Source organism: Talpa occidentalis, unplaced genomic scaffold, assembly GCF_014898055.3.
Source record: "Talpa occidentalis isolate TD23 unplaced genomic scaffold, MPIMG_talOcc4v2.1, whole genome shotgun sequence".
In the NCBI taxonomy this organism is placed as follows: Eukaryota; Metazoa; Chordata; class Mammalia; order Eulipotyphla; family Talpidae; genus Talpa; species Talpa occidentalis.
The window spans coordinates 138,148,351-138,397,080 of NW_026555331.1; the positions used below are offsets into that span (position 1 = coordinate 138,148,351).

General features: G+C 49.5%; 7 protein-coding genes, 1 non-coding gene and 1 pseudogene across 14 annotated transcripts; 7 read left to right on the top strand and 2 right to left on the bottom strand.

Moving 5' to 3' along the window:
• Window positions 1-3,058: 3,058 nt before the first annotated feature.
• On the top strand, window positions 3,059-3,130 carry TRNAP-AGG (transfer RNA proline (anticodon AGG)). The gene has a single exon. It is a non-coding gene; the product is annotated as a tRNA-Pro (tRNA).
• Window positions 3,131-8,760: 5,630 nt separating this feature from the next.
• On the top strand, window positions 8,761-35,667 carry CCDC136 (coiled-coil domain containing 136). 2 transcript variants are annotated; one of them, XM_037512901.2, is made up of 18 exons: window positions 8,761-8,864; window positions 9,555-9,662; window positions 11,230-11,481; window positions 11,580-11,654; window positions 17,319-17,642; window positions 19,937-20,048; window positions 20,565-20,733; window positions 20,979-21,119; window positions 21,431-21,589; window positions 21,846-22,016; window positions 22,389-22,574; window positions 24,406-24,600; window positions 25,051-25,278; window positions 26,639-27,166; window positions 27,526-27,756; window positions 28,688-28,963; window positions 29,537-29,962; window positions 35,337-35,667. In XM_037512901.2, exons 1-18 carry the CDS (start codon window positions 8,807-8,809, stop codon window positions 35,445-35,447), a joined length of 3,750 nt encoding a protein of 1,249 aa, XP_037368798.1. In that variant the 5' UTR covers window positions 8,761-8,806; the 3' UTR covers window positions 35,448-35,667. The 2 variants fall into 2 exon arrangements, with proteins under 2 accessions (XP_037368798.1, XP_037368811.1); XM_037512914.2 differs by lacking the exons at window positions 8,761-8,864; window positions 9,555-9,662; window positions 11,230-11,481; window positions 11,580-11,654 and adding an exon at window positions 14,880-15,009.
• A 5,769-nt stretch (window positions 35,668-41,436) lies between these two features.
• Window positions 41,437-67,658, top strand: FLNC (filamin C). 2 transcript variants are annotated; one of them, XM_037512919.2, is made up of 48 exons: window positions 41,437-41,832; window positions 46,243-46,491; window positions 48,028-48,125; window positions 48,265-48,415; window positions 48,506-48,624; window positions 48,809-48,886; window positions 49,117-49,279; window positions 49,393-49,593; window positions 50,308-50,445; window positions 50,810-50,936; window positions 51,076-51,212; window positions 51,410-51,603; window positions 51,690-51,803; window positions 52,401-52,544; window positions 52,741-52,864; window positions 52,988-53,148; window positions 53,356-53,446; window positions 53,531-53,700; window positions 53,909-54,026; window positions 54,117-54,379; window positions 54,745-55,342; window positions 55,939-56,112; window positions 56,218-56,380; window positions 56,674-56,834; window positions 57,518-57,685; window positions 57,760-57,883; window positions 58,376-58,532; window positions 58,606-58,795; window positions 58,930-58,953; window positions 59,058-59,305; window positions 59,743-59,823; window positions 60,102-60,201; window positions 60,522-60,662; window positions 60,936-61,064; window positions 61,159-61,332; window positions 61,979-62,140; window positions 62,245-62,448; window positions 62,767-62,919; window positions 63,013-63,135; window positions 63,253-63,495; window positions 63,641-63,910; window positions 64,002-64,139; window positions 64,393-64,508; window positions 65,095-65,227; window positions 65,322-65,498; window positions 65,674-65,892; window positions 66,442-66,651; window positions 66,766-67,658. In XM_037512919.2, exons 1-48 carry the CDS (start codon window positions 41,478-41,480, stop codon window positions 66,951-66,953), a joined length of 8,163 nt encoding a protein of 2,720 aa, XP_037368816.1. In that variant the 5' UTR covers window positions 41,437-41,477; the 3' UTR covers window positions 66,954-67,658. The 2 variants fall into 2 exon arrangements, with proteins under 2 accessions (XP_037368816.1, XP_037368825.1); XM_037512928.2 differs by lacking the exon at window positions 59,743-59,823.
• Window positions 67,659-71,196: 3,538 nt separating this feature from the next.
• ATP6V1F (ATPase H+ transporting V1 subunit F) lies at window positions 71,197-73,760 on the top strand. The gene is made up of 2 exons (XM_037512953.2): window positions 71,197-71,536; window positions 73,274-73,760. The coding sequence occupies exons 1-2, from the start codon at window positions 71,379-71,381 to the stop codon at window positions 73,473-73,475; spliced, it is 360 nt and encodes a 119-aa protein (XP_037368850.1). The 5' UTR covers window positions 71,197-71,378; the 3' UTR covers window positions 73,476-73,760.
• A 62-nt stretch (window positions 73,761-73,822) lies between these two features.
• ATP6V1FNB (ATP6V1F neighbor) lies at window positions 73,823-76,376 on the top strand. Its single transcript, XM_037512937.2, has 2 exons — window positions 73,823-74,698; window positions 76,120-76,376. The coding sequence occupies exons 1-2, from the start codon at window positions 74,278-74,280 to the stop codon at window positions 76,227-76,229; spliced, it is 531 nt and encodes a 176-aa protein (XP_037368834.1). The 5' UTR covers window positions 73,823-74,277; the 3' UTR covers window positions 76,230-76,376.
• Window positions 76,377-83,365: 6,989 nt separating this feature from the next.
• On the bottom strand, window positions 83,366-105,791 carry KCP (kielin cysteine rich BMP regulator). Of its 2 annotated transcripts, none has more exons than XM_037512964.2 (42): window positions 104,867-105,791; window positions 103,193-103,356; window positions 102,467-102,656; window positions 102,302-102,378; window positions 101,571-101,655; window positions 100,383-100,450; window positions 100,076-100,172; window positions 99,850-99,932; window positions 99,577-99,670; window positions 98,617-98,705; window positions 96,276-96,369; window positions 96,070-96,149; window positions 95,900-95,993; window positions 95,492-95,577; window positions 95,341-95,422; window positions 94,896-95,048; window positions 94,707-94,813; window positions 94,537-94,630; window positions 93,834-94,007; window positions 93,632-93,714; window positions 93,401-93,494; window positions 93,127-93,315; window positions 92,725-92,895; window positions 91,412-91,588; window positions 90,768-90,853; window positions 90,462-90,552; window positions 90,253-90,335; window positions 90,056-90,149; window positions 89,027-89,200; window positions 88,801-88,883; window positions 88,107-88,227; window positions 87,722-87,801; window positions 87,421-87,520; window positions 86,954-87,042; window positions 86,578-86,680; window positions 86,349-86,491; window positions 85,951-86,123; window positions 85,759-85,870; window positions 85,567-85,668; window positions 84,757-84,921; window positions 84,023-84,329; window positions 83,366-83,862 (listed from the first exon to the last, which is right to left on the bottom strand). In XM_037512964.2, exons 1-42 carry the CDS (start codon window positions 104,943-104,945, stop codon window positions 83,594-83,596), a joined length of 5,079 nt encoding a protein of 1,692 aa, XP_037368861.1. In that variant the 5' UTR covers window positions 104,946-105,791; the 3' UTR covers window positions 83,366-83,593. The 2 variants fall into 2 exon arrangements, with proteins under 2 accessions (XP_037368861.1, XP_054548623.1); XM_054692648.1 differs by having other exon boundaries at window positions 90,253-90,353.
• Window positions 105,792-115,997: 10,206 nt separating this feature from the next.
• IRF5 (interferon regulatory factor 5) lies at window positions 115,998-126,280 on the top strand. Its single transcript, XM_037512975.2, has 9 exons — window positions 115,998-116,038; window positions 119,744-119,949; window positions 122,440-122,629; window positions 122,968-123,041; window positions 123,483-123,516; window positions 123,687-123,956; window positions 124,236-124,628; window positions 124,718-124,836; window positions 125,118-126,280. The coding sequence occupies exons 2-9, from the start codon at window positions 119,755-119,757 to the stop codon at window positions 125,361-125,363; spliced, it is 1,521 nt and encodes a 506-aa protein (XP_037368872.1). The 5' UTR covers window positions 115,998-116,038; window positions 119,744-119,754; the 3' UTR covers window positions 125,364-126,280.
• Window positions 126,281-133,468: 7,188 nt separating this feature from the next.
• TNPO3 (transportin 3) lies at window positions 133,469-209,057 on the bottom strand. Of its 4 annotated transcripts, none has more exons than XM_037512987.2 (23): window positions 208,571-209,057; window positions 190,666-190,866; window positions 189,557-189,630; window positions 186,978-187,134; window positions 175,996-176,139; window positions 172,550-172,725; window positions 170,394-170,532; window positions 167,737-167,883; window positions 164,870-164,977; window positions 163,082-163,173; window positions 160,821-160,960; window positions 157,839-158,030; window positions 155,327-155,418; window positions 153,043-153,119; window positions 152,685-152,745; window positions 151,260-151,400; window positions 147,967-148,083; window positions 147,036-147,130; window positions 145,226-145,382; window positions 143,650-143,817; window positions 140,237-140,349; window positions 134,053-134,144; window positions 133,469-133,752 (listed from the first exon to the last, which is right to left on the bottom strand). In XM_037512987.2, exons 1-22 carry the CDS (start codon window positions 208,688-208,690, stop codon window positions 134,084-134,086), a joined length of 2,772 nt encoding a protein of 923 aa, XP_037368884.1. In that variant the 5' UTR covers window positions 208,691-209,057; the 3' UTR covers window positions 133,469-133,752; window positions 134,053-134,083. The 4 variants fall into 4 exon arrangements, with proteins under 4 accessions (XP_037368884.1, XP_054548624.1, XP_037368905.1 ...); XM_054692649.1 differs by lacking the exon at window positions 208,571-209,057 and adding an exon at window positions 208,273-208,320; XM_037513008.2 differs by lacking the exon at window positions 208,571-209,057 and adding an exon at window positions 208,171-208,266.
• LOC119246649 (guanine nucleotide-binding protein G(s) subunit alpha-like) lies at window positions 171,097-172,139 on the top strand (annotated as a pseudogene).
• Window positions 209,058-248,730: the final 39,673 nt, after the last annotated feature.

A 248,730-nucleotide genomic window follows, 5' to 3' on the forward strand; every position in this document is an offset into this window, starting at 1 on the left:
CTTGTGGAATGAGGAATTGTCTGAGGAAGTGACAGACAAGCAACTGGCCTCAAACCTGGGAAGAAAGGAAGTTCACAAAGGCAAAGCCACGACTGGAGATGTTCTCTGTCACTTTAAAAAAAAAAAAGATTTATTTATGCATACAAGAAGTGGGGTACTGGGCCTCCCCGGTGGCGGTGGCGCAGCGGTTGAGCGCTGGGTTGCGAAGCTGCCCGCGGCCTCTGCGGCGCCGGTTCGATCCCCGGCTGCTCCCCGGCCACCGGAGGAGGAACCCACATGGTGTGCAGACTTCTCCTGTTGCCCGCTGCTCCCCTCAGCAGTGTACCTCGGTCCTTCTGCTTGTTCTGCTCCCTGCTCTTGCTCTGGTGAATTCTCTCACCCTCCCGCGCTTCTGACTGTACCCAGTGCATGTATAAACAAAACAAACAAACCAGCAAACAAATAAATAAAGCATGCCTCTATAAAAAAAAAAAAAAAAAAAAAAAAAAAAAAAAAGAAGTGGGGTACAGGCCAGAGGTGCAGGGGGTGAGAGGATTCACCAGACAGAGCGGGGAGCAGAACAGGAGACTGACTGAAATACACTGCTGAGGGGAGCAGCGGGCGAACCAGGAGAGGTCTGCCGCGCCATGAGGGTAGCTCCCTGGCTGGCTGGGGATTGAACTCGTGCTGCAGAGGCTGGGATAGCTTTTGAGTTCTGTGCTTACCCCCTTGCACCACCACGGAGGCCTGTTCTCTGTGATTTAAATGTAGAGACAAATGCTTAGCCTAAAGCTCTACTGCCTGGCACAACCATTTTAGCTGGAAAACAAAATGGGTTTCCACTGAGGCATGCTCTGGTCCCTAGGTGACCACCATTTTGAAGTCATCTAGGAGGATATGGAGGGTTAAGGCTGTCACAGCAGCAGAGGTGGGCAGGACACTGCTCCAGACAGACCACCCAAAGCAGATGACTCTGCCTCACATCCCAACAGCACCCCAAGAGAGAAGCACTGGCCGGGCCTTAACCCCCATCTCAGCCCAAAGACATTCTCAACAAAGTCCCCCTGGGGGCCCCCACTTGAGCCACTTCACTCTCTGCCACACCCACCCAACAATTTAGGGAATGTGTCTGAGGTCATGGAATGGATGATGAGTCGTGCGCTTTTATTTATAAGCCAGTTTAAAGTTGGGGAACAGCTACCCAAAAAAGTCTCCTTGGTTTTAGAATAGATGAGCTGTTGCCTTTCTCTCCGGCTGTAATTAGTTAGCAGAGCCAGTTGTCTGATCCAGCCACTCCTAGATGGACATAATAAAACTTTATCTCCTGGGTGCAAAGGAATGTCGGCCAACCCATTCTCTAAAGCAAGGGCCCTTCATCCCCGCAGCCAGGAGTGGGCCTGGTTCATCAGGAAGCCTGTTTCAAAGGATGGAATTTGCTTCAGACTTGTAGTTTCTACCTAGAACCCAGTGATGAGGACTTAGTTGAAGATCTAGGACCACTAGTGATTTTTGAGCATATATGCCTGACTTTCATTCACTCTTATTCATTCATTCATTCATTCTACAGGCATTTGCTAAGTGAGGTCTGCAACGGCAGCTGTGAGGACTAATCTGATAAAGTACACATACAGGATGCAACACACAACTGCTGGGGAGTCCTGCGTGGTGCTAGCAGCATTGCCAAGGCCGGCACAAAGCTGGACACAAAGACAGTCAGGCACGTCCCCACCCTCTGAAGCTCCCAGCTTCACCAAGGGTGACCCCTGGAAGAAAGCGAGGGTCCCTGGGTCGTGAAGGATGCCTCACGGTGGAAGCATAGCCCTAGCTTTTGAGGCAGAGACCTCCCTCCTCACTCTCATTTGGGACACTTCAGGGAGAAAAGGCCCCTCACCCCCAACTCAGTCCCGTCTTTGCCTGCTGCAGTTTCTTCCAGAAGCCTCCCTGGGGAAGGAAGTGTTTGATCTCCCGTTTAATGGAAAGCTGGATAGCAGTGTGTGCTCTGCTTTTAAAGCAGGCTTTGGATTCAGATAATGTGCCTCACAAGATGAATTTAGACAAGTCTCTTTTTTCAGAGAACATGACATCTATCACAGGTTGTTCTAAGGTCTGTGAAGCACAGGACACACAGCCTGTCCCCATGGCCCTCATGTTGCCCTTATGATTAAACTCCTTTCCTTGTACAGCACTTTACAGTTTACAGAGTGCTTTCGCCTACATCATCTTACCTGACCCTCAAATTACCCTGTCAGGCAGACAGGATAGGTGCTCCATCCCCAGGGGTAGATGAAACTGAGTTAGTATCACCTTGTGAGGGTGAGCAGCACAGTTTTCTAGGTCCTCATCTAGGAGGCTGGTGTTAGGTTTGGAGCTTTTTTCCTGGTGGTCTGATCATGAGGCAATGAAGAAGGGTGGTTCTTCAGTAGGAGCGGGAGTTTCCAGACAGAGGGACTCATGGGGCCTCTCTGGTGGTGCAAGAGGTTAAGACACAGCCTATGAAGCAATACGCAGCCACTGCAGCACGATTTCGATCCCCTGGCCAGCCAGGGCGCTGACCCACATGGCTCAGACCTCTCCTGTCTCCCCTGCTGCTCCCCTCAGCAGTGTATTTCAGTCCGTCTGCCTGTTCTGCTCCCCGCTCTGTCTCTGGTGAATCCTCTCACCCCCACACCTTTGGCCTGTACCCCAGTTCTTGTATGCATAAATAAGTAAATCTTAAAAAAAATAAAATAAATAAAATAAAAAGAAGGACTCAGCCCTGGAGTTCCCCAGGAAAGGCAAGGCTGCAGGAGTCTGACTTTTATGTGGTTCCCCCACAGCGCCCCACCAACTCCCTTGGCTGCCCTGCGGAGCCCTGGGTCTCAGTGGGAAAGGGACCCTGCCTGCAGCCCCTGGCAGGGGGGCAGGTGAGCAGCCGCAGTGCCCTGGGAGGAGCGAGAGGGGCGAGGCCTGCTGGAGCGCAGCCGGCCCGGGCGAGGAGCCAGCCTGGAGGGAGGAGAAGAGAGGCTGCCTCTAAGAACCACAAACTTCACTGCTGCTGATGTGGTGAGGAGGGCCCAGCCAGACAGAGGTAGTTGTCAGCGGCTCGTTGGTCTAGGGGTATGATTCTCGCTTAGGGTGCGAGAGGTCCCGGGTTCAAATCCCGGACGAGCCCAGCTTTTGTTTTTTTTCCCCCCTCTCCCCCTGTGCCCCTTTCTCTGCACACCTCTATGTACTGCCTGCCCTTCCTCGAGTAGAACCAACAGATGGTCTACTGATGGGCCAACACGGGGCCCTGGGGTCTAGTCGGTCTCCCCATTCGCCCTGGCTTGTAAATGCGCCATTTTCGCAGTGAGGCCAAACCGTGCCGGAGGGGACGGGAATAGCTTCAGGAGCTGAATCTGAGAAGGTCAGAGCCAAAGAGTTGCATTTTTTTAGGCTGAAAGACAGCCTGTCGGGAAGCCTCAAAGAGCAAATGATCAGGAAAATTGGAGGGTAGGCCTGAGTTGGTCAAGCAGAGGTGAGCTCTCCTTGTAAAACCCAAGTTACGAAATGCAATGGATTCAAAGGTCCAAAAGTTATAATTAAAGTTATAAAGTTTATTATAAGTTTTATAAAGTTATAATTCTGTCTCAGTTTTCCTCCTGGTAAAATTGGAACCAATATTTATTTCTTACTGTTGTTGGGAGGATTAAACCAGAAACTGCAAGTGAAAACCCTTGCAAATCAGAATACAGGTCACAGAGATAGGGATTGTTAGGAACAATACTAAAAATAAAGAGGATCTAGAGGAAACTCTGGCAAAATGACAGAATGAACTAATAATATAACTCTGTCATTACCCAACCAACATCTCTGAGACCACGCTTCAAGCAACTCTACATCCGAAACCTCTATGTTGTAAACTAATGTTACCTCAATAAAAATAAAAGAAAAAAATACAGTCACAAAATACATTTTTATTTTTATTTTAAAGATTTATATTTATTTATGCATGCAAGAACTGGGGTGTAGGCCAGAGGTGCAGGGGGTGAGAGGATTCATCAGAGAGAGAGTGGGGAGCAAAACTGGCAGATCTACTGAAACACACTGCTGAGGGGAGCAGCAAGGGAGACAGGAGAGGTCTGCTGTGCCATATGGGTAGCTCCCTGGCTGGGGATTGAACTCATGCCACAGTGGCTGGGGCAGGGGCTGGGGCTCAGGCTGGTGATAGCTTGATAGTGCTGAGACTTAACCCACTGCACCACGAGGGAGGCCCACAAAATACACTTTTTTTTTTATTTGTTTATTTTTTTATTTTATTTATACAAGCACTAGGTACAGTCAGAAGCGCGGGAGGGTGAGAGAATTCACCAGAGCCAGAGCAGGGAGCAGAGCAGGCAGAAGGACCAAAGTACACTGCTGAGGGGAGCAGCGGGCGGCAGGAGAGGTCTGCGCGCCATATGGGACCATCCTCTGGTGGCCGGGGAGCAGCCAGGGATTGAACCGGCACTGCAGAGCCTGCGGGCAGCTTCGTAACCCAGCGCTCAATCGCTGCGCCACCAGGGGAGGCCCCCCACAAAATATACTTTTAAAAAGCAAATTCCCAGATATCAGAAAGAAAGAAGGAAGACAAGACCAAAGAAAAGAGAAAAAGAGCCTGTCACAGGGGCCCATGGTGGATTTCAGGAACCAGAGACAAGGAGCTAGGACTGAATGCTGCCCTGTCCCCCCACCCTCCAGCCCCCCAATAAGACTTAGAATATCAAAGATCTCTCTTCTCCCTGAAAAGACCAAAACAACACAGGCCAGTCCAAGAAAGTAGAAAGACCAAGGAAGTAGAGAAAAGGGGCAGAAAAACAAGTGATCCCTGACTAAGTTTTTGTATTCCAGCCGGGTTTGTGTTATCTGCATGATGCTGATCCTCAAGCAGAAAAATTAAATATAAAATTAAATATAAATTGAGAACCATTGAAATCCCTAGGGATACCACACAGCCACAAGGAACTATCTTGCTTCCTTGTGGCTGTGTGGTATGGAACTCTCATTTAAATGTGTGCACACATGTGTGCACACACACACAGCTCCTGCTTAAGAAGAGCTCACAATAAATATTGTAAAATATTGTAGACAAGGAAGCAACCCACCATAAGGAAGAATCAGCAGAAATAACAGAGAATGAATACTCCAAGAACAGTACATAATAGGACAATATGTAAAATAAATAAATAAATAAGATACTTAAAATTATTAGAGACAAGAAATATATATATATAGTATGTATGTAATCACTGAAGGAGTAGAAAGGGATATAAAATGTATAACTTCCAAAGGATAAATAAGACACATAAAACTGCTGTTACTGGGGTATAAATTGGTCCAACTATTTTATAGAGCAATTTGCAATAACTAGTAAAGTTTAAAGTATACATATTCTATGAGCCAGAGATTCTATTTTTCAGCCTGTGCCTTAGAGACAGACTTGCATATATGCCCCAAATCAAGAGTGAATGATGACCAGCATCCCAGAAGCAAGCACAGCCCTGCCTCTCGCAGCCCTGGTTTAATGCTGAAAACCAGACATAGTCAAAATGCCTGTGAGCAGAAGAATAGATAAATGAATTATATATTTTTTAAATAAAGAAATAATCAGCAGTTAAAATTCATGAAAAGGGCCTCCCTGGTGGCACAAGGGGTTAAGCACTGCACTATGAAGCAATCTACAGCCTCTGCAGCATGATTTCAATGCCCAGCCGGCCAGGGACCAACTCACATGGTGCAGCAGACCTCTCCTGTCTCGCCCGCTGCTCCCCTCCGCGGTGTATTTCAGTCAGTCTGCCTGTTCCGTTCCCCACTCTGTCTCTGTGAATCCTCTCACCCCCTGCACCTCTGGCCTGTACCCCAGCTCTTGTATGCCTAAGTAAATAAATCTTTTTTAAAAATTCATAAACAGGAACTACATGAAATAATAAGATTGAGGAAAAAAGTTTCAGAAGAGGGCCTCCCTGGTAGCGCAGCGGTTGAGCGCTGGGTTTCGAAGCTGCCCGCGGCCTCTGCAGCGCCGGTTCAATCCCCGGCTGCTCCCCGGCCACCAGAGGAGGGTCCCGCATGGCCCGCAGACCTCTCCTGCCGCCCGCTGCTCCCCTCAGCAGTGTGCTTCGGTCCTTCTGCCTGCTCTGCTCCCCGCTCTGTCTCTGGTGAATTCTCTCACCCTCCCGTGCTTCTGACTGTACCCAGTGCTTGTATAAAATAAAATAAATAAATAAATCTTAAAAAAAAAAAAAAAGTTTCAGAAGAGTGCGTACCATATAACACCACTCAGATTTTAAAAACATACAGATCAATATTCTGTATTGTTTGTGGATACACATAAAGCAAAACTGTACAGCCATAAAGAGAAGAGCTAGCTCTGAGTCAAATGTGACAAAAAATGAACAGTTGTCGGAATTCTTGGTTGCACATGGGTGTTATGTTACTCTCTGTGCTGTTCTTTTCTGCATGTTTAAAAGACTCACTTTTTTTTTTCTTTTAATGAAAGGATCTAGGCATTTAGAAATAAGGGTAAAGAGGGATAAATGGCTGCATCAGTTCTCAGAGAAGATAATCTGCTGGGCTGGGATTAGGAAGGAGGTTGAGCCCCAATCCAGGTATTACAAGTATTAGTTGAGATCATCCCCCAAAGATGATCACCTGGCTGACATCCCCACTACTCCTGGCCCTTCAGAGGGGCTTCGTGGGGCCACCATCCCCTCCACCCCATAACTAACAACCTCTTGCCTCTGAGTTCCAGCCCATCTTCAATACAGTACTGGGCTGACTAAATGGGGGTCCTGAAAATAGACTGATTTAGGTCTCTGCTGAATGCACCCCAAATCAAGAGTGCATGATGACCAGCATCTCAGAAACCAGGGGGAGATTAGTACTAATACTCATGATCAGAGCTCTGTGAGGAGAGCTTGGCGCCCTGAATGTCAGAGGTGACAACTTCCACCCCTGTCCCTCCCTCCATCAGCCAAAAGGTCAGCAGTCAAGGTCAACTGCTGACTAACCCTGTTGGTTGAGCCAGAACCAGAGGAAGCTCTGCTGGGGCAGAACAAAGGTTTTCCAGCTTTAGGGTCTGGCATGCCGCTGAGATCTTGGCCCCCACCCTCCCAATGCCAACCGCTTTCTACCAGCCCTGACAATTGCCCTGCTCTCCAAGTCTGAACAGGCCCCATATGTGGAGCAGACCTTCTGGAAGGGGGCTGGGGGGGCTTGCCCAACAGTCTTCCCGGCTGGGTCACCTTAACACCGGATCCAGAGAGGAATCCTGTCCTCTAGGGAACAAATGAAACCTGCCTGATCTGTGCTCACCATCTCTGATTGGGGAATATGACAGTGGATAAAAAGAGCGGAGAGGGCCTCCCCTGGTGGTGCAGGGGGTTGAGCGAAGCTGTCTGCAACCTCTGCAGCACTGTTCGATCCTGGCCAGCTGGCGAGGGTCCCACATGGCGCGCAGACCTCTACTGTCTCGCCCGCTGCTCCCCTCCGCAGTGTATTTCGCCAGTCTGCCTATGCTGTTTCCCGCCCTGTCTCTGGTGAATCCTCTCACCCTCCCGCACAAGGGCCTGTACCCCGGTTCTTGTACAAATAAATAAATAAATCTTTGGAAAAAAAAAAAAAAAGAGGGAAGAGCCGGGGAGAAAAAGAGAGACTGAGATGGCAACATTATAGTTACTCAGTAACATTTAATTCCACCAGTGGAAATCATGTGACATGACAAGCCAGCATTACCGGTGCAGCTGGAGATTTACCTTTGCTCATTTATCCTGTGTCAGGTACTTTGTCAGATGCTGGAGGTACGAAGATATTCCCCAACCTCCAAGAAACTGGGCAGACAGAAAAGTAGAAACTGACCCTGGCAACCCAAAGTGGCTGGTGCTGCCCTAGAGGGACAGAGTGGGGGGAGAGGGAGCAGAGCAGGACCTGCTCAGGGCATAGGGGTGCGGTGATGCCCGCGCCCCAATCTTGTTTTCTGGTTGAGCCCTGCGCTGATAGGCGAGCCCCTGCCTCATCCAGCTCCGGCACACGGTGGCCATCCCTGGAAGGAGTGACTGAACACGGGGAATATTCTCTCAGGCTCCCACATCGCCCTGGCACGAGGGTGAACATCAACAGTGCCCCCCCTGTGCGGGGGCAGGGTGCGTGGGGGGCCTGGATCCAAGCCCACACCGGGGCGTGGAGGGAGGGAGGGGTCTTTGGGCACCCGAGGTGGCGTGGGGCCCCCGAGCAGCCCCTCCGCAGAGGGTGGCTGGCTCAGGCCGGGAGCTGGCGCGGGGCGTGGGGAGCAGGGCTCGCCGCTGGCCCGTTCCGGCCCGGGCTTCCCTCCTCTGCCCCCCGCGCGCCTCTGGGGCGCGGCCGGCCGGGTCCGCTGCAGCAGAGTGGGGGGCGCCGGCCCTGCTCGAGGGCGGCGCGGGGGTCTGCGCGCGTGGAGGAAACAGGCCCGGAGGGTTTGTCCGTCCTCGTCCTGCCTCCCCCCTCCCCTGGGGGCGGCACGCGCCCCTCACCAGGCGCCCCTGCGCGGGGCCGGCCGGGCAGCACCACGGCCAGAGTCTGGGGAGCGGGTCGCCCCCGCGGGGCCGCAAACGCCGCGCAGCTCGGGTGCGCCCCCATCTCCTCCGCCGGGCGGTGGGAGGCGCGGGGTGCTCGCCCTGGACGCGCCCCGGCGCGGACCCGGGCCCCGCGCGGAGGGGGGGCTTCGGGGCGGGCGAGCGGGCGGGGCGGCGTCAGGTGGCCGCCCAGGCCCCGCCCCAGGCCCGCCCTCCGCGCGCCCGGCTCCGGGTCCCCGGCCTCTCCGCTGCGGCGGCGGCTCGGGGCGGCGGCGAGAGCGGCCATGGAGGCGGGCGCCGGGGCCGGCGCGGGAGCCGCGGGCTGGAGCTGTCCGGGCGCAGGTCAGAGCCGCCCCTCCCCCTCCCCGCCACTCCCCCCCGGGCTGCGTCCGCCCCCCTGCAGCCCCCCGCCTGCGCCCCTGCGCCGCGCGCCCCCGGCGCGTCCAGAGTCCGCCGCCCTCCAGCCCGCCCCCCCGGCCCGGGCTCCATCTTTCCGGGCCGGGTCTCGCCCCCGCCGGCCGCATCCTCCCCGGCGGCCCCGTCCTGAGCCCTTTCCATGCCCTGGTGCTGCGGGCCCTGGGGGCGCAGATCCCGCCCTGTGCCTGACCCGCGGCTCTGAGCCGGCCGGAGGTGGGGGCGAGGGCCCGGGAGAGGCGCGAGAGCGCGGGGGGTTCAGGCCCGTAACACCTGCCGCCCGCACCACCTCGCTCCCTCGCAGTTCCTTCTGCACGGTCGCTCCCTCCCTCCCAGACATGCCATCTCCCTGTCCCCTCTGCGCAAGGGCGAGGAGCCGGGAAGAGGGGGTGCTGAGGTGCGCGGTGCAGGGTGCGGCCCCCTCTGGCCCAGCTGGAGGGGACTGAGGTGGCGAGTCAGCCCCGGGCAGGGCAGAGGGCACCAAGCACTCCCACTGGGGTTGAAAAAACAAACCCGGGGCTCCAAAAGCTAGAAGGCGTGTCCCCTTTTCTCTCCCCTGCACCCCAGCCCCCAACCACCTCTAGCGGCCCACAGTCCCTCCTCTTCTCCTGCTCACAGGACCCACGGTGACCACTCTGGGCTCCTATGAGGTGTCCGAGGGTTGTGAGAGGAAGATAGGGCAGCGATGGGGGTCTCTGGAGCGGCGAGGGATGCAGGCTATGGAGGGTGAGTGTTCTCAGAAAGCTTTCTTTCCCTTTCTCCCACTTTCCTTGCTCCCCCTGACCCCCAGAACTCTGAGTCAGGACCCAGCCCTTCCCCCAGTTCACCTCAGCCCTCCCCACCCGCCAGGTCTGAGCTCCACCCTCCTCTGGGCTCCGGCTTTGGGGAAGTTCAGAGCGCATCCCTTTGGGGCCCTCCCCCCAGATAACCAGGTTGGGTGTCCTGGGGGAGCTGCCAGACAAAGAGGCCTGTGGGCAGAGCTTTGAAGCGGCCTTGCAGCAGGGGGTTTGTTCCCACTGCCTCGACCCAGATCCCGAGCTGCCTCCTAATTTGAAAAGCGGGGAAGGGAACATGTGGACTGTCATTCTCCTGCTGCCACCACTAACTTAGGATGGAGACCTGGTGGCTTCGGCTCTCTAGGCCATTTGCTGCCTGAAAGAGGGGGCCGGGAGGGGGCAGGTGAGGCCAGCCTCCAGACACACGTGTCCCCACCGCGCCCATGTGACGTGGCAGCTGCTGCCACACAGGCCCCTGGAAGGATGCTGGTCTGTTTTCCAGGACTTCTGTGAAGTGTCTGCAGGCCCTAATGCACACTCAATGTAGGCAAGGCCGCTCCCCCAAGGGGGACAGATGCTGCAGGGGGTCCCAGATGATCCTAAGATGCTGCTGTTCTTATGTTCTTACAGAAAGGCAGATCAAAGTCAGAATTTTAAACCAAAGCAAACAATCACCATCCAAGCAAGATTTTGCTATTAGAGGAACTGCATTGCAGCAAAGGAGGGGGTGCTTGCCAACCAGAGGCTGGGGACCAGCATACCCCAGTTTCTTACTGAGCTAAAATGGCAGGTTTTCTTTCACTCCCAAGTACAACTTCAGACTTTCCCTGAAAATGGACTTGTGTTCAGCAGGAAGGGAGAAGAGGCCTCTCACTGTCAGCAGGGAAAAGGGAGGTGGACCTTATAGAAAATTTCAAGGTGGGTTTGGGGGGGTGTAGCTCAGGGGGAGACCATTTGATGGCAGCAAATTGCAAAAAGGCCAGTTGATGGAATCAATTGGAAAGGGACCCTGTGTTTGTTCCGCAAGACATTTAGAATCATTTCATTCAGATGTTTTCTTTCTCTACCTGCTGACAGGCTTTGCTTTCTTATTATGGAAAAGCTAATTTCTCACTAGCCATCTGGATAATTTCTTAACTTTCCACAAACCTCCAAAACGGTAACTCTTACCCCAGCTAGCCTGGTGACACGCCCAGTGTCTGAATTCTTTCTTGCCTACTCAGGGATAGCAAGAAGCAGGTGTCCTTTGCAAGCCTCCCAGGCTGCACCAGCACCTGGTGCTCAGTTTGCTTAAAGGCATTAATAAGAGGCCATGAGATAAAGTAATGACCCGAAAAGGGCTAGAAGGAGGCTGGGCTACCTCCAAACTTTACCCTCACACCTTAAGGCTCATCAGGTCCCGCCAGGGGCTCCTTGGGGGACACCAGGTGGCACTGTTAGACCATCTCTGCCCTGGGACAATGAGCTTGGAAGCCGGGGAAGGTCTGACTTGCCTGCGGGGTGGGGGTGTCTCCTAGGAGAGGTGTTACTCCCAGCTCTCTATGAGGAGGAAGAGGAGGAGGAGGAGGAGGAGGAGGGGGAGGAAGAAGAAGACCAAGTGCAGAAAGGGGGCAGTATGGGCTCCCTGTCAGCGGGCAAGCACCGGGGCCTGAGCCTCACGGAGACGGAGCTGGAGGAGCTGAGGGCTCAGGTGCTACAGCTGGTGGCGGAGCTGGAGGAGACCCGGGAGCTGGCGGGGCAGCATGAGGACGACTCCCTGGAGCTGCAGGGTGAGTGCCGGGGGTGGGGTTGGCACCAGAGGGTCTGGGCCCAAAGGCTCTGTGCGCCCCTGGACCAAGGCCTGAAGCCCACGCCCCTCTTGCTGCAGGGCTCCTGGAGGACGAGCGGCTGGCCAGCGCCCAGCAGGCAGAGGTGTTCACCAAGCAGATCCAGCAGCTCCAAGGTGATTCACAGCACTGGACCCAGAGGGGAGGTGGCCAGACAAGTACTTTCGTCCTGAGGGTTTGGCTGAAGCACAGCAGACAAAAATAACCCCATTATGCACTTTCTCCTCATGTTCCCCAACTATTCTCATCCTGTTCTCCTTGCCTCTCGGCCCTCCTCTTTACCTAATCCCTTTCTTTCTTGCATCTCTGCCTAGCTCTTCTGTCCTCCCCTGACCTTTCTTGCCCTCCCGCTTCACCCCTTCTCCCTCTGCTTGACTCCTTTTTCTTTTTTAAAGATTTTATTTATTTTTTGTGTAGAAGAACTGGGGTACAGGCCAGAGGTGCAGGGGGAGATGAGAGGATTCACCAGAGACAGAGTGGGGAGCAGAACAGGTGGATCTACTGAAATACACTGCTGAGGGGAGCAGTGGGTGAGGCCAGGAGAGGTCTGCTGCACCATGTGGGTCAGGTTCCTGGCCAGGGATCGAACTCAGGCTTTTGGGCTGGTAGCACCAATATTTAACCCCTAGGCCACCAGCAAGACCCCAACTCCTTTTTCTAACTCCTCAGGCTCCTTCCTTCACATCTACATCCCCTCCCTCTTTCTTTTTTTGTTCTCCTGGCCAGTGCCATGGGTAGGTAAGAGGGTTGAATTCCAAACCAGACTGCTTTTTTTCCTGTCCCTCCAAGGGTACCGTGGGAAAGAGCAGTGAGCCAATGAGAAGTGACTGGAAAAACTGCATTTTTTTGAGGGAAGCAGATGAGACGGCTTCTCTTTCTCCCTAGGACAGAGCTTGTGACCCCCAGATCCCTTTCCTCTAATGCCTACGTCCCTTTGTCTCTGAGAAGCAGCAAGGCAGGCATCCCACATAGCACTGCACCACCAAATAAAAAGGCAGCCTTTGTTACTTCTGTGGGCTTCCGGGAGGTTTAGGGGAGCTGCCCTAGAAAACAGCAGGGACTCTCCAGAGAGAACAGAGATCAAGCCAGAAGAAAAGTATAAATGGAAAATAAAAGGAAGCCAACCTGGACAGGAGCAAGCAAAGGTGGAAGGGGGGAAAGGCTAGAGAAGCAGAAAGAAGATGTAAGCAAAGAAAGCTGCAGGGAAAGTGTACAGTGAAGGGGGGTAGGGCAGAGGGGAGAAATGGCAGGAGAGGGGTCACACCGGGATAGCGTGGGCATTGTCTCAGACCACCAGGTTCTTCAGCCCAGCTCTTCCACTTAACAAGCTTTGTGATTTTTTTTCCCCAAAGATTTATTTATTTATTTATACAAACACTGGGGTACAGTCAGAAGTGCGGGAGGGTAAGAGAATTCACCAGAGCCAGAGCGGGGAACAGAACAGACAGACTGACGAAATACACTGCTGAGGGGAGCAGCGGGTGGCAGGAGAGGTCTGCGCGCCATGTGGGACCCTCGCCAGCGGCCAGGGATTGAACCAGCGCGGCAGAGGCTGCGGGCAGCTTTGCAACCCAGTGCTCAACCGCTGTGCCACCAGGGAGGCCCAGCTTAGTGATCTTAAGCAAGTCACTTTTATCTTTTTGAGATGCATGTTCATATCTGTAAAACAGGGCTAATTCATCTGTTTGTCAACCATTTGTTGAGTGTCTATATATTTGAAGAGCCAGATATGAAAAGACAGACCAGATCCCTGCCCTAATGAAGAGTATTTTCTAATGGGGAGAGGCAGAGAAACAAATTTAGGTGACTATAATTGCTATGAAGACAATATAACAATTATTTAGAGAGATAGGATGAGATGGGAATTTATTTTTGTTAGAAAAGTCCTCTGAAGAGGATGACATTTGAGCTAAAACCTGAATAATGAGAAATAATTAGTCATTCAAAGATCTGAGGGACAAGCACACCAGGCAGAAGGAACAGCAACTGCAAAGGCTCAAAGGAAAAAATGAGCCTCAAGAGTTTGAAGGATAGAACAAAGGCCAATGTTACTGAAGCAAAGTGCATGTGGAAGACCCTGGTAAAAGAGAGTTCTGAGAAGCAGGCAGAAGTTATAGATCAGCTGAGATGGTTGGCTTTTAGTTTTAGTGGAAAGATGTGGGAAGATCTTCAATGGGGTTAGGGTAATATGATCTGCTTTATGTTTTTAAAAGAGCACTTTGACTCCTATATGGAAGTCGGATGGAGGGAAAGGAGTCAACACAGTAAGTCTGGTTAGCAAGTTAGTCAAGAGACATGGTTGCTTTGATTAGGGCAGCAGAAATGGCAATGATTCCAGACAAATTTGAAGTGCCAGGGAGGGAGGGAGTGGGTAACAGAGCCATGGAAATGACTTTGCCTTGAGAAACTGGATGAGTGATGGTGTCATTTATTGGGATTGGGAAGACTTGGTAAAGAACATGTTTGTGGACTAGGGAAGCCATTTAAGATATTTTTGACATGTTGAGTTTGAAATGGCTATTGACACCTAAATAAATATACTAAGGAGACAGTTGTATGTATGAATCTAGAACAAGGTGAGAAATCAGGGCTGGAGATTAAAATTGGAAGTCACTAGCATTTATTGAGACTTTTTGAATCCATGTGAGATCTTGAAATCACATGGGAAAATATAGGAGGAGAAAAGGGTCCAGTCCCACAGAAACTCAAGTATTTAAAGGTCGAGTATAGGAGAAATGAACCAAGAGGCTGAGGTAGGAGCTACTACTGAAGCATTTCATGCCCTGGAAACCATGAGCAGGTAAGTGCTTTGTGGAGATAGTGATCAACTGTGTCCAAAGTTGCTAAGTAAGATGGCCATTGGGTTTGGCAAGATGCAGGGCTTTGAGAAGTCAGTGATGACAGAAGCCTGGTTGACTTGGGTTGAAGAAGTGGACGTGGGTACACATACTCCAGTAGTCACGCTTTGAAGAGTAGAGCAATAAGGAAAGGAAAATGAAGCTAAGAGAGATTATTTGGTTTTGTTTTTTGAGCTAGGGCACACTACATCATATTTGTGTAACGAAGAAAACGATCCAGTGGGGGTGGGGAGACCTTTTCTTGGAGAAGGGCGTCTTCCTTTCAGACAGGAGGGAAGGCCGGCAAGTACTTGGCAAAACAAAGTTTTAGAGCAACTCCCCACTCTTTAGGGGCTCCAGATTAAATTTAAAGGCGAGGTGGGGGTGGGTGAGGACGGTGTCTGTTGGCCTGGCGAAGGCCCCACGCCCCAGCCCGCCGGGGGCGCAACCCCGTTCTTGCGCGCGCGCGTCGCCCGTTTCCGCCAAGAGGGGGCGCGCGCGGCCACAGTGGTAGCTGGTGTTGAGGAGGCCGTTCCGGCCGCCACAGCCCCGCGGGGGCGGGGAGCCGCCGGTGGCTGGAGGCCCCCCAGAGAGACCGCTTGCGGGGGGGCCGAAGAGATGGAGGCTATAACCAGTGAGTGAGGACCGACCCCGGTGCCCCACAGCCTGGCGCCCGGGCTCCCAGCCTCGCCCACACGGGCCCAGCCCCGGGTCAACCGGCGCCGGCTCCTCAGAATCTGAGTCGGGGCCCAACCAACTCCCGGCCAGGGTCGCCCCGCCCAGCTCCGGGACAAGCCCCTCCCCTCTCCCCTCTGTCAGGCACACCCCTTTTCCTAATCTAGACCTCTCTTAGACTAGGGGGTGAGGTGGGGTGGAGGGGGCTTGAGGTGGGGTGGAGGGGGGGTGGAGGGGGGGTGGAGGGGGGTGGGGTGGGGTGGAGGGGGTGGGGTGGGGTGGAGGGGGGTGGGGTGGGGTGGAGGGGGTGGGGTGGGGGTGTCCCTGTGGATCCGAGAAAGCCGTTTTTGAAAGGGCCTGACCCCAAAGGGCAGCTAAACCCTCACATTACGTGCTGGTAGGAAAGTGGAGGTCGGTCAGCCCCATGGCCTCAGCCCACTGTAAGCACCATAGGGCCTTTATCCTAATGGCCAGTTGATTTGGGGTACGATTTGTGGGTGTACCCCACTAGACTGTAAGCTCGGAGAGGGGAACCACCTCTGTGCTGTTCAGTAATGTTTAGTGAGGGGGATGCAGCAAGAGCTTTGTTCCAAGGAGGTCAGAGAATCTAAGTGGAGATGCTTGTGCTTGGCACAGAGTTGAGGACCCACTCGCTCTTGTGGAACAGGCAAGGAGAGAAGGAAAGGCAGGCAGAGGAGGTGCCAGAAGTTGCCCTTGTGGGCTTGGGAGAGAGGGGCAGAAGACCTGCCCCCGGAGCCTTGTCCGCTCAGCATTTCTCTGCAGTGTTTCCAAATTTTTCTTCTCAGACATCTGTGTTCCATCCTAACTTAAAAACAAAAAACTTAACACGTGGTTCTGTGGGTACAGATGCTCGGTAAAAGTTTCTTAAATAGATGCCCCCGTGCCTCTCTCATGGATGCACACAGCAAGTATATATTGAGCTGAATTATGCCAGGCACTAGGACATGCTGGAAGGTTTCCTCTCATGGTGGGCCAGACAGTTCCTTGCCTACATGAGGCTGGTACCTGCCTGAGGGGGAGACCAACAGTTTCATACACACACACTGAAAAGGACAAGGTGCTATGAGAACATTTAATAGAGGGCTTTGTTTGGTTTTTTGAGGAAGTAGGAGAGGATAGAGAAAATTGAAATCTGAATGGTGAGTAGAATCAGCAGGAGTTGGGCTTAAGGGATGAGGATATTGTACCTTGCAAAGGGTTTGTGGGAAGGTCCTGACTCTCCCAATCTAATCCTCATTGATCCAGGATTAATTCCCTGATCCTGGCTCCCAAATCCTGAATTGCCTATTGGTGTCATGACCTTCACTTTGTAGGTTTAGTTTTTCTTGGTCCCAGATGGGAAATTATGTCCAGAAGCCCTGAGATACCCCACACGTACCGAGAGCTCTGCACGTTTGTATTTTTTTTTTAAGATTTATTTATGCACACAAGAACTGGGGTACAGGCCAGAGGTGGGGGTGAAAGGATTCACCAGAGACAAAGTGGGGAGCAGAACAGGCAGACTGACTGAAATACACTGCTGAGGGAAGCAGCGGGTGAGGCAGGAGAGGTCTGCTGTGCCATGAGGGTAGCTCCCTGGCCGGGGCTCAAACTTGTGCTGAAGTGGCTGCAGATAGCTTCATAGGTTGTGTCTTAACCCCTTGCGCCACCAGGGAGGCCCCCAACACGTTTCTTTTATACACTAAAAGGTATTCTAAAACATGGGCTTGTGAAATTCGAATAGCACAGATGTATGTGATGTGGAAAGTAAAACCCCCTATGACTTGCCATCTCACTCCTGAGAGGTAACCCATGGTTTGGGACTGAGATCTCTCCAGAACCTCTTGTATGTTTTTGTATATTTGCAGGTTATATATTATACATATAAATATTTTTGGCAAAAATCTCATTTTTTCTATATATTATAGAAAGCTTTTCACATCTTCTCATTAGATCTGCCCCTTTCTTTGAAATGGCCTTGTGAGGTTCTGTTTAACCATTAAGGTATTTAGACAATACCTTAGTGATGGGCCGTTAGGGTATTTCCCCGTGTGAATCTTCATACTGCGTAGATTCGCTCTCTGTTCGCATCCTAGGTATCCCCTTATTCCGTAACAGATGGAGGTATACTTCTCTGACTGGGTAGAGAAAAGATTGTCAGGAGTTTCCAGATTAAAAAAATAAGTCTCCCTTGAACTTTGTGACCTCTAAAACATGGCAAATTTGTTCACTTGTGCTTTTGATCATCCCAAACTTTGGGCTTTGCAGGTGAACTGAGGTCTCTGCGGGAGGAGATATCCCTGTTGGAGCGTGAAAAAGAAAGTGAACTTAAGGAAATAGAACAGGAGTTGCATTTGGCCCATACTGAGATCCGGAACCTGCGGCAAGCAGCAGAGGATTCGGCGACTGAGCATGAGAGTGACATAGCATCGCTGCAGGAGGATCTCTGTCGGATGCAGAATGAACTCTATGACATGGAGCGCATTCGGGGAGAGTATGAGATGGAGATCACCTCCCTGCGGGCGGAAATGGAAATGAAGAACTCTGACCCATCCAGTAGCTTAAGTGCCTCAGATTTCTCTGAGATGCAAGGTAGGAGAGAGCAAACCCTCTTCCTGGCCAGTCTCTCAAGTCAAGCAGAGTGAGGCAGTAATGCAAGAAGATGGGGGATGGTGGGTATAGCTCAGGAATTGGGAACTGCTGGGAAAAAATCTCCAGGTCAAATTCGAGACTATAAAGGAGAAAAACTTTCCCTGAGGGCACACACTGCTCAACAGTGGTGTGAGAAATCAGCAACCTGGAGATGTACCCCAGCATGCTTCCTTGGAGAGCCCGAGGCATTTATTGATTTGACTATGAGAAAGCCCTGCTAGGAAGTGTAGGGTTCTGGGATGGGAGTATGGGTGTCTTGTCACCTTGGGGAACCCTTCCTGCTGCCCTGGCACCATGACGCTTTGCCTGGACCAGTCTGTGGGTGGGGAGGCATGCACTGAGGCCTCAGGGTTCCAGTCTTAGGTGTCGTTAGCCCTCCCCGAAGCGGACACTAGGGAGCAACAAATCAGAGCACAAGACAGCTGGAGAGAAAGAAAGGTTAGTTTGAGTCATGCATGAGGGACTCAGAGAGCTCTGCTTCCAGACAGTGCGTCTCCCAGCTGGTTGCTAGGATTCATGACATCAGAGAGTTTGCCTTTCTTCTGAGGCTAGATTTATGATCCAAGTTTAATGGGATGCCCTGTGTTAGGTGAGGTCAAGCAGAGGCAGTCAACAAGGAATCAAAGAATTGCAAGTTTTCCCGACTGTAATGAGCCTCCCAGAAGAGCCTTTGGGCCGGGGTGTTAGGAGAGGAAGCCAGCACCCACCAGCGCCCACCGTGGGAAGGCTCGGTCCAGTTAAACAGGCCTGAGCATCTAGGCTCCCCCGACCAGCAGAATGAGCTTAGTCTGGTTGTTACCTCTCCGAACCTCGCAGTTTCCATACCTAGAGATAAGTTGGTTAATGAAACTTTATAGCAAGATGGGATTCTGGGACAGGAAAAGGACCTTAGGGAAAATGTAGAGAACTCTGAATAAAGTGTAGAATTTAGTTAATGATGTACCAACAATGTAGATGCTTTAGTCTGACCAATATATCTAGGAGTTAACAGTGGGGGTGGGGGGGTGGAGAACCAGGTGAGAACTCGCCCAAGGAATTGTGTGTGATCTTTGCAACTTCTCTGGAAATCTAAAATTACCCTAAAATTAAAAATTTATTGATTTTAAAAGGAAAGGGAAAAAGACCTTACTGGGCTAATTAAATGGAATGCATCGCATGCTGAAAGCACGCACACAAGAACTGAATCCCAGGCTGATACCTTCAAGCCTGTTTTCATTAAAGATAGGTTTCCTTCCTTCCTCCTCTGATAATCCCCATATTCAAGGGACTTCATATCGGAATAAAGAGGGAACATTAGCAGCTCTTTCTGCCCTCCTGTGTCTGTGCAAAGTCCTTTCCTTTTTTATATAATAAACCTGCTCTCTTGGATATATAAAAGAGACAGTGAGAAAGAGAGAGAGAGAGAGAGAACATTAGAAGTAACTTTCAGGATGTTGAATCTTAGGCAGATAAGGCTAGACTTTGTGTTCTAGCTAGAACAAGGTAGTGTTCTTTATAAACATTTGTAGAATTAGTGTTCTAAGAGAAATAACTCTTAATAGTGAAGAATCAAAACAGATCAGGGGTTTGTATTAAGGCAGCATTAAAAATGATCGGGACCTGGTAGTTAGGGACACCTGCTAGGACGTTTCAGCCAGGGTCCTGCTGATACTTGAGGATGCCATGGGTCTGCTGGGGATGGACCTTTCTGTCAACAGATAAAAGATCATTGCAAAGAATTATTCGCCACACCCAGGCCAGTGTACTCAGTGTGGTGATAAAGGAAGTAAAAGCAAATTCAGAATGCCTGGGTTCCTCTGAAAGCCCAAGGCTGGCAGCATGGCATCTGGCAGTTCACATCTCTCAGCTCTTTGCACTGAAGGTGTAATAGGAAGGTAATTACAAACCTTTCAGTGGGAACCATAAATACTCCAAACCAAAAACTTGAATTAATTTACAAGCTCCTAAAATTGCTAGACTCTAAGTGGGTTTGGGTTTTGAAGATGAGTACACAGGGCAGGTCTTCTGGAAAGATGAAAAGGGGGCAGCTACCTGACAGAGGTGAAGACCCATTGCAGCATGGAACTCTCTGGGCCCTGTCTTCTAAGCCTCTGCACGTGGTATCTCTTCTATCTTTAGAAAAAGAAAAGCTATTCAGCCTTCTGCTGTCAAGAGTTCTAGGCAGGAGAACTGGGGGCTGGTCGTCAGCACCTTCTTCCTTGGGGTCTCACCCCTCTCTGCTTTGTCCTCTGCAGAAGAATTGCAGCAACTACGGGAACGCTACCGCTTCCTGAATGAGGAGTACCGGGCCCTGCAGGAGAGTAACAGCAGCCTCACGGGGCAGCTTGCAGATCTGGAGAGTGAGAGGTATGACCCGCAGGCTTGTGGGACTCGGGACTTTTCTCTGAGTAGAGTTGGCAAAGGCAGCACCAGGCTCATGGGCGGCCCTCTGTGCCTGGAAAGCTCTGCAGTCCTTTCTGTGACGTCCACAGGATATGGATATCATAGCAGCAGGCGTGGAGCTCCAATCCCTCTGTCTCAGGACTAGAGTTGAGTGAGTTCCAAAATTTAGTTTCCCTCCATTCTAGACCTTCATTGCCCTGCCCTTGAGTAGATCAGAAGTGATTCCTTTGAGCTCCCTGATTCAATCTGATGCAGAGTGCCCTCCAGATTGGAGCTGGCCTGACAGACCTAGCTCAGACCCAGCCAGATGAGCACTCTGAGGGATGCCAGATTGAGGTGTCCAGGGTTTTTTGTGTAATCCCCAAAGTGTGTTTATTTGAGCGGTTAATCACAGTAGGAAGCTCCTTTGCCAAGCACCCTTGGCGGGTGATGCGAGACCGAGCTCTCTCCCAAACATGGCTTTGGGGTTCTGGGTTACAGGACACGAAGAGCAACAGAAAGGTGGCTGGAGTCCCAAACACTGAGGAGGATGATATCGGCAGAGTCTCAGACGTCAGAAATGGAATTTCTGGAGCCTGATTCTGAAACCCTCTTGTTGCGACAGCAGCTGCTGGGAGCCGAGGAGCAGATGCAGGACATGCAGAACAAGGTAGGGGAGGGGCATCTCTCCTGTCTCTCTCCCACCTTCCCTGGCGGCTGGGGGAAACATCTTCAGGACAGAGCTGACACCTGGAGGCAGGCCCCAGGGCAGGAGGCAGTGCTTCCTTGTCTGATGTAAACAGCCCTTGTCTGATGTAAACAGCCCAGCAAAAGCACTGCTGTGCTCTGCCAGCCTGTCCTTTGGATACGCAGCACCTGTAGTAAGTTCGCCTTCCTGTTCCATCTCCCGCACAGTGCAAGGAATTATGTTGTGAGTTGCAAGAGCTACAACATCATCGCCGGACCAGTGAGGAGGAGCAGAGGCGGCTGCAGAGAGAGCTCAAGTGTGCACAGAATGAGGTGCTTCGTTTCCAGACCTCCCACAGTGCGGCCCAGGTAAACACTGATGGGGGGAGGGATCAGGGCCTACTCTGAGTGCTGCTCAGGGAAGAGGACACAGAGTGAGGCCGGCTTGGGATTCCTGCCCTGCCACCAGGGCGTAGATACTGCAGAGCAGTGGGAGACGCCTTATAGCCCTGCGTTCTAGAAATGGTAAGTCATTATTGAGCATCTGCCTCCGAGGAGAAACCAAACCATAGCCACGCAAGGACCTCAAGATGTCTCGTCCGGAAAGGAACCACACGCATCTGCAGTGGGGCCTGCTGTTTCCAGAGAGTAATTGTTCTGTCACATCCTCCCCACCACAGAACGAGGAACTCAAGACCAGACTCTGTGCCCTGCAGCAAAAGTATGACGCTAGCCAGGATGAGCAGAATGAGCTCTTGAAGGCACAGCTAGAGCTTCAGGCTGAGCTTCGACAGCTCAAAGTCACGAGGTACTCAGCTGGAGAAAGCCCAAGCGAGAAGGTAACAGTGGCCAGAGGTGAGAGGCAGCTTAGGTGCAGAGAGGTCCTGGGGCAGGTGGGCGGAGTTGAAACAGCTCCTCAGCAGTGCAGTGCAGGACCCCCACTGCCCTCCAGCCCTGCGTCGGCCAGAGGGCAGGCCATGAGGGAAGGCCAGGAAGGGGTCAGCACCTAGACTGTCTGGGTCGGAGAGTGAGCCCGGCAGAAGAGCGAGGGGGCCGAGGATGGTGGAGGTCCTGCCCGATGCCCCCTGCCCGTAGGAGTTGCAGTGCCGGCTACAGAAGCTGCAGCTACAGTACCAGAACATCACGTGTGAGAAGGACCAGCTGATGGAAGTGCATCAGCAGCTGCAGGGTAACCTGCGGTGCCATGAGGCAGAGGTGCAGCGCCTCAGGAACGTGGTGGCCTGCTACCAAGAGAAAACTGATAAGGTAACAGGCAAGGCAGTGCGGCGAGGCAGGGCAGTGGCATGAGAAGCAGTGGGGTGTCGCTGCTGGTGAGGAGGCACAGCGGTGCTCACTAGAAAGGTGATCTCCGAGAGTCACCATGCTCTCAGCTTCCTTTGACTTTAAATCAGAAGATCAGCCTATAAAAAGGAAGCTCTATTGCATCCCCACCTCCACCCAAAGGAAACTTCAGAAGGTCTGTGCAGAGCCTGTTAGGGACTGGTCGATCCCAATTACCCATTCCCTGGATCCGCTGGGGACTGGGAAGGACTGGGTAGGTTCCCCAGAGGTCCCTGCCCAAGAGGAGAGTGCAGCCGTGGACACCCTGGGATGATGTGGGCCTGCCTCCCTGCCCAGAGCACAGAGATGCACGCCCAGCTCCAGGAGATGAGGCAGCTGTACCAGTGCAGCCAAGAGCAGCTGGAGTGGCAGAAGCACATGTACGATCAGCTCGAGCAGGACTACCTCCTCTGCCAGCATGAACTCAATGAGCTCAAGAGCAGCCAGTCCATCCCAGAGGACAAGGAGAAGTGTGCTGGTCAGGTAATCATGAGCAAGAGCCGTGAGAGGCCCTGGGCACATTTTCTGGAGACAGGACATAGGGGGCCTGATGGGCCTGATGTGGCGAGGCAGGAAACAGAGGCAGAACCCCCAAAGTAATGTGGCTCAGTCCCTGCCATGTGTCATTTTCCAGATGTACAATGCCAAAGTACAAAGTAATGGTCTGTCTTGACCTTGACTTGGAGCCCGAGCTACAGCTTCGTAGGGTCAGTACCTCCAGATCCAGTCTGAACCCCTGGAGGCTTTACCTGCACGTGAGTGCATGTGCACAGACATTCATGCCCTGCTGTTAGGACTGTAGTGATGTCACTCAGGGAGAAGAAGAGACCCTTAAGCCCACGTTTAGGACTTGCCTTGTTAGGAGGCCAAGCTGTGTAAGGCAGGTTGCAGCTGCTCTTGGCAGAAGGCGAGGCCTGTGCCCAAGTGCTGACAGGTGTTGGAAGGACCTGGTGCCTCTAGGGTTTACTCTGTGCCTCCAGAGTGGTTAAGTTCTCTAAGCCTTAATTTTACCCTCTTTAAAATGAACACAAAAGAGTACTCTTATCTCACTTCCCTTTAGTACATTTTTTCCATGGTGTATGAGATGCAGCTCATTACTGGGGAGCCTGTGCTGAGCAGCTTCAGCTCCCAACTACTGATAGGGAATGAAAAGGTGCTGAAGCAAGATGGAGAGGGGTGCGGGACTCTCAAAAGACAGGAGAGCAGGTTACGTCCAGCAAAATGGCAGTGGCTCCTGTTGGGGCCACCAGCAGCCTGTGACCCCAGGAAAAGGCCACCTGACACAGAACTGGGGGCCATTTGGGCCACCCCAATGGTCCATCTGCCTTCCTACACCCAGGCCCATGCCTCCTTTTCCCCAAGTCCCACACAATTTAGGGACCCAGGAGACTCATGACTTGCCCAGCACCCGCTGTCCTCGTGAAGGGGAAGGGAGAAGCCTGCTGGTGTAACAGAGCCAGCTTTTTCTCTGGTCATAAAACAGCACTGAGGTTAGTTTGATATTAGAAAGCTAGGGTATTGGGAGTCACGGGGTGACTCAATCTTTTCAACCCCAATTCAGCAAGAGCTGATACTTTTCTAAAGTTTTTTCTTTTTTTTTTTTAAGATTTATTTATTTATTTATACAAGCTCTGGGTACAGTCAGAAGCGCGGGAGGGTGAGAGAATTCACCAGAGCCAGAGCGGGGAACAGAACAGGCAGACTGATGAAATACACTGCTGAGGGGAGCAGCGGGCAGCAGGAGAGGTCTGTGCGCCATGTGGGACCCTCACCAGCGGCCGGGGATTGAACTGGCGCTGCAGAGGCTGCTGGCATCTTCGCTGCCCAGAGCTCAACCACTGCGCCACTGGGGAGGCCCTCTAAAGATTTTTAAAAGATGATCATAAAAACAAAAATGGCGGCAGGAGAACTAGCTTAAAATTAAGTCGTGCTCATAAGGGACTTCATAAGGCCTCAAATCCCTAGACATAAATGAGAGTAACAGGAGCTAGAATGGCCAGCACCCTGGGAAAATGGTATTGTACCAAAGGAAGGGACAAAGACAAGGCAGGTGGAAAAGTGAGGTAACTTTCCTCAAGCTTCCCTCAGAAGGACCAGCAGAAGAGATTTAGTACTCTAGGTGCAGTCCCGAGCAGCCTGCTTCCCCCCTCACTTCCAGTCCTGTGGGGGCTCAGTGTGAGCCCCTCGAGACAGTCATTCAAGGGGACCCTACAGGGAGGTTCCCTACCAGCTGAATCGCACGGGCAGAGTGCAGAGGGACATCAGGCAGCCAACCTGACAGAGTTAACCGGCCTCCACACCCGCCTGCCCACAGTGTGACGCACTGCTGACCAAACTGACAGAGCTGCAGGACAGGTACAAGGCCAGCCAGAAGGAGATGGGGCAGTTGCAGATGGAGCAGTGCGAGCTCCTGGAGAACCAGAGGAGGATGCAGGAGGAGCAGGGCCAGCTGCAAGAAGAACTACACAGGCTCACGTTCCCCATACCCAAATCTGGGCTCTGCCTTAAGGTAACCACAGCCGGGCACGGGCACGGCGGCTGGCACTGGAGAAGCTGCTTCCCAGGGCTGACTGTGCTTGGGAAGGAAGCATATAGGGAACGAACGTTTTCTTTTCTTACCCAACTACTTCTTTCTTTCTCACCATTCTCCTCCAACCCAGCAGTTCAATGTAGCTGATTAGGATTGTCTATCTTAAAACCTATTTTTGCGCTCTGAAATCTGCACAGCATTTTATATTTAGATACTTGGTGCATCTGGAGAAAATGTGCTTGAAAGCAGCTTGTAAACTAGAAAATGTATCCAAACATACACCACCGAGGCCAACCCCTGCCCCCCTCTTGGGTCCAGAACCGGCAGAGGTTCCTGAGGCAGGGGCACCTGCAGGAAGAGGTAGAGGTCTCCCCCAGAACCACCATGGCTCCTGCCCCCTTCCTTCCTTCCTTCCACTCTACCTCACAGAGTCAGGAGCTACTTGCAAAGTTACACGAGCTGGTCGAACTACAGCTGCTCTACCAAGGCATGCAGGAGAAACAGAAGAGACTGATCCAGAATCAAGAAAATCTAGTACAAGAACAGTTCGCGCTGCAGGAACAGCTGCACGATTTCAAAGACTCTCATTTCCGGGAAGTGCAGGAAAACACCGAGGATCCCAAACAGTCCAAGTCCTCAAACTATGCTCAAAACAAGGTAACCGAGAGGCAAGGACACAGTTCTGGGGACAGCAGCTTGGCAGGAATTGGGCTGCGCGCATGGGCCAGCGTGAGCAAGGCCATGTGGTCAGGCGTACAGATGAGGCTGTCACCTCGCGGGCCTCCTGATCTTGGCCAGAGGTACCCCAGGTTGAAGAACTTGGGACAGGGAAGCCTGTAATTTGATCATGTGGCTCAGTCCCTGCCACGTGTCATTTTCCAGATGTACAATGCCAAGTTTAGTGTTTGCTTGGGTTCCCGGCGTCAATTCTTAAACACGTCCTCCTTTTCTCATGAGCCCATAGATCAATGAGAAGCACAGTTTTCAGTGGTCAAAATCTACCACTTTTTGGTGTTCTCCATGAGGCAAACCTGGGACTATTCATTGCCAAGACTAGAATTCTCAGCATGCAAGGTTTTGGCTACTGACCACACTGTCTTCATTGGAACTTTGGTGGCAAATAACAGCCAGGTCATTGGGGTCAGACTAGCAAGTCATCGCATGTCAAGCACTAGTAGTGGTTATGCCTCTGAGGTCACACTGGTGGAGATCTCCATACAGTTCTGTCCAGGGTTGGGGGATGAATTTGGCCTTGAGGTCTCAGTGTGGGCAAGGAAGAGCCAGTCGTTAATTTTCATTTAGGCTAAATATATTCATTCAGATGTTAGCCTGGATTGGAAGAACCAGGGCATAGTAGAGGCCCAAAGGGAGTTGGTCCAAGGCCAGGGACGTCAGATATGCACACTGAAAGCCTGGGTGACACAGAGATGAGGAACCAGGTATAAAGTATTTCACTGATCAGATCTCACCCTGGGCATCAGCGGCCAGATGCAGGAGCTTAGGAAACCTGGTCAGAGTCCAGATTTAGGATTAGGACAGGAGATAGAGGGACTTGTAGTAAGACCCGGATTCCAACTCCACTTCTGGGGAAGGAATGTTTTATATGCTCATGCAAAGCCAGGGCTGATTTTAGGATTGGTGGAGTGGGGAGGGGCTGAGCCTAAATAGCAGAATAATGGGTACACCCCATTGAAAATAGGGTGGGGTAGGGAGCCAGTGTTCTTGAGAGCCACTCCTCAGCACTCCTCCAGGAGAGAGGGATGTAGCAGTGAGCAGACACAGCAGAAAAGGGAGCGCAGGAATCATGAGATTTCCGCCCTGCCCCAGGGAGATTTTCCCCAGTGAGCCAGCAGCCCAGCGGGCCGGTTACCTGTAGGCTCAGTTGAAGACCGCCTGTGCGCGACTGGACTGTAGGCCTGCAGGTGTCCAAAGTGCCCTCAGCCCTTGGCACCAGGACGGGTGCGGCTGGGTCTGCAGTGTCGAGTAACAGTTGTGTCTCCCCGCCTGCCCCTGGCAGTCCAAGGTGATCATGGAGCAGATACAGGCTCTGCAGGAGCTATACGAGTCCAGCCAGAGGGAGCAGGAGCTGCTGCAGCAGGAGCAGGGGCGGCTCCTGGAGGAGCGCAAGAGGCTGCAGGCTGATCTGCAGCTCTGCCTGGAGGAAATGCAGCTGCTCCAAGTCCAGTCCCCTTCTATAAAAATGACCCTCGACTCCTACAAGAAGAGCAGTGGTGCTGAGGCGGCCGCCAGCGCAGCCCCCAGCTGCGACAGCTATCAGCGCAGCTACGAAAGCAGCATCGACGCCAAGGAGAGCTACCTCCGGAGCTACTCCAGCAGCCAGGCCAGTGAGGAGAGCTTCCTCAAGAGCTATGGCAGCAGCTCCAGCGCCAGCGAGTCCTGTGAGGATTCCCGCGCCAGCAGCGGCAGCAACGTCAGCTATAAGAAGAGCTACGGCAGCAGCAGCACCAGTGCCGACACCTGTCACAAGAGCTACGTGAGCAGCAGCACGGAGGAGGTGGAGCCCGCCGAGCCCAAAGATGTGGAGGTAACAATAGCCAGGTGACAGGTGGGCAGTGAAGGCCCGCCCTGTGCTGAGAAGGGCACGAGAAGTGAGGTGGGCAGGGAGGTCAGAGCTGGCAGCGAGTGAGGTGCTCTGTCCCCTGGCGCCCCTTGCCTCCCCCCTCCATCCCCTCACATAGGGCTGCTCCCACCTGGAGGGAGGCCTGAGGTCCAGGAAGTTTCATCCGCACAGTCACGGAGCTCTTATGGGAAGAAAACTGTACTCCCGGGCAGCTTCGGGCCTGGTGGCCCCTGCTTTGTACCCAAGGAAAGGCCCAGCGAAGACTGGGGCGGAGGGCTGTGCTCCTCGGGGTGCCTCCTCACGCTCCCGCCCCTGCCCCCCAGAACTTTGAGGACATGGTTGCCAAGGTGTTGAGCAAGCTGCAGACAGTGCAGGCCATGTACCAGCTCAGCCAGGAGGACCACAGCCAGCTGCAGGAGCGCATGGCCACACTGCTGGAGCAGCAGAAGGACCTGAAGGAGGAGCTGGACGCCTGCGAGAGGGAGTTCAGGGAGTGCATGGAGTGCATGGAGGGCGCTGAGAAGCCTGCGGCCTCCCAGAGTGACAAGAACGAGGTAACCGCGTAGGGAGGCAGGGTTCTTCTAGGAGTCCCTGGAGGCAGAGCCCTGCCAGAGAGGCTGGGAGAGGGACAGGCACCAGTCAGCTGTCAGCCAGGCAGGATCCCGGGGTCTGGGCCGTCTGCTGCACCTCAGGTGCCCACGGTGCTGGGGTTCGGCTTCCTCGGGCCCTCTCTCTCAGCCCTGGCAAGTCTCTCTGACCAAGACTCCCCTCTGAATCATTTCCCTTTTTGTCTCTTTGCCACCTCTGTCTTCCCTTTTGCCGTGTGCCCTGGGGGCACTTCTGCAGAGCTCTTTTTTCACCTGCCCTTTAGTTTCCTTTAGGCACTCTGTCTCTGCAGCTGGACTGCAGACACCTTAAGGCCAGGGCCTGTCTCCTCCTGTGGATCTCATAATGCCAAGGAGAGGGCTCAGCACCCACTGGCAGTGGGCAAGAGGCATTGTCTCTGGCCGAGAGCAGAGCAGTGGTCTTCAGTCCAGGGGAGCCGCTGTGTAGTATGGCGAGGTCCCCAGAGCTATCACCTCAGTACCGGGGCTCTCCAGGAGAGCCTGGGGCTCTGACAGAGGCAGGAGAGACAGAATCTGAGGTCAAGGGCAGGGTGGGAGCTTGTCTCTGGCAAGGGCGAGGTGCCCAGGTGTGCTCCCAGCACCGCTCCATCACTCCCTCTTAAAGTTGGAGCGCCCATCAGGGAGAGCTACAGCAGAAAGGCTGAGGTTCGGATCCCAGAGCTGTCCAGTGAAAAAGGCAGAATTTCAGTCATCCTTTTTGGGTCATTTTAAATGTAAATCATTAGGTCCCTCAAGTTTGGTAGAAGCTATATGTGAAACTGTAGAGCATTCTGAGGGATTTCCGAGGCAGTGACCCCCAGGCAGGGCCCAGACTGACCGCCTTGGTCGGGCATGGTAACTGGCCCTCCGCCGCCCGCAGATTAAAGAACTGCAGGCCAAGCTCCGGGAGCTGCAGCTGCAGTACCAGGCGAGCATGGACGAGCAGGGCCGGCTGTTGGCGGTGCAGGAGCAGCTGGAGGGGCAGCTGCAGTGCTGCCAGGAAGAGCTCCGCCAGCTCAAGGAGAGAAGGTCGTCCTCTGTTACCAGTGGGAGGAATGGCAGCAAGAACATGAACAAGAATGCCAACGGGGCTAAAGATAAAATCGAGACCAAGTCCGCCCCAGAAAGTTCTGAGGCCAGCTGTGAGACCGGGAAGGTGAGTAGGGGTCTCAGTAGCCAGGTGAGCAGAGGCAGAGGCAGTCCTGCGAAGAGTCATTCCGTCACATTTCAACCAGGTGAAGTATTTGCAGGGAAGCTTCTGGGAGCTCTAAGGTGTCTACAATGGACTCATTCCATCTGAGGGGAAATTTGGTGCTCTCTTCTCCTGCGAAGCTAGGGGGAGAGTATAGAGTACAGACCACTCGTACGGGGGTCCAGCCCCAAAGCTCCACAGCCCCGAGGCCGGACTCCTTCCAGAGTCAGCCCAGCCCAGTTTTGGGGGGGGGGTCCCTGTTCTTCCTGGGTCACATGAGGTGGGGGCTTGACAGCCTTCGACCCTGGCAGCTGTTTGAAATGGCAAGCGACCTAATAGGTGTCCAGGTCCAGAGAGGCCGGGAGTGGCTGTCCGCCACACCAGGCTCAGTCAGGCCAGTTCCCAGGCCCGGGACTCAGTGCTGCCCCCGCCCGGTGGTGGTGAGACGCCGGGCTCTCCTGATGGGCAGCTTGGCCCCAGGGTAGGGTTCCCCGCAGGTAACAGCTTCCCCCATCCCGCCCTGCCTCCGCCCCGCAGAGTCTGGAGGTGGTGCTGTACTACAAGGCCTCCCAAACGGATTTAGATAGTCTGACAAGAGAGGACCAGGCAGAGGGCGTGGAGGAGGCAGAGGAGGAAAACAAGGAAATTGAAGAGGAAGCGGAGGAATCCCCGGATGAACTCGTTTCTGAGACACCAGCTCCTGCAGGAGCTAAGGGCACGGAAGATCAGGAGGAAGCGTTCGAAGATCCCCAGGAGCGTGAGCAAGAAAGGAAGGAGGATGACAACAAAGACGAGGCTGGCGACGACAACGATGAGGGAGACCTCAAGGGAGACAAGGATGATGGCCAGGGAGATGAGGATGACCAGGGAGACAAGGATGGTGACCAGGGAGACAAGGGTGACGACCCTTGCCCTGAAACTTCTGAGGAAAACAACGCCCTCAAGGTTTCTGAGAGTAAAAAGGTAACCACCGCTAAAGGTGGCACCAAGCGGAAATGGGCTCTTGCGCTCTGGTGCCCCCGTGCTCAGGTGACCGGGCCCTAGGGTGCACTTCTGCAGGAGTAGAGGCCAGTGAACTCTGAGACACAGATGCGGCTGGAGACCGCAGTCCCTCTGAGGGAAATGGCAGGCTGAGAGCAATGCGCTGAGGAGCCCTTGACACCCAAACAGGCCTTTTCCCTGAGGGCCACAAGGCGAGGTCTTTGGGGTCCCACCTCCATTCACTTACCTGACCCTGGTCAGGAGTGGCCCCGCTGCCTCTCCTTAGTGCCCCATGAAGGACACTGAAGCGCAAGACCTTCCTCAGGACATTTCTGTCAGCCTGTGCACTCTCTCAGCCCTGCCTTCCCGCAGTGCCTGTGGGCTTTGACCTTGGTTGCTGCTGTGGGGCTGTGGGGTGTGGGGACATTGGTGGTGGCCACGGGGCATGAGGGTGGGGCCTGCGGACATCAGGAGTGATAGGCCAAATACTTCAGCCTGCCCAGCAGGGGCACTGACCAGCCAGAGTCACCCTTCAGTTGCTGATCCGGAGAGGTGGGGGTGGGAGAATCCTGGGTGACTTACCACTCTACAAAAGTATTCCTGTATTTTGACAGCTGGTGCTGTTTATAGGACAGTTCTCTCTGTTCCTCTAAACATGGAGAATAAAAACTAGTCTCTAGTGTGGGACCTCCCAGCCTACGGTAAGGCTCTCTGGAATTTCCCGGCAGTGCAATCCGCAGCACTGGCTGGGGGTCCAGCCTGCCAGCCTCTGCTAACCCAAGGCAGGGGACCACTCAGGATGGGTAAAAATAGAAGCAGCTGCAGCCCCTTCCCTGGTGTTCTATTTCTTTGAGCTTATCATATTCCACCGTATGCTGGTCGAGCCTCCGATTCCTTGCCTTGGGCGCCATGTTTCTAAACACCAGGCCTGATTTTTGCATTTCAGCGTCAAGTGCATTTCTTGTGTGTAGGTATGGAGGCCTCCGTCCCTCTGCGCCCCCCACCCCTGGGGTCCTGCATCTTTTGCAGGCAGCTCCCCCCACCCTTTCCATGTTACCGCCTGTAGACACATTTCCTCTCTGGAAGATTGTTGTAGTCAAAGAATCAGCCCATCTTCATTGTTAGCTTGCTTTAGCGGATTGTGCCTCACCCGGAAGGCATTAGGCTGCTAGGGGATCTCGGGGCCCAGAGGCCAGCAGAGTCTTGCACAGACAGGCCAACGAAGGAACAGGCGGCCTGCGGGAGACTGGCTCTTCCTGGAGTGACCTGGGACCCAGGTCCCCCTCATCTCAGAGAGCCCAGCTTTCTTCTCTGGAGCCGCTACTTCCAGAGTGGCTGCCCTGCCAGAAGGTCTCGGCACAGACTACCCTTGCTTCGCGGGAGATGAGGGGTATGACGAGCCAGGAAACTGGACTCCCCACCTGATTTGGACCCGAGCTGCCTGCCGCATCACCCATTGCCTTTTGCGTGTCTGCAGGCTCCCAGCGGGAGGCACAGGCCCGGGCAGCAGAGAAGAAACCCCCGCTGCGCTGCTTACCTGTGTGTAACCTCTTGATCTCTTTCTCTTTTCCCTTTGTTTTCTCATCTTCATTATGTGTTGGATTCATGCGTTTATGTCTTGTTGTGCCACCTCTCGTCTCCCGGCCTCTCCTCGTGCTGCTTCCTCATTTGATCTGTTCAGCCATCCCCTGCCTCCAACCCCCCCATCTTCTCCCTGCCTCTTGTAGGCCTGGTGGTCATATCGGCTTTGCTCTGGTGCTGGTGGGCCGAGACGTCGTCCTAATGCAGGTACTGGATCGCATCCTCTCCTTCTCAGGGACGGAGGGAGGGTGCAGGTGCCCTGGCCTGTCCTCCCCTTTTCTCTTAGCTGCTGGCTTCTTGATGTTTCGATTTCATAGCAGGTGATACTCCGGCCTGAGTTTTAGTCCTGGTTTTTACTACAAAGCCTGTGACGTCTCCGAGCTTGTCTTCCTTACACATAAGGAATTGGTGTCCTTACTGTTGACGTGGTTTGCATTTTGGTTCTCTGATTGGGAAAAATCTGGAGGATCCCAGCACTATTGCTACGTTCAGGGCTGCCTGATGACTTCTGACGGGCTGATGTTTGTCTGCAAGGCCAGCCTGGGTCTCTTTGTCTGTTTAACTCCAGAGCCAAGTTCTCATTACTGTTGCTCTGTGAAATAAGGAGTCACTGCCTCGCCCACTGGGTGAGAGAAGAGGTCTAGAGAGCTGACATCAACCAGGGTCACTTGGTGTGGGCAGCCTCACTCTGTCCCTCAGCCTTGGGGACAATGAAACTGAAACCCCTACCATACTTTTTGTATTTTCTACTGGAAAGTTCTCTGGCTTGGGACTCCTGGCTTCTAGAAAAATCATAACAAGAATGCCAGGGAATATTTTATAGTTCTCTGTTGATTCCTTAGTGGGGCAGACTAAGAGTTTCTGCAAACCAGAGGTGCGCGTGTTCTCAGGGAACCAAGGTTGATGGAGTCTGGGCACCTTCTGGTTGGCCTTAGGCCACATAATCTACTCTGTCAGCAGGACACCAAATTCCAGAGGCAGAATATGGGCTCACCGTCCAAGATACACGCCTAGGGTTCCACCTGCCTTCTGGAACCCACAAGCTGTCCTCTCTTGGCTTGTTTCGACTCCTTTCGTAGGCCCCCCCCCACCGACCCCCTGCCACCCCCCCCCCCCCCCACCCCCCCGCCCCGTGGCTCACTTCTCACACCCCAGGAAAGGGAATGTAGTGGATTGGGATTTGGTGCATACTTCTCCCCAGTGGCAGCTGAGGGATCTTGGCAGTGCTTAGCACCTTTTCCTTTGCTCTTCTTCCCTTCCCCCCCTTCACTTTTTTTCCCCTCTTCAACCGTTACCTTTATTCTTTCTTTTAAGGAGTCCAGTTATTCCCCAGGGACAGTCTTTCTCTCCTTCAGGGCAGAGGTCTCTCCCTATACCCGTTCCTCCCTGTGCACTCCCAGGTGCTCCCTGGGGGGTGACACCCTAAGCATTCAGTCATCATCTCTTTCCAGTTCAAACTCAGTGAGGGCCCAGCAGAGCTAGAGCAAGGAAGCCAGCCCTCAGAGCTAGGGCCCCTTTGAGCCAGAGCCTGCCTGTGCCCCACGTGTGTGGCTCCCCCAAGCCTGTGTCTCCCCCTCCCCCCCTCCCCGGCCCTGGGACAGTGGGAGGTGCAGCTGATGGCTGATGAGTGAGCAGAGAACCTGGTCGAGTCGTCTCTGCTTCTCACAGGCTTTGGCGCGGCGGACGAAATGCATTATCTGACGTAGTTTCCTCAAATGTAAGCAAAGGATGGCAAAACCTCTTCCATCCTCACAGGGTCTCTGTGAGATGTGATGCGTTCTGGTGTGTGGAAACACTCCCTCCGTGATCACCGCCGCGCAGGTGACACGAGAGCGCGCGCTCACACCATGCACAGCTGAGCCCGGCCCCGAGGTACCCTGGCCATGTTAGCTCACTCGGCCCGGCCGCAGCCCCGGCGGGGCAGCTCCTGTCATCCTGTCCCATCAGTGTGCGCGCAAACTAAGGCATCGAGAGGTCGCCTGACACCACCAGCAGCGAGGAACCAGGGTCTAAGGACTTAGTATGAGTGGCTAAGAGAATTCCAGGCCTCTTGCCCCGTATCATCTCTCCTCATTTTGAACGATGCCTCCTGGTTGGTTCCGAGTAGTTCAGACGACCCGGTGCTTGGGCTCATGCGGCCTCGGATCCTGTCGGCTCTCTCGGGAACTCGGGCCATGTTAGTCATCGCCCCGCGCCGTGAGCCCCCGCGCCTGTCGCGTGCCCGCTCCCCATCCTCAGCCCGCTGCTGATTTTTTAAAATCTAATACAGAATTTTCTTTTCAGCCCTAGTGAACCTAGTCCACTGATGTAACCCGCCAGTTTGGGGTTTTGAAATATTCTCGACCCCATGGTTCAAGGAGGGTTTGTGGTTCAAACGATTCACTTTCCCTACACGCTTCACAGCCTCCTCAGGGGTGAGGGCGACGAGCCCACCTTCGCGTGTTCATCCCACCCCGGCGCGCGCTGAGCCTCGAGTGTCACCTCCCCAGGCGCTTTCGCCACTGAGCAAGTGGTCACACACTGCTGTCACCCTGCTGCTGTCCTTTCCTCAGATTACCTCCCAGGACGTCACAGAAATGCTCACCGGATACCTTGATTAAGTCTAAACACAAGCTTTCCCCGACCTGTCAACTGAGTCACCCAGTCTGAAAGGAAAGCTGACGTGACTGACCCCTGGCGACTCCCTGACCATCCTCTGCTCCTCCAGGCCAGTCCGCATTCTCGGGCTGCGGCTCTTCCTCCTCTGAGAGTATCAGGCTGACATGCTCAGCAGTGCAATTAGGATGGAAGCTTCTGAGCATTGCAAAATATTTTTTCCCACTCCCTTTTCAGTATTCTTGTAGATGAAATGCGCTGCGTCCACCTCCAGCGTTGTCTGGCTTCCGGCTCACATCTTCTTGCCACCTGCCTCCGCAGCTTTCCCTTGAGAGTGGACTTAAAATCCTCGTTCTGAGGCCTGAGAGTGCACGTGCCTTCTCCTCTCTGTCCTCCCCAAAACTCTTCTGCTGCTTGGGCTTACGGCTCCCACCCAAACGCTGTCTTTCAAGTCATCGGTAAAAAAAGTAATTAAAAACAGGAGCTGTTTTTCCAAGGATGTAGTTTCTGGTCTGAGACGTCCCCTTCCCTCACGTTCTCTGTTGTCCTCAGCACACTCCACAAGTGCTCAGGAAGTCCGCCGACACCCCCAGTCAAGGGGGTATTTTAGTGACCCTGGCTTTTGCCCCCCAGGGCCAGTGACAGGCTGCTGGAATTTCCATGAACCCACATCACTCTCCACAAAGGCCCTGAGCTCCCCAAGAGCCTCGCGGCTGCCCGGTTCCAGCCTGTACTTTCTACTCCCGCCTCCATCTCTACCCCCTTTCGCATCCTCTTGTCTCTGAGTTCATGCTCCATAAGCTAGTGAGGTGCTGCTGCTGTCCCCAGAGTTCCGAGTGTACCCCTGTCTTTCTTGCTGTAGCCCCCCATCCTTCCTGCCCCCACCAGCTGGGTGTTCTTTGAAGCCTGACCCCTGCGCTTGCGTCTGCGCACAGGAACCGCGTGTTTCTCGTTCCTCAAGGAGAGGGAAACTGAGGCATGAGTTCAGGCAGTGCTGTCCAGGGTGTCTGGTGGTGCCGGGACTAAGGCCACGCTGTCGCCAGTGGTTCCCAGGCGGTGCGGGGGCCTAGGCCGTGATGTCGCAGCGCTGTCTTCTGGCCGGCACCAGCAGGAAGGGGGATCTGACTCAGGGAAGAGTTCAGAAGGCTGGGCACTCACTGTTTGCCTTTGGTCCCCACAGAACATGTTTGGGATGTGGAAGCCTGTGGTGTTCTTGGCTATTGCAGCTGTGGCTCTGTATGTGTTACCCAACATGCGACCGCAGGAGACAGATTTCTGCCTCATGGAGTGATGGCAGACCCGGCCATTCGAGGGGGTGCATCCCCAGTGGCCACTACCCTCAGCTTTGGGCAGGACACACTGTGCCAGAGCACCTGCCCCACCTGTATGTTCCTTGTGTCCCCAGCCCCCTGGCCTCAGTCACCCAGGCTGGAAAGGCTCATGGGGAGCTGCAGGCTCCCATCTCCTGCCTTGTATGAGAAACTGGGTTCCTTGTAATTAAATATCAACTGAATTACATGAGACTGTGTGGTTTTTTATTTGTTCAGTGCCTCACAACACAACCAGAACCCCTTTAGCCAGGTACTTCACACGGGGGCCAGCGTCTAAACATTTCTCACCTGATAACCGGGCGGCTCCCGCGCTGCCCGCTGAGCTGCGGAGGGGTCGTCTGCGCACGCTGACCCTGTCTCAGGAAACTCACGTGGCGCAGGCGAATGGAACGAACTGGGTATCGTGCGTGAGGGGCCAAACAACCCACCCTACGTCCGGGGCCCGCTCGTCTACTGTGCCAATCTGGGGGTGAGCCTTAGTTTGCATGACTGATCCAGGGGACTCGCTCTCAGCGCTGACGTGGTCGTCCCTCGGGGTCCTGGCGGCGCACACAGCTCTCACGGGGAGCGTGCAATGAAGGGCCGAAGTGCAGCAGCAGAGTTAGGAGAAACACCTAGAAGCAGTGAGGTCCCCAGCTGCCAGGCCTTTTGGAGGGAGGGGAGGAAGCAGGAGCTGGAGGCCTGGCAAGGTACCCTTGGGGCTGCACAGGCACCCCTAGCAAGGGAGTGTCCCCCCCCCACCCTCTTCCACGTGCTAGTTCCCTGGTGGTGCTTCTCACAGGTGAACCCAACTAGGGGCCAGAGAGCAGAGGGGCTCAGAGCAGGCCAGGGATGGGGATGGGATCTGAACGATGAGGATTTGTGAGTGTCCTTTACCTTCACTGCTGCGGGAGCCTTTGTCTATTTCCATACGGAAGCCCCCAAGTGTCTTCCTAAACCAAGATGACAGAGCGGTCGCCATGACTACGGGTCTCCTTGGGACCCTCTTCCTGCCTCCCTTCCACCTGATGCCAAAGGAGTTTGTTTCCTTCACCCAATTATCCGGAGCAACACGTGTCTGCAGTGTGGACCAGTCCCAGTCTTAGTGGCAGCAGCGAGAACTTTTTCAATTAGGAGATTTAAAAATTATGTGTGGCCCAGAGGAATGACAGGGCTGAATTAAGAGTGCCTCCTAGCAGGCCTGGGGCCAGTGCTAAAATTGCAACCAGCCCCTGGAAACAGGGTGTGCCTAGGCAGATGGAGGGGCAGTGCCACGCTCCCTTCCGCCTCCCTCCACAGGGCGCCTCTGAAGACACGGCTGACTTAGGGCGGTCCAGTCCCTTGCCACGCAAAGTGTGGGCCACGGACCGGCCACATCAGCATCCACAGCTTGTTGGAAAGGCACATGTCAGGCCCCCCTCGCGCCTGCTGACCCAGAATCTGCATTTTAACAACATCCCCGGTTGATTAGCTGCACGATAAATAATGGGCTCAGTTACATTAGATTGTGTGTCCTCAGCTGTAATCTAATTAAAGAAATTCCCTCACCACCGCCTGGGGCCTCTGGCCCCTTGCCGTTGAGCGCAGCGAGACCCTGCTTTCACCTGATTTTCTCTGGCCGCCTGGAGAACGGGCAGTGGAAAGGCCTGGAAGAATCCCTACCACAGGGCATCGCTGACTTAACTTGGAATGGGGGTCCGGTCCTTGTGACGTGGAGGCTGCTGGCCCCCGTCGGGACTTTATCTGGTTCTTCCCAGGCTAGAGCCTAGAACCTGGGAAAGGAGAGCAAAGTGACCAAGTGAGCCTCCTTTTCCCCGGCCCTTCTGCCTAAAATACAGAGCTCTTCGCTTTCGGACACTCACCCCAACTTTTGCCTGTGATGGAGACCACCCTCTTGGTTTGGGCTTTGTGCCTGCTGGCCTTGCTGGCTCACCTAGCAGAGCAGATTTAAGAGGCCTCTCTGGGTGGAAGGGGGAACAGCCATTGAGCCTCACGTCCACAGGGGGTCTCTTAGAAGGCACAGGCAGGCAGGCACCCAGGCTGAGGACCAGAGAGAACCAAGGTCTCAGGGGCCTCTACCCACTTGGCTGCGACTGTGCAGCTGCTTTCTTTCTGCTCTCTCCCTGCACAGCAGCCCTTCAACTTTCCCCTCCCGGCCATGTGATTGCACCCCATTTGCCACTCCCACCAAGGGCAAGCTGCCGTTGGAGGGCAGGGTGGGTGGCTGATTCTGGCAGGCAGAGTGTCAGGATGCAGGGTGCGAAGAAGGCAGCAGCGTGGAGATCCATAGAGAGAGCAGTGAGGAAGGCCTAGCTCCCGGCAGCCCCTTTCAGTTCACAGTGGGGCCTCTGGGTGAAGGCGGTGCCCACAAGGTGCGAGCTGGAGGCACGAGGCTAGAGTACGGCGTGCCAGGTGAGCAGCCGGCGGCCTGGGGCAGGGCAGCCAGAGGCCTGTCTATCGCTGTGGAGGGTCCCCAAGATGCCAGCAGGGTCAGACTCCACGCTAATCATTTTAAAGTTTTATTTTTATTTATGCATACAAGAGCTGGGGTACAGGCCATAGGTGCGGGGGGGTGAGAAGATTCACCAGAGACAGAGTAGGGAGCAGAACAGGCAGATCCACTGAAATACGCTGCAGAGGGGAGCAGCGGGCAAGAGGAGAGGTCTGCTGCGCCGTGTGGGTCACCTCATGCTGCAGTGGAGCTTGATAGTGCGGAGACTTTAACCCCTGCGCCACCAAGGAGGCCCCACACTAATAATTTTAAAAGTGATCTCCTTTCATCTTCACACATTTTTTTTTTAAAAAGCCCTATGGCAGTACTATTGACTCCATTTTACAGATGAGAAAACTGAGGCCACAAAGAGTTACTCCATCTGCCCGAGGTTACAGAGTCACAGGTAGGGAGGCTGGCATTCAGTCTCCAGATCTTCTTACTCTATCACCTGGGTCAGGGCCACATCAGTATCACTGAGTGGTCCAAGGGTCTGCCTTGAACCTGGCCAGCCAGGTATCATCACAGTGACTGTGGAAATGCCGCTGGTTCCAGAAATATTGAATTTTCAAACATGGCCCACGGTACCCACTCACTCAGATTCTGCCCGGTGCAAGTTAAATATGGCCAGCATTGGTGGCTGACCAGCAGTGCCCCTTGATGGGAGAGGCAGGGCCAGGTGAAAGGCCAGACAACCAGGTCTCCTGAGACAGGTCAGCGGGTGGTGAGTCAGGGGGCTATAAACGGCCTATGGCCGCAGCCAGCACTGCCCCAGATACTTAGCTGATGAAACCCCCTGTAAACCCCACTCTGTGCCCCGGGCTGGCTTTGGAGGAACACATCAGCCCTCCTCAGGGAGGGGGCCCCACTTGGCAGACCCCAGGACCAGCATTGTGCACGCTCTGTTCCAGCCGTATGGCCGGCCTGGGCTCATGGGCTATATTGAGGGCTGAGTCACCGGCCTGCGCCTGGGTCAGGCTGACAGGGACTGGCTGGCTGGGGCCTGAGTCAGGCCCCGATTTATCCTGGAGAGCAACAGGCTCAGGTTTCTGGGGGAGGGAGGGTGAGAAGGGTGCCGGGAACCATCCTTGGCACCAGGAATCCTCCTCTGTGGACCATTCACTCCCTCCCTGGGGCCTGCACAGACCTCCTGGAGAGAGAGAATGGGGGGGGGGGAGGTTGTGGCTAGAGGGTGAGAGCAGGCGAGGCTATACAGGGAGTTATTTCTCTACTCCCTGCTTCCCTCTGAGCTCCTCCTCCTTAATGTCTGCCCTCAACCAAAGGGGGACCTCAGGTAAGGGGGACCTCAGGTAAGGGGGACCTCAGGTAACGCCCACAAACAGGACTGTGAGCCATTGGGAGCTCGCTGTAAAGGGGCTGTCAGCTCCAAGCAAACCCACCTCACCCCTCTCTTTCCCTCCCAGCAGCTCAGGGAAGGTAACCATCCTTTCTCAAATGTGTACCTCAGCTTCTTTATTAAGGCTTGGAAGTCAACATCACTGAACTCTGAGCCAGCACCTCAGATTGAGTGTCAGAAGTCTGACTTTACACACACACACACACACACACACACACACACACACACTCACACACACAGTTCCCTGGTAAGACCTACTACGTGTCATGTACCCCCAGGAGCTGGGCATCTCTCCACAGGAGGGTTCAGCGTCTCTAGTAGGTGGACAGTTGGCTTGGGCCATAGGATGAAGGTGGCAAAGGGGGGATGAGGATTCTGGAGACAGAGAGAAGGGGGTGCCAACAGGCGTGGAATTCCTGAGTACCTTGTCACAGGCAGCCGACAGAACATGAGCTGCAGGACCCAATCTATTTATACCTCAGCTGTCACTATCAGGGCCCCGGGAGCTCCCCCCTCCTACGCCCCACACAACAGGTCCCTTTTCTGCTTCTGGTCTCTTCTCTGCCCATCCCCCTCCCTACCTAACCAGAAGGGAAAGAAATCACTGATGGGCCCCTTTCACGAGCACTCCCCCCGCCCCGCCCCCGCCAAAACAAAACAAAACTTCTTTCTGGGATCATAAGAGGGATTGCCCTCGTGGTGCCCTTGGGGAGAAAGTCCTCAAAGATGTCCACTGTCCTTCCTTCCCACTGGGCTTGGGGAGAGAAGAGGAATAAGGCAGAATGATTCACCTATGAGGTCCCAGAATATTCCCTAGTTTCAGTCATCACACAGCTTGAGTCGGGGGCTCTCTGGCTCAAGCTGCCTGGCTCTATAAGGATGGCAAAGTTGAGGAAGGTTGACATTAAGGGGGCACCGGGGCAGAGGGCGAATGTACGTCCCAGGCCTGCAGGGCAGGTCTCCTCTTTATGGAAGTGCACGGGCTGCAGCGCCTTCACCCCGTGCCAGGGCAGCTCCTCCAAGGGAGTGCCTCAGTTTCCCTGCTGTTCCGCTTCCTAGGCCTCCAGCTCCCCAGGCTTGCTCTGCGCCCAGTGCTGCAGGGTTTCCTGGCTGGCTCCCTGCTCTCCCTGCCCACCTCCCTGCCCACCTCCCTGGTCACGTTTCCCCTTGGCTGCTCTGGGCAGGGTTCTCCCAGTTTCTGCCACTGGAAGGATCCGCCCTGTGGCCCACGTGGGCACATTGCCCAGGGGGCTCCCTGGCACGACGGGCAGTCTCTCCCTCTTCTCTCATCACCTTGGTTGAGTCAGACTTGGGGGCTGGGGGAACACGCGTGACTCACCGGCCGCTCTCCCTGAGCTCAGCCGCATTCTGAGGGGATGAGGCCGCATGGGCTGGTGACAGGGACCCTGAGTCAGGGGGCAGCGGCCTCAGCCTTTCCCTCTGGGACCCTGGGTTTGGGGTTCAAAGAAGCCTTTTCTACTGTAAAGTGGCACACACGCACCCCAACCTTTCTCCCTAACGGGCCAGGCCCGTCCCTGCTTCCTCACACTCCCCTCCCCTGCCCGCAGGTGGCCGATCCCCTGGGCGTCCAGCCAGGACGCCCAGGCCCGTCCCCAGGCGCGCCCCGGCCCACCCAGAGCTCCCTCAGTTTCCCCGTCTCGAGTCCCACGAGGCGTGCGGCAGGACGGTGCCTGGCGACGCTCGGCTCAGGGGCGTCGCCGGCCCTGGCCCCCCATCTGCCCGCCCCGCCCACTCGGCGCTGCGGCGGGGGGCCGGGGCCGCGGCCGGGGCGGGACCCCCGCCGGGCGGCGGGCGCGGGGGAGGGGCGGAGGCGGGGCGGGGCGCGGGCGGCCCCCCACCCGCGGCCCCGGCATTCCTGGGAGGCCGGCGCTCTGACGTGGACCCGGGGGCCGCGGGCGCGGCGGGGGGGCGGGCGGCTCGGGGGCTTCTTAAACCCCCCGCCCGGGCCGGGCCCGCATTTCCCGAGCCCCGCTCCGCCCCCGGAGGCCGAGAGCGAGCGCCGGAGCCCCGAAGGCCGCCGAGCCCCACTCGCCCCGCGCAGCCAAGTTGCGAGCCGCGTCCCGCCGCGCGCCCCGACAGCCCGGCCCGCGCCCCGAACCCCGCCGCGCCCCGACCCCGCCGCGCAGCACCCCCGGCGCCAGCATGATGAACAACAGCGTCTACACCGACCCCGCGGGCCTCGGCCTGGGCGACGAGGCGGACGACATGCCGTCCACCGAGAAGGACCTGGCGGAGGACGCGCCGTGGAAGAAGATCCAGCAGAACACCTTCACGCGCTGGTGCAACGAGCACCTCAAGTGCGTGGGCAAGCGCCTCACCGACCTGCAGCGCGACCTCAGCGACGGGCTGCGCCTCATCGCGCTGCTCGAGGTGCTCAGCCAGAAGCGCATGTACCGCAAGTTCCACCCGCGCCCCAACTTCCGCCAGATGAAGCTGGAGAACGTGTCCGTGGCCCTCGAGTTCCTCGAGCGCGAGCACATCAAGCTCGTGTCCATCGGTCAGTGCGGGCGGGAGCGGGGGGTGCCCCGGAGCGGCTGGCCCCGGGGCGGAGGGGACGCGGGGGTTCGGGGGAGGCAGGTGCGGGGCGTGCGGGGCGGCTGAGACGGGCGCCGGGAGACACCCTGGCCCCCGGCCTCCTGCGCGCCGCGCGCTGCCTTCACCCCTTTCTCAGAACTGTTGGCCTTGGGGGCTGCCTGGGGGTATCCAGACCTCAGGGTTCCTAAGCCCTCCAGCTTCTCCATCCCCCGAAGACTCCCGGCAGCCCGCTCCTGCTTCCTCTCGGATCCTCTTTCCTACCGCCCCGCCATCCACCCAGCCCGTGCTGGAGAGGGCTGACCAGGGCCCCGACACTGACTCCGGGGGGTCTCCCCCTGAACAGAGCAAAGGGTTTCCCAGCCTCCCAGCACCTCCGCAGGGGAGGAGCAGGTCCGGGTCAGGCCCATGGAGGCAAAGAGTGCTGGGGTCCGGGCAGTTAGGGGGGCCCAGACTGGCTCCTAGGCAGCCCCAGGGCCAGGCGGGGCACAGCCTCAGAAACCTAAAAAGGCGCTGAGAGAGGGCAGGGAGCCTTAACCCCTGCTGGTCCTCCAGCCACTTCAGCCTGTGGAGGAGGGGGCTCCCACATAACCGTGACCCCCACCAAGCCCGTCCCCTGGAGCAGGATTGGCTGCGGCTAAAGCTCTGGGCTGCCAGGAGAGAGGGGAAGGCCTGGAGCAGGGAGGAAGTCATTGAGTGTAACCAGATTTGGAAGGTGTGTCGGTGCTGTGTGGGGGTGGGGAGGCGCTCTAGGCTTGGGAGCCCGGGAGTCTGGGGTGGGCTCGGAGTGGACCGAGGCTGCCCCTCTCCTGGCAGCAGGGCACACATCCCCGCAGGCTGGGGGGCCTGGGGAAGACCCCCTACTCTGGTGCTGAGGTCTTAAGAGTACTGCAGTGATTGAGAGGAAAGTGTCATTTGCGGGGTGCACCCTCGGACCACAGGAGAGGAGTAGCACTTGGGGTCAGGTGCCTACCAAGCCAGGCTGACCCAGACTTCTCCAGATGGAGGAATGTCTGTTCACCCCCATCTCCTGCAGGGTGTCTCTAGGCCTCCTGAATTAGCGACTGAGGTCAGTCTGAGGCCCTTTGCCCTGTCCAGTCCCATCTCTAGGCCTTACCCCCTCCTGCCCCAATACTGCCCCCCCCACCCGCGCTGGCCTGGAAATAGCCCTGCCTCCGTGACACAGCAGATGTCTCTGAGCTTTCCAGAAGGACAAGCCTGAGGACAGGGGTGGGGGAGGGGGCCCTGGTGTGTGTAGTTGGGGCTGAGGCTACTTGAGGGTGTGTACGTTGGGGTGGGGGACCAGAGATAGCCCTGGGCTGCGACCCCCAACACACTGGGATCTGACAGACTGGATGGTCTCGCCTAAGTGGGGTGTCGCGGGACAGCCTGGAGCCTCACCAAGGCTTTATAGGAAACTGTTCAGCCTTTCCTCCCCTCCCCGCTGCGGGGGCGGCAGGCCCCTCTCCAGGCCTCATCCTTCCTGAGCGCACCTCTCCCTTCCCCCATGGCGGTGCCTGGCTCCGGCCCCCTTGGCTCAACGGTGAAGGGGCCGGCTCAGAGTAGAGGGGGAAGAAGCAGCAGCGGCTGTGGAGGCGGGAGGGAGCGCCTCGGTTCCCGCTGGGAGGAAGGGGAGCCATTCCCTATTTGGGCCAAGTGGCTCACTCACTGATGAGATAAGCTGTCAGCAATTCTGCTGCTGGGCCGGAGGCTGACACTGGAGGGGAGGGGGCCTGGGGGCGGGGCGCTCTACCCTGAAACGAGGGAAAGGGGTTCCCACCAGGGGGGCATCCTGCTTCCTCGGGCTCCCTCATCCCACTCAGTAGCGGCTGTCCAGGGACCTCCTCCTGGCGCCGTCTCAGGACTGAACTGAGCCTCTGGGCACCTGGGAGGGGGTCGGAAAGACTCCCTGCATCCCTGTCTAGGAGAGAGGTGAGAGCGGAGAAGTGCCCTGGAGATGGGGCACCCATCCTGGGTTTAAGGAGCTGTGTCCCCTACTACCCAGTCCCGGCCCCCACCACCCCCTCAGCCCCTCTGAACAAAGAGGCTTATGAGGCAGCTCTGTCCCGCAGCTGTTCCCCAGTTGCTATTCCACCTCCTTGAGCCAACAGCCGAGGGAGGGGCTGGAGGGGGCAGCAGCTGTCCCGGCACCTCCCTCAGCGGCCTTTCTCCTCCCCCCTCCACTTGAGGCCTGGGGTGGCCTCTGGGACTGGCTGTGGGGCTCCTCCCACCCCTTTGGGGGTATCCCCAGGCAAGTGGGGTGGGAGGAAGAAAGCCTGGTGAACCTAGCTGCCTGGTCTCCAAGGCGGGAGAGAGAGGAAGGTCAAGCTCCCGGATGGGATGCAGGCCTACCCCTCTCTCTCCACAAGCCACAGCAGACCACTTGCTGTCTGGCCCGAGGCCAGTTGCTGGGGAGAGCCTCTCTCTTCAGCAAATATGAATGACCCCCCCCCCAACACCTCAGGCCCCCTAGCTCTAGCAACCTCAAGGCCTCCCTCCTGGGGGCCTGGCTCCAGTTTACAAGAAACTCTCTGGGTGTGCCAGCCGAGGCTTTGGAGGCTGTCAGGGTCGTGCGAGGCTCTGGGGACTGGGTGTCAAGACTGTGTGAAAGTGCCGTGGGCCTGTGTGTTAGAGAGAGAATGTAGCCTAGCACCGGAGCCGGGAGGGAGTGTGTCATGGAATCTGAAAGCTGCCAAACCATTGTGCTGCAGTGTAGCCAGGGGGAGAGGGGGCGGGCTGGGGAGCTGAGGGGAAGGAAGGATGAATCAGTGAATGGGTGGGGGAGCCAAGGGGCCCCCAGCCCACTGCCAGAGGGACCTAGAGACAGGTGGGGGTGGGGTGGGGGATGCTGCGGTTTCCTAGGCCCATGCTTGCCTAATGCTGCACCCCCCTAGATGGGGGGTGGCTCAGGGGGAGAGGGGAGATATGTGTGGGGTTGCCTTCAGCCCCACCCTTTCCCATCTCTCTGGCAACAGCAGTAAACAAGGCTGAGTCTTCTGCCCCCTCCCAATCTCCTAAAACAGCACTGGGAGAGCTGATGGATTTCAGGCCTGCAATGCTCTTTACAAATAAGCTAGATTCCAAAGATCTATAACCTGGATCGCCTCGGCTCCTGCATATTTCTCTTTGGCTATTATGAGATTTCCCCAAATCTTAGGGAATCCTGTCTAGTCCCTTGTCTTTCCCAAAGTTTGGGGATAGGCAATAGGGTCTCATCTGAGGCTGAGTCCTCAGAGACCTTTCTCTTGGCTCTTGTGAAGCCGTGGACTCCTAGCATTAGAAAACATGATTTTCTTTTTATTTTTATTTATGCAAACAAGAACTGGGGTACAGACCAGAGATGGAGAGGGTGAGAGGATTCACCAGAGACAGGGTGGGGAACAGAACAGGCAGACTGATGAAATACACTGCTGAGGGGAGCAGAGGGTGAGACAGGAGAGGTCTGCTGCGCCATGTGGGTTGCTGCCTGGCCAGGGATCTAATTCGTGTTGCAGATAGTGCTGTGCTTAACCGCTTGCGCCACCAGGGAGGCCCCAGAAAACATGATTTTCAAGCTTTCAAGCCCTCCCTTCTCCTAGAACTTTGTTCAAAAAGCCTTTTATGGCATCCAGAGGAGAATCTGGCTGGTAGCAGTCATCTCTACTCCTCTCCAAGTTCAGTGTTTAAAATATTCATTCATTCAACCAATGTTTATTTTATTGAGATGCTGCAAAGTTCTAGGCCCTGAGTTTGGGAAGGTAAAATCCAGTGTTTAGAGTGAGAGAAAACAGACCAAACGAAAAGGTGCATACGGCATGATTCCCCTTGTACCAAACTCTAGAAAACACACACTAGTCTCTAGTGACCAAGGTCAGACCCCTGGTTGCCTGGGAAGCGGGGATAAAGAGGGGCAGGAGAGTAGGATCACAAAGGGGTCCCTGCAAGGAAACTTTAGGAGGGAGGGATGCAGTTATAATCTTGACTTGTGGGGTGATAGCTTTATGTGTTTATACGGATTGTCAAAGCTTACCCAGCTGTACTGTCTACATGCGTGGTTTGTTGCATGTTAAACATACCTCAGTGAAACTGTCAAAAAATGAAATGAACCAAAACAGTGTCTGCTCCCAAGAGCTCGCAGTCCCAGCTAGTTTCCTGGATGCATCTAACCTAAGTGGAGGCCCACTCCAGGGCTGCGGTAGAGGTGGGGGTACCTGCTGCAGGAATGCCCTGGGCAGCAGCCTCATTGAGAGGGAGGGGTCCCTAAGGCTGGGCCTTCCTGGAGGGAGAGAACCTGGTAGGCAGAGAAGGACTAGGTCCAGGAGCAGGGGCGGTAGGGCATCGTGGGGGCGGAGGGGCCAGGCTCTCCTGAGCACCTCTTGTCCTTTCTTGTCTACAGACAGCAAGGCCATCGTGGATGGGAACCTGAAGCTGATCCTGGGCCTGATCTGGACTCTGATCCTGCACTACTCCATCTCCATGCCCATGTGGGAAGATGAGGAAGATGAGGACGCCCGCAAGCAGACTCCCAAGCAGCGTCTGCTCGGCTGGATCCAAAATAAGGTGCCCCAGCTGCCCATCACCAACTTCAACCGTGACTGGCAGGATGGCAAAGCTCTGGGCGCCCTGGTGGACAACTGCGCCCCTGGTGAGTGGACCCACGGGCCCAGCACGGAGCCCTTAGCCCAGAAGGAAAGTTGGGACTAGCTGGTGGTCCTGAGATTGTGGCTGCCAGAATATTTCAGGGCCCCCGGGGAATAGAAACAGAGATCACTGTGGGCACCAGGCCCTTGCTGATGGGTGTGCCAGATCCTGCAGGCTTAGAACCCCTCATTTCATTGACAAGGACCCTGAGGTCCAGAGAAGGCCAGTGACTTGTCCAAGACAGCACAGTTGATCTGTGGCAAAACTGAACCAGGGTCTCAACTCCCTACTCCCTCAACTTCCTACTTTGCCACACGGGCAAAAGTTGAGCGGAGGCAGGGGGCGTGCGGTGGTTCCTGCAGCAAGAAGGCCAGGTGTTAGACCCAGAAAAGTTCTTTGAGAGACCGTGGACCAATTTTGAGAAGGGGCTGAAGCCCAGGGTGGTGTGGACTGAGGCTGGTGTGGCTTGCCCAGGGCAGGCGACCTCTCCCCACGCAGGCTCTGGCCTGGTCAGAGGGGCAGCTCGGGAGACTGAGGATCGCGGGTGAGAGCCTTGCTCTGTGTCCAGCTTCTTCTCTGACCCTCATCTGAGAAGACAGATCTTCTGACCCTCTGGGTCGGTAGGCTCTGCCCTTGGGGAGCCATGGCCCCTTGGGAGAATCCTCCCCCAATCTGGGGTCAACCGTGGGGCAGGGGGTAGGAGGCCGGGGCACTGGCTGCCTGGGAAGCATTCCCAACTGCTGAGCCATTGCCCGCAGCTGGTGTGGCTGCCAGCAGTGAGCTCAGCTGTTCTGGCCAGTCTTGGATTCCAGCCTTTGAGCCGGCCCCTTCCCCCGACAATGAGCATCGCCCCCCAATCAGCCACCGGCTCTGGCCTGGCCCTAGCAACCCCTGTCCCTATACTTCTGCCCAGGAGCCGTTTGGAGCTGCCTCAGCCGCCCTCCCATTAGGAGGGCTGGGTTCTAGATGCCATAGAGGAGAACCCACCCTCTCCCAACAAGCCCTCAATGCCTCAGTTTCCCCAAGTGGGCAGTTAGGAGGGAGAGGGAGTCTTATGCCCTAAAGTAGATGTGGGAAATGCTGGACGTCCAAGGCTTCAGGGCAGCTGTGACAGGACCTTCTGGGGAGGGGTTGGAGGCACATGTGGACAGGACTCTGCCTCCTCTGCCCACCCTGGGGCAGCAGAAATGAGACAGGAGGGGTCTGGGAGGAGGAGCCTTCACAGGGGTCTGGCGTTCAGGGTCTCTGCTGCGGCCCGGACAGGCAGGAGACCGGCTGGTAGGGCTGGTGCCAGGCTGCGTCAGCCAGGGCAGAAAGGCCTATTGTTGCTACTAGGCAGGGCTGCCGTGCCTCGAAGCGGTGGCGGGCAGCTCCACTGATGGACTGTAAGGTTGGGGGTCAGCAGGAACCTGGCCAGTCAGGGGCCTGAAGCTGTGTGGGAGTGGGTGTGAACCCCCGTCTGTGAGGGCATGCATGAGCAAATGCTCTGCATTCTGGCTCTGCTCAACCCTCGTCGCCATCTCCTCTGCCCTCTCTCTAGGCCTCTGCCCTGACTGGGCAGCCTGGGACCCCAACAAGCCCGTGCAGAACGCCCGGGAGGCCATGCAGCAGGCGGACGACTGGCTCGGGGTGCCCCAGGTATTCTCAGACTGAGTAGGGGAAGAGTACAGAGCAGGAGGGCCAGGGTGGAGGGTGGGCCTCTCCTGGTCAGGGCGTGGGTGGGCATAGGGGCTGCCAGGCAAGAAGGCACCTTGAAACTCCTTTCCTCCTATGGCAGGTGATTGCCCCCGAGGAGATCGTGGACCCCAACGTGGATGAGCATTCTGTTATGACTTACCTGTCCCAGTTCCCCAAGGCCAAGCTCAAGCCTGGAGCCCCTGTTCGCTCCAAGCAGCTGAACCCCAAGAAAGCCATTGCTTATGGGCCTGGTAGGTGTGGACCCCCTGATGGCTCTGGGCAGGCGGGACCTGCTAGGATGGGTGTCCTGAAGTAATGGGGCTCTGCCCTCTGCCCCTCAGGCATCGAACCCCAGGGCAACACCGTGCTGCAGCCCGCCCACTTCACGGTGCAGACCGCGGATGCCGGCGTCGGCGAGGTGCTGGTCTACATCGAGGATCCCGAGGGCCACACCGAGGAGGTATGGGGAGGCGGGAGGCGCTGGGGACACAGCGTGGGTGGAGAGCGATAGGATGGCCTGGAGCCTGTGCCAGCGCCACCCACTGTGCTAGGGGCTGGGAGGACTCTCCAGGGGGCTGCTGGGCCCTGTGGGGTCAGCAGGGGCTACTGCCGCCACGACTCCCAATCTCTTCCCTTCCCAACAGGCCAAGGTGGTTCCCAACAATGACAAGGACCGCACCTATGCTGTCTCCTACGTGCCCAAGGTCGCGGGGTTGCACAAGGTACCCGAGGGGTTTCGCTTCCCCCCCAGTTGATTCACAGCGTTGGCTCTGGCTGAATGGAGCTCTGAGCTCCACCTCTCTGAGCTCCCTCTCTGAGCTCACACCCCCTCACCTCCCATCCCCCTACCCCGTTCACCGCCACCCACCTCTACCCTCTTTGCCCCTGCTCTGCCCTTGACCCCTCAGAACTGCTCTCCCCTAGAAGCTAACCTCTGACTCCTGACCCTCAGGTGACCGTGCTTTTTGCTGGCCAGAACATTGAACATAGCCCCTTTGAGGTGAATGTGGGCATGGCCTTGGGTGATGCCAACAAGGTATCAGCCAGAGGCCCTGGCCTGGAGCCTGTGGGTAATGTGGCCAACAAACCCACCTACTTTGACATCTACACTGCGGGTAAGAATGAGCTGGTTGGTGAGACGTCAGGCGGGGACTGGGGGGCAGTCTCTGGGGGAGGTAACCCCCAGCACCCGTGAGTGCCCAGACCTGACAGCCTTTGTCCACGGCAGGGGCCGGTACTGGTGACGTCTCCGTGGTGATTGTGGACCCGCAGGGCCGGCAGGACACGGTGGAGGTGGCCCTGGAGGACAAGGGCGACAGCACATTCCGCTGCACGTACAGGCCGGTGATGGAGGGGCCGCACAAGGTGCACGTGGCCTTCGCTGGGGCCCCCATCAGCCGCAGTCCTTTCCCTGTCCAAGTGGCAGAAGGTAAAAGCCCTTTACCTCTCGCACCCTCACTCCCCAAGGCCCGGACACAGCGCGCTGCCACCACATTCTCGGTCTGAGGACTTGTGGGAAATGAAGTGCTCACCCCACAGGGCCGGGTAAACCCGCTGAAGCTGACGAGGGGCAGGAGAAGCCAGGGGTGGGGCTCTGGAGAGATCTCATCCTACCCCACAAGGGCAGACACCACAGAGAAGGATTCCAGCTGCCACCTTGGAATGGCCTGGTGGAAGTGACAGGGCGCAGGGATGGGAGCATGTACGGGGAGCACCCACACACCAGGCCCTGGGGAGTTGACTCCTCCCACTCGGGTCTCTTCCTGCCCGTCAGAGCCCTTGCCGCTGCTGCTCGTCCCCTTGGTGACCCCGTCCGCAGTCCGCAGGCCAAGAGAGTGGTGCCACGTTAGCACTCGCCAGCAGAGGCGGGCCGGGCATCGCTGAAGGGTCTCACTCTGGGGGCCCAGTGAAAAAGGGAGCTTTGTAACTGGCCTGCTGGGGGCCTGTGACCGGCTCCCTGCCCAGCATGGCTCCCAGCTGCCCCTGTTGTGTCAGGGGCAGGGGAGGGGAGAGAGGCTCGCACGAGGCCGTGGCCCGTGCCTGTCATGAGGACTTTGCACAGTGAGGTGGAGGATGAGGTGTGAGAGACTGGGGCCTCCAGGCTCCTCAGCACACTAATCTCTCCCCTCTTCTCTTCCCCCAGCCTGTAACCCCAATGCTTGCCGTGCCTCTGGGAGAGGCCTGCAGCCCAAGGGCGTGCGTGTGAAAGAAGTGGCTGACTTCAAGGTGTTCACCAAGGGTGCTGGCAGCGGGGAGCTCAAGGTCACAGTCAAAGGCCCAAGTGAGTGCCAGGGCCTAGGGCCAGGGATGGGGGTGGAAGGGTGGGGGGCAGGGAAGAAATACGGCCTGTGTTGGGACTCCCTGAAGACTGTGACAGCCAGGACCATGCCTCCCGCAGAGGCTCCAGGAGACTTGGGATTTCGAGCACTCTGTCTCCTCTCTGCCTCAGTTTCCCAGTCTGCAGCCTGGGATGATACGCTCCCCCAGCGTGCTGCATGGGGAACATGTGGTTTCTGCCCCGAGTTTCAGCTCTGCCCTGCCCGCCTGTAGCTTTGCCTCAGGGTGGCACTGGGGCCCAGGGCTCCCTGAAGGAGCAGAGGAGCTGGCACTCACAGACCCTTGATGCCCTCCCCGCATCTCCTCAGAGGGCACCGAGGAGCCGGTGAAGGTGCGGGAGGCTGGAGACGGCGTGTACGAGTGTGAGTACTACCCGGTGGTGCCTGGAAAGTACGTGGTGACCATCACATGGGGCGGCTACGCCATCCCCCGCAGGTAAGTCCATGCACTCCTTGCCTTCCTCTCTGCCCTCAACCTGTGGGGGAGAGACAGGCTTCCTGCGACTCTGGGGGAAGAGGCGGGTAACTGTGAGGAGGCACTTCCTGGCTCTGACGCCAGCAATCTGTTTGTCTAGCCCCTTTGAGGTGCAGGTGAGCCCAGAGGCAGGAACTCAGAAGGTCCGGGCCTGGGGGCCTGGTTTAGAGACTGGCCAGGTGGGCAAGTCAGCCGACTTTGTGGTGGAGGCCGTCGGCACGGAGGTGGGGACACTGGGTAAGTGACTGGGCTGCCGGGGGGATCCTGGAAAGTGGTGTGATGGAGGGGTTCTCGGGACAGGACGCAGGGATGCTCGGTCATGTCGGGGTGAAATGGAGAGGTGGGGTATCGGGGTAACGAGCAAGGGTACTAGGGGCCAGCCTGAGTGTCCAGGGTGCCTCTTTTCCCTCTGACCCTCCCTGCCTGGAACCCAGGCTTCTCCATCGAGGGGCCCTCACAAGCCAAGATCGAGTGTGACGACAAGGGCGATGGCTCCTGTGACGTGCGGTACTGGCCCACGGAGCCCGGGGAGTACGCCGTGCACGTCATCTGCGACGACGAAGACATCCGAGACTCGCCCTTCATCGCTAACATCCAGCCCGCCCCGCCTGACTGCTTCCCTGACAAGGTGGGGCCCCAGCCCTGCACCCTGGCGTGGAAGGGGGCGCTGGAGGGGGATCCCCAACCCAGCCCTTTCCTCTGGCCCTCACACAGGTGAAGGCCTTTGGGCCCGGCCTGGAGCCCACTGGCTGCATCGTGGACAAGCCCGCAGAGTTCACCATCGATGCCCGCGCAGCTGGCAAGGGAGACCTGAAGCTCTACGCCCAGGTGCGGCCTTGCCCGACCTCACTGTCCCCGCCGCCCTGGTCAGGGAACCTAGGAGGGCTGGGGGCAGGTGGGAGGCAGGGCTCTACGGGCAGGACACGATGTCTTACTAGCATTGATCTTAAAAACATGTCTCTATTGATACGTTTATATACACACACTAAAAATTTGCAATTAAAAGCTGATGTGCTCGAATAGGACATTGGTTTCCCAAGTCAGGTTCTCAGATGGGTGTCTCTTGACCCCTGGAGGTTAATGAATGTTTTCTTGGGTCCAAGAGGATGATTTTTCTTTGCAAGGCTCGTTACTCACTCATAGGAACATTGATTTAGCCCAGCCTCTGCTCCACCAACACATTTCAGAGACAGACTGGGAGGCCAGGCCACCAGATGGCCTCGAGCCAGGTCCCCGGGCGCCCAGGGTGCTCTCTGGCCACCAGAGCAAGTGGAACCGGGCTCTGTGGTCTGGAGGGGGGGGGGGGGGCGCAGGGCCTGTGAGCCTGGCGGTGGGAGGGGAGGTGGTCGCCGGAGGCCGGCAGAGGGCGCTGTAGCTCTGAGGCGGCCAGAGCGCTCTAAGGCCTTGCTTGGGGGACTCCCACAGGACGCCGATGGCTGCCCCATCGACATCAAGGTCATCCCCAATGGCGACGGCACCTTCCGCTGCTCCTACGTGCCCACCAAACCCATTAAGCACACCATCATCGTCTCCTGGGGAGGCGTCAACGTGCCCAAGAGCCCCTTCCGGGTGCGTCTCCCTCACCCTGCCCCTTGCCTTCTGCCAGGGGTTCCAGAGGGAGGGGGGACCCCCCACGTGGAAGAGGTTGGCTCTCCAGGCCCCACCACAAGACCCCCGCCGGGAGGTTGGGACTGACCCTGCTAAAGCCGGGGTTGGTGGTGCTGGGAAGGGCATCTCACTGAGCACGGACGTCTCCTCCCCACAGGTAAACGTGGGAGAGGGCAGTCACCCGGATAAGGTGAAGGTGTACGGCCCCGGCGTGGAGAAGACCGGTCTCAAGGCCAATGAACCCACTTACTTCACTGTGGACTGCAGCGAGGCGGGGCAAGGTGAGTCCAGCTGCGGCCTGGGCAGGAGGCGCTCACCCTGGGCTCTGGGCCAGCCCTGTGGGAGGGTCCCTGAAAGAGGTTGCTGAGCCCCCCACTCATGGCCTCCTGCCTGCCTCCCCTCAGGCGACGTGAGCATCGGCATCAAATGTGCCCCGGGAGTAGTGGGCCCCGCAGAGGCTGACATTGACTTTGACATCATCAAAAATGACAACGACACCTTCACAGTCAAGTACACGCCGCCGGGGGCCGGCCACTACACCATCATGGTGCTGTTTGCCAACCAGGTACGCCGCCTCGACTCTTGGTCGTCACCTGCACCTGCACCTCCCAAGTCTCCCCTGGCAACTTGAGACGCTATCGTTTGGGGACAAGTCCACGGCCATTGGGCACTTCCTGTGTCCAGGCAGTGTGCCCCAGAGGAAATGGGGGGGCCAGGGGTCTCTTTTAGAGTCTGCCCTTGTGCACCCTGACCTGGCCTCTTCTCCACCCAGGAGATCCCTGCCAGCCCCTTCCACATCAAGGTGGACCCATCCCATGATGCCAGCAAAGTCAAGGCTGAGGGCCCCGGGCTGAACCGCACAGGTGGGCACCTGGGCTGGGCTGGGCTGGGCTGGGCTGGGGTGTGGGGGCCACCAGGTCCTCACCACCGTTTGATGGGCCCCCCAGGTGTAGAAGTTGGGAAGCCTACTCACTTCACGGTGCAAACCAAGGGAGCCGGCAAGGCCAAGCTGGACGTGCAGTTCGCTGGGGCCGCCAAGGGCGAGGCTGTGCGGGACTTCGAAATCATAGACAACCACGACTACTCCTACACCGTCAAGTACACCCCGGTCCAGCAGGTATGCCCTGTTCCCTTCCATCCCCCCCCATCCTGGCAGACGGGGTGCAGGTCTCCTTCCTCCGGTCTCATAGGACCAGTTCTGGATCTTGGCCCCTTTCCTGCCCCCATCCTCACAGTGGACTCTGCCTCAGGTCCACCTCGGCCAAGGGCATGTTGCCAGCCTGTGTCTAAGCCGCCCAGATCTGACCTCCTGCTGTATCCAACAGGGCAACATGGGAGTGACGGTGACCTATGGTGGGGACCCTGTCCCCAAGAGTCCCTTCGTGGTGAACGTGGCGCCCCCACTGGACCTCAGCAAAGTCAAAGTTCAAGGCCTCAACAGCAGTAAGTGGGGCAGGAGCTGCCCTGGCAGGCAGGGGTGCTGGGAGGAGGTGGGCTGGAGTCTTTGCTCACAGCGACCTTGCCTCCGTGCAGAGGTGGCTGTGGGGCAAGAGCAGGCGTTCTCTGTGAACACACGGGGGGCTGGCGGTCAGGGCCAGCTGGATGTGCGGATGACCTCACCCTCCCGGCGACCCATCCCCTGCAAGCTGGAGCCTGTGAGTGGAGGAGACGCCCAGTCTGTGCGCTACATGCCCCCTGAGGAGGGGCCCTACAAGGTGGACATCACCTACGACGGTCACCCGGTGCCCGGCAGCCCCTTTGCCGTGGAGGGCGTCCTGCCTCCTGACCCCTCCAAGGTGAGGAGATAGTCTGGTGGGAGCTGGGTGTCAGGGGCTTGTAGGATGAGTCACAGGGGTGGAGGCCAGAGGGGCTGATGTACCTGGAGGGACAGAGTCAAGGATCCAGGTATCCCCCACCATAGGACCTGCCTTTGAGACAGCTTAGCAATTAAGAACTGAGTCTTGGGTCAGGCCTGGATGTGAGTCCCAGGTCCACTAATTGGGACAAATGATTTCACCTCTCTGCCTCAGTTTCCTTATCTGGAACTGCTGAGAACCAGGTCTGTAGTAGCTGCCACAGTAGAAGGTGCTCAGCTGAGTAGGGAGCCATCAAGGCTGGGCGCGGAGGGTGGAAGGAACCCACAACCTGCCTCTCCTTCTAGGTTTGTGCTTACGGCCCTGGGCTCACGGGCGGACTGGTCGGCACCCCGGCCCCGTTCTCCATCGACACCAAGGGGGCCGGCACCGGCGGCCTGGGGCTGACTGTGGAGGGCCCCTGTGAGGCCAAGATCGAATGCCAGGACAATGGCGATGGCTCGTGTGCCGTCAGCTACCTGCCCACCGAGCCGGGCGAGTACACCATCAACATCCTGTTTGCCGAAGCCCACATCCCCGGCTCACCCTTCAAGGCCACCATCCAGCCCGTGTTCGACCCCAGCAAGGTGCGGGCCAGTGGGCCGGGCCTGGAGCGAGGCAAGGCTGGCGAGGCGGCCACCTTCACCGTGGACTGCTCGGAGGCGGGCGAGGCTGAGCTGACCATCGAGATCCTGTCAGACGCCGGCGTCAAGGCCGAGGTGCTGATTCAAAACAATGCGGACGGCACCTACCACATCACCTACAGCCCCGCCTTCCCTGGCACCTACACCATTACCATCAAGTATGGTGGGCACCCTGTACCCAAGTTCCCCACCCGCGTCCACGTGCAGCCCGCCGTGGACACCAGTGGAGTCAAGGTCTCGGGGCCCGGCGTGGAGCCTCACGGTGAGTGAAAGGAGCCATCAGGTGTCCAGTCAGGGAGCCAAGGGAGTCGGCAGTGCCGAGGGCTTAGGAGGCCTCTGTAGGGCCAGTGGAGGGCTCTGGATGATCCTGAAGTCCTTGGGCTCAGATACCCCGGAGGGGGAGCCAAGGGCAAGGGCAGGGTCTGGAGCTTTGCTTTTACTTTTATGGCAAAATTTTGTCTGCCCGTGGCCATTTTTCTGGGGGGAGCCTCGACCTCCATGAGCTTAAGGGGCCCTGACCTGAACTCATGAGAAACCTGCTCTGGAGGGTGCTGAGGAAGCTTTGCAGTATAAAGTGACAAGACTCAGCTCAGTAAGGGGAGTAGGCCACCTGCTGGGGCCAGACCTGAGCTGGGCATGGGGTGGGGCGCACAGAAGCATGTGAGATCCAGAGCAACTGAAGGGAGTGAAAGTGGGGGCTGTGGGAGACGGAGCTGAGCTCAGGCCCAGAGGGTGGCCGGCTCGGGCTGGGAGGGAGCAGGTGGAGAGGAGCTGTGGCCTCAGAGTTGTGGGGGGCAGGGGAGCTACTGTGTGAAAACTACCCCCAAACCTCGCTGAGCTGTCTCTCCTGGGACCCAGGCGTGCTGCGGGAGGTGACCACCGAGTTCACCGTGGACGCAAGATCCCTGACAGCCACCGGCGGGAACCACGTGACGGCCCGAGTGCTCAACCCCTCCGGGGCTAAGACAGACACCTACGTGACGGACAATGGGGACGGCACCTACCGCGTGCAGTACACGGCCTACGAAGAGGGTGAGGGGCCTGACCGAGGGCGGGGGTGTGCGGTCACAGCGTCCTCAGGGCCGCAGGGTGGTGGGGGCCGTGCCCACCCTGACTCGTTCGTGGGCCGGCCTCCAGGTGTGCACTTGGTGGAGGTGCTGTATGATGACGTAGCTGTGCCCAAGAGCCCCTTCCGAGTGGGCGTGACCGAGGGCTGCGACCCTACCCGCGTGCGGGCCTACGGACCAGGCCTGGAGAGCGGCCTGGTCAACAAGGCCAACCGCTTCACTGTGGAGACCAGGTATCCTCCCCTTTCCCAGCCTCGGCCCTGATGCTCTGGCCACCGTGATCCCAGCCACTTGCCCTCCCCCTTGTCCTTCTGCAAGTGCCTCACCCCTGCCCCATCCCCTCTCGAGGGTCACTCAGACCCAACCGCCAGGGTCTCAGATCCGCCCCTGTAGGTGGGCCCTCCTCAGCCGGGCCCCCATTGGCCTATTCCCCACAGCCCACACCCTCCCCGGCCCCACCCAGCTCAGCTGCCCTTCAAACCCCACCGGCTGCTCCCGCTCAGCTGATGGAGATGTCCTCCTGCAGGGGAGCCGGCACCGGGGGCCTCGGCCTGGCCATCGAGGGCCCCTCGGAAGCCAAGATGTCCTGCAAGGACAACAAGGACGGTAGCTGCACCGTGGAGTACGTCCCCTTCACTCCTGGAGACTACGACGTCAACATCACCTTCGGCGGGCGGCCCATCCCAGGTGTGCGGAGAGGGCTGGCGGGCCCAGCGGGAGGGAAGCTGGACGTGGGCTGTGGAGGCTCCTCCCAGGGCAGACGCCATGAGCCCAGCAGCAGGGGCAGGGAGAGGCAGGCATGGGTGCTGAGAACGTGGCCGGGGCAGGGCGGTGGCATCCTGGCCTTTGGCCGGAACACCAGAGCCCCGGGGTTTGGTCACTCAGACCCAGTCCAGGCCACTCTCACCAGGAGGCCCGCCTCTGCCACCCTCGTGCTCTCGCTGCCTGCACAGCCAGGGCCCCCTGTTCCCCACACGGCCCAGCTGCTGGGCAGCAGCTCACGCCTTCAATTATCCAATCACTTGGGCCTGCTGAAACTGGGTGTTACCTCCCCCAGCCCCAGCTTATCTAATTTCACACGGTCAAAATACATTTTACTTTTGAAATGCTCCTTTTTTTAACATTTTATTAATTCATGAAGTGCTTCTTCCAGGCTTATGGTCCAAATGAGTGAGGCTTGCCCAGCCTGTCTGCAGCCAAGTTTATTTATCCCTGCTTCTGTGTTCGTAGCACGTTCCTAAGTGTTTGCCCACGTTGGTCTGGCCTCCCTGGGGCATCTCAAAGGCAGGACAGGCCTCCCTGGCCGCTCAGTCTCAGAGAGACCCACCTGGCATGTGGGTAGGGACTAATGAGGGCCCTTCTCTGTGCAGGGAGCCCGTTCCGCGTGCCGGTGAAGGATGTGGTGGACCCTGGGAAGGTGAAGTGCTCGGGGCCGGGGCTGGGGGCCGGTGTCAGGGCCCGAGTACCCCAGACCTTCACAGTGGACTGCAGCCAAGCTGGCCGGGCCCCCCTACAGGTGGCTGTGCTGGGCCCCACAGGTATGGAATGTCGGGCAGAGTGGAGGTGGGACCGGGTGCCGGGAGCCTGTGCTGATCCTGCGCCCCTCACCCAGGTGTGGCTGAACCTGTGGAGGTGCGTGACAACGGGGATGGTACCCACACTGTCCACTACACCCCCGCCACTGACGGGCCCTACACGGTAGCTGTCAAGTACGCCGACCAGGAGGTGCCTCGAAGGTGAGGACCAGCTTTGGTCTCCTGGGCTGTGACGAGCTCTGAGGCGCTCCCAATGGGGTCGTCAGACCTACTGGGCCCCCGGAGAGACCTAGGAGAACCCATCCCACTTACATTGGCCTCATCCAGTCTCTGTTGCCCCATCTGCTCTTCCTCTGGGCTCCCTGCCCCGGAAGCAGCAGGCCCGGGGGTGCTCCTCCTTGGGCCGTCCCTCGGTGTAGCTTTCCCCCCAGGAAAAGGCAGGGGAGGGGAGGGGGCAACCTCCAGTGCCCTCCTCTTGGATCAAACCATGGCATTTCCTGGAAACAGACTATAAATGCTCCAGCCCCATCAAGGAGGGCCCGAGTGACCCTCCCCAGACAGGGTGTGATGTGGCTCTGGGAACTGTCCCGCCTCCCTGGCCCGTGGAGTTTTCTCTCCTGCTTTGAATGTGGGAAGAACTCCAGGCCTCCCGTCCGACCTCCAGCCAACTCTCCATCCTTTCTGCCCCACCAGCCCCTTCAAAATCAAGGTGCTTCCAGCCCACGATGCCAGTAAAGTGCGGGCCAGCGGCCCCGGCCTCAACGCCTCCGGCATCCCCGCCAGCCTGCCCGTGGAGTTCACCATCGACGCCCGGGACGCTGGTGAGGGTCTGCTCACCGTCCAGATCCTGGTGAGTGCTCGCACAGCTTGCCTGCAGGCCAGCCTCTGGGCACAGGCAGGCCTTGACCTCTGCTCCTCCCCAGGACCCCGAGGGCAAGCCCAAGAAGGCCAACATCCGGGACAACGGGGACGGCACCTACACCGTGTCCTATCTGCCAGACATGAGCGGCCGCTACACCATCACCATCAAGTACGGCGGCGACGAGATCCCCTACTCGCCCTTCCGCATCCATGCCCTGCCCACCGGGGACGCCAGCAAGTGCCTTGTCACAGGTGGGCACCCATCCCACTTCCCCTGCCCACGGCCACCACCCAGGTCCCTGGCCCAGACCCCAGGGTGCCACTGGTCAGGGAGGTACCCCCCCCCCCCGCACACTGTACCACCTCACATTCTTCTCTATTTCCAGTGTCCATTGGCGGCCACGGCCTGGGTGAGTCCTCTTTCTCTTCTGGCTGTGGGCGGGTGGCAGGAGCACCTGGGGACAGAAGGGACCCGGCGCTCACAGACCCCTGACCTGGCTCTCCTGTGCGGCAGGTGCCTGCCTGGGCCCCCGCATCCAGATCGGGGAGGAGACGGTGATCACCGTGGACGCCAAGGCAGCAGGCAAGGGCAAGGTGACTTGCACGGTGTCCACGCCCGACGGGGCAGAGCTCGACGTGGACGTGGTTGAGAACCACGACGGCACCTTCGACATCTACTACACAGCGCCCGAGCCGGGCAAATACGTCATCACCATCCGCTTCGGAGGCGAGCACATCCCCAACAGCCCCTTCCACGTGCTGGTAAGCATCGCGCGGGGCAGGACTAGATGTAGGTGGAGGCTTGGGAGGGGGGCCAGGCCCTCTTAGCAGCGGCAAGGCATCCCAGAGCCTGTCCCCAGGTCTGAAGGATTATGGGCCCACGGTGCTCGGGTCAAGCCGTCGCTCTGTCTGAGGCCTCCTGACCCAGGAGGAGAGCCCTCCCTCCGGCGCCTCTGGCGGTGGGTCAGCTCTTTGGCTGGTCAGTTCCTCTGACCCTCAGGCCCACCGTCTGGCACGCCTCCCCAAGATGGCCCTGCGGGACAAGGAAGCGTTCCAGAGGGTAGTGGGCGAAAGCTACCCGTCCATCCCGGTGGCGGGGCAGCCCAGGATGTGGGCCCCCAGTTATACCGAGCCAGCTTCTTGCCACTCAGGCTAGCCCGGCCCGCCGCAGCCTTGCTCTCCCATGCCTTGCCCCGCAGGCGTGTGACCCCATGCCCCTCGTGGAGGAGCCCTCCGACGTGCTGCAGCTGCCCCGGCCCAGCGCCTACCCCACACACTGGGTACTGCCCTGCCCCTGGCAACACCGCGCCCCTCCTCTTCAGCCTTCATTTCTTCCTTCTGTTCCTCAGTGGTTTGGGGTCGTCTCGGGGAGCAGGCGGGGCTCGGGTCCCTGAGCTGGGCACGGCACCTCTTCTCTGCAGCTGATGCACCTCTGCTGCACTCTGGCTTCACCATTAACCGTCTCATTCTTTCCTCATTTTCTTGGACTTCAGTCACGGCTCAGGTCAGGCTCGCCAGGCCACCCCAGCCTCTGACTGCTCCCTCTCACCCGCCACAGGCCACCGAGGAGCCAGTGGTGCCCGTGGAGCCAATGGAATCCATGCTGAGGCCCTTCAACCTGGTCATCCCCTTCACGGTGCAGAAAGGGGAGCTCACAGGTACTGCCTTGGGGCCTTGCGGCATGAGGGCTTAGAGGAAGGTTACCTATTCCAGGCCCTTGAGGTGACTGGCTCGGTATAACTGGTATAACTGGGCTCGGTATACTGAGGCCCAGAGAGAGGGAAGTGAGCTGCCCGGCATCGCACAGCAAGCCGGGCAGAGCTGAAACCGGCTCAGGCCTCTGTCCCAGGTCAGGGCTCGTCCCAGCATCCCAGGCTGTCTCCGACCTGACCTCTGGGGTGGAAACACACACAGGAGCAGGGGCTGGGGTGCGGTAGGAGAAACCAGGGTCCCCGACATGACTGTGTCTGCCTGGCAGGGGAGGTGCGGATGCCTTCTGGAAAGACCGCACGGCCCAGCATCACCGACAACAAGGACGGCACTATCACGGTGAGGTACGCGCCCACGGAGAAAGGCCTGCACCACATGGGGATCAAGTACGATGGCAACCACATCCCAGGTGAGCCGGGGGCCAGGCTGCCCGGGGCTGGGCTCAGTGCAGCCCACTGCCACTTCGTTCTTGCTGCCTTCTTCCCACAAATCTTTATTGAGCGCCTGTGATGCACAGACACCGGGCAGTTCCAGGGGAGGCTTATGCCTAGTGGGAAGCAGACTTCCACTGGTCAGGTCCCTATGGAGAGAGGTGGGGTCTAGCAGGAAGGCTGTGGAAGGTGCTGAGGGGGCCATGGTGGGCTCCATAGCTGACCTAGCCCCTTTTCCTGTTCACCCCCAGGGAGTCCCCTGCAATTCTACGTGGATGCCATCAACAGCCGCCACGTCAGTGCCTACGGACCCGGCCTGAGCCACGGCATGGTCAACAAGCCAGCCACCTTCACCATTGTCACTAAGGATGCCGGGGAAGGTGAGGTGGCTGCAAGCAGGGCGCTGGGGTGGGGGGCCAGCGGGAGCAGGGGTAGGAGCAGGACCTCTGATCTCAGCTCCGCCTCTCTCTACAGGCGGTCTGTCCCTGGCGGTGGAGGGCCCGTCCAAGGCAGAGATCACCTGCAAGGACAACAAGGATGGCACCTGCACCGTGTCCTACCTGCCCACCGCACCCGGAGACTACAGCATCATCGTGCGCTTTGACGACAAACACATCCCCGGAAGCCCCTTCACGGCCAAGATCACAGGTGGGTGGGCACGTGGGCGCTCCGGCCCGGCCCACAATGGCTGTGCAGACCATATGTCCAAGTCTCCCCAGCCGAGGTCCGCTCAGGCAGCTGCTGAGCTCAGGCGAGGGGGCTCAGGTAGAGCCGTCTGAGGTGGAAGGGATCGTTTTTGGAGAAAACGTTATGGGGCATGTAAGGAACTCTCCTGTCTGCACGGGTGAGAAACAGCCACCCACCCTCCATGTCTTGAAACTCTTTTCGTCTTTGAAGTAACTCAAGCTGAGGTGTGGAGAATCCTGGGGTATTGATAGTTGAGGAAACCAGCCGGCCCAGAGAGGCCAAGCAACTTAGAGCCCCACAGCAGTCAGGGCCTCTGGCGTCTGGTCTAGCCTAGTGTTTTGTTTCCACGCGTCTGTGCAACTCATATTAAAATACACAAATTAAGGCTGCAACCTGCTCTGGAGAGACGCCCACTGGGGGGCCTGTCCGCTACCCAGCAGCTAACCTGTGAATGAAGGCTGTTCTCCTGGGTGCTGAGCCTCTCTGAGCCTGTGGGCGGTCCCCAGTCTCTGTTGAGTTCAGGGGGGACCTGCCAGGGAGTCTCTGGACACCACAAGGGTGGGGCCTGCCTGCAGTCACAGCTGCCTGACACCCCGGCCCTCCCCAGGCGATGACTCCATGAGGACATCCCAGCTGAATGTGGGCACCTCCACGGATGTATCGCTGAAGATCACCGAGAGTGACCTGAGCCAGCTGACCGCCAGCATCCGTGCCCCCTCGGGCAACGAGGAGCCCTGCCTGCTGAAGCGCCTCCCCAACCGGCACATTGGTGAGTGAGGGGCCCGGCACAGGGGCCGAGGGGGGAGGAGGGCCCAAGAAGGCACCCTCTGCCCGGCCCAGGACACGACGACTGACCCCTGCCCCCCTCCACAGGAATCTCTTTCACCCCCAAGGAGGTTGGGGAGCATGTGGTGAGCGTGCGCAAGAGTGGCAAGCACGTCACCAACAGCCCCTTCAAGATCCTGGTGGGGCCGTCTGAGATCGGGGATGCCAGCAAGGTGCGGGTCTGGGGCAAGGGCCTGTCCGAGGGACACACCTTCCAGGTGGCTGAGTTCATCGTGGACACGCGAAATGCAGGTATGTCTTGGCCCAGAGACCCTTCCGGTCCAGTGAGGACAGGCCAATACCCCCTTGGCCGTAGCGTCTGTGAGGGTGGATTCGCATATGGGGGAAGAGCTCAGCTGTCCCCGAGTGTCTCTTGCCCTCATTCACGGGCACCCAGGAGGCTTAACGTAGGGAATTTTCCAGACTGCCTCCCCCTGGGTCAGTGTCTGGCTCACCCCTGTTCCCCCCGGGCCATCTTTCATTAGTAGCTAGTAGACCCCTGGGTGCCCATTCCGGATGGAGCTTGGGGACAGCAGAGTGGCAGGGACTGAGGGTGACATGTCCCGCCAGGCTATGGGGGCCTGGGGCTGAGTATTGAAGGCCCCAGCAAGGTGGACATCAACTGTGAAGACATGGAAGACGGCACATGCAAAGTCACCTACTGCCCCACCGAACCCGGCACCTACATCATCAACATCAAGTTCGCCGACAAGCATGTGCCAGGTGAGGCTCTGGGCTGCGGCCGGGAGGCCAGAGGACAGGAGCCCGGGGGCCGGTGTGAGGCGCCTGAGCCACCCGCCCTTTCTCCCCCTGCAGGAAGCCCCTTCACGGTGAAGGTCACCGGCGAGGGCCGCATGAAGGAAAGCATCACCCGGCGCAGACAAGCGCCTTCCATCGCCACCATCGGCAGCACCTGCGACCTCAACCTCAAGATCCCAGGTGTGAGCCCAGAAGAGCCTGGGCCCGGGCGTCGGGGAGGGCGGGGCCCGGAGCCTGCCCTTGGGCCCCCGCCCCGCTTGCTCACCTCCCTCCTCTCCCTGGCCCCGTGTCCCCCAGGGAACTGGTTCCAGATGGTGTCAGCGCAGGAGCGCCTGACCCGCACCTTCACGCGCAGCAGCCACACGTACACCCGCACCGAGCGCACCGAGATCAGCAAGACACGGGGCGGGGAGACCAAGCGGGAGGTGCGGGTGGAGGAGTCCACCCAGGTCGGCGGAGACCCCTTCCCCGCCGTATTCGGTGACTTCCTGGGCCGAGAGCGCCTGGGCTCCTTCGGCAGCATCTCCCGGCAGCAGGAAGGTGGGCAGGGCTGGCTGGGCCCTACAGGGATGCCGGGGCCTTTGGCTCCCCAGGACACAGTGGGGCAGAGGGGGCTTTCCCGCGGAGGGAGGGTCCGAAGCCCTGAACGGCCCCAGCGTCTCCCTGACAACCGCCACCCCCGCAGGTGAGGCCAGCTCTCAGGACATGACCGCACAGGTGACCAGCCCGTCGGGCAAGACGGAAGCCGCGGAGATCGTGGAGGGCGAGGACAGCGCCTACAGCGTGCGCTTCGTGCCCCAGGAGATGGGGCCCCACACGGTCACTGTCAAGTACCGAGGCCAGCACGTCCCCGGCAGCCCCTTTCAGTTCACTGTGGGGCCGCTAGGTGAAGGCGGTGCCCACAAGGTGCGAGCTGGAGGCACGGGGCTGGAGCGCGGCGTGGCGGGCGTGCCAGGTGAGCAGCGGGCGGCCAGGAGGAGGCCTGGGGCAGGGCAGCCAAAGGGATGGGCCGTGGTGCTAAAGGGGTCCCCCTGCCCTGTCTCCAGCTGAGTTCAGCATCTGGACCCGAGAAGCGGGCGCCGGAGGCCTGTCTATCGCTGTGGAGGGTCCCAGCAAGGCGGAGATTGCATTTGAGGACCGCAAAGATGGCTCCTGTGGGGTGTCCTATGTTGTTCAGGAGCCAGGTAGGTGTCCTTGACGGGGTGAGGGTTGGCCCCGCCTCACCTTGCAGATGGGGTCTTTTCATGGGGACAGTTGGGGCTGCAGGACTCCCCCTCCCCGTGGCCCCGCTCTGCCTGTCTCCCTCGGGCCCTGGGGGTGTGGATGGTGTCAGGCCCAAGCCCTGACCCAAGAAGCCTGTCCTGGGTGAGGCTGGGGGTGGTTCTGCCCTGCCAGCCCCCACCCCAGGGCCCGTGCTGACTGGCCTCTGCCCCCCAGGTGACTATGAGGTGTCCATCAAGTTCAACGATGAGCACATCCCAGACAGTCCCTTTGTGGTGCCCGTGGCCTCCCTCTCAGATGATGCCCGCCGCCTCACAGTGACCAGCCTCCAGGTGTGTGCCCCGGTGCTTGCTCCGCTGCCTGAGAGATGGGCAGAGGTCCAGGCAGCCCATGTCATCAAGGGCTTTCAGTGACCTTGGAGGGGCCAGACAGGTGTTCCATCTGGCCATACCCCCTTCTCCTAGAGTAGTCAGCCTCAGAGTCCTTGTGCCTCTCCTCTCCCCCCACTCTAGACTCGGGGTGCATCCCTCACCCCCAGGCTCATTCTCACATCTCCCAGTCTCCCCGTTGCCTGCTTCCTCCAGGGAATGCCCAGGCCAAGTCCAGACTCTTCTTTCCTTATCCGAGCTCACCAGCCATACAGCAGGGTCAGGCATCGGGCTTTTCAGTGTCTGGGTCTTTGGCCAGGCAGGCACCCCATCTCTTGCCCTCCCATCGGGCCCAGTACAGCCAGGTGGGCCCACCTCTTAGCAGGTGGATGCCAAGGCCACAGGCCCAGCCCCTGCCACCCATAACCTTGTTGAGAACCTGAGATCAGCCATGCTGGGGTTGGGAGGTGGGGGCCCTTGGGCTGGGGGTGCAGGGAGGAGTGCGCCCGACCCTCCCAGGAAGCCTGAGCCTCTTCTGTGGCCTCCGCAGGAGACGGGCCTCAAGGTGAACCAGCCAGCGTCCTTCGCAGTACAGCTGAACGGTGCTCGGGGGGTGATCGACGCGAGGGTGCACACGCCCTCGGGTGCGGTGGAGGAATGCTACGTCTCTGAGCTGGACAGTGGTGAGCTGGCCCTGCCCCTCCCTGCCAGGTCAGCACCTTCTGGGAAGGCCAGGGGAAGGATCAGGGGCTCACCCACAAACCCTCTGCCCCACAGACAAGCACACCATCCGCTTCATCCCCCACGAGAATGGTGTCCACTCCATCGATGTCAAGTTCAATGGCGCCCACATCCCTGGCAGTCCCTTCAAGATCCGAGTTGGGGAGCAGAGCCAGGCCGGGGACCCAGGCTTGGTGTCAGCCTATGGTCCTGGTCTTGAAGGAGGCACCACTGGTGAGAGCGGGGGCTGGGAAGGAGGGGTGGATGTTGTGGTGCTTTGTCTCTAGTCCTGTACCACCTCGGAGGCAGGGGCAGTGCTGATGGAGCCTGCTCTGGGGGGGGCTGGGGCCCCGGCCAGCTCTGGGCTGCCGAGTCCTTCCTGCTACATCCTTGCTGCCTCTGGTCCCAGGTGTGTCCTCAGAGTTCATTGTCAACACCCTGAACGCGGGCTCGGGAGCCTTGTCTGTCACCATTGACGGCCCCTCCAAGGTGCAGCTGGACTGCCGGGAGTGTCCTGAGGGCCACGTGGTCACTTACACGCCCATGGCCCCTGGCAACTACCTCATTGCCATCAAGTATGGCGGCCCCCAGCACATCGTGGGCAGCCCCTTCAAGGCCAAAGTCACAGGTGAGTACCCTGGGAGGGTGTTTGCAGCCCAGCCCATCCCGGTTGGCTCTGGGTCTCCATCTGCCCCAAACATCACGGTCAGGTTCCCGGGACGAGGGCGGGCCTGGCTTGGCACAGTACGCCACTCTGTGGAGTCTTATAGAAGCATTTTTAAGAATCAACGCCTCCTTCTTTACTGTTGCCCATCACTGATCTTTCCCCTGCAGTGGCCCCCAGAATTTAGCTTCCAGGAGGACAGAACTCAGCAACTATGTAGTAGGCGTCACTTTTGTAAACGCATGAAGGATTAGTTGAATTTTTAAAGCCAGACTTACTACCCTGCAGCTTGAGGTCCCAAAGTCCAGAGGGTGAGGGACAGGGCCTTCGGAGGCCCAAGATCTTGGATAAGCCTGCCCGGAGCCCGGAGCCTGGGCTTCTTTGGAGTGGGGTGTCTCCACCAAGGAAGGGAGCATGGGGCCCCAAGTAATGTCAGCTCCAGGCGAGGGCCCACTTCCCAGGGAGGAAGGCAGGTCTCCAACCTCACTAATGGCCACCCTACTCACCCCTTAGGTCCCCGGCTGTCTGGAGGCCACAGCCTTCACGAAACATCCACAGTTCTGGTGGAGACTGTGACCAAGTCGTCTTCCAGCCGGGGCTCCAGCTATAGCTCCATCCCCAAGTTCTCCTCAGACGCCAGCAAGGTGGTGACACGGGGCCCCGGCCTGTCCCAGGCCTTCGTGGGCCAGAAGAACTCCTTCACGGTGGACTGCAGCAAAGCAGGCAGGCCGAGGAGGGGGGCGGTCTCCCGGGGGCTGGGGGGTGGACACGTCCACAGGAGCATGCGGGTGCTCTAGGCCCTGGTGTGAGCCCGCCCCTCGCTGCCTCCCTCTCCAGGTACCAACATGATGATGGTGGGCGTGCACGGGCCCAAGACACCCTGTGAGGAGGTGTACGTGAAGCACATGGGGAACCGGGTCTACAACGTCACCTACACCGTCAAGGAGAAAGGGGACTACATCCTCATCGTCAAGTGGGGTGACGAGAGTGTCCCCGGAAGCCCCTTCAAAGTCAATGTGCCCTGAATCCCAGAAGTGCCTCCCCCAGCCTCGGCCTCCACCTCTGGCCAAACACAAACTCACACACGCCCCGAAGTGTCACACCCAGATGCACACGCACAGGATCAGACACCACAAACACCTGCCTTGGAGTGTGACCTGGGCGGCGTGTGTCCCACCCATGTGCCCGGGGGATGGAGGGCCTTGTCCGTTTCAGGCCGCCGTCCCTCTCCTCAAGTGTGTCATGAAGGCACTCTAGGGGCTGGGGTGGAGGCCAGGGAAACCCTGAGTTTTCTGGTGGGGGTAAGGCCAGTGGGGCAGCATGTGTTTGGGGGTGTCTGCATGTATGAGAGAGGTCACCCTCAAACCATGCTGCGGCCAACTTCCTCGCCGTGAGGACTGTGTCTGGCCCCTCTGGTGGCCACGAGGACTTGGAAAAGCACAATCAGAGAAGAAAACAGATCCAGAACCAGTGGCAGCTTTGGCATTGGCCCGGCCCTGGAGTGACTGAAAACCCCCAGCCAGGCTTCCTGGAGAACTGATTTCTTTCTTTCTTTTTTTATGGTTGCACAGCTCTGCCCCATGGGGGCCTTTTTTACACACTGCGAGGCCCAGCTTTCTGGGGGGACTTTTGCACATGTCATGCAGCTCAGCTGGGAGCTGCTTAGGTGGAAAACTCCAAATAAAGTGCGGCCTGTCGCAGAGGCTAGGCTGGTCTTTGTGTGTTTTCTGTGCCAGACGCCTTCCAGTCTGCCGACACCAACATCAGGCCCAAGGGGGGCAGAGGCCTTCTGTCTGTCCCCCGGAGGACTGACCCGGGCTGAGGGAAAGGGGCTGGGGCAGAGGGCTGCCCTCTGGGCCATCTATTTGGCAAGGGCTGGGATGTTGTCAAGATGACTGAAAAGAAGCCGGGACAGGGGTCTCAGGAATGTGAGATGGGGTCTCAGATTCCTGGAGAGCTGGTGGGGTGGGAGGAGATGGACACTATGTTCCAGAAAACTGACCTTGCGTGATTTCCCTTCAGCCTCATCTCCAGGAGAGTCTCCAAATTAGGGCTTTCACATAGTGAGCTGACTCAATCAGAGCTGCTGCTCACCCGGCAGGCGGCAGAATGACATGCAAACAAGGAATTTTTACCCCAGCCAGGCCTTGGGTCAAATATGAGCCTATTCCTGCCCCTCCTTCAACCCTGGCCTTGCTCAGGGCCTCCCTCCTAAATTATACCAGGCTCTTAACTAGTCACCCTGGTCCACCAGCTTCTTAACTAGGCTCCTTGGCCCACAGCTTCTTAACTAGTCTCCCTGTCCTGGCCAGCTCCCTCTGCTGAGCCCTCCACTGCAGCCAGAGGGGATTAAATTCATGCCTCTTCTGCGGCTCCCTCCTGCTCCAGGCTAATGTCTGCTCTTCCTAATAAGGCCTCCAGGTCTCGATGCTGCCTCCTCACCATTCCTTCAAGAAGGTTCCGAGTCGGGCAATATGCCCATTCCCCATCACACCCTCTTTACAGCTTCTAGTTTTGCTGGCACGCATGCTGTTCGGGCCTCTGCCTGGAAACACCCTTGCCTCCCCACCCTCCCCATCTTCCTGGCCAACAAGAAGCTTTCACCACCACCACCAAGAAGCTTTCCCGTCACCACCACTCTGTTGTGCAACCACCCCAGGCTGGTTGTTATTGATTCAGGCGGACAGAAAGAATTTTGGAGCCTTCAGTATCTCTAACATACCTTTAACACTGAATCAGGGGACCAGACACACAGGCAGACCAGCAGGCAGGCAGGCAGCAACTAAGCCTCCCAGGCCCTGAAATCTTCTAGCTCTCTCTCTAGCTTCTCTCTGGCTTTTCTCCCGTTTATCTCTCTCAACCACTTGCTTTTTGGCCCAGGTGTTCACATTTATATACGCACACACCCCATGTTCGCCAGTTTCTTGGCCTGGGTGGCCGTAATCACAGGTGCATGTGCCCTGTGCTCAGGCTCCCAAGCGCCTTTTGCATCAACACAATATCATTTGTGGATAATGAAACCTGGGAAGAAAACAAAGCTGCAGGTGGCGGCTATAGAGGCCAACCACAGGGAGGCGAAAAAGAGCCTGAGGAACTATTTTTCTTACACACTTCCCCTCAGCACCCCAGCTCGAGCATTAGGGTACATCTCTGGTTACATTTACCATTCTGATAGTGACATGTAGCTAAGTGTCTGCCTCCCCCAACTGACTGAGCTCCCTGACCTTGGGAGGTCTAACAGGTGGGATGAATGAAGAAATGAGTGAGCACTGAGCAGCCAGCACAGAGCAAAGAAGCATCTCACTTGATGAATCCCCCAACTCTAGACCCATTCTTGGACATATCAGCACCCGCTGATGGACTGTCCAGAGGAGACCCAACACACCTGGCCAGGCTCCAAACCCCACTCTCCTCCTCTAGACTGAGTGAAGACTCAGTAGCCTATCTGCCTCCTCCCTCTCCTGTAAGTTTCTTCCCGCTCCTGACTCTGAATCCTGCCCCAGGTCATGTCCCCACCAGGACCTCTTCTCACTGTCTACCCTCCTCTCACTCTTTGCAGAAAGTTACTTGAGGACAGACATCCTATTTTAGCAATCTATGAGCTCAGATGCTGATCATGGCCACAGTGGATAAGCACTGGTTCAATGAAAAGAGTGAAAAACGTGGCACTGTCCCAATCTGTACTTTACCTGACAATCCCAGTGAAGGAGGGATCATTCTCTTAAGTAACTCATCGCCACGGAGGGTCAATCTGTGCCAGGCGCTGGGTGAGGGGCATCTCCACACACCCTTCCTGACAGCAGAAGACACCCTGCCCCTCACCTGCAGGTGTGAGCACTTTCCTGCATTTCCTGGCCTCCTCAGCTGTAGCTACCCTCCATCAGTGGGCTGATGTGTTTATAGCTGCTCTCCCCCAACTACAGCATGGCCCTGGGTGCTGAGCACTTATGGGCTCTATTTCCACATAATCCTAGCAGCCCTATGAAGTGGGCATAGTATTATGTGAAGACACCAAGGCCCTGAGAATGTTGATGAGTATACAAATCAGACCTCCAAGTAGCAGGCTACAATAATCAAACCACTTGTGCCCCAATCCTGAGCCTATTACATATACACCCATTAGACCAGACCATCTAAATGGCTGAAGCACTTGAAGCTCACGAACTACATGCCAGATAACAGGAGCACCTACTGGTTTAAAGGGAGGAGAAAAGAGTGGACCTTTCCCCTTCAACCTGCTCATTTCAGAGCTCACTCTTTCATTCCTCTACTTGCACACTCTATGTTCTCAAACACATCCAGTCCAAAACGCAATTTCGCCCATTTTGTCTCTATCTCTTAAAACTCCATCTACTTCTCCACATTCCCCATTATCATTACCTACCTGAGTGCTGGCCACCATCAACTCTTAGCACAATGGCCTCCCAATATGGTTTCTCCTCTTTGGAGCTTATCTCTGCACATAGGGCCGTGGCAGGGCTATGTCTGAAATATAAATCCAGCGACATCACCCCCTGGCTTAAAACCCTTCAGTGGTTTCGGGGTAACTTCCATCTCTTCAACTTTTCTTGGAGGTACTTAAACTCCATCACCAAGCCTTTGCACACGTTCTTCCTCTTGCCTTCTCTGAGCACTCCCTGACTCCCTGGGTTAACTACCCCGGGTGCGCGCTCCGTACTTCTCACATTTTAGCAATTATCACATTGCTTTGCTTCGTAGGCTTGATGCAGTCACCAGACAGTATCAACTTGTTCATTCTTTGTTAGCTGAAGGAATGTGAACTACTTGTAAATTGCGTGCCATACATACACGATTCAGTCCAGGACCTTGCCCTCAAGAACAATAACTGGGGCCTCCCCTGGTGGCGCAGCGGTTGAGCGCTGGGCTCCGAAGCTGCCCGCAGCCTCTGCAGCGCCGGTTCAATCCCCGGCCGCCAGTGAGGGTCCCACATGGCGCGCAGACCTCTCCTGCCACCCGCTGCTCCCCTCAGCAGTGTACTTCGTCAGTCTACCTGTTCCGTTCCCCGCTCTGGCTCTGGCTCATTCTCTCACCCTCCCCCGCTTCTGACTGTACCCAGTGTTTGTATAAATAAATAAAAAAAATCTAAAAAAAAAAAAACCCAAACAATAACTGATTCATTCACTCTTCCGGGTCTCGGCACCTACGAGAAGTGGGCTCAACAGGTTTATTGCGTCAACGTTCCGATGACGTGTCTGTACGCGCCCCAAGGTGCCGCGCTGGCTTCTGGGAATCGTAGTCTCCCGGCTCGGCCCTCCCTTTATGGCGCAGGCGTATTCAGATGAGGCGGCTTTGCTACTAATGCGCATGTCCCGGGACTCGGAGTGGTGGAACTGCGCATGTCTCGAGGGCGGGGGAGCGGCCGAAAGCATCCACTGCGGAGGCGGGGCTTGGCGGCTTCAGGTGGTCTGCGCTGAGCTCCGGCTGCGAGGATGGCGGGTAGGGGGAAGCTCATTGCGGTGATCGGAGACGAGGACACGGTGACTGGCTTCCTGCTCGGCGGCATAGGGGAGTTGAACAAGAACCGCCACCCTAACTTCCTGGTGGTGGAGAAGGACACCACCATCAATGAGATCGAAGACACTTTCAGGTACGGTAGCCTGGGAGGCCTGGAGGGGACCCTCAGGGCACCGGGCGGGCTAGGTCTGCGATGGGCTGCTCGACCCCGACCTCCAGGGCCTGCAAAGTCCGTACCCCCGCCCTTCCAAGGCGGAGGCCCCTGCGCTCCAAGTTCCCTTTTAGGGCCCCATGGAGCAGAGCTGTGTCGGGCCCACGAGCTTCCCTCTCACATGACATTGTGTCAGGAAGGAAAGGGAATAGGACTTGTGACTGGCACCGCCCCAGGACTCTACCTGCCTCATTATAGCGGCACCCCCGCAGAGGGCGGTGCTCAGCTCTGCTTCTGGGGTTCCGGCTCTTCACCCAGTAGAGCCGGCGTCCAGCATTTTCATCTGCCTCAGAGGCTCACCATCGTCCTGGGAGGTGGTGGGTGGGGCTCTTATTCCCACTACAGGTAAGAAAACAGATTGAAGCACATTCCAAAGTCACGCAGTTAAGAGGTAGAGCAGACATTTGAATCCAGTCCCAACCTTTTCTGCTTCCCCTAAGTCAAGTCCACATTCTGGGTGTGCAGCTCCCCCAGTCTGCCTTGACTTTCCCATTGGTCCTCAGTACAATGGGCACAATACCTTCTGTTAAGACCTTGCACTTCAAGTCCTCAATGTCTGCCCTGGAAGTTTGAGTGCAGGCATGACCTTTAATCCAGGATGGGCCCTGGTGGCTTGAATTGAGTGTGCTAGCCCCCTCTCCCCTGCTCTGTACCAAGACTCAGGAATAAGCCACTCTCTGCTGTTTCTCCCTAAACAGCCCGGCCCTGAGCTACCGGCTGAGACTGGTTCCCACTGCCTGGGGTATGAGAGGCCTGATCTGGGAGGCTGATCTCTAAGCAGATTGGTAAAGATTCAAGTTGTCAGAGCTGAAGGACATATTTTATTCCAAGAACTTTGTTGTTACCTACCAGTCAGATGGTACCTCAGAGGTCATCAAGTCTGATCTAGGTCAGTGCCTGCACAGGGCAGGTGTTCAGTGTGTGTGTGGGAGGAGGGGGGGTGGTGAGAGAGAGAGAGAAGAATATACAATATGAATAAATATTTTAATGAACCAGTGTGTGGGTAAGTGATTACAAGAAAAGATGATTCAGTGCCAGGTTCTCCTTTTACAGAAAATGTGATTTTTCCACTTCCCATGTTGTTTTCTTACCTCATGCAAACTTCCCCTCTTAATCCATCCCTGTCTTCATCAGCATGGACCCTGAGGCCTTCATGGTCTCCTCATCCCTCCCTCACCTTTAATACTGAATTTCTCGTTGTAAGGTTCTGTTCATGTGTTAACATGAACAGTCTACCTTACTCCCCCCACCCCTGTAGGTAACTCTTGCTTTTTTAAAAAAATGCAAAAGAGCCTACAAATATATTTGTGTGTGTGTGTGTGTGTGTAGAATATATAGAGTGTATATAGAGAGAGGATATATTCTCTATATTCTTATCCTCTCCCTTTCTTACACAAAGCAGCATACAGAATACGCTGACATGTACTTTAATCTTCACTACCAGTTGACGTGGGGGCCTCCTAAGCAGAGGAGGTAGAAGTCAGCCCTGACAGCCTTAGCTTTTGAATGAAATTCATTCTGAATGGAGCAGAGATAGTTTAGCATAGCAACCTTTTCCCTTGTGCTCTGGGCTGTCTGGATCACACCTGTTCCTTTCTGCAGCCCAGCACACCAACTCAGCGTGAGCTGCCTCGGACACCCTCTCTTCTCTCCCAACAGGCAGTTTCTACACCGGGATGACATCGGCATCATCCTCATTAACCAGTACATCGCGGAGATGGTGCGGCACGCACTTGACGCCCACCAGCGCTCCATTCCAGCTGTCCTGGAGATCCCCTCCAAGGAGCACCCCTATGATGCTGCCAAGGACTCCATCCTGCGCAGGGCCAGGGGCATGTTCACCACCGAAGACCTGCGCTAGAGGGCTCCTCACTGCCCTGCAGCCCCTCCCTGACCAGGCTTCTCCCCAGGCTTGCCATCAGCCCTTCTCAAAGTTTTGAGCCTCTGTTTTCCAAGTCCCCACCCCTTCCCACTCCACTGAGAGGCCGGTGAGGTGCTTCCAGATTGCTGAGGCGCTGCCATTAAAGTCAAGGCTGGTTGGGAAACAGGAAGCCTGTTTTCTCTCTCCACTACCTCTCCCCCTGCTGTTATGCAGTGTCATTGTTGATGTTAAATTAAAGTAATATTCTTGCTTCTGTCCAAACTGGGGCTGGGTACAAGAAAGGCCATATGTGGGATGAGGCTGTTGGTGGGGATGAGATTGGCAGGATTAGAAAAGGTTCTGCCAGAAGACCCAGGAACAGAATAGGTAGACCAGAAAGATGGTGCCAGAACCCAGAATCAGGGACTGGCCTGAATCCAAGACCAGACTAGGAAAGGAAGGAGCCCAGGCCCTTGGCTCCCCCATTTCAGTCTGCTTTGGGCTGGGAGGGCATCTGACCCAAGGGACAGAAGCAGATAGCACAGGAAACCAGGAAGCTTGAGATTCGAGGCCGAGCCTGGATCCTGGAAGAGGTTTGGGGATCAACCTTAACCAATAGGCCCCAGCTGGAGGCCGCCTCAGAAAGCAAGGTATGAGGTCTGCTGAGGTAGAACCCTGGCCCTGTGTGAGGTGAGGCTTGGTTGCCAGGTGACTCCATTGGCAGTCACCTGCTGTCAGAAGAACTCTGCTTGCTGTGTCCACCCTCAGCTACAGCTACCCTGGTGCCACTCCTCTTGCCACCATGGCACGTCAACTCAACATGGATACTCTGCGGCAGAACTTCTGGAAGGAGGACTATCTGAGGGAGAAGATGTTGCGCTGTGAATGGCACCGCAAGTATAGCTCAATGGTGAAGGCTAAGCAGAAGGCTAAGGCTTCAGCCCGTCTCCCCCTCAAACTGCCCACCTTGCACCCCAAAGCCCCACTCTCGCCCCCACCTGCCCCCAAAGCAGTACCATCCAAGGGCCCCAGCCCTGTCCCGAAGGCTCCTATTCAGGCAGAAATGTACCCAGTCCCGTCTGCCACCCGGGCCCTACTGTATGAAGGCATCTCCCACGACAACCAGGGGCGCTACCAGTACCTCAACACCCGAAAACTGGACTTGCCAGAGAAGCGCTACATCTTCCCCATCACCACCAGCTTCACTTATGGCTGGCAGCTGGGTGAGCCCAACCCCCTGGAAACAATTCACCTCACAAACAATTCACCTCCATGTGCTGGGCACACGAGACACATGGGCATTCTTTCCTGGGGGTGTCCATGCCAGTGGAGGGTCCAGGCCATAAACACCAGAGCAAAGCTAATCGAAGGGCAAGTTCCATGATGACACTAGGCAGGGACTGGGGTGTGGGCGCTTGGGGTGGGTGCAGCTTTTGACTGGATTGTCAGGAAAGGCCTCTGGGGACCTCAGGCTGAGAAGTAAATGACAAGGGAAGTCAGTGGAGGGCTTTGAGCAGGTGCGTGATACTGATTAACTTTTTTTTTTTTAAAAAAGCACCCTGATAGGCCTTTTCAGGGCAAAGAGTAGACTGGCAAGAGATGACAATAGCTTAGATGCAGGCGATTAGTAGAAGAGCTAAAACAGATCCAGGATATGTTTTGGAGGAAGAGTCGATGAAACCTATGGAAACATGGAATGAGAGGAGGCGGGGGCTGCAGGGGAGATGGGAGAAGCAGGGTCCAAGGGGGCGTGCACAGGTCAGTACTGGCCAAATTGTGCTGGAGGCCTCAGTGAGGCTGCTGTGGAAGGAAGTTGCCCTCCGGAGCCAGGTCAGATTTGGGGGTCATCAGAAGGTAGGTGCTATTTAAATCTGTGAGAATGGGGAGCTTACCCAGGGACCTCCAGATGCTGAGTCTGACTGGAGAGGCAGGGAGCACAGAAATGTGTGGGGACTGTGGTGTTGGCAGGGAGTCTGCTCGTCTGGATTGAGGTGCTTCTTCCTGTGAGGCTCAGTCAAGATCATCTGCTAGGAAGGAGGAAAGTGGGGGCAGCGATGAGGTTTGAGATAAAAAGTGAAGATGTGGGAAAGGGGATATACCAGGGGTGCTGTGTCCTGGGTGATGCCCAGTGTCCCTTGCTGTGTGTGCGCATGAATTTCCAAGTGAGAGAGCTCAGTCATGTCTCTCCACAGGCTGCAGTGCCTGCACTGACAAGGTGCATGGTTGGGGATAAGCACACTTGAGTTTATCCTAAAAACTTCCCCCACCTTCCTGGAAACTCTAAAGGGGAATGGAAGGAGGAATTTTCCAAAGCAAGGGGGCAGAGGTAGTGCCACCTCCCAGAGAGGCCTAGCTCAGTCTGTCCCTACAACAGGCAGGCCTGAGTGTCCAGCCACCCCCTCCATGGAGGACCCTGAGGCTGGAGTAACACTGGCAGAGGACTGACAGCATTCTGCCATTCCTAGTCACCCGGCAGCCAGCCAGCTCCCTGCTTCCCAAGGCCTCCACTCCTCAGGAGCATGTCTTTATTTCTTCACACTTACAAAGTACATACAACACAGGCAGGTTCCTGGGGCCGGGGCTTCCATGCTCGGCAAGTTCCTTCACCAGGAACCCACTCCTGGTCTCTGGCGTCTCTTCCCAGGCCCCCCAGTGAAGCAAGAACTGGTCTCCTGCAAGATGTGCCGCATTGAATCATTCTTCCGCAAGAACGGGGCCTTCGATTTTCTTGACCCCCGGGACCTGGCCCTCTGACCTGGGCCCAGGCAGTGGACTCAGGGAAAGGAAAAGAAATAACAGGCCTCCCGGTGGGGTGAAGCCGTGGTGTGTGTCTCTGCCTCTGGCCCTCCCGGGCCCTGAGACTATGATCAGGACTTTTCCGAAACCACCTCTGACGTGCACTTGCTCGCCTGCAGCTGGCCGCCATTTCCCTAGGCCTCCTGGCTCTCAGCATCCCACCTGCGCGGTCTGCCGTGGCTAGAGGGGCTGTGCAGGGCGAGCGCTACTGTCCAGGTGCAGGCCTGTCCGGCGGCTCCGGCCACAACAGCTGCTGGAAGTTGTGGGTATTCCTGGGGAGAGAGTGGCCTGTCATCCCGGATGCCAGGGAAAGGCAGCACCACCCCAGCCCCTGGGCCTGCGCCCTCACCTGGCCCCCAGCGCCCGCAGCTGCCGGGTCCTCTCCAGGTGCGCGCGCTGGAGCTGCTCCCGCAGGGCGCGCCGCTGCCCGGCCGGGTCCTCCTGGGGCGGGATGGAGCGCTGAGCGCCCTGACCGCCCTCCCTGGGGCTCCGATGGAAGCAGCAGGGGCAGCCCCCGGCAGGCGACCCTCCCACTGCTGGGGGGCATCCTTGCCCAGCGGTGCGGGCGCCCGCACTTCAAGGGGGCGCGGGCGGCGCCGGCCCCGCCCCACCCACCCCAGCAGGGCCGTGGGGGCCCCGCCGCGTTCTCCTGGGGTCTTGCCTGTGGCGGGAGCTGAACCGGGGTGGCGGGGGGCTCCAGGGGATGCACCCGGCAGTGGCGGTTCCTGGCGAGGTGCAGCCGTTCTAGGACCTGGAGGAGGTGCCCGTCAGCGGCCGCGCCCCCCCGCCCCCCGCCCCCGCCCCGGCCGGTGCTCACCCGCAGCCGCTGCTGCTCGCGGGCCTCCAGCCGCCGGCTCCGGGCCGCGCCGTGCAGCTCCAGCAGCCGCTGCAGCGCCGACTCCCGCCGCGCCGCGCTCGCGCCGGCCAAAGCCTCCTCCCGGCCCGAGGGCTCGGCCCAGGCGGCCTTCGTGGCCCTGGGGGCCTCTGCGGCGCCCCTCGCTTCCCCGAGGGCGCCCCGGAGCCAGGCCGAGCCGCCCTCCCGCCGCCCCCTCCCCTCGCCCGCCTCCCGCTCCGCATCGCGCGCCGGCGCTGGGGACCCCGAGAGGCCGGCGGGGCGCTCCTGCCGCCCCGAGCTCATGGGCCGTGGGGATCCCGGGGCTGGGCGCGGCCCGGTGGGGGGCGGGAAGGCAGCCCGCGCCCCGTCCAGGGCCGGCCCCTGCGCCCTCCGGTCAACTGCTGACTCGGGGCTCTGGCCCTGCCTGCGCTGGGGGGACCCTCCCTCGGGACTTGGACTCTCCCTGCCCCCAGGCTGCGGCATCTGCTCTCCCGGGGGCCTGCGGGAGCCCCCTGGAAGTCTCGGGGGGTCGCTTGCCTCCCCTGGCTGTGGAGGCCCCGCTCCCTGGGCCACCTCCCAGGTGTGTGAGACATCACCTCCGGCAGGCTGAAGGCGCGCTGCCTCCTCGCCCGGAGGGGTCTCCCCAGCCCCCTGCACAACGGCCTCCTTTTGGGGGCTCTGAGGGCGATTTCCAGTTGGACCTTGAGGAGAGTTTCTGTTCTCCTCCTGGTGGGCCTCCCACCTCTGACCCTGGTGTGTCCCCTCTCTTGGACGCTGAGAGACTGCTTTGGTCTCCCCCTGGGGGGCTTCCGTTCTCTGACCCTGAGGATTGTCATCCTCAGTTTCCAGAAGGTTCTCTTCTCTCTGACGCTGAGGACTCTCCATCCCCAGCAGTTTCTGAAGTTCTGCTCTCTCCCGGTCCAGACGCCAGCCCAGCACCTGTGGTCCATCTTGGGGTCCTGGCAGGTCCTGGGAGGACAGGTCTGCCGGCCCTGGGGTTCCACGAGAAAGTTTTCTCCCCTGCGGGCTCCTGGAAGGTGGTGGACTGGGCCTCTGGGCCTCCGGCTCTGCTTGACCGTTTTCTTCCCTCTGGGTGAAGTCCTGGGAGGGATGGCCACTCTGTCCCAGGCATGTGAGGGAATGCCCATGCCCAGGGCCAGCTCCCCCAGGGGCTCATGGAGACCCTAGTGGCTACCCCAGGAGGCCTCAATTCCTCTAAAACCCTTGCCTAATTCTTGAATTTGTTAAACCCGTTTTTTGTAGGGCTTCCATGGTGGTTCTCCTCTCCCACCTGGCTCCCTGAATCACCCTCGCAGTCTCTTTACAGGCAGACCCCACCCCTGCACCCCCCAATCTGAGAGGGACCTTTTACCTTGAACTCTGAGCTTCCTGGTTCCCCAAAGCTGCTGCTGGTGGTGGAGTTCAGCTCTTGGGAACCTGAGGTGGAAAGCCCGATGTTGGGGTCCCTCTGCTCACACACATTCAGCCCCAACAAGAACCAGGAAGTTTAGGGAGTCCCCACTACAAGGGGTGGAGGGAGATGAGGGCTGGTGTTCTGAGAGCTGGTATGTTTGAACTTGGTGATAGTTCATCATTCCAGCTTTATTGGCACCAGCTTGTCAGGTTTGTCTAACAGCTGACCCCATCCTCCTCATCCTCCTGGCTAACTAAGGGGGACTCCCGCAGAGGAACAGCATACCCTCTTCCTCAAAACCCCCAGGGGCTGCCTGAGTGCAGGGAGGGCCTGTTTGCTGGGGTCTTCAGTCCCTCACAAGAACACCCCCACTTCAGCCTGCTGCATCCTTAGGGCCCTAAAGAAACCCACTGAATGCACCTACTTCACCCCCTGCCCTTTAGCTCGGTCTTTGTTTCTGACAGCAAAATCACATGTAATTCAAGAAATAAAATTCTAGGCCAGAGCCCGACCTAAAAACTGCAAGTCTTCATAATTAACAAAAGGAAACTAAAAAAAGAGACGCCACTGCTCCTTTGCAGCTGTGGAGGGAGCGTCGTTCTGCATCCATAAAACTAGTTAAAAGAACTTGATTTCATAAGGTCTGAGACTGAAAACTTTCACAGAAATATTCCATCAAGCAACACGGATCTGTGAATATTCATAACAGTAAACAAATGCATGTGTTCTCTGTGAAAATGAATCTGTCTTTTGAAGAGTTTCTGAACAAAGGAGTGTGATGACTCCCAGGCCTGTAGAAGTTATTGCCATGAACTGAAAATGACCCCCCAGTCCCTATAATTCTGATGTTTTATCACCCAATCATTTATTTCTCTGGTAGTAATGTCACTGATATCTCTCTATTCCCAAGAGAGAAAATACTTGTAAAAATTTCTGACAGGGCCTCCCTGGTGGCGCAAGGGTTTAAGCACTGCACTATGAAGCAATCCACAGCCTCTGCAGCATGAGTTCAATCCCCAACCAGGGAGAAACCCACATGGCACAGCAGACCTCTCCTGTCTCACCCACTGCTCCCCTCAGCAGTGCATTTCAGTCACTCTACCTGTTCTGTACCCACTCTGTCTCAGGTGAATCCTCTCACCCCCCACATCTCTGGCCTGTACCCCAGTTCTTGCATACATAAATAAATAAATCTTTTTTAAAAAAAATTTCTGACAGTCAGAAAATAATCCCTGGCATTGGCCCCTGCTCTCCCGCGCCTGATGGAATGATGAAAGGCTTATGGCTTTGCTCAGCATATTACTGACCAAATAATTTGAGTCTGTTTCATTTATATTAATAGGCTTGGAGCTCACAGCCTCCATCCCTCTCAGTTTGAACGGCCAGCCTGTCACTGTCACCAGGCTGTCACCAGAGACAGGCCCAGGTGCCAAGGCAAGTCCCTGCACTCTGGGTGTTCCCAGTGCCTGGTGTAAAGGGGCAAATAGGCACCAGGGAGCTGCTATTCCATGCACCCCCTCCCTGGGCAGCCAGGGACTGTCATTTCTGGTACTCTCTCCCCTGAGCCCTGGCTGAACTTCAGAATCCTGAACACAGAGCCTGAGACAGCTGGCACCAACCAGGAGGAACTGGTACATTAAATAAAAACCCTATTTGTCATCCTGGGTGCCCCTGAGATCAGGATGAGTGGGAGTGAGTTAGAATCTTGGCACCTGGGCAGGTGAGGACATCTCTGCCTGCTCACAACCTAGTCTGGGAAACCCAGTCCAAAGGCTCCTGCTCTCCTGCCCCCTCCTGTCAACTTACCAGGTGTGGGCTCGGCCCGCCTGCCAGGGCCTGCCTGCCACTGTGGGGCTGCATCCCTCCCAGCTTCAGGTAGATCCAGGGCTGGCAATGCACTTACTGCCTGCAAAGGCTGCCTCAGGGGCAGCCTATGGGTTCTGGAAGTGGAGACAGTCAGCCTGCCAGTCTCCAAGCCCCCAGCAGGTTATTGGGCCTCCCCACCCCAACACCCCAGAAGCTGGAACATGGGGCTACCCTTTCCAGGGGCTCTGGGGCATTGTGGATGTAACCGAATGAGAGACCCAGGAGAAGCCGGGTGCAAGGAGGGGGTGCTAGGCAGGGGCTGCAGAAGGAGACAGGGAAAGGGTAGTGACTGGTCCTTTTGTGTGGCAACACAGAATTTCCTGGGAGACAGATGACTCACCCCTCTGGGAGCTGATGATTCTGGCTCAGGGAGTCCCCGGCTTGGGGTGATGGGCACAGCCTGGAATTCTGGAAGGGTTGGGGGGCCTCTAAGCAATAGGGCATCATCCCCAGTGTGGTGGTCATCCTCTAAGATGGACCCCGGCAATGCTTCCCTCTCATAGTCCTGCCCTGGGAGGCCTCGACGCCTCCCCCTTCACATGAAGAAACTTGGAAATGGAACCCTCCTGCCAGACAAGACTGCATCTGGCTGACAACACGGTCGGCACACTTCCTCCATGCCCCACTAACACGCCCTCCTGCTACAGCAGAGGATGCCTCTGCCAGACAGGACTGCCATCCTGCCCCAGGTGCCTCAGGCAGCGGGTGACAGAGCTGGGACTGGGAGACCTGTACTGGAGAGAGGGGCCTGTGGCAGGCACTGCTCCTGGCTGCTGTCTCAGGGGCTCCTGGCATCGGTGCCGCTGCCCTTGGGGTGCTGCCAAGCCTGCTTTTCTCCTATGCTGCAGCTGCGTAAGGGCGTCTAGGGACCATCACGCAGCTGATTTGACCAGGATGGTCCATCAGCTGCGGGAAGGGACCCACCACCCGCACAGAGCAAGCAGGATGTGTGTGCCAGGCACGCGCTGACCGGTGACAGACGAGGCCAGGGGCCCTCCCAGAGAGAGCGACCATCCTGTCCACTCTGCCGCTGCGCAAACAGATGTGAACCTGGGTCTGTCCCCAGCACCCTCAATCCATCCACTCCCCTCACCATGACGATCCTCTCAGTGCCACACTCCCCCCACCCTCAGCCATGCCGCTGCTCACCCCACTCTTCGGCCATTCAGAACCCCCTATTCGACTCCCGGGCCGGCAGCACTGGCTCCATGCACACTGGGCCTGGTTCCTCAGACCGCAGCACTGGACCCGGGGGGGCCAGAAGAGGCTCAGCCCTGCCCCGCACAGCAGCTCTAAGTCCCACAGGAGCTGCAGAAAGATGGGGTGCCAGGGCATGAGGGGGTACCCTGCTGCTCTCTGCCATACCCCACAGGCAGCCCCTACCTGCTCCTGGGCCCGTCGGTTCCTCTCCATCTCCAGCAGTACAGCGGGCAGCTCCAGGCCTGCGGGAGGGCACCAGCCCTCTTGCCCTTGGGGGAGCAAGATGAAGCCGGGCCCCCGCCTGTCCCCTCGGAGACACTGTCCTGCCCCCCTCACCTGCCGCAGTGCAGCCTGGAGCTGGCCAGGGCCTGCGGGGCACCGGAAGAGGTGCTGGTACAGAGCCAAGGCCTGCTCAGGGTTACAAGGGAACCCTCGGCCCCCCGGTGCGGCTGCCTGCTCCATGCAGAGGAGGGCAGATGTCCTGCCCCTGGAGCGGGGAGAGAGAACCGGGAGCAAGGAGGGACAAAGGCTCCCGAGCTCAACAATGCAGGCCCCGACATCTGAGCCAGGGGCTGGAGCCCGGCCAGATCTCATAGCAACCCTGGTCTGACTCTGACGGGGTTTCTTGGGCATGGGGGTGGCAGTGAGGGGTGAGGAGTGTGACCCTGATATAGAGGGGGGCACGCACGGCGCTGCTTGTAATCCAGAACAAACATCAGTTTTACACACACACACACACACACACACACACACACACACACACACACACACACACACACGGCTGTAGTAAGCCCCAGACGGGCAGCAGCTCCCAACAGCTAACCCTGTGCCAGGACGCAAGAGGCTGTGCAGCTGTGACCCCTCCTGGCAGCAACTCCAGCAGCAGGTGCCATCACCATCATCCCCGTTTTACAGCGAGTAAGTGACCCCGTCCCCCCGACGCCGCCCTCCTCTGGGGACAGATGGCCGCGATAACCTCGGCCGCAAAGACACAGTCCCGGAGCTCCAGGCCCAACAGGCAACGCTCTCGCCTCACTCCTGCTGAAATAGGCACCCGGCAAGGAGAACAGAGCCCCCCAAGCCCAGTCCTTCAACCAAGATCCCTCAAACACCAAAGCCACATAGCTGGTGACAGCAAAGAGAACTCAGAATTCTCTCTGAAGAGATTCTTCTTGTTAGAGAGATTTTTTCTATTTCAAAGGCCATGTTCTTCCCCTGTGAGGACATCTCAAGATGTGCACGTCTGTTCCATGGGATGGGAACACATGCATGTGTGCACGTTTATCTGGGCGCCTAAGGGGGGTGCGTGTGCATGCTAACCTGGCTTTCTATGGTGCGTGCGCACACACGTGTGTGTTCACATTCCATCATGTCTATCGCCTCCCCGGATCCCCACCCAAGCAAGAGGTGTCTGGGTCACCAGAGCTTCGAGTGGCTCAAGAGGGACCCTAGTGTTCAGGGTCCCCCAAACAGCGAGGAAAGGAGACGCCCTGAGAGGATGGAGTCCCTTCCAGCCATGTAGGGCTCCACATGGATCCACAGAGGGTCCCACATGACGGCCACGGGCCATGCCTGCCACACACTGCGAGCATGCGGCTGTGGCCAGGACATCTGGGTGCTCCTTATGACACTGCAAGGTTTCCCAGGCACCCACACTGGGGTCTGGCAGCTGGGGGCAGCCCAACATGCAGGCGCAAGGAGGGAGTGAGGTTCAGGGTGCCACCGGGGGTGCCGCCAGAGCTGCCACTGATGCAACTCCAGGGACACTGACCACCAGACCCCATGTTCTAAGTGGCCCACGGCGCCACCCCAGCACCAGGAGGAAACACACACAAGGAAGCCTGAGGTCAAGTCCTGAGTTTACTGCTCCTGACCCAACACAGCCTGTCTTTTCAGATGGGGCCCAGGCTGCCAGCGCTAGGCCGGCCCTCTCTCTGCGCTCTGCCCGGAGGGGAGCTGCTCTCCACAGGAGACTTCTGGCCCGATGAGTCCTGGAGGCATCTCAGCTCAGGGTGCCCCCTGGAGCTCCTGGCTGGGGCTGGGCAGAGCACTGGGTGGCCGGTCCTCAGTGAGCAGGACTGGGGGGCAGGCCTCAGGCGAGATACAGTGGGCCTCATGCTCCACCAGACCCGCGGGGCACTGGCAGCCAGGAACGCAGGGCCTCACGCAGTGTGCCGCCAGCTCCCCCAGGGGGATGTGCTGGTTGAAGCAGGTACGGGGGCAGGGTGGGCCACACTCATCGAACACGAAGCCACGGTCCAGGGGGCAGCCCACCACTACAGGCGGAGAGGACGGCAGGGTCACAGCACGGCTCCAGTTGCCAGGCTCACCCATGATGGCCCTCCCTGACCTCCCCATCCATACCTCACCCTCTGGACTGCCCTTCCTCTCTGTGCCACCCCCACCGACAACTAGCACAGGGTGTTGCCTCCTCACCGCAGAGCGTAGGTCCCCTCCAAGTAGGCGTCACCCCTGCCTGGCGACAGTGGCTGGCATAGGCCTCCAGGGCATCACAGAGGCAGGCATCAGCAGAGGCGCCAGGGCCACAAGCACACAGGTCATACACGCAGGCAGCAAAGAAGGGCTCTGGTGGCACCAGGGCATGGCAGCGACTAAACGGGGAGGACTTCAGCACCCCACACCGGGCATTGGCCTCACGCCTGGCACGGTAACCTGCTGCCCGGCATGGATCCACCTCTCTGCCCTTGGAGCAGGGCTGACCAGGTCCTGGCCCCTCTGGGACCTAGGTGGCGAGAGCAGACCTGGTGTGACAACAGCCAGGGAGGCTGACCTTTGAGTGCCCTGTTCCTTGAAGCACTTTGCACCAATTATTTTGTTTTAGGCTCAGAAACCTCCCTACAAGAACAGCAAAGGAAGCATCAGCTACTTTTTATTTGTCCCCATTTTATAGGTGGAAAAACCAAGGCCCGTAGCAGGCAAGTCACTTGTTCAAGGTCACACTGTGAACAGCAAAGCAGACTTGGGGATTCACACAATGAGGTGCGCCTCCCCCTTCACATGCCAGGCAAGGAGCCCCAAACCACCATGAAAGCCCAACGCCCATGTGCATCTGTTCCCCCCCCCCCACTTTCATACCAGGGGCTGCGCTATGGTATGGTATGCACATGGCCAACTATGCCTCCCCTCAGATGGGCTGCTGTGCCACTCACCTGCCAGCTATTCCCAAAGGCAGCCTCAGTGGGCAGGAGCAGCCCCTTGGGGCTCTGCAGATCATCCTGGGCAAAGCCGTTGAAGTTCCCACAGAGCCCACAAATCTTGCCCCGATAGGAGCCGGGAACTCTCACCTCCACCTGGGACTGCCCATCCCACAGCACCTGTGCAGAGAGGCGGGGACTGGGGAGTTGGGAAAGGCGGGAGCAGGAGAAGCCCATTGGCCACCCTGGCCCCCAGCACTGTGTCAGCGCCCCCTGCTGTAGGGAGGAGAATGGGCAGGTGGCTGGGCCCCAGGGCAGGCCCTGCCTCCAGGCTGCAGCAAGGGGGAAGCATGTGCCCAGCCCCCGACAAGCCCAGAAGAGTGAAAAGCTGCCCACAGCTCCCGCAGGAGGCCACCCTCTCCCAATGACACCCCTGAAAATGCAACCCACTTCCAGAGATTCATTTCTTCGTGGTCATTCGAGACTCACAAGGACAAAACACCTTGGTAGTCCAGATCATTACGGCCAATTCGCCTTATTCTATGAATTTATAAATTGTGTTCTTGACCCTTTGACAAGGGATTGAAAGAAATCTCAAAAGCATCCTCTCCACATGCCTAACTAAGGCTTCCCCCATTTTACAGAAGAGAAAACTGAGAGCCCAGGAACTGGCCTAGCAACGTCCACTCGAATCCAGAGAACTCTCACCCCCGTGGCCTTTGGCCCGAGAGGTAGCAGGTGCTACCTGCTACCTGCTCCTTCCACAGAGAGAAGCCAGAACAGGCTGGAGCTCCCCGCCCCGCCCCACTTGGCCACTCCGCGCACCTGGAGCCCGGGCTGGGCGTGCAGGATCACCGTGCGTCCCCGGAGCTCCGCGTACAGCAGCGGCTCCTGCAGGTAGGGCAAGGCCACGGGGCGCGCGTCCACCTGCAGGAGAAGGGAGGCGGAGCGGTGGCAACGTCGGGAAGGACAGGTGGACAGCACGACACTGTGCCCCGGGTGCTCGGCCCTGCTCACCGTGACTGCCCCGCCTTGCAGCAGCCTCACGACCACGTGTCCCAGCAGCACGGCCACCTCCTGGGTCCAGGCCACGCCGCGGCGGCCCCGGGCATCATTGGTCACGTGCACGCTGCGTGGCGAGAGACGGGGGTGCCGCGGTCAGCAGGGACGGTGTGGGGCGTCAGAGAGAAGGCAGAGGGGCTGGCGCACCTGAAGTCCCCTCCGCGGCAGTCCTTGGCCAGCACGTAGCTGCAGCCGCCCTGGAAGTGCAGCAGGCGGCCGTCGAAGGTGCGGTAATGGGGGTCTCCGAAGGCCATGCAGGAAGCGGGCCGGGGCAGGCAGCGGGCGCAGCAGCTGCCCGGACTCAGGGCGGGGGCCTCGTCCTGGCCTCGCCCCCAGACACCATCAGACGCTTGGCTCGCCCAGCCCGCCCCGCGCCGCGCCCCCGGGAGCCTCCGACGCGCTCCCCGCTCGCGGCGCGCGGGCTCGGGCACCCCCTCGTGGCCGCGTCGGGAACTGCGCCGCCTCGCGGCCTAAGCCCAGCCTCCGAGGCCGGCCAGCACCCCCTCAGCACCCCCTCACGCCACCGCCCCAGGCCGGGCACTCACGGGGCCACAGGCGAGCGGCGGGCAGCGTTGGCTCTGGCAGTGCACGGTGCCCGCCACGCAGGAGCAGTTGGTGCAGGCGTCCACCGCCCAGTGCTCCCCGGAGGCCACCTCCCGGCCCTGGTGCTTGCACAGCTGCGCTGGGGCTGAGGGGACAGGAGTGGGAGGGTCTGCGCACTGTCCCGCACAGGGCTCTGCCTCTCCCGCTCCCGCCCACCGTCCTGGCTGGCACCTTGGCATCGCTCACAGCAGCTGTCGGCCCCCCGCACCTTCGCCCAACCGTGGGGGCAGGACAGGGGCTGGCACTGCTCCAGGTGGCACTCCACGTGGCCCCCCTGAGGACAGACCATTGCTCTAAGGACTTCAGGCAGGACCCGGCCCTCTGGCCTCCCATTTCTGGGGGCCTTCTGGGTCAGGGTCTGAGGCAGCAGCCCCTGCCTCCCAAGAACACCCACTTCATGTTCAAGTCAGGGGTGAGGTCCAGGGCTCAGTTCCCTGCCCCAGCACAGGGATGTCCCTGCCCCCTCTTACCCACGGGGGGCACATTTCCCTAAAGATCTCAAGGAACCCCATCTCCCCAGATGCCTCCCTTTATCACCCCAGCTCACGTGGCAGGTGCAGGCAATGCAGGGGTCTCTGGGCTCCCGCCAGCTCTCTCCATCTGCCGCTCTCCGGCCCTGGGGCTCCACCACACATTCTGAGGAGGATGAAACGGGGGTGGGGGAGCACAGTCCTTCTGGCTGCATCCCTCCTCTCTGGAGGACACCCTGTGGCCCACAGCAGGGGGTGCCCACCCCATTCTGTTAGCACCCTGATGGTGTTGGCTTTGTCAACCAGGATCGGGGGCCTAGGAGACGGCAGGGCTTGCAGTCTGAAGGAGCCTGGAGGCCTGAAGAGCCAGAGGCAGGCCCCCCACCCCCGCCCACCTCCACATCCTGGGCCTCTTCTCCCTCCTCCCATTTCTGCCAAAGAACGAAGCCTGCATTCTGGTGCAGGCCCCGAGCTGCCCACTTGGCTCACGGCTGCCACCCTCCTGGGCTCACACTCAGAGTGCAGACCCAGGCTGGCCACCTACCCCGGCACACGGGGCAGCAGCTTCCAGGGGGCATCTGGCGCTCTGAGGGGGGACAGCTGAGCTCGGGGCAGGACTGGTGAACGCAGAGCCAAGTCAGGTCCTGTGGAGGGCATGGGAGCACCATGGGTGAAGAGCAGGATGGAGCCCAGTGCAGTCAGGAGGGGGGCCTGGGCCAGATGTGAGTTTCGGGGCAAGTGGAGCGAGTGGGGAGCTGGAGCTGCCACAGGAGAAGAGCCCCAGCCAGAGCCCACAGAGGAGGCGACGGAGAGAGGGCTCTAGGGCCCAGGGCAGGAAGGTTCACCTGACACTGACAGGTGTAGCAGGGGTCTGCTGGAGCCAGCTCAGACCCCACCAGGCTCTCTGTGCAGTTACTCAGCGCCTCTGTGAAGACACGAATGTTGGGGGAGAAGAGGGAAGTGGGGTGAACAGCCCAGTTGACCCCACTTACTCACTGTGCCCCCAGATCTCTTGGGCCCAGGGCAAATTCATATCCCTAGCACCTCGACTCCTGCCAGCTTCCCCAGGTTCCCTTGGGGTGGTACAGGCCTCACTGCCTTGACATGGGCTTCCAGTCCACTGGGTCAGGAAAGGGCTGGAGCTGGGGTTGGGGAGAACTGACTTTTCCAGGGTCACTCTGTGGGGTGGCAATCCTACCCTCTTCTCTGCCCCCAGATCCCCACACTCACGGGCACAGGTGGGGCAGCACTGCTGGGGCCCTGGGGGCAGGAGATGGCTGGTGGGGCAGCCCACCAGGCTGGGACACTGCCTGCGGTGACAGCGAAGGCTGGGAGGCCCCTCGGGCTGTAGCTGCAAGAATAAGTGGGCAGGGGATGGCTCCAGGTCTTGGAAGCTGAGCTGAGAGCAACCCTCTGCCCTGGACTCCGTCTCCTGCTGCACGTCTCCTCCAGGATGTGCCTCGCTCAGGTGAGACTCATGTCTGCAGAGAGACCCCTGCCTTCCCAGACTTGCTCCTGGCCCAGACTGGCCAAGCCCAGGAGATGGTGCGCCTTTCTCTTTCTAGTCAGTTGAACCCTTATGCGACCTTGACCTTCCCGCACTCTCATGCCACCCTCCTCCAAAGCCCGCTGCCTCATCTCCCGACCTGTGAATTCACTCATCCGCTCAAAATCCTTCTATGGCTCACCATTTCCTTCCAAATGAAATTTCCTGATGTGGCCACGGCACTTCCCAGGCATCTCCCCCACCTCCTAGTGTGCCCCCCTGCCCTCGGCCAGGAGGCCTGCCCACGCCCCAAGCGCATGCACCGGTGCCCTGTGTCTAACCCCAGACTTCCGGCCTTGCTTCACCTCCCGCCGCTGACCCGCTCAGTGCCTGTGGCCCCTCCCCGGGCGCCCTCCCCTCAGCATCACCCTCACCCACCTCACAAACGCACACTTCACAGGGGTCCGGCCCAGGCTGGAAGCTCTCCCCGGGCGCGTACGTCCGCCCCGCGTGCTCACAGTCTTGGTGTGGAGTAAGAGCAGCACAGGGCCAGAGCCTTCAGGCTGGCAGCCAGGGGTGGGAGCCCCCAACCCCAGGGATTGGGGCGTGTACAAGGCATGCCGGTGCCACCTCCCCGCCACCCCTCCTCCCCAGGGCCCAGTACCAGAGCAGCGCGGGCAGCAGTCACCGGGCCCCTGGCGGGGCTGGGCGCAGGAGGTGACGCACTGGATGTGGGCACAGGTGACGACACCCTCGTGACACATGCAGGAGGAGCAGGGGCTATCGGGGGGTGCCCAGCTGCTGCCTTCAGGGTGCTCTTCCCCGTGAGCCAGGCAACCTGTGACAGGGTGGGCAGGCGGCTCTGAGCCTGAGGCCGCATGTCTGCCCCAGCACCCCCCTCCCGGTGGCCGGCAGGACCAGCAGGAGCCTGGGGGGGTCTGCAGGGATCTGTGGGAAGGCGGCGGGGGGGGGGGGGCGAAGACCCCGGGCGGTGGGGGGTGGGGGGTGGGTCTCAACGCCTGAGCTCTGGTCTTGTCCCATGTCGCTTGCTTGTCAGACCCAGCGCCAGGCCCGGGCGTGACACATGCGCAGGGCACGGGGCCGTCACTGACTGATCCCCCACAGTGCTCAAGCTCCTCAAGCTCCTGTTCTTCTCTGTTAACTGGGGGTTGAACTGTCCTGCCGCCTTCGGGGCAGGTGAGACGCTGTGTTCTGTGGAAACTCCACCCGCTGGCCAGGGTCTGGGGCAAGCGCAGCGGGCAGGCTAGAAAGGGCTTCTGTTCCAGAACCAGATGGCCCAGAGGCCAATCTAGCTCTGCCGCCTACTAGCTGAGTGCCCCCAGGTAGACAGACGCGTCACTTTACCTGTCAGCCCCTTAGGCCTCTCCCCTGAGAAATGGGGAGCAGCCGCAGCTAGCGATGAGACCGGGGTGCATCAGTGAGATGCGGGGAAGTGCCTGGCTCGGGGGGTGTTATCCGTAGGGATGGGGCGTGTTAGAAAGGAGGCAGCTTTCAGGGGAGATGGTCTGGCCAGGGCGGGGGCAGGGAAAGGTAGGGCCAGTGGAAGGTGAGGGAGGGTCTGGTGATGAGCAGGAGGTGGGAAACCAGAAGAGGCCGAGGGAGGCAGCGGTAGAGAGAGGAGCATCTGTCCCAGGGTGGAAGCCAGGGGGCAGCCCCAGGGGCCCGGGCACACCTCTGCAGCGAGGGCAGCAGCTCCCCGGCTCCGTGACCTGGAGCGGGCAGGGCAGGGGTGGGCACCGTAGCTGCACGCAGCTGACCTGGCCGGCCTGCGGGAGATGCAAGGTCAGTGACTTGCCCCTAGGGCTGAGCACCCCAGAGGCACTGGGACCCAAGCCCTGCCCCAGGCCCGGGGCCACTCCCCTACCCTACCTGACAGCGACACCACTCACAGCTGCCAGGGGGCCCCTCGAACTCCTCCCCGTCCTGATGTTCCCGGCCCTGGGCGAGGCAGCCTGTGGGTGACAGGCTTCCTGGGTGGGCAACACACTTCCTTGCATCTTGCCCAGTCCAACCCCAAGCAGGGCCGAGAGGGAGGGGGGAGGAGCAGGATGGACACGGGCGTGGGAGGCGCAGCTCACTGTGACAGACGGGGCAGAAGCAGGGCCCTGGAGAGGGGTGGGCACAGAGAGCCGGCGGACATGGCTTCTTCTGGCAGCTCACGGAACCTTCCTGGGGGAGAGAGGTCCCACTGCCACCTCCTTTCTCCCCTGGCATCTCTCCCCATGGGTGTCCCTACTGAGCCTGCCAGGCCCGGACCCCCCTCTGTTGGCCCAGGAGACTTGGATCCAAATGCTGCGAACCTGGGAGGAGGAGACCACCTCCTCCTGGCCAGAGGGGAGGATCAAGGAATAAAGGGTCACCACATTCCCCAAAGGCTGCCTCACCTGGCAGGTGCAGAGGGAGCATGTGGGGTCCAGGGGATCAGGGAAGATCTCTCCAGAGGCAGCAGTGACCCCAAGATAGAGGCATCCTGGCAGAAAGGGGAATGAAAAATGTAGAGAAAGAGGCATCACCAACAGGACCCTCTGCCGCCACCCACCCACCCACACCCCATGCACACACACCCATGCATGCGCACACCACATACTTGCACCCACACACGTATACACATACCATACACACATGCACACACCCGGTGTGCACACACACTGTGCCCGCCTAGTGGGGGCCTCGGCCAGGGCTGGGAATCAGAGGAGAGAGGAGTGTGGCCTGGAGTGGCTGAGAAGGCTCCAGCCAGCCTGCGAGTGGGTGGGAAGCGGGTGGAGGGCTGGAGGGCTGGTGACTACCGAGAACTCCCCACCTAGGTGGGCAGTGTGGGAAGAGGAGGGGAGGGGCTGGGCTGAGGAAGGCAGGAGGGAAGGAAGCTGCGCTCACAGTGATTCACAGGAGCCACTCGTACCCTGTGAGGGGCCTGGGGGAAGCACAGCGTGTGGGTGTGGGCATCTCTGGGAGGGGTTCGGTGGCGAGACCAGGTGACCTGGCTGTTGGGAGTTCTAGAAAAGGTGGTGCCTGGGCAGGCCTGACCTACCCTGGCAGGTGGGACAGCAGTGTCCAGGCGGGGTGAGTGGGTAGCTACAGCCCACAGGCTCACAGGGCCGGCGGCTGCAGGTCACGAAGCCTCCAAGGCAGGTGCACAGTTGGCAGGGCTCTCGGGGATCCAGGAACTCCTGGCTGCTCAGGTAGGACTCCCCTAGATACTCACAGCCTTCCAGAGAGGACAGGAGAGGCAGAAGAAGCAGAAAGGGGTGAGGACAGAGGTCATGGCTCTGACCTTGAGCCTGTGGGAGTCCAAGGCTTCAAGGACCTGGCGACGGTGGGGAGAAGGGCCCAGGTCTGGCTGGTGGACACAGGAGTGTGGGGGGAACTGGTCAAAGGGTAGACTTCCTCCCCTTCAGCCTTACTCTGTAGGGAAAGACCCCCATGGGATTAAATACTCAGCAGGCCACTGCCAGGCCAGAGGGCATCAGTCTTCCCAAACCTGGGGCTAGTCCTACCCAGAGACGCAGAACCTGCAGCCCAGGTCCCCTCTCTTCAGTGCTCTTTCAAGCTCTCTGATTACTCACGGAGAAGAGTCCCTGGGAGGCGGCAGTGGCCCTTAGAGCTGACACTAGGGTTTTTTTCCCCCTCTTTTTAAAAAAGAGAGGGCATCTACGGTGATACTGATGTGCCAATATAAACTCATCTATTCTAGGGGCCTCCCTGGTGGCGCAAGGAGTTAGGACTCAACCTATGGAGCGGTCCGCAGACAGTGAAGCACGAGTTTGATCCCTGGCCAGGGAGCTACCCACATGGTGCAGCAGACCTCTCCTGCCTCGCCCGCTGCTCCCCTCAGCAGTGTATTTCAGTCAGTCTGCCTGTTCTGCTCCCCACTCTGTCTCTGGTGAATCCTCTCACCCCCCCACACCTCTGGCTTGTACCCCAGCTCTTGTATGCATAAATAAATACATCTTAAAAAAAAATAAACTCATCTATTCTAACAAGTGCACTTTGGGGGTGTTAACAGGAGAGCTTATGTGTGGTGGGGTTGTGGGGGAGGGTAAGGGCAGTCTGGCCAGCAGGGATTAGACTCATGCTGCAGTTGCTGCTCACAGCTTGGTAGCACTGTCTTTAACCCTGCACCACCAGGAGGCCCCACAAAACTACGCATTTTAAAAACACACTATTTTGGAAAACTGTTAGGCCCAGAGAGGTTACGTTCGTTACCTGTCCAAGGTCACACAGCCATCAGTGGCCGGAGAAAATTCAGGTATCGGGCTTTTTTTTGGGACCACGCCCCCATCCTGGGGCAGTACGATGCTGCTGACCCAGCCCCTTGGCCCCCACCTCCCACAGTCCCCTCACCATCACAGGTTGGGCAGCAGGCCCCCCTGGCAGGGAAGGGGCACTGCGCTGGGGCACAGGCCTTGGGCTCACAGCTGACACTGCCCTCCCAGCAGAGGCAGACTTGGCAGGTGGCGGTGGGAGAAGGGAAGCGCTCCCCACTGGCAAACTCCTTCCCCTGGTACAGGCAGCCTAGGGGGCAGATGAGGGGCAGAGGCTGGGGCTGTGTCTACCAGCCCTACAACACCCCAGGCCTGGTGGACAGGGCGCTGTCCCCCGACATTCTTTGTGCGAACCCCAACATGGGAGGTAGATACCAGGGTGGCGTCCCACCCGGGGCTGGAAAAAGAGGGACAAAGTAAGGAGGACGGAGGGAGCGGGTGGGAGGAAGGGGGATCAGGGTGCTGCCTGAGTGGGCATTACCGTCACAGGAGGGGCAGCAAGGCCCCTGGCGTGGGTGGGCGCAGGGCGCGGGTGGGCAGGGCAGCCGCCGGCAGGACGCGGAGCCATGGAGGCAGAGGCAGAGGCGACAGGGGTCCCCGGGCGGGGAGAAGTGCTCCTGGTGGCGGGCGGGGACCTCACTCCCAGGCAGAGGGCAATCGGAGGAGGCAGCTGAGGCGACACCCAGACTCAGGGGGGCCAGGGAGAGGCTTGGGAGGGTCCCCCGGGAGACGCGGCCTGGAGGTGCAGTTCCTACCTGGGCACTGCGGGCAGCACTCTCCGGGCAGCAGGACCGGCTCTGGACAGGGCAGGGGTGGGCAGCGGCGGGCCAGGCACTGCACGTTGCCACTCTACAAGGACAGGTGGGCCCCCGCCCCCGGTGGGGCTGGAGGTGGAAGACCCGGGACACCCACTCCCTCACCACCACCTGGGCAACCTCTCAGGACCTCCCCTTGCCCCTGGGCTGCCCTTCACAAGGCTGACTCACCAGGCAGCGGCACAGGCGGCAGAGGTCGGAGGGGTGGGGGAACTCGGCTCCGCTGGGGTACTCTTTCCCTCCAAAAGCACAACCTGGGGGAGGGGCAGCTATAGACCCTGCTCATCCGGGGCATCCTGCCCTCCCAGCCCAAGTGCCCACTGCTAGGTCGAGCCATCCCAGGAGCCCATTGAGCCCACTGTGTGTCCCTCACCCTGGCAGTTGTTCTGGCAGCAGGCTCCAGCCAGCGGGTGGGCACAGAGGGCCCTGGAGCAGGTGCGTGGCTGGCAGCGGGCCTGGCCTTCCAGACACTGGCACTCTTGGCAGGGGTCTCGGGGGTGGGAGAAGCTCTCGCCGTCCACAAACACTTGTTTCTCCAGGACGCAGTCTGGGCAGGGGGGTGGCAAGGGTGGGCCAAGACCAACAGTGCTGGGGACAGGCTGACAGCCCCTGTACCCTCGGAGTCCAAAGTCACTGCAGAAGCACCCAAGGAGGGAGGGAGGGGGCTGTGTGTGCGTGGGTGTCTGTGCCCCCAGGAAGGAGCTGATGCCCTCTGCCTATGTGGCTGACAGGTGGCCTAGCACGCTCCCGGGAGTCTCCCACACAGCAGACCCAGACATTTGTTGGCGTGAAGCCGTGTCCTTGTTATACAGGTAGATTTGTGGATCAATCTTAGTGGTGGGGGTATTAAAAAAGAAATGCAGGCTGGGAGGGGAAGGCGGTGCAGTAACACGAAGGCGTAAGCCATTCTCTATTCCCCTCCCACCTGCACCCTGTGAGTTCCAGAGCATTCCAAGCTGTGTCAGACTGAAGCAATTCAGGAGACTATTGCTTTCTAAGAAATCTGCTGAACCCACATTTTGGTGTGAAGGTGGGGTCTAGGTCCCCCAAGCCAGAGAGCTACTGTTAACACCCACCTGGGCACCTGGGGCAGCACTGGCCTGGTCCACTCTGCGGCCTGGCACAGGTTGTGGGAGGGCAGCTGACCAAGGAGCACCTCACCGTCCCATCCTGCAAGCAGGGACGGGACAATGGGGGTGGGCCCAGGAGGGGCTCTCGGCAAGGGGGCAGCGAGCCTGGGGAGTACCTGGCAGTGGCAGGTGTGACAAGGGCTATCTGTGTCTGTGAAGTTCTGCCCATTGGCGTACACTTGGCCCTGGTAGGTACAGCTCTCACAGTGGGGGCAGCAGGTGCCTGGACAGGGTGGGTTGGTCAGTCAGCAGGTCAGAGGCTGCCCAAGCAGGGGAAGAAAGTGAACTGGAGAGGGGGCACTCACCAGGGAGCTGGGTGGGGTGCTGGCAGGGAGCTGGTTTGCAGAGCACAGCCCGGCACAAGGGCACCCCATCTTGACAGGAGCAGGCAGTGCAGGGCTGACCATCAGGCTCCCACTGGACCCCCTCAGCAAACTCCTCTCCATCAAGCACACAGGCTACAGCGAGGGGGGTTGTCACCATGACAACCTGCCCACCCCCATCCATCTGTCCTTCCCAGACCACTCACCCCCCTCCCAGGAACCTGGCTTTGCCACCCCCACCACAGCCTCTGAATATACTCTGCCACTCTGGAATGGCTAGTGGACTCCGCTGCCCCATCCCTTATGGAGGGACCCCCATAAGGGGTCCTAGTAGTCCCAGCTGCCCCACCCCATATGGAGGGACCCCCTCCACCTCCAGTCGTTGCAGAAGACACTCCCCTTCACAGCTCCTCTCTCACATACACACCTGGGCAGAGCTGGGAGCCAGAGTCAGACAGAGTGCAGGGGGCGACCGGACACCCCTGCTCCTCACAGGAGACCTCGCCGGCCTAGGAGGGAGGCTGGGTGAGAGGACTTGAAAGGACCAGACAGACCGGTGATGAGAGGAGACAGCGTACCTGGCAGGAGCAGAGGCTGCAGCGGCCACTCTCTTGGAGTCTGAAAGTCTCCTGGTTCTGATACTGGTGTCCCTGGTACTCACAGCCTGGACAGGAGGACAGCGGGCAGGCAAGCCACACACCTCCCTGAGGTCTACCCCCCACCTGGATAGCCACCGTGTCCTCCAGGGGGTCCTGCCAGCCTCCTCCTGCCCCAGGAGTGTGGAGCCCATCGCAGTGCCCCCCAGCTGCCACGAGAAGGTGAGGATTCGTCCCCCACCTGTGTTGACAGAAGCTGGGGTCTCGAAAGGGTTTCCCCTGTGCTTGAAATTCAAGGGGCTTCTGTAGGCTCGTGGGGAGCCAACCCCACATTGGGAGCCTCTCTCGGGCCCATGCCTGTCCCTCTCCAGGTCTCGAGCCCCCACTCACCATCACAGACTGGACAGCACTGTCCAGGGATCCTGCCTGGGTGTCTGCAGGGCACCGGTGGGCAGGGTGGAGGCTCGCACTGGACGCTCCCGTTCTGCCAACAGGGCCTGGTCAGCATGCGAGAGGCAGGCCCAGAAGCCAGGCCCCCCCTGCCAGGCAGCCACACTCACGGCACAGCGGCAGTGCGAGCAGGGGTCCCCAGAGCCTACAGGCTCCCCGCTGCGGTACTCACGCCCATTTAGGAAACAGCCTGTCAGGAAGAGTGTGCCTCAGATCCTCCTCAGGGCACCCCAGGGCCCCTGGCCTCTGAGGGAGACCAGAACCGGACCATCCATCACTGTCTGAACCCCACCACTGGCTCCCCCCACTGACTCACCGTCACACACAGGGCAGCAGGTGCCTGGGAGGGGCCGGGCAGGGTACGGGCACAGGCTGGCACATTCTCGCTGACGGCACTGGATGTGGCCCTCCTGGGCAGGGACAGAGAGGGCAGGGAAGGGGCCACCAGAGCTCAGTCAAGGGGCAGAAACAGCATTTGAGTCCCAGCTGTCCACTCAATAGATGTGCTTATGATGAACTCTCCCCGCCTCCCCCAATGCACATGCTGAAGTCCTCACCCCAGGACCTCAGAGCATGACCTTATTTGGAAACAAGGTCATAGCAAATAGAGTTAGTTAAAGCCAAGGCATCCTGGAGTGCTCTGGGCCTAATTTAGTGACGGGAGTCCATATCCAAAGGGGAAATTTGGACTCACACACACAAGAAGAGGGACACAGCAGGATAATGGCAGGAGCCAAGGGACGCCAGAGGTGGCCAGAGAGCCAGGGAATGAGAAGCTTCTCCCTCACAGCCCTCAGAAGGAACCTGCCCTGCCTCCATCTCGTACTTCTGCCCCCAGAACCCAGACAACACATTTCTGTTGTTTAAGCCACTCGCTCAGCCTGTGGTGCCTCGCAGCCCTAGGAAACCAACCCAGATGTATAACAGCATGTGACTTGAGTCCTCGGTGACTCGGTTTACCCACATGGAAAAAGACAGTAAGAGTCCCATCCTCATGGCCTTGTTATGGGGATGAAATGAGGTGTCTGGTGTGGCAGCTGGCAGCTCACAGGTTACTCCCCAGGGTCTTGCCCAGACACACCACACCCCTGGATTCACGAGTGGACGCACCAGCTCTAGCCCCATACATGTCTGGGTAGTGATTCCTCTCACAGGTGGTGAGGAGGGTCAGTGAGAACAGAGAAGAGAAGAGAAGGGCTGCAAAGGGGGCAGGTGCCCCACGGCCTTCACGATAGGGACCTTAGTCTTTGGCAGGCAGTCGGGAAGCTTGGTGGCTACAGCTGCCACAGGACACAGCCCTCCTCAGCATCACGCCCTCCACGGCCAAACTGTCCTCCCCAGGCTTTGCCCTGACTGATCACAGACCTGGGGGCCCAGTCCATCTGGACTGCTGGGGTAAAACCCATAGACTGAGAGGCTTATTAACAGCATTTTATGGGCCTCCCTGGTGGCGCAAGGGGTTAAGACACAACCTATGAAGCTATCCGCAGCCACTGCAGCATGAGTTCGATACCCAGCCAGGGAGCTACCCATATGGCGCAGCAGACCTCTCTTGACTCGCCTGCTGCTCCCCTCAGCAGTGTATTTCAGTCGATCTGCCTGTTCTGTTCCCCACTCTATCTCTGGTGAATCCTCTCACCCCTCAAGCCTCTGGCCTGTACCCCAGCTCTTGTATACATAAATAAATAAATAAATCTTAAAAAAAAAAAAACCAGCACTTTAGTTCTCACAGTTATGGAGGCTGGAAGTCCAAGATCAAGGGGCCAGCAGTTCAGTGTCTGTGAGGACCTGCTTCCTGGCTCCTTGGTATCACAGGATCATCTTCTCCCAAGACAGGCTCTAACTCTCTGAGGTCCCTTCTATAAGGGCACTAATCTCATCACGAGGGCCCTCCCACGAAGACCTAATCACCTCCCAAAGACCCCCACCTCCTAATACCATCAACTTGGGGGGTAGGATTTTAACATTTCTTTTACTTTTGGAGCAGAGGACACAGCTATTCAGTCTATAGAACCTGGGGTGTCTCCCCCAAGTTTTCCTACTCAAATCCCACTCCCCCTTTAAGACCGAAGCGAACACACTCCCTCCATGAAGATTTCTAGATCTGTGCTGCCCAATGGAAATATAATGCAAGTCACATGTCATTTAAATTTTTCTTTTTTAGATTCGTAAATCTCAAAAAATAGACAAAACTAAATTTTGATCATCAGTGCAACCCCAAATATCAAAATTAATTCGACACGTAACGAACATAAAGTATTAATGAGATATGGGTATCTCTTTCATGCTAAGTCTTTGGAATCTGGTGTGTAATTATACTCGCAGCCTGTCCTACTCAGACTGGAGTAGGATCTCAAACTGGAGGCCACATTGTAAGTGGCCACATACCACTAGATGCCTCAAGTCAAACCTCATTCCTGCCTCCCTGGGGCTGTGCCGCCTGTCAGCTCACCCTGCCTGCGAGTTGCCTGAGTTCAGTTCTCAAACCTATGCTAACCCCTCTGTCTGCATGGGTACGACCCCATCCCCTTGCTCACAGCACCCAGAATCAGGTCTTCTGCATCTCTGTGTCCCCTCAAAGCCAAGCGGATGTGCTCAGTGGAATAGGGTGGTCCTGGGGTAGGGTTGGGAGTGCCCAGGAGCAGCATGGGGCTCACCAGGCAGCGGCAGATCTGGCAGGGGTCTCCAGGCACTGTCCACTCTTGGCCGTGTTCCCGGTGAGAGCCCCCTTCTGTGCAGCCTGCGTCTGCGGGGAGACAGGCAGAGAGGAGGCCTGGTCTCCTCTCTGGGAACCGGCCTGGACCTCAGCTTTGGTCTGCCCCTGTCCAGCTCCATATGTCCTCTGAGAGTGCTCTCCTAGTCCAGACAAGACCAGGCCAGGCCTCTGCCTAGAACATTCAGTGTCTCCCAGTGCCCAGGCAAGTGAGGCCCAAGCTTCTCAGCAGCCGGAGTCCTCCAGGGCAGACTTCCAGGTCCTCCGGGGTCCAGCAAGGCCATGTCCCCACCCCCATCTCACTATGTTTTGACCATCAGTGCCTGCTTGCTCCTTCCCAACTCACATCCACCCACATCCTTCCGCGTGCCAGTCCCAAGCCTTTGCTCAAGCTGTCCTCCCTTGCAAGAATGCCCTAGGCCTCCTCTGCCCTTCACCCACCTAACTGCTCTTTATCCTGAAGGTTTCCTCAGGACACCCGCCTCCAGGGCACTTTCCCTCCAGTGTTCATGCAGGATTAGGTCTCCCTCCTCTGAATTTCCACCTGCTTCTATTCCTGCCTTTCCAGCAATGCCAGGGCGTGACTCGGTGTCACCTCTAGTGCTTGTGAGCACAAAGCATGTGAGAGTCAGCGTTTAGGAAGGTCTGTAAGATCACTATCCACACCCGACAACTGGGGGACTCCGGCCAAGCAGCTCCCTCAGGGCAAGCGGCAAGAGCAAACGTGAGCCCCAGTTCTGGGGTCCAGCTCCACGGCAGGCATGGCTGGTGTCACCCCCCCCCCCACACACACACACACACTGACCAAACCACAGCTCAGAGGCCAGCAGACTGGGCTCTGGAGTTGAGGACACGGTGTGACAGCCCCACCCGGAGCTCCGCCAGGAAGGGTCAGCGTGCTCACCTGGGCAAGTAGGGCAGCAGTGCCCAGGCCTTGGGACTGGCTCAGGGCAGGGGCTGGGTGGGCACTTCACAGGCACGCAGCGAACCAGGCTCCTCTGGAATGGACCCACAATGATAAAGCCCCCCTAGGTGGCTCCCAGAGAGGGGCGGGGCCAGAGTGGAGGGAGGATGTTGATGGCAAGAGGCCTTGGAAGGCATGTAGGGGTTCAAAGATGTGGCCCAGGACAGGGTATCCAAGAAGGAACGGGGCCTGGGCAAAAGTGGGGGGACTCACCAGGCAGGAACACCGGAGACAAGGATTGGAACTGGACTGGAAGTTGGCTCCCTCCTCATAGAGCTGCCCCTCATACTCACAGCCTGGGGAGGGTACCAGGATGATAGGCTGGTCAGCAGAGAGCAGGGTGGGTGGACATCACCAGGGGGAAGACCCGACCCCGAGCAGGTACTGGGCACTATGGGACTGAGGGCCGGGGGCGGGGTGGGGCAGGGTGGGTGGTCACCTGGCCGGCAGACAGGGCAGCACTGCCCAGGTGGAGTGTAGCTCTCCAGGCAGTTGAGCTCTGAACATGAGGGCCCCTGGCACCGCACGGCCCCTGCCTGCAGGGTAGACACTGAGCCCTCCTCCCTCCCCACTGCCCAAGCCCAGTCACTCTGCTGGCCTAGCAGGCCCAGCAGGCTCCAGGCCTCAATGACTGGGCGGCGCCCGCAGCCCTGTTTGGCCCCTAGCTTGGGCTTGGCCCCGCCAGGCAGGGTACGCTGAGCACCAGGGATGTGGGCGGTGGCAGGGCCAGGCCCTGATTCCCTTACCTGGCAGGTACAGATGACACAGGGCTCCTGTTGCCATGTTTCCCCAGCCCTGTGGCCTCCGGGGCAGCCTGCAAAATCAGGGCCAGACCCCTAAGTAGAGACCAGGAGGACACCAGTTCCAAGGGGCGTCATTCAGACTTTTGTATTTCCTACAACTTTCCAGCAGGTGGCAGTAAAGTGTGTGACACGAACATCGGTCTTGTCCCAACATTTTACAACAAATGCAAGTAAAGTGTTTGGAGAAGGGTGTCTTTTTTTCCTCCTCATCATATGTCCTCACAGTGGCCGAGGCACCACACGTGCCGCAAGCTCTGTGTGTGTGTGCCCCTTTCCTCTGAGATCCATCAACTCCCAGGACTTCACCCCTCTTCTTTGGCTGAGACTTCTGGACCACACTGGTCTCCAGAGAGATTCTTCCTGGGGCAGGGCTACCACTTGAATACGGGACAGCCAGTTAAACTGGAATTTCAGATAAACAAAATGTACTTTTCAGTGTCATTACGTCCTCAAGATCACAGGGGACATGCTTACACTGAAAAAAAGTATGTGTTGTTCATCTGAAATTCAAATGTAACAGGGCATTCTGAATTTTTACTTCGTGAATCTGGCAACCTGGAACACGCCAGGCTCTGCCTCTGCAAACTTCAATGGCACCGCGTGGCCTGAGGAAGAACGTCCGTGCTGTGAGGCTTGCACTGTCTGTTCTGGCCTTCCCACACTTATTTCCAGCAACCCCCCTCCACCCAACTGAACTTCAGCACAGGGGGGGCCCTTCAGTACTGTCTCCCTCTGATGGGGTCCCACTGTCCCTTGAAAATCCAGCTCAGACAACCCATTGTCTATAAAGCCCACCCTGACTGCTTAGTCTGATTGGGTCTCCCCTCCTCCGGCCTTCTCCTTTGGCAACTAACCCTTTACCTCCTCTTAATCTGTTCACTGGATCTTAAATCGTGGATTATATTTGCTCTACATTTTCACTTTTCAATTAGATCACAAGCTCCCTGAGGGCAGGAGAAAGATCAAAGAGCCCCTCTGTAGTCCAGTAGTTGCGACTCAGTTCTGAACTCCCCTCGCCACCACCAGAGTGGGTGGGCAGGCCCTCGCTGGGCACATGGCAGGGGCAGAATGCAGAATGCAGGGGCCCCAAAAAGAGTGCAGGAGGTGGGGCTGGGTGGGCAGGAGGCTGACCTGGCTCACAGTGGGGGCAGCATGCTCCTGGCTCTGGGCAGGGGCCTTTCGGGCATGGCTTCTGGGTACAGGTTACGGTTCCTTCCTGTGGGGGAAGCAGACTGGTGACTGCACAGGCATCAGAACCTGGGGCACAGGGCTTCCAGATTGCAAACTTCATGCCCCACTGGACACGCAGAGGAGCAAGAGGCTGAGTCTGCTCAGGAGACCTGGGTTACGCTGAGTCCAAGGTTGGACAGAGACCCTCTCCCTACCCCCAACATTTCTTGTTGTTTTCAACCCCCAACATCATTCCTTCCTGGTACTGGCAAATTTCCCAGAGTGGAGAAATCCAAGGAAGGAAACCAAGGGTTTTCTCAAAGGAAGACTAAGAAGTAAGGAGAAGTAAGGAGGGCCAGGCAGGCCATTGGGGGACTGAGGTAGGAGACAAGGGCAGAGGGGTGGGTGGGGGCCGTGAGAGGTGGCGCAGGAAGCCAACAACTTCACCCTCCCTGCCCTTCATGCCACTGTTTGCCAGGTCTGAACCAGAGGGGTCAGGAGGCCCCCCACAGTATTTGGTAGTTTAACTTCAGAAAGCAGAACTACTGGGCATCACCTGGAGGCCAATGGTGGCCAGATTCTGGCGCAAGGGCAGGCAGAACCCTTTACTTAACATTCAGCACCCCTGAAGTGAGGCGAGGCAGACAGATGAGGAGCACAGTACAGGACAACCAGGGGTCAGAGAAACTCACCAGGCAGAGGCAGGTGGTGCAGGCATCTGGGGAGAAGGTCTCCCCATGGCCATAGGCCTGGCCTTTGTGGCTACAGCCTGAGAAAGAGACAGGGCTATCTTCTGACCCCCAGGGCCATCTCCAGTCCCTGAGGGAACCCCAACCAGCAGACGAGATGGCACTCACCATGGCAATGGGGTCTTTCGGGCTTGGGGTCACAGCGCACAGCCCCTTCCTGACAGATGCAGGCTGTGCAGGCATCAGGCTCCCAGCGAGCCCCCTCAGGCCAGGCCTGCCCCAACCCCCAACACTGGGGAGAAGCTGGGCGGCATTCACAGGACTCCAGCAGTTTCACCCTTGCCTGCAGCATCTTGTTCTAGGGAAAGAGGGGGCGCTGGAGGTGCTGCCTCAGCTTCTCCCACCATCTCATGCAAATTTGCAGGGAGTGAAATGAGGCAAGATGAGAAGGAAATTTAAGAATTCCAGAGAGAGGGGGTTGCCCTCCAGTCAGCATTCAGCTCAAACAGCCACAGCCCTGGGGCTACCCAGGGGGACAGTAGGATGTCCCCAGGCCTCTTTTTCAGACAGCAGAGGACCCAATCCCCCTGTCCCAACAGTTAAGGACTTTTGCACCCATCTCAATCCCTCCAGATGATTCCTTATATACAGGTGCTCCAGGGACTTGCCAAAGACATGAATGAATATAAAAATCTGCTTGCAGAAATACCTTAGAGGGTCTTCATTGATGTGAGAGAGTCAATGTTATCTGTTCAGATAAGAACCTCTCCACGTACATTTAAAGCAAAACTCTATTTTAGGGTGCCCGGGGCTCCCTTTCTCAAAACCCTTCCCTCCCACTAGACAAAGTTTGACCAACTGCACCCACCCGGCCGGCCCTCCCACCAGTGCTACCTGCTCTCTGAGCTGGGTCACCTCTGCCTCCAGCCTTCCCAGCCGCTCCTCCAGGGGGCGCCAGGGATGCTGGGGGGCCCCAGGAGATGCTGAGGAGTGGGGATCCGGCTGTTGGTAATTGTGGATCTCTGCAAGCTTTGGGGGATCCCTGGCAATGTCCCCACCTGCAGGGAAGCAGAATACAGGGTGGGCCTCTGGGCAAGGAGCTCGCCAGGTTTCCTGGGTATGTCGCCCAGTGCCCACCTGCCATCAGGAAGGGGAGGTGGCCTGTGAGGGTGCTGCAGTGAAAGCATGGGAGGAAGTGGGGGGACCTCTCAGTGAACCTTCTCAAGTAGCAAGAACCCGCCTGAGGTGTCAGCCCCAGGGACCCTGATCCACCTGGCAGGGATCCTCAGCCATGGGGGGGCATGTCCCAGTCACCCTCACTTGAGCCAGGGCCTTAGCCAGGGGCATCCTGGGGCTGGGGCTGTCATGCAGGGTTGGAGAGAGAATCATGACAGGTGGGGGGCGAGGGGATGGTGTGAGGGTTGTTCAGGGAGTTCAAGAGCAGACCCCGCTCTTTAACTGCCTGTCTTCACCTGCCAGAAAGGACAGTGCTTTTGGAGAACGTGGCAGAGGGCGCATCTGCTTTCTCTGTTCCTACCCCAAGCCTTGCCACAGTCCCCAGGGCTGTGGTGGAGGGGGCTTGGGGACCTACATAGGCAGGTGGGGCCCCTGAGGCTTCCTTTCTCTCGTACTCCACCCGCCTCCACCAGTCTCCAGTCTCACCCAGCAAGCCCCCCAACCAGTACCCCCTTTTCTCCCGGGTCTCCACTGGGGGTGCTGAGGACAGCCTCCCCACCTGCTCTTTTTGCTAAACCACCCATTCAAAGGCTCTCAGCAGCCAGTTCACATGTGACCTTATGTAGTGCCTCCCATCTCTTCAGGCTGCCCTGAACTCCCCCGAGTTGGGGTGTGTGTCCCCTGGACACCAGCTCTTGGTGTCACTCCTTACCTAACAACAGCCCCAAGAAGAGCAGCCAAGGCTGGGGTCTCAGCATCTTAAGCCCTGTACCCCAGTTTCACTTCCCAAGCTCCACATCCCTCCTTCCAGGCTGCTCCTCCAGACCTATTTAAGCTGCTATAATAAGGGGGTCAGGGAGAATCTGGGGGTGCTTGGGACCCTTAGGGAAGCTGGGGTGGGTCCCTTGCCTGGACAGCCCCTCCTGAGGGTGACACAAAGCTTGACTGAGACCCACTGACCTGTCCAAGCTCCCCTCTCTGCCACCTTCCTAGGGGCCCCTCAGCACTGACCTCTCCATTTCTGCCTGGGGTGGGGGGAGCCTGATCCCGAGACTCAAAGTCAGCTCCCACAGCGGCCTCCTGTTTGTTCCTTTTCTCAAGGCAAATAATTAACTTCAGACTCCCAGATTCCAGGGCAGCCTCTCCCCCGCCGCTGCCTGCAGGAACTCCTCCCCAGCCCACAGCAGAAAGCCCCCAGGTTTCCTGGACCCTGGGCCTTAGCCGGGGGCTGCCTCCCCCACACATCTCCTCCACCGACGGGGAGGACCAGAGCGCACCTAGAGGCACCGCGGGGAGAGGCATCTCCCGCCCCAGCTCTTTCCCTCAGGCTGGGCTGAGCAGGAGGTGGGGTCCCGCCTGGCTGGCCCCCAAGACGTTGGCGCTCCCGCTTACCTCGGCGCGTCCCGGGGGCGACGGCCTGGCTTGCAAGCTGCAGGACCAGGGGCAGCAGAACTGCAGACGCCCGCGCCATGCTCGCTCCGCCTCGCCTGGCTGTGGGCTGTGGTCGCGGCTCAGCGGGCGCTGGGGGAGGCGGGGTGGGGACACACCAGGCCGCCTCCCACCCAGTCTTTGTTCAGGGAGCGCCCCTGGCGTCCGTTGTCCTGTCCTGAGGCGCCCGACTACCGAATGGGCGCCTTGACCCCTGGGCCCCAGCAGGCCTCAGAGTGCAAGGAGCCCCAGAGCAGCCCCCGCCCAGAGGAAGCTGGGAGGGTTTGGAGACCCTGTCTCCAGCTTCGGAACCTGGAGGAGACCCTGGAAATAAACACAGTTTCCTCAGGGCGCTCTGGAGCAACTGCTCCCCCTGCCTCCTTGGGGCCCCTACCCGCTGGGGTGTCCTGTTGGGTCTTTCTGGCCTGCTTGCAGGAGGACCAGTCCTAGCTAGGTTCAACTCTGGGGGTCTTAGAGCCCTAACCTCCTGCCTCATGTTCCCTGTCTGTAAAGTCGCAGTCACAGTCCTTACTTTATACACTTGTGGTGAAGCGATTATGTAGATAAAGAATGTTCGCCAAATAACAAATAATGACAATAGGTGCTGCCCCTGGGCTCTGGCCTGGAGGACACCCAGTCTCCTTCTCCTTCCTCCACCCATACATTTCTTCCCTGGAGTCTGTTCTCCACCCCCAGTCACCCCGGCAGCCCCAGGCTTGTCCCCAATGCCAGAGCCTCCTTCACTAGTCGGTCCCAGTCCATTTTCCAGCTCCTAGGCTTAGGCCTGACCCGTGGGGTGAGCAGAGCAGGGGTCCCCCAGGCTGGGCAGAGGGGCCGGAGGGAGGAAGTGAGGAGAGCTGGCCACGTGGGCCTGCAAGGCTGGGAGACTCCTCAGTGCAGCTGGGAAGCAGAGGGAGGTCGGGGCTGGGCCCCAGGCTCTCAGGCGAAGGGACATAGGAGGCGGAGCCTTGAGTCCTGCCAAAGCAGTCTCCCCCTGCCACGGGGGCCAGCAAGTTGGAAGCCACCCCTCCCCCTGCTCTCGCCCACTCTGCGAGCACCTTAAGGCCAGGCAGTGCTCGCCCCAGGAGCAGCTTGCAGCCCAGGGGAGAGGCCTCCGCCAGCTTGGAGCTCCTCTCACTGGAGCAGCGCGAAGCCAGGGCTGGCCGGGAACAAGGAAGCAGCTGCTCTACACACACCAGACTTAAGGAAAATGGGGCGGGTTTCCAGCAGGGCCCCTGGGATGCTGGGAGGAGGGGCACGCAGAGAGGCTCTCGCAGGGCTGCCAGGTCAAATCCTGTTCTGATGCCTTTTGCCTGTGTGGCCTCGGGCAAGTCACTTAACTCTCTCTCAGTGGCTCATTTTTCTTAAGCTGTGACTTGTAGCTAGCTCTAAAAGCATCCACCCCATAGAGAGTTTTTGAGGGTGAAACAAATGAATGGCTGAAAGAGCAACTGCTTTTCTCTACCCGGCACTCAGGCACCAGCTCTTAGAATTTCCTACGTGATCTCTAATCATGCGGGGTAGAGGTGCCTGATTCTTGTTTTGCAGATGAAAAATCTGGGAGCTTTCTTGCCTCTACTCACCACCCACCCCAGCAGCCTAAGCCTTGGCCCCAATGCCAAGGCCACCCCTCACTGGTTGGTCCAACCAGCTCAAGTCTTGCTGGTTGTAAACCACAGAGGCCGCGTTCAGTGCCAGGTCCTCGGAACTCCAAGGCCAGGCCGGGCCTGGCCACCTTGACCACACAGCCTGCCTCACCCTTCGAATCACTCTACCCAGCCTCTCCGAGAGGGGATGTGCTTCCGCCAGCTTTGGGGCGCCTTTCTCTCCTGGAGTCCCTGAAGGAGGGCGCGGCGGGTGTACATCACCAGGAGCTCAAGCCTCCCAGGCGTCCCTGGTCACCCAGACTACTCCTAGCTCTGGGTGTCCTCACTCTGCCCTGCCCTTCCCCCTGCCTGCTCGAGCCCCACCCCTGCCTCACCCCCTGCTTCACACCCATCCCCCACCACCTCCTCTGGCCAACCTGTGTCAGACACCAGGAGAACAGCTCACCTCTTGGTTGATATTCTCTCTTCAAAATCATGAGCACAAGTGTCAACGGACATGCAGCACCCCCAGGAACACAGTCCAGTTTCCCGTCACTTCCACGGCCCACTCCCTGCCCGGCAGACCCTCTCCTTCCTCCTCAGTGTTTCCCTGGTTCTGCCCTTACCCACTGCTTGATCTTGGCAAGTCCTTGAACCTGCCTGAGCTCAGGTGGCTCCCTGTGAGAGGGGGTCAGGTATCTCTGTCACGGGTGTTGGAAGGATTGTCTTAGCCCCGGTTCCCTAAGACAGAGCCCGTGACAACGGCTCATAAGCACGTTTATTTGGAATATGACCCCAGGGAGCAGGCATGAGAGATGAAGAGAGCAAAACAAGGAAGGGCGGGAAGCATGCCAGGTGGCACTATGGAGAAACCAGCCTCTTCTGTGGTGCCTGCGTGTCCCATCCTGTGGGACCATCTGAGCCTGAAGAAAGCATCTGGGGACCATCCACCAGGGCATTGGTGCTCTGGGCAAAGGAGCCCCGCAGGGCATGAGTGGCTCCCTGTTGGGCATGAGTGGGTCCTCAAGTGGACTGTCTCCATCTCTTATTCACAGATCAACCAAATGCACATGATTTGGAGTTCGCCGATTGTTCCGGCTTACACCCCAGGCTGATTTCTTTCTCAGCACATTTTACTGAATCACTGCTGGGGCCAATGCTCCTGCCGACTTGAAGGCAGAAATCCCCTCCAGTGGTGCCTGGCTTAGAATCTTCTGGGTTGGTCTCCCCAGCACTGCTTGCCCGGGTCTTCTCTACATTCAACCCCTCCCAGACGATGGCCACAACCAGCCCTGAGGTCTTTCAGGTCAGTGTAGTGCTTTTTCCGGAGTTCCTCCCAGGCAGGAAGAACTTCAAGGCCACCAGGCTGATTTCATTCTGCGCGGCGGCTTGTCTATCTCTGCCAGCAGGGGGTGCTGCTCGCCACTGGCTTGGTGTTGATGAAGGTTCTGGCAGTGTTAGCTGTGGTTCCAGCTGGCTGGCCCCTGACCTTGACCAGTCTCTTGACTCCCTTGGCAGTCAGGCTCTGAGCTGCCCACGCTCACTTTCCCGCTCAGGCTAGCCAGAGGGGACACATCTCACAGGAGAGTGGACCAAGATTGGCCAAGGGGCCTCCTGTCAAGGGGTTGGTCTCTCCCAACTCCTTGGCCCCAGCCCACAGTTTAGAGTCTAACCACAGACAGAGAGGCTGGAAGGAGGGGAATGGGGGTAAAGTGAAGGCACTGGTTGTTCTGGTGCCCAGTGCTAACCCCAGGAAACATTTTCTCCTCTTTGTAACAAAAATTCACCCATCCAAAGTGTGTGACCATCATCACAATTTCAGAACATTTCATTCACCCCCAAAACTCAACCCTGTACCCTTTAGCATTCACACCTATTTCCTACCATCGCCCATCCCTCAGGCCTAGGTAACCACGCGTGTACATTTTTTCCCAATGCATTTACCTCTTCTGGACATTTCATATAAGTGAATCATTCAACGTATAGTCCTTAGTCCTTTGTATCTGTCTTCAACCTGGATCAGCACATTGCTCCTTTCCATGGCCAAACAATATTGCATTTTATGCATATAATGTATTTTATTTATCTAGTCATTAGTGGATAGACCTTTGGGTTATTGCCACTTTGACGAATACTATGAACATTCATGTGCAAGTTTTGGGGTGAACACATGCCTTACTTTCTCTTGGGTGTATAACCAGGAGTGGGTGGCCAAGCCATGTGGTAACTCTATCTTCAGCCTTTCGAGGAACTGGCTAGCCGTCTCCCAGAGTGGTTGCACCATTCTCCATTCCCACCAGCAATATGAAGTTTCCAATTTCTCCATGTTCTCAACAACACTTATTATTATCTGTTTTTCAATTGCAGTCACCCTAGTGGGTGTTACGGGGTATGTCCTCGTGGTTTGATTTGCATTTCCCTAATGACTCACGATGCTGAACATCTTCACATGTGCTTATTAGTCATTTATGTGTCAGTGTATTCAAATTACTTGTCTGTTTTAAAACTGAGTTGTCTTTTTATTATTTAGAACTCTTTACATATTCTAGATACAAGTCTCTTATCAGGTCTATGGTTCATCAATATTTTCTCCCATTCTGTGGTTTGTCTTTTTACTTTTGGTGTTACTGTTTTTTTGCCAGTTCCCCCACCCACTTCCAGACTCCTTCCTTTCCCCACTTGTTTCGTGGTGTCCTTTACAACACAAAAGTTTTACATTTTGATGAAGTGCAATTTATCTGGGTTTTTGTTGTTGCCACTTTTACCTTTGGTGTCAAGGAACCATAACTTAATTTAAGGTTAGAAAGATTTTTCCTTAATCTTAGCCTTATAAGATTTTATAGCATTAACTCTAACAAGTCTTCAACCCTTGGTCTCATCCCAGCTGACTCTCAGGAGCAGGAGGTGCTATCTGCTAAGCTGTGGTTCAAGAGGGAGGACCCCCGGAGAAACACCTGAGGAGGGGATATGCCATAGGTTTCCTGGGCTCCCACCCTGACCCCCACCCCAGCCCCAATGCTGACTCTTGGAGCCCAGAGACTCGGAGCCCCTCCTGAGAGCATTGCCAGGAGATCTGGGCCTCATTAACTCCTCTACCACGTTGGGAGGGGAAAGGGCAGCTGGGGGTGAGGGATAGTCCCAAGGAGCTCTGGGCTGCCAAAGAGTGGGGACATTCCCAGGCCTCACCAAGGGCAGCTGGTCATAACAGGCAACCTCCACTGTGGAAGCAGCTACTGCTCTGTTTACATTAGTGCCAGCTCTACCGAGCACCAGCCCCGGGCAGCTCACTGTGGCTGACGGCATAGCATTGGCCCCAAGGACATAGACTCAGGACACTGACAGCTTCACCCAGGCTGCACAGCTAGGACTGAACCCAGGTCTGTCTAACTCAAAAGTGAGCACATCTCACTCATGATCTGGTTCAAATCCCAGTGGCCCATTGTACTAGTTGCTGTGTGCCGTGGAGTGAACTGCCTAACCTTCCTGGACTTCCATGCCTTCATCTCTAAAATGAAGAGAAACACCCCTATTTGTACAGCCCGGGGGGGAGACTCAAATATGGCTCCAGTGTTGGGTGCGGAGTAGGTGAAATATTAAATACTGTTGTGGGTTGAACTGTGCTCCCCCTCTCCCGCCCCCAGAATCTTATGTTGAAGTCTCCCCCTCCCCAGATGTGACCTTATTTGGAAACAGAATCAAGCAGAGGTATTGGTTCAGATGAGGTCATTGGGGTGGGCCGAATTCTGATGGGAATCCTTATCCAAAGGGGAAATCAGGACACAGATATAACAGATGTGAAGGTGAAGATCAGAGTGATGCTTCTAGAGCCAAGGAACACCAAAGATAACACCTGGAACACAAAGAAGGGAGCTAATGACGTGTTCAAGTTCAACAGGTCAGCAAATTACTCAGCTTGCTCCTTTGTAAGTGGGGATACTAATGATGCCCACTTCATAGTGGCTGCTGGTGGCAATTAAATGCAATGATGTGTGAGCAGTGGTTAGCGGTGTCTAGCGTGTACTAAGGCCTCATTAGTATTATCTGGATGCATTTGCTCCTCTGGTCAGCCTAGCCTGGGCCTGCCTGCTCCAGAACACCACCTCCATGTCCAACAGGGCCTATGCAGACACCTATGGACTCTGGGCTTCAGCCAAGGTTGTTTGAGACAAAAGGAGACATGGACGTCCACGCTGGCTCCTATGGGGTCAGGGTGGCCTTTGCCTTCACAAAAGCAGGGACCCAGCCATTTCCAGGGAGGAACCCACTGGAAGACTGGGGGTTCCGAGTTGAACTTCCTCCTCCCCCCTTCCTCCTTGTCCAGGTGCCTCGTGCTCTACAGTGAGACCCCCAGGCAGACAGGAAGGATGGAGGCCCTGACCCCTTCCGTGACAGAGGCCAGAGCAGAGAGGGAAGTGGTTTGAACGAAACACTGAGCTAAGCAGATTTTGGAAGTGCTTGAATCAGACCAAGCGCTATGGGCAGAGAGATGAGGGTGTCTGGGGAGGCGTCCTGAATTCTGTCCTGTGGAGGATGTGAGCGGGAAGATCCACAGGAGGACAGGCGGGGAGCCTGCAGGGAGACAGGGTGGGAGGGGGCGGACAGTAACATGCTGACTTCAAGGCCACCAGGCCACTTGCCCAGGCAGCTGGGCTGGGATAGAGTCCCAGGACAATTTGAGAAGGCTTGGCCACATTTTTTTAAAGGGGATGGTGGAGCAAAGGGAACCCTGGTACATGGCTGGTGGGAATGTGAACAGGTGAAGCCAGTAGAAAAACAGTATGGAGATTGCTTTTAAAATTTCCAATAGAATTTCCACTTCTGGGGCCTCCCTGGTGGCACAAGGGGTTAAGCACCGCACTATGAAGCAATCAGCAGCCTCTGCAGCACTAGTCTGCAGAAAGAGACCCACATGGCCCAGCAGACCTCTCCTGACTCTCCTGCTGCTCCCCTCACCAGTGTATTTCAGTGGACCTGCCTGTTCTGCTCCCCACTCTGTCCCTGGTGAATCCTCTCACTCCCCTCCCCCAACACATCTCTGGCCTGTACCCCAGCTCTTGTATGCATAAATAAATAAATTTTTTTTTTTATAAAAAAGAATTTCTACTTCTGGCTATTTATCTGAAGAATATGGAAATGCTAACTCAAAAAGGCTGGATGTTGTTCGTTGCAGCATTATTCACAATAACCAAGATAGGGAAACAGTGGAATACCACAGGGTTATTTGAAAAAAAGGTGAAATTTTGCCAGTTGTGACATAAATGGATCTTGAGGGGATTATGCTAAGTGAAGTAAGTCAGATGGAGAAAGATAAACACCACTATATATGGAAGACAAAGAAACAAAACAAATGAATAAACAAAGCAAAACAAAAACAAACCTTAAATTCTGACAACTGAATGGCAGCTATTACAATAAAAAGGAAAAAAAAAAAGACAAAGAATGGTGGTTACCAGAAAGAGCGGGAGGTTGGGGAGCAAGTAAAATGATTTTGAATGGACACTAGATTTTGGTGGTGATCAGAATGCAGTGTAGTCAGGAATTGAAATATAAAGTCGTACCCCTGAAAGTTATAAATCAGTATCACCTTAGCTAAAAAAAAAAAATAGTAAAACAATCAAAATTCAAAATAAAAGAGTGGATGAGAAATAAAAGGATCTGAATTAGAGAAAGAGACATAGTTTCTGAGTTTCTGAGGGTTTCAGGGCCTGCTAGAGCTGTGGGCCCACAATCCAGACTGGAATCCATGGGGGTGGGGTGGGAGTTAAGTTGCAGGGAGCCAGAAAGGAGTAATAACTGTTCTTCAGGGGCCAAGGGGCAGAGAGCAGGGCCTGGAGGGCAGCTACAGCTTCCCAGGCCTCAGGCCACGTGAAGAGATTGAGAGAATACAAACCCGGAGACGGAGATAAAGTGAGGCATCCGGGTGACAATGCTGGGCAAGTGGGGGACTTCCAGGTCAATGCCCCAGAAAGCTGTGAAGAGGTTGCAGTGGGTAAGAAAATGAGAAGAAGCCCAGCTGCTGTGTCCTGAGCGTTGATGATAATGAAGCTGTGTGCGTGTCAGAAAAGGTGGCTCGCGCTTCCCAGACTGGGGCAGAGTGGCCTGGTTAAACATAAGTCAGGTCACATCTTAAGCACTGACTACCTCACTCCATGGAACAGCAGCTCCAGGAGGCCGGGGGGGGGGGTGGGGTGGGGGGGCGGCCTAGTAGTGTAGAATGCCAATCACCAATTTGTCCAGGCAAGGACATCGTGCTCATGACATATTTGATGAATTTAGGCCTCATGGCCAATCTGTGATGTTCTCAGTCTCACTTTACAGGCAGGAAATGGGGGTTCCACCAGAGTCCAGGGTTTCCTCAATTCACACAATTCTGGGTGACTACTCATTAGACCCCGGAGCCCATGTCCTGTCTACAAGTTACCTGAAAAGGGAGCTGGACTAGTGTCTGAGGAAAAAGTCTACCTGAGGAATCTTTTTTTTTTTTTTTTTTTAAGATTTGAGCGTAAAGTTCTTTTTTTTATAATATTCTTTTTTTTTTTTAAGATTTATTTATTTATTTATACAAGCACTGGGTACAGTCAGAAGCGCGGGAGGGTGAGAGAATTCACCAGAGCCAGAGCGGGGAGCAGAGCAGGCAGAAGGACCGAAGTACACTGCTGAGGGGAGCAGCGGGCAGCAGGAGAGGTCTGTGCGACGTGTGGGACCCTCCTCTGGTGGCCGGGGAGCAGCCGGGGATCGAACCGGTGCTGCAGAGGTTGCGGGCAGCTTCACAACCCAGCGCTCAACGCTGCGCCACCAGGGAGGCCCTACCTGAGAAATCTTGAAAGGCTGGGCCCGAAGGGTGGGTCCCCTCGAAAGGAGGTTTGGGGACAAAGGAGTTGTTTTCTTCCAGGCCTGCATGGAAAGGGCAGGTCCAGAGTTGGGAAATCTTGTTGAGCTGCCCTCGGATCTGTATCTTCTCCCCCTCATTGCCCATCCTGGCTTTTTTCAGTTCCCTGTTGTGACATGGTTACCAACCCCACCCTACACTCCTGCACCGTAGCTTCTACCAGAATCAGGCCTCTCCCCACACCCTCAGCCTGACACCTCAATCAGGGAAAGTGCGGGCAGTGGCATCTCACTGTTGGGAGTGAAGGGTCTGGACACTCGTCTCTGCTGGGTCTCCTGGGGCTGTGGAGGCTGAGTTCCTGCTCCCTATGTGCCAGGCCCCATCTAGGGGAACTGGGAGTGGTGGTGCGGGGGTGGGTGTGGCTTCACTTCCCCTTTGCTGATGCTTTGCCCATAAGACCGCCTTGGGAGGCGAAGGACCCTTCCGTTTTGGAAGAGCCCAAGTGATTCTCTCTGCCCACACCACTTCTTCCCCTGCCATGTCTCCGGTCCAGGGTGGCTGTTGCTTCCACTTCCCCTGGTGGGGGAAAGTAGGGCCAGAGCCGAGGGCAGCTTCTGCACAGTCCCTATCCCTGGAACCTCACACCAATGCTGTGACCTCGAGAACATCCTGTCCCCTTTCACAGATGACAGAATGAGACGCACCGGACTTGCCTAAGGTCACTTTGCTTGAATGCAGCAGGGGAGGATGCAGACTCAAGTGCAGTGACTCCTTCTCCACACAGCCGCTGCAAGTCTCTTGATGAATTTCAGACTCTATAAGGGTGCAGGCCTTGCCTAGACAAGGCAGGAGATGGGGGAGGTCCAGAGCGTAGAATCTCCGGGTTTCAAGTCCCCTCAGATGGTCTGCAGGTATTTGGCAATCAAAGAAGGCTCTTATTGGCTATTGCTCCAGATATATTTTCTGGGCCAACATGGACTATTTTTCTACTAAGCATAACTAATTTCCAGTAAAAAAAAAAAAATTCCCATTTTGTGGGGGGCTATTTTCAATTCAATAATAGCTTCATTTTAAAGAAAGAAATGTAACCTACCTAGCCACAACTTCCTCATTCACACTTTAAAATTTCAAAAATGTGAAATATTCAGCAGACCCAAACAATAAAATATTTTTATATAATTATATTTCCATTTTATATTAGGGCTGGGGTGGGGGAGGATAGGGAGTCAGATACAGAAGAGAAGAAAAAACAAGGAAGGTGGGTAACACAGATGAGGGGTGAGGACCAATCCAGATATTCCAGAGGGGCAGGGGTCAAGGTCAAAGTTTCCTTCATCAACCAATACTACAATACATCCATCAACCAATGTATGTTAAAAACATGGCTTCTAGGGCCTCCAGGGTGGCGCAAGGGGCTAAGCACAGCACTAGGAAGCAGTCCACAGTTCGATCCCTGGCAGGCCAAGGAGTAACCCACATGGCGCAGCAGACCTCTCCTGTCTCACCCTCTGCTCCCCTCAGCAGTGTCTTTCAGTTAGTCTGCCTGTTCTGTTCCCGGCTCTGTCTCTGGTGAGTCTTCTCACCCCCTGCATCTCTGGCCTGTACCCCAGGTCTTGTATGCATAAATAAATAAATCTTTAAAAAAAAAAAAAAACATGGGTTCTAAATTTTAAAGGGCAAGCAGTACTATCTAGAACTTAGATATTCTAGTTGCTATCTAAAATTTCATTACCCTGCATTTGAAAGTTACTACAGAATATAATGAAGGCCGGGAGTAATCCCTGCCTAAGCTGATTCAAGTGGGTATCAGACTGTAAAATCACAAGTAAAACCAGTGAGGATGAGCTTCCTCACCCAGGATCCTGACCCAGGAGGGAGCAATCAAGGCAGGCTTTCTGAGGAGATGCTGCTGGAACAGCAAATTTGAAGAAGGGTGGTAACCAAGGGAAGGATGTGTGAGCGGAGAATGACACCCATTTGTGAAACTGGAAAACCTTACGAATGGCGATGGGTGGTCGAGGTAGAGTGTAGAGGCGGGACAGGCCACCACGGAGCTGATGTGAGCGTCCCCAAGAGCTAGCAGGAAGAGTTGGGGTAGGCAGTTGAGGGAGGGTGGGGTTGAGAACTAGAGGGTCCCTGCCTGCCCGGGAGATGTGGGTTCTGGGGCGCAGGGGCAGGCCCTGGCAGGCAGAGCGAGGGCTGGGGGCTCTCCAGCTACCCATCCACTCACCCACGTATCCATCTACCATCTATTTCTAGGTGGGCTCCACTGTATGTGGCTGGGCCGCTGCTCTGCGTCTGCACCATCCTTGGGTTTCCTTAGGGCGCGGGCTGGGAAGCTCCGGGACCCTGCAGAGCAGCGCCTGGGCTGCGGGGCTGGGTCCTCCATTTACTATTTTGCGGTTCCAAACTGCCCGAAGAGCCAGGGTCCGTCCAGCCCACCGCGCTGCCTCCGTCTCCCGGGAGGCCCAGGGCTGTCAGGGGCACCCAGCCTGGCCGGATGCTAAGCCCCGGCCCGCGGTCGCCGAGTCAGGGGCCCGAGGGTGGTGCCGCCGGGTGGGGCGGGGCGCAGCCGGCGCACCGAGGCCGGGGGCGGGGGCGCGCGATGCGGAAGTGTCTGGGAGTCGGAGCTCGGCGGGAGGTGCGGCTCCCCGAGAGTGCAGCTCGGCCCCGCCGCCGGCCGGTGCTCGGGGCGCAGCCACGCGGGCGCAGCGCGGACAGGTAGGTCCCGGCGGCCGCGCGCTCCTCTCCGCGCCCCCGCGGCACCTGCCCGCGGAGGACGGAGCTTTGGAGATGGGCGTGAGCGCTGGGGTGCCGGTGTCCCGCTCCGACCCGCGCCCCAGCTGGGGTGGGCGCCCAGCCCCGCGCGAGGCGGCGGCCTCTGGGGTGTCTCCTCCGCCCGGACGCGGGGGGCGCGCCCCGCACCGGCAGCCGCGGGCCCGCAGACGCGCGGGAGCCGAGGCCGGTCAGCGAAGCCCGCTCGGCGGCCAGGGCCACCGGCTCTGCCGCTGCTCCCCCTGCGAGGTCTCGGCCTTCGCCGGGGATGGGGCGCGCCCCGGGTCTGCCTTGGGCCAGGAGAGCGGCGAGCGCGATGCCCTGTTCATGCGCGCCCTGCTTTCCTCGCCCCGGCACCCTCTCGCTGTCGGGTTCGAGGAAGAGGCTTCGGGAACCTCCCAGGCTCCAGAGGCCGGGGCAGGAATCCGGGCGGCGTGTGGGCAGGTGTGTCAGGTAGAGGCGCTGGCCCGGGAGCCGTGGCCGAGCAGGGAGGCGCTGGCCCTCCCGGCGCAGAAGCAGCACCACTTTTTGAGCTGGTTTCTTTGCCTCCTTCTCTCGAACTTAAAAACGAAATAATTAGGACTCTCGAAGCGCAGGGAAAGTGAAACCGGCGCGGGGATGCCGAGCAGGACCCCGCGAAGACCTGCGCGCCCGGCGCGGCTTCTCCTGGCGGGGCCGAGGGGCGCCGTGGGGCGCCGGCTCGAGGGACTTTCCCGGCCCGGCCGCAGCCTGGGCACGGCAGGGCGGGGCAGAGGCGGGGGCGCTGCCAGCGGGAGGAGCGGGCCGAGGCCCGGACCCTAAGCCTGCGCCCCGAGGTGGTTCCCAGGCTGACCCGGGAGGTGGGACCTGCGAGGGCAGTCCCGAGGGCAGGGCCTGGTCGGGCCCCCCCAGGCACCCGGAGCCGGGGCGACTGTCCGGGACCTGTAAGGACGAGGGCCGGGGCGCTGGAGGGAGCCCCCAGCCCGAGGGAGGCTCCGTGGAGGGGCAGCCAGGCCAGAGGCGGAGCCGCTGCCACCGCACCGCTCCCGTGAGCTGTTCCCTGGGATACTGGGGCACAGGGAGGTCTGGGGAGGCACTAGGAAACCACCTGTTCTTTTTTTAACCTGAGGGCGCCACTTCGGGGATTTCCCCCCTCCACCTCAGCCTTGCCCCATTCTGCTAGGAAGAAGCCCAGGGGCTGGACGCCCCAGAGCCTCAGCTGGTCTCAGGGTGTGGGCAACTCACCCGGAGGGGGCGGGGTGCAGGGTCACGCTGGTGCAGGAGCCCCTCATCTTCCCCCTGAGCTCGGTGTGGGATTTGTGGTAAGACATCTGAAATAGACAAACTCTGCAAGTGGCAAGGGTTGTTCCCCCACCCACTTAGGTGGCAAAACGTCCTGTCCTCCCGTCGGGGTCCCTGGGCCCACCGTGTTCCAGGCTCCTCAGGTGGTTAGTTCAGCACCTGAGGGGACTTCAGCAGGACCCTGGTTGAGCTGTGGGGGCTCCACACTCCAGCAGGTCCTGGGGCCCCTCTCTATGCTTCACTTACATAGAATTCACCTCTGGGCATTTCCTGGCTCCTGAAAGCCCACACCTTCCATGGAGGTTGATGCAGCTGTTTCTGGTCTTCCCCACTTTGCAGGCCTTAAGTTCACAAGTTTAGGGGTGAAGGCTGCAAAAATGTCACCCCAGATCTCCATATCCCTGAGAAGGCAGGCCTGACAGCTGGCCAGGAGTCTGGCAGAGCCCCTGGCCAGCCTGCTGCCTCTGATGGAAAATTCAAATCTGACTCCCAGTAGTGGGAAGAGGGTGTAGAATGGGCTTTCTCAGGGCAGTGCTGTGGCTTCTGGGCTCCCTTGGGAATCTGGGCAACTTTTTATCCCGAGGGCACATAGGCATTGAGCTGCAGAACTCAGCAGCAGGATGGGCTGAGTCAGATCTAAGTCTGCCTGGGGCCAGGAGCCCTCCGTGGGATGTGTGGGATGCAGTGCTCACTTCAAGGTCCTTGTGCACACTGCTGCTGGCAAAACCTCCTGAGGCTGAATCCCCTGTGCGTAGCACACAGACCCTTCCTTGATCCTGACCTGGCTGGTTGTGGGGGCCCTTTCTCCATACCGTCCGCCTAAACCACCTGCAGAGACTGCAGCTTACTGACCTGCGGGCAGAGTTATATTCGAAAGCCCCTTCACTGAACAGCTGTGCTGGCCTAGACCTGTGTGGGACTTGCCCGACTTCCTCCTTGCGCTGGGCAGGGGAGGAGGCCCTTCTGGTCCCCCGGCGACACCACCCCTGGCACAGCTCTGGGTCAACCATTTGTCAGGGCATCATCAGGGAAGTTTGCCTTCCCCTCCATGCCAACAGATTTTTCCGTTGTCCACCTTCACTTAGCCGGCATGGCCTGCTGGCACTGACACTCCCCTCTCTGTTCTAAGACCAGGGCCTAGGGGTGCTGGGAGAGCATTGCAAATGCAGATAGAGTGGGTGAGGTCACCCGATGCTAGGAACCACACTACATGCTCCCCAGCTGGCTTGAGGGCCGGGGGTGGTGACTGAGAATTTGGTCTTGGGAACCAAATGTGAATTTTCTCCGTATCTGTTCCTTGCCCCAGCTGACAGTCAGGTTTCCGAGTTTTCCACGTCCGGTCCGGCCACTTTCATTTCCCCAGGAGTAGGGTGGAGGCTGGTGCAGAAAGGGGAACTGAACCTCCAGTCTCCTGAGGCCTGCGGGCGGGACGGGGGGCCCCTCACTCTCCCTGTCACAGCCCCAAGCTGGGCACCGCTCTCCACAGAGGCCTGAGGATGGAGAGGCCATCGCAATGGGAGGTGGCGCTTCACAGTCAGAGCCCAAAGCGATACTGGACAGGGACTTTCAGGGGAAGCTGAGGCTCAGTGCTCAAGAACAAAGCAGGCCTGGAATGATGGTCATCTTGGTCAACCTCCCACCCAAGGCAGGCCAGGAAGCCCCCCAGGCTGATGTCCCCCTACAGCCACAGCACACAGGCAGCAGTTCTGCAACCTGGGTCTAGTCTGCCTCAGCAGAGGCTGTCCCCGTGTTGACTCCAACCCTAGTTCCTTTGTCACAGGGTAGCACCTCAGATGCTCAGGCTAGCTCTCATCCCCACCCCAAGGCATGTTTACCACCCCAGATTCCCCATTTCCTTCAGCCACCTGCCCTGTCTAGTCTGCCCTCCTCGGACCCTCACCTGCATCACAGCCTGCAGCGTTCCTCTGGGGTCTGGTCTCACTCCCTTTAGCCACAGGAGGCCCTGGAAAGAGAGGGCCCCAGAGAGGTGGAGAGCAGGGGGCAGGGCCCACAGGCCAGTGGCCTCTGAGGGGGGTGGGAGCAGAAACAAGGGCAGAGGGAGTGGTGCTGACTGCCCTGGGGAGCTGTGAGACCCCGCCTGGGCAGTTCCTCAGCTGTGTGCACAGGAGCCTGGCAAAAGTGAGGTGCATCCTAGATGCCCAGCGAATGTCTGCTTGGGGGGAGGAACCAGCCTAGGAGACAAGAAGGGCAGGAGTTAAGTGGTTGCTGTCCCTGCCAGAGCCCCAGGAAGTAGATGCGTTAACTGATGGGAATTCTCGCAAGATATGGGGGGTGGGGGGGTGGAGAGGCCCCTGGGGACCTTCTAGCTGCAAATCTGCTGACGCACCCCCCTTTCACTTTTTCCTGCAGACCCCTTTACCATGAACCAGCCTGCCTCAGGGGTGCCCCCACCTCCCCGTCGCGTGCGGCTGAAACCCTGGCTGGTGGCCCAGGTGAACAGCTGCCAGTACCCAGGGCTTCAGTGGGTCAATGGGGAAAGGAAATTCTTTTACATCCCCTGGCGCCATGCCACAAGGCACGGGCCCAGCCAGGAGGGAGATAACACCATCTTCAAGGTAAGCCTGGACTGTGGTACTACCTAGGGAGGGGCACCCCCTCTAGAAGAAGACCCCCCACATCTCAATCCGCTCACTCTCCCAGCTGCCTTGCCCTAGGTGACCCCAGGTCTGGACTAAGGGGTCGTGGCATAAACACAGGGTATATCTTTTCTAACCTGATCCCGAGTCAGGCAGGGGTGGAGGGCCCCTCAGGAGGCCCTTCTGGGACACCTGGTCTTCTTGTTCTTGGTTCGTTCTCGTTAAGCATGAGCACAGGAGTGGTGTGTGTGTTTAGTACACGTACATGCAAAAAGATGACGTGAGAAGGTAACTGCTATGAGCAGTTTTTGCTTACTTTTTCAGTTTTCTGAGTGTGTGTGTGTGTATGTGTGTAGATGTGTGTATACATGTATGAAATGAGAAAATGGAATCAAGCCACGTAATGTTTTAAAATCAGCATTTTCCACTCAGCGTCAGGCCCAGCTTGCCTCTCTAACTATGCCACTGTCACTCTGAGTGACCCCTGAGTGTTCCACTGGCGCAGTCAACACAGCTTAGTCCCCAAGCCCGGTTTTTAGACACTTCAATCGCTTTTAGTGTGGGGGTGTCTAAGGCCGCCAGGCCATGCACACCCTGGAAATGTGTGCCCTTTGCATATCTGAAGTGGTTTCCTTTGGGGTCCGTTCCAAGTGTAGAGCGTTGCTGGCCAGAGAGAATGCTTATTTTTAAAGCTTTGTTGTGTATTTGCACCTCAAAGTTACTTTTTTCAAGGTCCTTTTCAAATTCAGTTCTTATTTTGAATAGGTAGCAGAGTCACCAAATTGAAAAAGTATAAAATGTTTCCAGTCTGCAGTCCCCCTCCCACCCCTGTCCTCCAGCCACCCCCTGCTCCCTAGAGGAGATTCGTATGACGAGTTTCTTGTTTGTCCTTCCTGGAAGACTTCCGTGCATGCACAGTCCACGCGAGTCCCCACTTACCGTCGACCGTGGGTTCTCGGAAACGGCAACTTTAAGAGAAACGAGATTTAATTCATGAACCAATTTGACCACAGAGGCTATGAATAAGAGTTACGCCTCCTATGGCATATTTCTGGCCACAAAACATCACCAAACTTCTAAATAAAAACCCCAAACACTTTTAATACTCAGTAGTCATTTGTGCACATTCGTTTTCCAATTCACTTATTGCAGGTGAGGTTTTCCCGTGGATGGAGCCTAATCCAGCCGCTCGGGGCCCAAGGCAGGACCCAGCCTGGGCAGACGCCTTCCATTGCAGGGTGCATCTCTCTCTCTCTCTCTCTCTCACACACACACACACACACACACACACTCAGACTGGGACACCTGAGACACACCAGTGAACTCATGAGCTTGTGTTTGGGATGTGGGAGGAAATTGGAGCAGACATGGGGAGAACATGCAAACTCCACCTGGGATTTGAGTTTTTCCCCCTCATCAATGTTATAACAAACAATACTGAACAAAATGGTGTTATCTGAGGAACTGCTGTGTGTATCGTCCTCTCCCCACAGTTCGCAACACTGGCAGATGCAGCCCACTGACACACCAGTCTATAAAAAGCATCTTGCTCTATAAAGTACTCCATTTGAGGGCCTCCCTAGAATAAAGTCTCAGCGCTATCACTGCAATGGCATGAGTTTGATTCCCAGCCAGGGAGCAACCCACATGGCGCAGCAGACCTCCCCTGTCTCACCCACTGCTCCCCTCAGCAGGGTATTTCAGTAGATCTGCCTGTTCTGCTCCCCACTCTGTCTCTGGTGAATCCTCTCACTGTTCCCCGCACCTCTGGCCTGTACCCCAGTTCTTCTATGCAGAAAAAAAAGAATAATAAAGTATTCCATTTGATGGGTTGATTATAATTTCACTGGCTCCATTGGCCAATGTCCAGGTTATTGGGGGCCTTTGCTTTTATATAAACAGTGCTGCCACAGCAGATGAACTTGTCTGTGCAGAATTTTCTGTGGATGCTTCTGATTCATAGGACCAATTCCTACAAGCTGAATTGCTGGGTCAAAAGATAGAAACACTTGTAATCCTGGTATCACCCAACTGCCCCCCAAGATAATGCCCCCACAGCTGAAGCGTTAAACCCATCCTGCACAGACACAGGAGGGCTTTGCAGACACTCCTGCCCAGTCTTCACCCCACCCTGGGAGGTGGGCACTGGTGGGGAAACCAAAGGAAAGAGAGGCGGTGACAAGCCCCTGGCACAGCTGGTGAGTGGCAGGTTCTGGATTCCAGCCCAGTGCTACTCCAGATCCACGGCTCTCATCCTCCATGGTGGCGCCCTCCGCAGATGACGTGTTGGCACCGGGGAATGGGGGAACGGGGAGTTGTGGCTCTGACTCCCGGGACCCTGGGGCTTGGCCGGGCGCAGTGTGCATCTGAGGGTCTCACTGCACCAGAGACTCTGGGGGCCCGGGGCGGGGCTAGGGCTTCGGAGAGGGGCCAGGTTCTCTGCGGTCACCTCTCTCCTTCCTGCCCCAGGCCTGGGCCATGGAGACGGGGAAATACACGGAGGGCGTGGATGAGGCGGACCCCGCCAAGTGGAAGGCCAACCTGCGCTGCGCCCTGAACAAGAGCCGCGATTTCCGCCTCAGATACGACGGGCCCCGCGACATGCCCCCGCAGCCCTACAAGATCTACGAGGTCTGCTCCGGTGGCCCCGCTCCCGCAGGTACCTGCCTGGACCTGGGGCGGCCGCCTGGGGGGGGCCCCCCCGCTGTGAGCAGTGGCTGGGGACACGCTGCTGGGTCATGACCCAGGGCTCCTGGCGGCCAGCTGTCCGGCTCGGCCTTCCCTGCCCTCTCGGTTCCTGGCTTCAGTGTCCAGGCCCGGAGCCGCGTGCTGGGGTGGGATGGGGGGGTCCCCTGTGCCTTCATGTCACTCTGGGTGGGCAGCTCTGGGGAGGGGGGGAAGCGACAGCGGGCGCTGCAGCCCCGTGGAGCCCTGCTGGCTCCCCCTTCTGACCCCCCACTGGTCCTCCCCATCTTTCTGTTCCCCCTCTCTCTGCAGAGCCCCACCCCGGCGAGGATCACGCCTTCGGCGCCGGGGCCGGAGAGGAGGAAGAGGAGGAGGAAGAGGAGGAGGTGAGCCGCTGCCGCCTGGGCGGGTGCTGCCCACACCCGCGTGGGCCTTGTCTGGCTTTAGGCTGCCGCAGCCCCGTCCCGCTAGAGCTCCCGTCTTCCTGTGACCCTCCTCTGAGCTGCTTCTCCCGGGTCCGGAGGATGAGAGCAAAGTCCACACCTTGGGCCCCTGGGTCTTCGTTGGTGCGGAGCTCGCCCTGCAGCGGCTGGGGCTTCCCTCTGCCGCTCCCTGCCTGCAGCAGGCAGCGTGGGCACAGACACTGAGTGCTTCGGGCTGCCAGGACGCAGGCCTGGGGCTGGAGGCCGGCCTGGCCTCCGCTCCCCGATGGCCCGCACGTGCCTGGGGTTCTCAGATGGTGTTTCTTCAACTTCAGATCAGGTTAATCACCTGTGCTCCCTGTCTCTCCTGCCTCTCTCCCTCCTCTGCTCTTCTCTTCCCTTCAGCTCCAGAGGATGTTACCAAGCCTGAGCCTCACAGGTGGGCACGTGAGTCTGTGTGGCTGGGCCCCTAGTGTAGGAGAGGCTGCGGTGTCTTAGGTACTTAGGGGGCCTGAGGGAGGCTGACAGGAGGCACAGGGTGGGGAGGAGGGCCTGAGAGGTGGGTCTGCAAGCGGCACTAACAGCTCTGCCCACTCCTATCCTCTGTAGAAGTAGTACAGTCCGGCCCTACCCTGCCACCCTATTCTGTACCCAAAGAAGACATCAAGTGGCCACCCACTCACCAGTCACCTGTGGTGGTGGGTCCCCCGGCTCCAGACCCCAGCCTCCTGGTACCTGCCCCTGGCAACCCTGCTGGCTTTGGGGACCTTCTCCCTGAAGTCGTGCCAGGCCTGGAGCCGGAATCCATGGCTGCCAGCCTGCCCTCCACATGCGAACAACTCCTGCCCGACCTGCTGATCAGCCCACACATGCTGCCTCGTAAGGCCCCGGGGTGGGCTGGGCAGGGTAAAGCAGCGCTGGGGGGCTGGGGTGGGCTTGCCAGGGGAATGGAGGGTGATAAAGGAAAGAAGAGAAATGCCCATGCTAGTCCCTTCTGGTGGGAGGAAGTCCCAGGCCTGCGTCCTGACAGCCCGAAGCACTCAGTGTCTGTGCGCATGGACCAGACTTGGGCTTGACCACCGGGCAGAGAAAGCCAGCGGGGTGCAGGCTGGGGAGCACGGGGCTCACGGGCAGCGGGCCTGCCCCTCTGCCCCGCAGTGACTGACCTGGAGATCAAGTTCCAGTACCGGGGGCGTCCGCCCCGCGCCCTCACCATCAGCAACCCGCAAGGCTGCCGGCTCTTCTACAGCCAGCTGGAAGCCACCCAGGAGCAGGTGGAGCTCTTTGGACCTGTGAGCCTGGAGCAAGTGCGCTTCCCCAGCGCCGAGGACATCCCCAGCGACAAGCAGCGCTTCTACACCAACCAGCTGCTGGATGTCCTGGACCGCGGGCTCATCCTCCAGCTGCAGGGCCAGGACCTGTATGCCATCCGCCTCTGCCAGTGCAAGGTGTTCTGGAGCGGGCCCTGCGCCTCAGCCCACAACTCACAGCCCAACCCCATCCAGCGGGAGGTCAAGACCAAGCTCTTCAGCCTGGAGCATTTTCTCAATGGTGAGGGCCCCACGCTGTGTTTCTCTGGCCTCTGCTCACTCAGGGGCAGCGTTCTAGCCTCTGACCAGGGGGTCTTGATCTCGCTACAGAGCTCATCCTATTCCAGAAGGGCCAGACCAACGCCCCACCACCGTTCGAGATCTTCTTCTGCTTTGGGGAGGAGTGGCCTGACCGAAAACCCCGAGAAAAGAAGCTCATCACCGTGCAGGTATAACACCATCTCCCACCCCCGGCCCTACGTTAGCCTGAATATTGGAGGATCCTGGGCTACACACTTGCCCTAGGTGGAGGCTCAGGACTCTGGGCAGTGTGCATTTGGCAACCAGAGATAAGGAGGCCCAGGGCTGCCCACACGTGAGTAACCTGTTTGCAAAGTAGATAGTGGTTCCCCATCTTCCTGATGGTTGAGGTCTTCCACCAGCCCCCTGGTGGGTGTTCTCAGGCACAACTAGATTTGGCTGACCTGCCAGGGTCCTCTCTGCCCCCCAGGTGGTGCCCGTAGCAGCACGGTTGCTGCTAGAGATGTTCTCAGGGGAGCTTTCTTGGTCGGCTGATAGTATCCGGCTACAGATCTCAAATCCAGACCTCAAAGACCACATGGTGGAACAGTTCAAGGAACTCCATCACCTCTGGCAGACCCAGCAGCGCTTACAGCCCGTGGCCCAGGGCCCTCCAGTGCCAGGCCTCGGTGCTGGCCAGGGGCCCTGGCCCATGCACCCGGTTGGCATGCAATAATGAGACTGTGGATAGTGGCTGGCCCAGGCTTCCTGGGTGACTTTGTGGACTGATGTGCAGGTGATGGCCCCAGTGGGCACCTGATTGACTATCTCTGGGTCTCCTGGAAATGGATTTGGGCCAAGGAGAGGTTGGTTCCAGGAGAACCGAGTTCCAGGTCCTCCTTGTGGAAGTTGAAGGAAGCTGGAAGTCGGCTTTGCTTTGGGGACTTTGTCTTCCTGGACCTACATTTCCTCCACTAGCTCTGGGCAGCTGGCCCTGGGGGAACTCAGCCATCAGCACCCTTGAGTGGGGGAAGACGCACCACCCCTGGGGCCTAGTTATACAGAGGAATTGTTCCAGAATGGCCTAGTCTGATGGTTGCCCCATTTCCTCTGGCAAAAGTGCCAAGTGCTGGGGGCCAAGTTGCCCTAGCAGGGCCTCTGCAGGGCACAGGCCTGATTTTGGGGCTCCCTGGTTTGAGACTCACCTCCTCATCTTTCTCCCACCTGAAGTCAAAATGAGCACTTAGGTATTACACCAGGTACTTAAGGCTGGCAGCTACCTCCCTTGAAGTCTGAGAACCTGGGATAGAAAGTAGTATTTTATGTATTTTTGGATTAATAAATGTTAAAAACAGACCCAGCTGTTTCTTTCCGTTTTCTAGTACCAGTTGCTTCCAGACCCTGCTTCTCATGCCAGCTGGACCTTTCCCCTAGCACTTGCCTGCCATCTCTGCTCTTGACATGGAGGGCCTGCCTTCCAGGCTGATGAGTCAGTGTGGCCTCCATGAGCACTCACCCAGCTGGCTTTGCTTTCCAGGAGGAAGCTGGCTGAAGCAAGGGTGTGGAGTTTTCAATGTGTGCAGAGTCTAAAATCCCGCCCGAATCAATTTCCCTGTAAGAAATGGTGGAGGGGGCCTCCCCGGTGGCGCAGCGGTTGAGCGCTGGGTTGCGAGGCTGCCGGCGACCTCTGCGGCGCCGGTTCAATCCCCGGCTGCTCCCCGGCCACCAGAGGAGGGTCCCACATGGCGCGCAGACCTCTCCTGCCACCCGCTGCTCCCCTCAGCAGTGTACTTCAGTCCTTCTGCCTGCTCTGCTCCCCACTCTGGCTCTGGTGAATTCTCTCACCCTCCCGTGCTTCTGACTGTACCCAGTGCATGTATCAAACAAACAAACAAATAAATAAATAAAAACATGCCTCTATAAAAAAAAAAAAAATTAAAAAAAAAAAAAAAGAAATGGTGGAGGGCCTCCCTGGTGGTGCACGGGTTATGTCTCAGCACTATCAAGCTTTCAGCAGCCGCTGCAGCGTGACTTGGATCCCCCAGCAGGGAGAGGACCCACATGGCGCAGACCTCTCCTGTCTCACCCACTGCTCCCCTCAGTGGTATGTTTTACACACCCTCACTGTGAGATATTTTGTCACTCCCCCACCCTGAAATTTTTTTTAAAAAAATTTATTTATTTATTTATTTATTTATTTATACAAGAACGGGGGTACAGGCCAGATGCGTGGGAGGGTGAGAGGATTTACCAGAGACAGAGCGGGGAACAGAACAGGCAGACTGACAAAATACACTGCTGAGGGGAACAGCGAGACAGGAGAGGTCTGCTGCGCCATGTGGGATTCTCCTCGGCCGGCCGGGATCGAACCAGCGCTGCAGAGGCTGCGGACAGCTTCACAGCGCTATGCTCAACCACCTGCGCCCTCAGGGGAGGCCCCCGAAATATTCTGAAGCAAATCTTGGATATAACATTTCTTGTATACATATACAGCATAGATCACCAAAATCTAGGAAATTCTAAAAAACCAAACTACAGTATCATCACAACATGAATTACCAAATATCCAAATTGTATTCCCCCACAATTTAATTGAAGAAACTGCCTTGTTCTGCAGTGGGTTTGCAGCTTTGTTGTGTTGACTAATTTTGTCTCCCATTTCCCATAAATTGTTGCTTCGCTCTAAACTCTGGATTCTAGAGGTTTGATTGCATTCCAATTTTTGATTTGACAACCTATTAGTGGGTGTTTGAGTTGTTTCTGTCTTAATTTTTTTTATTTATTTGTGCATACAAGAGCTGGGGTACAGGCCAGAGACGCGGGGGGGTGAAAGGATTCACCAGAGACAAAGCGGGGAACAGAACAGGCAGACTGACAAAATACACTGCTGAGGGGAGCAGCGGGCAAGTCAGGAGAGGTCTGCTGAGCCATGTGGGTAGCTCCCTCTCTGGGGATCGAACTCATGCTGCAGTGGCTGCAGACAGTTTCATAGGTTGTGTCTTAACAACTTGTGCCACCAGGGAGGCCCTGTTTCTGTCTTTAATTATTATATATAATGCTGTGACAATAGGTTTGTGCACACTTAGTATGTTTTTTCATATTTTTGCCAGTATTTCTTTTGGATGGATCCCCAGGAATAGAGTTTCTAGAAAAAGAACAAATGGGTATAATTGTGCTGGATAGTAGGAAAATCATGATCAATCTGAGTGTTCCTGTTTCCCCATCTCACCAAACCAACTAGAGTTCTAGCTTTTGGATTCCTGCCAACCCATCAGGTGAGCATTAGTGTTTCAGTGCCAGATCTCATTAAGAGCAAGACTGAGCATCTTCATATAGGTAAGTGGCCTGTGCCGTTTTTATTTTTATTTTATTTTATATTTTATTTTTTAAAACATTTGTTTCTTTTTTCTTTTTCTTTTCTTTTTTTTTTTTTAATTTATACAAGCACTGGGTACAGTCAGAAGCGCGGGAGGGAGAGAGAATTCACCAGAGCCAGAGGGGAGAGCAGAGCAAGAAGTACACTGCTGAGGGGAGCAGCGGGCGGCAGGAGAGGTCTGCGCGCCATATGGGACCCTCACCTAGAGGCCAGGGATCAAACTGGCACTGCAGAGGCTGTGGGCATCTTCGCAACCCAGCACTCAACTGCCGCGCCACTGGGGAGGCCGCAGTTTTTATTTTTTAAATAAGCAATTTTAGAATAGTTTGATTTACAGAAAAGTGGTTAAGAGTTCCTATATATTCGTACCCAGGTTCTCCAGCTGTTAATGTCTTACATTTTTAGACTTTTGTCACAACTAATGAAATAACACAAAACACTATTATGAAATGAGCTCCATTGTTTATTCAAAGTTCATCAGTTTTTTTTTTTTATCTAGTATCCTTTTTCTGTTCCAGGAGCCCATCCAGGTAACCCCATTACACTTAGTCATCTGAGTTCCTTATCAGCTTCCTCTGGTCTGACAATTTCTCACTTTCTGTTTTTATGATCTTGATGCTTTTGAGGGTAGATTTTAGAATGTCCCGCATTTGGGGTTTAGCTGATGCGTTTGTCCTGTTTTGTAAGGAAGACCACAGAGAAGACGTGTCATCCTCACTGCGTCGTATGGATGGTACATGCTAATCACCTTGATGAATCACCACTGATGTTGACCCTAATCAGGTGGTGTTTGTCAGGTTTCTCCACTATAATGCAATCCCCCCTTCATACTGTACACAAGTAATCTATACCCCTAAGAAACTTTATCAACTTGACGAGTGTTTACACACAGTTGCTTTCATCTTTTTTAATATATACAGATACTTTTTTTAATTTAAATTTTATTTTTATATTCGCCATACAATTACAACTCCTTTATTTTGACCCCAATCCCTCCTTTCCCCACCCCCCACCTGATACTTTTCTTTTTTATGCATATAAGAACTGAGGTACAGGCGAGAGATGTGGTGGGGGTGGGGTGGGGTGAGAGGATTCACCAAAGACAGTGGGGAGCAGTACAAGCAGACTGATAGACTGAAATACACTGTTGAGGGTGTAACAGGGTGGTGTCCAGGAAAAGACAGTTCCCTGCCCCATTCAAAGGAGGGGAGCTGAGCAGGGAGAAGAAGCTGGAGAGGAAACTGTAAAGGAAGGAAGCAGGATGGAGAGCAATGAGACCTGGAGGAGGCACATGGAGCAGAGTGACATGCGAAGAAACTATGCTTGCCTTTTGGTAGTGGACTGGTTGAATCAGATTAGGGAGAGACCCATGGGGAGGTGACAATGGCAGCTTTTATCTTGATTTTGATCTTTTCCTCCCAGACTTGTCTGGTTGTTTCTGACCCTTTTCTGTGGGTCCCCGCCAGAAGGTGCATTAGACTTGTGGCGGACTTTCAGAACTTGCTCTGGGCCAATCCCATTTGGGTAGACTTTTACCCACGAGGGGATGGGTAATTTTGGGTGCTTGATTTAGAAACTATATATGTTTGCCTTTTCTGTATTGCACACTAATTGTATTAAAGTTCATTTCCATTAAAGGTCTGTATGTTTTGTCTTGATGTGGCAGATGGCAGAACCTATATAGAGCAGGAAGGCTTGGGGGTCCTGGGGTGCCCCTCTCCCTGCCCTGTAACAAGGGGAGCAGCGGTCAAGGCAGAAGAGGTCTGCTGTGCCATGTGGGCCAGCTCCCTAGCCAGGGATCGAACTCATGCCACAGTGGCTGGCGATAGCGTGATAGTTCTGATTTTAATCCCCTCACCAGGGAGGCCTCTTGCTTTATCTCTAGCCTTAGTTTTCAGTCATTTACAAAGGTGAGCACCTTTTCTCCCCATTGGCCTGTTTTCTCATGTTGAAATTAGCTGTCAGTACTTTTTTAAGATTAGATGTTACAGATTTGACTTCCAGCTTTGCCTCAAAAATTGGCAAATATGGAAACATCTCACATTCCCCAATGGCAATAATCAGCTGGAAATGCAGGTCCTTTCAGTCCAATAGTCCTCTCCCACCTGCTTCACTCTTCCTTCCTTACCTTGTCCCTGGAAGCATAGGAGTTTGCAATCCTTGCTGAAAGGTGGAGCAGGGAGACGGCCAAGTAAACGAAGGAAGCTTGCAAGTGGGCAGTAGGCACCCACTGGGGCACCGACTCATCCAAGACTGCAAGCCACACAGCTAGTGCTGAAAATCTTTCTCAGGCTCCTACTTTCTTTAAAAAAAAAAAAAAAAGGCAAAATGAGCACATGCCATTTCCTATACATCTCTGTGTTGTAGTAGCCAGTTGTGGATGTCACCCAAAGGAAGTGACAGACATAACACATTCCAGAGGTTGAAGGAGGGACAGTGTGTTTTACAGTTCACTGTTCCCTGAGGTTCCTCTTGGTAGCACCTGGGAGCTCCGGTGGCCTCCGCTGGAGTTCAAGTTGAAATCCACAGAACATGGTCGAACTTCTCTCTCTGGCACCCAGTAAGTTTCCCTCACTTCCTTTTTCTAAGTCCCTCCTCCCCACCACTTTCATCCAAGTAAACATTCTTTTACTTCCACTCATTTAGCTTTTCAGTGACAAAAAAGGACCTAATACTTGAGACATCATAGGATAGAAGGTAGTGATGGTTTTGTCAGAGGAGAGCTCTTCAAAGGCAACTTTCTCATTGGCTGGCAACGGACATCAAGAGCTCAGGCACACCTTGTGGCACAACCTTGGATTTTTAACTTCTCTGGATTTCTGTTTTCATCTTTGTGAAAAGATTTCAGTGAAACCAGGGCCACAGGGCATGTAAGCTGCATTTGTGGTATTGATGCTATTCACAAACACAAGCTCCTTTGGCTCTTGTTTATCCTACATCCTCAGTTATTCATCTTTATGAGCAGGTACATTAAAATTACAAGTTACTTTACTGCAATCCTGCTGGGAAGAGCTCCAATTGGCAATTTGTGTTCCACAGTCAGGACTAAAATTTCTTGGCTAAGCCAATCATGGAAATGAGGGAACAGACAATTCTACAGGAACTTCAAGGAACTTTCAGGTTCAGATGCAAGACACTCATTCTGCTTTCACTAGACAATGTGGTGCAGGAACACAACGTCTACATTTTTTTAAACATCTACATGATTTTAAAAGGATCTGATCCCAAACTGCTCCTTTTAAAATTAATCTTTAGGTAAATATTCTTGCTATGCCAAAAAAGTAACAAGACTGCTTTAGTCCAGTTCCTTCAAACAATAAGACCCACAGATAGAAATGCAGGGATGCCCCAACATTAGTGAGAGCTCTGGTTTTCAATACTATAGCAATGGAGAGGATGTTCTTGATATTAGTAGTGGTTATTATTAAGCCTTACACGTATTTTTAACCCCATGTATAAAAGCACAATTCCTTGAATAGAGCGTCATATTGGTTGCTGCAAGGACCAAGGGTTGGATTTGGCATTGAAGTTTTGCTGTTTTACCAGAAAATGAGAGATGGCTGGGGTGATGCGCTGATGTCCAGAATCTGACAGTTTACTCTCCTCAGTTCCACACTCATTTTTACTACCCTTCTAAGTAATGCTTCTTTAGAGAGTACAACTCTGAGTACCACTGATGTTTTTTTTTTTTTTTAACTATTTATTTATGCATACAAGAGCTGGAGTACAGGCTAGAGATGTGTTGGGGGTGGGGCGTGAGAGGATTCACCAGAGAGAGAGTGGGGAACAGAACAGGCAGATTGATCAAAGTACACTGCTGAGGGGAGCAGCGGGCGAGTCAGGAGAGGTCTACTGCGCCATGTGGGTAGCTCCCTGTTTGGCCGGGGATCAAACTTGTGCTGCAGAGGCTGCGGATTGCTTCATAGTGTGGTGCTTAGCCCCTTGCGCCACCAGGGAGGCCCACCATTGATGTTTTAATCAGGAAGTTTAACTTCATTGATTCCAGGTATTAAGGTAGCCCTGCAGTCAAGGTTATTACTGGCTCAAAGTTCAATTATGGTAACAAACTGTATGAAAAGAAAATACAAACTAATCCACACCAACAGAAAGCAGCGGTGGCTGCCTGGCCATGGGGGAGGATGGGCGAGCATGAACAAATGAGAGAAAGGGCTATGTTCACCATCTTGATTGTGTTAAGCAGTTTCATAGGTGCACCCTTAGCCAAAGCTTCTCAATCGTAGATCTCAAATATGTGGTTTATTGTATATCAGATATTTGAATACAGGTTTGTTTTGCTTGTTTTTGTTTTTTCTTCAAAGACTGAATACTCAGTGGGTCAGGAAACAATCTACTTAGGAGACCATCATGGAAAGAATATCCCACATTTCCTTTTAATCCACTTTCTTTGCTCTATAAAAAGATAAAAGGAGTTTTTCAGTGAACTAGAAAAATAAAAGATGCAGAATGAAGCACTTCATGGAAATGTGAAGGGTCTGTGGTATTACTTGAAGGGCAGGGGCCTGCTCTTTAAACTCCGTACCTTGATGTTTATCAGATAACAAAACTGCTTATTTAGGTGACCTAGTCGTGAAAGGAAATAAAAACAAACACTGATTAAATTTTAAAAATTTATTGTTTTCTTTCTTCTCTGCTGTTGATTTGTTCTTGAGATGGTGAGACCACCAGACAGAACAGTGCCCTCACACCCAACGCCTGTGCAGGGCCACGACTCCTTCAAGCCACGAAGGGCTGCTGTGGGCTCCCCTCTCCCGCCTCACCCGCCCATGAAGTTAAATAAGCTCCACATTTTTTAATAAAATACAATAAGCCCTGTAAACACTTTTGTCCACACTGTCACCCTCTTTTTTTCTTCTCACATGGGTAAAACATTAAAAAAAGAAAATCTAAAAAAAAAAAAAAAAAAGCCTAAAAGTTAACACTATACACTGATATCCCCACTCACCCCAATTTTGGCTCGTCTGTGCAAGGCTGATGGCAACCCAATGTGGATTTGAAGTGGATTGAGAAATAATAGGGTCAGCGATGGATATACATGAATTCTGGCCCTGACAGGTCCTAGTGCTGCTGTAACCATGATATAAGCAAAACAGGCTTCTCGCTTACTCGTCCTTGTCTGAACCACTCTAAGGGTCGGAAGAAACAGCTGGGGAGAACTTTCTATTCATGTCCCTTGAAAGAGGAAGGGGGAAGGAAAGGAGGGAGGGTGGGAGAAAGAGGACAAAACAGAAAAGAGATGGTTCTGACCCTTGTCTTCCAATCGCAGCTATCTAATTCATTGAATTTCCATTTTCCCTAAGTAATTGTATTCGTTTCACAGAAAGCTTGTACTTTCATTTTTCTGTGTGCACACATGCTGGTAGCATGTATGTTGTGTGTATGTGTGCGTGTCATTTGCTACCAGGCGAATGTTTCAGTTCTGGTTTCAGTTTTTTTTGCCTTTTTTATTTCCTTAAAATTATTTTTCCTTTTAGAAACAAGTTCACCAGGAAACCAGCTCCCCTCCCACCACGCCGGATAGGCTGCAGCCGTCTTTTTTAAACCGCGCTGATTTTCCCTCACACCCCCAAACAGGAACTCCTCAGGATGGCCTCGGAAGGCTGGAGTCTCTCCCTGTCTGGCGGGACGCCCTGGTGGCGGTGAAGGCCCCTCTGCCACAATGGAGGTTTCTGATTGTGGGACACAGTCTGGTTTTTGTTTTCTTCCTGTCTTCTAATTAAAAAAGACATTCCTGAGAAAAGAGAGAAGATAGTCAATAACTGTGGTCCAGGAGATAGTGAGCATTTTATAAAAGCAACCTCAAGGCAGAAATTTCTATAGTTGCTCAGGTACCTTCATTCTGGACTGTCAGAAGAACTCCATTTTTAAAAATAAAAGCAGCCGGATTTTTTGACTTCAGCGGAACTACTACTTTAATGATAGACCATCTGCAGCACTTTTTCCAAGTGTGAGTGATGGACATTAAAACCTGTCCAAATCCCCAAGCACCCCTGGCAGCGAAGGGGGAAGCTGGAGCCCAGACACCACTCACCTGGGTGACAGGCACAGTGCAGGAGTGTGAGCTATCGAAACAACCTGGTGAAGTCTCGCAAGGCCCAGCAAACTTGTTTACATTCCTCAGCACTAAAAAAGAAAAGGTAGGTTGGTCCCTGACTGATGAGAAAGACAAAAATACAGAGAAGAAACACCATAATATTGAGGTACACTGAAAATTGCCCCAACTCTGCGACGAGCTCTCTCCTTTGTCTCACTCTGCTTCAGGTCTTCCTGTTACAAGGGTAAATACTAACTACTGCATATGAGAATAATTACAAGCTACATGGTCCTTAAGAGTGGGCTTTGGAGATAAACTGCCTAGGTTTCAATCTTGGCTCCACCATGTCCTTGGGCTATTTACTAATCTGCCTCAGTTTCCTCATCTTTATCTACCTCATAATGTTGTGAGGATTAAATCAGTTCATGTATGTAAGGTGCTTAGGATAACAGAGCAGTAAACAAGACAGTAAGTAAATGTAGACTACTAAAACAATAGCAATTCGTTGAAGTCCCTAACACAAATACAAGAAAGTAGAACCCCCAAAGTAAAAAAACAACACATTAAGCTAATCCTGACATCACATTGACCATCCTGACAATGAGCACAGCCAACTTAGGCATCCTGGCCTCCTCAGTCCCTTCCTTCCAAAGGCAGCTTTTGTTTACGAAGCCTACTCCTGCGACTAATTCTCCACCAGCCATTGATTTCCTAGTTGGACAAGCTACTCAGGGTTTCCTCCTGTGGGGAGAGGAGGGAGAGAAGAGAGGGAAAGGTTAAGGCATGCAGAAAGGGAGGAGGAAACAGTACTTTGTCCTCAAGCTACACTAAGATGCCCAGGTGGTATAAATGAATAGCCCTGATCCTGTTTTTTTCGAAAGGCCTCCTTTGTCCAAAACTGTCACCGAGACAAGTGAGTGCCAGTTTCATTCCATTGTTATCAGTCTTCGCCAAAGTGTTTTGGTAACGGAACATGAGGCTTAGCTTTGCAGTGGGGAAAAGGAATCACACCCCAGTATGCCCGCCCTTCTGTGGCTCTCCCTAGCTCAGAAAAACTCAAGAGACCAGAGACTATAGTCTAGAACTAACCTCTCTCTCCTTCTTGTGATGGCTATAGTCTAGAACTAACCTCTCTCTCCTTCTTGTGATGGCTACACACTAGGGGAGAGAACTGCTAAGAGTGACCCAACAGAAAAGACGGTGAAACGAGAGCTATCCTATTAAGCGCTTGTATCTGAATCTCCCACCTTTTACATAAATTCATCAAGAACCTTGATTTCAACTCCAGGCCTTGTTCAACAGAATATTCCACAAACCTTAGTCTACTCTCTCTCCATCCTAAATATGTAGTAATCACTTAGTCTTCCGGTTTTATTGGAATTCTGCTGCTGCTGTTTATGAATTTAACATGCTTTAAAAAAAGGAGTCCAGTCTATTTCCAAATCAACACTGACTACTAAGGAGACAGTCAAGTTGAGTGAGTCCTTATCACACATGCTCCCAATTACATGGAAGAGAACCCAAGAGAAGCTGCTGTGTAGTGTGTGAAGCGACCAAGATAAGAGGAAACCCTAAAATTGAGGACAGAGTTAGAGACTCAAGATTCTCTTGCCAACCTAGTGTCTAATGTTTTAAATTCTACCCCTTAACCAGAGATCTTGGTTTAATCTAAAAGAGAAATGATAACTCCACCCTTAGCCTCTTTTGTGACACATGAGAAAAAGCATTGAAACTAAAATGCAAGTACAAGAGAACTGTGGTAAGACAGTTCAGTCTCTCCAAGCAGTTTAGCTGCTCCCAACCCTGTCAGCAACCGCTTTGGTTTCAAGAGTTTCAGTCAAATGTTTAACTTAACGTCGTTGATGATTAAGTCCAAAGAAGTGGATTTCTAAAAAGCTCCTTGAAAACTAGCATTATTTTTTGTCTCACTTCCGGCATTTAATTCTTCCTGCTTTTTTCCACTTTATTTATAACTGAACACATAAGACACCTTGAACTGGCCTCTAATTCTCATGTCAATGCTTCCTATGTTCAACATCTTTTGACCTTGAAGATCCTCATGCAAGTGATAAGGGTCACAGAACAAACACCATGACAGAGAATGGGAGACAGGATGATTTCTTTCAGCCACAAGTAGTGGTATTAGGAAAGCAAGAATGAGATTTTAGAATGAAAAGTCCCAGCTTTCTTCAACTTGACCAACTAAAAAGGCTAGGGAATTAATTCATTACCAGTACCATTTGAAAAACAGGCTTGGACTTGTTGAAATGAAACTGAACCAGTTCACCCTCCCTGCTGGGATGGCAAACAAAGCAGCATGTTGAGGCAGGAGTTACAGGACCTTAAAACCAAAAGGGAGACTGAGTCATGCAGAGAACAGAAGGTTGAGGGTAAGAAGAATACTAGAGAATTACTAAGAAGAGGTGAGCAATCTCAAAGTCTTTCTCCAGTACTTTAACATTACCTCTTACTTCTGTTCATTTCCCACCATTAGGTCACACAGTCTGACTTTAGGAGGAGCTGTAAAACTTGTTTAGCAATGAGTTCAAGTAGGCCGGGTTGGTAATATAACATATTTTCCCACATCACAAGGCAAAGATCACAGATACTATTGTTCGCAATTTTGCAGTATTTGGGTCCTCTTTCCTTGGTCCAAGACTTTTCTCATATTAGGGGATACCCAAGACATTTATCTCAGACTCATTCAATGTTCTACCTGTCACATGTTAGCTGTAATGAGGGAATATGGTTTTGGTGGAGACATATTCCAGAACGTGTGGGTGGCTGCCTTAGAGCTGGCGGGAACATGCTCCAGCTAGTTTTGCAAGTACATAATGACATTCGGGCAATTTCTTTTCTAAGGAGAAAGTTAACATTCACTGATCACCTATTACATGCCAAACCTTTAGATTTTTACTGGTATCTCTTATTAAACCCATGAGATAGGTATTAATTAACCATGTTTTGCAGAAGAATAAACTGAAGTTCAAACTATCAATTGGTGGTAAGATTCAAACCAACATCCTTATCTACACCCAGGCTCCTATCTGAGCTAAAGAATTTCTAGTCAACGTGATCCTGCTTCCTTCCTTCCTGAATAACACTATATGGAATAAAGCAAAACAAGCAGAGAGAAGCAACTGTTGTACTTCTTTGCACCAGGACAACTTTTAAGTAGACTACTACTTCTACTGGGAAAATTCATAGTGAAAAGAAATCAAATAATTTCATAAGGTCATCCCAGTCTTAATATAAACCTACCCTAGTGGAGGGGAAATCCCCTCTTCTAGCAAAATGTGCCAGTCACATGCTGTTTTCTAGCCACACACTGTCACTTGATCTATGGCCAAAAGTCAGTTACTTCTGGAGTATGAAGTTAAATCACTTAGTAAGATTCAAAATAATATCCCTCAGAGATTTAGAATTTTAACATTAATAAAACTATTGGAGATTCTCTGGGAGATAAGAAATAAAATCATTTTGGAAAGTGACATTAAGAAATCAATTCTCCCACCCCCACCAAAAAGCAATTCTGAGAAGATTAGCTCTTATACCATTGTCTAGAATTTACCTTATGTTTTCCTAACTGTTTAAAACTAGGTCTAGTTTTAATTATAATAGTATACCATATATGCTCACAAGAATGCAAATAGTATAGTTATGAAATGAGAGTCTTCCCTGACCTGCAGACCTTAGTTGTTTATCTTTCCAGAAATTTACTATGCATAAAATTTCCTACATGTGTATAAACTATATAGTAAAACAGCTTTTCGAGCTGGTTCATTTGTAATAACATGAAAAAGAATTAACACTTAGGGATAAATTTAAGCAAGGTAGAGAAAGACCCGCACCCTGAAAACTATAAAACATTTACTGAAGGAAATCAATTACACCAGTATTTAAGACATCTCATATTCACACATTGGAAGACTTACTATTACCAAGATAGCAACACCACCCAAAGTGATCTACAGATTCAAGGCAATTCCCGCTAAAACAAAACAAAACAAAACAAAACAAAAAACCCCCAAGGACAGGCCTCCCTGGTGGCCTAGGGGTTAAGTCTCAGTGGTATCACCTCTGAGGCTTGAGTTCAATCCCCAGCCAGAGAGCTAACCCTGCTAAACCTAGCAGACTTCTCCTGTCGCACCTGCTGCTCCCCTCAGCAGTGTATTTCGTCAGTCTGCCTGTTCTGCTCCCCGCTCTGTTTCTGGTGAATCCTCTCAACCCCTCCATCTCTGGCCTACACCTCAGTTCTACACAAAAATAAATAAAAAATAAGAAAATAAAATTAAAAAAAAAAAAATCCCAAGGACAATTTTTTTTTTGTGTGTAGAAATATAAAAATCCATCCCAAAATTCATCTATAACCTCAAGGGACCCCAAATAGCCAAAATAATCTTGAAAAGGAACAATGTCAGAGGTTTCACACCTCCCAATTTCAAAAAATTTGTTACAAAAGCAATGATAATCGAAACTATGCACTGGCACAAAGACTGATAGAATAGAACCAAGAACCCAGAAATAAATTACCTGCATATATGGTCAAATGATTTTTTTTTAATTAAAAGCATTCAGGTGGTTCAGATTGTTTTTATTTTTTTTTCACGTACAATAACTGGGTATGGCCAGAGATGTGGGGGGTGAGAGGATTCACCAGAGACAAAGCAGAACTGGCAGATTTAGTGAAATACACTGCTAAAGGGAGGAGCAGGCTAGACAGGAGAGGTCTGTTGCGCCATATGTGGGTCAGCTCTCTGGCCAGGGATCGAACTCAAGGCCATGGGGGTGACAGCGCTGAGACTTAAGCCCTATGCCTATGGTCAAATGATTTTCAGTAAGAGTACCAAGACCACACAATGGGGAAAAAGACAAAGCTGGAAAAACAAGAAACCATATGCACATGCAGAAGAATGAAGTTGAACCCTTAGTATACATAATATACTAAAAATTACCTCAAAATGGACCCAAGACTTAAATGCTCAATGATAAAACTCTTGGAAGAAAACAGGGGAAAAGCTTCATGACATTAGATTTAGTAATGATTTCTTGGATTTGACACCAAAAGCACAGGCAATGAAGTAAAAGTAGATATGGAGAAACCAGAACTTTGTGCAATTGAAGTAGGGATGTAAAACGGTAAGCTGCTGTGCAAAACAGTATGAAGGCATCTCAAAAAATTAAAGACAGAATTACCTAATCATCTAGCAATTCCACTTGTGGATATATATCCATAAGAGTTGAAAGACAGATTTATACGCTCATGTTCATAGCAGAATTATTCACAATAGCCAAGAGGAAGAAACAACCCAAATGGTGGGATAAAATAATGGATAAATAGTCTAATGTACCCCATGGATGTCTTATTTGATTTGCATAATTTCTTTAAAGTTAGAATTTGACTATCTTTTGGCACAGTGAAAATTCACTGCGGACTCCTCACTAGTGTTTCGCAATCAATGATTTTTCTAACAGACATCTGCATTCTTGACCACTGAAATAGATGAGACCCAAGAAAGACCTCAGAAAGATAAAGACAGACTCCTGAAGGATAGGGGGCTGCTCAGTGCATTTTTCTTTTTTTTTAAAGATTTATTTATTGATTGATTGATTTATACATACATACATACAAGCACTGGGTACAGTCAGAAGCGCGGGAGGGTGAGAGAATTCACCAGAGCCAGAGCGGGGAGCAGAGCAGGCAGAAGGACCGAAGTACACTGCTGAGGGGAGCAGCGGGTGGCAGGAGAGGTCTGCGCGCCATGTGGGACCCTCCTCCGGTGGCCGGGGAGCGGCCGGGGATCGAACCGGCGCTGCAGAGTCCACAGGCAGCTTTGCAACCCAGCGCTCAACCGCTGCGCCACCGGGGAGGCCCACAGTGCATTTTTCTTGTGTAAGAAGTAATGGCTCTGCTTATCCATTAAACTCTTATACCAGTTAACATAAATATACAGTAAAACACGTACATCATTCACACACAACAAGGTTATGTTTTCCCTCCAAGTTACTTCCAAAGCTAATTTACGAAATTCGAGATTTAACAGACACCAAGCTATGAACTTACACAAGAAACATACTCCTGGGTATATCTGTAACTAAGACAGTATAAAAAATAAACACATTTTCTTTACATACCCCAGCTGTTGCTCACACATCTTTTAAGAACCCCCACATCACTCACCTAGTGACTTGCTTGTGAAAGTCTGTAAGTTGTTTGTGTGTCACGGTGACAGCTCCCACAGTTGTCTCCTTTGGCAAGCCTTTCAAGGAATTCTCTAACCATCGACAAAAAGTCTGCACAAAGAATAAATTTAAAAGGAAGCAAGGCTTACTATACTGGGACTCTACAGTAATAACAAAAACTAGGTTTCCTCAGTGGTGTTAAGTTTCCCAGACTTGGTTGCAAGATATACCAAAAGTACTATCTTTAGGTCACCCAGTCTCTGTGGGTTGAAACAGTTTACAAAAGCATGTCGAGACTTCCGTTCAAATGGGCAGCAGGCATTGTTTTAGACCGGGCATTTATACCTTGGAAGTTTCTTCTGGATGAGGCTATTATTTTGTTCCTGTCATTATGGTTATGTAATATTTTAAATATCAAACAGCTGCCTTAAGACTCTTGAGAATCAAGATCAAAGGCAATCCAAAGCAAAAGGTTTCAAAAGGTATCAGAAAAAGAAGGGACAAAAAGCATAGTAAACAAACATGTCAAAAGTACACATACCGGTAAATAATACTAACCCAGAATCTTAATGATTTTAATTAAGGTCATTTCTCAATAGAAGTCTTACCTGACTATCTGTACAAGCTTTACTGTATTCTTTGGGTTAAAAAGTTCTTCTGCTGCTCATTCTTTTTGCTATTTAAAATAATTACTTACATCTGCCACAGTCGTGCTGTACCTTTCAAATGCACAGTTTGCCCCCATCCCCCTTCCTTCCTTCCTCTTCCAAATAAAAATCAAAATTTTGACTTCCTCTGGGTTCTTATTTTTGTTGAATTGTTCTTTCAGTCAGCTTTAATTTTCCTTCATATATTTAAGTCGTATATACACTTTGGTCATTAATTTCCAGCTGTAAAATAACTTTTTTATACCTAAGTTTTTTATATTATATGTTTTCCCATTATGTTTTTTTTTTTTTAAAGATTTATTTATTTATTTATACAAGTACTGGGTATAGTCAGAAGCGCGGGAGGGTGAGAGAATTTGCCAGAGACAGAGTGGGGAACAGAACAGGCAGACTGAAGAAACACACTGCTGAGGGGAGCAGTGGGAGAGGTCTGCGTGCCATGTGGGACCCTCGCCAGCAGCCAGGGATCGAACCAGTGCTGCAGAGGCTGCAGGCAGCTTCGCAGCCCAGCGCTCTACCACTGCACCACCAGGGGAAGCCCCCATTATGTTTTTTTATAATAGACCAGCATAAAAATAAATATTACATTATAAAAGTATTTAAAGTACTGCACAGTTCTCTAAATGCTGCCTCCAAGGCAGTCAACACTACTCAGGAAAAAACAAGCAGGGGTAAAGACTTAACCATTAATTGACAAAGTTTTGGCATCCAATATGGCCCATAAGTTAATTTTAGTATCCCTCAAAACAAAACCAGTAAGAAACTAATTAGTTAGTACATAATTAATCTAATCTTTCAGTAAATAAATCTGAGAATTTTGGTTGAAAACACTAAATATGCTACAGATAGATAGCCAACAAAGAAAGAGGGGAAGAGAGGGAAGGGTTTTAATAGTTTGTTCAAATCAAGAAACAAAACTGGTATGTCATTTATTGAAGAACTTCTGAATTTTGAAGAGAGGGGAATTAAGAAAATGCTCAAGAATTTTCTTCAGATTTGTCTAAATTGCAATTACAATAAACTTAAGGGGTAAAGATAACCCAAATTTATTAAGAATTTCTTTACAAAAACTTAGTTTTAAGCTGATGTTTTACAGAAAACAATCATTTTAAATTATTTAACAATTCAATATCTAAAGAGCACATTAGTACCTGTTTTCTATTCAACTTGCTGTTCTGTTAGCACTTAACTATATGAGTACAAACCAAACTTCTTAAGGTTAGATTTACTTAAATCTTGTTACTGGGAACCAAGTGTACATGTGAAAAAGCAAAGAGTATGGAAATTTTATTTTTCAAGTCAAGGACTTTTGGAATGAAACCTGATACCCAGGGGATCACAGAATATTTTCTTTTTCTTTTTTTTAATAAAGATTTATTTATTTATGCATACAAGAACTGGGGTGTAAGGCTGGAGGTGGGGGAGGGTGAGAGGAGTCACCAGAGACCGAGTGGACAGCAAAACAGGCAGATCCACTGAAACACACTGCTGAGGGAAGCAGTGAGTGGTGAGACGAGAGGTCTGCTGTGCCTTGTGGGTCAGCTCACTGGCTGGGGATTGAACTTGTGCTGCAGTGGCTGATAACTGCTTCATAGAACTGAGACTTGACACCTTTTGACAGATTATTTTCTTTCAGAAAACAGAGTAATACTGCTGCATTAGATTGAAATGTAACCAATGTATTGAATAACCAGCATCAGGAACTACAGGTACCATTCATTCCTAAAACACTTGAGCTTATATGGAAGAATTTGCGAATTTGATGTTGTTGTATCTGAAGTATAAACCTAAGGAAAATTAGAGATGTATTAAACATCTACCCTGTATGTGATATATTTTTCATCTGACGGAGCCAAAGATCACAAAGTATGGGCCACTAGGACAATATATACTTAATCACTAAATTTTGGAGGTGAATACACAAATCCAAGATATGGCAAAACTTCTGGCTCAGTACTATCAGAGTGTAACAGTGAAAGTATATTCTCTTTTGCAAAATTGCTGAAACTGAGGCTAAGAACTGCCATGAAGGACATAAAGCTAGAGACAATGTTAAAGATGTACATGTACTTAAAAATTACAGTTGTCGCTGGTTTCCCCTATGGTTTTGGGAGGCAGCTGGCTTTCCACTAGATCCAACCACACACTTATCAGAACTGCTTTAAAAAACAGTTCACAGGCCTGATTTGTGGTCATGTGGCTTAGTACTGAAATTATTAGACAGTCAAGAAAAATTTCCATGTTCAAGTGATAAAGAACCTGGTTCAAAAACTGAAATAGAATGAAATAAATTCAAGTCCATATTGTGGGTTAGTTTTAATACTTACACATATCCAAATGTTTTGGGGCTAGATTTATTACCAAGGAACTATATAGTGCTATCTGAGGAGCTTGAAGAGACTCAACACATCCTGAATAACCTTTAATACTATTTAACCGATATATGGGCATATTTTATAAATGAACAGATTTCTCATGAGCCACCCACATAGCTGAAATGAATGCTTAGTATGTATTCCTAATAATATATAAACCCTATGAGAGTGACACAACTATATTTTCAAGAACCCAATAATTGCTGGCCTTCTCTAATTTTTTTTTATCTAACAAGCGAAACTTAGCCATATGCCCATATTAGGTTCCGTGGATCTATATAACAAGCCTGTCTTCAAAGTTAAAGCTGACCTCAAGGAACCAAAGTTTAGCGACTGTGAGAACAGATTCCTTATGAAAACAGCCTTACCGGTCTATCAACCTGCATGATCTCCCAGAGCACTTCGGCCACATCTGGCAGGGTATAGGGGGGGAGACAAAAGCAGCATGTATGGAGCAGCTGGCTTACAAGTTGCTGTCCAAGCTGGTTCATCACCTGTCCAATCAGTTCTTTCCGTAATTCAAAGTCTTCTTCATGCTGTAAGAAAACAAAAGCAACAATAAATCCCCTTCTCAGCTTCTCAAAGACCAAGTTCTTTTTCTCCCTTAGTACAGTGATTTTCCTTTCCCAGAAGAAAGTGTTCATTTTATATTAACAGATGGATTCACAAAGTCTACTAAATGCTTTGACACTAGGAAGAAAATATTAAGAGTTTAGTCTCAAAGAAATGGGCATGGGTTTCAATTAAGATTAACCTTAATCCTGACATTTTTCATGAATAGAAGGCAGAAAAGAATAACTATGAAAGACAAAGGGTAGTTATTTTTTTAAATCTTTTCTTCTGTAAATAACTGAAGGGCCTATTTTCTTTTTTAAAAACCAACTGAAAAAATATTTCTATCAGATAATCTTTTCTATAAAAATAAAGTCTTCTTAGTCTCTGAAAATACATCTATTTCTAGTATATTGGGGGGGGAACCCTGCTTTTACTTTTAGTTTACTTTCTTTTCTGTCCTTTAACTGCCACATTTCTTAACTAATTAGCCTATTCACATACCTGCTTACTTCTTCACCGCTTCCCCTATCTTCTTCTTTTTTTAAAAAAGATTTATTTATGCATACAAGAACTGGGATACAGGCCAGAGGTGTGGGGGATGAGAGGACTCACCAGAGACAGAGTGGGGAGCAGAACAGGCAGATCTACTGAAATACACTGCTGAGGGGAGCAGCGGGGGAGACAGGAGAGGTTTGCTGTGCCACATGGGTCACCGCCCTGGCTGGGCACTGAACGGTGCTGCAGCAGTGGTTGCGGATAGCTTCATAGTGCTGAAACTTAACCCCTTGCACCACCAGGGAGGCCCCTCCCCTTATCTTCAATTCTACTCCATATCTAACCAAAATGTGTATTTGAAAACTTTGTAAATAGGTCTCTTAATATCTACTAAACACCTAGTGTTATCCTACCTTTTCTGAGTATGACTCCTACATACCCTAGTTAGACTCTTCTCTACTATCCAATCCATCAGAACTCTAGTTTTGTCTTATAGACCCATTTAAGTCCTTCTTCCAGAAAGATACCAATCCACTTCTGTCCAAGAGCTTTCTCCTCTTTTGATCTCATAGTAATAAAGATTTTTATCATTTATCTGACAAATACCACTTTACTGCTACTTATTTCACTCTGTACCTGCTTAACTCTTCAACTAGACACCAAAAGGCTTGGAAATTGAGATGATATGAGACTGTGTTATACAAATTATAACACTTAGCACAGGTTGTCTTAAACCTAATAGTTGACATTTTGGCAAGTGAATGATCCACTATTGTATATGCCTATCAACACAAATCAAATAAGGAAAGTACTATTTTCCCCACAAGGAATGAGGAAGAGATATGAGAAGTCAATGAGTTGCAAAGTCGAAATGGTTATCATGTTTGTACTTACATCATTGGCTACCCCTGTATGGATGAGGTCTCGTAGGAACCTCATGACACTACAGTTGGCATCCCGGTGGTCCAGGGTAGTGGAGGCAATGGCCCACTGTAAGATAGGAATGACCACTTGGCTCCTCAGCAAGGTAACAGGGCTACGCTGAATGAACCTGATGTGGAAAGACAGAGTAGGTATAAATGACAGGATTAGGCTATAAAGCAACAAGGGTAAAAATCAAACTATGGAGATAGTAAAAAGATCAGTGGTTACCAGGGGTTGGGGGAAGGGAGGTTGAACAGGCAGAGCACAGTGGATTTTTAGGGCAAACTATCCTGTATACTACAGTGATGGATATATGTCAGAAATTTGTTCAGAGCTATAGGATATATAACAAGAGTGAACTCTTAAACTATGGACTCGGGGTGATAATGAGGGTTCATCAGTTTTAACAAAGATACCACAATCGTGGGGGGTGTTAATAATGGGAGAGGCTGTGGAGGCCAGCAGGAGATACACGGGAATGCTCTACATTTTCCATTCAGTTTTGCTGTGAACCCAAAACTGCTCTCTTATTTGAAAATAACATCTACAAAAGGAAAAGAAAAAGTAACTAGGGCAAGGAAGGGGTCATATTTTAGATAACTACATGAAAAGATATATTCCCTTAAGTAAATTTTCAACCAAAATTTTATAAATCAAGTCAGGTAGATTCAAGGCAGATCAATCAAAAGGGCTTAAAAATAGAAACTCTCTAAAAAGTCAAGTCTTAAAAACCCTAGAATAACATTTCCCAAACTACATTTCTTAGAATGCCAGTTCCTAGGATGTTAATAGGAATTCCTCAAAGAAAAGGTTGTATAGCAACTAAATTCAAGAAATGCTGTTTCTTTTAAGTATCTCTTCTGCTGTTGTTTTTGTTTTTTTATTTTACTATAAGGCTTCTCAGATCCTCTAAAATGTACATGAAGCATCTCAAATGATAAAGGAAAACAGGTCGACAATCCACCCAACAGGTCTTTCATATCAATTCAGAAAAAAAGTTTATTGTAACCTCTTCAAAGACCAACAACCAAAAATGTTTAATATTCAAAATCCACAGATGAAACAGTCAAGTGAGTGCTATATTTGTAAATTTTATATAACACAATTACATATTTAAGTCAATACTACTCTATACCTATATATAATTGTAAATATATTTATTTGTATTTATATATATCCAATATATTACATATATAACATATATGTAACAATGGCTTTTTAAAAAAAAAAGTTTTTATGTTCACTAACTGATTTGGCTTAAATTTTCTTAGCTGACAAATTTCCTGGCAAGGAATTCAAAGACTAAGCAATAAGTGAGGTGGCAGGCCAGGGGTAGGGCTTGGAAATACAGTACCTGATAACTTCTAAAGCACCTTAAAATCCTAAAAAACTATATGATTATTTCTAAAGGATGCTAATCTTCTCAAGGAAAAGAACAAAAATAAAGCATGACATCACAGTAGCATTAAAATTTAAAACCAGTGGGGGCTCTAGAGATTATCTAGTCTAGTATTTTGACCAAGCTCGTTTTTATTGTCTTGTACATGTTCCCTTCTTCATGACGGTAATTCAGCTACTTTCCCTCTGCTCCCAATCCACTCCTCTTCCTCACTAATGAGAATATTCTGTCTCAGAATTTAACATTGGGTTAGGAATCATTAATCTACCTACTCCACTCACCTCATTCTACAGAGATGCAACAGTGAAGTATTAGATGATAAGACTATGCAGTGATGGGAATGAACAATAAAGGGAAGGGTTGTTCTTCAGAAGGACTGACCTGGTGGCTAGCCTGAACAGGTCATCCACGGTGTCAGGGTGATTCTGTAGCCCATTTTGTTGTTCTAAGAGCTGAAAGGTGGGGATGCACAGTGCCTAAAACAGAATAGTCATTTTAAAACAAATGCTTATATATAAATGTCACAGTATTCAGACTTGCTAAATATCACAACACATACAAAAGGAACAAAGAGCAGAACCACAGTTGGGAAAAGAATGATGAGAAAACACACAAATCTTTCAGTTGGCAAAAAATTTTCATATATAAAAGTCGACATTTTAGAAAGGATTGAGTATAGATTTTAGTAAATTAAACTGGATAAATGGCACTTCAAATTTTTACAAGTTTCTGACAGTAAAGTCTCTGCCTTATGTACTAGATATGATCTAGTTTACCAAGAGAGCAGATGAAGATTTAATAACAGTAACAATGTCATTTTTTAAGTGAAGACACCGTGGGAAAAGGAGCATAATAACTAAACTACTCAATATTTCCCCTCCACCATAACTAGGAGGGGGAAAACCATAGTTTTCCAGTGAATGCTAATTAACCTAAAACCATCTCTACAAAGAAAACTAGTTCACTGGCTGTTTCAGGCTTGAAATAAAAAAACCAGAATCATACTTAAGCTTGGAGGGCCTTTATTTTAAATCCATTTGCCCACCTCCCAAAAACCTTATAGACCATGGTAGGCAGTAATACCTGTACTAAATCATTATGTCCATGTGGTTAATTTCTCTTTCACCCTCCCAGGTAGATCTATCCAGAGAACAATTAAAAAGTTTCTACCTCCCAGTTTTTAGGAAATAACATGCATGGGGGCAAGAGGAGACATAAAGCAGCAACAGCAATGAAGACAAAATGAAGAACATAGTGTTAAGCCTTCAGACCCGCCATCCCCCATGAATCTATACTGTAAAGAAAAACACACCTGGAGCATGTCTAATAGTCCCTGTCGACAGCCCTCTTCCATGCCATACTCATCCACAAGGATACTGCCAAGGTAGAGGAAACAGGAATGCTGATGTACGTGGTACACATTCACCATCTGCCAAGGGAAAAACCAATTCAAAACCAATTCAATTGTGTTTTTCTTTTTTTTTAATACTTTTAATGAGTAATCCTTTCTTTTCTTTTTCTTTTTAAGATTTTTTTATTTATTTATGCAAGCACTGGGTACAGTCAGAAGCGCGGGAGTATGAGAGAATTCACCAGAGCCAGAGCGGGGAACAGAACAGACAGACTGACGAAATACACTGCTGAGGGGAGCAGCGGGCATGGCAGGAGAGGTCTGCACGCCATGTGGGACCCTCACCCAGCAGCCAGGGATCGAACCGGTGCTGCAGAGGCTGCGGGCAGCTTTGCAACTCAGCACTCAACTGCTGCGCCACTGGGGAGGTCCCCAATTCAATTCTTTACCCCTCAAAAAGTATCAGAGAGGGCCTCCCCTGGTGGTATAGCAGTTGAGCGCTGGGCTTCGAGGCTGCCCGCAGCCTTTGCAGTGCAGGTTCGATCCCTGGCCGCTGGGCAAGGGTCCCACATGGCGTGCAGACCTCTCCTGCCACGCCCGCTGCTCCCCTCAGCAGTGTATTTCATCAGTCTGTCTGTTCTGTTCCCCACTCTGGCTCTGGTGAATTCTCTCACCCTCCCGCGCTTCTGACTGTACCCAGTGCTTATATAAATAAATAAATATTTAAAGGAAAAAGGAAAGAAAAAAAAAAAACAAAACCAATGGAAAAAAGTATCAGAGATTGTTCTCTTTTTTTTTTTTTTTTGATTGTTCTTTTCTCTTGAAGGCAACATAATAAAATGTGTGGGCACATTTTTTGAAACACAGAGTCCAATTCCTCAATAACTTTCAAGGCTTTCAGCTTTTATCTTCCCAAAACAATGTGGTAAAATACTTCAGGCTGGGGACCTCCCTGGTGGTGCAAGAGGATTATTTATTATTATTTTTTAAGATTTATTTATTTATGCATACAATAGCTGGGGTACAGGCCAGAGGTGTGGAGGGTAAGAGGATTCACCAGAGACAGAGTGGGGGTGCAAGAGGTTTAGTCTCTTAGTAAGAAGCTATCGGCAGCCACTGCAGCAGAGTTCAATTCCTGGCCAGGGAGCTAACCCACATGGTGAAGCAGACCTCTCCTGTTTTGCCCACTGCTCCCTTCAGCAGTATACTGCAGTGTATTTCAGTCAATCCACCTGTTCTGCTCCCCACTCTGTCTCTGGTGAATCCTCTCACTCCCCCCACCCCAAACCTCTGGCCTACACCCCAGTATGCTTATAAATAAATAATAAATAAATACCCCAGTATGCATAAATACATTAAATTTTAAAAATCTTAAAAAAATTTCAGGCTGGAAGTCATTAGGGAACTATTATTCAAGGCTAGAGTAATATCTGCAAAACCCTAGCAGAGTATACTTAATTTCCCAACACCTGAAGGTTGCTCTTATTTGCACTGAAAACAAATCTTTAAAAATACAGATATACAGCCATGGAAGAGACAAGTATTAAATTCCCTTATTAGAGGAGTCTGTGAATGCACTGTTTACATTCTGAGTTGCTTCTAAGCCCTGTATTTAATCTATTAAGTTAAAAAAAAAAACCCACAATAAAAGAAAATAACCACCTATTACTTATAAACAAAATATCTGGATCTCACCCAAATAAAAATTTTATTACACATGTTTGAAGTTAAATGACTTGTTTAGGACCTTTACTCTAATATCCTCCAAAAATTGAGATACCTGTATATTCATGTATTTAAAGTGTCATCACAACACGAATGTACCAATCATATTATGTAAATTCAACTCAGTGAATTTTGTTGTAAAATAAAGGATAAGACTTGCTGACTTTTATCAGCATATACCTTAAGTTCGCTGTTCGCAAACTTTAACTTAAATGGCCAGGTAGTAAAAATTTTAGGATCTGCTGGTTATATAAAGTCATTTTCTGACTCTTCAATTTTGCCATTAGAACACACAAACAGCCAATAGGTAATATACTTCAATGAGCATTGCTATCTCTCAGCAAAACTCTATTCCCATAAGCTATGATTGGATGGCCTTTGATTTATGGAATTTTTAATAATTTTCATTTTTGTCACACATGCTGACTTCAGAACACACTTCCCATATGAAGTGTTAACACTATGCAGTTGGCCACATACTTGATTAGCAGGAATAAACAAAAGAGCAAAGTCAAGAGAGTGTCCTCCCACAACAGAAAAAAGACATTAAATCAAGTTATATGAAAACTAGAACACACTGCCAGGGACATGTGGTCAAGCTGGACACAGCCTAAATGCAAACTGTTGTACTCAGGGCACTGTAAATGCAGAAAATCATTAAAAATTAAAATTCTAATTTAACACTTAAGGAGGCAAGGTTGTGCATGCGCTAACTGACATTGCAGTAGTACTACCCACCGTCTGAAGGTCAATGCTTAAGAGTAAGGCACCCAGAGTGCAGAATTTAAGGGACCACCCAGTGTTGGGGTCAGCCCTAACCAGGTGGAGAAAGGTTACCTCAGGTCGGGTGGGTGTGGTCTACCTGCAGTAGTTTTCCTCACAAAGAAGGCACTTGGTCAGAGTCCTGAAAATACAGCCCCTGCAGGCACTCTGCCTTGCCTTCCTCAACTGTATGCCCATGGCTTCTCACGTGCCTCCATCTGGCCTGGCTAACATCAACACACATTACTTACTGACCAAAGTCACTAGTCACATAAGTGTCTCATGTGGAGTAGTTCTAGATGTGAAAATGTTTTTAGAGACCCTCACACAATGAGTTACACTATCATAATAAATTAACTATAAATCTTGCTGAGCGAGACATCTGGTTCTTGACAGGTACGACTAATGTGAACAATTATGGCCAATATAGAAGAAAATTCCTTCAGAACAAACAGCAAAGTCTGACTTGTCACAATTTTAAAAGTAAAATTTAATATAAAAATGCTTAGCATTGGTATACAAGAGCTGAGCATTAATAAAGTCATTTTCTTCCTGACTTCACAATGGAATGTGATGCTGTTGGGATTATCTCTAGACAGAATAGATTACAATCTCCCTTATAAATAACACACCTACCACAGGCACTAAATATTTCTAAATTTTGTGTTTATAAATACAAAAGTATTACATTTCATCAGAATTCTTGTTCTAAAGGCTTCCATTTTAAATTCTGTACATTTTACATTTTCCCTCGCAGGGGGACTTACCTGTGTAACTAGTGGCTGCAGAAGTGCTGCAGATCCTTTGCCTACACAGCGAACAGCAAAGCGGAGGCATCTGCAACAACGCTCTACAATCCGATTATCAGCCCGGTGCTTATTTAGTGTCTCAGATAAAACTGGCCATATCTGAATCAAAAGTGAAAGAGCACAAGAAAGAAAATTTAGACAATTAAGAGGTTTAAAAAAAAAAAAGTTTTCATGCTGATAACAAAGGAGTTGGTTTGTAAGTAATCTGGAAAAAGCTTCCTTTAAGGAACAAACCTGCCTGATTCTGGTCAGCGTGTATATATGTGGTTCAATCACTAATCACCACTTTTTTTTTTAAATGTATGTATTTTTTCTTAATATATTTTATTTTATATAATTCTTACATCATTTTTCATTTTTCATTTTTCACAATGTATGCATTTTCATTTTGGTTATATTCCCCATACAGTTCCGCCCCCCTTATTTTGACCCTAATCCCTCCTCTCCTCCTAAAACCCTCCCCTGTAGTGTGTCTCTGGTTTATACCTGCTTGCTGATTTTGATTTTTTCTTTATTATAATTAGTCTTTTTCCTGGTCCCTTATTTAGGTTTTCTAAATTCCTGCTAAGAGTGAGACCATCCAGTATTTTTCAATTTCTTTCTGGCTTATTTCGCTGAGCATGATCCCTTCTAGCTCCATCCATGTTGCTGCAAATTGCATGAGTTTATCTTTTTTGATTGCTGAGTAATATTCCACTGTGTATATATACCAAATCACCACCACTTTTTAAGGAAGCACAGCAATTCTTTAGAATAGGATTAGTGCATGTCTAACTTTACTAAAACAAAAAGACACACATTTTCCTGAGTCAGGAAATCTTTGGGCTTCCTGAGTCAGGATGAAAAAGAATTAATATGAGTTACATAGAAAGCAATATTTAAAGATAGTTCCAGAAAGTTGTGAGACCTGGAACAGATGGACAGAGTGAAGGAAATGGGATCATTTCCTTAAGGATACTTGATATTTCCTCCCTCAAACCTGAAAAGCACTTCTCAAAACATGCCATTTGATCTTTACATTCCCCTCAGGGAAAAAAAAGTACAGGGAAAGTATATTATCAACAGGAAACTAAAGCCATGAGGCTTAACTGGTCTTGTCAAAAATATTTATGAGTGTTGACTAGGATCCTCGAAACGCTAGGAGTCACGAGGTTGTTCTCTCTTTACTTCTTTGACCTTTCAGTGCATTTCCCCACAGGCTGTTTTGTTAACAAATCTAAAATAAAAATTGTTTGAATAGTTCTTTTCCTTTTTTTCATTTCAACCATATCAATAAAATGAATCTTCTAAATGAACCCAGAAGACAGTTCCTTCTCACTTTAGTTATCCAAAGCCTTATAAGTCAAAAAGAAAGACATTCCACAAACATCCATTAGCACTTACTTCCTGTATGACTTTTTGGCATGGATGAGTCTGTCCATTTTCCACAATGGGATTGGTGTGTCTGGGGAAAGACCACAGACCAAAATAATGAAAGAAGAACAATTTCATTAAGGACCACAGAATCACTGATCTACAAGCTAAAAGAATTACATTTTTAAAAGATTTTTTTGACAATGGTCTACCATGAACAAATTCTTAAGAGTTTGCCTTTTCCCCAAAGTTTCAGGCTTAATTAGTTTCCTAACAGGAGATTATAGCAGTACTGAAAAATTTGAGAAAAAAACACCTTTTTATTTCAAAATATAATGATCTCATCTGCGTGTTTAACCCAAGACAGGCATTTAGTATTCCTTTTTACCTAAATATTACTGCAAGGCGATCTAAGAACACAGTGGGATCGGAGGATATGCCATTGCTGGGCTCCTGAGACAATAGCTGAAGAGACAGAGAGACAATCCAGTCATTATATATATATACAGACATACAGAAAAACCCTGCAACATGCATCTTTACACAGCAACCTCCACCTCAATCTCTGCTTATTTCCTTATAATAGTTTCCTGAAAGTTACTCAAACAATGCAAGCTTTTAAATTAATATTGCCAAATTACTTTCCTCCATCTTCCTGAATTCCGGCAAAGACGGCACATGACTACATTTTATTATGTGAACACTGGTGGGTAAGAAACTATCATATACTTTTTTTCCACTTACTTTTATTATGAGTAAGGTATTACATATATATATAACCTGAAACATGTTATAAAGCAATGTCACTTCAATAAAAATTTATCAATTACAAAGATATGCCAACACTCTACTTCCACAGAAAGTAAATTTAAAGCTTTTAAAAATCAAACGACTTTATCTGCTTAGAACACCTGTATCACTTCAAATTGTATTCTGGTAGACTGAAAATCAATGAGATATTAACTTTATTAAGGAAACCAGCTTTTCTCAGTCTGAGAATAAAGGTCACACCTTTATACACAATGGCTCCCTTCATGTGTTCCCCCCCCGCCCCCACAATCTAAATCATAGGTCCCAATGATGCCAATTTTTCCTGCTTCTGAGGAGACTGAAACAGCATTCAGATGATTCCTCTTTCAACTCTAAAATACTATCAATCTGTAAGTAGTGTCAGCTTTATGAGACCCAAAAATTCACGCATATTTTATCACTCTATAGGTTTCCCATTTGTCATTTATATCTTCTCTCCAAAACTGTTGCTGCCCAGCCTGAACAGTATGCACTTTCCTCTTCATGGCACAACCAGATTCTCAGACTTGGTTAGAAACCTGCTTTTACCTTTCCCACATTGCTCAAATCCCATCAGTTGCTAAGACCTATCTGTTCTGCTTCCATTCCCACAGCAACATGTATAAAGTAAGCCTACAGTTCAAGACCGGGGGGCGGGGAAGGTGGAGGGCTAAAAAGGGATGGGGCACAACAGGACATGGTGGAGGACTGTGGGTGTCTTGGTGGTAGGTGTGGTGTGGTGACATGCATCTGAGGAGGTGTGATCCTCTGCCTTTCAATCATAGCGTTAACCAATGCTACCTCAATTAAAAATATACATTCAAAAAATATATAAAAAGCATTTAGTTATTGGCCTCCCTGATAGTTAAGTTTCAGTACTATGAAGCTATCTGCAGTCACTAGAGCACAAGTTTGATCCCCGGCCAGGGAGCTACCCACATGGCACAGCAGACCTCTCGTGTCTCGTCCACTGCTCCTCTCAGCAGTGTATTTCAGTAGATCTGCCTGTTCTGTACCCACTCTGTCTCTGGTGAATCCTCTCACCGCCCACATCTCTGCACCCCAGTTCTTATATGCATAAATAAATATTTAAAAAACTCATTAGCATAAATTGAACCTTTTTTATTCTGGAAGCTCTTCTAAAAAGTATCATTGCTGGGTATATTATTAATATTTTTTATATTTTCTTTTTTGTTGTATATCACATAGCATATCCCAGCTATGCTATTTTGAGGAGATCTTTGGAATGCTGATTAACTCTTCATCTACATATTAAATAATTTCTAAGAAAAAAGCGTGTTAAAAATTTCTCACATGAATTACTAGATGATTACTTCTACTTAAAAGATATATACTTTATATATGACGTACATTTCACTTTATATTCTAAAGTTTTAAAATTATTATAGTTTTATATTTTAAAATAGAAGGCAAGCTGTCTCAAATTTCTTTTTCCTAAAATTCCTTAGAGTACTTCAACCAGCTATCATTGGAGATGAACGCCAGAATCACGTCAAGGTCTCCTAAAAATCCCATCGGTGTGTTCACTGTTATTGTACTATAAATGTAATTTGGGAAGAGCTGGTAACTTTATAATATTTTTCAAGGAAACATGGTAGATTATGGCTTAGGATGCTAACTTGAATGGTGTTTTCCCCATAATATCTTCAAAGTAGTATTTCTGATGTGGCAAAAAAATCTATTGATCTTGGAATACTTATTTTGTATACGTAGCTACTTTGACAGATTTATTAATTTTAATAGCGTCAGTCCATTCTTGACTTTCTAGGTAGATAAAAGATAACCTGTAAATATATGTTTTTTCCTGTTTAACACACAAATATTTTAGATTTGTTTTACACACCTTATTTAACTGAACTCACCTTTTTCAATGCCATAACCTGAACAGAACATAGTTCACTAAGACATTCAGTAATCTTATCCAAAGGTAATCTGGCTAGGACAAGTGCTGTCCCTGAAAGACAAAGTAAGGTACCAATGAAGAAAATAAAAGCCGAACTGAGTTAACCCACAAGTCTCCATCAAACGGGTAACAAAAAGGGTAACCAGTTCCATTTTTTAACTAAGATAAACACAGCTTCTTAAATTACAATATTTTGCTATTTATGGTTGGTTTTAAGTTAGATTCCCCATCTCCTTCCCCTTGGTTTTAAGTAAAAGCCAGCTAATCCACTTCCACTGCTAAGTTCTCCTTAGCAGCCTATTGTTTTTAAGCTATTTAAATGTTTCTCACTCTGATTCTTCAAAGATTTATAGAAGTAGTCAAAGCTACTTTCACATAGCACAGTACTATGGTGCTCAAACTTCCCAGAGATTCTGAATTAGTGAGTATTGGAGAGTCCTTATTTTTGGTAAGTACCATAGGCAATTCTTATCAGAGCAGTGACAAATGATATTTTATGAAGAATGGGTTGAAATTAAGAGATTTAATTCTAGTTCTACCAAAACAGAATTAATGCACTTAGGTAAGCATTCTGTCTGCGTTTGGTATCTTTATCTGTAAAATGAGTGGTTTGAATAGAAAAGTTAAGTTTACCTTTCATTTTTTAAACAGTAGCAAAAGCTTCCTCTTCTCCCCCCAACCCCCAAAATACAATCTTAACTTGAAAATCCAATAAAATATGTTAAGGGAAAAAAAAAAGCGGTAGTTAGGTTTTAAAGTGGGACTAGATGGTCCAGGCCCTTCCCACTCAAGTCTCCTGTCACAATCTCTACCAACTGTCGATATATTTCCCCGAAATCCAAAGTATTACACATTAGCCTAGGTACCTTCTAGGTCAAAAATCCTTAGACTATGATTTTTTTTTCCCCCATCTCTTGAATTCTCATTCAACAAAGGAGAACTTAAACCATAAATAGAATATAAAAGCAGAGTGAATTTTCCTGGGCGTTTGTAAGTCATGGATAAGTTAGACTTACTTAAAAGTGGGGGAATTTAACTTAAATGATTTTTTTCTTTTAACTCATTCCTATTTAAAAAATTAAAAAGATTTTTTACATATATAAGATATTATTGATAACAGGAATTGCCACATTCTACCACACATGTCACTTGAACATCAAGGTAAAATTTCATCAGAAAAGGTGGCCTGGGGTTAAGTCTTAGCGCTATCACCACTGCAGCCTGAGTTCAATCCCCAGCCAGGGAGCTAACCCACAGACGGCACAGCAGACCTCTCCTGTTTCACCTGCTGCTCCCCTCAGTAAATTTGCCTATTCTGCTCCCACTCTGTATCTGTTGAATCCTGCCCCCACCCTGCACCTTTGGCCTACACCCCAGTTCTTGTATGCATAAATAAATCTTTTTTAAAAAATTCACCAGAAAAGGATGAAATGTCAGCAATGACCATTAAATAGTAGTTCAGTAGTGAGACTATTTAGCTCTCAGTTAATGCCTTATTATCTATGTCTCTGAAGGCAAATAACAAAATCACATATTACAAAAAGAAATCTGTCTTGGATAAAGCATAGTTACACTAACTGGAAAAGAACCTGGTCACAGAAATGAGACACACTTAAGGCTATCCAATCTTGCCAAAGCTAACTGTTAGCCATGGCACAGAGGTTTAAAAGATACTGTAGAGGACACATAAACCAATTCTCTATTTAATAAGCTTCAATCCCCCCTAAATCAATAGCTATAAGGAATTCATTACCTCACAGGACACCCCAATCTGCTTCCTGAGAGTTTGGTTATAACTTTTTTTCTAGAGCATTTTTTCTAAAATCAGTACATTACCAAAAATTGATTACTCATAAAATAATGTTTCCATTTTCAAATGACAATCTTACAAATATTTAAAAATAGCCACCATGTTTAAAGTCTCTTCTAAGTCTTCTTTCCTAGGCTTTATATTTCTAGTTCTTCTATTACTGAATTTCACCATCATTCTGGCTGTCTGTCTGTGAACACTATTACTCAGAGTAAGCTGATCAGTAATGATTAAAGACCTAGAGATCTCTAATTTCATGACCCTTGATTTCTACTTATGAACCAGGACCACTGATTCAAGACCAAGACCCTTGATTTTTACTTATGGGACACTCCCTCTAATTTCCATTAACTTTTTGGGAATGGTAATGCTTATAAGGGCTCTCTTTTTAGTTTTTCCCCAGTTCAAAAGGGAATGTGTTGTTTCCACCCAAAATCTACATTGTACCATACACACTGCAAACAGTTTGAATTAGTTATAGTGCCTTAGAATATTCTAAGGAAAGAATTTATGGACACATAATCAGAACCTTCCTTTCTGAGTGGAAAAGTCATCTCTCCCATCATTAAGCACACTGAAAAAATGAGTTATGGCTGGTATAGGATAATCCCAAGAAATGGCCTAAAGAAGACTGTTCTTGGCTAACATCTTAAACAAATACCTTTAAGCAAGCCCACAGCAGCTTCTGGAGACAACATGAAGGAATCAAGGGAACGGGCAATCTCCAAGAGTCCATTAAAGTGCTGAGCCATGTGATCTCGGCAAACAGAGCAAATGTTATGAATGGCTTTGGCTGCAGCAGAAGCCAGAGGCTTTTCACACAGTCCTTTCATCAAATAGCCCAACACTGGGTCTAGGGGGGGAAAAAAAAAAAAAAAAAACATATAGTAGAAATTACACACCTGAAACTCAAAGAAAATTTATAGTTTGTTAGAAGTCTATATTCCTTTTTGTTGTAAGCGAAAGAAACATTTAAAAAAATGAAATGTGTTCAAATTCCAACATATAAAAATGAGTTGATCTCACTGAAATAGTGTTAGAAAGCCCTGAACTCTATCTTTTCATTTTCCATTTCTTTCCTTAGGGCAGTCAACTGCTGGTTGTTGCTAGGGCTTCATGGAGCATAGTCTGAAAACCAGTGACAGTTATCACCATCCAAGCATGAAGAAGAGAGTGAAAAAGAAAGAATGTAAAGCTCAGAGAGTTATCATTATACTCAGAAATGAATCACTTGGTAAAAACAGCCTACATTATTAATCAGAATAATTAAGGTTATCTAAAGCTAACAATTTTATACTTGCTTCTTATACTTACAAAAGGTCTTAAAACCATGCAGGTGAATCTTCAGCACTTTTAGATGAATTACGTTTTTACGACTGCCAAATATAAGTGTTCCAAGAAAATGGATTATATTATAAAGGTGAATTTCTATGAGGCAAATTCTACTTATCTCTTACATTCCTTTACAAAAATCAGAATGCCTTTCTACGGTAAAACTGTTAAGAAAACTCACAGATGAGTACTTCACAATAACTTCATAGAAAGCCATAAAAGAACTGATGTAATCAAAAGAACAATGTCTTAAGGCCCATTTAAAACACTTAACTTCATTGCTAGTCTAATAACCAATCTGAAGCACTAATCCTCTGGCCCTTCCACAAAAAGAGTCTGTTTAGCCTAAGGAAGTAGACAATCAAGAATCTAGAATCCAGTCCAGGGACCTCCAATACCACAGACTTCTGTGATTCTCAAATTGAATATTTGTGGTTTTGACTATTCTAAAGTAAGTGTGGACATGTAGCAATTTGTCTTACTGTCAAAGCACAAATTTGAATGAGACTGCAAGGTGGTATTGAATCAAAAGTTTTAACAACAAATAAACCAAACCCGTTTTGTTTGTGTGGAAAATGGTTCAGAAAAGAAAACCAAATGCTGTACCAGTTAATGGAAGTGAAGAAATCTAGGGTTTACAAAAATAGCATTTTGAAAAATTTTAATGGTATGTTGAACTTGAAAGTGGCTCAGCTATGACATGAGCATGTCTGTCATGTGTTCTGTATACACAAACAAGATCACGTGTAAAATAAAATAAAGTCAAAAGGCGCTAATAAAGATAAGCATGGGAAACACCTCAAATTTAATGATATGACACTATCTACAAATTTGGGAATTCCTAAAATTCCTAGCACATATCACTCCTTAAAGTCAAGAAAGCCTAATATAATACTACCCTAGAGAAATGATTTAGTCTTTTTTTTTTTTTAAAGATTTATTTATTTATACAAGCACTGGGGACAGTCAGAAGGGTGAGAGAATTCACCAGAACCAGAGTGGGGAGCAGAACAGATAGATTGACGAAATACACTGCTGAGGGGAGCAGTGGGCACGGTAGGAGAGGTCTGCGCACCATGTGGGACCCTCGCTGGTGGCCAGGGATCGAACCAGTGTTGCAGAGGCTACAGGCAGCTTTGCAGCCCCGTGCTCAACCGCTGCACCACTGGGGAGGCCCAGATTTAGTCTTTTTGGGGTTCATTAGCTTATTTGCAAAATTAGGGGATTAGAAGAAAAGATTTCTAACTTCACTTGCAATTTCAAAGTTATTTATATGATCTTTAATTATTTATGCAAATCAGTAAGAGGGGTTATATAACCCAACACTCTCATTTTAATTTGTACTTAATTAGCTTCAGATGACAAGTCTAACTTTTGAAATAGAGCATACATAAAACAACGAAAAAGCCTCTCTTGCTTTAGTCTATTAGTTAGTAGCTTTTAGATTACAACTACAAGAAAGTTTGATTAGCTCAAGTATATGCCAAAGACTAACAAAAACAAAAATATTCACGCTGAAGCAGAGTTCTAAAAGCAAACTTGAAAAAAGAAAAATAGAAGGGTGTGTACATAGAAAATGGTGTAAGAGCTGCTGTTAGACTGGAAATAGGTACCTGGTAAAACAAATAGAAAAACAGGCCTTGAATTTGCTTTTGCTTTTCAGAAAAATTCTAGAATTGTTATAAGACACTAAATCCTTTCTTTCTAAGGAAAAAATAATCATAAGAACCAGCACAGATTTGGGCCTCCCTGGTGGCGCAGGCAGTTGAGTGAAGCACTGTGAAGCTGTCTGCAGCCTCTGCAGTGCCAGTTCAATCCCTGCTGGCCGCAGATACCCACATGGCGCAGCAGACCTCTCCTATCTCACCCCCTGCTCCCCTCAGCAGTTTATTTCAGTCAGTCTGCCTGTTCTGTTCCCCACTGTGTCTCTGGTGAATCCTCTCACCCCCTGCATCTCTGGCCTGTACCCCAGCTCTTGTATAAATAAATCTTAAAAAAAAAAAAAAAAAAAAAAAGAACCAGCACAGATTTACTCGCATTATTACATTTTAATTTAGCCTCATTTATCTTACTGATAGGACTAATAAATGATGAGAGAAATGTGAAAAAAAAAAATAATAAAAGCAAACTGACCACATTATGTTATGTCAAATAAACAATAACTCACAGTATAATACTTCTCTCAGTGCCTAGAAACAGTCTACCTGTCAAAAAAGAAAGCAGGAATGCCAGAGTAAAGTATGAGTAAAATATGAGAGAGAAAGAAGAAAAATCAGCAGTCAGAGCTGTAGAGGGGAGACTTCACACTTACCAAGGAACTGAGGATTTCGGTCAACCACTTCACTCATCTCTCCAACCAATTCGATGCTGGTGTATCGCACAGCTGTATGTACAGTCTCTGGGAGACGAACAACTCCTTCTAGGACCTCCACAAGTGTTGGATTGTTCTCCCTGAGTACAAAAGACAAATACCCCCAGTTACTGATTTCAGAGGTTATGGTCTGCCCAAATAAAAGGCTGCGATGACACAATTATTAAAGGATTTTTCATATATAAATAACTATTTGGATAAAAGTGCTAAACACCTGACCCGAAAGTTTGTTAAATACTCAAATAAAGGGAGAAAAGACAAACTGAAGACATGATTGTTTCAGGAAAAGCATACTTCTCAATTTTCTGAATGCCAAGATAGTGTCTAAAGACACATTCTGCTATCAAAAAAGGCATTTCACTGGGCCTCCCCTTTTGGCACAGGTGGTTGAACGCAGCGCTGTGAAGCTGTACGCAGCCTCTACAGAGCTGGCTCGATCCTGGCCGGCCGGGGAGGGTCCCACATGGCACGGCAGACCTCTCCTGTCAGGCCCACCGCTCCCCTCAGCAGTGTATTTCGTTAGTCTGCCTGTTCTGTTCCCCGCTCTGTCTCTGGTGAATCCTCTCACCCTCCCGTGCATCTGGCCTGTACCCCGGTTCTTGTATAAATAAATAAATCTTAAAAAAAAAAAAAGGCATTTCACATTGGAGAGGTAGCAATTACTGAATCTGTTTGTTCCTATATCTGCAGTACCTAGAACAGTGCCTGGCACATAGTGGGCACACAATAAATATTACTGAATGGCTAAATGAATAATTCTCACAGACCACTTTCTTTAGTTGTTATTCTCCAAAGGATTTCTTATAGCAAGATACTGCAAATTTCAAAAACACGTAAGTATGGGTGGGCCAGCTCACTAACTAAAGGAACAAGAACACAAGCTGCAGGAATAAGGAAAGGTGCCCAGACTTGGAACACGAAAGAAAATTAAGTTAACTAAATATTTTCCAAAGCCTTAATGTTTCCCCCTTCACTTTTTTTCACTTCCCCAATACACTGGCAAAAATTTCTTCAAGAAAAGTGAAGGATGTCCCCAAAATGGTAGAACTTAATCCAGAAATGAAAGATGTTTAAAATGTAAATAATATCTTGGATTACAGGAAGAGCACTTCCTACCAGTAAACTAAGTCTGGAAAGTCCTTTATATTTACTGAAAATACATAATCATGCTCTTCCCTCATTTATACCTTATATTTCCTGGAGGCACTAGGATAATTATTGAGAAGCTCTATCCAGCTTTTTTCAAACCAGCACATGGGTTAGCATATTAGTGATTTTAAAAGTTTTCAGACTGTCACTGAAGTTCCAAAAGATCCAAAATAGGTTTAATAGTAAATTGTATGGTATCTAATTCGGGAGCAGTACTTCTCAATAAAGGGAGACAAACCTATCTCTGAATATTTACTGTATTAAAAATATTGAAATGTTTCATTGACTAGGTCTCAAAGGCAACTAAGAAAGAAGTCCAGTACTGTTTATAAACACAGGCCTCAACCATCTCTCCAATCAAGACCCTACACGGAATTCAAATGTAGGTATCAGACAGCAATACAAGAAAATTTAACCAGTATCAATTTATAAACTCACAGCATGAAGTAAATTGTTTTTGTGGATTTGTGTTAAGAACATAAATAGGATTGCTATGCTAAGCAACTAGAAGTCAAATTACAATAATTTAAAATTTCCCAATGGCAATAACAAAGATAGAGTTGCTTTTAGATTTTTACTACTATTTTAGGTGAAACTGTATCTAAGCCTTGCTGCTTTGAAACTCACAAATGAATCTGTAAGGCAAAAAAAATATATAGTTATTTGTAAGAATAACTTATCCAAGGGTCAGAAAAGCAGGTGAGAGACAAATTAGTGCCTATTCAATTGCTTTTAAGTACCAAAAATTTAACAGTCTAACAAATATTTTATTATACCAACATATACAAGGGAGTCTCAGTTGCAAAAAGAAATCAGCATTTCTTTTCCCAACATCAAGAACAAAATAATTTTAATTCTAGGAAATGTGACTAAAACATGAATATCAGCAATGCATGCTATTCTGGACTAGGCTCTAAATGTCAGAGGACTGGGCATTATAGAAGTAAGAAATTTTAAGAGTTTCCAAACATATATCATATAAGAGAAAATGGTGTTATTTTCCTTCCTTTGATATTTAAGACTTCTCAGCAAAAGACTTATTAGACACTCACGGATCAACACTCTTTGCTATAGCAGCCATGATAAAGAGAACCGCTTCTGTCACCTCCCATGGTGGGTTGCCTTCTTTCAGAGTAGAATATAACTAGAGAAGAAGAGGTGGATTATGGATCCATTAAAAGGAAAACAGAATAGAATTCCAAAACAAACAAAACAAAAAACCCTATTAGTTTAAACCCAACTCCTGTTTCTAAATCTAATTAACTATCTGTCAGAGCCAGAGGAGAATATTATTTTCACTTTTCACATCTTCTCTAACTACAAGTAACTACTATTTTAATATGTGAAATAAACCCATTTAGGTCTCTAAGAGTTTACCAAGATTATCATCTGTCCAAACAAATTGACTGTAGGGGGAAAAACAAAACATATTACATGAGTATCTTTTTCTGGTCCTGGAAATAACTGATAAATACATAAACACACTTAAAATTGAAATATAAAGTAAATCTTCTCTATATACAATGGCTTATATTCTTATATTGGCTTATATGCTTGTCCGTGTCAACACTACTAGTGTAGATTAAATTCCTAAAAAGTAGCTGTTCAGAAGCACCTATCAAAATACCACGTCAAAGTGAGGATTTAAAAAAAAAGGAGTCCAGACTGAATACTTGGAGATGTCTAGTCCAGAGATTTCCGAGGGCATATCTCTCTGTGGAATGTGACTACATGCTAGTCCAAATAATTTCTGTAGTCAAATAAGACACTGCTAGGTAAGATAAAATTAAATAATTCTCTTGTAGGACTTCATAAAGCCTTTTAATATACTATTTACGTCATTTCCCATTCTTAGCTGATGACAGAACCTGACTCCTCTCACAAGAATGTCTTATGGGAGGGACTGGTGTTCAACAGAATACACCTCAGACAACACTGATAATTTATGCAAATTTGTAAACTAAGGTCTAGAAAAGAACAAGTGGGAGAAGAGTTGAACTGAAATCCGAGCACTAGTCATCTGCCTGTCATCTGAGCATCTCACTGAATCTGCTTTCTAAGAATCTCCAACCCTCTGAAGGTAGGCCAATAAACTTTGCTCAATATAAAGAAAAACAGCTATAATTTCATGAATATTTTATAGTTCAGAGTATGCCCCCAAATAAACAAACGATCTAGGTTACAATAACAAAAAAAATTAGATTAGTTCAGTATTACTGACAAAGTAACAAAACCAGTTCTTCAGAGATCAGAGCATGAACTAGGGATATGAACACCACCTCATATTATACTGCTAAGTGATGTGGAATGGTGATGATCACAGCCTTATGATATAAAATGTTACTTACTGATTGTTAGGGAAACAGAGGACTATGAGTCTTCTACTCTAGTACTGTCACCTCTAGGATGAAATTGCATAGGAATATAACCACAAGTGTGGACAAAGGAAATGCCAAATAACTAAAAGAATTGCTGGGAGCTGGTACATAATTAATTATTAAAGCAGAAATATTTCCCTGTTTTTCACAGCTAAGCTCAAATTCCCTATAATTATCCTGGGCATTTTAAGACTTATCTATGATATTCCATCCCAACTGGGCAAATGGATCAGCTGGAGTAACAGAGTAAACCAGGATGGAATCATCTAAGACTGCAATTAGCTCGTAAGATACTAAATAAACATAGCTACTATATGCCAGGCAGTGTGCTAGGCATCTGCACAACCATTGTCACTTTTAGTCATTGAGATTGACAAAAAAGATGAAATATTTACAGAAAACAGAGATGAACACAATTAAAGGGGGCTGTTAAAACTGGTAATAATCTCCAAATGGACTTACCTGAGCAAAACACTCCATAGACCCAATTAAGAAAATCAAGTCTTTCACCAGATCTGATACCCTCATTCGGAACTCCCCAAAGTCATCAGTTTCCTCTGGAACCCCTTCCTAAAATTTCAAATGAGAAAACATTTGTTTTAATCTCATCAAGATTTTCATTGACCTTTATAAAATCAAAAAAAACCAAGCAAGTCATTAAGCAGTCTGATCCTCATGAACAAAAGATAAGCTGCCTAAAGTATTCTTTAGAAGACTTATTTATCTATGCATACAAGAACTGGGTGTAGGCCAGATGTATGGGGGAGGGGGGGGCGGTTTTCACCAGAGACAGAATGAGGAGCAGACAGGCAGATCTACTGAAATACACTGCTGAGGGGAGCAGCGGGCGAGACAGGAAAGGTCTGCTGTGCCATGTGGGTCGGCTCCTTGACCAGGGATCAAATTCATGTTGAAGTGGCTGGAGACAGCTTGACAAAGCTGCATCTTTAACCCCTGCGCCACCAATGAGGCCCAAGATGCCTAAATTACAAGGGTATTTCACTACAGATCTCCTGAACTTTTAGGTCTATCAAGTCAGTACAACTTATCCTCTTCCTTTACTACGAGAAATTTCATCTTTTTTTTCACTTCCAGTCTATATTTTCCCATATTGTTGAAAAAATTTGGAAAGGTAGGGGTTGGGTAGGACCTAGAAGAGGTGGTAACTTAAGGGTTCATGAGCCTATCTGGATATGACCCAGTTTTTTAGTACTGAATAAGCCTCTGAAAAATTATGGTTCAAGAATCTACCAAAACCAGCCATTATCCTATTAGTAGAATTGTGACAGAATTTTATATAGGTGAACAGACACATAATAAAACAAGTATAGTGAAATATTAACGTTAGACTTTAAGTGGGAGATACACATAAAATTACTTTGGAAGTATTTCACATTTGCTGTGTATCTGAAATTTTCCAAATATTTTTTATTAAAAATAAAGACCATTTGGGGGCCTCCCTGGTGGCCCAAGGGGTTAAGCACCACACTATGAAGCAATCCGCAGACTCTGCAGCACGCGTTCGATCCCCGGCCGGCCAGGGAGCAACCCACAGGGCGAAGCAGACCTCTCCTGTCTCGCCCGCTGCTCCCCTCAGCAGTGTATTTTGGTCAGTCTGCCTGTTCTGCTCCCTGCTCTGTATCCGGTGAATCCGCTCATCACCACCCCCTGCCCCCCACATCTCTGGCCTGTACCCCAGCTCTTGTATGCATAAATAACTTTAAAAAAAAAATAAAGACCATTTATATTTTGTGCTTCTTAAATTTTTCCTATTCCAACACACTCCTGTGAGTAAACAAAGGCTTACCAATTGTGAGATGGTTAAGGGTATGTAGAGGAACCTTGGACCATGAATATATGGGGAAAACCCCCGGTACTACTAAGAATTGCTGGTCTATCAATAGTTCAACTTTTCTGTTTTAATATGAAGAAATTAAAGTCAAAACTGAGGAGGAAATGAGGGCCATCTCAAATGACAAAATGAATTATAAATTATACACTTAAAGGTGTAAGGAATTTCTTGCAAAGTAAATGTTGCTACGGAGCTAGCAAAGGGAGAAAGGGGGATCAAGTAAGAAGAGCCATTTAAGTTAGTGTGGCTTTTATTTACATGATCAAGCTTCCAACTAAGATGTAGCTAAAAAGATTCCACAGTTAAAAAAAAAAAGAAGCTTGGACTAGGTCATCACTAAAGTTCTGTACAAAATGTCATGATTCAAAAGACAATGCTAATGTTAAAATGAAGATACCTCTCTGGTGGCACAAGGGGTTAAGCACAGCACTGTGAAGCTATCCGCAGTCTCTCCAGGGAGCAACCCACATGGCACAGCAGACCTCTCCTGTCTCACCCGCTGCTCCCCTCAGCAGTGTATTTCAGTCAGTCTGCCTCCTCAGTTCCCCACTCTGTCTCCAGTGAATCCTGTCACTCCCCAAAACCTCTGGCCTGTACCCCAGTTCTTGTATGCATAAATAAATAAATCTTTAAAAAATTTTAAAAATAAAATGAAAATACTAGACAATTTTCATGTTGGATTTAAATGTAAAAAAATTTTACTATAGGTTTAGGTTAATGGACAGGGATTGAACCAACCAACCAAAAGGATAAAATTAATGCGGTAAAATCGAAAGAGTCTAAGCAAAGTATGGAAATTGAAGAATTTTCCAACGGACTTTTTGTATTTCTAGTATACTTTCTACTAAGCAAATAGATTTTCTATATTTCCTTTTAAATTATAAAACCAAATGTAAATAATGTAAGGAAAAATGCATATTTTTGTGCCTGTATGTGGGAAATGTGTAGGTATGTAAAGCTCACCCTCACACCAATACCTCACTTTTGTGTTTAATCCAACCACCTTTGTTACTCTATTATAAATGTAAGAGAATAAAATTTTACATGAGTTTTTTAATTTAGCTTACCAACTATTGATATTTCAATAGGCATGATTTTTAACTGCTAACAGTCCATCAGGTTGCTACATCATAATTTATATCTTTTCTTACACTGTTGTACATGGGTTCATCATTTTTTACTTTTATAGATCATACTTTGTATATAAAATAACTATTTTCTTCTTCTGCATAATTACTTCAGGTAAATTCCTGGGAGAAGTAGCACTGGCTCAGTGGGAGTGGTTTCTTTCTACATAAGCCCAATATTCTTCATTATACTCATATTAACTTCTTCAGTGTAAGCTGTAGGATGACAGAAAAACTGCAGATTTCATTAGCTTTATTCTCTACCTTTTCTGTTACTTTTCAAATCAGCACTGAAAAGAGGAGTGCTGAAATTAAGAAATTAAAATCTGAGGTAGGGGAAAGGAACTTACATGGTCTGGTTCCAGCTGGCAGTGTCGAGCCAAGGCATGAAGCAGCCTCTGAATGTAAGCTTTGAAGATACCATGAATAACTTCATCATTAGTTTTGTACAAATGCTCCCCTAGTCGGTACCAAAAGTTAAAGGAAATTTCTACTACCTGTTAAATTAAAAGAGAAAAAAAATGGTGTATTTGCAAAAAAGGAATGAAAAAGACAGTTTTATTATTAGGAGGGCAATAAAGGAAAGAAGATACACTTTTTTTTTTTTTTTTTTTAGAGGCATGCTTTATTTATTTGTTTGCTGGTTTGTTTGTCTGTTTTGTTTATACATGCACTGGGTATAGTCAGAAGTGCGGGAGGGTGAGAGAATTCACCAGAGCCAGAGCTGGGAGCAGAGCAGGCAGAAGGACCGAAGTACACTGCTGAGGGGAGCAGCGGGCGGCAGGAGAGGTCTGCACGCCATGTGGGACCCTCCTCCGGTGGCCGGGGAGCAGCCGGGGATCGAACCGGCACCGCAGAGGCCGCGGGCAGCTTCTCAACCCAGCGCTCAACCGCTGCGCCACCGGAGAGGCCCAAGATACACTTTTAAATAAAATGAGGGGAACCAGTTAAGAAGCCACCTTTTTCTAGAACATATATTATTATCCCCCAAATTATCTTCCCACGTTAGGCCCAACACTCCATTTAGGATGCCTGGATTTACATTTCTTGGTTTTTTTGTTTTGTTTTGTTTTGTTTTTAAAGATTTATTTATTTATACAAAACACTGGGTACAGTCAGAAGTACGGGAGGGTGAGAGAATTCACCAGAGCCAGAGCAGGGAACAGAACAGACAGATTGACGAAATACACTGCTGAGGGGAGCAGTGGGCGGCAGGAGAGGTCTGCGTGCCATGTGGGACCCTTGCCAGCGGCCGGGGATTGAATCGTCGCTGCAGAGGCTGTGGGCAGCTTCGCAGCCCACTGTTCAAGCGTTGAGCCACCAGAGGAGGCCCTACATTTCTTGTTTAATCATAGGGTAGTTTGTCCAACATTATACTGAATTCTGAATTTACAGCTTTCTTTTGAAGTTATTTTCCCCAGATTCTGAAATCACCTTCTGTTCGAGATTAGAAAACCTCTGAGCAGACAAACTATAATGAATTCCTGTACACAACAACCTCATGTCACTTTTATTCACCCGCTTTCTTGAATGAGGGGGGAAAGAAAGAAAAAGCATGGGCTTTTGTCGATGGCTTATCTATGGCACTGTTTGAAGGAATGATTAGTAGCCAGTGTTACACTTCCACCCCCAAATGTTCTGAGTTTTATCCAAATCTAGATAGCCAGATGAGATTATATTAAACCAATAACCTTCTGTATAACAGAAAAGGACTGAGAATCATAGGACTACTATGCCCCATTCTAAGAGGGACCCTACCACCTCTTTTCCCACCAGGGATCCAAAACAGAGCTTTTTAAAAAAATACCAGGGGCCTCCCAGTGGCGCAGCAGTTGAGTCCTGGGCTGCGAAGCTGCCCGCAGCCTCTGCAGCGCCGGTTCGATCCCCGGCCACCAGCGAGGGTCCCACATGGTGCATCAGACCTCTCCTGTCTCACCCAACTGCTCTCCTCAGCAGTGTATTTCAGCAGATCTGTCTGTTCTGCTTCCCAATCTGTCGTTGGTGAATCCTCTACCCACCGTACACCTCTGGCCTACTCCCCAGTTCTTATATGCATAAATAAATAAAAATAAAAATAAAAAAATACCAAATATGCCAAGGAATTCTTTCTTTGGGAACTGGGAATTCTTTCTCACTTCCGATATTAAGTGTTAGCATGAATTAAAATGTCTTAAATAAATGGAAGAGATTTTTTTTAAATCTAACAAACTTTAAAGGTAGGGTGCCAGAAATTTTGGAATAAAGGAGACTTTTAAAATCCTTTCAAACTTCCATCAATAATTTGGAGAAAAATTTTAAATGTTGTCTTGAGGTAGTTAAGATTCAGTGGTTCTCTTTAAGCTCTAAAGTTCCAGAGATTCCATAATGAAAATGCATACATTGTGCAAAGATGAAAAATAATGTAAGAATTATATAAAATAAAATAATAATAATAAAGAAGTTCCAGAGATTAAGTGAAGCTAGAGAGGGGGGGTTAGTAGAAAGATATTAATAGGCTTTCTTTCTAAAGCATTTTTTTAAATTTATTTTTTATTTATACAATAGCTGGGGTACAGACCAGAGGCGCAGGAGGGTAAGAGGATTCACCAGAGACAGAGTGGGGAACAGAACAGGCAGACAGACCAAAAGCACTGCTGAGGGAGCAGCGGGCGTGACCGGAGAGGTCTGCCACGCCATGTGGGAATCTCCCTGGCCGCTGGGAACTGAACCAGCGCTGCAGAGGCTGCGGACACCTTCACAGCACTGCGCTCAACCTGCTGCGCCACCGGGGAGGCCCTCTAAAGCATTCTTTGAGTACATTGGGGAGCCCAGCCAACCAGCTAAGAAAAAAGAAATCAAAGCAGAAGCCCAAATAAAAACTTTTAAAGACAATGGAGGAAACCCTCACATCACATTCATTAAAAACAAGAATATTAATTCCCATAAATAAAAAGCTGTACAGCAGGCAATAGAATATAGGTAATGTGCAATGTGGAGAAGAACGGTTTTAGCATAGAGTGAACACTACCTCATATTGAGGATGTCCTGCACAGATAAGAAGCAATTCCAGAGTTCGTAGGTCCCCAAGACCTTGGCCTGGAGTACAAACAATTTTCTCAAGAAAAGTTTCACATAGTTCAGTGAAAATACGGCAGTAATTTAAAACTCTGTAGACAAAAAAGAATGAGAGCACCACGTCAGAAATCTAGATATTATAGGTATATACTCACTGGCATTGTTAAAAAGAATCCACAGCCTAAGGGATATATAGTGATTATTTGCTCTAAGTAACAATTTCCATGACAGCCACCTTACCTTACATCACATACTTTCATACACATAAGCAAATGATTCGTAAGTCAGTCAAAATTTTCAATTACTAAAACATTTTAATATAACTCCCATCAAATCACACTTGATACTTCAAAGTTCATCCCTAATTTTTTAAGTGCAAAAAATTACTACTTTCCATAATTACAGACTCTCCTTCTGCATCCAATTTGCCACTTTAGATCCAGATAAGACTATTAAGAGTACCCGGCACCACCAAATTAGAGCTGCTGGGGGATCTAGGTACATGATTCCCCCTCCCCCCATGCCATGCACCAGTCCTGGCTACCACCGCTAGCCTCCTGGAGCGCATAGACCTTCAGAACATGCCTGTGTGCCCTTGAGCCAACCTCTCCCAGAAAGCCAGCGGTTCCACACGAGTCATCCACACTTGGAGGGTAGTCAGAGGAGGAGCTGGAGAATCTGGCAAAAGCACTATCATGAATCAAATGAGGATCCTGCATATTCATGGATTTAATGGAGAGGGCAGTGAAGAGGACCCACATAGGGCAAGGAGCAACAGCAATGGCGCAGGGAATCAAATGGTACAAGGCAACCAAATTTCAGAGCATCAAAAAGAACCTGAAGGAGGCTATTGAAACCATCGTGGCTGCCATAAGCAACCTGGCGCGCCCAGTGTAGCTGGCCAGCCCTGAGAACCAGTTCAGTCCTGATTGTGAATAACAAACCCGACTTTGACTTCCCTTCTGAAATTCTAGGAACACACCAAGGCTCTGTGGGAGGATCTGGATGTGAGGCTGCTACAAGCACTCCAAGAAGTACCAGCTGATTGTCCCCAGTACTTCTTGGACAAGGCTCATGTCATCAATCAGGCTGACTAAATGTCCAGTGACGAGGATCTGCTCCGCTACTGCATCCCGACTTCTAGAATCTTTGGGATTAAGTTTCAGGTGGATAACATCAACTTCCAAATGTTCCATGTGGGCAGCTGGCATGATGAATGGTGCAAATGTATTCAATGTTTCAATGATGTGACTGCCAACAACTTCATGGTGGCCAGCAGCAGCTACCACATGGTCATCAGGGAGGACAGCCAGACTAGCTGCCTGCAGGAGACCCTGAACCATTTCAAGAGCATCTGGAACAACAGATGGCCACACACCATCTCTGTGGGTCTATTCCTCAAAAAGCAAGACCTGCTTGCTGAGAAAGTCCTAGCTGGAAAATCAAAGATTGAGGACTACTTTTCAGAATTTGCTCACTACCTTACTCCTGAAGCTGCTACTCCTGAGCCTGGGGAGGACACACACGTCTGACCTGGGCCAAGTACTTCATCTGGAAGGAATTTCTGAGAATCGGTGGAGATGGGTACCACTATTGCTATTGTCACTTAACTCGCACCATGGACACTGAGATCATTCGTGTTAACAAGTGCTGCAACATCATTCAGTACATGTACCTCCGACAGTACAAGCTGCTCTAAGCAGGTTCCCCCACATTTAATTAAAGCCTTAAGCACAATTAAAAATGAAACATAATTATAAATGCAACCCTTCCTTTCCCCCAAGTGATCTTGCAAACTTTCCTTTTCCCTTCCTCTCACTTAAGTATTACAAATTTAGAAATCAATGGCCTACAAAAAAGGCCACAAAAGTTCCCTTCTCTTTCAGTAAATAAAGTAAAAGCAGTAAAGAGAAATAAATTAAACAAATATTGTCTGGTACAGCATTAATAAAATCAAAATCACAATTAAATGTGAGCAAAAACAAAGAATATCAGTATCTTGACAATGTTGCTTGTATATTTACAGTTACAAAAGATACATGAATAAAAAGTGACTTAAAAGAATACCAGACTGTGTGTGAACACAGAGCTACCACTTCAAATACTCACTTGTCTAAATCTTCACGTGCCACAGCCATATGATAGGCAGTCTCCAATGTCAGGACTCCTTGAAAAAGTTGCATGGCTAATGGTAAGTTAGTCTCCACGTTCTCAATGGCATAAAGAGCTGAGCACACACAGTCTGAAGCAGCTTCATGTAGGTTGGATGAGGTTTTATCCTGTTGCTGGGAGATATCAGGAATAAGGAACTAAGAATATGATCATTAAGCTGTAATCCAAGTAATAGGAGAGCAAGTATATCTGTTTCTGGATATGTATTTTAAATGCCTAACAGCCTAGTCATGGTCTCCAACAAGACAACGACCATCAGTCTTCCCTGTCCTTTTCTGGATTACTTCTCTATATGTTAAGGAAATCAGTGTCTTTGTACCTGAATCATGGTCATATGACATTTAAAATCTAATCCATGTTTTATATTTCGAACTAGTCCCTCCCAAATGAAATGCCATGTATTTCTTACCTTACTTTAATCTGTCAAAATCTTTTCCTATCCTTTTTCCGATATGTAAGTACTATCCAAAATGAAAGAGTTCAACAAATGCCAAGGACCTATACATCTAAACACATCATGATATTTCAGAATACCAAGGTTAACAAAAGTTCTGGGGAGAACAAGAGGAGATTTAGAAAGGAGCAAAAATCAGTTATTCACCTCCTCATTAAGCAATGGCGCCTACTAATGCCTTAAAATTTGGAAGGAAAAGAATATTGAACCCAGAACTCTATTTTTGGCTAACCCAGCAATCAAGAATGAAAGCAAAAGAACAATACTTTTCAGGGATGCAAAAATGGAACGTTTGCTTCCCATACATCCTTCTGAAAAAGGTATTTAAGTAGGTTCAAAAACTCATTACTCAACCCACTTCCTCTAGTCCCTACCCCACCAAAATAACAGCCCAATCCAGAAGTCTAATAAAAAGGATGATAGCTGGCAAGCAGATCTAAAGAGCAACTGATACAAATTAGAACAGATCAGAAGGTTCAAAGAGGGAGGCCTCCAGGGTTTTTACTTAGGAGAATACAGTTGAGGGATTGGATGTATTTAGTGAAGGCATATTAACCTATTGTGAATAATAAAAACAGGGACATTTAGAATCCCAAGAAAAAAGCTATACAGGGAAGGGGAGAGCACACAAACACAAATTATTCATTAAATTATGCTTAGACTGAGTGATGGATTAAAATATATTCTCTGTTAAGATTTAGTCCTAGGCCTCCCTGGTGGCTCAGAGGGTTGAGTACCACGCAGTGAAGCTGTCCACAGCCTCTGCAGCGTGGGTTCGATTCCCAGCTGGCCAGGGAGATTCCCACATGGTGAAGCAGACCTCTCCTCTCTTGCCCACTGCTCCCCTCAGCAGTGTAAATTGGTCCGTCTGCCTGTTCTGCTCCCTGCTCTGTCTCGGTGAATTCTCTCACCCTCCCATGCCTCTGATTGTACTCCAGTTCTTGTATAAATAAATCTTTAAAAAAAAAAAGATTTAGTCCTTTGACTATATCGAGTCTGAGGTTTTTGAAAGACTTAAAGAACTATGAAAGAAAGAACAATATAAGAAAGACCTGGTTCACACATAAAACTAAAATACAGCATGATTTTTAAACTACTAAATGAATGAATGAATGTAAAATCAAGAATATATTTGACCCCAACTTTAGAAACACTCTTAAGTGACAGAGGTCTCAACATTGGATTAGTAAAGAAGATAACATAATCCTGGTACACTATTTAACTTGCTTCTTAACCCAATCTCAACTCCCAAGAGTCACCACTATTTTAAGCTTGAAGCACATTCAAGACTGTTCTCACTTTGGCGGCCTCCCTGCTGGTGCAGGGGTTAAAGACAGCGCTATCAAGCTATCACCAGCCACTGCAGCATGAGTTCAATATCTGGCCTGGGAGCTGACCCACGTGGCATAGCAGATCTCTCCTGTCTTGCCAGCTGCTCCCCTTCAGCAGTGTAATTCAGTAGATCCATCTGTTCTGCTCCCCATTCTGTCTCTGGTGAAGCCTCTCAACCCCTGCACTCTGGCCTACAACCCAGTTCTTGTATGCATGAATAAATCTTAAAAAAAAAACTGTGCTCATTCATGTATAATTATATTCATAAATTATTTAACCAGAAATGAGGCTTAATTTATTTATACAGACTACAACATACACACTCTGGTAACATGAAAATCAAAATTACTATTATTAAGGAAGGGCACTGACAAACATAGAGTCAAAGATAATGACTAGCAAAAGAATAGCATCCTAACTTTCCTGACTCTTAGCTTCTGATGCAAGAATGACAGCAGAAAATCACTCACAACAATGAAATGCTAAAAGTTTCTTCTTGGAGAATGTGCTTTCCTTTTCCTTCCGTAAGTCACAGTGATATCTACTACCACACTACCATTTTCTAAGTAATAGTGTACCAGCCTACAACCAGTATACACAGAGCTTCCATAATAAACGTCAACATGGAAGGAAACCCTCTGGGAGAAAGGCAAAAGTACTCACATCTCCAAAGACCTGTTCAATATTTATGTCAGAATATTGCTGTGTTCCTTGATTTCTAAAAGCTAGCCTTTGTCAATGCATTTATTTACTACTATCCACCAAAACAGAGAAATGTATTGCTAGGTACTATTTTCAAAGTCTAGGTAGAAATGCACAAGTACATAAAAAGCTATTACTTCTTAATCCATTAACCTCAAAACCCCCAACTCTACCCTACACATACCCTGATGTTTTAAGTTAACTATCTCAACTACAAAGTTTAATATTCTGACCTGTAATTGTCTCAAAGATCCAGTGAAAAGTATTAGAAATACACCACACTTTGTAATTTTAAAACATGGAAAAAGAGGCCAGAGTATTTTGTTACTTGAATTTTATTTTTTATTTTTATTTTTTTTTAAAGTACATTGAACTTTATTTATTTATTTAAATTAATTGATTATTTATACAAGCACTGGGTACAAGTAAGCGGGAGGGTGAGAGGATTCACCAGAGCCAGAGCGGGGAGCAGAGCAGGCAGAGGGACCAAAGCACACTGCTGAGGGGAGCAGCGGGCGGCAGGAGAGGTCTGCGCGCCATGCGGGACCCTCCTCTGGTGGCCGGGGAGCAGCCGGGGATCGAACCGGCGCCGCAGAGACCGCGGGCAGCTTCGCAACCCAGCACTCAACCGCTGCGCCACCGGGGAGGCCCCTGTTACTTGAATTTTAATATGCAAATCACTGATTAAGACATAAGACTATTTTCCTCTTAAACCTATTCTCTTCTGAGTATTAAAACAACACCTTAATTTGGTATTTGGCAACAAGGATTCTGCTGCTTTCTTACTCTTAACCTTCTAATTACTGTGCAGAAATCTGAAAATACCTTTAAGGCATAGGTCAGTTAGTCTAAGAAAATATGCGGGAGAAAAACTGGTAACAAAACTATTACTTACCAAAACCTCAAAAAGAAGTGCTAGTAACTTATTGTTAGCCATGAAGTTACTGTCCAAAACTCCTAAATTAAACCAACTTCCCAAACAGCGAAAGACCTTCATAAGCATTTTCTCATCTGTTCCTGCTTTTTCTACACAGGTCATCTGAAAAGAACAAAACAAAAACAAAAAAAGGCAACATCAATCTTTACATTTAAAACATTATCATAATCATCTCATTTTATAGTGAGGGTGACAATAACAGCTAACAGAAGTGCTTTTAAGTGACACCTTGTCAATATTCTTAATTCATTAAATCCCACTATAGATAGGTGCTATTGTTATTTTCACTTTCTCAATTGGGAAACTGAGGTACAGGGAGGTTAAAAACTTGCCCAAACAGAAATAACTTTCTTATTTCTTAGTTCCCACTTCTGCATTTAGTAATCTTATCAATAGAGCTATCTTTAAAATAAAACTCTTGATTTTACAGGACAGTTATACCATTGCATATTCCTACATGAAAAACTTATGTTTCAGGTTCTACACCCAAATACTCTCAAATATGCTATACCACAGGAAGTACAGTGTGATAGTTTATAAAGGACATAAAATATCTATATTTGCAAGTTTTTTGTGATGGGTATTTTCTCCAAAGTAAAATGTAATCAACCTTTTCTGAAAAAAGATGTTTAAAAATAATTTTTGCAGGTAATGGGTCAGAAACATGGTAGCTACCAAAGGGCTTGGGAAGTATGGCATGATCTAAATGCTGACACTTCCACTCCCAGGTGGCCATGTTTCCCTATGCTAGCAGAATCAGGCAGTAATGATCACATACTTAGTTTCAATTGTAGTGCATTGAACAGAAATAAAGGAAAATAAAAATAAATGATTCAAGTAAATTCATGGTAATTCCACTTTGAAGAATTAGGTTCTGACATTCATGTTTACAATGCTGATATAAAACATACAGAAAAATCCTTATATTCAAAGCATTATCTACCATGCAATCTACAATGAAAATGATTGCTTTTATTACTGTGTTCCATAGAGTGTGCTAGGTTGCTTGCAAAAATGTAGAGAAATAGTTAATTTTACTCCCCAAGAACAAGAAGATGCTAAACATCCTCTTTCTTAGAAGAAAACTAAATATCCTCTTTCTTAGAAGAAAGAAGATATATAAGGTATATGTTATATACTTGGGTTCTTCTACTTTCTACCTTTTCCTTGCCATGACATTTCCTTACCAAGAAAAAGTAAGTATATAACTAATAAATAAGCTGACCCGTCATAACTCACACAGTGCCAAGCACTTTTTTTAGAGTTTTATGTATATCAGCTCAGTAATTCTCACATTATGAAGTAGATACTATCATCCTCATTATACAAATGAGGAAACTGAGGAAGACAGGTTTAGTAACTTGTTTAGCTGCCTCCTAAATTTCTTATTGTTTATATATACACAGAACAAATATCCTATTAAGAACTTCTGGTATTTCCAAAAAACCCTCAAAAGGTAGGCAGACTGCAGCAATGATTTATTTAAGACTATATATACTAATATTCAATGGTAGTGATTAGAACACTGAAAAAAAAGAGTGCCAGAAACATTAAAAGCAAGGGGGAAGAGAATTACCCAAAGACTAACCAAGTCTATTCGTAGTTCTAGGTATATTTGTTGAAAGAATACCACTTGACTGCTTATTTTTTAAATGAAATAACACAGACTCATTTCTGCCCATTTCCATTTATTTTGTGTGTGTTACACTGCACATGCCTGTAGAAGAAGAGAGGACTTACAGTTACCTGGCAGGGTAATTATTCATATAACCAAAGGTATACCCATGAGTTTTTTTTTTTTTTTTTAAAGATTTATTTATTTATTTTATACTAGATCCGGGGTACAGGCCAGATGCGTAAGAGGAGTCACTAGAGACAGAGTGGGGAACAGAACAGGCAGACTGACGAAATACACTGCTGAGGGGAGCAGCAGGCGAGACAGGAGAGGTCTGGCGCATCATGTGGGACCCTCGCCGGCCGGCCGGGATTGAACCAGCACTGCAGAGCCTGCTGACAGCTTCACAGCGTTGCACTCAACCGCCTGCGCCACCACGGGAGGCCCATACCCATGAGTTTATGTCTAAGATATGAACCTGTTCTGAGAGGCTCATCACTGTCTAAAAACATACCTGGCATTAGAAAGCACTCAATTCTTTATGGAAGGAAAACTGCAGAAAAGGCCATGAGAACTCCTATGTTAGAGGGGAAATTACTAACAGAAGTCACTAGAAAACAATCTGGAAGAGAACAGAAAATGTCAAATATGGTTCTACTTCTCAATTGAAGTTCTCCTCTTTTTAGTTCCCAATACTCAGAGAAGAATGTTCAGAGATGTTAGTTGTTGCCTGGTATCACTAACACACACAGTACATTTAGAAAGGGCCAAGACACTAATTATTTTAGTAAATCAATGAATGAGAGGACTCTTACCCTCCATTCACTCCCCACTCTGCCTCCCTCTTTCTCTCCCCCTCCCTCCTTCTTCCAATCATATACATATACCTAAATCTTTGAAGTTCTTGATGTAAACTCATTATACAACTGCTGCCCTTTATGCTTCCTGAATGACATTTCAAATTCAATTGTGCATGATGTTTACAAATGGAAGAAACTGTTCTGCTCCTCGCTCTGTCTCTGGTGAATCCTCTCACCCCCACACCTCTGGCCTGTACTCCAGTTCTTGTATGCGTAAGTAAATAAATCTTTTTTTAAGATTTTATTTATACAAGAACCAGGGTATAGGCCAGATGTGCGGGAGGATGAGAGGATTCACCAGAGACAGAGTGGGGAACAGAACAGGCAGAATGACCAAAATATAGTGCTGAGGGGAGCAGCGGACGAGACAGGAGAGGTCTGCCTTGCCAGGGAGGCCCAAAGAATGAGATTCTGAAACTTGGAATGGAGACATCTAGTTGGGTCCTAGTGAAGCTAATAATAAACTTAACCCACAAGTCACTCTCAATTTGAGCTTCTTTTACCACTGAACCAACAGGGGGGAAAAGGGTTAATCTACAAACCTGGGTGATGAGCCCAATTACCAAGAAAAAACTGGGTTGCTTCTAGACCATGGAACTAAGGAGTTTTCAATCTAGAACCCAGACAACTCTAGCATTTCCTTGACCATTGATAAGATTAATGGAAAACTGCAGAAGCAACAACCAAAATAAGCAAGATGATTCAGAGCTCAGACTTTTTGGAAATGAAGATTTGAGCCACTCCACAGAGTAAAGCATTCCAAAGACACCTGGCCAAGTCAGGTATCTTAGTTCTTCAGGCTGCTCTGACAATACCAAACAATGAGCAGCTTATAAGCAACATAAGGAGCTGGAAGTTGAAGACCAAAGTCCCAGTAGATTCAGTGTGAACCTGTTTCCTGGTTTATAGACTGCATCTTTTCACTGAGTCCTCACATCATAGAAGTGGTGAGGAAGTCTCCTGGGATCTCTCTTTATAAGGGCACTGATTCCATTCAGATGAATCCACCCTTAAGATCCTAACAATGTCTCAAAGCCCCACCTCCAAATAATGTCACACTGGGGATTAGTTTTCAACGTATGAACTTGGGGAGAAGGGACACAAATAATTAGTTTAGAGCAGCTGGGAAAGATGAAATGAGTTGTGGAAGAAGTCAGATATCAACTACACCTTGTGATCAATATATAAATGAGTGCTGTAGGAGCTCTGCATATTTTCTGTTTGCCTATTATGCCACTGCAAAGGAGCTAAGAGGACATATGGAAGCTGCGATAGTAAAATGGGAAGACTGCTGCTGGTTACAGATTTATTGGCCCTCAGTTCCAAATTCACTCTTTAATAGATCTGGGCTCATTAAATAAGTTTTTCCTGTATCACTGGCACTAGCTTTTTGTCTGAATAATGGAGAGAAAATGTAAGCGGAAAAGGGGACTTCCTAGTTCTTGTATGCTCACTTCATAGTGTTCTGCAGAATATGCAGCTTCTCCAATCCACACTCACAGCTTCTCTGGTGTCCAGCTCTTGCAGTGTACTGGCCATCACATTCCCCAACATCTCCTCATCCTCATCAATGGTTTTGTGGCAAAATGCTTCTGGGGCATAAAGAATGTACCACTACTACAACACCAGATTCAGTATGCTCAGCTTCTCCAGTGTCTGTGGTGCTCAGCAGCCCACAAGAGTTCCTGGTACTCTCACACACAGGCAATCTTGTGGCCGAGTGCCTCTGGTGAGACCTTTCCTGAACACCTTTCTTGAGCTTCCTGGAAAGCAGGTTTCTGTCAAGTTATAGAAGTCAGATTTTCAGCAGCATGTGACACCACTGATATTTCTTCCGCGGTCACACACTTTCCAAGAGGGTCTGGATTGCAGTTCTGGGAAAGGGAACTCTTCCTTCCCTGGAAACACTTGCTCAGCCTTGGGGTTAGTAACTGCTCTTTGTATTTGTTTTATTTCTACATTCTTTGGAACTCTCTTACTAGACAATTCCTCCTTACAGTTGTTCTTTATATTAAACATTCCCTGAGCACATTACTATGTGGCTTCTCTTTTCTGAATGAACCCAGACAGATACTAAAAGGAACTAAGGATTCTAGATCTAAGGCAAGGAGGTAACAAGATGAGTATTACTCATCTATGTGTGTTAGGAACAAAGAAGTGCTCCAGTGGCCAAAGTTATAACATTTTAAGCATCAAGCATATGATTCTGATGGAAATCCTGAATCAATAAAAACTTAAGTCTATACTCCATAAGCAAATGCTAGGGGGAAAAAACCAGTAATGTTTGAAGCACCAATAAAAACAAATCCTTACTTTTAAAACAATAATTATAAAAGAATTAAGAATTACTCCTGACTTTCTAGTAGTAATCCAGGAGAATGCCAACTTAAACATATGTAGAATGAATGACTGAATTACTAAAACATCATTTTATAAACCACAGTGAAATTATCAATTAAGGGGATTGAAGTCAACTAGAATTTAAAACCATTAGGAAAAAGGTTGCGATCAAACTGGACATTTGTGGGCCTCCCCGGTGGCGCAGCGGTTGAGCGCTGGGTTGCGAAGCTAACCGGCCTCTGCAGCGCCAGTTCGATCCCCGGCTGCTCCCCGGCCACTGGAGGAGGGTCCCACATGGCGCGCAGACCTCTCCTGCCGCCCGCTGCTCCCCTCAGCAGTGTACTTCAGTCCTTCTGCCTGCTCTGCTCCCCGCTCTGGCTCTGGTGAGTTCTCTCACCCTCCCGCGCTTCTGACTGTACCCAGTGCATGTATAAACAAAACAAACAAACAAACAAATAAATAAATAACATGCCTCTATAAAAAAAAAAAATTAAAAAAAAAAAAAAAAAAAAAAACAAAAAAACAAACTGGACATTTGTAAAATAAATTACCATTGTATAAACCGCATTATAAGGAGCAAAACTTTTTTTTTTAAATTATTTATTTATTCATACAAGAGCTGGAGTACAGACCAGAGATGCAGGGGTTGAGAGGATTCACCAGAGACGGGTGGGGAACAGAACAGGCAGGCTGACCGAAGCACACTGCTGAGGGGAGCAGCGGGCGAGACAGAAGTACCACCAGGGAAGCCCCAAGGGGGAAAACTTTTTAAAAAGAATCAGACTGTCATTATCCTAATCCAGTCAGTGCTAGCATCACTAATATAAAGTCAAACAAAAAGTATTTTCTTCTGATAAAATCAGTATAAAAGTCCCTGATATACTTTATGCAAAATGTTTTAACCTTTTAAAACTAACCCATCAAGCTTTCAGTCTTTTTCAACCAGGGTTATAGGAAAGAATTAAATTCTGTGAAAAATTGTTTTGAATGGTTATTTACTCAATTATCCTGATGGTTTATAGCCAGAACCACGATTAATGCATAGGAGAGAATTCATTATATCAATGAATGCCTTAGGGCATTAAGGCTGAATTCTCTTGAGGAATCCCTAATGAGAAAGTAACTGTATGTAACTTCTAATTAGATGAATTACAGAACAGAAAAACAAGCTAAATGAAACAAAGACAAGGCCATGAAAAATGTCCAAAAGAAGATATCCTTCCTATATGTTAAAGTACCATTTTGAAAAAGGAAGGGAAGAAGGACAGCAATTAAAAGCGGTCCTGATGCAAGACATGGTTCTAGGCTAGATATTGATTTGGAAAAATGCTATTAAGGGTATTTTAGGACAAACTTGGGAAATGTGACTGTGGCCTAGGTATTTATTAGATGTTATAAGAAGTTACTGAAATGAAAAAAAAATGAAGCTGGACAACTAAAAAAAGCAGGCTGCAGAAGTGTTAAAGTGCATAACCTCACTTGGACTTGAAGATGTGTACAAAAATTCGCAGAAACATATATTGATAGAGGAAATATACTAAAGGATTAACATGACTCCAGATGGCATGAACGTAATTTGCTTGTCTATATTTTCTATAGATATATATACATCTATATTTTCTATTACTGCTTTAAAATAAATCGTTGACTAAAATATAATTTTAACTTAGAATAATTTTTCCAATGAATTTCTAACACCAAACTGAATACAATTTTAAACAAGTTTGCTTTTATCAAATAAAAAGATCTATGACACAAAAGTACTAGAACAAATCCCTGAAAAATAATCTACTACAGCCACATTACTGAGAAATCTTTGTCAAACTATAAGTACCTAAAAGTTGAGCTAGATAGCCAATTTAATATCTTCTAATACAGGAATCAGCAAATATTTTTTATAAAAGACCAGACAATAAGTATTTTAGGCTTTACGGGCCATATGGTCTCTATGAAAACTCAATTCTGTTGCTTTAGGGAAAAATTATGGACATAGACAATACAGGCACAACACAGAGATAATTTGTGGGTTCAGTTCCAGACCACTGCAATAAAGCTAATATTGCAATAAACCAAGTCACACAAAATTCTTGGTTTCCAGTGCATATAAAAATGTTTATACTATAGTGTAGTCTTTTAAGGGTGCAATAACATTATGTATAAGAAAACACTGTGCAATACCTTAATTTAAAAATATTTTAGGGGCCTCCCCAATGGTGAAAGGGGTTAAGACGCAGCACTATGAAATGATCTGCAGCCACTGCAGCACGAGTTCAATCCCCAGCCAGGGAGGTGACCCACATATGGCACAGACCTCTCCTAACTTGCCCGCTGCTCCCCTCATCAGTGTATTTCACTCAATCCAGTCAGGCCTGTTCTATTCCCCACTCTGTCTCTGGTGAATCCTCTCACCTCCACACCCCCCCCCCCCGCCCCGCCACACACACCTCTGGCCTACACCCCAGTTCTTGTATGCGTAAATAAATAAATCTTTAAAAAAATATATTTTATTGCCAAAAAATATTAAACATCATCCAAGCCTTCAGTGAGTCATCATCTTTTTGTTGGTGGAGGGTCTAACCTCTAGATTGATAGTTACTGACTGGGGTGGTGGCTGCTGAAGGGTGGGGGTGACTATGGCAATTTCTTAAAATCAGACAACGTAGTTTGTCACATCTTTCACCAAAGATTTCTCTGTAGCATCCAATGCTATTTGATAGCATTTTACCCACAGTAGACCTTCTATCAAAATTGGGAATCAATCCTCTCAAATACTGCCACCACTTTATCAACTAAATTTATGTCATATTCTAAATCCTTGGTTCTCATTTCAAAAGTGTTCACAACATCTTCACCAAAAAGAAATTCTATCTCAAAAAAGTACTTTATTTGCTTATCCTTTCACAGCAATTCATCTGTCCCCAGTTTGATCATGGGACTGTAGCAATTCAGTCATACCTATAGGTTCCTATTCTAATTCTAGCTTGCTTGCTAGTTCTGCCACATCTGTAGTTACTTCATCTACTGAAGACTTGAACCCCACAAAGTCATCCATAAAGGTTAAAATCATCTTCTTCCAAACGCCTGTTAATGTTGGTATTTTGCCCTCCTCTCAGGGATCACAAATGTTCTTAATGGCACCTACAACACTGAATACTTTGCAGAGATTTTCAATTTACTTTGCCCAAATCCATCACAGAAGCCATGGACTATGGCACTTAGTGTCTTATGAGATATGGTCTTACATAATAAGACCTGCAAGTCAAACTTCCTCCTTGATTCGTGTGCTGCAGAATGCATGTGGTGTTAGCAAGCATGAAAGAAACACTAATTTCCTCGTATTTCTCTATCACAACTCTTGGGTGACCACGTGCATTGTCAATGAGCACGTGTCTTGCTGGGCAGTAGGTCTCAACATTGGGCTTAAAATATTCAATAAACCATTTTGTAAACAGACACATCATTTAGGATTTGTTGGTTCATTTATAGATCAAAAGGAGAGACTATTTAACATAATTTCTTAAGTGTCCTAGGATTTTCAGAATGGTAAATGTGCACTGGCTTCAACTTAAAGGCACCAACTGCATTAACTAATAATAAGAGGGTCAGCCTGTCTTCTGAAGCTTTGAATTCTGGCACTGACTTGTCCTCTTCAGCTATGAAAGTTTTAGATGACATCTTTTTCCAACAGAAAGCTGTTTAGTGTGGACACTCTCATATCAATGATCTTTGCTAGATCTTAATAATTTGCACCTTCTGCACAAGCATGTTCTACTTCACTTTATACTCTGTTAGGGAGATGGCTTTTTCGTCACACCTCAGAAACCAATCTGCTGGCATCAAATTTTTCTTTTTTTTAAAGATTTATTTATTTATGCATACAAGAGCTGGGGTACAGGCCAGAGGTGTAGGGGGTGAGAAGATTCACCAGAGATAGAGTGGGGAACAGAAAAGGCAGACTGATCGAAGTACACTGCTGAGGGGAGCAGTGGGCACGTCAGGAGAGGTCTGCTGCGCCATGTGGGTTGCTCCCTGGCTGGCTGGGAATCAAACTCATGCTGCAGTGGCTGCGGATTGCTTCATAGGTTGCATCTTAACCCTTGCGCCACCAGGGAGGCCCCTGGCATCAAAGTTTTCTGCCTCTCTCATTTTTTATAGAACTGAAGAGTTAGGACCCTTCTCTGGATTAGGATTTGGCTTAACAGAATGTTGTTGCTGATTAATCTACACAAACCAAGATAACTTCTCAGAATCCATAATAAGGCTTTTTTGTCTTCTGATCAATAAGGCGTTCACTGAAATAGCACTTTTAATTTCAAGAACCTTTCCTTTTGGGGCTCCCTGGTGGCCTAGGGGTTAAGTCTCACTGCCACCACCCCTATGGCCTGAGTTTGATTCCTGGCTAAACCACATGGTGCAGCAGACTGCTCCTGTTTCTCCCACTGCTCCTCTTAGCAGTTTATTTCAGTAGTTCTGCCTGTTCTGTTCCTCACTCTGTCTCTGGTGAATCCTCTCAAACGCACCCCACCCCAGCACCTCACCTGCACTCCAGTTCTTCCAGACACATACACAAAAATAAATTAAAAAATAAGTAAATAAAATGAAATTCTACCATTAAAAGAAAAAAGAACCTTTCCTTTTGTGTTTATAAACTGTAGCAAGAGGCCTAGCTTTGTCTCTCTTGGCTGCTGTCAGGTCTTCCTCACTAAGCGTAATCAATCCTAGCTTTTTTTTTTTTTTTTTTAAATGGAGGCATGTTTTTATTTATTTATTTATTTGTTTGTTTGTTTATACATGCACTGGGTACAGTCAGAAGTGCGGGAGGGTGAGAGAATTCACCAGAGCCAGAGTGGGGAGCAGAACAGGCAGAAGGACTGAAGTACACTGCTGAGGGGAGCAGCCGGCAGCAGGAGAGGTCTGCACGCCATGTGGGACACTCCTCGGGTGGCCGGGGAGCAGCTGGGGATCGAACCGGCGCCGCAGAGGCCGCGTGCAGCTTCACAACCCAGCGCTCAACCGCTGAGCCACCGGGGAGGCCCTCAATCCTAGCTTTTTATTTAAAGTGAGACTTGCAATTCTTCCTTTCACTTGAACACTTAAGAGGCCATTGTAGGGTTATTAACTGGCCTAACTTCAATATTGTTGTATCTCAGGGACTAGGGAGGCTCAAGGAGGAGAGAGAGACAGTCAAACAGTGGTCAGAGGAACAGTTAGCACACACACTTATTGAATTAAGCTCAGTCTTATATGTATGCAACTAATGGCACCCCAAAACAATTACAATAGCAACATCAAAGATCACTGATCACAGGTCACCATAACAGATAAAGATAGTAAAAACAATGAATAATGAAAAATCTGAAATACTGCAGGACCTACCAAAGTGTTACACAGACATTAAGTAGGCGCACATGCAGTCTGAAAAAAATGGTGCCAATAGATTTGCTTAACATAGGGTTGCCAAAAAACTTAAATCTGTTAAAAAAAACTCAATAGCCGCATTGCACAATAACATGAAGCATGCCTATATGTAACTGAATGATGTAACTATGTCCCAAGGATACTCTATTTACAAAAACAGGTGACTAGCACATAAATCATAAATTCAGCCAACCCTGGTCTAGACTATCAAAATTTCCACAAAATCAGAAAGGACACAGCCAAATTTAACTCTTTACAAAGAAACTCAAACTAGCTAACCTATAATTGTGATATTGCTCAAAGGTCAAGTAAAGCCTTGGACCACTTTCCTGTCAAGATCTCAATTAATCTTCAAGAGGATCATGTCCTTAGTAAATTTATATGGAGCTTCCATTAGCATTATATCTGATCAAGAGTTGACGGTAATACAAGACTGTGTAATCAGAAGATCTGATTTGAAATACTGAATTAGTAGTCATAATTGTAAAACCTATTTCGCACTCATAAAATGGAGATAATACCTTCACATTATTTAGAAGCTCAAGAAGTATAGTTCTGAAAGTATTTTTTAATATTCATAAAAGCCACAGTATTACGGTTGACAAATTTTCAACTAAAGCTATTTCACAATAATCCGACTGATTACAAAACAACCATCATGGTTTTTTGCCTCTAGTCAGCAACTTAATATTTCAAAACCTACTCACCAAGAGAGATACCACTGTGCTAGAATAGAAAGCCAAATCTTCTATAATTTCTGTGCGCCGATTAGCTCCAATACGTAAGGAACGACTATGTACTTCTTCAGGTAACACTGTAAGTATCTCCAGCAGAAAAGGCAGAGAAGTTACGTCATTGCTATATCTGGAAAAGAAAAGGGGGAGATACCAGAGTCAGAAAATACACAATCACACAAGGTAACAGTTGTCAGAATAACCAATGATAACAAAAACATTTTCACTAATGTTAAAGAGAAAAAAAAAATGTGTGTGTATATATATATATATATACACACACACACACGTAAAGTTTCAACTTGAATAATCTTTGACCTAGCAATTCCACTTCCAGAAATGTATTACTCAGAAAAAAATCTCATATGAAGTACACAAACCTATACACAACAGTATTTTTTTATAACAGCAAAATGTAAAAGTTCTCCACAATTAGGATAAAAAAAGTTAAGTCATACGGTGGAATGTATGTGGGCGACCAAAATCTATTAAGTAAAAAAAGACTATAAAACGTACTACATATAACAAACAAATATGTAGGTATATGCTAAAATATATATGTACCTATTTATTTTATTTTTTTTTTTTAATAGAGGCATGTTTTATTTGTTTGTTTGTTTTGTTTATACAAGCACTGGGTACAGTCAGAAGCGGGGGAGGGTGAGAGAATTCACCAGAGCTAGAGAGGGGAGCAGAGCAGGCAGAAGGACCGAAGTACACTGCTGAGGGGAGCAGCGGGCGGCAGGAGAGGTCTGGGCGCCATGTGGGACCCTCCTCCAGTGGCCGGGGAGCAGCCGGGGATCGAACCGGCGCCGCAGAGGCTGCAGGCAGCTTCGCAACCCAGCGCTCAACCGCTGCGCCACCGGGGAGGCCCTGTACCTATTTATTTTTAAAGGCATAAATGAGAGTCTAGAGGATCATATAACCAACCATGAAAAGTTACTTATTAAATACAGGAATTGGGGCCTCCCTGGTGGTGCAAAGGGTTAAGTCTCAGCTCTATGACGCTATCAGCAGCTACTGCAGAAACAAGTTCGATCCCAGTGTAGGGAGCTAACCCACATGGCATAGCAGACGTCTCCGATCTTGCCTGCTACTCCTCTCAGCAGTGCATTTATTCTGCTCCCCATTTTGTCTCTAGTGAATCCTCTCAGCCCCCTCCCTCTCTGGCCCACCCCCATACCTCTGGTGTACACTCCAGCTCTTGTATGCATAAATAAATAAATGCAAATCACTATCATTTGCAAGAAGAGGAAAAGATTCTTTACAAAATAAATAAATAAAATATAGGAATTGGGAGAGAGGAAGGTATTCACTTTTCACTTTGAGAGCTTCATATTGCTAGAATTCTTTTCAATGATGTGTTGAGTTTCTTGACAAAAACTTTTTTACAGATTTGTTTTTATTTATTTGTACAAACTAGCACTGGGGGGCAGGCCAGAGGTATGGGGGGGGGGGTGAGAGGATTCACCAAAGAGAGAGTGGGGAGCAGAACAGGAGGACTGACTGAAATACACTGCTGAGAGGAGCAGTGGGTGAGGTCTGTTGCACCATGTGGGTCAGCTCCCTGGCCGGGGATCAAACTCATGCCACAGGGCCTCCCCGGTGGCGTAGCGGTTGAGCACTGGGTTGCGAAGCTGCCCGCAGCCTCTGCAGCGCTGGTTCGATCCCCAGCTGCTCCCCAGCCATCGGAGGAGGGTCCCACATGGCACGCAGACCTCTCCTGCCACCCGCTGCTCCCCTCAGCAGTGTACTTCGGTCCTTCTGCCTGTTCTGCTCTCCGCTCTTGCTCTGGTGAATTCTCTCACCCTCCCGCGCTTCTGACTGTACCCAGTGCTTGTATAAATAAATAAAAATAAATCTTAAAAAAAAAACAACACTAAATTGCATTCCAAGTTCAAAAAAAAAAAAGAAAAGAAACTCATGCCACAATGGCTGTTGAGTGCTTGATAATACCAAGATTTAACCCGTGCACCACCAGGGAGGCCTGACAAAAACTTTCTTAAACAAAAAACTCTTTAATGACGTTGGAAGTAAAAAGGACATCCACTTTATTTTAAGAAAGTTTCCTAACCAAAGCAAATATCAAGATTATCTTGCCAAGACCCATAAGGAAACCTTCATTCAAAACAGCAAGCTCCATGTATGAAAAATAGTAACATCCCTCTGACAGACATAAAACAAACCCCAATTAGTAAGAAGATACACTCATAACAACTTTCAATTTAATATCATCTTAAGCATTCAGATAATATCTTTTACAGAACTGCTGAGATGTCAGTCGGAGATATCCATAAGACAATGAGATTTCACTACAGTTAATTCAAGAAGAGTATGTGTGTGTAAATAATAAATTTCTTTATGCCCCACATATTTCTGTAGTATCAAAATTTTCTATGATTTTCTTTTAATCTAATAAAGGCAAACAATAAATAATTTTATGTTAGGAGTTCACAGAAACAGTATAAATGTCTAGCCCCTGTTAACAAATTTCTCTATGTAGGTTAATGGTAATTCCAAATGCTAGCATACAGTCAATACAAGTTACTTACTTTTCCACCAAAGTTTGTACACATCCCTTCCAGGAAGGCATCTGTAGGGCAAGGTCTGCTATTGCTAAAGCCAGCTGAGTAAGAGATTAAATAAATGAACAGAACAGATGAACAGAAATAGTGTTACCATCAATATAAACTGGAAAGCAAAGAAAGAAAACCTCTACCAAACAATATGATAACCAAAACATTTGAAAACCTCCTCCCCCCAACTACATATATATATATATATATATACATATGTGTATACACACACACACACACACACACACACACACATACACATATGCATATATCATGAAAACTCTTCTGGACTAGCTACAAATCGCTGAGATTTAAACTTTAAAAACTTAAAAACAACCAATACAACAAAAAAAGTCAGAAAGAACAGACTATAGAGTTTTCTCAGAATATATCGATACTTACTTTTAATTGGCAATACCATAGAACTTCATGGACAGATAAATTATACTTTGCCAAAAGGCCAAAGCTACTGACAAAGTCAGACCTTTGACTTACTCCTCAAGTAATGGATTGCCATATCCCTTCTCTTTCCATTTCTCATCTTGAAGCCTTATGCAAAAGCCTCCTTCCTCTTCAAGGGCACTTCTATGCCAGGCAGAGAACACATGTGAGTATGTATTCACTGAAGCTTCCAGTTTTCCTTTCTAATGTATTTCTCTGTCTAAGGGGGAAAGGTCAGATGCTCTACTTCACTGTTTGACTCATGAGACTTTTATTAGCCAATCAGTCAAGAAAAAGACAACTGTGTAGACCTCTGACCCAGAATCATACAGTGTTTTTATCATCTGCAATTTTAACAGGAGAAACACGTCTACCTGTGAAAACTTTCACTCACTTCCCCCACTTCTGGTATTCAAATCTGTATGAAATTAAATGAACTAAATATAAATGATTTAAATGAACTAAATATAATTGATTTAAATGTTCGCTTTCTATCAACTTGGGAATCAGTCTGTAATATAGCAGCAATTCTATAGTAAAGCTGTTATCATTATCTCACATGGCCTCGTAATAGTATCAATCAAAATAAACTTGATACATACAAATGACCTTAAGATTTCCTTAACAAGAGGCACAGGATTTACCTGCGTTACAATGACAGGTGACAAGTCTTTCAAGTTCTGGATATGAGTTAGTAATGAGTCCCGTAAAGAGGCGTGAGAGTCTGTAGGGAGCTCATAAAATGAGGTCTGAATCTTCATTTTCATGGTCTGGGCAGCAAAATAGCATGATTCCACATCCTGTCGGATCTGTAACAACTGGTCTGAAATCTCCCATGCATGAACCTGAAAGTAGATCAGACAAAAATACCTTAAATAAGCCTACTTTTCTGAATAATTTTATTGCCATAAAGACTCAATACATATATCAAATCATCCAACCAAAGTATAATGAAAGAAAAATCTGATGAAAGCTAAATTACCTACTAAAATTCAGTCAACACTTCAAAACTACGTATTTGTAGGCCCTGTTCAACAAAAGCATTACCTACTCTTCTGACTCATTCTAGGAAGGAACACATCAAGTAAATCAATAGGATTAATCTTGCTGCTTAGAATCATTAATTTTGTGTTTGTGTGGGAAGAGTATTAAGAGAAATGACCCAAAATTTTCTATTGAAACTAATACATCATTGTAAAAACTGCCAACCCTAATGTATATATTATATCCTTCGCTTCTTTTCCCAACCTTAAAATAAGTTCGGTTCACTCAGAATTGAATCTAGAGGCTGTTTTAATGTATGAATAAACAAAATATATTTTATACTGATCTTAATAAGCTTGCATTTCAATCTTTAGTTCCTCAATAAAACAACAGAAAAACTATCTTACCAAATGAATATTTTATATACTTCAATTATTTTCTGATGAATTTATACTAGGTAAAGTGTTAACTATGCTACTAAAATGGTTTGCACGGGAGAAAATAAATGTACCTATGAAAATAATAAACAGAACAATAGAATTTGGTTCCTAACAACCCTAAAAATTGTGCGCACATGCGCACGCGCACACACACACACACACACACACACACACACACACCCCTTAAAGAATAAAAATAAATAGCCAAAGCTGCAGAACACAAAATTACTACCCCAAAATTAGGTACACTCTTATATATTAACAATGAACAATCTGAAGAGGAAGTTAAGAAAATTACATTAATAATAACATCAAAAAGAAACAAAATACCCAGGAATAAAAGCAAGGAGGCAAAAAAGACTTGTACAATGAAAACTACAAAACACAGCTGATGGGACTTATACATCATAAAGGAAAACATGGGAGACAGTACTGGTGTCAACATGATCCAAAGAGATCTAGAAATTTAATTCAATGCTTATCAAAATCCCAACATTGTTTTTTGCAGTAACAGCAAAATCTATAAGGAATCACAAAAGATCCTGAATAGTCAAAACAATCCTGATAAAGAACACAGTTCTGAAGGGCACACTTTCCAATTTCAAAATTTATTATAAAACCACAGTAACCAAAATACTATGGTACCATCCTTGTCCTTATAAGATATATTAAAATACTTAGGGGTACAACATTATACATTCTGCAATTTGCTTCCAAAAGTTTTTATTTTTTAAAATTTATTTATGCATACAAGAAATGGGCTATAGGCCAGAGGTGCTGGGGGTGAGAGGATTCACCAGAGACAGACTGGGGAACAGAACAGGCAGACGGACTGAAATACACTGCTGAGGGGAGCAGTGGGCAAGTCAAGAGAGGTCTGCCGCGCCATGTGGGTCAGCTCCCTGGCAGGGATCAAACTCATGCAGCAGTGGCTGGCAACAGTTTGATAGCACCGAGACTTTAACCCCTGTGCCACCCGGGAGGTCCCCTGCTTCCAAAGGTTTTTAAAAAGTAAAGACAACAGGGGCCTCCCCAGTGGCGCAGCGACTGAGCGCTGGGTTGCGATGCTGCCCGCAGCCTCTGCTGCGCCGGTTCGATCCCCGGCTGCTCCCCGGCCACCGGAAGAGGGCGGAAGATGGTCCCACATGGCGCGCAGACCTCTCCTGACGCCCACTGCTCCCCTCAGCAGTGTACTTCGGTCCTTCTGCCTGCTCTGCTCCCCGCTCTGGCTCTGGTGCATTCTCTCACCCTCCCACGCTTCTGACTGTACCCAGTGCTTGTCTAAATAAATAAATAAATAAATAAATAAATCTAAAAAAAAAAAATCTATATATAATAATTAAATAAAAAATATTGGAAAAAAAGAAAGTAAAGACAACAGAGCGGGACAGAAAGAGACCAAGAGAAAGCAAATGGGGGCACTGTCAAATTGAGAAGAGTTTATCAGTGATCACTGTGCAATTCTTTCAAGTTAAAAAATTTCTAAATAAACAGCTAGAAAGAAAATAAGTAGCTGATTAATATATTAAAGAAATATAAGGACAAACTGAAGAATTTCCAATAAGAAATAGAATCCATAAAAGTAATCAAGTGGAAATCTAGAAATAAATTAAGTAAAGTGGAAATTAAGAACAAAATGAAAGGATTAAATAGAAAATTAGACAACTGAAGAAGAGATTAGAAAATAACAAGACTGAAACACAAAGTCAAAAAAAGGATAAAGGTTAAGAATGGGAAGCATACAAGTGATATGTGGACACAGTGATAAAGTCTGACATACATAACTGAAATCCCAGATAATGTAGTGCAGAAGCACTCAAGATAGTGACTGAGAAACTTCCAAACTGATAAAAGACACAAGCTCAGATTGGAGATACTCTACATATCCTAAAAACAAAACAAAACAAAACAAAACAAAACAAAACCAGAGCCAGGCACATAACACTGTTTTTTTTAAAAAAAAAAAGACAAAGAGGAAAATCCTCAAAACCAGAGGGGAAAAGATGTATTACCATTAATGGTACAACAATTAGACTCAGAGCTGACTGACTTGTCAACATAAACAATGGGAACCACTTATCTTCAATGTACTAAATGTAGACCTCTCCATGGAGACCGGCTGGTCTGTGGTACAACAGAGAAGGAAGGCATGCTGTGCACCAGACAACCAGGTAATAACATTCAAGCTAAAATTTCTAATTGATTAAGGCTGACGTGTGAGCTAGCATAAGCAGATATAACTCCTGGGAATCAGTCACAAGGGGGTGCACAACCAACTACAGATCCCCACCAAATACTCAGGAGAAAAGTGGGGAGTAGGGCAGAAGACCAAAGAAACTGGAGACCAATTGGTCAAGCAGTCCTCAAGGAGAGTCCTCAACTGCAGAAAAGGCACAGAAAGCTCTCACTGGATCCTTCTTCCCTACAGAAAATAAAAAAGCCTTAAACTGTGTGGGATGGAAACAAATCACGTCACCCACAAGATACAGGTTAAGATTCACAGCTGTTGCAGTAAAGGTAAAAGAAAAAACTTGACCCCTGTAGGATATGATATAAAAGTTTTCAGCCCACCACCAGAATCCTACCACGGAAGAAAGGGCAAAAAAATTTATCCTGCACAAGACGGTCCAATGCCAGTCAATACACCAGAGGACAGAATCACTTGAGAAAGTCCTACTGATGAGAAGAGAGGACTCTGGGCTGCAAATTGTTACAAGAGACCAGGCAAGAGCGTTCCCATTGCTCACTTCTCCCAAAACAGCAGCACTAACCCTATCATACTCAAACTCCTGAAAGTCATAGATAAGAACATATTGGAGAGTAGAATAAACAAATCCCTTCACCTTACCATCATGGTACCCTTAACTCTTTTATCAGTTCAATTGTAGAACTTTGTATTGTAATTACTTAGGCCTTTGTTAGTCTTTTCTAAGACTGTAAGCTCTTTAAAAGTAAAAAATAGGGCCTCCCCAGTGGCGCAGCAGTTGAGCGCTGGGTTAAGAAGCTGCCCGCAGCCTCTGCAGCACCGGTTCGATCCCTGGCTGCTCCCCGGCCACCGGAGGAGGGTCCCACATGGAGCGCAGACCTCTCCTGCCGCCCACTGCTCCCCTCAGCAGTGTACTTCGGTCCTTCTGCCTGCTCTGCTCCCTGCTCTGGCTCTGGTGAATTCTCTCACCCTCCTGCGCTTCTGACTGTACCCAGTGCTTGTATAAACAAACAAACAAACAAATAAATAAAGCAATACCAAGCTTAGTGTTTAAAAAAAAAAAACAAATAAAAGTAAAAAATAGTCTTAATTATTTCTGTATCTCTCAAAATCCTTTTGCCATAAGAGGCACTTAAAGTACATATTAAATTACTAAATATGAAGCAAAATGATAAGATACCATCATCTCTTAAGTCTTCAACACCTCTTTGTTCTCCCAAACATTAAATCCAACCTTTTACTAGGTAGCTGAGGTATAGTGTATTTGCAGTCAGTTTTAAGAACAGAATCCATGTGTTTAGAGAAAGAACAGAGAACAAGCAGTTAGTCCTTCAGAGAGAAAGAAAACAAAGGCCTTGCAAGGATGAGACTTCATTTTCACTCAGTAAGTCCTCATTGTATAACTTCATTTGCTTTACCCAGATGGAGATTTGGTTTGGTTTGGTTTTAAAAGACGTATTTTACCTACATTACCCGCAGTGTTGTAAACCAATGTTACCTTAATAAAGCAAAATAGGCAAAATTAAATTAAAAGTAAAATATTTATCTTGTTATAGCGATAGGAAAAGTTTGGTATTTTCCTAGCTAAAATCTGATTTTTAAATTTTAGCAAAATTTCCGTGAAAGTAAACCTTAAAATCTCCCCAAAATGGGAGTCTTTTCTGGAATGAGTGTACTTTAAAATATTACCAGTATTTTTGAATTAGGGGGAAAAGAGTCTTTTTAAATTAGCCCCAGACAACTAAACCAAATATAAAACTCACATCTTTAATGCTCCTAGTTGAAAATAAAAAACTGGATAATATAAACTATCTAATTTCCTAAGATAATTCTACAGTGAATTAGCCTTAGAAAAATTCTCAAACTGCTCCTTGAGCAAATGTATCAAGTACAACCAAGTCAAAGAGCATTTTTTCCATTTCAAGCATCCTTACGCATCTCAGTGCCGTCTGCCCCACTGATCAAATGTGCCTCTTTTCAAATATCTGTCTTTTGGAATAAAAACAAAATACGAGAGTGACTTCTACAGAAACCTGACAAACTTGAATATCACAACCTGCTTAAGTAAACTGTCAATTAAAAATTACCCAGGCTGATACTGCCAGTATCAATATTCATGGGAGGTCAAAATTTGTAATTGCGTTACTTTGAATCACAGGAGGATTTAAGAACTGTTGGTACCCAAAACCAAGCAGTCTTGTTTTGGTCACTGAATCATAAGGAAAATACAAACAAATGCTGATATCCTAGACACACAGTACATCACTCACTGTTCTTCCCCTCTGCTAAGCTGCAGAAAGAAGGACAGAAAGGAAGGAAGGAAAAAGGAGTCTTTACAAGAAGAGAATAAAGCACTTACACTTCATAGGACTTTCTAGCCACAGATGCCAGGTGCTACCCACTGAAATCCAGGCTTGGACTAAGCTCCACATTTCTGAAAGGACCATCTCAACCGAAGCCTGGGGCTCAGAGTCAGCAGGAGGAAGCTGCAGCTCCCACTAGCAGCACATTTCAAAGAGGCTGCAACAAGAGAACATTTTCCATTTAAGCATCTAATTCCAATCTTCCATTTCACAAAGCAGTAGCAGAACGGGCCTTTTTATCAGTCTTTTCAAAAGGTATTTCCATGACTACGTGATGAATATGAAGCAGGCTATAGCCCAGCAATCCCTTCATTAACATGCTCTAAAGTCTTTCATTATACTTCACAGCAGATCCTAAAAGTACTTGTCCCTTTTTTTCTTAAATAGTGCACTGTTGCTCCAAGACTCACTTCTACACCAACAATTCTAAAACTGCCGAATCAACCGAAATCACCGAGCCGGCCCTCAACAATGCCATCACAACCCAATGGGGCCTAAGGATTCATTAGCTGCCAAGAATTAGAATCGGATTTGGGCTGCTAGTTAATCCTACACAAAAACTCCTCAAATTAAGCAGAATTACTTAAAATACTTCACTGAGCATGGACAAGCGCTGGCAAACAGAAAATGAGGTTATGGAAATAAAAGTATTTCAATGAAATCTGAAAAGTAACATAAAAGTTCAGGTTGCTGTACTTTTTTTGAAGATTTCAATCAGTGAAAAATACATTTCTTAGTCTTCAAAGACATAGTATATTTGAGGGGAAGAGGAGACTAGCTAAGAGTACAAAGGGAAAAGAATTCCTTAAAAAGAAAGGTCAGTCAACACACTATTTTAGGCACATGCCCTGCCATTTTTCACAGCCCTATTCATAATAAATAATTAAAAGACAGACTAAAAACTATTGTTTAAAACACCACAAGCTATTCAGATCACAAGTAATGTTAAAGACACCTCAAATCAACTTTGGAAGGCATTGGTGTCCACATTTATTGTTCTACCCTGCTCTCAACAAAAGGGATCAAATGACTGCACTGCACACTGTGGTCTCATCTGTTTCTGATGAAATGCCAGTGTTTCTACAGCAAACATTTTTAAACAATTCTATGTCATAATCACTTCTCTCAAATGAATTTTGGTTCAGATGCATGGTTGCTGATCATGCTTAATATATATCATGCCAACATATTTTTATGACAAGTGTAAAAAAATCCCTATTCCAATTTATAAAGTTCAGTCACCTATGTATCTATTAACCTCAAGGATGGCCCTGAAAATGGATACATTTGGATGCATAAAATCAACTTGGTTTGGGAGTAATGATGGTATTCATTCTTTTTTTTTTTTTTAAAGATTTATTTATTTATTTATACAAGCACTGGGTACAGTCAGAAGCACGGGAGGGTGAGAGAATTCACCAGAGCCAGAGCAGGGAGCAGAGCAGGCAGAAGGACCGAAGTACACTGCTGAGGGGAGCAGCGGGCGGCAGGAGAGGTCTGCGCGCCATGTGGGACCCTCCTCCGGTGGCCGGGGATCATTCTTAATAACCACTTCACTGTGGGCCTCACTAACTAAACGAGGAGGCCCTGCTTTAAAAAGTAGAACATTCCAAAACTTGGAATCATCTCATTCGAAGTAATGGATAATGGATAACCCATGTGAGTGAGGGCTTCCAGAAGTAAAAAACATAGACAATGTATTTCCTTTAATCACTGGCCTTTAGTCCTATGTATCTGAGCAAGTTTTATACAAGGCATATAAACCAGAATTAGAACTTTATCAGATACATTAAACATGTTAACACTGTGCTGGAGATTCAAGTTTCTCAATCTAACAGAAACGTTAGAAAACTCTGAATGCTTATCTAAAAACACACAGCACATTTTCAAATCTAGTTCCAAGTATATTTTTCTACTTTGGGGCCATCCGTTTAAATAGTATTATACTATGGCTAAGATAGAAAAAAGAGCTAGGAAACAATGAATACTGAGAAAAACCAGGAAGGAACACTTGTACTTGAGAGAAAAAAATTAGTAAAAACCGTAACATAAATCTCCATTAACAGAAAATTTCTTATCAAAAGAAAAAACACTTATTTCATAATATTTTCATTTTGGAAATTCTACCATAAATAGAAAAAAATCATTAAGGCAGTACATTCATAAGGCTCTGCATGCCAAACACTATAAAATTATCTCCTTTGCCAGGACTGTGAGCTTCCAATAAAGAGAAATAAAGTTTCTCTCTGTGGTTTCACCCATATAGCAGCATAACACTCGGATCAAATATTGTAGTATCATGATACAAGACAGGGAAATACAGGACAGGTAATTTGAGCAATCTCAACTTTTGATGACATAAATTTCTTTTTTAAAGTTCAGCAGTGCTGCTGGTGGGAGTGCAAACTGGTCCAACCACTATGGAGAGCAGTGTGACGATTCCTCAACCTACTAAAGATAGAGCTCCCATATGATCTAGCAATTCCACTCCTAGGTATTTACCCAAAGGACACAGAAACATCAACTCCAAAGAGCACCTGCACCCCTATATTTACAGTAGCACTGTTTACAATAGCTAAGCTTTGGAAACAACCCAAATGCCCAAAAATAGATGACTGGATCAAGAAGATGGGGTACATATACACCATGGAATATTACTCAGCATTCAAAAAAGATAAACACATGCAATTTGCAGCAACATGGATGGAGCTGGAAGGGATCATGCTCAGCAAAATAAGCCAGAAAGAAAAAGAAAAATACCAGATGGTCTCTCTCATAGCAGGAATCTAGAAAACTTAAATAAGGGACCAGGAAAAAGAATAACTATAAGAAAGAAAAAATCAAAATCAACAAACAACTATGAGCCAGAGAGACACACTATGGAGGGTAGAGGGCGGGGAAAGGCGGGATTGGGGTCAAAATAAGGGGGCTGCAATTGTATGGGGAATATAAAAATAACATAAAATAATAAAAATAAAGTTCAGCAGTGCTTAAGATTCTATAAAATCTGGAAAACAATATGGCAGGTCCTCCCAAAAAAAAAACCAAAAAACAAAAAACATTTACCGTATGACCCAGCAATTCCCCTTCTGGATACATGTCAAAGGAACTGAAGTAGGGACTACAACAGATACCTGTACATTCATAACAGCATTATTCTTCATAGCCAGACGGTAAAAGCAACTCAAGTGTTCATCAATAGATGAATACAATGGAATTATACAGCCTTAAAAGGGGATGAGATTTCAACAGAAAATACAAGGGAATACACAGTAGATAAACATGGGCGATGAACACCAAAGATGTTATGCTAGGGGTCTCCCTGGTGGTGCAAGGAGTTGAGTCGCCACACTATGAAGCTATCTACACAGCCACTGCAGCACCACACCAGTTCAATCCCCTGCTGGCCATGGAACTGACCCACATGGCACAGCAGAACTCTCCTGCCACTGCTCTCCTCAACCCACCTGTTCCATTCCCCACTCTGTCTCAGGTGAATCCTCTCATACCCCGTACCTCTGGCCTGTATCCCAGTTCTTGTATGTATGCATAAATAAATAAATCTTTTAAAACAAACAAACAAAGATGTTATGCTAAATGTTAAGCCAGTCACAAAAGGGACAAACACTGTATGATTCCACTAACATGAGGTACCTAAACAGTCAAATTCATAGAAGCAGACAGCAGAATGATGGTTGGTTGGGGTTGGGGGGATGGAAAAATAGAAAGTTACTATATTTAATGGGTCCAGATGAACCAAGTTCTGGAGGTGGACTGGATGGTGGTAATGGTCGCACAATTAACAATAGTTAAAACCACTGAACTTAAAATGGTAAATTTCATGTAGAAACATATAGTGTGTGTGTGTGTGTATAAACCAATCTTAAAAAAAGGAATGAAATTCTGACACATGCTACAACATTAATGAAACCTGAAAATATGCTAGATGAAATAAATGAGACAGAAAAAAAGACAAATACTGTATGATTCTACTTATATAAGATACTTGGAATAGTCAAGTTCATAGACAAAAAGAGAGAAATGAAGACTTGTTTAACAATACAAAGTTTCAGTCTGAGAAAATGAAAAAGTTCCAGAGATGTGCAGTGGTGATGGCTGCACAACAATGTATTTAATGCCACTGAACTATAGACCAAAAAATGTTTAAAACCGCAGATTTTATTTTGTGAATATTATAACATAATAAAAAAAATCTATACAAAGTATTTTCCATTTCCCACATAAACGTCAGTACAATCAACGTGAAAAAAGTATCTGGAAGGCTTTGGAAGGATATGAAAGGAGGTGTCCTGACAATTTTATATAACAAATCAAAGCATGAACATTGGCCCAAGCCTTGGGAAGACAAGAAATAAGCTAATGCAAATACGGATGAATGTCACCAGTTAACAGACTACCATTCCAACAAAAACACCATCACAAATTTTCACTCACAGGTACCAGTACACCAAGAACATGAAATGTCTATATTTGCACTAAGACTTAGAACGTGGCAGTGCAAATAAGGAAATGGTTTTGTCTTTAACTTTTTTTTTTTAAAGATTTATTTATTTATCATGTAGAAGAACTGGGGTGTAGGTCAGAGGTGGGAGGGGGGCGTGATTCACCAGAGACAGAGTGGGGAGCAAAACAGGCAGATCTACTGAAATACACTGCTAAGGGGAGCAGCTGGGGAGACAGGAGAGGTCTAATGCGCCAGTGGGTCAGCTCCCAGACTGCGGAGATAGAACTCAGGCCTTAACTAAGGTAAGGCTGAGACTTGACCCCTTGGCCACCAAGGAGGCCCCCTTATCTTTAACTTTAATTAACTTAAAAAATTTAAATAGTCACAATAGCCATCTGACGGAAAAGTTACCATATTAGATGACATGGCCAGATTAGTGAACTCTGGGATAAAGGTCTTTGGTTTTTATCCTATACTTACAGTTTCCAGCAGTGCAAGGCATAAACTATTTTTATGTTTATTGAACTAACTGATCCATAGAAGTTGTATAGTAACATTTTCCACTTTCTAAAAGGCTCTCCTTTCAAGAGCAAGTAATGTATTAATGGTCACTTGACGGGAAGATGATAGCATATGCATTTAAAAAATGACTAGAGTCTTAGATAAACCAAACAATGACTGGTAGAGAAAAAAGCCCCAACACTCTAGATTTCAGAACTAGACTAAAGAATTATAAAGGGGAAAGCTGCTGGAAAGAAGTTTGAAGGTTATACCCCATCATGACCTTTTTGGTATGACATTTAGAAGAAGAAAATTCTAAATGATATCTAATAAACTAGACATGACAATAACAACCTAGTCCATTAAAACATGATTCTAGGGGCCTCCCCGGTGGCGCAGCGGTTGAGTGCTGGGTTGCGAAGCTGCCCGTGGCCTCCGCGGCGCCGGTTCGATCCCCGGCTACTCCCCGGCCACCGGAGGCGGGTCCCACATGGCGTGCAGACCTCTCCTGCCGCCCGCTGCTCCCCTCAGCAGTGTGCTTCGGTCCTTCTGCCTGCTCTGCTCCCCGCTCTGGCTCTGGTGAATTCTCTCACCCTCCCGCGCTTCTGACTGTACCCAGTGCTTGTATAAATAAATTAAAAAAAAAAAAAAAAAAGCTAAAAAAAAAAAAAACATGATTCTATGTCATTTAATTTGTTTTTAACATTTCTTTTCAGTTGTTAGATTGAACTATAAAACTTCTGAAGTACTTAGCCCGTAGACTGTCTCTGTAAAAGTCAGTCTCTGCCTTATCACCTAAATGACATACTCAGAACAAATGAGTAGCATAATTCATTAGCCTATATAGAGATGGTCTTTCCTTCTACTGCTTTCTACATTATCTGCTAATTTTGGCTACTGGGGGTGAACAACGGAAACTACTAAACATAACAGTCCATTGTTAGGCTTCCTTTCAGATATGTCTCAAAATAATTTTCTTCTTATAAAACTCTCTGAAGATATTAGCAATCGCTGCCCATCACATTACACAAAACCCGGATTCGAAGTTATTTCCAAGAGTTTTGGTGGAAAAAGTAAGTAGAGAATGATTCTTCTAAAAATATATAGCTCTTTCATAAAAATGGCTGTTTATTATTCAGATGAACACATTTGTTTGCTTTAAGGTCCTTTTCAAAAAGAGAAAAGACACTAACTCATAGCATGGGTTAAATCATATCCAAATGACATCTTTATACCAAATCTATTGTCACCAGGTCATTAGAACTAAACCAAATAACTATAAGATTATAAAGTGCAAGGTGGACCAAAATAAGGATAATCGTTTCCCAATGCATATTCTTCAAAGTGGTTTGAAACAAATCAGGCAATTTCTGTTCCTTACCAATTTCAAGTTGCAAAAAAACAAAAACAAAAAACCCCAAAAAACCACCATGTTTCTTTGTTACAACACTAAAAAGTGACTTTGGTTAAAAAATGTTCAGTTACTACTTCAAGAAAACTTAATTGAATCAGAATGTTCTCCTCCCTTTCTGTACCCAAATCTTTCAAAGATAAAATAAGGACAACATAAACTTATTTCACAAACTTATCTCTCGTATCTGTGAAAGACTGAAATCAGAAGATGACAGAAGGCAGAATACTGTTTGTTTTCAATTATCTATGGATATGATTGAGAGAAGCATAAAATTCATTGAAAAAAACAATTTGAGTCATTCAACTGTCCTTTTGGAGGTGCCTACAAGCACCACATTATCTGTATGTCAGAAATCTTAATAATAATCTTTCTTAACAAGCATGGTTTATTCCTTACACTATGGGCATCAAATTATATAAACAAGTAAAAGGACCCTTAGAGTCCAGTGGGAGAGACCAAAAACAAAAATACCCAATTTCAAAAAGCTAAAATAAGTATAAATGCAATTTAAAAAAGTATTTTAGATGTTCAGTAAGGGCTTCAAATGATGTTCGGCTGAAGAAAATCCATTAAGAACTTCAAAGGGGGGGGGGGCCTCCTTAGTGGCACAACGTGTTGGGAGCAGCGGGTTAAGCCCAGTGCTGTGAAGCTGTCCGCAGCCTCTGCAGCGCCGGTTCAATTCCTGGGTGGCCAGGGAGATTCCCAAATGGCGAGGCAGATCTCTCCCGTCCCGCCCACTGCTCCCCTTTCGATCTGTCTGCCTGTTCTGCCCACCTCCCCGCCCCCCAACCCTCCCCCTCCCCGGCTCTGTCTCTGGTGAGTCTTCTCACCCTCATGCGACTCTGGTCTGTACCCCAGCTCTTGAATAAATAAAATAAATCTTTACAAAAAAAAAAGAGGCCTCCCTGGTGGCACAGTTGTTGAGCGCTGGGTTGCGAAGCTGCCCACAGACTGCAGAGTGGGTTCCATTCCCGGCCACAGGGTGAGGGTCCCACATGCATGCAGACCTCTCCAGCCACCCGCTGCTCCCTCAGCAGTGTACTTCATCAGTCTGCCTGTTCTGCTCTCTGCTCTGGCTCTGGTGAATTCTCTCACCCTCCCGCGCTTCTGACTGTACCCAGTGCTTGTATAAATAAATAAATAGATAGATAAATAGATAAATAAATAAATAAATAAATAATCTTTAAAAAAAGAACTTCAAAGGGAAAGTAGAATTTAGGTAGGGCTTTTAAAAAATGGGCTAGTTTCTTCATCAGAAGGTAGGACTGGAAAGAGTAATGTGTAAAGCACAGAGGTAAAAAAGAAACAGAAATCACAAAATCAGACAAAGGCAACATCTCTCCACCTCCAAATTAGATTACTATGGGAGGGTATTTACAGCCGTTTAAATGTTGATGGAAAGACCTGGTAAAAGGAAGGTCCCAGCGAATTCAGAAAGTGAGATGCAGTGCACCCAGAGTGAACACAAGCGTTTGGATATACCCACGACAATTCTAAATCAGAGGTGAAGGGGCGATGGTATATTTAAGAATGTGACCAGAATGATAGATCTTGGACTCCAACCTGAATAGGAGAAAAGTGAAGAGAAAGACCTAATAAAGATAAAGGACAGGCAGTCAATGAAATAAGATTTTGATGAAATTAAAGAACTAAGGTGGGGATTTAGGGACTTATGTAAGATGACTGAACTAACTCACTGGACACATTTGTTTGCCCCCGGGTCACTTCCCAAAAATCCATTAAAGTCAGGGTAAAGAGATTTTAAAAAAAGAAAAGAAAAAAGGCGAAAGCCCATAAGGACAAAGTGAATCTTAACATAACTGTTTAGCAAAACTGGAAATTATATAGAAAACCAGCAGATGAATGTCAACCATCTTAGCAGACTGTAAAAAGCTGAAATTTGCCGGGGGGCAGGGAGGGAGGATGGCTGCAACCAGACTGGGGGAAACCAAGGAATAAACTGATTAAAATTGCAAAATCCCAGTTCGTGGCAGGAATTACATGGCAGCACCAGGCACACTGAAGGCAGATACATAGGAGGAACAGAAAACAAAGGGGTGGTTCAAAATCTGTGTAAGCAACTCCTAGATTTTCTCCCCAACTCTGAGCAATCAGACAACTATACTCCCACCAGCATAAAAGACACAAGGTTTACTTTGGAAAGATTTAAGTCAGGGACACTAGACTCCTGGACAAAAGACTCCACTAAGAACAGGAATAGCACCCTGTATAACAGGAGATTAAATCAAAGCCTATATTCTTACTGGTAAAACCCATGCCCTACCTTGTTCCTCCTACCTGCCACCAGCAGCAAAGGTTGTAACTCCCAAACAAGACTAGAGGACTTGTCTCCGTAAAAGCGGCACGAAAAATAAATAAATAAGACCAATGAGAGAGAAGGGGTGAAGGTTTCCTTTTCAATTACCCACCGAACAAAGGTGCATTCCAAGGAAAGATGAAAGATCTTGTGTACAACAAATGCAAGGAAGAGGTGAAGGGAAATTTCCAGGACAAAGTTAGCAATTCCAGCATGTTAATTATAATTACATGACAGACCTTGAGAAAGGGTTTCAAGGGACTTGCCTGTCTACAAAGAGGGGGTGAAGACCTTGAGAGCAACTTCTCAAGACAGACTAGGTGAAGTAAACCGAGAGCTTCCAAGAGGGAGCTGCCCACATCTTGCCTAAACAGATGGACTAAATCACAGCTGGCAGGGGCTGATGAACATCTTGTTTTTATAGTCCATTTGACAGTTCCCACCAGACTAACAAATGGTCACATCCTGAGAGATGGAACCCTATTTTGGACCATGCTGGTGCCATATTTTGATATGACAGAGGTGCCACCTATCATGACACACAGCTGTTGCTCTAACAACTACTGGCCACACCATTTCCTGAAAGGGGGGATAGCAGAGGGTCTTCATGAAAAGATAGTAAAAGACCATGTCCCAGAGTGACCAAGATCTCATTAGCATGCTAATGAAACACATATCCCTGAGTGGAGATCCAAGATGTTAATGAGACATGCAACCTGTGAAGAAACATGTAACCCATCTGTATCTGCTCATGTAGTCCAGCCCCAAATGTATTATGAACTGCTGCCCTTTGCCCTGCTCTGCCCTGGTACACAAGCCCCTTTTAAATCCTTTCCTAGCTCCCTTCGGAGAGACAGCAAGGAAACTTTTTCTTCCTGTTCTGCCTCCCTTATGCTAGAGCATAAGTTTAATAACGCCTTGTCAAGATGTAGTCCGTTAAATTCTTTTATAAGGGATCAGAACCTCTACAGACGTCCCAGGTCAGTAACAACCAGGCCAGATTGGAGCAGGAGGATAGAGGGTTCTCATGAGAGGTCTCCTCCAACCAAAAAAGAAAACAGCAAGCTTGGACATACTAAGAGGATATTTATACTTACTGACAGAGAATTTGGGGTGAATTTTGTAAACAGAAAATGTTGCAAATTTAAAAAAAAAAGAAAAAGGTAATGATTCTCATCGGAAAAAAAAAAAAAAAAAAGCTGCCCAAAAAGGGAACTCTTACCATGCTATACCCTGCCTGGCTCACAATGTACATTAATTGAGCCAAAAAGATGCTATCACTATGTTGGAAAGAATGGATAAAGGAAAGCGGAGTCTACACTGTAATCTCTCACAGAATCTGCATATAACTCCTCTTTTTCGTCCCAGGTCTTATTCTTAAACATTTTGAAAGTTAAAACTTTTCAAGTTTTAAAAATAAATTTAAATTTTGATAGAAACCAAAGTAAGATTTCAAAAAAATAAAAGCTATTATATGAGGTTACTGAGATTCTTGAGCCAGCAAACTGGAAAGAGTGGGAAGAAGCGTGAGACCAGAGCAGAATGTCTGAGTTAGTGATTTGGGGAAGCTGGTGACTTTTTAATAACGACAGGATCCAAGATGTGACTATGTGACCAGATGGCTGAGTCAGTGATTTGAGGGGTTGGTGACTTTTTAGTGTTGACAAGATCCAAGAAGTGACTGTGGAGGAATTAAAGTGATTGGTAATGGTAGAAATTACAATACACGAAATTCCTTAAATAAAAATTTACTGACTTAAAATAATTCTGCCTATATTACATATAACTTTTTAAAAAGCCTTTACAAAAAAAAAGGTAAAGACCAGGTGGCTGAGAAGATAAAGGAATTAAGAGGACAGTATTAGTGGAATTGTCACCCCGGATATAACTGCCTAAAAATGATGGTATGTAACTGAGTTAGATATTTTCCAAGTCACTTTTCCACCTTTCTCTACCATGTTTTCTGCCCCTATATGCTGACCTGTCTGTACTAAATCAACAGGTTCCTCTGTCCCCTACCTCTTGGTTGGGCTTGTCCAATGGAGAATCTCAGGAAGAGTTTAGGAGAATAAGATCAGGGTATTTTTTCCTCCAGCTCTCCCTGCAGTCACCTTATGCAGGGAGGCACAAAACTCCGTACCTTTCTGGAGAGTTGGAGTAACCACTCCCTGTCCCATGCCTTCAGCCTAAGGCTGTTAACAGTTTGGCCACAGGTTACTACACTATCTTTTGTGGTATCACTTCATACTCACATCTTTATAAGGAGTATCTTTATAAAATAAACCCTTTCTAGAATTATCCCCATCTCAAGTACACCATATGTTCCTCCTGGAAACAGTGAGGCAGATAATGTAAGGTTGTTACAGAGAGTAAAGTAAGAAAATTGACTGTCATTTAAATAACAAGTAGTAATATATTCAGAGCTCTATGTTCCAAGAACTTTTCTAAGCTCTTTGCAGATGTTAACTCATTTTATAATCACAAATATCCTATATAGCAGAGATTTTTGTCTGGTGCAATTCCATATACCAATGTCGAGCACAGCTGCTGGTACATGGTAAACAAACAGTGATTTAAAAGGCATACAATAGGCAGGTTTAGTAGGAAAGCGCTAAATTTTGGTATAGTGCAGCATTTCTAACCCTCACAATATGAAAACCGTAAAAATCTGGGATTTGTGGCTCCCCGGATCACAAAAACACTAAATATGACCACATGTGAATGATTTTCTTATGTAGCCTAGAGAGTCTTACTCGGTCCCATGAGGTTATCCAGAATTTGGGTTCCCAATTTTTGGGTTCCCAATTTTTTAAGAGTAATGCTCTAAAGACAGTTTGCAAATTTAAAAATATTTATAATGCATATATAGTCCAGGGGCTGCTTCGAAAGGACAGGGTATGGGACCTTTAAGTACCAATTGCGAGTTCAAAACAAGAAATGAAATGGGAGGGCGCAAATAAAAAATACATGCCTCGCTGCATAAAACAGAAAAGAAGATAAAATCAGCAAGATCACCAAGCACACTAATCACACAGAAATAAAGCACAGCACAGGCAAGCATGAAAAACTGACTAGCATTAGACCAGTGAATCAAAGGCCGCAGACACACAATAGGTATAACAGGTTGCAAACACCCTCCCTGAATGCTCCTTGTATGGCATTGCCAAGGCAGCGCTGAGACCCATGTCTTCTAAGGAACCAAACGCAGGGAGACCACACGGTGAGAGAACCCATACCCAGCAAAATGAGACCTGCAAAGCTTTTTTTTTTTGAAACTAGCATTTACGTCCTCGACAGGATGCTGCAATCCAAACCAGGAGGAGCGCGTTCACGGGCATGCGAACCTACAAACTTGATTAAGTTTCGAGCAGAACGTCCTCCCCCCAGAGCTAAAATCAGCTAGGAGCAGCGAGGGGCAAGGCCACCCCTGCAAAGGAAGCGCCGGACGCCACACCTCACCCAGCGAGGGAAGACGGAGAAAGCATCCTTGACTGGAAAATGGGAGGAAGACGGTGGCTGGATTTGGCGGAAAAGAAGACAAAACGGAAACGCGGGGCCTACCAAGCCGGGCGCGGGGGGCCAAGTTCCCGCGGACCTGAACTTGCCCGCCCCGAGCGGGGCGCGCACCGCCCGCACCTCCGCCTCTACGGGGCGGGCCAAGGGCCAGTTCGCGACCGGCGAGCGGCGACCGGCTCCCGAAAAGCGGCGGCGAGGTCGCTCCGCAGCCCCACCCCGCGGCGGCGGCTCCTCCCCGCCGAGGACCTCGCGAGGCCAACCGCCCGGCTCGGGCGCCAGCGGGAGCCGCGGTCCCACCCCGCCCCGGCCCCGCGCCGCAGAGCGGCCTCCCGCGGCCCCTCACCGAGCGCTGCAGCTCCCCCAGCCAAAACGAGGCGCGCTCCTTTCCGCTGGGATCCGGGTCGTGGTAAAGCGCCTGCACTGCCTGGTACACGAGCTGCAATGTCGGCTTCGCCCCTTCCATGCTGGAGGCGGCGTGGCGGCGGCGGCGGGTCTGGCGGGTCTCCCGAGGATCCTCCGGCGGCGGTGCCTTCGCGCTTTCTCACTGTGTCGGCCACGGCCGCTCCCTGACTGGCGCCATCTCCTCCTCTTTGGCCGTTACCAGGGCAGAGGGGTTCCCCGTGGAAGTTGCCCCCCTCGGAAACAGAGGGTAGACCGTCTTCAGGTTCCTGGCCTTTTTCCCGAGCCGCCCACTAGACTCCAGACGGCTGTGTCCGGACGCCGGCGCGCGCCTCTCTACCGCTGGCTTGCTCCCTGAGGTGTGTCCCGACACGACACACAGCGCTCGGCGTTCCCGAGCCGCGTTAACCCGGACCGGAAGCGGCAGCACCGATACCTTTGGCACACTTCCGCCCGGTGCAGCGCGAACGTCCTCCTTCCCGGCACGCCTCTTCGCGCGTCCCCGCCCCCTCCCGGAAGTGGCTCTGCGGAGCCGGGAGCTGAGAAGAGGAGGTGGGAGGTGGCTCTTGGGGTTTCTGGCGTCAGGTTGGAGCTCTGGGACCCACGCGTTACCCACACCTGCGCCGCCCGCAACTGCTTGGCAGTGGATGCCCTCTTCCGAGTTCTCTAGCCCTCTCTGGAGAATCCCTTCTGACCACTGCGAGCAGGGCGCGTCCGTTCAACCATCAATGGAATGTCCACTCTCGAAAATCTAAAGATTTGAAGCAGGGTTTCTGTGCTCACTCTAGTAGAGGAGACAGACACGTAATCAGAATACCCGGGTATGTGCCAAATTGAAATAAATCCAAAATGCCTAGACTAGGCATTGTTCAGCCCCCCATTTCCACTAAGTTCTTACACCCAAAGACTGTGTCATTCATTCTGTTGCTCAAAAATTGAATTGTAGGGCCTCCCCGGGGGCGCAGCGTGTTGAGCACAGTGCTGTGAAGCTGTCAGCAGCCTCTGGAGCGCTGGTTCGATTCCCGGCTAGCCAGGGAGCAACCCACATGGCGCGGCAGACTTCTCCTGTTGCGCCCACTGCTCCCTTCAGCAGTGTCTTCGGTCAGTCTGCCTGTTCTGCTCCCCACTTTGTCTCTGGTGAATCCTCTCCTGGGCCTCTGGCCTGTACCCCAGCTATTGTATAAATAAAAAATACATCCTTAAAAAAAAAATCAATGGTCTAACAATTATCAGTTTGCAAAAGAAAATAGAAATCTTGCAATGCGTGCAATGGAGAAATTCGGGACAAAAGGTAACAGCATGTTAAAGAATTTCCCAACATGGCTGCAACTCCTTTGCAATCATAAACAATTGCTACTCTTTGATGAATGCTTACAACCTGCAAAGCACTGTGCCTACAAGATCTCATTTAATCCTCTTAACTTCACCACCTAATTGTCCATTTGACCAAAATGAAGTGGCTTATGTAATTTGCCCAGGGCCACACAATCAAATCAGGATTTGAATCCAAATCAGTTTCACTCCAAAATCCCTTAAGTAGTATAATCCCTATCCTGCGTAATTTTTTTTGTTTGTTTGTTTGTTTTTCAGACATAGGAAAATACAAGAAAAGAAAAAATGTTTTTAAATTTCAGACTGAAAAAGTGAAGTTTTGTGTCTTGGTTAGTTAATTCATTCCTTCACTTAAAAAAAAAATAGTAAGACCACCTTGATCTCTGCCCTCACGGAATTTACAGTCTCATTGCAAAGACAAGCAATTCAATAGTTTAAAGTTCTATGAATATCAACAATCAAAAGCATAGTGTTGGACCTGTCTTGCACCATATACCAAAAAAGGAGAAGGGGTATCATTACCTCTAATGTAAGAATTAAAATGACAAAACTCTTGAAAGGAAGAGTATATCGTCATGATCTTCGATTAGGCAATGTTTGCTTAACTATGGCACCAGAAACAATTGACAAAAGGAAAATTGATAAATTGGACTTTATCAGAACTAAAAAGTTTTGTGTGTCAAAGGATACTATGAAGACAGTGAAATAGCAACCTATCAAGCGAAAGAAAATATTTGCAAGTCATGTATTTGATAAAGGGTTAGTATCCAGTATATATAAAGAACTCTTACCATTCAACAATGAAAAGACAATTCAAACTTAAAATGGGCAAAATATTTGAATAGATAGTTCTCCAAAGGGGATATACAAATATGCATGAAAAGATGCTTAACAGCATTAGTCATCATGCAACAGGGTGGTCCCCAGGAAAGGGGGAGGTTCCCTGCCCCACCCAAGGGAGGGTGGAGCTGAGCAGGGAGAGAAGAAGCTGCAGAAGAGACTGAGGAAGGAAGCAGGATGGAGCCAGGAGACCTGGAGGAGGCGCATGGAGCCTAGAGACACGTGAAAAAACTGCGCTTGTCTTTTGGTCATGGACTGGGTGACACAGATGTGGGTGAGACACATGGGGAGGTGACAATGGCAGCTTTTATCTTGATGTTGATTTTGCTCCTTTCCTTCCGGGCTTGTCTGGTTGTTTGTGACCCTTTTCTGTGGGTCCCCACTGGAAGATGCTTTAGACTTGTGGCAGGCTTTGGGGCCTTGTTCTGGGCCAATCCCATTTGGATGGACTTTTACCCACGAGGGGACGGGTAACTCTGGATGCTTAATTTAGAAACTAGACTCTTTGCCTTACCTGTATTGTTTCCTAGTTTTATTAAAGTTCCTTCCCATTAAAGTCTCCTATGTTTTGTGTTGATGCGGCGGATGGCAGAACCCATGTAGAATAGGCAGGTTTGTGGGGTTTGGGCTGCCCCTCTCCCTGTCCTATAACAATCAGGAAATGCAAATCAAAACCATAATGACATGCCACTTCCACCCACTAGAATGGCTAAAATAAAAAAGTAAGTCTTGATGAGGATATAGAAAAACTGCAGCCCCCATACATTGCTGGTGAGATCGTAAATTAGTATAGCCTCTGTGGATTTGCACACATCGTTAGGGTCATTCTCACAATGAATTATATTTTTGTGAATGCCTTATTGAATCAAAAATCAATGGTCTAGGGTCTCCCTGGTGGTGCAGTGGTTGAGCATTGGGTTGTGAAGCTGCCCTCAGCCTCTGCAGTGCTGGTTTGATCCCTGGCCACCGGTGAGTGTCCCACATGGCACGCAGACCTCTCCTGCCTCCTGCTGCGCCCCTCAGAAGTGTACTTTGTCAGTCTGCCTGCTTTGCTCTCCGCTCTGACTCTGGTGAATTCTCTCACCCTCCTGCGCTTCTGACTATACCCAGTGCTTGTATAAATAAATAAATAAATCTTTAAAAAAAAAATCAATGGTCTAACAATTACCATTTCGCAAAAGAAAATAGAAATCTTCCAATTGCCTCAGTCTGGCAATTCTTCAGTTCTTCAAAACGTTAAATGTAGGGCTACCCTATGACCCAGCCATTCCACTCTTAGGTATATACCCACAAGATATGAAAACATAAGTTCTTACAAGCACTTGTACGTTAATATTCATAGGACATTATTCATAATAGCCCAAAAGTGGAAACAGCCCTGCATCCATCAGTTGATGAATGGATAAACAAAATGTAGCAAATACATACAATGTGGCATTAAATATTAAAGGAATGAAGTACTGATGCATGCTAGAATGTAGATGAAACTTGAAAACATTATGCTAAGTGAAAGTAGCTAGATGGGAAAAAAAGGCTCCATATTTTATGATTCCATATATATGAAATGTCCAGAACAGGCAGATATCTAGAGACAAGAAAGCAGATTAGTGATTGTCAGGGGGAGGGAGAGAGAGACTGCTAATGGGTAAGGGGTTCTTTTTGTAGTTCTATGTTCTAGCTGAACACCTTTGTGAATATGCTAAAAACCAGTCAATGTGTGCTTTAGGAGGATGAATGTTATGGTATGTGAATTATACATTTTTTTAAAGATTTATTTGTGCATACAAAAGCTGGGGTGTAGGCCAGAGATGCAGGCCAGAGGTGTAGGGTGGGGCTAAGAGGATTCACCAGACACAGAATGGGGAACAGAGCAGACAGATTGACTGAAATACACTGCTGAGGGGAGCAGCGGGAGAGATAGGAGAGGTCTGCTGCGCCATGTGGGTCACCTCCCTGGGCGGCAAGGGATTGCACTTATGCTGCAGCGACTGCTGATAGTGCTGACACAACACCTCACGCCACCAAGGGAGGCCCCTGAATTACACTTTAATAAATATTTTTAGAAGTTCTATGATAATGAATTTTTTAAACACCACATAGATATTTGGGCAACAGTTGCAAAAAAACCCCGTCTTATTCATCTTTATGTCTTCAAGTCATTATAATTATGTATAGTGAGTAAATAGTAAACATATTTAGTGATTTGTCTCTTAGCTCTTTAGTCTTAGAAAACCATTCTAACTACAGCATAAAATGACTTGGGTAGGATAGGTGACAATAACAGAAATAAATTTGTAATAATCCCAGTGAGATGCGATGATGGCCTAGTATGAGGCATTGGCCATGCTAATGGAGACAGGATAGTTAGGATGAATTTAGGGAAAAACTTTCATTGAACTATTGGTGTGAGGAGAGGAAAGATAACCCAGGTTTCTGAGTATGGAACCCAGAAGTAATAGCTTTTATGGTAATGGGGAGAGATATGAGGGTGAAGATCACAAGTTTGATCTTAGACATGCTGAGTATTGAGACCGTGAAGGCCAGCACACTATAGCATGTGTGAGAATGAAACCAGGGCCTAGGATAAAGGTACAGATTTGAGTCATCTGTGTTTATATAGGTGACTGGTGAAAACATGGAAGGTGATTGAAATGAGCCAGGGAGAAGCAGGACAAGGCAGGGCTCTGTAGATAAGCACTGTTTAAAGGATTGACAGAAAAAGTAGAGGCTGGGAAGGAGAAGCCAGAGGGGTAGTGGAGAACCAGGAGATGTACTGTGGAGGGATTATCTTGAAGCAGCATCAGATGTTCCAGAGAGGTCAAATATTATTTGAATAATTAGAAATAAGTGAAATATTTGAAATGTCAAAAGCCCTCTAATGTTATAATGGCCTCATTAGTAACATTAGACTCTAATGCAGAGTTTGATGTGCCCAACCCCACTCCTGACAAAAGAGGCCCCCCCCTTCCTTCCTCTTACAAAGGAAATATGTTTTCTTTAAGCAAGAAGGTAGGTTTTTTGGCTTTGTTTTGTTAAAGGAAAGAAGGCATCTCTCTTCTCACTGTAACAGAGGACTTTCCATATAAAGAGGAGGTCCCAGGATCCCTGCCCCACCTAATGAAGGCAGAGCTGAGCAACAAGGGGAAGATACAAAGCACTCAGAGGAGAACACTTAGAGGGACATACAGAAGAGACACATGGAACAGATAGGCATGAGAGGAAGAAGGGTCCACTTGCTTCTCAGCTTTGGACTTGTGTCAGTGATTTGGGGGACTTAGAGGAAACACTTGGAAGAGATGTGGGTGAGAGACATGTGGGGAGGCTGATTATGGCAGCCATTTACTTTGACTTATACTTCGATTTTGCTCCTGTCATCCCAGGCTTGCCTGCCCCTTCTGCCCCTTTCCTATGGTTCTCCACCAGACTGAGGCATGCTGTCAGGCCTTAGGAAACCCACCTCAGGCCAGCCTTGTTTGGTTGGGCATTTATCCATGAAGGGATGGGTAATTTGTGTATTTTTTTTAAAGATTTATTTATGCATACAAGAACTGGGAGGCAGGCAAGAGGTGCGGAAGGTGAGAGGATTCACCAGAGGCAGAGTGGGGAGCAGAACTGGCAGATTAACTGAAATACACTGTTGAGGGGAGCAGCGGGCAAGACAGGAGAAGTCTGCTGTGCTATACCGGTCAGCTCCCTGGCCGGAGATCAGAGATCGAACTTGGGCTGCAGTGGCTGCGGATAGCTTCTTAATGTTGCAACTTAACCCCTTGCATCACCAGGGAGACCCCAATTTGGGTACTTTATTGGAAAACTATTACCCTTTCTCCTCTATGCACACTAATCCTATAAAAGTTCTTTCACACCAGGAGTGTGCTTTGTCTTTATGCATCAGAACTCCTTTAGAGCGTGCAAGCTTGGGATCCTGGGGTGCCCCTCAGTATCCTCACTGACATCACTGGTCCTGAATATCATATAAGGTTGAATATCATACGTCAATGCACAAGGTGTCCAGTTTCACACAGGCACAATCACCAAGGGGATTTCATAAATGCTTAACTGCCATGCAATGGTGCTTGTGACCTGTGGTGAACTTCAGGTTTCACTCAGATAGCTTCATTCTCTTCTCTCATCCCCTGACACCTACTCCTCCATTCTCCAAAACCTCAGATGAGGTGAACCACTACACTTTGGCAAGAACTTGCAAAGGCAGCATGGTGGAGGCCAGTGGTTTTCTTCTAATACCTATTTTTGGTTGGGTTGTTCAACCCTCTCTAGATTTCCTTGAAGGAATATTTTTTTTCCTTTTACTCTAATTCAAATTGACTTTCTGTCACCTGCCACAAAGAGTTTCATTTGCCAAGAAAACCCACCCAGCACAGACCTCTCCCAGCACAGACCTCTCCTAGCACAGACCAACTCCTCAAACCATTCAACCCTTAGGACACAAATTCCTGACCAAATTTCTCCAGCTGTACAACCCGAGGCTGTTATAAACCCAGCACGGAATAGAATTCTTTTCCCTCAATTAAGGCCCCATTTAGGAGTCTCTTGCTGAGGACAGCATGTGCTCTTGCCTGGCCCTCGAACTCAAAACTGCCCTCAGTCATGGTCAGTTTTTCTCCCAATTTCACTTGCAAAGCAAATTTGAACTGGTGGGAGGGGCTGGGAGTGGAGGATGGTGAATAGAGATGAAGAATTTCTATGGAACAAGCAGAGCACAAATTAACAGTGGTAATCAAAGGAGCCTTGTTTAGAAGATATTCTCAGGGCCAGCTCTGATAAACTGGAAAGCATGGAGTAGGTTTGAATTTTTCCGAGTATTAACAAAGTAAGATTCATTTCAGAAGAGGAAATACCACGCAGAGAACCCAGGGGCAATGGACGGGAGAAAAACAACTCAGCTCAATCAAGTCAACCATGAGGCTCAGGCTGTGTTCTCACCGTCTCTCTTGACTGTTGAGTTCTTCTCTTTGGATACGAAACACGGAGGAGGGGGAATATAGCTTCTCACAACATGAATGATTTTTATAAGTCATATTATATACACAATTTTTGATACCCAGCCCAGTTTTACTTCAGGATATTAAGCAATGCCTTGAGGCTGGTATGATGGGGCCAAACAGTTGCCCAACCAAGCTGACAGGAGAATGCAAGTCCCTCACAAATGTAAAAGGCTCCTAGTGGCTCCTGGGAGAAAAAAAAAACAACTGTTTTCCTGGTAAGGTAGAAAGATTTTTCCAAGCCCCTCCCCCACTTCCCACACCAGTTCCAGAACTTCTTTCTTAGCTTTGTGTCTGTAGCCAAGTGATTACCTCCATAGCTGGATGCTCCTGCCAAAAGGGGTTTTGATCTTCATGTAACGTACCAACACCGAGTTAGATAGCATGCAGTGCCTAGGAATTGGCTCACTGTGATTAGCTGTAAAGAAATTAAATACAGTCTTACATATATATGCACAAACCAGTCATTTCGGGTCTTATTGAGGTACACAGAAATCACAGATTTTTACTCCAAACCTATTGGCTTTTCAAAAACCGGAGAAGGGGCCTCCCTGGTGGCACAGAGGTTAAAGTCTCACTGCTAACAAACTATCGCCAGCCACTGCAGCATGAGTTTGATTTCTGGCCACAGAGCTAACCCACATGGCACAGCAGACCTCTCCTGACTCGCCTGCTGCTCCCCTCAGCAGTGTATTTTAGTCAATCTGCCTGCTCTGTGCCCTACTCTGTCTCTGGTGAATCCTCTCACCCCCCACACCTCTGGCCTGCACCCCAGTTCTTGTATGCATAAATAAAAATAAGAGGAAAGGCATATTAATGAGCTACCCAAGCAGTAAACAAGCCACAGGCTTGGTTACCCCACCAGTCAAACACCTAACACTGCAACCACTGTCACACCTGTCACACCTGCATCTTCCTATTTCTCAGGGTCAAAGTGCTTACCAACTGGTTCTAACTTCCTGAAGAATTTAGATATTTAGGTCCACTCGGGATTTTTATCTTGCCTGTCACTCTGTTCAGTAGGCACTTAACACATTCCTACTCTTGTTCCATGCTGCTGAGTCTAGACTCCAGACTTTTTCTCATAAACAAATCCAAAGCCCTCATCATTGTCCACTGGCCTTACAGATCTCGCTGACCTTGGACCTTCCAACTTCCCTGTTCCCTAGTGGCCAAATACTTTACTTTCCCGGACTCCAACTTCTGCGACTCACCTCTCTTTGTTTGGAAAGATGCCTATCAGCCCAGTTGCGTATTAAAATCACCTTGAGCAATTAAATGAGAAACTCTGGGGCTAGGCCTGGAGTTCCAATAGAGATAGTCTGAAGCTCCCAGGTGATTCTAACCTGCAGCAAGGTTGACAGTCATGACTTCATTTTGTTATGAAAATGTTACTCAGCAGGAGAGTTACTGGTATTTGGGGGAACGGCAATTCTTCCCAGAGCAGGTTTGACCTAAGCATTGAGGACTGTCACTAGCACACCCCAGGTCTGACAACTGAGAATGCACCAAACATCGTCCAGGGCCCTTACTTGCGAATCTCATGACTCCTTCCTCTTCACTCTTCAGGGCTCAGGTGACCAATTGTTCTAATTTTCTCAGGACCCAGTGGTTACACAGGATTTGCAGTGTTAAAACTAGGTAAGTCCTAGGCCATGGTGGTTATGCTGGCTTTCAACCAAGGGGAACTAGGGACCCCAAACATAAGGGGTGCTTGCTCTGAAATGGGATCCTGCCATCCACACATAAAAGCAAAGGAAGCAGATTCTTAATGTGAAAGATCTTTACTAGTTAAATGTGTGCAGAGAGAGGGGAGAAGAAAGGATTTTTTTTAAAGATTTATTTATTTATTTATACAAGCACTGGGGTACAGTCAGAAGCGCAGGAGGGTGAGAGAATTCACCAGAGCCAGAGCAGGGAGCAGAACAGGCAGACTGACAAAGTACACTGCTAAGGGGAGCAGCGGGCGGCAGGAGAGGTCTGCACGCCATGTGGGACCCTCCTCCGGTGGCTGGGGAGCAGCTGGGGATCGAACCGGGTGCTGCAGAGGCTGTGGGCAGCTTCGCAGCCCAGCGCTCAATCACTGTGCCACCGGGGAGGCCCGAAGAAAGGATATTCTTAATAATAGTTGCCCAATAAAACTTCCAAAATTATCTGATGGAGGAAAAGAATAGAAAACCTAAAGGAGGCATCATGAGACCACAACCTGACTCACACAAGGAGGTGGGGGGAGAGGGAAATAACATGACCATTAATCCAGCCGTAGAAATCAAGATCCTTAGGTGCCAGTGTCTTATCACAAGTCATAAGGCCAAGCAGGTCTCAGACTGCTGTTGGGAGTGTCTGGAGCACAGACCTGAGGGTAAAGATAGGGAGATTGGGCCCATTGTGGAATCTCTTTCAGATTCTGCATAGTTATCCAAAATCAGCAGCGAACAGGCCACTCCACGAAGGACTGAGCCCTTCCCACTGGCATGGGCGGCAGGCCTTCTGCCCACTTGTGCCTATGAGGGTGCTTCTTTTCACCAACTCTCTCTCTCTGCAGGACAGCACCCTCCTGCCTGCCCATGACTGTACCATGCCGGGGCTTCTCTTCACTGACCTCCCTCAGTGGAGGCCACTCTCCTCAAGGCCGCCTGCCTGCAACCATGCAGGCCTCGCTCAGCAAATCTGTCCCTTTCGGGGCAGCTCTTTCTGCCCGCTGGTGTCTATGCAAGTGACCTTCATTCTTCTGTCCCCTTTTCCTAATAAACCTGTTCTTTAAATATAACTAATGTCTCTGTCTCGTGGAGAAACTCTCCTGGGAAACTCGCCGCGTGCTGTTGAAAGGGGAGCTCTGGTGAAACCTTTCCCAGAGTGAACCCAAGGACCCCGCACTCCAAACCCACTGACTCCAAATACTACATCATTACCCACCCTCTCTTGGGCAAATGCCCAGCCAAACAGCCAAACATCTATCTTTGCCAGTGCCACACTGCCTTGGCCACTGTTGCTTTGTTGTATATTTTGAAAGTGGGAAGTGTGAGTCTCCCTATGTAGGGTAAATGGAAATGATCAGGCTTTTTCTGCCCTCCCGCCATTAGTATCAATGATCGACACCCGTGGTCTTACATGCGTGCCTGACGGGCACACCTGGAGTAGGGTATGTGCGTGTGTGAGTGGGTACACCTGAGTCCAGAGACGGGGCATATAAGGGCGGCAGCAGAGCGCAGAGAACAGAGCAGAGGTGGCAGAGGGCCGAGCAGTGGGGTACAGTAGAGACCAGCGGAGAGAGCCCCCTGCCTGCCCTGCACTCGGTTGCCTCATTACAAATGGTGTAGAAAGATCATTAAAAGCCTGAAAAAGCCACTGAGGGCTCCAGGACTCCTTCTTTACCTGTCTGCCTGGATCATAGAAAACCTGCCTTGTGCCTTGCTGGAGCTACACCCTACTTTGTTCTTCACTTTCAAGATCGTTTCTACTATTCTGGGTCCCTTACGATTCCATATAAATTTTAGAATGAGTTTGTCAATTTCTACAGGTAAGGCAGTTAGGACCTTGATAGAAATTACACTGAACTGGAACATCAGTTAGGGTACTATTGCCATCTTAATATTAAATCTTTAAGTCCACGAACATAATATATTCTTCCGATTATCTAGATCTTCAATTTCTTTTTTTTATTTAAATACATATATATATTTTAAGATTTATTTATTTTTAAACAAAAACTGGGGTATAGGCCAGAGGCATGGGAGAGTGAGAGGATTCACCAGATAGAGAGCGGGGAGCAGAACAGGCAGACGGACTGAAAGCACTGCTGAGGGGAGCAGCGGGCACGACAGGAGAGGTCTGCCATGTCATGTGGGAATCTCCCTAGCTGGCCAGGAATTGAACCCATGCTGCGGAGGCTGCGCCAGGAATTGAACCCACGCTGCAGAGGCTGCAGACAGCTTCACAGTGTGTGCTTCACCAGCTGCACCACCGGGGAGGCCCTACATCTTCAATTTCTTTCAACAATGTTTTGCAATTTTCAAATTACAAAAGTGGTTTTGAAGAGTAAAAGTTTTATTTACACATCTTTTAAGTGTATTTATTCACTTTGATAAAATTGTCAGTGTTGTTGTTTCCATTTTTTTTTTTGAGCTACTCATTGCAAGTGTTTAAACCTCTACTTGATTTTGATTATTGATTTCATATTTCAAAGCCTTGTTGAACTCATTTCTTCTAATTTTTTTTTTTAAGATTTATTTATTTATACAAGCACTGATACAGTCAGAAGAGCGGGAGGGTGAGAGAATTCACTAGAGTCAGAGCAGAGAGCAGAGCAGGCAGACTAATGAGGTACACTGCTGAGGGGAGCAGCGGGTGGCAGGAGAGGTCTGCGCGCCAAGTGGGACCCTCGCCCTGCGGCCGGGGATCGAACCAGCGCTGCAGAGGCTGCGGGCAGCTTCGCTACCCAGTGCTCAACCGCTGCGCCACCGGGGAGGCCCATAATGGTTTTTTTTTTTTAAACACTGGAGCAGTGGTGTTTATTTATTTATTTTTATATTCATCTATTTATGCATACAAGAGCTGGGGTACAAGCCAGAGGTGTGGGGGGTGAGAGGATTCACCAGAGACAGAGTGGGGAACAGAACAGGTGGACTGACTGAAGCACACTGCTGAGGGGAGCAGCGGGTGAGTCAGGAGAGGTCTGCTGTGCCATGTGTGTTGCTCGCTGGCTGGCCGGGGGATCAAACTCATGCTGCAGAGCCTGTGGACAGCTTCACAGATTGTGTCTCAACCCCCTGTGCCACCAGTGAGGCCCTTCTAATAGTCTTTAAGAGTATTCTTTAGAATTTTCTGTATGTAGGAATATGTCTCTGCAAACAGAGATAGTTTTACTTTTATCCTTTACAATCTACAAGCGTTTATTTATGGGATGGGGGCATCTATGCCAATGTAAATGATTGAATGGTAAGGATATAGGAAAATCTATTTCCTAACTGAATGAATAGGGAAAAGACTCAGCACTGCACACATGTATTATTTAGAAATGAAAATAGGTTAGGGTGGGGACATAAACAGTCCATGACCCTTTCAAATTTTGTATTGCAATTTAATTCAAATTTCTTCTAGGGAGGGCCTCCCTGGTGGCGCAGCGGTTGAGCGCTGGGTTGCGAAGCTGCCCGCGGTCTCTGCGGTGCCGGTTCGATCCCCGGCTGCTCCCCGGCCACCAGAGGAGGGTCCCACATGGCGCGCAGACCTCTCCTGCCGCCCGCTGCTCCCCTCAGCAGTGTACTTCGGTCCTTCTGCCTGCTCTGCTCCCAGCTCTGGCTCTGGTGAATTCTCTCACCCTCCCGTGCTTCTGACTGTACCCAGTGCATGTATAAACAAAACGAACAAACAAACAAATAAATAAATAAATAACATGCCTCTATAAAAACAAAAACAAAAACAAAAACAAACAAAAAAAAAACAAAAACAAATTTCTTCTAGGGAAACTTAGATTAGTGCAAATATTGAATTTATGTTCCTGATACTGATGAAAGTCCCCTTTTATTCCATGGATAGAATTAAGAGCTCTGTGAGCTTGGATGGGGTTATTCACTGATCTCTAACTGAATTCTATCATGTCCTTCAGTTTTGAATATAGACAACAAACCATAATGTATTACCAATACATTTATATTTCCATACCACACTGCAGTTGTAGATAGTGTCATATATCATTGTACTTATCACCACTTGAAATTATGGCAGTTATCATGTCTGCCACTAGACTTTAGTGCATTCCTAGAGAAGTATATATTGCTGTATCAAAATTTAAATACTAACATTAATAATTACATTTCAAAATAATTGGCTTTCCTTGAAACCCTATATGGCTTCGTCTATGCATTCTAGAACATCAGTCTGAGAAAGGGCCCATAGATTCACCAGGCTGCCAAAGGGGGGCCACGGCACCCTCTTACTCTGAAGCCTGGGTGCTTGACACTGGACAGCACCCCACCAACCCTAAACCATCTACCTCTAGAATTTTATGAGCGAAGGAAATAAACTTCTGACTTAGGTTTTTTATTTTTTCCATCTGTTATGGACAAACATGACCTAATTATTATCAAGGACAATTTTATTCCTTTTACTTTCAAGTTCTTGCAGCTCCCAAGTACAAGAGACAATTTAAGATTCTGTAATGCTCCTGACCCCATGTTGCAAACCACACAGAACAGATGAATCAGAAAGGAGTGAATTAACAAATTTCTGAACCAAAATATTGTTGAAAAAAACAGCTTGTGGAGCCCTCAATAACCATTTCCTCCCCCAGGTTGACATAACAAATGTTTAAAAGCTCGGAGCACATTTCAATTTCATGTGATAATCTTGTCCCTGCTCCACCTTCACGGCAGGTTTGCCACGCGGAGATTGTCTATAGCTGCTCTGGAGGGAAATATGCAAAGGAAAATCAAGCAGAAGTTCTTTAACCAGAGGAGGGCCAGCAGCAATAGATCCTATTGCAACTGAAAAACTCATGACAAAGCTATTTCTCCAACACCCTGAAAGCTTTCACCCTCTTAAATTGCTACCCACCCAAGCTCTTCACAAATCTCCACTTCTGCTGCAAAATAAATAATAGCAAACACTTATCTGTTCTTACCAAGTGCCAGGAACCAATCTAAGTATCGTACATATTAACTCATTTAATGATATCAACCCAGTGAGGTAAGCATGATTTGTATGCCCACTTTATATATAAAGAGACAAAGGTGGATGAGCTTGCTTATGGTTGGCATTATTTGCATACACACTCTCTATATTCAGCTTCATTGTCTATCTTGACGTCAGTTGTACAACATCTTGATTATTATCGTTTTCGAAGAAGTTTTGAAATCTAGTAACGTTAGCCATTCGACTTAGTTATTCTCTTTCTCGAGGGTGTGGAGTCCCAGGGCAAGGCAGGGTTAATGAGGTAACTTCAAGGACAGTGCAGGCAGGGACTTCCGGAAGAGTGAAAGAGGCTCCTGAGATAAGGACAGTAAATTCCAAGAAGTGCTAACCAAAACATACTCCAGAGATGAGGTCAGAAAGTCCAGAAGGACTAAACAAAAACAGGAAAACTTGAGGGAATAAGTCCTTGGACAGGGGCAGTAAACCCTAAGATAAGAGAGAAAAAGGTTTAAATACCCTTAGACATGGGTCCACAATGGCTTCCTTGCCCCTCCCAAGTAAAGCGTTCCTGGCAGTGCTTGCTTCCTTCCGTTAAATGAACTTTGTTTTCTTAAAGTTTGTTTCTCTCCGCTTACTTATCTAAAAGGTCTGCAAATTCCTTTTTGTGGCTTCGTGGGACAAGAACCTATGGTGGTTCAAGGGCTAAATTAACAGCGCACACCGGTATCAGTGTTTTGGTTATTCTAGGTCTTTTGCACTTCCAAATGATTTTAGACTACCTGTCAATTTCTGCATTTTTCTCCTGTGGAGACAGAAATACAGCATTTTAATGAAACCCAGGGCTCTGAGTTTGCCTGCCTAGGTTCAAGACCCAACTTACTGCCTCACGAATTGGTTTGCCTTTGGGCAAGTTATCTAACCTCTTTGCAACTCCATCTCTCATTTGGAAAGCTGAGATAATATTAACAATCTCATGAGGTGGGGGTGGGGCTTAAGTGAACCTGCACACAATGCAGAGACTGGAAATACAGACAATGGCTAGACCACACCTGACAACAGCGCTGACCCCCAGGAAGTCAGGCACAATCTCTGCAGCAACTGGCCCCAGTCAAGACCAAGTCAGTAGACCCAACTTCCCTAATATTTGTCTCCATTTCCAAATTAGGACCAGAGAAAGTCAAATATTCTTCTTACACTAACCACAGATGATGTCCCATTTCAAGTCACCCCACATCCAGCTTTCCCATGCCCATACTTAAAAATTTTTCTTTTTTTTGGCCTCCCCTGGTGGTGCAGCGGTTGAGCGCTGGGCTGCCAAGCTGCCCACAGCCTCTGCAGCGCTGGTTCGATTCCCGACCGCCAGTGAGGGTCCCACTTGGCGTGCAGACCTCTCCCGCTGCACCCACTGCTCCCCTCAGCAGTGTATATTTTGTCACTCTGCCTGTTCTGTTCCCTGCTCTGGCTCTGGTGAATTCTCTCACCTTCCTGTACTTCTGACTGTACCCAGTGCTTGCATACATAAATAAATAAATCTTAAAAAAAAAAAAAAACTCTCATGCCTATAAATCACATTACTTAAAAAATTTTTTTTTCTTTTTTTCACTCTAAAGCTTTTCTCTTCCCTGTCTGCCTCTGCGACTGCCCAGGTGGTGGTGGCTGGCTCCCTGGCAATACCAAAGTTCCAAGAAAACAGCTTTGCGTCTGCTCACGTGGGTGATTTTGTCTATTCCACAGCGCTGAACACTGGAGTTGAGTGGGTGTTCAATAAATTTTATAGAGAGCCTCAGAATTGTTTGGTCAGATGAAATTTCACCCCAAATTCCAATATATAAAACAGAACAAAGGGGACTGTCAATCGTTTATTTTAAGTCAGTCAGAACTAACAGTGGGACTCTCAATAATATAAAAAGGGGATGATGGATGACAATTGCAGACATGGTATTTCAAAAATCTTGATTCACACCATAAGAAGTTGCAAATGCTAATAGTTCTTTTTTTCCATTTCTTTTACGGCAGTCACTTTATAATTACATATCTGTAAAACCCCGGAAGCAACTTTTCAAAAACTCTAGGGCTTTCAGAGACTCAGAGTAAAAACTACTAGAATTATGTTAGGATGCAGGAGATTGATTTAAGCTGTAAGGATGCTGTCAAACAACTGGCAACCTTGGGCAAGTCACCTTTGTCTGAGTTTTGTTTCTCGCTCTCAAATTGAGGAGGTGAACTAAATTTAAAAAATTCTCAAAATTTATTGTGTGCCACCTGCATGTGATGCGAGATCAGTGATGCTGTGCCTGTTTAAAAATGCAGGTTTCTGTTCTACCCAGTGGTTCTAACTCAGTAAGTCTGGGGTAGGGCCCTGGAATCTGCATTTTACCAAACACTGCTGATTTTATGCTGGTGATCTTTGGGCATAATTTGATAAACACAAGTAAATGGTCTTCTGGGTCCCTTCTGGTTCAGGTACAGGTGAATGTAGTGGTCTTGATGAAGAGCAGTCACAGGGCTGGAGCATGGGGAGTGACGAGAGGAAAGGTAAGAGGAAATTTACCCAGTAGTTAAGGAAAATGTGATGGGGCTTTAAAAAAAAAAAAAAAAAAAAAGCCTGTGGATTCAATAGTTCCCCTTTGAAAGCTCCTACAACTCTATTCCAGACAAACTTGGATTTCTACCTTGGGTCTCTGAGTCCTTTGGAAAGTGAATGCATATTTAATTATCCACTAGCTCACAAAAAAAAAAGCACTCCCAAACTTCTCCAACCCATGTCCCAGATTTGAATTCACCAGAAATTAAAGGCAGCATGCAAAATGCTTCCCGGCTCTCCCGTTCTACCGTTCCTCTTTGGCTCTCTTGGGGTAGGAGGGTTCAACGCAGTCCATGCTCCCAGGCAATAAGGGATCTGGTCTTCAAAATATTACTGAAAACCCAGGGCACTTCCCCAGTACGCAGAGCGCAATTCTCCACCCGGCTCACTGTGGTCACACCGCCCTCTTGTGGCGGAGAATGGGACTCCGTGTGGAAAGGAGATCAAAAGCCTTGGGGTGTCTGGGAACTGCTCTGAGAAACCCAAAGCTCTTCGGGAATCAGCAGGGAACACGAGGAAAAGGGAGGGAGGAAATGGAAGGTACCACCAGGGGACATTCTTCATTGCCTCATTCTACTTTACCTTTTTTTTTTTTAAAGAAATTTATTTTATTTTATTTTTTAAAGGATTTGAAGATTTTATTTTATTTATTTATACAAGCACTGGGTACAGTCAGAGGCGCGGGAGGGTGAGAGGATTCACCAGAGCCAGAGCAGGGAGCAGAGCAGGCAGAAGGACCGAAGTACACTGCTGAGGGGAGCAGCGGGCGGCAGGAGAGATCTGCACGCCACGTGGGACCCTCCTCTGGTGGCCGGGGAGCAGCCGGGGATCGAACCGGCGCTGTAGAGGCTGCGGGCAGCTTCCCAAGCCAGCGCTCAACCACTGCGCCACCGGGGAGGCCCTACTTTACCTTTTTTTTCTGCCTCCCACAGGCTTCCCACTTACCGTGTTAATAACTTTTTTTGGTAATGCCTTGCAGTTTGCAAGATGTTTTCACAAACATAGTTTCATATGATCCCTTTTCACTTCCTTTTGGCATCGCCACCCTTCCCCTCCCAGAATGAGAAGGAAAAACTGAAAGACGGCTACCTATGTAAACGCCTTTCTCAGATTTTGTATAAAAGTGGACCTGGTGGGCCCCCCTGGTGGCGCAGGGGTTAAGTCTCAGCGCTAGCAATTTATGGCCATCCACTGAGGCATGAGTCTGGTCCTGGCCAGGGAGATGCCCACATGGTGCCGCAGACCTCTCCTGTCCAGCCTGCTGCTCCCCTCAGCAGTGTATTTCAGCGGATCTGCCTGTTCTGTTCCCCACTCTGTCTCTGTGACTCCTCTGATACGCCCTCTCCCGCATCTCTGGCCTACACCCTAGTTTTTGAATGCATAAATAAATAAATCTTTTTTATTTTATTTTATTTTTTAAGATTTATTTATTTATTCATATAAGCACTGGGTACAGTCAGAAGCGCGGGAGGGTGAGAGAATTCACCAGAGCCGGAGCGGGGAGCAGAGCAGGCAGAAGGACCGAAGTACACTGCTGAGGGGAGCAGCGGGCATGGCAGGAGAGGTCTGCGCCCCATGTGGGACCCTCGCCTGGCGGTCGGGGATCGAACCGGTGCTGCTGAGGCTGTGCACCACCAGGGGAGGCCCCCCCCTTTTTTTTTTTTTTTTTAAAGTGGACCTGGTCACACCCTTATTCTTGGGTTGAAAGCCTTTAGAGCTGAGGTCATGACCTTGACCCTTGTAGTGTAACACGTAATCCCCACAGAAAGGGGATGTCCTGTCCTTCCTAGTGAATGGTGAAGCTGAGCATTGAGGAGAAGTTAAAAAAGACAGGACAGAGGGGCCTCCGCGGTGGCGCAGCGGTTGAGCACTGGGTTGCGAGGCTGCCCGCAGCCTCTGCAGTGCCGGTTCCATCCCCAGCCTCCAGGAGAGGGTCCCACATGGCGCGCAAACTCTCCTGCCGCCCTGTGCTCCCCTCAGCAGTGTACTTTGGTCCCTCTGCCTGTTCTGCTCCCCGCTCTGGCTCTGGTGAATTCTCTCACCCTCCCGGGCTTCTGACTGTACCCAGTGCTTGTATAAATAAATAAATCTTTAAAAAGAAAAAAAAGACAGGACAGAGGAGGTTAGGGAAGTCTTGGAGGAGGCACTTGGGGTCAGAGACCTGAAGAAGCAGGTGTGTTTGCTTCTTGGCCTTGGCCTTATGCCAGCGACTTGGGAGACATGGAAGGAGACACTTGAACAAGACATAGGTGAGAGATTGAGAATGGCAGCCTTGATCTTGCCTGTATTTTGACTTGGTTCTTTTCTTTACAGACTTGCCTGCCCCCCTGTGCCCCTCTCCTGTGGGTCCCCGCCAGAAGGTGACTTAGACTTGGGGCAGGCTTTTCAGCCTCAGTGGCTCTGCTTTGGGCCAGCCCTGTTTGGCTGGGCATTTACCAAGAAGGGGATGGATAAACTTTGGGTGTTTCATGGGGAAACTACTTTTACTATATTCTTTCTCTTCTCTCTATTGCATACAAATTCTATTAAAGTTCTTTTCTATTGAAGGTCTTATGCACTAAGAGTATGCTTGGTCTTTATGTGACAGATGGCAGAACCCATTTAGAGTGTGCAGGTTTGGAGGTCCAGGAGTGCCCCTCATTCTGCCCACTACAGTAATAGTCTGCTAGCATTATTCTATTACATGGTCACTAGTAGAACATTAAACTTGCCAGGGCTTGGTCATTGGGAGGGGAGAAAGCAAACCACATGAGCAGAGCAAAACAGATCTGTAAAAACGATTTGTTTGTTTCATCAACTCCTCAAAAATTAATCCTATTATAAGAAGACTTAAAAAGCACACAAATCATAAATGTCCAATTAGTTTTAACAAATTGACCACACCCATGTAACCAGCATCCAGATTAAGAAATAAAACATTACCAGCACTCCCTAATGCTGCCCTCCTGCACCCTTTCCGTTGTAACTTAGCTCTGAAATAACTCCTAGTCTGATGTTTAGCATCATTGATTAATTTTGACTGCTTCTGAACTTCATATGAAAGGAATCAAACAATAGATACTCACATATGACTTTTTTTTTTAAACAACAGTTTTTTTTTTTAAAGATTTATTTATTTATTTATACAAGCACTGGGTACAATCAGAAGCACGTGAGGGTGAGAGAATCCACCAGAGGCAGAGCGGGGACCAGAATAGGCAGACTGATGAAATACACTGCTGAGGGGAGCAGCGGGCGTGGCAAGAGAGGTTTGCACGCCATGACTCACGTATGACTTTTGCTGAACATGGTGAAGTTAATCTAAGTTGTTGCACATGGTTCATTCTCAATGCTCTTGTATACCATTATAGAAATATAATAACACAATTTATCTATTTTATTGATGGTAGACATTTGGGATATTTCCAGTTTGGGGCTATTATAAGAATGCTTATATGAACATTCTTCTGCCTAGTTTTTGGGAAATATAGGTGAACATATTTCTTGGCTTTATAACTAGGAGTAGAACTGCTGGGTTATAAGATTGCTTTAATTGAGATTGTCAGATTTGCAAATCGTTGTACTAATTTCCAGTCCCATAAGCAACATATGAGTTTCTGTTGTTTCATGTTCTTGACAACGTAGATATTTTGTTTTTCATTTTAGTCATCTAGGTGGGTGGGGGAATGGTATTACCTATTTAACTTACATTTCCCTGCTGACTAATGCAGTTGAACACCTTTTCATGAACTTACCAGCCATTTCTCGGATGTCTTCTTTTGTCAAGTGCCTATTCAAGGCTCTTAGGCAAACAATATAAGTCTAAATTTACCCACCATGAATGATTAGAGCATTGTTCGTATTCAATTTAATCCCAAACAAGCATCTTCTATTTATGGCTGCATGGAGAAGTATTTCTTCTACTTGTGCAGTATTTACATGATATCATTTGTTAACACAATAAGTATGCTGAAAAGTAGAAGACAGAGGTTATGCTTGTTTTACAGAAGAGGAAACAGTGTCTCGGAGATTGTGACACACTCAAAATAGGAGGCAGAAACCATGTCCTTGAGCAAGGCTCTGCGGTTTCCTGACCAAGTGTCATTCCACTACAGTGGGTCTTACTCCTATGTGACCTCCCCACCTTTTCTACAGATATTTTGAATCAACCTTCCCTTTTCTTCAATGAAATTAAATCTGTAGATAACTTTAAAAGATAATCAACATATTGTCCCTATGGTATAAAGGAGATATAAAAGATAGTGACCTATAGTAATTGCTATAGTGGCAAATAATAGTCTAATCATAGTATAATTATAAATAAAGTGATAATAAATGCTTGAGCACAACTCTACTTGAACATATAAGGAAATAATAGTTTTTTTTTAAAAGATTTATTTATTTATGCATACAAAAACTGGGGTGTAAGCCAGAGGTATGGGGGGGTGAGAGGATTCACCAGGGAGAATGGGGTGCAGAACAGGCAGAAGTACTGAAATACGCTGCTGAGGGGAGCAGCAGAGGAGACAGGAGAGGTCTGCTTCGCCAGGTGGGTTGCTCCCTGGCTGCCGGGGGATCGGATCAAACTCGTGCTGCCGAGGCTGCGGATTGCTTCATAATGCAGTGCTTTAACCCCTTGTGCCATCAGGGAGGCCCAGAAGGTGTGTTCTTTGATGGGACCTTTGAATAGAAGGAAGTTTTATCACCTCAAGCTCCAGAAGAATGACGTGGGAGAAGGAGCAGAGGAACAGATGAATATTTGTGTGCTTTCAGACTTGAGTCCTTCATTCACTAGGTATTTAGTACTTTCTGTGTACCAAATACAGAGTCAAACACTGTTAACACAAATAAAAATGAACAAAAAATGGCTCTACCTTCAAAAGCCAGTCAGGGGCGGGGGAAAAAGCTATGCAAATAAATACAGTTGGATAAAATAAGTGCAAAAAGAGATGTGTTTAAGAGCCAAGCAAGAGACCAGGTACTTGGTCCATAGGAATGGGGAGAGGAAGGCAGGCAACATGGGGGCTTTTCCCAAGGAGCCACTAAATTAGAAGCATACTTCCTGGAACAAGTAGAAGATAGAGGAACTATTGAATGGCAACTTTTTGTTAAAAAAAAAATTCAACCAAGTAAATTTAGAGAGCTAATTGGCTTTATTAAATGATTCATGAACTAAGCAGCATCTCATATAGTGAATAGAAAGGAGCTCTGAGGAGAGATACAAAATAGAAGATTTTTATAGACAGAAAGGAGACCAGGTAAAAGAGGAGGAGACTGTGTCAGCTTGGTTACCTGTGCTTACCTTCCTATGGGAGACAGAAGAGGTCTATCAGGCAGATTTCTTCACTAATGCTGCCCAGCATTAGGTAATTCTAGATTTCCAAGGTAAAGGTTAAGGTTACTGGGAGAGACTGAAACTGCAATTAAGTTAGGTATTAAGACTCCATTTGCACACTCATAGCAGGAATCTAGAAAACTTAAATAAGGGACCAGGAAAAAGAATAGCTATAAGAAAGTAAAAATCAAAATCAACAAGCAACTATGAACCAGAGACACTCAATGGGGGGTGGGGGGCAGGGAGGGGAGGGATTGGGGTCAAAATAAGGGGGTTGCAATTGCATGGGGAATATAAAAATAAAAAAAATGACTCCATTTGCAGACATGAGGTTTAGGGCAATCAACTACATCTTGAGCTTGTTCTTCCTCCCTCCCTCCTTCTACTTTTTTTTTTTTAAAGATTTATTTTATGCATACAAGAACTGGGGTACAGGCCAGAGGTGTGGGGGGTGGGGTGGGAGGATCCACCAGAGACAGAGTGGGGAACAGAACAGGCAGATCCACTGAAATACACTGCTGAGGGGAGCGGCGGGCAAGCCAGGAGAGGTCTGCTAACGACATGTAGGTATCTCCTTGGCTGGAGAAGGAACTTGTGCTGCAGTGGCTGTGGGTAGCTTCATAGTGCTGTGTCTTAACCCCTTGCACCACCAAGGAGACCCCCCTTCTTCCCTTTTTAAGCATTATTCACAGTCTACTCCATGAGCCTATGCTTACAGACACTCTCAAGTCCCAAAACTCCTCCATCTGACTGGATTGCTTGGTTCCCATCAAAACAATGAGACCATATTTAAACACCCCAGATTCACTTTGTCTTGTGCCCTGTTCACTGCCTCCTGCACTGCACTGTGCATTGGGCTGGCTTCTCTCTGCCCTGCGGCTCTGCAATTTAGCCCACAATTTGGTCTCTCCCAGCTTTTGACCTTGGACTCACTGACTGGCTGCCTCTTAAAATCGCTGATTTTATGAAAGGCCTTAGGGTCACATCAACTGCCTCTCCCAGTTACACAGTAACTAATGGCAAACTCTGAGATCCCAGTCAGGCGAGAAAGTAGCGCTCTCAGGCACTTTGCATTTGTTCCGCTTGGCTCACTTGGCATTGTAAAGAAAGTTTCTCCTTTCAGAGGTGAATTCCAGCTTTTAAGGTCAGTGGAATCAACAGTTCTGATCTTGTATGTGCTGTTACCAGCCTCCCCCAGTGCTGGCCCAGTCCACAATGTCCTCCCTACCTCCCCCACCACACAGACCAGAAGTTTCATGGCTTCCTGCTATGACTGCATACTTTTTTGACCCTCTAGAACCCTTGTTTTTGGGACAAGGAAATCATAGAATGATTTCCATTTTCCTGCTCAATTGGGAAACTCTGAAATGACTTGTTCCCCTCAGGTAGCCAGAGAGACCCTGTGCAGAACCCACGCTGCTAGCTTTCTCAGAATAAAAAAGACCATGGCGGACCTCCCCGGTGGCGCAGTGGTTGAGCACTGGGTTGCGAAGCTGCCCGCGGCCTCTGCAGCGCGGGTTCGATCCTCTGCCACCGGTGAGTGTCCCACATGGCGCGCAGACCTCTCCTGCCGCCGGCTGCTCCCCTCAGCAGTGTACAGCAGAACACTCTGCCTGTTCTGCTCCCCTCCCTGGCTCTGGTGAATTTTCTCACCCTCCCGCGCTTCTGACTGTACCCAGTGCTTGTATAAATCAATCAATCAATCAATCAATCACTCAATCTTAAAAAAAAAAAAAAAAGACCATGCCGACACTGCCAGTTGCCACTAAGTTAAGGATGGAATTAGTGAACCTCTCTTTCGTGGGATTCGGCTTCCTGGCTTTGGATTTAGCCTGTGCGGAGACTTCCAGGAGGGATTGAACATCAGGGTGTAAACCAGCTTGGATGCTGCAGGAAGTGGCCTTACAGAAACAGTGGTTCTGAGGGCAACAGGACTACCTGCCTCACCTGCTCACCTGTCTAGCTCGGCCTGGAATCTGGCTGGACCTGTCCACAGGACGGTGTTCCTTGGTGACTATACCTGTGTGTGCATGACCATAGCGGTGAAGTGTCATTTATGCTGTGGGGCGGGGCTTGGGGTAAGCCCCTCCCCACTAACCTGCCAATTGTTGGTTTTTTCGGTACCATTAAATCTTTATTTATTCATTTTATTTTCCTAGGGAAAAGAGAGGGATAAGGCCATAACCTTCTGCCTGTGTTGATGGGCCTGTGTGTGGCTTGGGGAGTGTTTTCAAGTCGGCTTTTTGTCCTGCCCTGATTGCCCTTCAGTGGGTGCAGCAAAGCAAGTGTGCACCGCTTCCTGATCCCGACAGTGGAATGTGCTTCTGGGAGGCCCTTTCTTGGCTTTCTCTTTCCTTGATTCTCTATTAAATTTCTAGCCGTGATGCTATTTTGATTGTATCATGAAGCTACCACCTCCTCTTACTTGCTATTTGAAGATCTGTTGTTTTCCACAATACCTTGAGGCAGAGTTCTCCAGGCTCTGTTGTAAAAAAGTCACTGTCTGATACAGACCAATGGAATCGAATAGAAAATCCAGAAATAAACCCACAGATTTATGGTCAACTAATCTTTGACAAAGGAGCAAAGACTATGCATTGGAGCAAAGAAAGTTTGTTCAATAAATGGTGCTGGGAAAACTGGGTCGCTACATGCAAAAGAATGAAGCTTGACCACTACCTCACACCATACACAAAAATCAACTCAAAATGGATTAAAGAACTAGACATAAGACCTGAAACCATAAAATACATAGAAGGAAATATAGGCAAAACACTACGGAATTTGCACATCAAAGACATCTTTACAGACACATCACCCAAAGCAGTGATAGTGAAGACAAAGATAAACAGCTGGGACTACATCAAATTAAAGAGCTTCTGCACAGCAAAAGAGACAATAACAAAAACAAAGAGAAACCCCACCAACTGGAAGAACATTTTTGCACCCAACACTAATGATAAAGGACTGATCACAAAAATCTGCAAAGAGCTGATGAGACTCAGCAACAACAAAGAAAATAATCCAGTCAAAAAATGGGCAGAAGAGCTAAAAAGAAACTTCTCTGAAGAGGAAATGCAAATGGCCAACAGGCATATGAAAAAATGTTCAACATCACTTGTAATCAGGGAAATGCAAATCAAAACTACCATGAGATACCATCTCACACCAGTGAGAATGGCACATATTAAAAAAACTAGCAACAACAAATGTTGGCGAGGGTGTGGAGAAAAAGGAACTCTTCTGCACTGTTGGTGGGAGTGCAAACTGGTCCAACCACTATGGAGAGCTGTGTGGAGATTTCTGGACCTACTAAACATAGAGTTTCCATATGATCCAGCAATTCCACTCCTAGGTATTTACCCAAAGGACACAGCAACATCAATTCCAAAGAGCACCTGCACCCCTATGTTTATAGCAGCACTGTTTACAATAGCTAAGCTTTGGAAACAACCCAAATGCCCAAAAATAGATGACTGGATCAAGAAGATGTGGTACATATACACCATGGAATATTACTCAGCATTCAAAAAAGATAAACACATGCAATTTGCAGCAACATGGATGGCGCTGGAAGGGATCATGCTCAGCGAAATAAGCCAGAAAGAAAAAGAAAAATACCGGATGGTCTCACTCATAGCAGGAATCTAGAAAACTTAAATAAGGGACCAGGAAAATGAATAACTATAAGAAAGTGAAAATCAAAATCAACAAAAAACTATGAACCAGAGACACTTTTTGGGGGGTGGGGGGCGGGAGGGGAAGGATTGGGGTCAGAATGGGGCGTTTGCAATTGTATGGGGGAATATAAAAATAAAATTTAATATCAAAAAAAAAAAAGTCGCTGTCTGAAGCTCTTTCTCCTTATGGGTTGCCTTTCCTTCTGGGTAAAACCCCTATACCACTGCATCAGAGCTGGGGGTGGGACCCCACTTTTCCTGGAGTGACACCCTATTCTGAGTGGCTGGGGTTTGATGGGTACAGAAGGCACTTACATTCTCTGCTTGTTCCTCCCAGTGTAGAACCTCTGTTCTACAAACTAGTTTGCAGGATGGGTGAAGTGATAGCACCCCAGTATTCTCAACCTGTATACCTATAATAGACCTTCTGCAGCAGAGGACTGAGAGATGAGACACCTGAAAAGTCTACCTTTTCCGGGCCTCCCCAGTGGCGCAGCGGTTGAGTGCTGGGTTGCGAAGCTGCCTGTAGCCTCTGCAGCACCGGTTTGATCCCCAGCTGCTCCCAGGCCACGGGAGGAGGGTCCCACATGGCGACCTCTCCTGCCGCCCGCTGCTCCCCTCAGCAGTGTGCTTCGGTCCTTCTGCCTGCTCTGCTCCCCGCTCTGGCTCTGGTGAATTCACTCACCCTCCTGCGCTTCTGACTGTACCCAGTGCTTGTATAAATAAAATAAAATAAATAAATAAATAACAAATAAATAAATAAATCTTTAAAAAAAAAAAAAGTCTACCTTTTCCAGGGTGAAACTGTAACCACTGATTGGGAGCTGGGAGATATCTTTATGTTGTGAATAGAGCTCTTGGGGTAGAGCACCTGAACAAGGAGTTGGGCAGATGGCTAAGTGAATATGCTAGGGCTCAAATGCCATAGAGTCTCATCATTTTCCCAAAGAGTTAGGTTTTCTTGTATATCTCTCCATTTCCTTTGTACCCTTAGAACAATTGTTGTTTGATGTTGTTGTTGTTTTGTTTTATAATTTTTGCCTATGAAGTTATTGTTTTGCTGGGTAGAAGATCCCCAGCAAAGGGAGAAGTTCCCCTTACCTTGCTGTTCTGGAAGTCCTGCCCTCCATATTCTGTAATTAGAACAGTGCCCATCAGGGTAAGTGATCAACAGGTGTAAATGTGTCCTATTCTCTTCCTCAAGATTCTACCTCCTCAGTGAAGCTTCCCTTGGGCTGCACAGCCCATGAGAGCAAGGCACCCTCTGAATCCAGTCGCATTTATAATGAGCTGCTTTGCCCGCTTACTTACCTTTTCTGTGTGGGTGAAACCTGCTTAGTGGGTCCATGAGATGCTCTTCTGCTTTTTATATTCCCAACACATCTGTTGCTCAGTCAATATTTGCTAAATGATATGAAATACAGCACAGTATTAATAATAGACGAATAGCTTGTACCTGACAACTATATAAATAATCCCATTGACGCATCCACTCACTAGGCTATTTTTTAATATAACATTTTGATCATAGTTTACATACTATATGATTCAGCCATTTAAAGGGTCCATGTCAATGGTATTTATTATGTTTACAGAGTTTTATGACCCCCATCACAGTTTTAGGACGTTTTCATAACCTCCATTAGCAGTCATTTCTAATTTACCCCCAATCACCCATTCCCAGGCAAATCTACTTTCTAGCTCCTGGGGTTTGACTGTCAAGACATTACATACAAATGAATTATACGCTATGTGATCCTTGTGACTGTCTTGTTTCACTTAACATAATGTATTTAAAGTTCATCCAAGTTGTACCTGATTTTAGTACTGTATTTTCTTTTCATTGTTGAATAATATTTCATTGTTTGGCTAGACCACATTACCCATTTCTCAGTGGATGGCATTTGCATTGTTCCTTTTTTTTTTTTTTTGCATAGAAGAACTGGGGTGTAGACCAGAGGTGCGGGGGTGGGGTGAGAGGCTTCACCAGAGACAGAGTGAGGAGCAGAACAGGAAGATCTACTGAAATACACTGTTGAGGGGAGCAGCGGATGAGACAGGAGAGGTCTGCTATGCCATATGTGGGTTAGCTGCCTGGCCAGGGATCGAACTCAGGCATTCGTGGTGATAGCGCTGAGACTTAATTCCTAGGCCACCAGGGAGGCCCTATTGTTTCTACTTTTTGGCTGTTACAAATAATGCTTCTATGAATATTCATGTACAAGAATGTGTGTGGACATGCTTTCATTCTCTTGGGGGTATACTTGGGATGGAATTATTGGGTCAAATGGTAACTCCTTGTTTAACCTTTTTGAGGAACTGCCAGGCTGTTTTTCAAAGGTACTCTACAAATTTTACATTCCCACCAGCAATATAGAAAAGGTTCTGATTTCTCTATATCCCAGTCAACACTTGTTTTTATTTGTCTTTGTGATATAGCTATCCTAGTGGGTAGGAAGTAGTGTCTCATTGTGATTTTGATTTGCATCTCCCTGATGGCTGGTGACACTGAGCATCTTTTTATGTGCTCTTGTCCACTTGTATGTCTTCTCCAGTGGAATTTCCATTCAAATCCTTTGCCCATTTTATTTTATTTTTTTTTAAATAATAAATTTTATTTTTATATTCCCCATACAATTACAACCCCCCATTCTGACCCCAATCCCTCCCCTCCCGCCCCCCGCCCCCCAAAAAGTGTCTCTGGTTCATAGTTTTTTGTTGATTTTGATTTTCACTTTCTTATAGTTATTAATTTTCCTGGTCCCTTATTTAAGTTTTCTAGATTCCTGCTATGAGTGAGACCATCCGGTATTTTTCTTTTTCTTTCTGTCCTTTGCCCATTTTAAAATTGTGCTATTTGTCTCTTTATTATAATACTTAATTGTAAGACTAATTTATATATTCTAGCAACAAATTCCTTATCAGATATAGGATTTGCAAAAAAATTTCTCTTTCATTCTGTGGGTTATCTTTTCCCAGTCTTGATCATGTCACCAAAGTTTTAAACTACGATAATGTCAAAAAATGCCTATTTTTAATTTTTTTTGCTTGTTGCTATCATGTAGCCTTAAAAATTATGGACATGAAGATGGTACAGAGAAAGAAAGATGTTTATGATGAATGTGTTAGTTTGTTGATGCATCACATTAATCCATTCAAATAAATTTTAGCAGAAAGGGAAATTATTGCTCATGAAGTCTGGAAAAGTTTGAATGAATAAACCAGAAAAAGGCCAAGGCCATCATTTACCCACAGAAAGAGCTAGATGCAGAACCTCTAATAGTACGAGGCCTCTCCCTCCAACTCTGCAGTCCCTTGGTTTAGTTGGACGGGCAGAAATACCATCTGTAACGGGAGCAAATCTATTGTTTCCCCTTGCCTCTCCCCTCACAGTACAAGCCCACCCTTCTCCCCAGACACATGCCTTACATGAAAAGTTATTTTCTGGAAAGATACGACTTAACAGTGGTCATGATAGTGATGGAGGGTAGAGACTCTTATTTATTTTACACGTTTTCTCATGTGCATGAATTACTTCAGTTTTCAAAATTTGAAATAAGTTGAACCTTTACTACTTAGGAGAGGAAAAAAAAATATATATGAGAAAAGATGGGAAAGAAGTGCTCCAAATGCTAGCAGGTGACAGATGCATTAAGAGGAGGGAGTCAGATATGATTGTTTTCTTTTTTCAGTTTTTTTCCAAATTTTTTGGTAAAAAATCTATAATTCGATAAATTATATGTAAATTATATAGATGATATATATATACAAATTATATATGTTACACACATTATATATAAATTATACAAATTTTAAAATATATATATCATTTTATAACAAACAATCCTTTACAAAAGCAGAATCATAGAAAAGCTGGAGAAACCTTTCAGAGATACTTTTATTTATTTATTTATCTATTTATCTATTTATTTATTTATTTATTTTATGCATACAAGAACTGGGGTACAGGCCAGAGGTATGGGGAGGAGAGGATTCACCAGAGACAGAGTGGGGAACAGAACAGGCAGACTGACTGAAATACACTGCTGAGGGGAGCAGCGGGCAAGTTGGGAGAGGTCTGCTGAGCCATGTGGGTTGCTCCCTGGCCTGGGATCCAACTCATGCTGCAGTGGCTGCAGATAGCTTCACAGGTTGTGTCTTAACCCCTTGCGCCACCAGGGAGGCCCCAGAGATACTTTTGTTTTTTGTTTTTTTTAGATACTTTTGCACAGCAAAAAGCAATGGTTGGGTTTTGAAGAATCCTCCTTTAAAGATTGAGTAAAGTACCTCCTCAAGGCGATCATGGAAAATTTTGATTATTCTTCTGTAAGTTCTTTTGAATAACATAATCACCTCCTAAATTAACCACTTTGGGGAATCTATATTTACATTAATCAGTTTTGCATAAAGCAGAGCTGACCCAGAGCCATGCGGGTCCCTTGGTACTGACCATCAGGACTGTCACTGGCAAGCATGTGAGTCGGAGAAATGAGCAAAGAACTTTTTCCATTGGCCATGTTAACCTAAGTCTGGTTCTTTGTTAATAAGCTAGGAAAGGGCCTCCCTGGTGGCGCAGTGGTTGAGTGCTGGGTTGCGAAGCTGCCCGCAGCCTCTGCAGCGCAGGTTTGATCCCCAGCTGCTCCCTGGCCACCGGAGGAGGTTCCCACATGGTGCGCAGACCTCTCCTGCCGCCCGCTGCTCCCCTCAGCAGTGTACTTCAGTCCTGCTGCCTGCTCTGCTCCCTGCTCTGGCTCTGGTGAATTCTCTCACCCTCCCGCGCTTCTGACTGTACCCAGTGCTTGTATAAATGGATAAATCTTTAAAAAAAAGCTAGGAAAGCGTGGTGCGATTTTAGAAGCCTCCAAGTGACAATAAAGCTCCTTTTCTATAAGGGAAGCCAGCTTAGGAGCAGAGTTAACTTGGCTGCTCCAGTATTGTTGTGGGACAAGGTCCACCTGGATCCACCCAGCTGCAATAATATACTCAGCCACAGACACATGCAGAGATCACCATGGAATGCACTTTGTTGCTCAGTTAACCTCCCTAAGTCTCAGCCTGAGCTTTCCTCTCCTCTTTCCTTTCAGTAATACCTCCTTTTATATGGTCTGCACAAGTTTCCCAACAGGCTTATCAACAAGGCTAATCATTAACCTCTGTTACTGTGACCTAACACAGGTGCTTCCCCTTCCCTGAGATCGTCCATGGTTTTGACCATGTTTGTGTCTGGATCAACATTGGGGGCAGAGACAGCAAGATGACTGGAGAGAGTTGACTAAAATGAGCACATTTCTAACCAGCAAGTTAAGGTAGAGTCGGGCAGATGATTTAGGGACTGGAAGAGGGTCAGCTCTGTTCCTATTCTCCAGCTGTGAGACTTGGCCTGAGGTTGTGGGAAGGGGCAGAAGATGAGATGGTACTGGTTTTCCAGTGGCACTCTCTGTTATTTTATTTATTTATTTATTTATTTATTTATTTATTTATTTATTTATTTATTAAAGATTTATTTATTTATGCATACAAGAACTGGGATGCAGGCCAGAGGTGCAGGAAGTGAGAGGATTCACCGGAGACAGAGTGGGGAACAGACAGGCAGATAGAAGTACACCGCAGAGGGGAGCAGCAGGTGAGTCAGGAGAGATCTGCTGCACTATGTAGGTAGCTCCCTGGTGGACTGGGGATCGAACTCATGCTGCAGAGGCTGTGGACAGCTTCACAGCACTGTGCTTAATCCCTTGTGCCACCAGGGAGACCCCTCTGTTATTTTAGAATTCCAAACTCTAGAGGGAATTTAACCTTCCTTATTTGTTTATTTGTGCTATTTCTTCAGCTTGGCCACCATATTTTATCTATCAGTGCAAAATCCTTCCTGGAACTTGCCTTCATCTGCATGTCAGCACCAGTTTAGCCCAGAATGAACCGGAGCACGGGTCACTGGAGTGTGTCCCAGAGTTGAGTCTGTCCTTCCTGGCTCTGCCCCTCCAAAAGTCAAGCTGACATCCCAGTTGAGGGAATTGGGTTGGCTCCTTTTCAATGGGACATTTTCAACTTTTTTGTGGAGAGTGGGTGTAGGGTAAGGTAAAAAGTATCAGGCTTTTCTGCCCTCCCACCATTAGGATAGATGAAGGAACCCTGTGGTCCTGAATGCATGCCTGATGGCAGGACCTGAAATGGGGACACCTGGGCTAAGAGACTGAGTTTATAAGGGCAACATCACCGGGACACCAGCAGAAGCCAAGAATGAACGGAAGCCGAGAGAAGAAGAGAAGCAGAGAGAAGGCCAGAGAGAGCCCAGATAGACTGAGGATTTGCTGGGGGCTGCGAGGACTGCCAGCCTCCCGGCCCCCCAGCACCCCTGCCTGCCATGTGCCTGGGAAATCTAAATAAAAGACCTGCCAAAGCCACTGAGGGCTCCAGGACTTCTCCTTTACCCTGTCTGCTCAGGTCATAGAAAACCTGCCCTGTGCCCATTCCTGCCCCGTACAGTGGGGTGAAATAAGGCAATCAAAATTCAGAGTGGACAAACTGCTGGAATTCAAAGTTGCCCCTTTGTAACATCCTGAGACTCAGCTGGTCTGGTATTAATTCAAGCTTGGTTTGATTTAATGGAATGGTGGATCCTTTCCCTGGCCCCGTTTTAAGCTCAAGCCATGATGTCCTGGGGGTAGGGATTGGGGAACAGGAGACTCTATGGGGGTATAGGTATGGAGTGTGGAGGGGCATAGGGCAGGCAAATTTGGAGTTCTTAGAGGGTGCTAAGCTTCCACATCTCCGTGTCAGGTAGTTCATTCCTTACAAAGCCAGTGACACCTGAGGTTGGGCCAGTATTTAAGGAGGAAGAGAGAAGATTCTAGAAACAAAAAGGTAACATGGTAATACAAGGAGGCTGGCAAATGTCATGTGGTGGCATTTATCTTGTTCTGGATATTAGGATCACAGTTCTGATTACCAGAGCGTGGCACTGCTGACTCAGGGGAAGGCCTGGTTACACAGGCTGCCCTCACATAGCTCTGACCTCACCGGTACCCAGCCTCCTCTAGGTAACTGGAGGAATCAAAAGGCCCTTCCTTCAGGACAAAGGCATTTCCCATCCTATGTCTGATCTCAAGCCCTGAAATGAGTGTGTTCCTTTAATGGGAATGTTTCTGTCCAACTGGATTCATTGTCCCCTTTAAAATGCAAATACAGTTTCAGAGAAGTGGAGGAGGTGTTGACAAGAAGCTATCAGCACTTTGGCATGAATTAGTTTATGAACAAAGAAAATTTTCTTAAGTGGACAAGGTACATAAAGGGATGGTGAAAGGTTTTGATGTTATTAGTAAGTAGTGGTGGTCAGTGGTGGTTTTGACATTTTGGGGAGGGTTGGGGGGGCAGGAGCAGTTGAGGGAAGGTTCAGAGCCCAAACAATGCTGGGTAAGGTTAGAGGCAGTTTGATGCATCATGGTATTTGCTCTCAAAGGACATATGATTTGGGCACTAGTGAGACATAAAGCGCTGACATCCTCGTTTGTCAAAGCAGTCATTGGAGAGGGAAGGAAGAACAGGATTTATTAGAGGGTATGATCATGTAGAAGGGGCTCCTGCAGCGGGGGATCCATTCATCTCCCCACTGGGAAGAAAGTGCTTGCTGGAGGAAAAGGGTCTAAAGAGAAGTTTGAACTCTGCAAGAAAAATGTCTTGAGCCAGACTCTATTGCTAATCGGGCCCACTCCCCTGGCCTGCCAGGCCTCTAATATAGGCCACATCTCCAGGAAAATGCCACAGTCCCACTTTCATTCTGTTCCAATATCCTGTCTGACATCTGCTTATGCTCCATGCCACAGCTTCCTGACCTACCAAGAGGCTAGCACTTTGTGAATGGTCAAACACTCTCCTTTGTTTAACCAGCTCACTGTCACCAACAGCCCACACCACCGGAGGCGCTCCTGAGGGGACCATGGCTCTCTGGGGACTCTGCCTTGGTCAGTGGACTTCCTTCAGTCTCAGCCCAAGTTTTCCTCTCCTCTTTCTTTTCAGTAATACCTCCTTTTATATGGTCTGTACAAGTCTCCCAACAAGGCTAACCAAGGCAAACTAACAAAGCTAATCATTAATTTCTAATGCTATGACCTAACACAGGTGCTTCCCTTTGCCTGCGAGCTTCCATGGCTTTGACTGTGTCATTCTCTGGATCAGCATCGGGACAGTCCCATTGTGCTACCCCTCCCGGCATCCTGGACAGGAGTTCTCCTCTGCACACCCCAAAATTGCAGCTGGCTAAGTTAAAACATGCCTGATTACTTATACATCAGTACTTGGGCTTGATAGTTCCCCAAGCCAATAAACCTTCAGGGTTTTAAAGGCCGTCAGAGAATATCAAGGCCCACCTCCCCAGGAAGCCTCAATGGTGTAGGTTGTTGGTGACAGTGAGCTGGTTAAACAAGCACAGGAGATTAAGGGGCTTGTCCAAGTCACACATTACTTTGAGGTAGGTTTGGAATTAGAACCCAGTTTTCAACTCCCACTCACTGTTCTTTCCTCTCCTCTAGAATCTGGCCTCTGCCCCCCTTATTTTTTGGCATAAGAGAAGGGTTATACTCGTGGTTCTAAGAAAGCTTTATTTTTGAATGAATTTTGATTTTCTCCTCTCAAGCCTCATTTGAAAGCCACATAAAAAAATTTCTCCACTGGGTTTGAGGTTTCTTTTTTTTTTCTTTTTAATGACTCTGAAGGAAAAAGTAGCAAATCTGGTGTCCTAATGAGATAATGAGTGCACAGTGCTTTGAAAGAGGTGTAGCACTTCAGTGCTTTTCAAAATAAGGTATTATTATGCTCTTGAAAAAATATATTAGGGGCCTTATGGTGTGGGAGTGCCATGGGGGCCTGATAGAGATGGTGAATCACAGACTTGGAAGGAGGGTTTCCTCCAGAAAAGCTGACTCATTCTGTGGTTGTTGTAAGTTCAGAGAGCCAGTCTTTTGGGGCTCTTTCCCACCTTGAGAAGGGACCGGTGTTAGGGCTTTCTAAGGTCCATTAGGGAGAGCTGCCCACAGTATGGGGTGGGCTGCCTGCCTCAGGGCTGCCCAGGCCAATTATGGTTACCACTCTTAACTGTGGTCGGCTGTGGGCATGATCAGCCTTCGGGATCCACCTTTAAGAGTCCCGCTGGTTTCTCGCTGCTGTAGCCACTGAAAGGAGGTCATCAGGCCATAGCCAGAGGTGAAGGAATCCATGGCAAAGCTATCAAACAGATGTCCTGAATCAAAGTGACCTCGCATATGGGATTAATTCCCAAGGAAAGGTAAATTTTGCTAATGTTCACAGCACACAGCCAGTGGAATGTTGTGCCTGCCTCTCAGTACTTGTCCAACAAAGCAATACAAATTGGGTAGCTTATAAAACAGCAGAAATTTGGGGCCTCCCCTGGTGGCACAGTGGTTGAGCACTGGGCTGCGAAGTTGCCCGCAGCCTCTGCAGCGCCAGTTCGATCCCCGGCCCCAGTGAGGGTCCCATATGGCGCGCAGACCTCTCCTGCCGCCCACTGCTCTTTGTCAGTCTGCCTGTTCTGTTCCCCACTCTGGCTCTGGTGAATTCTCTCACCCTCCCGCGCTTCTGACTGTACCCAGTGCTTGTATAAATAAATAAATCTTTAAAAAAATAATATAAAACAGCAGAAATTTATTTCTCACTGGGGAAGTCCAAGATCAGGCAGTTTCGGTGCCTGGTGAGGGTATCTTTCCTGAGTTCTAGGTGGCTGTATCCTCTGTGTCCTCACAGGCTGAAGAGAGGCGCAAACTCTCTGGAGGCCACTTTTATAAAGGCACTAATCCCATCAAGAGGACGCCACACCCTCATGACCAATGCCTCTCCCAAGGACCCCACCTCCTAAAACCATCACATCAAACATATGTTTCAACATATGAATTGGAGGGGATGCAAATATTTAGTCTCTGATGGCAAGACTTTTCAACTGCAAGGTGACTGAAAATCTATTTCAATCTGACTTAAGCTAAACAAAAGGACGTATTGACCAATAACTGAAAAGTCTACTGTTAGGGCTGATTTCAAGATCTTGGGGCTTAAACAGTGTCATTGAGACCTAGTTACAAGCATCTCTCAGCTCTGCCTCTCCTTGGTGTTACCTTAACCCATGCAGTGGCCCTCAGTGGCAAGATGTCACTGGCAGCAAGGGAGTTCCAGCAAAATAGAGAGGGAATCTCTTTCAGCAATGGTTCCCAAATTCTGAGATTCATTCTGATTGGACCAACGTGGACCACATGTCCATTCCTCATTCTGATTGGCCAGAACAATCACAGGCTCCCACTTCTGGGCCTAAGGATGGATGTCTCTCTTCTTCATACACTTAGCCTTAGGGGGAAGTAGGTGGTTTGCCAAAGGAAATCTAGAATGTTGGTACCAGCAGGGGTAGGAATTCTTGACTTGGAAAAGCAGAACATAGGGATTCATTTCTATTCATTTAAGCATTTTGCAACAGTTTCTCCTGCAAGTCAGAATGATTTAATTTCAGACTCATAGGAATCTATCTAAGCACTATCATCCTTTGATTTCTGAATGACTTGAATCAAGGGTATACAGAATAGGTATTTTCATAAATGTACAATATCTATGGTTTGAAGTGTAGATATTGGGCTGGGTATCCCTCCCTGGAATATTTGCATTTTAGTAAGCTATTCAACAATCTAAAATGAGGTTAGGTTGTGGTTTTTTTTTTTTTAAGATTTATTTTATTTATGCATACAAGAACTGGGGTACAAGCCAGAAGTGTTTGGGGGGTGGGTGAGATGATTCACCAGAGACAGACTTGGAAGAAGAACAGGCAGATCTACTGAAATACACTACTGAGGGGAGCAGTGTATTTGCCCAGCTAGGCAGGGGAGGTCTGCTGCACCATGTGGGTCACCTCCCTGGCCAGGGATTGAACTCTTTTGCAGTGGCTGCGGATAGCTTCACAGTGCTGCATCTTAACCCCTTGTGCCACCACGGAGGCCCCCAGACATTTGGTTTTGATTATGTGAGAGAATGGTAGGAGTTTTAGGCAAGCTGGTAAGGGCAAGAAATGGGGGAAGTTTCTCAACTGAATCAAAAACAGAGGTACTCACCCTATATGGGTGTAAGGTGCCCTCTGTGTACAGTCTGTACCCCACCCCATGTGGATTCAGAACCATATGCTTCCCCTGAGCTCAACCCTGGACTGACCAGTTACCTCCCTGGCCAGACCCTCTTCTACAGACCAATCTTTCTCCAAATCGGCTGTGTAGGCTTTCTGAGCCCTTCCATCCCTGCTGCATCTATGGCTGCTGCTCTAACTCTCACACAAGCTCCAGGCCCACATAGTCTATGGGCAGAGCATGTCCAAGTCATCCAGAGCTCCAGATTCTAAACCTTATTTGTTTCTCCCTCACAGAGCCTAAACTCTTCTGCCTGTCTTTTGAAACCCTCCACAACCAGCCCATGCTTGTTTCTTGCTGCTCCTCAACACAATTTGTTCTAGTTTTCAAGATCCCACTATTTCTCTCTCTCTTCCTCCCTCCAAAAGGTACACACAGTCCCACCTCTTCACCTTTGCCCAATCACCTTCTTCCTGCTCCCTCCCTCTTTGAATTCACATGTTGTATCTCCTCCACCCACCATTGATCTAGAAGGATGACATGTCAGTGGGAGTTGAGTACAACTGAAATTTTTCACTGGATTCTAAAGGACCTCAGCGATTTCGACTTCTTGAATGAGCACAAAAGTACCTAGTTTCTAATCTTCCTGCTTAAAAAAGAACTTTAAAACCTCCCAGGACCTTTTGCAATTCACATGTTCATCACGATTATCTCTATACCATTCCTACAACATTATGTTTTTCAGATTCCCCGACAACATGTTCCTGTCCTGTAAACCTTGATTCTCTGTAGTCTTACCCCATTAACAGTATGGTGCTAATTACTTTCTGTCATTCTTCACTGGCTACTATTTGACTATCACTCTAGCAGCATAAATTCATTCCCCGTCTCCACCCCAGTGTGTGTGTCCTGCTATTCTTAAGTGAGGTGTAGTTATGCCCTGAAACTTAAATGCCTGTAATTTTAAATGCCTCCTAGGGCCAGGAAGGTAATGCGATGTTTGAAGTTAGGTGAATATATAATTAGGAGTGGTGGAGACTGTGGCTAATTGGAGAGAGTAAGTGCAAGCTAAAGGCATTCAAATCCAAAAATTTTAAGACACTATTCGACAAAGAAAACTCCTATCATCCAAAGAGGCTAACATGCAAACCACTGTTTAGGTTTGTTTTGAAGTTTCTCTGTTATTGGAGGACTCTTCCCAGGCAGTATATTTTCTTCTCACCTCGTGGAGTTAGAACACATTGTTTAAAACTTTTTGCAGAAAGTGGTAGTCATCTGACATGAAGACTGAGGAGGACAGGATTATGCAATTATTAGAGTACCATTTCTTTACAGTTCTCATTAGCAATGTATTCTGTAATCGTGAGTGAACTGTAGGAGGACTTCTGTAACCTGGAAATTTTACATTTTTTTATATCAGCCTCCTTTTCTTTCCCCACAGTTAAGACTCTGGATCCTGCATGGGCTCAGTTCCAAGTCAGTGCTTCTCCAGACACTTTCCTTGTAAGAGGCAGTTAGATTCGCTGGTCATGACCCTGGATCCAGAGCTAGTCTATCTGGATTTAAACCCAGACTCTATGGTTTCTGTGTCTGCCTTTATAACCCTGGGCAAGGGAGGTATCCTCTCTTTGTCTCCATTTCCTCATTTGAAAGCAAGGATAATAGTACCAACCTTATGATTGAAAGGATTGAATTAAGCAGAGGTTTGTAAAGTTTACCAACTTTTTAAGCAGTATGTTAGGTGACTTTTCAAATAATACCATTATGTTTTTCTTCAACTCTTGGACAACCCCCAATTTAAAGCAATGGGTCCAATTTTAATCTGTAAAAAGCCTAAGAAATACAGTGTAAAGTATCTTAAAAGTCTGGAAATACAGAGCAAATGATTGATATACTATAAACTTTTTTCACTTTAACAAATATATACATTGATTCAAATGTAGAGATACATCACTGAAAAGATGTCTTAGGGGTTAAAAAATTGAACATACTATTTGAAAAGCTAAATAACATGCAATTTAAAAATCAGCATATCTTATGTTTTCTAACCTTTCAGACACCCTATACTTAGAACAGTGACTGGCACTTAGTAACGCTGTTACAAACATCATTTTCTCTGACTGGTTAATTTCCATTGCCTTTACAGGGAGGGTCTCCTCTTCAGGATGAACCAATGTCTGGTCCAACATCCCCACCTTGGATCTCTTAAATTAACATGTTCCCAAAGAGCTAGATATGCCTACACTATTCCTGGCTATTCCTGGAGGGTGAAGTGATATGTGCAGAAAGAATATTATGGACATGGACAGAAAAGAATAAGTAAGCAAGTTATACCAGAAATCACTAATTTTATAAATAACCAGAAGCTTAATTCTATCAGATGTATAGAGACTCTCACTGAATGCTGATCACTCTTTTCAATAATTTCCTCGACTTGTTTTTTTGTGGAGGTAATACAGTCACATGGTTCAAAGCCAAATGATGCAAAGGAGATACAGTGAAAACTCTCTTGCCCTGCCCCTAGCCACCTGTTTGTTCTTGCCTGGGGAGGGGAGTTCAGAGGACCCATTTGTCTCTTCTCAGAGATAATCCATGTGCATCCAGTTCCACAGTCCTTCTTTCCAAATCCTTGTGGACTTATGTGTTTCAGAATCCAGAATTTTTCAAAATTTAGTCTTTAGTAAGGTGTGAATAGTGTGTATTTCATCATACCCCAGCTGTCGAGGGTGCCCTGTCCTCCCAGCTTGTCCCAGTGCTGGGTTAGCACTGTAAATCCTCTATCCTGCAGACTCCCTCAGTCCCAGGAAACAAGGCCTGTTTGCCCACTTTTTTAATTTAACCTCATTTTTATGAATGGGTTTCCTTGCTGCTCATTTGAGATTGTTTTAAAATTGCTTTAATCTTCCTTTTCCTTTGGTTTTCAAACTCGACCTCTCTTTCAACCCACTAGGCAAAACATACTCTGACAAACATATCAAATACCACATCAAAGTGAACTCACAAGCAATTTTAACACTCACTAATAATTAACCTCAAAATAGCTGCATAAATGAGCAGAATTACCAGGGGACAGTTTGAAATACAGTCACAAATAGAGAATTTTTTTCCCTTGTTTTCTTTAAAATGTCAGATATCCTCCATGCTATTGTCTAGGTCTCCAGAAAGCAATTAGTATCAGACTTATTTTTGTGAAAAGTATGTTTCCATTTGTGCATGCATGTGCTTAGAGAAAACTCTGGAAGGCACTGGGCTTACAGCTGATATTTATTTTCTTCTTTCTTATTGATTATATCTTTTAGATTGAATGTATCCTAACTGTATTAACAGTTAGAACTTTTTTCTTTTTAAAGAGGTACTGGTGTGTTGTTTAGAGAATTATGTTCTTTTTTTTTTTAAACTTATCTTCTGCCATCATTGGTAAAGCAGAGACCAATTTCTGTTTTGAATCTGAACAATTTAGCTAAACTTGCAGCTAGATTATGTGTTATTAGTTTATGCCTAAGGCTACATCTTATTCATATTTGTACCCCAGCATTTAGCACAATGCCTAATATATAGGCACACAGCATGTTGGCTATTCTGTGTTTGAACACTCCTATAAGCATAACTTCATTCTGGA

Bases quoted from the DNA above. Each gene is read 5' to 3' on its own strand.
- CCDC136 (XM_037512901.2), top strand. From the start codon at position 8,807: ATGGAGGCGGGCGCCGGGGCCGGCGCGGGAGCCGCGGGCTGGAGCTGT. The intron at 8,865-9,554 runs GTCAGAGCCGCC...TCCTGCTCACAG, and splicing joins CTGGAGCTGTCCGGGCGCAG to GACCCACGGTGACCACTCTG. The intron at 27,757-28,687 runs GTAACCGCGTAG...CGCCGCCCGCAG, and splicing joins CCCAGAGTGACAAGAACGAG to ATTAAAGAACTGCAGGCCAA.
- FLNC (XM_037512919.2), top strand. From the start codon at position 41,478: ATGATGAACAACAGCGTCTACACCGACCCCGCGGGCCTCGGCCTGGGC. The intron at 56,113-56,217 runs GTGAGGGGCCTG...GCCGGCCTCCAG, and splicing joins GTACACGGCCTACGAAGAGG to GTGTGCACTTGGTGGAGGTG. The intron at 63,911-64,001 runs GTGAGCAGCGGG...CCCTGTCTCCAG, and splicing joins CGGCGTGGCGGGCGTGCCAG to CTGAGTTCAGCATCTGGACC.
- ATP6V1F (XM_037512953.2), top strand. From the start codon at position 71,379: ATGGCGGGTAGGGGGAAGCTCATTGCGGTGATCGGAGACGAGGACACG. The intron at 71,537-73,273 runs GTACGGTAGCCT...CTCTCCCAACAG, and splicing joins GAGATCGAAGACACTTTCAG to GCAGTTTCTACACCGGGATG.
- ATP6V1FNB (XM_037512937.2), top strand. From the start codon at position 74,278: ATGGCACGTCAACTCAACATGGATACTCTGCGGCAGAACTTCTGGAAG. The intron at 74,699-76,119 runs GTGAGCCCAACC...GTCTCTTCCCAG, and splicing joins CACTTATGGCTGGCAGCTGG to GCCCCCCAGTGAAGCAAGAA.
- KCP (XM_054692648.1), bottom strand. From the start codon at position 104,945: ATGGCGCGGGCGTCTGCAGTTCTGCTGCCCCTGGTCCTGCAGCTTGCA. The intron at 96,370-98,616 runs GTGAGCCCCATG...GTCCCTGCCCAG, and splicing joins GCCAGATCTGCCGCTGCCTG to GAGGGCCACATCCAGTGCCG. The intron at 85,871-85,950 runs GTGCGCCAGCCC...CTCGCCACGCAG, and splicing joins TGCCGCGGAGGGGACTTCAG to CGTGCACGTGACCAATGATG.
- IRF5 (XM_037512975.2), top strand. From the start codon at position 119,755: ATGAACCAGCCTGCCTCAGGGGTGCCCCCACCTCCCCGTCGCGTGCGG. The intron at 122,630-122,967 runs GTACCTGCCTGG...CTCTCTCTGCAG, and splicing joins CGGTGGCCCCGCTCCCGCAG to AGCCCCACCCCGGCGAGGAT. The intron at 123,957-124,235 runs GTAAGGCCCCGG...TCTGCCCCGCAG, and splicing joins CAGCCCACACATGCTGCCTC to TGACTGACCTGGAGATCAAG.
- TNPO3 (XM_037512987.2), bottom strand. From the start codon at position 208,690: ATGGAAGGGGCGAAGCCGACATTGCAGCTCGTGTACCAGGCAGTGCAG. The intron at 172,726-175,995 runs GTAAGTAATAGT...GATATCTCCCAG, and splicing joins CACTTCTTTTTGAGGTTTTG to CAACAGGATAAAACCTCATC. The intron at 163,174-164,869 runs GTAAGTCCATTT...CTTCTTCTCTAG, and splicing joins CTATGGAGTGTTTTGCTCAG to TTATATTCTACTCTGAAAGA.